The sequence below is a fragment of the Citrus sinensis genome, chromosome 8, assembly GCF_022201045.2.
Source record: "Citrus sinensis cultivar Valencia sweet orange chromosome 8, DVS_A1.0, whole genome shotgun sequence".
Lineage (NCBI taxonomy): Eukaryota > Viridiplantae > Streptophyta > Magnoliopsida > Sapindales > Rutaceae > Citrus > Citrus sinensis.
Window position 1 is genome coordinate 7,049,929 of NC_068563.1, and position 288,358 is coordinate 7,338,286.

Below are 288,358 nucleotides of genomic sequence, written 5' to 3' on the forward strand. Positions count from 1 at the left end.
AATTATTGAATCGGGTCCCGCTGACCTAATGTAAAGTTACATTCATAACAAATTAATACTTGTCTTTATTATAAATTGTTCTTTTATTCAAATATGCATTCATTTCTTCAATCAAGTCCTCATATTCGTTCAATTTATGATAAGATCCTTGTATGGGAGCATATCTGCATATGTAATAATTATTCTTCTATTTCAGACAGTTTTTGTGAAAAAAATACTTTTATCAATTATTTATGTTTACTAATTCTTATGTCTTTTTTTTATTACTTTTCATAGCTCTATACAAATGTTTGCTATAAATTTTGTGTTATTTCGTTATAATATAATTTATATTGTAAACCTCTGTTCATCTGTAAATAAAATGACAATTTTTTTGTTTACTCCTAAAAAATATGAAAATATTAATTTACTCTCATATTTATTTAGAAGACAATGGCAAATAAGATCGCATTGATAAATTTTTTTATTTACTTATTAATTAATTAGAGTAAATTAATATTTTCACAATGAAAGATACATTGAAGATTGTCATTCTTAGTAGAGGGTAAATTAAAATTTACCTAATTAATTTAAAATATCATTAAAATTTTACATTCTAATCTGGATTAGATTTGCTGGGGGGGGGGGGGGGGGTGTCCTTATTTGGATTAGACTCAACTGGAAGAGGCATATCCTTAGCTGGATCAATTTGTTCAAGATTGGATGCATCCATCGGTTTCAAATTAGTCTCTTGTAAGTATAATCGGATTTCTTGACTAAAATTTAGATTATCAATCACATCTAAAACTTATTGAATGGTACATTTTATTTCTATAAAATTGAGTTACTATTATCACCTCACATCTTATAAATTCTAGAAAATAATCAAGGCTTGACATACTTTTATTTATGCAAAAGCATAAGAAAATAATTCAAAGTACTAATTAGTGTACTATTCCTCAAAATTCTAGAATAGATTTGCTAGTTCTCTTTAGCCATAGATTGGTCCATGATTGGCACCGCAATAGCTCAGAATCACCTCAACGATTGTTCATGACACACTGTAAACTAATCTAACAAGAACTTTATGAGTGGCTTTCTAGCAATAGTCTTAGAGAAAGCATTTAGTAGTATGAAGTCTTCTTTTTTTAACACAAATGTTGGCATGATATTCTTAATATATTTGTAAAATCACAATAAAATGCATAGAGGATGATAATTTTATTTCATAATTGAATTTTTTACAAAGAAAGTTTGAACATGAGAGTGATGAGAGGTGAGAATATTGATGATGGTGTGTACTTTAGATGGAAAAATAGATTGAAAATATATATAGACATATTAAAAGAAAAAAAATTTGGTCTATTTCTTAAGAGAAACAAAAAATTATAAACGCGGGTGTTAAAATGTATTCAGAATTTATAAATTTTTAAAAATAAAAGGACACTGGGTTGCTATCAATTTCGACCGTGTAGGTTCATAGCCGGGGAAGTAATTGGGCACAAATATCTCGGATGAGAAATAACCATTTTATCCCGCAACCATATGTTTATGGCCTCTAAAAATTTTCACCTCTTTCACTTCTGGAACCCGTGCTACTTAATTATAGAGCGTTTTTAGAATTGCAACGACATGGTGCTCTTTGATAATTCAAAAATCCAATATAATTTATAGAGAATTACAGAATTGTTTGGTGCGTGATAATTTGCTGATGCAATGAGGCGCCGAAATTCTTATACATGTGATTTAAGTTATATATGTATAGTTAAGTACTTAGCAAGCACTAGTTGGGGGTATTTGTGTCCATGGAAATTTACAGCTGGTTGTTGGCATTACACTGCGGGTGTGTAATTATTACAGATGCAGATATTCTCCCATGCGAGGATCTTATCATAAATTTAAAGGATACGAGGACTTGATTGAAGAAATGAACGAATATTTGAATAAAAAAAAATTTTAGAATAAAGACAAGTATTAATTTACTATGAATGCAACTTACATAAGTTAGCGGGACACTATTGAATCACACGCAAAAAACAATCTGTCTTCTTCTTGATTTCGTAATTTAGCTGTCAAAATGTAATCTATAAAGATTACGATACCTCGATTCAAAAAATGATGTATCTGATGAAATAAATGAAAATTGAATCTGCCACGAACACTATTCAATTAACCGTTTATTTCCCCTTAAATTTTTAATTTCAATGAAACATAGATCTAATAGGAACTACATATATATAAAAATACTATAGATTGAAGAAGTTGAATTTTTCTTGTGTGTTAAGTATTTTTAGTTAATACGAAAGGATTCTAGCAAGTTAATACAAAAGTATCATAAATTCATAGTAGTACAAGAGATTTTTTTTTCTTTTGATATTAAGAGTTTTCGAGATAAAAAAAAAAAGGTGAAAGAAGAAGATGAGAGAAGAAAAAATATTAAGAATAGTTTTGACATTTTGATGCGCTTTATAGAATAAAATCTATATTTTATAGTATAAAATGGTACACCCAGAATTTAATGATAAAATTTTAAGAAAAAATTGCACTCGTCAGAAAAAAAATAAAGGCTCAGCTTAGCCCAAAATTTTTTTATTAATTGTCTAGTCGCTAATGTAATCTCTTTTTAATGAGATTCTTTGGTGTTTTAATTTAGTCCATTGTTAGCAATCTAATAGTTTTTATGTGAAATATGTTTCAAGCTTGAATAAAATCTGCGGGACAACTGGTAAGTAATAAAGCTCATCATTTTTTATTTTAATTTTGAAAATAAAAGGGAATCACTTACACTTAGCATGATATTATTTTTGATAAGTCATTTTTTTGGTAGATTATTTTTTCTGACACGCTCTTAGATTTAGTGAAAATAAATTGTATACTTTTAATGAAGAAAAGTAAAGATCAACCAAATATTTTGTTGTTTTCGACAACTTTTGCGTTGTCAACTGCGCCGGGTACCTTTTTTTTTTTTTAAACTTTTGAGTTGTTGTTTAATTTGTATTATAATTAAGGAAAAATATCCACCGTTCACTTGATTTTGTCTATTTTTTTAAAAATACACAAATTTTAATTTTTTTAGCTACACTCTATCTGAACTTATAATTTTTTTTACATTTCCACCTCCGCCTGTAAACCGTCAATAAAACTAACGGAATTTTATCCAAATTACTCTTTAACCCCAAAAATAAAAAATTACATATTTATCCTAAATAAACTTTAAAATATTAGCTTTGTGAGTATTGTAGCCCTAAATAAAGACTAAAAATCTTTAAATCCTTTCAAAAATTTTATTTTTTAAACAAATATTATAAAATCTCGCAATCTCGCAACACAAAAGGACCCCACATTTTCTCGGGAACCAAACAGGAACAGACGGAAGAAAGCGAACCTGCCAGAGAACGATAGGATTGGAAGTCCGCCTGGCGGGCTCTTTGGCCTCAAGCTCAATCGGCGGCGGAAGAATCGGACGCGTGGCGTCCGGAAACCTAGCCAAGCTCGGCTTCACACTCCTAGCATTACCGTCATCGGCTTCACTAACCGTTGACGTTTTGGCAGTCCCTTTAGAAACAACAGTTTCTTCTGCTTTCTTAGGTTGCTGATTAAAGAAGAAAGGGCGATTGAGTTGGAATTTCGGCAACAGCGAGAGTATGCTTTTGTTTTCTTGTTTTCTGGGACTGGAAGCAATTTTTGTGTTTTCCGCCATGACTACGGTCAATCACTTTCAGAGTAGAAGATTTTGGCTTTGCCTTTGCTTTTTCTTTCTTTTTTTTTATTTTTTTAAAAGCAAGTTTTGAAGCGGCGGAGAAAGCAGTGTGGACTGTGGCGTCTTCATAATTATTAATTATATAATTTTGTTTACAAAAACAAATAAAAATAATTTAAGTCTATTTTTGCCTACATTAAATTATATATATAACCCTTAATAATAAAATTTTTATTTGTATAAAATATTAGTTTATTACTGTTAGCAGGTGTGGAGGGCGTTTCTTTCATGCATGTGATATGTAAAAACAACAATAAAAATTCAGAAAAAAAGAGTTTATTATTTATTGGTCCTCAGTCATGCATAAAGAACTAAAATTAATTAATTGATAAAGAAGATTAATCACCAAGTAGCGGGCAGCAGGATTCTGCTCAGAATCTTCAACCTCGAGCTTCATCGGCGGCGGAGCAATCGGCTTAGGATCCGAAAATTTCACCATCTCTCGTTTCTTGCTTGCTTCTGCAGCTTCTCTTTCTTCACCTTCACTTTTATTTCTCTCTTGCTTATTATTAAATATTGGAGCAGAAAATAATAAGTTTGTAAAGTGTGCGAACAGGTTTTTGGGTTCTTTTGAGTCTTTATTTTCGCTCTCAATTTGTGTGTCTTGTGCAGCCATGAATGCGAATGTGGTGAGTAGAGACCAGAGAATAATTAAGCTTTGAGCTTCGAGTTTATCAAAGCTTTTGTTTGGGTTCTTGAAACTGAAATAACTTTTTTTTTTGCTTATTACAGATCTTAAACGACGTCGTTTTTTAAGCCCAAGTGAAATTATCATTTTAGCCTTATGACGTCAGCAACGTCTTGACGGTTTGCAGACGGAGGTGGAAATGTGAAAAAAATTATAAGTTCAGGTGGAGCGCAGCTAAAAAAATTAGGATTTGTGTATTTTTGAAAAAGTTGTCAAAATCAGGTGGACGGTGGATATTTTTCCTTTTTTTAATTATGTCCTATCTATGAACTAATTAAATAGAAAAATTAATATAAAAATAATTTTACTGCCGATCAAATTCAAAATTAAATAACATTTAAATAAATTAATTTTCTAAATAAAGTTAAAAATAAATTCAAAATTTCAAAATATAATACACTAAAAAGAAAAAAAATATCATTTGTTTAGATCAATATATAAAAAATAACTACTTAGAAAGCTATATTTTTTATTTAATTACTTTATTTTATATTATTATTGGATAAACTATAATAATGGTGTTAATGTAACTATATTTTAACTTATTTATTTATTAATAAGTATAATGCCATATTTACAAGTTTAATTTTTTATTAAATAAATAAATATATTTTTTTTACAGATTCGCAGAATTTTACGAATTTATAAAAGTAAATTCATATCCAATTCATCAACTGTAGATTTTTAATTTTAATCTAATGTAATCCATCAATCTATAAATTAGATTTTTATGCATCAAATTTCTACGAATTAGCGGATTGCGCGGATTAAATTAAAATTTGAACACCTCCAACATGAAGTTGCTGGCAGCTGCCTGCAAACTCTGAATTATTTCAAAACAACTTCCAGCCGCTGATTGTACAAAGCATCAAATCCAGTGGTCTATATTTTTTTAAAAATATTTTATTACATGCGATCTTTTAATAGATCCAGTGCATGGCAGTCGTAGCCTTTGTTGTGGGTTTCCGACCACTTTTGCCTTGTAAGTGCACCTGGCCGACATTTTTTGTTGTTTTATTTGTATGATAATTATCATGGACCTGCGTGCCTTTTTTTTTTTTTCATTTAAAATTTCTTAATAATTTAAGTAAGACAAAGAAATGGGTCTCACATATAATTGATTGTATAATTTTTCAAACAATATTATTTTAATACCTGAGCGTTTTTTGTTGTTGTTTTATTTGTATGATAATTACATGGACCTACGTGCCTTTCTTTTGCTTTTAAAATCTCATAATAATTAAAACAAGACAAAAAAATCGGTCTCACACATAATTTATTTAAAAAATTTTTCAAACTATACTATTTTAATACGTAGGTGACTTTTTTGTTGTTGTTTTATTTATACAATAATTACATGGATCTACGTAAGGATGAAAATTGCGCCTGCAAACTCACAAATTCGTCCAAATCTACCTGTCAAATCCGCCCGCTATGGATAATGTTACAGGTTGCAGGCGGATTTGGTATTACAAATTGAAACCCGCACTTGGATGAGGGTAGGTTTGGTATTAGCTCAATATCTGGCGGATACCCGTATGGATACCCACTAGACCCGCAATATTTTTTTTGAAAATATTTTTAATTTAATTTTAATTAAAAATATTTAAATCTAAAAAATATATAAAGAAAATAATACAATTATGTAAGGTGTCAAATAACTAAAGTGTTTTTGTATGGTCTATTTTCTTTTAACTTAATGCATGAATTATTTCATTATTATAATTTTTTTCATTGAATTAATATTTAAAAAGTATTATTCTTTGAAAAATATTAATTTTAATCATTAGGCATCATGTTGGATGGGTGTTAATGGTGGTGAATTAAATAAATATCTTTCTCTTGGAGCTTGTGTTGAATGATAATATGAAATATAATTATTATTTTTAGATACTAGTTTGTGATTTTTTTTAAAGGATTTGTGTATTTTATACTTAAATTTAAGAATTTATGTTAGATTGATGTTGGAATTTTAATTTTTCATTTACATTGGATAAATTTAAAATTGAGTATGTTATGTGGAATTTGAGGTTATTATTGTAAATTTATACATTGAACATTTATAATTTTAAATATATAAACCCGCAAAAAATCCGTCATATACTATTGTGAGTTTGGTAATTGCCAAAACCCGCTGTGGGTGGATTTGTTTTTAAAAAAATTAAAACCTGATGTGGATGAATTTGGTAATTTAAATTTTGTGCGGGTTTAAGTTTGGTAATGACAAACTTGCTGTGGATGGTGCCCATTGCCATCCTAAATCTACATGCCTTTCTTTTGTATTTAAAATTGGGGAATTGCCACTTTCCCCCATACAGTAATCAACATATACCATGTATCCCCCTGTTGTTTTCATAATGGCCAAAAACCCCCCTGACACCATAAGTTTACAATATTACCCTTATTTTTAGCTACTTTTTATTTACATTTATTATAAATTACATGAATAGAAACTAAATAAAAAAATTAAGTATTAAAAATAAGAAATATATGTTTTGATATGAGCAAAATAATAATAATATTTTTTTTCTTGTAATTATTTATTTTGTGAACATTTTCTTATAATAAACATTTTGTAATATTTTAAAATTAAATGTAAAAAGTATAGGCAAAATATTTTATTATTTATTTTATAATAAATTTTTATTTGTCATTCAAGTTTTCTTATAATAATTTTTTATCATTTTATAATAATTTTCTTATATATTTATTATAAGAAATTTTCACAAAATAAATAAGTACAAGAAAAAAATTTATTATTAATTTTTTTGCTCATATCAAAACATATATTTCTTGTTTTTCATATTTAATTTTTTATTTAGTTTCTATTCATGTGATTTATTTAATTTATAATAAATATAAATAAAAAAGTAGTTGAAAATAAGGGTAATATTGTAAACTTATGCTGTCATGGGGTTTTTGGCCATTATAAAAACAGTAAGGAAGAAAATGGTATATGTTGATTACTATAGGGGAGAAATTGGTAATCGCCCTTTAAAATTTCATAATAATTTAAACAAGACAAAAGAAATAGTCTCACATATAATTTATTTTATAATTTTTTCAAACAATACTATTTTATTACCTGGGTAACTTTTTTTTTGGTTGTTTTATTTGTATGATAATTGTGATGGATCTACGTGCCTTTTTTTTTTTTTGCATTTAAAGTTTCATAATAATTTAAATAAAACAAAAGAAATGGGTGCCACATATAATTTAGTTTATATTTTTTTCAGACAATATTATTTTAATACAAATGACCAAAACAAATTTAATATTGACTAAAATTAATCATAAATTTCTATATTATGACATAAAATATAAAAAAAACATTTGAAGAAAAAAACAAAGGCACCCTTAAATTTGAATTGGCGCTAAGTTACGTTTAAAGTAACTTGTGCCTCTCACAACAGTAACATTGGCCCCACCTAAAACTGTGACTTAGGCCCTCCCTTAAATTTGATGTAGGACACTACAAGACTCTTTGACAAAGATGTTGCGACCTAAAGCATGGAAGGGTCTAAAGTTTTCGGGTGAACATGGTCCAAACAATGACACGACGTGTGTTACAGCTCCACGTCACTCATTAATATGAGTAATGGCAATCTCTACATTAAGCATGCACTGCCTCAAATTGCACGCGAATACGAAAACACACTTCTGAGTTTTTTTTTTCGTTTTAAGTTAACAATTAATTTTTTATTTTTATTTAACACTTAATTTTCATCAAATCTTAAACTGTCATAATCAATTATTTTTTTCATTGCGACTCCTTAACTAAATTTTGATCTGTAATAAATAGAATTTGGCAATATTTGTTCCTTTAAAGATATAAAATAACCGTAACATTGTTTTTACATTTTGAATTTTTCTTGCATTGCTATTTAGAAAAATAATGTTAAATCAATCTCATAAAATATATCAACCCATCTGAAACCCGAATATTGCTTACATTTGTTTTGTATTGTTGGAATGACGCCAAAGCAATTGAAAAGATATTGAAAAAATAATAATTGTAAAGATTGGCTACGGGATTTCACTGAAGCTAAGTTGTGACTTGTGACTGTGCAAATGTTGCGTAACAAGATATGATTATTCTTGCAGCACAAATCCAGTAGCATGCAACAAAAACTACTCTCCAACACTGCCTGTGAAGAAAATAAAACAAGAGTAAAAAGAGCAACCATACCTGTGAATCTCTTTACTTCTCCCCCTTTTCTGGGTAAACTCTATCAAATGAAAACGCAGCACGATCACATTGGTCACTGCCACAGTGCCACTGCCATTACTTCGTCAACTGTGCCTCTTGCTGCAAGAAATCTTCAACTGGAAGATGGACTGTATAATTCAAGATAAAAAATACACCTAACCTGCAAATGTTGCCATCCACTAGCCTATTAAAGACTCTGCTTTATATTTTCCTAGTTTTTTAATCAAAATTTTGCAAGATTTATTTTGGAAAAGTTCGACAAAGTTTTATGTAATATACCGTAAAGCCAAATACAATCTTTTTAATTCTCAGCAGCAACATATATGGAAAAAAATTGGAAGCGATATAAATATAACTTTGTTTGGTACAAGGAACAATTATTTCATGCTTTCAGGTATTACAACTTCCAGAAGTGCTAGCCAGAAATTGTAAGGGAACTTTAACTAGCCACAGAATATGTCAAACATATTACCAGCAACCGTCTTTAGCACAATTGTTCTGAAGTGGCTTCTGCATCAGAAGAATCCAGCTTCCATCAAAGCACCACCATCTTCCTTCTGGATAAAATCTGCATCACTGGCAAGAGTTATATCATCAACATCTGCACCCTCGGTCCCATCATCCCAATCAAGTGCTTTCTTCTCCACCTCTGGATCATAAGTCCACTCCAACCTCTTCAAAACATCTCCGTCCTTCCATTTGCCAACAACCGATACGGCTTCCTTTCTTGCCTTCCCCATTAATATATCCCACCAAGAAAAACAAGCATAAGAAATTCTCTTCAATGCCCCATCATTTATGTCCCCCACAACTACCGTCTTAAGACACCTTAAATTTGCCTCCAACAAAACCTCCACAAAATCTGAATCATCCGACACAACAACCAAATACTCAATCCTTCTTTTGTGCGTTATCACCAAATGATTCCTTAACAAAACATCAGTAGCTTGTGGCTTATCTGACGCTGTCCTGACCCAAAGCCCCCCTCTTTTCAACTCACCTATCAAACCATTACCCACTTCTGGAGTCAAAACTGCCCTTGCAGCCCTTTTATATTTCTCCATCTTAATTGAATACTTGCCGACCCAATGCACTCTCTTCCCTCTGGCTGATTCTATTTGATTCAACATTCAACCTCTTTTTATGTTTACACTCATAAATTTGCATAAAATAATTAACAAGTTTGACATCATCATAAAAACTCCTTCCACAGACACCACATACATACGGCTCAGCAGGCCTAATTACACCCTTGTTTCCAATTGGTTAAACTATTTTTTCTCTTCTCTTTGCTCCCTTACAACTTGAGGCACATAACTAAATGCATGGCTATTAGCATATGCCATAATGAATTTAACAACCCCAAATGAAGATACTGATTTTTCAGTTTAATGGCCGCTTCAAATGGGGGAACTGAATTTGCGGGTTTGCTGTTTAAATCCCGAAAAATTCCACATTATGTTGGACAGTTTTTGGTTCTACAGTTGGTGATCGGTTTTGTGAATAAGGCTCCAAAAGAAAAAAATCTAAACAATGAGACAAATGGGTTCTGGATTTCTAATCTTGTAAACATTGTCCTGTCGCATAAGTTATGAAATTTCTGAAGCATCACTATCCCGCAGTTCCTGGGAGAAAAATAAGTCGAAGAACTACTCGTGGAACAAAATTAAAAAGTTTAAACTATGTTGAGAGACTTTCCCTTCGACTAAACGTTTTTAAAAAGAAAAAGTATCAGATAAGCATTTTCAAGGGAAAATGATCATCCATTTGTTGTACTTAGGCAGGAAAATAAATATATCAACCCAACTAAACCCTCACATCTACTGACTAATAATGCATGGACTAACTTTAAGTAAGGATGTAAAACTTACAAGAACAAGAAAACTACTGTTTATTAATTTCAAATTTTACACAAAATTACAAATAATTTTATAAGTTGCACCAAAAAAATATTTTGCGGATAGCATAAACTAATACTAGAATAACCATTCGTTAACGATGCGGGCAGCACCATGAAGCGGTGAGCCCCGTTTGGTGAAAACAAAAAAAAAAAAAAATTAAAACAAAGCACTATACATTCTAATCAAATTGTTAACATTAGCTAAATACACAGCAAGAAGCCAGAATAAATTCGTTATCTAAACCAAATAATAAAAAAAAAGAGGCAGTTTAGTCCCCATCATTTTCAGTTACAAACAAACTAAAGCACAAATTAAGAACAAAGGTTGAAGCAAAGCATGATTGTACCTTGAGGTACTTGAGCTTAGTGTTCCCATAAACGAGACCGAGCGAAAAAGCCGAAACCAGAGCAACCTATTATTATTACTCAAAAATTCAGATCAGAAAATAAATGATCTTTCAATAACAATTCATAAGAACTCCATCCCATCGTATATAAAACAAAACAAAGAAAATATTGAATTGAAAAAAAATTACATACATGGATTAAAAGAAGATAAAAATGGAATTACCAGAGGGAGCTGGTGCCGGAGTAGGAACCAGGACGCAACGCCATATGATGCTTTGTCATGCTTTTCCTTCTTGTGGGTCTGCGCCGAAGTCGAAGATAAAGAAATAAGAAAGAGCTAGCAGCCTAGCACATTGAAAAATCGACTCATATATTCGATTCCGACTCGTATGGCTATTTTTATTTGATGAATGAAATATTATTTTACTCCCTAATTTTTTTACAAAATTACAAGTTTTGACTTTTGTTCATATGTTCTTTTTTACGGGATCCTATTCTAGGAGGAATAACAAATAGGCCGGATATGTGGCTAAGCCCGAGCGTGGTGTTGATTGCCAATTTTATTTTATTTATTTTTTATTAATGAAGGGTTCACAAAGAGCTAGTGCAACACTAAACGAGAGTGTGATCGTAATTATAACACTTCACTTTTATTTTAAGTATAATTCTTATAACACTTCACTTATGTGATCGTAATTATATTGTACTGAAAATTATATAAAGGATAAATATGAATTTAATTAAACTAACAAGTCTTCACAAACTCGTGCAAACTTACTATTTCTAATCTTAATATGTGATATAATTAATTTTATTGATAAAGTCAAAATAATTTTTAACAATGAAGAAATAAATTATAATAACAATAAATTTATGACGAAAAATGTATACAAAATTTATTCTAAATTATATGAAATTTAATTAAAATTTTATTGAAATTTTATGTCTTTTTTAAAATTTTATTAAAAAGTGGGATTTCTTAAGAGTTTAAAAGGCGTGTTGGAGGCTTTACTCTTATATTTTTCTAGCTTTGAATTTCAGTGGCCTTTACTTGGTTTAAATTTTTGTTATAAACCTGCAAGTAAGTGCATTTAGGTGCATTTAGGATGCCTTTTGGTGAAGCTGGATTGTAACAATAATTTTATTTATTAAAATCATTAAAAATTTTAATTAATTAAAGTTTACGTATCCTCTTGTCTAACCAATCAAATACTTTCTCTCAAGACAATACCAGTGTGCTTAAAAAAATGGTGAGATTGGTTCTTGCCTATTAGTTAATGAGAAAATTATTGAAGAAATATGTATCTCATTTTCTTATTCTTTACAATAGGATTACATAATACATATATAGATTCTAAACTACATAACGTGCACAACTAACTGCAGACCAAGAAACTAGGAAACAAACTCTATCAAAAAACTGAAATTCTATCCCTATCTTTTTTTTTTCTATCCCTATCTTTTTTCCTTAAAAATAGGATAGAAAACATGTGACTTTTCCACACTCCCCCTCAAGCTGGTTCGAAGATATCAATCATTCCCAGCTTGCTAGTTAGTGACTCAAAGCTTGATTTAAGAAGTCCTTTAGTAAGAATATCGGCTAGCTGCTTTGTTGTTGGAACAAAGGTCATGCATATCAAACCACTTTCTATTTTCTCCTTGATAAAATGACGATCCACTTCAACATGTTTAGTTCTGTCATGATGAACAGGGTTATGAGCAATGTTTATTGCTGCCTTGTTGTCACAATACAACTTCATAGGAACATCAATAATAATCTTCAATTCTTCAAGTAGCTTATTTAACCACAAAAGTTCACAAATACCATGTGCTACTGCTTTAAATTCAGCTTCGGCACTGCTTCTTGCAACCACTGATTGCTTCTTACTCCTCTAAGTTACCAAGTTTCCTCCCACAAATGTGCAATACCCTGAAGTTGACCTTCTATCAATAACAGATCCAGCCCAATCTGCATCAGTATATACTTCAACTTGCAGATTGTTATTTTTCTTGAATAACAGACCTTTTCCTGGAGTTTTTTTCAGGTACTTGAGAACCTTGTAAACAGCTTCCAAGTGCTCTTTACATGGAGAGTGCATAAATTGACTAATAACACTTACTGCAAAGGCTATGTCTGGCCTAGTATGAGACAAGTATATCAACTTACCAACCAACCTTTGGTAACTTTCTCTATCCACTGATTTTCCTTCAATTGCATATCCCAATTTGTGATAAGGATCAATAGGAGTGTCTCCAGGTTTGCATCCCAACATGCCAGTTTCCTTGAGCAAGTCTAAAGTATATTTCCTTTGAGAGACAAAAATGCCTTTACTGGATCTTGCAATTTCCATGCCCAAAAAGTATCTTAAGGATCCAAGATCCTTCATCTCAAATTCTCTAGCAAGAACCTTCTTGAGATTTTCCATTTCTATTACATTGCTTCCAGTCAAGATGATATCGTCTACATATACAATGACGATCACAACACTACCATCAGTGAAGTGTTTAAAAAACATTGTATGATCTGCTTGACTCTGTAAATAGCCAAAGCTATAAACAGATTTCGTAAATCTGTCAAACCAAGCTCGAGGAGATTGTTTTAAGCCGTAAAGTGATCTCTTCAGCTTGCACACTTTTTCAATACCATATTCATTCTCAAAACCTGGTGGTAGATCCATATATACCTCCTCTTCAAGCTCTCCATTAAGGAACGCATTCTTAAGATCTAACTGTTGTAGTTGCCAACCTAGGCTTGCTGCAAGAGACAACAAAACCCGAATGGAATTCATCTTTGCCACGGGAGCAAATGTTTCTTGGTAGTCAATGCCGTATGTTTGTGTAAAACCTTTCGCGACGAGCCTAGCTTTATACCGCTCAAGTGACCCATCTGCTCTGTATTTAACTGTAAAAATCCACTTGCAACCCACTGGTTTTTTTCCTTCTGGTAACTTGACTAGTTCCCAAGTTTTGTTTTTTTCTAGAGCTCTCATCTCTGCATACACAGCATCTCTCCATTCTGGAATAGAAAGAGCATCTTGTACAGATTTTGGAATTGCTATAACAGACAGGTTAGCTGTAAAAGCTCTAAAAAATGGAGATAATCTATGATATGACACATACTTAGAAATTGGATGAAGAGTACAAGACCTAGTTCCTTTCCGTTGTGCAATTGGAACATCTAGATCATTTGTAGTTTCTAAAACAGATTCTGAAATAGGATTAGAATGAATGTTACCTACAAGTTCCAAGTTGCCTGTGTTTGGATCCGAGTCTTGGCAGTGAGGAGAGGAATGATGATTTAACCTTTTCGAATTCCGTCGTGTGTAGACTTGAAGCTCTGGTTCTGGAACTCTCTCTAATGATTTTTCATTATTCACAATTGATGGCATTGTAGAAGGAACAGGAGGTACACAAGACATAATAGGCATTGGAAGAGATAATTCCCAAAAATGATCTTCCTGAGTATGATCCTCCCCCTGAAGAGAAGTTTTGGGAAGGAAAGACCTATTTTCAAAAAATGTAACATCCATTGTGACGAAGAATTTTTTAGACAATGGATCATAACATTTGTAGCCTTTTCGAGTAGGAGAATAGCCAAGAAATACACATTTTAAAGCCCTAGGATCAAGTTTGCTTCTGTTCTGTTTATGAACGTGAACAAAAGCAATGCACCCAAAAATCTTTGGTGGTAAAGATGTGAAAACCTTAGCATAGGGATAGAATTTTGTGAAAACATTTAATGGAGACTGAAAATTAAAGATTCGGGTAGGCATACGATTTATCAAGTATGATGCTGTGAGAATGGCTTCACCCCAAAACTGTTTTGGCACTCTATTTGTGAACATAAGAGAGCGTGCAACTTCTAATAGGTGTCGATTTTTTCGTTCAGCAACACCATTTTGCTGAGGAGTATCTACACAAGAGGATTGGTGCACAATGCCATTTTCCATGAAATAATGACCAAGGGCAGTAGCAAAATATTCTCTCCCATTATCAGTTCTAAAGACTTGGATTTTTGCTTGAAATTGTGTTTGAATCATGGTATGAAAGGTTTTAAAAACTGTTGTAGTTTCTGATTTTTCTTTAAGCAAGTACACCCAACAAACACGAGTGTGGTCATCAATAAAAGTTATGAACCATTTAGCCCCCGAAATGTTTGTAACACGTGAGGGTCCCTAAATATCACTGTGTATAAGAGAAAAAGGTGCAGATTTTTTATACGGCTGTAAAGGAAAAGATGCACGATGATGTTTGGACAATACACAAATTTCACACTGAAACAAAGAAGGATTTTTATTCTTGAACAGTAAAGGAAACAAATGTTGTAAATAAGAAAAACTAGGATGACCTAATCGGAGATGCCACAACATTATTTCATCTTCAATAGAGAAAGTTACTTTATTATTTGCTGCCTGAGCTTCTCCACACAAACTAACATCCTCCTCGAAGTAGTACAAACCATCTACCTCTCTAGCACTGCCAATCTTCTTCCCCGAACACATGTCTTGAAATTCAAGATAGGAAGGAGAGAATTTAGCAATGCAATGAAGATCCTTGGTAATTTTGCTAATAAATAAAAGATTACAAGACAAATTAGGAACATGAAGAACATATGTTAACACCAAATTTGTGGAGATAGGAATAGATCCTTTTCCTGCTACGGAAGATAGTGAACCATCAGCAATTTTAATTTTTTGACTACCAGAACATGGAATATATGAAGAAAATAATTTAGAATGGCTGGTCATATGATCGGTTGCTCCTGAATCGATGATCCATGGATCTTGTTTCTCATAAACAACTCCTAAAGTAGTGAAATTATTACCTTTTTGGGCTAAAGAACTAAAGGATGAAGGATTTGGGAGAGATTGTGACTGATTTAGAAACCTGTACAGTTGCTCTAACTGCTCTTTAGTGAAGAGTTGAGATTCGGTTTCTCCAGTATTGGTTGTCGGCTGATTCTCCCCAACAACTTGGAAACCACGACTATGTTTACCAGAGAATTTATTGTTTTTCAGATTTGGAGGTTTTCCATGAAGCTTCCAACATGCATCTCTGGTATGTCTTGGCTTATGGCAATAATCACACCAAACTCTATCCTTCTCATCACTCTTCTTCAGGCTTTTTATTCCACCAACCAATGGAGCTTCTGGTGTAACAGAGATCAAGGCTGAGTTCTCTGCTGAAGAACCTCCCATCATCACATTCTTTCTACTTTCCTCTCTTCTTACATAAGAAAACACTTCCCTGGTAGAAGGAAGAGGTTCCTTGCCAAGTACTCGCCCACGAACTTCATCAAGGTCTGAACTCAAACCTGCTAAGAATTCAAATACACGCTCTTTTTCTAACATCTTCTTGTATTTAGCACTATCAGCAGCACATTCCCACTCGCCATCATAGTACTGATCTAACTCTTGCCATAAGCCCTTCAAAATATTGTAGTATTTAGTCACTCCTTGACTACCTTGTTTGGTTTCTCGAATTCTGGTTTTTAGATCATAAATCTGAGCAGAATTTCCCAAATCAGAATAGGTCTCAGTGACAACATCCCACAAATCTTTTGCTGTTGGCAGAAACAAGTAAGTTTGACCTATTTCTTGTTCCATTGAATTCACTAACCATGACATGATCATTGAGTTGTCAGCATCCCAAGTTTGAAACTTTGGGTCGTCTTCAGTTGGTTCTTTAATTGAACCAGTAAGGTAACCAATCTTCCATTTACCTCTGATAAACATCTTCACAGATTGGGACCACTGAAGAAAATTTTGACCATTCAATTTATGGGTTGTGATCTGAAGTGATGGACTATCATTAGAAACATAACTTGATGGTTGTAGATGCCGTTGCAACTGCTCTGAAGATAACTCAGAAGTTTCTTGGTCGCTATTCTTTGACATTAGTATTCAAATAGAATTGAAAACTAAACCCAAGAATCAAAGAGCGGCTCTAATACCATGAGAAAATTATTGAAGAAATATGTATCTCATTTTCTTATTCTTTACAATAGGATTACATAATACATATATAGATTCTAAACTACATAACGTGCACTAGTAGGAAAGTAAACAACTAACTGCAGACCAAGAAACTAGGAAACAAACTCTATCAAAACACTGAAATTCTATCCCTATCTTTTTTTTTTTTTTCTATCCCTATCTTTTTTCCTTAAAAATAGGATAGAAAACATGTGACTTTTCCACAGTTAATATACATGTATTAATTCATCATTGCCTTTTAGTTGAAGCCATTCAATAGTGTAGAAGAAGAAGAAGGAGGAGGAGGAGGAGGAGGAGGAGGGGAGGAGGAGGAGGAGGAGGAGGAGGAGGAGGAGGAGGAGGAGGAGGAGGAGGAGGAAGGAGGAGGAGGAGGAGGAGGAGGAGGAGGAGGAGGAGGAGGAGGAGGAGGAGGAGGAGAAAAATATATTAGTATGGAAAGAACACAAGTTTATTTATAATGCAGTCCCTCCCAAGTCCCTACATGGGCACAAGCACTGAAGCAAACACACTGACACAACATATATATTACCAAGAAGAAAAGAAATTAGTAGCCAGCTAGTAGCACATTCAACATACATATATACAGAACTTGAACATAATTGACAACATCTGGAGGGAGAGGGATATATATCGATGCTGCAGCCTGCAATTCATAGCATGTCATCGATCATTTAATTGCTTATCAAATGGTGTCCTTGAATGTTTTGATCAAGAAAACGGTGATGATGATCATTCTAATGGTGATGATCTTCAAGGGGCCTGGGAAATTTGTGAAACAACGCCCTAGCCGTAGTGTGTGTATTTATAACTTGATGATAGAGAGTACGGTGGTTGTCCAAATTCACACAGTCACCAAACTTTTCCCATGAAATTATATGTTCGTATATGGCAGCAACCCTGCACACAAATCATCACAACCAAAAGCTCACGTTTTGCATGCAAACGCCTGTCTATAGTCATTCACCAACCACAAATTACTCAAGTAAGTACTCGTGTCGTCAACACTTACCCTTTACTCCATCTACGCAAACAAGAATTCAACTCGCTTATTAGCGCTATATATATATAATATAATATAATATATTAAAGAGAAAGCAAACCAAAATAAATTCTACACTCATGTGGACGTTTTGTTCACAAAATCTGGACAAGAAAAAATAATATTGATACAATCTCCAAATATAAAGCGTTCCTCTTGGTAAAACAAACAATTCCTATAAATTTTGATTAATGGTGCCAAATGAAAGAGTTGTAATTTCATGTATATTTTGTTAACATGAATAAGGATACAAAATAGATTACGAAATGACAAAAACAAAGCTAATCACTATGAATGATAGGTTTAGAGTAAACATAAAGTTATAATCTTGGACATAAGTGGTGCTTAAAGTCATGAATTTGATATCACCCATGAGGGAAGTTCAAACAACGGTATATAATAAGCAACAAATGTTGGGAAAAAAAATTCATTGCAACACAACATAATAAATTGTAAAGAAATCCCAGTTTGCATAAAAGAAAGGAAAAAAATTAAGGAAAACATAAGCACAACAAAATTGGACTGATCATTAAAAATGAGAAATGAGTTATAATGAGAATTTTGGTTTTGTAATGAACTAAATTGGGAAGTATCAGAAGTTCGCATGAATACAATATAAATGATAAGAAGACGAAGGGAACATAATGATAATAAGCAAGCCAAATATTAAAATGCAGATTCTACGCTTCCACCCCCACACTTCAATTTAGTGTCTCGCTGATCATTTCAGATATATCAATTACAAAGGGAGACCATTTATTTATATTAAGCGTACGCCTCTAATGCTTTGCCAAGTGTCCATTGATAATATCACAAGGGCAATTAAATTGGTGTATGTGCATTACACCTCCAAAGTCATGTTAAGATAGTTAGTGAGCTGATAAAATTTGTTTCACGTGTGAGTTAGCTAAGTCTGTTAGAAATGCAGACGTGTAAAGCTGAGTCAACAAGTTACTTAAGGTTGTTACGAATGCTTAGATTCAGCTCATGTGTATTGTATGTAATGCTTAGATTCAGCTCAGATTGTGTATACAACTTTCTAATATTCTTTAGATCTCAACATAAATACTTGTGATCAACAAATACAATAATAAGAATCATTATTCTTCATTTTCTCTCTGTTTCTCTCATATTTTCTCTGCATCCAAACACAATATTTTCAGTTCTTGACTTGGTATCACTACTACAATAAACGATAAAGATGACTCTTAAAATAAGTATTAAATGACGTGATAAAAAAAGTCATCTTTGTAACAGTCATCTAAAGTGGGTAATAATAGATGACGTCTTTTACGAGTTATCTATATTGCTTTATAGATGACTCATATTATAAAATACCAGTCATCAAATTATATATTTGTACTCCATAATTCCTAAAGAGATGACTCTTTTTTATTTAGCAGCTGTCAACTTTATTTGAACAAATGACTAGCTTTTGTATTGGGAGTCATCTTTGAATAATGAATGTAATATTTCTGAATTAATTAATATCATTTGAAACTAGAAAATATTTTGAAATATCTGAATCTATGAATGTAATATTTCTGAATTAATTAATGTCATTTGAAACTAGAAAATATTTTGAAATATCTGAATCTACTGCCTAATTTTCATATTAAGCTAATATGGATTAGCAAAAACTGCATTATCAAGCCTATGGAGAAGTACATATATTTATTGTACAACAAATAGTATTTAAGATTCAAATTACTAGTATTTCCTGTATCACAATAAAAAGTCTATCATTTTAACACATCCCAAATTGGGTATCCATTACATTGTACATTAAAAAAAAATTCTTTACAACGAAAATTACATTCTTCACAAGCATCAAAACTCCATCTCCGAGGCAACTATCAACATTCTTAATCCAGCAACAATACTACAATACTAAATTAAAATAGTTAAAAATAATGCAACAATTATGTGTGCACATAACCAATATGAAAGATACAACTAAATAAAAATTACTTATAATTTATATACATATCTTGCCAAACTCATTGAACTATCTGTTGAATTTAGCCAAAACTATTCTTCTATATCTACTTTGCTCGTTAGGTTGCTATTGACTTTATTAACATTGTCTTGAGGTGCAAGCATCTTATCCAACCAACTACCTTATACAAAATAGCCAATATCAATGGACACAACACTATTAAAGTTTTCAAAACATTTTAAATAAATACCTTATCCAACCAAGTACAATATACATAAAAGTGCATTATGATTAACAATAGAATTATTAAAAAAAAAAAAAGAAAAAGGGATGATTAGAACTTACAGTAATACAAAGTTCTTGAAACATTGGTTAAGTTCATAAAGAGATGTGCACTATATATTTCAAAACATAATAGCATTTCTTTATAACAAAAATTTAAATGCTAAGCATAATTAATCAAATAATAAACTTGATATTGTTATAATGCAATTTCTTGCTTTTACCTTTTAGAGACTAGACTTACCAAATCCGATAATCATTAGTAACCTGAATTTAATTTTTTCTAGTATTGCGAAGTTAGTTATTCAACTAGTCTCATAATTTTTGTTTCTCTTTTCAACTTAAGTGATAACAATGGCATGATAAAACTATTCTTAGCAAGGATTTCATTATCTCGAGAGTCATAAATCATGTACTAAATCAAAGTAGATTTCATTTGTATGAAACTATGACTACTTGCACTAAAGAATCAACATACGGATTGTTATAATTTATAAACAATTAATCAATTTTTACTACAGTATAATAAATATCTAAATATCCAATTTTCTCCTTTCCCTTTAAATATATATCCAAATTTCAATCAATCTAAATAATAATAATTATAGCAACAACAATAACAATAATAATAAATGAAAAACCCCAACCTTGAAATACCTGGCATTTACTCAAATTTTCAAAATCTTCTATTTCTATTTCACTGTATTGATTCCAGATCTAACATTCAAACATGAATTATGAAAAAAAGGAAAAACAAAGATCTCATTCACATGAACTATCCCCAAATAAACGAATCATCATTATTTTTCAATGAATTAAACAAATTAAAGAAATAGAAAACACCTCATTGTAAGGATCCAAGCTTTTTAAAAACAGAAGTGTCAAATGCTTTATTCCTTTTCTGGAAGATGTGAACCCAAACTTCCAAATCTTCAATTTTTGACTTGTTCTTCGCGGTTCGTGATTGCGATTGACTTCACGATTTTCTCTCTCTTCACTCCCACTTTGCGTTTCTTCACTCTTCAAGAGCGGCGGCTGTAAATTTAGAATAGTAACTACAGAAGAGATGAAATTAGGGTTGATTATTTGGCGACAATTGCAAAAGGGTGGTATTTTTAGTGAGAAATTTTGAGAAGGAATTTTGAGAAGAGAAAGACGAAAGAGAGAGAGAGAGAGAGAGAGAGAGAGAGAGAGGTACAACTCGAAGAAATTAGGGATTTGAGGGAGCTTAGGGTATTTTTTTTTATTTATACATCTATATAAAAATGACGTTTTTTAAATTACGAGTCATATGTTTACCTTATAAAATATGACGTGTTTTTGAATAATGAATCATCTTTTAACTTCTTATCAAATTAAAATTATCATAGATGACTCTCTAACTATAAAAAAAAGTCATTTAAAAGAAAAAATAACAGTTGTTTAGACGTGAGTCGTCTATTGAATGTCATCTATCTCACTTATTGTAGTAGTGTATTAGAATTGAAGTTTAATTGTCACGGCTTCCTTAAGCACAAATTCAAACACAAATTAGTCTTCTTCATCATTTACCTTTACAAATCCAATCAAACTAGACAGATCTAACTATACGATCAGGAAATCTCATATTCTCTCTTCGTGCGTGCCAATGGACTTGAAGGCTTTCTTAATGGAACTAAAATATGTCCAGATCAGTTGTTTACTCAAGAGATTGAAAGTTAAGATGTTGAAAATGCTGTTGGTGAAAGCTCAGCTGATAGATCTCAGGAGAATCCAGCCTTTGTTGCTTGGAAAAGGTTGGATCAATTGTTGTTAAGTTGGCTCACGTCCTCTATCAGTATTGAGATACTTAGTCTTATGGTAAATTATGATTCTTTTCATGAACTTTGGACTAATCTTGAAGAACAATTTGAATTAGAAACTATGGCTAAGAAAGCACACTAAAAAATGATGTTAAGCAATCTCAGAAAAGGGATCAATGACAATGACAGAGTATTTTGCCAAATTTAAAGCTGTAACTAATAAACTGGCTCTAATTGGTAGCCCTATTTCTACTTTAGACTTTATTACTCATCTAATCTCTAGATTAGGCCAGCCATACTACCTGTTGTTGTGTATATTGAAGCTAATATGATGAAAATGTCTATCAATGAAGCATATTCTATACTTTAACTCATGAAGCAAGAATTAAAGCTAATCATCTGAGTGCAAATAAAGAAGCAAAGTTGAATTTTGCTGCTAACATAGCTTAGGTTGGACCTAGTAATAACAATAAGAAGTCTAGTAATCAAGCTAATTACTATCAGAGCAACCAAGGTAACTGGAATAGAATTGCTAATTGGTATGGTAACAATAGAAGAAGAGGTGGCTTTGGCAGAGGTTTTTCAGGACAAGGAAGGGGTAATTGGAATAACGGTGGCCACTGGAACAATGGACCTTGGAGTGGTGGTCGAGGAGGCTATAATGGTTCTGGTACCGGGAAGGGTGCTTTTGGCAGAAATGGTGGCTACAATAATGGTATTTTTAATAATATTAAATGTGTAATGGACTCTGCTAGTGCTGTCATTTGTCAAATATGTTTCAAACCAAGACATACAGCTATTGAATACAAAAACAAATACAACAAAGAGTTTGTTCCTTCTTATCTAGCATCAAACTACAATCCTTGACAGACTTCAACTCTAATGGCTGTTTTTTTTTTTGCAACATCAAAAGGTGGAATGGCTGATCAAAGATTGTACATGGATAGTGGTACCGCTTATCACCTTACCAACAATCTTCAGAGCCTAAATTTAGGAATGGAATACTCAAGTAATCAATTACTATATGTTGGTAATGGTGAAGGATTAAATTACTATATATTGGTAATGATGAAGGATTAAATATGTCTCACATTAGATATACATGTTTTCACACATCTTGCAATTCCTTACTGCATCTTGATAATATCTTGTGTATACCTGCCATAACTAAAAACCTTATTAGCATTTCAAAACTTTTAGCTGACAATAACATAATTACCGAATTTGTTGCCAATCTCTATTTCATTAAGGATAAGAAGAATGCAGTACATCTAGCTCAAGGGATTGCAAGAGGTGGATTGTATTTGTTACTGTCAAAGAATGATTTTCTCTCTAATTCCTATTATCGGATCTATGAACCTAGCTCTATGCTCTCTATTTTCAATAACTTAGCTCGTATTCATGACTCAACAACTGAGCATACCACTTGTAATAAGTTTATAGATAATCAGTGCCATGTAATAAGTCAATTAATTGTTTATGGAAATTTACTACATAAAAGACTTGGTCACCCAAATAAGCATGCTATAAGACGCATCTTACCTCATTTATCTTTGAATTCTTCTATAACCTTAACTAATTTCTGTGATGCATGTCAATATGGGAAAATGCATTAACTTTATTTCATTCTATAGGGATAAAAAGCTCATCTCCTTTAGAACTTATTCATACTAATCTCTAAGGACCAGCACATATGTCATCCTCTTTGCATGGCGATAGGTATTATATCAGTTTTGTGGATGATTATACCAAATATTGTTGGATATTCACTTTAACTCTCAAATATGAAGTATTGGATACTTTTTAAAATTTCAAAACCTTAGTTGAAAAATAGTTCCATCTTCCCTTAAAAACACTTCAATCAAATTCAGAAGGTGAATATAGAAAGTTAGAGACCTATCTTCAACAAGAAGGGATAATCTTTAGACATAGTTGTCCTCACTCTCACCATCAAAATGAAGTAGTAGAAAGAAAACATAAGTATATTGTTGAAACATGATCAACTCTCCTTGCACGTGCACAAATGCCAATTTCTTTTTGGTGGGAAGCCTTCCACACAACCTCATTTCTTATCAATAGACTCCCAATACATACTTTAAACAATCTTTCACTCTTTGAAAAACTTCATGGTAGAAAATCATATTTTATTTCTTAAAACATTTGGTTGTTCATGCTTTCCTTTACTCAAACCTTACAATAAACACAAGCTAGACTTTCATACACAAAAGTGTTTGATGATTGGTTACAGTCCAATTCACAAAGGTTACACATGTTTGTCACCTACTGAAAAGACATACATTGCCAAGCATGTACAATTTAATAAATCTGAGTTTCTATTTCTTTAACTCTTTCCTTCTCACAAGTCTAATACTTTTGCATCTTTAATTTCACGGTCTTCTAATCCTTTTATAATTGTCCCTAGTATGTCAGTCATTTAAGGCAGTAACTCTGCATATCCTTCTGTTAATACTCTTGTTTCATGTATAAAACTGCTTCAAATACCTCACCCTCACGTTCTATTCCTATTCAACATACTATAATACCTGATCAACACACCCCAAACAGTCAACACTCCCCAAATACTTACTTTACAGTATCTCAATCTTCTTCACCTAAATAATCGCTTCACCTTGCTCAAAACATTCATCCAATGGTTACAAGGTCTAAAGTTAGTGTGTTCAAGCTTAAAGACCTATTTAGCTGTTTCTCAAGATCTTGAACCAACCTCTATCAAAATGGCCTTACATGATCTAAAATGGAGGGAAGCAATGCAGGCTAAGTTTGATGCTCTACAAGAAAATTAAAATTGGGTTTTGGTTCTAAAAGAAGTTGCACAGAAAATTACTACACAGAAAATTATTGGCAATAAATGAGTGTTCAGAATCAAATATAACCCTGATGGTAGTATATCCAAGTACGAAGCTAGACTTATTGCAAAGGGTTTTCATTAGACTCCAAGTGTGGATTTTTTTTAAACCTTTAGTCTAGTTGTTAAGCCTTGTACGATCAGGGTAATTCTAAGTCTTGCAGTCATGAATCACTGGTCCATTACACAACTTAATGTTAACAATGCTTTTTATAATAGTATTCTCACTGAAGATGTGTTTATGTCACAATCTGAAGGATTTCTTTATCCTCAGTATCCTTTTCATGTATGTAAACTTAAAAAGGCTCTTTAGGGACTCAAACAAGCCCTAAGGGCTTGGTATGATAAACTGAAAGGTTCTATGCTGCAATGGGGATTCCACACTTCCAGATCAAACACTTCTTTGTTTATGCAACATGTGGCAGGGGAATTAGTTATGGTTCTTATATATGTTGATGATATATTAGTAACTGGTTCCAATGCTAAACTTATTGAAAGAATTGTTCAACAGTTAAGGTCAGAATATGCTTTAAAAGATCTGGGTGAGTTCAATCTTGAAGTCACACCCACACATGAAGGAATTCATCTCTCTTAAACAAAATATATTAGGGGTTTGCTTAAGAAATCTCAGATGTTTGAGAGTAAAGGCTTTCAAACTCCCATGAGCTCCATTGAAAAATTGGTAAAAAATAAAGTTGCTGCATTTAAGAATTCTTATCTACACAAAAGTATAGTTGGATCTTATAATATGTAACCTTAACCAGGCCTGAAAAATTGAATTCACAGTCAATAAGCTTAGTCAATTCCTTGTTGCTCCTTCTGTATTTCATTGGCAAGCTTGCTAACATATATTGAGATAGCTCCAATACACAACCAATTATGGATTATAATTCCACAACATAAGATCTATCACACTTACAGCTTTTTCAAATGTAGATTGAGGACCAGATTTGAATGATAGAAAGTCAGTGGGAGACTACTATGTTTACTTAGGTAATAACCTTTTATCATGGTCATCAAAGAAGCAGCAATTTGTTTCAAGAAGCATAGTAGAATCTAAATACATAGCTTTAGCTTTGACTGCCTTTGAAGTGCTCTGGATAATATAATTTCTTAAAGAGTTGCAAATAAAATTGTTGCAAACCCCAATTCTTAACTGCGATAACAAGAGTGCAGAAACACTAACTAGCAATCCAAGATATCACTCCAAAACTAAACATATTGAACTTGATCTACACTTTGCTAGAGAGTACATAGCATAGAAAGAGATCCAAGTTCATCATGTTCCAAGCTATGATCAATTGCAAATATACTCACTAAGCCATTAGCTCTAGATCAATTTAACTATCTTAGATCCAACCTCAATGTTCTTCCCAAACCTTGAGCTTGAGAGGGCCTGTTAAGATAGTTAATGAGCTGATAAAATTTGTTGCACGTGTGAGTTAGTTAAGTCTGTTAGAAATACAAATGTTTAAAGCTGAGTCAGCAAATTAGTTAAGGTTGTTAAGAATGCATAGATTCAGCTCATGTCTATTGTATGTAGTGCTTAGATTTAGTTAATGTAGATTGTGTGTACAACTTCTAGAATTATTTAGATCTCATTATAAATATTGTAATCAATAAATACAATAATAAGAATCATCATTCTTTATTTTCTCTCTATTTCTCTCATATTTTCTCTGCATCCAAACACAATATTTGCAGTTCTTGACTAGTCATAAGTGTGTGATATAGTGTGCTTTGAATGACCAAGTGTAAAACACAATACAAAAACCTCCATTGGTGGAGACTGGAGAGCTATATTCACAAACAAGCTTTGATTTATTTAAATTTTAAGAAATGACGAGGAGCTTACAATATAAATCAATGGTATTGGCCCATTTTTCACTTAGCCAATAAAAGAGATGAATGTGATTGTGTGCTTTTAGGAGATATCGAAGGGCTCACTTCGACTATAATGATATAGAAGTTTATGGACTTAAACTCATACTCAAACTTTGTCTTGAGATTAATAGTTGCCTTAAGTTTATATTATTAGTTCGATAACTATTTCAACCAATGTTGGATAATTTTCCTATTAAACCTCGTCAGGTGTATGCCAATTATTGTATGTTTTCTAATGCTATTGGTGTCAATGTGCAAGTGTACACAACAAGTAATATAATGATAAATATTCAAGATCGTCTCCACATGGATTGTTATTATAGGAATTGCTACAACAATTTTATCAGTGCAATTTTTATTCTAAATTAAAATTAAAACAAATTATGAAACTAATGAACTAATTAAGATAAAAATGCAATAAGAAAAAAATACAATAAAGTAAATTATCATGGCAAATATAAGGATGTAACCAAGGGGAATGAAGTAGTTGAGTGATTAAACTCACTTAGTGGTTTTGACTGACTATTTCCCTAATGTTTGGCTCGGTTGTTGCAGCATCTGTTACAGCATTGGGTAGAATGCTTATGTATCCTCAGTTGTTGCATGTTGGATGTCTTATATCTAAATGCAACATAATAGTGACCAATCATTATACTAATATCATATATAACATTACACGTTTTAGATTTTAATTACCCTACAAGGTGAATCTGTATATCTAGTTTATCACTAATTTTATATTAAACATGACTATTTTCGAATCAAGTTAAACCTAACTCAGGAAACTCAATCTAAAATCAAGTATTACTCTGATATGTTCCACTAAAACAGGCCTTTTTGATGCTCTCTCTTAACTAATATCATGAAATAGGTGGTCAGCTAAAATAATGAATTGAAATAAATATTATCAAAACAATATGCTATAGCAAATATGCAGCAACATAGTATATCAGTCAATTAACCATCAAGTTTGTTCATCACTCAACCATAAGTAAATTTAGTTTAATCCGCGATAAAACAAGAATCAAAATAGTTCTAGCCATCAAACAATTCATCATAACGAGATAAAAACAAGAGAACAAGAAGTAAGAGTTGAGATCCGCTTGATGTTCTGCTGGAATCCTTTGGTGCCGTCCTCCATTCTCTCTTTTGATTTTTGTTTTCTCTTGTTTTGTTTCTCTATTTTTTTCTCTAATGACAACCTCCTCTTTCTTTGTGTTTGTGCTTCTTCTATAGCTTAGAATTAAGGCAACCGGAAGTTTAGGGTTCACATCTTCCAGTTTAGGAAACTCAATATCACAATCTTCAAAGTATCTCGCGCGAATTCTTCTCTATCAATGCTCCAGGATTGCTATAACAACTGTGCTATACCAACATTGCTACAAAAACAACTTCAACATCAACAATGTTCCAGACTTATTTCAATTCTTTTCTAAGCAAATTTTTTCCTTATCTTTACAAGCCTATTACAGCTGCATTCCTTCCTTGAAATTTAAACTTCTAGTCACCTATCTAAGCACATAATTTATTCTAAATCAAACAAAACTTATTAAAAGTAAACTAAAATGGATCATACAAAATATTACTAAAATGCAATAAAAACATATCATTTACTCTCTAATTAATCATGATTTAAGTCTAAAAGTGTCATGATAACTCTCATTTGATAGAGTTATCACCAATCTTTTTGTCCAGTCCTTATCACGCGGTATGGTAATGAGGACTTACTTGTGCATGACTTTGGTTCAACATCATATAAAAGCTCGTGAGGGCTAACTCTTTCTTAACAGCAACCTTAAGAGTTAAGGGTTGTCTTAAGCTTATATTATTTTTATCCCAATAACTATTCTCAATTGTTAAGTGATGTTTTCTTTATTAAGAGAGTTCCGTGAATATGTACTGCCTTTAGCACAATTGTTATGAAGTGGATGATCTGCATAAGAAGATTCCAACTCCCAACACAAGCACTGTTATCTTTCTTCTGGATACAATCTTCAGCATTGGCATGAATTATATCATCAACATATGCATAAAATTACACTTAAGGACAATAAAATTAATCAGACATAGTTTTTTCTCCCAAATAAATTATTCACATTCATAATCATTTTTTTTCACTTTTTTACATGTTGCTTCTTATCTAACTAAAATAAATTGTACAAATTTAGATAATCTATTATTCTTTTCAAATTTCTTATTGATTATATATTTTTATACTTAAGATTGATTTAAAATTATATAGTAAAATACGTGTAATTTAAGCGAATGATTAACATTAAAAAATTTATCACCCAGAAAAGTTTTTAATTTGTTTGTTGGATAATAATAAGATTGCAAAGAAATGAAAAATAGCACAACACTACTTTGAGTTTTAACAATAAAAAAATTGAATAAAAGATTAGAAGTGTATTTTAAAAAAAGATATTGTTGGAAATAAAGTAAATATAATTAAAAAAAGGTGTTTCATGAATAAATGAGAGGGATGTCAATAGTCCAACTCTTTTGTTTAAAATTTTAAGATGTTGGTATTTGAAACTTAGCTTTTTCCTAATTATTATATTAAAATGTAATAACAATGATGATAAACCCTAGTTTCATGGAGGTCAAAGATTTTGGTCATGCCCCATGAATTAGTTGGGACATACTTTATGTAAATTTATTTAGGTTTAATAATTTGATCAAGACTATATAAGGCGCCGCCTGGAGTCATAGAATTTTATATGTCAAAAGTGCATTTCACTTCAATTAAGCCATAAACGTCATTTAATATACTCAATTTGTATTTTAAAAAAAAGTTTTATTAATTTTTTTTATTTTAAAAATATCATTTATTTATTTATTTATTTATTTTAAACTTTTTTAATGGTAAAGAGGTGAGTAAAGTCCAAATTCAATTTTTGTCCATTAAGTAATAGCCCCTGAGATTTTGAACTCAGGTGACTAGCTAAATGTATAACAATAGGCATTTCGAATTTCATTTTAAAATGATATGCAATTCATTAAGTGATTATTAATTTTTCACAAGATCTTAGTGAATTAATTGTATTATCTCACTAATCAATTGATGAGTGCCATAGTATTTGGGATAACTTTTGGATAAAAAAATTGCGATGGATGAAATATCCTTTTGAGAATTTAATGATTTATCTCATTTATGACTTATTGTTGCAGTTAAGTGATATTACAAGTAATTTTTGCAATAATATTATTGTTTTGATGAGTAAGTTTGGAGTAAATAATACATATGACAAGCGTGAGGTTTGTTATTGTGTTTATTCTATGGATGTATTTTAAAGCAAAAAAAGGCACCGATTCATTATGATTCCAGATAATTTCAACTCATAAGTAATTATTGGGATAAAAATAAAGTAAAATGGTTAAAACTATTTTTATGTAATTTATAAAAATCAATGAAGCAACTACAAAAATTTTTAACATGAAAAACAATTAAAATGTGTGTGGAAAAAAAAAAGAAGGCATTTAAATATCTTTTAAAAAAATATGATTGAGTAAAATCATTTTAAGGAATGCTCTTCCAAATGCAATTCCACCCTTTTTTTATTGCATTGGGATATCCCAAAATTGGCAAAACTCATTAAGAATTCGGCAATTCAATTTTTATTTATCTCTCTATGCATTTGACAAATCAAAAAGAAAAAAAGTTCATATATCTTCTGTTCAAAAGAAACCTTGTTAAATATTGTAAAACAAATAACTAATTTTTTTCATTTATGCCATTATATTGTCACTATTTACTCGCCCACTCTCTGAAAATAGAATCAATATTTATTGATGGGTTAGGTTCCAAAGTAAGCACCAATTCAGCAAAATGGTTTTATAGCAGAAAAAGCACTTGTGGGACATTCAGAACCCATTTTTCCATTTTGTCTTTTGAAAATGAGTCTTGAGTTTCCACAAGCCAAGAAGAATGGCTAACAAACGAATGGTACCAAAGAAAGAGAAACACACATACAGAGACAGAGATTATTGGGGAGATATAAATGTTTGTTTAATATGTATATATATATATCCCCATTAATTGTTGATAGTCCAATGGGTATGTGCAAAAGGAAAAAAATTGACTGTCCTTTAAGACAAAATTGATTGTCACAAGAAAATGTTTGCACTCTTGCACACAACAAAAATAAAGATTCCAAGAACAAATTTATGGTACTCGTTTTTGTCCAAACTTATGCGATAAAAATTAGTTTAAATGACGCTTGAAATACGTAGACCTTCACAGAATTGATTAGATATTTATAGTAGGATGGAGTGATAAATAGTTTCACAAAATTATTGGAATTAACTAATTAATACATGAGATCTATCTCATTAAGAATAAAAGATTAAGATGTTACTTCAAAAGCGTGACATTGCTGGCAACAAATTTAACACAAAAGTTTAATTAATTTTCCTAGTTGACATAGTAAAATCTCATGTTGAAAAAAAAAAAAAAGTTTCAGGTTTGATCCTTCTCATTCAAGAAAATCAAGCCAAAATCAGTACATCGTCCAGCATATATCAAAGATTTTTTCAAAGGCAAACTAATAATTCACGGGAGGAAAAAAAGAAAAAAAGAGAAGGAACATATGCTATTCAAGACATGTATAGTTTGGACATGAAGTCTAAGCCCAGAACAATAAGCACCTAGCTGAGTTTTCAATTTCCAAAACCCAACAAAATCTTTGTCAAAATATCTGATCTAGTCCCATATTAAGCACATTCATAGCCGTATCAACAGGTTCAAAATATTTTCCCCAAAAAGAGATAGAGATTCCATTGAGTTGTGATTGTCCAAACGTTCTGTAACAAGTTATGGGAGCCCCTATGTTACAATTAATGTAACATACACACTCAACAACAACCACACAAGTTATGGTTATTCTTGTAACACAAATCCAATATTGCGCAACAAAATTTTTTTTCTAGCTCGATGGATTAGTTTTAAATTAAAAAAAAAAGAGTAAAAAGACCAACCATGCCTGTGAATCCTTTTTTTTTTAATTTTTCTAAATCTATCAAATGAAAATGTAATTATATGGTTCAGGATACCAATATGCCTGATCTGCAATGGTTGACTTGCACTATCCTAGAGGGGCTATACTTTATGTTGAATTTCCTTGTTTTTTTTTTTAAAAAGAAAAAATTACTAGGTTTATTATTGAAAATCTTCGACACATTTTATGTAAGATACCATAAAGCCAAATACAACCTTTTTTATTCTCAGCAGCAACTTTTTTTTTCCATATAAATAATGTGGAAAATAGCACCACCTTTTCTAGAAGGTGGTGCCCACCACTTTTGAAGAAGAATGCGGTTGTTACTGCATTCTTTGAATCAAAGAAAATGTTAAAAGTCATGGCTGGCACCGACCATCTAGATGGCCAGTGCCATGCCATTCAACACGGCCCGCCATTGTTGGTGGTGCTGTGTTGACTTGTTAAAAGAAAAGAGCCAAAATTTTGGCTATATAAAGAGGGGTTCCTACCCTCATTTTAGTATCCAATTCCGTGGGAGCAGTTAGTCTATACATGGCGAATCCGGGTGGAGAGCATTGGATAGCTGTGAAAATGATTCTGAGATACATCAGAGGAACCTCAGATGTTGCATTATGTTATTGAGGATCAGAATTTACTGTCAGAGGCTATGTGGATTCAGATTTTGCAGGAGATCTTGATAAAAGAAAATCCACTATTGGTTATGTGTTTACACTTGCGGGAGCAGCTGTAAGCTGGGTTTCTAAACTGCAGACCGTTGTGGCTTTATCTATAGCAGAAGCATAATACATGGCAGCTATACAAGCTTGCAAGGAAGCTATTTGGATACAAAGATTATCGGGCACAAACAACAGAAAATTTCTGTATTTTGTGACAGTCAGAGTGCTTTGCACATTGCAAGGAATCCAGTCTTTCATTCCAGGACAAAGCACATAGGAGTTCAGTATCACTTCGTTCGAGAAGTAGTGGAAGACGGAAGTGTGGATTTACAGAAAATCCATACGAAGGAGAACCTAGCAGATGTTTTGACCAAGCCGATAAATGCTGACAAGTTTATCTGGAGTAGATCTTCTTGTGGCCTAGTAGAAACGTAGGCAACATGACTATGGCGAAGCAGAAAGGATGGTGTGGAGATTAATTGATTTTCAATCAAATCTCCAAGTGGGAGAATGTGGAAAATAGCACCACCTTTTCTAGATGGTGGTGCCCACCACTTTTGAAGAAGAATGCAGTTGTTGCTGCATTCTTTGAATCAAAGAACATGTTGAAGGATTTGGTGCCGCCCATAGAAAACTTTGACAAAGAAGAAAGAAAAATCTGCAAAAGGTGGTTGGTACACCAAATGAAAGAAAAAAATAATAATTAAATTATTATTTTAATAGCCAATTTTGGCTATAAAAATGGAGAGCTCCATTTTGATTTTGGCATCCAATTTTGTAGAAAGAGTCGAGAATTGTGAGAAGTAATTCTTGCAGAGCAGAGAGTTTTGTGTGCTTAGTGTTTTGAGAGTTTGGGTGTATTGGGGTTTTGGGTAGTGAGCTAAAATACTACAATACTTGGAACTCCTTTTCACTAGTAAAATATTTCCTTCTGTTTTCGTCCGTGGACGTAGGCTAAAAGTCGAACCACAAATTTTTGGTATTCTTTTTGTGCTTATTCTTTATTTCTTTCAATTTTACTTTAGCTGCGGTCCTGCTTCACCCACCAATTTACTAACAGTGGTATCAGAGCTATTGGTTGTATTTTTTGGAGTCAGGTACTGTTCACGTAAGGGGTACTATTCACGTCTACGGCACTGTTCACGTATACGATACTATTCACGTGAAACGGTGGGAGCGATCCAAGAATTTTACGGTGCAAAGCAAGGAATAGTGGTGTGAGTAAAACAACTGTGTGGTTTTGTACATGTCTAGGAAAGTTCTGTCACAAAGGCGATAAGAGCTTAAGGAGTCTAGGTTTTAAATGGGACCATTGTGACCCCTCCAGTCTTTCCTGGGAACTTTCCTAGTGTGCATTCTCACACATACTTACAACTATTTAAGGTGGTACACTAGCTTGTGTGCGGTATTTATGAACAAAATGGCGGCAAAGTATGAAATTGAGAAATTTAACGGAAATAATTTTTTGTTGTGGAAAATGAAGATGAAAGCTGTATTGAGGAAAAATAATTGCTTGGCAGCAATTGGAGAAAGGCCCATGGAGATAACTGATGACAAGTGGAACGAGATAGATGGCAACGCCATTTCTGATCTACACTTGGCACTTGCAGACGAAGTAATCCAGTGTGGCAGAGAAAAATACAGCGAAGGAAATTTGGGATACTCTCACAAAATTGTATGAGGCCAAGTCACTATACAAAAAAATCTTCTTGAAGAGGAAACTCTATACTCTTCGAATGGCGGAATCTACAATGGTGACCGACCACATCAACACCTTGAAGACTCTATTTTCACAACTCACAACGTTGGGTCATAATATAGAGGAAAATGAACGTGCAGAGCTTCTACTTCAAAGTCTACCAGATTCGTATGATCAACTCATCATCAACCTGACAAACAACAATCCAGTGGACAGTCTAGTTTTCGACGATGTTGCAGCCTCCGCATTAAATGAGGAGAGCAAGGGGAAAAATAAGGAAAACAGACAAGTAAGTTCGCAGCAAGCGAAGGCGCTATCAGTGACGAGAGGGAGATCAACGGAACGTGGCCCCAGTGGGAGTCAAAATCATGGTAGATCAAAATTCAGAAGTAAGAAGAATGTTAAATGCTACAACTGTGGCAAGAAAGGGCACGTCAAGAAAGAGTGTTAGAGTAACCAGAAGAGAAAAGAAGGCAAAGAACCTGAGTCATCAAATGCTCAGGGGTGTGTAGCAAGTACCTCGGATGATGGCGAAATTCTCTATAGCGAGAGAATGGTTCCACACAAATGAACCTATCTCAGGAGGATCTGTATATATGGGAGATGATCATGCCTTGGAGATCGCTGGTATTGGTACTATCAAAATAAAAATGTTTGATGGTATAATTAGCACAATTAGGGAGGTACGATATGTCAACGGCCTGAAGAAAAATCTATTGTCTTTGGGACAAATGGATAGTCATGGGTATAAAACTCATGTGAAGAATGGAATTATGAAGATTGTTAAAGGTGTGCTTGTATTGATGAAGACAGAAAAGATATGTGCTAATCTATTCATGGTTAAAGGAGAAACACTACAGGAGGCTGATGCGTGTATAGCATCAAATCGAGAAGAATCAACGATGATGTGGCATCTCAAACTTGGCCACATGTCAGAACAAGGTTTGAAGATTCTCTTTGAGCGAAAATTACTTACAGGGCTCAAATCGGTAAGTTTACCATTTTGCGAGTATTGGGTTACAAGTAAGCAGCATAGATTAAAATTCAGTAGATCTATTGCTAGAAGTAAATGCATTCTAGACTTGATCCATTCTGATGTTTGGGAATCACCGGATATATCCATGGGAAGTGCAAAGTACATAGTGACTTTCATTGATGATTATTCCAGAAGATGTTGGGTGTATCCAATTAAGAAAAAGTCAAATGTATTTCCAGTGTTTAAAGAATACAAAGCGCGGGTGGAACTTGAATCTGGTAAAAAGATCAAGTACTTGAGGACGGATAATGGTGGAGAGTATACAGACGGCGAGTTTCTTGCTTTATGTAAGCAAGAAGGTATTCAGAGGCAGTTCACTGTAGCATACACTCCTCAACAAAATGGAGTGGCGGAGCAGATGAACAGAACTCTTATAGAAAGAATAAGAGCTATGTTGAGCACTGCTAGTCTACCCAATTCATTCTGGGCAGAAGCAGCCAAAACTGCTTGTTATATAGTAAATCAGGTGCCATCTATAGCTATTGGGCTGAAGACAGCGATGGATATGTGGACTGGAAAGCCAGCTGATTATTCCTACCTACATGCATTTGGATGTCCTGTGTATATGATGTACAATGCCCAAGAAAGAACAAAGCTAGATCCAAAATCTAGAAGATGTATCTTCTTGGGATATTGTTAGAGTGCAATTTATGCACTAATTTTGCATTGTTTACTTCCCTTAATATTGATGTTTTGCACTTAATAATAGTGATTTACTTGTGTTTTACTTTTGTAGGTGAAATTCTATTGATTGGTTATAAAATTGAGCTATAAGATGATGTTTAAGGATGATTGTTCTCTTGGAGAAATTATGAGCATCAGAAGAACTTTGTTGATAAGGCGTGGGCGCGTGCTGTCAACTGCGGACCTGCAGTTTTTAGTTTAACGTGTTTTGTATTTTTGGTTATTTTTGTAATTGCGAATTTAATATTTCAGATATTAGTATTTTATTTTAATTAGAATTCTAAAAGAGAAGAGAGAGAGAGTATTTAAGGGAGGAATCTATTGTGAAAAAGGGGGGATTTTGATTGGAGAAAAAGAAAGAAACCCTAGATCTAATTTTTCTCTTCTCTCTATGAAGAACTAAACTTATTTTCTGGTTGAAGGATAATGAAGCTTTGATTCATCACTACTGTGAGATCTTTCTTATGCTTTAATTGTTTTATTACTTTTTGGGTATTTGTTTATTCTCTGAATTAGTTTCATGATTATGTTTGTTAATTAGGTAATTGGTCACTATTTAATTATCAACTTAATCTATTGTCAATTAAAGGATTCATCGTATGAAGAATTTAATGTTTGTGACAAATAACATAGCAGAGAGTTATGTTATGAGAATAAACAATCTAATTTAAATGAATCATCATATGTGTTGATTAGGATTTGGGCCTCTCTGGTTTTTCAGGCTGTCAATTGATTAAATCCTATGATTGTATTTAGGGTTGTCTATTGATTAGGGAAATATCCAACGGTCATACCTTGGTTATCGACTAGTTAAGGAGAGATTGGCTATTAGAGGGTCTCAATAGCTATAACCAGTCTATTCATAAGTAATAATAATCTATATTTGAATCAATGATCAGTAGTCGAATCAAGCTTAGTTAATTCCTTCAACCAGAGCTTTCTCCAATTTGAATTACAACTTTAATTTGCATTCTTGTTATTTAATTTGATTTTTATTATTGTCTACAATTCCCCAATTTTATGTTTTACGTTTCAAAAGGATTTAAATAATTACCGATCTCTGTGGATACGACCCTGCTCAATCACTATACACAATTTATTTAGAGTGGGAATTTATTTTTGTTAGCTTCGACACCCATCAGATATGCTGATGGAGTAAAGGGGTATCGTCTATGGGACCCCACTGCCCACAAGATCGTCATCAGCAGAGATGTTATCTTTATAGAAGATCAACTGCAAAAGAGAGATGAGGATGATAGTAGTGTATAAGAAAAGTCAGAGATAATACCGGTATATGTGGAAAATAATACAGAAGATTCAGATTCTTCTGAAGCAGCACTAGAGCATGAGGAACAAGAACCAGTCGAATCCGAGGCTCCAGAAGTTCGTCGATCAACTCGTGAGAGACGACCACCAACGTGGCACTCGGAGTATATCACAGAGATCAACATTGCGTATTGTCTTCTAACAGAGGATGGAGAGCCATCAACTTTCCATGAAGCTTTAGAAAGCTCAGATGTTGCTTTGTGGATGACAGCAATGCAGAAAGAAATTGAAGCTCTACACAAGAACAAAACATGGGAACTTGTACCACTACCACGTGGAAGAAAAGCCATTGGAAACAAATGGGTCTACAAGATCAAACGTGATGGCAATGACCAAGTGGAGCGGTATCGTGCGAGATTGGTGGTGAAAGGATATGCTCAGAAAAAAGGTATTGACTTCAACGAGATATTTTCGCCGATGGTTCAACTCACGACAGTCAGAGTAGTCTTGGCGATGTGTGCTACATTTGACTTACATCTCGAGCAGTTAGATGTGAAAACTGCATTTCTTCATGGAGAACTTGAAGAAGAAATATATATGCTCCAACCAAAAGGTTTTGCAGAAATAGGAAAGGAGAACTTGGTTTGCAGGTTGAACAAATCTTTATATGGTCTCAAACAGGCGCCGAAGTGTTGGTATAAGAGATTTGATTCCTTCATTATGAGCCTTGGATACAACAGACTCAGTTCAGACCATTGTGCATATTACAAGAGGTTTGAAGATAATGATTTCATTATGTTATTGTTGTATGTGGATGACATGTTGGTAGTAGGCCCCAACAAAGATCGAATCCAAGAATTAAAAGCACAGTTGGCTAGGGAGTTTGAATGAAGCACTTGGGACCAGCAAACAAGATTCTAGGGATGCAAATTCACCGAGACAGAAATAACAGGAAGATTTGGTTTTCGCAGAAGAATTACTCGAAGAAAATCTTGCGGCGCTTCAACATGCAAGATTGTAAGTCAATTTCTACCCCACTTCCCGTTAATTTCAAATTATCCTCAAGTATGTGTCCTAACAATGAAGCAGAGAGGAAAAAGATGTCTCGAGTGCCGTATGCATCAGCAGTAGGAAGTTTGATATTCGCTATGATATGTACAAGATCATAGCGAACATCAAACTTCCCATTGCTGATGCATACGGTACTCGAGACATCTCCTTCCTCTTTGCTTCATTGCTAGGACACATACTTGAGGATAATTTGAAATTAACGGGAAGTGGGGTAGAAATTGACTTACAATCTTGCATGTTGAAGCGCCGCAAGATTTTCTTCAAGTAATTATTCTGCGAAAGGATGGTGAAAGTTGGGTTTCTAAACTACAGACTGTTGTGGCTTTATCTACAACAAAAGCATAATACATGGCAGCTACACAAGCTTGCAAGGAACCTATTTGGATACAAAGATTATTGGAGGAGCTCGGGCACAAACAATAGAAAATTCCTGTATTTTGTGACAGTCAGAGTGCTTTGCACATTGCAAGAAATCCAGCCTTTCATTCCAGGACAAAGCACATAGGAGTTCAGTATCACTTCGTTCGATAAGTAGTGGAAGATGGAAGTGTGGATTTACAGAAAATCCATACGAAGGAGAACCTAGCAGATATTTTGACCAAGCCGATAAATGCTGACAAGTTTATCTGGAGTAGATCTTCTTGTGGCCTAACAGAAATGTAGGCAACATGACTATGGCGAAGCAGAAAGGATGGTGTGGAGATTAATTGATTCTCAATCAAATCTCCAAGTGGGAGAATGTGGAAAATAGCACCACCTTTTCTAGAAGGTGGTGCCCACCACTTTTGAAGAAGAATGCGGTTGTTGCTGAATTCTTTGAATCAAAGAAAATGTTGAAGGATTTGGTGCCGCCTAAAGAAAACTTTGACAAAGAAGAAAGAAAAATCTGCAAATGGTGGTTGGTACACCAAATGAAAGAAAAAAATAATAATTAAATTATTATTTTAATAGCCAATTTTGGCTATAAAAAGGGAGAGCTTCATTTCGATTTTGGCATCCAATTTTGTAGAGAGAGTCGAGAATTGTGAGAAGTAATTCTTGCAGAGCAGAGAGTTTTGTGTACTTAGTGTTTTGAGAGTTTGGGTGTATTGGGGTTTTGGGTAGTGAGCTAAAATACTACAATACTTGTAACTACTTTTCACTAGTATAATATTTTCCTTCTGTTTTCGTACGTGGACGTAGGCTAAAAGTCGAACCACGTAATTTCTGGTGTCCTCTATTGTGCTTGTTCTTTATTTTCTTTCAATTTTACTTTAGCTACGGTTCTGCTTAACCCACCAATTTACTAACAAATAACGCTTTAAACATTATTTGCAACAAGGAAGAATTATTTCATGCTTTCAGGTATTACAAACTTTCCAGAAAGCCACGGTAGCCAAGAGGAGCACAAATCGGGAGTTTTTTGGAGGTACTATAAAACTACTTATTTTTCTAATTATGAGATCGCCAACCAACTGTTACAATTATTATTATTATTTGGCAAACCTCTACATGACAATGGAGATTTATTAGATTTAAAATGGATAATTTCAAACATCTCATATTATATTGATCCTTTCAAAATCAAATTACACGCAAAGCTGTTAAAAAATTAATAATAATAAGTAAATCAACGGCAAAGAGGGAAAATTATACATTTAAATCATTAATTTATTATGAAAATTTTCGTTTTACACTGCGAGTTAAGGATGGCAATGGATCGGATCTGACCCAAGATCCATATGATCCAAATCCAATTGGATCGGATTTGGGTTGGATTAAAGTGGATTTGGATGGATTTGGATGTCAATGCGTGGATCTAAGGCGGATCTGGAGCAAATTCAGATTTATCTTAATATCTATATCCAAATCTATATTCACTCACCATTTAATGTAATTTTATTTTAAAAAATTCTTAACAATTATGTAATTATAAATGATGATAAAATTTATTCATTAGCATGTATTTAAGAATCTTAAAACTTAAAGGTACTTAATTGATAATAAGACAAAAAATTATCAAGTGTAAAATAAAACTAGGATAGCCTGCCCTAATTTTTTTAAGTTTTTCACTCTACAATTTAGTCTCTTTTTTCCTCTTTAGTTTACTCTCGCTTCTCCACTTCATTTGAATGATTGGATCAGTTCTTTAATTGTTAGGAAAATCCATAGACTTGGGTTTATTTTTCTACCATTTTCTCATAATCTTATTTATTTTGTATAATCACTAATCAATGGTGGCTATCAACTATAAAATAATTATGTTAATCATATATTTCGTTAAATATGATCATAATAAAAATAATAAAGCACTGAATATAATAAATCATTTTTAACTTATATGTTATTATTTAATGATATAGGAATGATGATGGTGTGCAGTGGATATCAAGATAGTAAAGGAGACATTAGAATATTATAATGATCTTATTCCTTCAATTACTTTTGATCGATATTTTATTGTCTTTCTTATTTATTTATTTTGGTGTAAAAGTAGAAGCTGCAATACTTATTAGATTTTTTGTACACATTATATAATTTAATTGTTACCAGTGCATTTTAGTCTTAAATTTTATTTCTAAAAAAATTGATCTCTTATTATTGAGATTTAGAATTCATGATGGATCTAGAGCAGATTTGGATTTTAATTTTTCTTTTTGGATTTGGAGCAGATATAGATCTTTATTTTTTGTTTCGGATCTAGATATGGAGCAAAAAATATAGATCCATGACGAATCTGAAGCAGATATGGATTTTAATTTTTATTACGGATTTAGATCTGGAACAATGTAGATCCAATCCATATCTGCTCCATTGCCATCCCTACTGCGAGATATAGCATTCTTCAATTAATCACATCATACTTGTTGGATGAGTTTCGAATAACCCAAAAACGACACGTACATTACTTCATTGCATTGGTAGCAGTTTGGTGCTTTGGGTTTGAAAATGGACCAAGCTCGTGCAATTACAATTCTTTTATGCCAATAGGAAAACTAGACCCTATTTTTAGTTAAATGTACACAAAATAGGAAAACTAGGTCCTATGGTTTATTTAAATGTACACAGACATCTCTCAATTTTTTAAAAAAATTGTTAAATAATTTTTTTCTTTTACTATCATAATCTTTACCTATGGCAACCAAAAAAAAAAATGATTTTATCATAATCGTCCCATGCAACACCTCTCTCATGATCACGCATGTAATGTACCTCATCAAACCAAGCCACTTCACGCGTAATCTCCGAACCTTATAGTTTATACTGCATACTACGCCAGATTTCAGTAGTCATCACCTGAAATTAAAACAAATCAAAGCGCTGCAACACCCAAAAGATGACACTACCAAGTTGACCTACCAAACAAGAAGCATTAGGGTCAATTGTGACATCCCCAGTCATCAAACCAACATCTGAAAACTCTTCTTTAAACTCCCTGTACTTCTGATTGCTAAGTGCCTTAATCGGGGAAGTATATATCACACGTTGCTTATTCCGCAACGACATAGCAATAGCATACAATGCTACCACAGTTTTCCCAGCAGATGTATGGGCCGATAATGAAAGGCAAATCCATTTTTTTAAAAAAAAAAAAAACTATTTTTATTTTCACACAAGATAACACTTGATGCAAAAAATTGGCAGAGCACTTTCTACGAAAGGACTTCCAAATTCAAATTAAATTTTTTACAAAAAATTAGAGCTTTATTGTGTGCGCGCGGGCGCGCGTCCGTGTATATTTTAATAATAATAATAATAAACGAACCATAACGGACTCGCCGTTGTCGAGGCACTTGATAGCTTCGGACTGGAATCATCTTCTGAAATTAGTACATTCCATGCTTCGGAATCATCTTGCATGATTGGTCGAGAGTGAAAGGGAATTCCTTAGCAGGTTTAGCGTCAGCTTCAGGCACTTGACCAAGACGCATTAAACAGAAAATGCGGCGTTTTCATGGACTAGTACATTCCATGCTTCGAAAGTTTTATGTTTTAGACTGATTGGTTTGATACATTATTTGTTTATTGCATTTTTCTTGCTTTAAATATTATGTTGGATTGATAAGTTTTGTACACATTTATATTGCTCGCAGTAAATAATTTATTACATTTAAAAAACTATCAACCGTCTATCAAAAGATTTCTACTATAAATATATGTACACAACAAACTTTTAATTTGGTCAATTTGTTCTCTTATTTATTTTTGTTCTATTTCTCTTTTCCTTTCATTTCATTTTATTGTTTTATGGTACAAAAAAAAATAACCTTAAAATTTAAGGGTAAAATACTCATTTTACTAAATTCCGTTTAATATCATAATGCTGTCAATGGACAATGGCAAAGTACACGAGTGATACAAATTAAAAACAAATAAATTGAAAGTTTTTATGTATTTTCCTTTTATTTTTTTATAGCCGATTGAGATTTCCCTTCGTATTCTTAAATTCAATACGTTTAGACCATTTAAAAAATTTTAAATTAAAAAAAACCCGTGGTGTAATAACAAACTCACATCAAACCCTGTCCACTGTCATCCCTAATAATATTTACCACTTCATACTCAAGAGTGATAATAACTGTGTATCACAATTGATTTTGCATACGGGTAAAAGTTCCAAGTCTGGATATTTAGTTAACGAAATTGATGAAAAGGGCACGAAAGAAAATAAGAAATTAAATAATACAGGTGGTATTAATCATTACATATTTAGTTAATGAAAATTGATGAAAATATTTCTGCAGACATGAGCCGTAATTATAATACCGTTAAGAATGAAGCGGCAGAGTTTCCCCAAACAAGCTAAAACACGGCACCTGAATTTAAAGAATTTTTATGTCACAGTATCGGGACAAAAAGTTTAATGCAATAACATACATTAAGTTAATTCCATAATCTATCACCAAAGAAAGACAAACACAAGCTTATAAGATTAGAACTTTGGAAAACATTGAAGAGTCGGACAAAATTGTGTAACCTTCAGAGTTTAGAGCCTAGTTCATCCAGGAAAGCAAAAGAAAATAATAATAATAATGGTGGTTTGATCTCAAAAGGTGGCATCAAAGTGGTAACTTTGAGGTATTGGAAGCAATAACGTCTTCAACTTTGTCCTGATTTCGAAGTCCCTTAACCCATCCGCCATCAATGGATTGAATGCTTCCATTCAACCCATCATCCACAAAATCACCAACCCGTTTCACCTTCATCTCCTACGCTTAACAGGGTACTTCCCAGAGAAGCTAGCATAACAAAAATTCTGAGAATCATTGCCTAACAACTTGTTCAAGATGTCAATCGGCAGAGAAGCAAGCAAATCACACCCAATAAACTCCCTGATTTCCTCGACGCTCATCCTGTTGGAAATCAACTCCTCAGTACTCGGAGTGTCCACTCCATAGTAACAAGAAGCTATGATTGGTGGGCTTGCAATTCTCATGTGAACCTCTTTAGCTCCAGCCTCCTCAAGCAACCTAACAATTTTGGATGAAGTTGTTCCTCTCACTATCGAATCATCGACAACCACAACTCTCTTTCCCTCCAACACTCCCCTTACAGGAGAGAGCTTAAGCTTGACACCAAAGTCCCTAATCTTCTGGGAAGGCTCAATGAAAGTTCTCCCAACATAGTGTGACCTTATCAACCCTTGTTGAAATGGCACCTCGGCTTTGGCAGCGTACCCAAGTGCAGCCACCACTCTAGAATCTGGTACTGCAATCACGACATCACACTCAACAGGAGCCTCGGTAGCAAGTACTTCCCCAAAATGATTCCTCGACTCATAAACAGACCTTCCAAAAACAACAGAATTAGGCAAAGCAAAATAAATATGCTCAAAGATGCACTGCTTAGGTTCAGGGTGAGGGATGAAACAAAGTGATTGAACCCCATCTTTATCCACCATCAAAACTTCTCGGGGATGTACCTCTCTCTCGTATGTGGCCTCAATCAAATAGTGCACAAGTCTCTGACGCAAAAACCACAGCACCATTACTCCTCCTACCCATCACCAACGGCCTAAACCCGTACGGGTCACGAACCGCAACAAGCTTATCCTCAGTAACAAACACCACTGAATAAGCACCCTCAAGCTTCTCACAAGCATCCACAATCCTCAAAAAGAACGGCCTAGCTTTCGATATCGCAATCAAATGGAGAACAACCTCAGTATCAGAACTAGTATTAAAAATGGAACCATTATCTTCAAGCTTAGCCCTCAAAGTATTATAGTTAAATAAATTCCCATTATGTGCAACACCTAGAGAACCAAACCTGTACCCAGCAACAAAAGGCTGCACATTCTTAAGCATGCAGTCGAATATCTAACATGACCAATGGCCATATCGCCAGGCAATTGATCAAGTTTAGACTGATTAAACACATCAGAGACTAAACCAGCACCGGTAATAGACTGAAGAACTTTATTATTCACAGCAACTATAACTACACCTTCTTGGCCGCGATGCTGCAGAGCGTGCAGCGCCAAATAGCACAAACGCGAGGCCTCTGGGTCACCGTATGAAACGACCCGCCCCGAATCCCCCGGGCGAGTCAATCTAGTCTCATCAAAACGGATTTGATAATAATCTAATTAGTAAGGATTCTGCCGAAAATTAGGCAAAGTCTCCTTTATATATATAACACTCCCAATCTACAAATATGAATATAACACTCCTAATATAATTCAATATACAACAAACTCCAGTGACCAACATCCTCAACCAAAATGCTGAGTTTTATATCTCTAGAGTCTCAAAAGATAATATTATAACTAATATTAATATTTTAGTTTATTCTTAATCCCAAAAGAATAATACAACAAAAATTATACAATCCCAACAGGACAAGATAATCAAAAGATGTCCTAACAAAAACATTTATATCTTCTAACATCATCACGTGGCCAAGACTCAAAATATATTTACAGTCGCTGGGTCGGTCTAGTGTACCTGCTACCTCCTGGTGAGGGGGAAAAAATATAATAAAAACGGGGTGAGTTTAAAACTCAGTGAGATCAGTGAGTGGATAGTAGTTTTTGAAAATTAATACTTACTTTAAAAGAAATATTCATATAATTTCCAAACACGATTTCATCAAATCATATGCAAGAAACCAATAGTAAATCATTTACATTTAAATCAGATTACTAACCATGAAAAGCATATATAATATTGTACCAAATAACCATAGAAATTATATTACAATATCATATATAATACACAAATTTGAAAATCATCACCAAACAAGTACCTAGAGAAATAATCTCATCATATCCGGACCTCAACGGACGGGCAATGACGTTCTATCTGGGTACCGTCATGCCCCAGAGTTACACGGATAGACAGGGAAATATCATCTCATATCTCATCATATCTTATCATATATGTGCGTGCATAATCTAGTCCCCAAAGGACAAAAGCGCCCAAGCACACGGCTCAAAGCCTCTGTGTGTACTCAGACGGGCCCCAAAGGCTTGTATCTCATCTGTATCATCTGTATCTCAATATCTGTCTGTATCTCATATCTGTGTATCTGTAATCATCATACCGCATGCATATGCCCTCAAAAGGCAAAAACGCCCAAACACACGGGCCAAAGCCTCTATGTGTGTTCAAACGGGCCCCAAAGGTCTCTCATCTCATCTCATCTGTATGGGTACTATCTAGTGATTTCAAAAACAATCATTATACTCATATTCACATACTTTTTTAACCATATTTTAAATCATACCACATTTGAATCCACTTTTCTTATCTTTAAAATATTATCATGCTTATTCAAAGTCGATACAAAAAATCATTAACCAAACATTTTAATAAAATACCAATACGTGGACAAAATCCATTTCGAGGTAATCATTAAATCAGATCATTTAAAATACTTATTTTGCAAACATGCTTTACTATCATAATTAACTATGAAAATAAGTTTTGTATATTCTACTCATAGTGACGGTGTTCACGCTTGGTTATCGTCTACGTCCGCAAACCGATTCTTGCTCGTGGATCCTCCTAAATCAAGGAAATAACATAAATATTTTCCGTAAAACGGAATTAGGACTAAATTTATGCAATAAACTCGAAACGAAAATCTATCCATAATTTACAACTCCCGTGTCGATAAAACTGCTAAAATGTCCTCGAGTCCATAAATCATTAAAATACTTCGAAATCGGAAATCACTGAATTACCCTCGGAATCGTAATTACACCAATCCTCACTTCTAGGAATTACTAAAATATCAATAGGCTCAGAAATTACAAAATTGCCCTCATAGTGTGAAATTACCGAAATGCCCTTGTCGATCAACAGTCACTGGAATTTGGTCAACGTTGGCCGGGAAGCACAAGTCTGAAAGTTCCAATCATGCTGAGTTCAATGGTACCGGCGGTGAGCTCCAACGCGCGGCAACGACGTTGGAATCTAGCTCGGCAACCGTGAATTCCAACAATTGACCGGCGGCGAAACAGTGACTCCCGGTGCCTATGGATGGTCGAAAATGGAAGAAGGAGTCATGAGGAACAAAATCCAACCAGTGGTGTCACCCAAAACCGGTGAAAATCCCGGTGGAACAAAATGAAACAGTCGCGGGTTTTCAAGCTTCGATCACCGGCGTTCCGGTTGGTTTTCGGCGGCGATGGCAGGGGAACGACGGCTGGCTTCTAAGCTTCAGATTGGTACCAAGCTCGGCCGAAACAGTGGCCGAAAATGAAAGTTATGGCCGGGTCAATTTCGCAGGTCGTGTCGGGTTTTCCGGGTCAGTTGATAGCTTCTGTTACTCTCATACGTGTGTGTATAAGTTCCATGTTTCTAACTTATTCTATTATTTTTAATAAAGTCTTTAACCGCCTCAATTTCATTTTTAATTCACATATGTTACAATCCTCCCCCCTTATAAAAATTTCGTCCTCGAAATTTACGTACCTGATAAGAAAAGATAGGGATACTGAGCTCGCATTAAGTCCTCGCGTTCCCAGGTAGCCTCTTCCTTTGTATGATTCTTCCACCATACTTTTACTAAAGGAATGGTCTTAGAATGCAGAACTTGGTGTTTCTCTTCCAATATCTCAACTGGTTCCTTTTCGTAAGTCAAATCTTCCTTCAACTGAATTGGTTGCTACGATAACACATGACTCGGGTCATATATGTACTTCTGGAGCATTGAGACATGAAATACATCATGGATTCTGGATAACTCGGGTGGTAGAGTTAATGGACCAATGCGCTCAATGATCTCATATGGCCCAATGTAATGTGGACTTAGCTTCCCACGTTTCCCAAATCGAAGCACCCTTTTCCAAGGAAATATCGGTATGAAAACTCTATCACCAACTTCGAATTCAAGTTCCCGCCTACGCTTGTCTGTACAGCTCTTTTGTCTATCTTGAGCCACCTTTAATCTATCCCGGATCAATTGTATCTTCTCGTTAGTATCTTGGACAAGTTCTGAACCGAATAACCTCCGCTCACCAACCTCATCCCAACATATTGGAGTCCTGCATTTTCTACCATACAAAGCCTCATATGGTGCCATCTCAATACTAGCTTGATAGCTGTTGTTGTAAACAAACTCCATCAGAGGTAAATGATTGTCCGATTTACCTTTCAACTCCATAACACAAGCTCGCAACATATCCTCTAGAGTTTGAATAGTACGCTCTGATTGTCCATCAGTCTGTGGATGAAAAGTTATACTGAAGTTCAACTTTGTGCCTAAGGGATTTTGCAAGCTAGTCCAGAACTTAGAAGTAAACTGGGAATCTCTATCTGAAACTATAGACACGAGTACTCCGTGAAGTCGAACTATCTCAGCCACATAAATACTCCCTAACTTGTCCATCGAATAGGTGGTTGAATGGTAAGAAATGAGCAGATTTTGTAAGTCGATCAACAACTGTTAGAGTGCAATTTATGCACTAGTTTTGCATTGTTTACTTCCCTTAATATCGATGTTTTGCACTTAATAATAATGTTTTACTTGTGTTTTACTTTTGTAGGTGCAATTCTATTGATTGGTGATAAAATTGAGCTAAAAGATGATGTTTAAGGAGGATTTTTCTCTTGGAGAAATTATGAGCGTCAGAAGAACTTTGTTGATAAGGCGTGGGCGCGTGCTGTCAACTGCGGACCTGCAGTTTTTAGTTTAACGTGTTTTGTATTTTTGGTTATTTTTGTAATTACGAATTTAATATTTCAGATATTAGTATTTTATTTTAAATAGAATTCTAAAAGAGAAGAGAGAGAGAGTATTTAAGGGAGGAATCTATTGTGAAAAAGGGGGGATTTTTGGATTGGAGAAAAAGAAAGAAACCCTAGATTTAATTTTTCTCTCCTCTCTATGAAGAACTAAACCTATTTTTCTGGTTGAAGGATAACGAAGCTTTGATTCATCACTACTGTGAGATCTTTCTTGTGCTTTAATTGTTTTATTGCTTTTTGGGTATTTGTTTATTCTCTGAATTAGTTTCATGATTATGTTTGTTAATTAGGTAATTGGCCACTATTTAATTATCAACTTAATCTATTGTCAATTAAAGGATTCATCGTATGAAGAATTTAATGCTTGTGACAAATAACATAGCAGAGAGTTGTGTTGTGAGAATAAACAATCTAATTTAAATAAATCATCATATGTGTTGATTAGGATTTGGGTCTCTCTGGTTTTTCAGGCTGTCAATTGATTAAATTCTATGATCGTATCTAGGGTTGTCTATTGATTAGGGAAATAACCAACGGTCGTACCTTGGTTATCGACTAGTTAAGGAGAGATTGGCTATTAGAGGGTCTCAGTAGCTATAACCGGTCTATTCATGAGTAATAATAATCTATATTTGAATCAATGATCAGTAGTCGAATCAAGCTGAGTTAATTCCTTCAACCAGAGCTTTCTCTAATTTGAATTACAACTTTAATTTGCATTCTTGTTATTTTAATTTGATTTTTATTATTGTCAACAATTCCCCCATTTTACGTTTTACGTTTCAAAAGGATTTAATTAATTACCGATCTCTGTGGACACGACCCTGCTCAATCACTATACACAATTTATTTAGAGTAGGAATTTATTTTTGTTGGCTTCGACACCCATCAACAACCACCCAAACACTATCATGTCCTTTCTGAGTACGTGGAAGTCCTGCTACAAAATCCATGGTGATGTGCTCCCACTTCCACTCAGGAATAGGAAGCGGGTGAGAACACCCTGCAGGCCTCTGGTGTTCAGCCTTAATCTGCTGACAGACTAAATATCGAGAAACAAATTCTGCTATCTCTCTCTTCATACCCTGCCTCCAGTAATGATCCATTAGGGTGCGATACATCTTCGTACTACCAGGATGCATCGCATATGCTGAACAATGAGCTTATTCCATAATCTCTTCTTTCGGATCTTTAATATCATGTACACAGAGTCTATTACCCATGACTAAGACTCCATTGCCTCTCACCGTAAAATCGGTTCGTAAACATTTTTGCACATCCTCTTTCAACTGCATTAACTGTGGGTCCTGAGCTTGCATCTGGTGAACTTTGTGAATCAAAGTCGGCCTAACTCGAAAATTAGCTATCAAAGCTCCACAATCGTCACCGTTCAACTCGACTCCCAAAGATCTCAACTCGATCAACAGAGGCATCTATTTCACTCGCAAGTGAGCTATAGAGTTGGAAGACTTCCTACTGAGTGCATCAACTAGAAAAAACATACCTCTTTGAGATACTGCAAATTGGCTTTAAGTTCAATACTGTTGATGGTCAAGTTGGGACAGTAATGAAGTTGTAACTCTTCCAATGCTGTCCAAATTGAACAATAATTTTCTTAACAGAAGCTGACGAGTTCTGGGAGACTTCGAAGTGTTAATTCTCTTAACAAAGGGAGGGCGAGCATCGTATTTCCATCTCTGACACTTATTTCCCCTTCATTGTGATCAAACTTTGCTTCGACAATACATTCCAGCCTGTCGCAATAAGTCACACTGAGACTTTTAAGCTGCTCCAAACTTCGAGCTTGTGACAACGTGAAGATATATGTCAAATTATGGCAGCCATACACACTCAATTCTGTAAGAGTTTGGAGGCTGATCACATGTTGGGCAGGCGCCTTCCACATCCACTTTGCTAATCTTGAGAGCACCTCATGATTCCCACTCTTTCAATGCGGCGACTGAGAGGCGTCCGCATTGCATTCTAAATCTTCACAATAGTTGACAAATAGATGAGTCAACTCATTTAAGCCCCCTTCATCTATGCTTGGAACAATATTATGGAGACCTATTATCCTTTTCAAATTAAGAAATTTCAGATTTTGACACAATGTCGAAAAAATACTGAGCGAGGCCGCTTCACAATAGTTAATCATTAAGCACCTGCTCCGTCCAAAAAATTCATCTTCTTTTTTCGTTCCAACTTCAAGTTTGTTACAGTTACTGACGAAGTACATTTGCAATTTTGGAAATGTAAAGTCTTTTGAAAGACGTACAATTTTTTGTTCAATATGTAAAGTCTTTCCATCATCATCTTGGATTTCATCATCGTCGGGTTGGGAGTTCAACTCAGCAGCCCTAGCGTAACTTTCTTCTGAACTCATCCCTTCAGCCTCCCAATCTTTTATCCAACCATAAAATTCTTCTAATTGAGGAAATTTTTTTATCGTAATAGGAGAAATAGAACCAGAATCAATGAATAGAAGAAGTTTCAATCTACTAAGTTGATCCTCAAATTCTTCAGGAACTTCAATGGGAGACCCATTGACACAAACAATTTGAAGTCTCTTCAACTTTCCAAGGAAAGACGCGTCACTCACTTTACATCGAATCAACTGCAGAACTTGGAGGTTGGTGAGGAATTAAAGCGATTTAAGTGAAAGAACTCCACCTATTATAGTAATAACTTTTAATGCTGGCATCTTTTCGAAAAAATATTCTGGAACTTGCAATCGGTCGCCATATTTAGCATTCTCCAATCGCAAAATATGAAGGTTAGGGCATACCAAACCACTTGGAAGCTCTTTTTTTTCATTTCCCATCAAAAAGATTCCTTTGTATTTTTCCACTGCCTGTTCCGCCAATCCAATGCCAACTTTACTAGTAAAATATTTTTTCTCCATTGAGCCTATCCATAAGGCTACATCACGAACAATGTCATGCGTTTTCACAAATCTGTCATTACCAGCATCTAATAGCAGTGAAGAAGCTTTGAGCTCTTTAATCGTTCCACTCAATAGGCTCCTGACTTTTTCAATTGACTCAGCTCGATACCATCTCAACCCCACTGCATATCCAACCAAATCATCCAAATCTATCTCATAATCCTCTGGAAACAAAGAACACAACAAGAAGCACGACCTGGAATCCTCATCATTCAAATAATCGCAACTAAATTTGAGACAACGGTAAACGTCTTGGTCCTCATTGCCGATACATTCTATTGTATTGAGTTTTGCATCTTGTAGTTTATCTAGAGCGAGATTCCACTCATCAAATCCTTTACCTTTTAGTGCACTTCCAACAGCTTTAATTGCTAAAGGCAGCCCCTTACATTCATCAGCAACTCGTTCCGAAACACCAATCAAGGTTGAATTAGAAACAACAATGCCAGCATGCTCTCTTAGTAAAGCCAATCCTTCTTCTTGCTTTAGAACACCTAGTTGAATCTGCGGGTCACAACGCATGCGATCACAAACTGGCTGCAGGCGAGTGGTTAGAAGGATTTTGTAACAATTGTCTCCATCACCAACAGGAATACCTATTGTCTTCAAGTCGAGTTCATTCCAGACATCGTCAAGTATTATGAGTATCTTGCTGCTTTTACTCTCAGAAAACATCAAGCGCAATCGGTCTGCTCTCTCTTTTTCATGTTTCTCATTTAGTGCCCAGCCTAACGACTTTGCCAGCTCACCTTGAACCTTTATTATATCTGGATCCTGAGACACAGTGGCTATCCCCACCTCATCAAAAATCTTTTCTTGTCGAAGTTGATTGCCCACAAAGTTTGCCAAAGTTGTCTTTCCGACACCACTGATACCATACAATCCCACTATCGTCGTGCTATCTCTTTTTAGTGCTTCAATAATCTGATTCCAAGTCGATTATGTAGTCCCGAAAGACATAAAATGTCTTGGCATATGCAATTCTCTATCTGATGGTAGAGGTTTAGGAAGGGCAACTGAGCTGAATTTGCCGCATTTCTTTTGTAGATCAGACAACTCGCTAGTCTTCTTTGATGCTTTTCTACCTAGCCAACATCGCCAACCCCAATTAGGACACCATCCATTAAGACAGCTCTTCTTTTCATCTATCTTTGCTTTCAAATTTCGAACATCGGCCATTTCTTTGTCTACATCCTTCAGCCACTTCTCTACATCTTTCTCGATTACAATGGCTCGGTGTATTTGTCGTTCTTGTTCTATTTTTTCATTGATGCCGCCTTTTGCCTCCTTCAAATTAGTTTCTTTATCCTTAAGTTCGTTAATAATGCTGTTGAAACAGAGCAGATAACGAGCTTGGTTTATGGTTGCTTCCACCAACAATTCTCCAAGCTTTGATGCAACACTTGAGCTAATTTCCATGCTATTTATCTGCAATTAATAAAGTTGATCTCAGTATGCTGTAAGCAAAACAACGAGGCTTGATCACAAGATCGAACGAGAAAGTTTAATTACCTTTTTCTATTATGTGAATGCACGTTTATTGACCCTAGCTTTGACCAATAAGAACAAAATGCAAACGCCGAGCTTTAAGTGGCCTTTAGCTGCGCAAAACAAAAGAGAAGAAACAAGGTAGCTTATTATTATTATTATTGTTTTTAAGGACGGATAAAGATTAGCTAGCTTGCGGACAAATTTACTAAAATCAAGATAAACCTAAGAGTTTTCCTAATTTGTTCAAACATAGAATAAGCGTTTCTCAACATTATATCCATAAATGCCCCAGCAAACGTAATATGTGGTGGATTATATTTAAATTAGTTTATTTTAGAAAATTTTAAATAAAAAATGTCAAACAACAAAGAAATCTAATAGAATCTGGATAAACACCGAAGAGTTCCTACATGGGAGAATATGGTAAAATTGATGAACTTGGTTCAAAAAATTGCAATTCTTATTGAGATTAGAACCAAAGATTTTAACTAAGGTCTCCTAAGCCATAAAGCATAACTCTTACTACTAAATTACAAGTATTTTGTTACATTTGAATGTGGTCTTATTTTTTTATTGTCTGTTTTAGAAGGGACTCAAGGTATATTTAAAAGAAATAATAATGGTTCGGATGGGGCTGAAGCCCACTCATGAAAAATTTAAAGGCTTCAACATAATTACCAATTGTTTCTTCATCCAATTTTCTAATAGAATATTGCCAGAATTCTGAAATAATATCTTAATATTTTTCTTCAAGTGTTTACGGCACCCTCGTATTGGATTGTCAATTTAATAACTTGTTAAATTATTTAATACTTCATCTCACGATCTAATGGATATAAATGCTGGAGAAGGATCAGTTCCCAGACTTTTTTTCTCTCACTAGTCTTTTGGTGAAATAAGTGACTAAGATTACATTTTATTTTTTTATATTGACAATTAAATTGGCTTGTTTCACATTATTAACAATTAAGCTAGCTTTCTTTTTTTCCCCCAACTGGATTTGGAAGGTTATGAGGGAGTAGGTGAGAAAACACGAGAAGAACGAGATCCTAATTCATAAATAGTACCTTACTTGGGATGCTAAAGAATTTAAAGATTGGGGTGAATTCCATTTTAGTCTCTAAAATTTTGACCTGCTAGTAACCATACTTTTAGTATTTTTAAAAAGAATGGGATTATTTACATTGTAAAATCTATTTTGAACACTCTTTTACTTAACACAGTCATTCAATAAATTTTAAAAAATAATTTTTACTAGGGTTGGCAATAAACTCTAGATCTGGCCCAGATCCGAAATTCGGATCCGAAAAAATCAGGGTTGGCATGTTAAAAAATGCAGATCCAGATCTTAAAAATCAAGATTCGTACGGATCTGGATCCACATGCAAGTGCATCCGAAAAATCGGATACCTGGATCCGCATTATTTTATAATTAAATTATTTATTTAATTAAATTTCAATTGAAAAATATATAAATTAAATTATTTATTTAAATGTATAAGCATTATTAACTCTAAAATCTTCATTAACTATGAAAAATATGTTAAAATAATAATAATAATAATTAGAGAATATTGTAATAAATCGGTTTACCTTAGATTTTTTTTATGTTTGATTTATATTATGAAATTATTGTTTGTGAATTTATGGTGTTGAATTGATGTTAAATTGTCGATTGTTAAGTTATAATTGAATTTTATTTAATATTATTATATAAATTATTAAATTTCAAATTAAAATTAAATTTATTATTATGCAGATCCGAATATTCGGAATATCCACCCACAATCCGTGCGGATATTACCCGCATCCAGATCCGCATATTTTTTTTACGGATCTGAATACAGATCGGGATGCCAAAAGCTTAATCTAGAGCCGAATTCGGATGCACCTACATCCGGATCCGGATCTGGATTTTGCCATCCCTATTTTGTTACTTTACACACTATTTCAAATGTCAAAACTGTCCTTCATTAGGACCATTCATTAACTAATTATTTTCTATAAAATATTCATCATTCTTGAGCCATGTGGCGTTAATTAATGATTCCTAAGCATTATCAAGGTTCAAGATTTATGTTGAAACTCTTTCAGTTGAGATTTGAGCCTAGGCACTAGCTATATACATACATACTCTTTCAAAAGCAGTTCTGGGAATATTTTGTGACTAATTTTATAAAAGTGTTTTAGTTACATTAACGCAGTGAAACAATAAAGAGTACGTGGCTTGATGATTTCCAAATCATGTTGGGGAAAAAACAAAGGATTTTCTTTTATAATGGATTAGATTAGACGATGAAAGGAAAATTATTTACGATTATTACTTGTTTGTGTGTTTAGAGTAATAATATTTTCTTAAATTATACTAATGTCCCTAGTAGTAAATTTGATTAAGGTTATTTTCGTAATATAAATTTTTATTAAAATTAAAGTGTCTAAAATAGAATTTAGAGTGAAAATAGCTCTTAGACGTCCATATCATTACCTTTATAACTATTGAAGATATGATTTTTCAAATGTAAAATAACATTTCTATATGATATAAATTGAAATTCAATCAAATTTATCATGCAACAAATGAAAAGTAAAGAAAATTAAATAGGTTTTAATAGAAATAAAAGAAGCTTCTATGTTGAATTTAAAAGTATTATATTAGTAGTAATCATATACGTATCGAACTTTTTAATAAAATTTATTTAGAAATTGGCCAATTGGGTTTTATGAAGAAAATAGAGGGGCACGAATGGCGCCACTTTTAATTATTGTTGCTGTACAACTGAAAATTGAAATGTTGTATTTAAAAAGTACTTGTTTGATGTGTAAAATGCACCAACTTGAAATGGCACGAGAGCATAATGGAATTTTGTTGGGAAATTTACAAAAATAACCATAAAACTTTTACTATTTTCACAATTAACCCTCCAAACTTTTTTCTATCAACATTAACCAAACACACAATTTTCTCCCCAAATTACCCTTGTGTTTGCTAACCAACCTGTCGCACATAGTTTGGTGCGATAGACACCTGTCGCACCAAGCTAAGTGTGCCTATCGCACCAAACTATGTACGACAGGCACCTGTCGCACCAAGCTATAAATACCCAAAAAGTAAGGCTTTTTGACCAAAGCCCCGTTGTCACGGCAAGGTCAATGGAACAAAAGCGGGGATGATGGTTGTCGAAGCCAGCAAAAATAAATACATACTCTAAATAAATTGTATATAGTGATTGAGCAGGATCGTGTCCACAGAGATCGGTAATTATTTAAATCCTTTTTGAAATATAAAATGCAAAATGGGGGATTTGTTGACAATAATAAAAATCAAATTAAAATAACAAGAATGCAAATTAAAATTGTAATTCAAATTGGAAAAAACTCTGGTTGAAGGAATTAACTCAGCTTGATTTGACTACTGATCATTGATTCAAATATAAATTATTACTACTTATGAATAGACCGGTTATAGCTACTGAGACCCTCTAATAGCCAATCTCTCCTTAACTAGTCGATAACCAAGGTACGACCGTTGGTTATTTCCCTAATCAATAGACAACCATAGATACGATCATAGGATTTAATCAATTGACAGCTTGAAAAACTAGAGAGACCCAAATCCTAATCAACAAACGCATACGATGGTTCATTTAAATTAGATTGTTTATTCTCATAACACAACTCACTGCTATGTTATTTGTCACAAACATTAAAATATTCATACGATGAATCCTTTAATTGACAATAGATTAAGTTGATAATTAAATAGTGGCCAATTATCTAATTAACAAACATAATCATGATAATAATTCAGAGAATAAACAAATACCCAAAAAGTAATAAAACAATTAAAGCATAAGAAATATCTCAAAGTGGTGATGAATCAAAGTTTCATTAACCTTCAACTAGAATAATAGGTTTAGCTCTTCATAGAGAGAAGAGAAAAGTTTGAAATACTAACTAGGCAACCCAAGAGGGGGGTGAATTGGGATTTTAAAAAGGGAAAATATCCACCGTCCACCTATTTTTTACACCTTTTTCAAAAATACACAATTCCTTCATTTTTTGGCTGGAATCCACCCAAAGTTATATTTTTTTTCACTTTTCCACTTCCGTTTGGAATCCGTTAAGAAAACTAACGGAAATTTTAAAAAATGACCATTTTACCCCCAAAACGAAAATTATAATTTCACCTTAAAAATTACAAAAAATAATTAGATTAAATCTAATTATTTTCCCCATCGGTCAATAAATAAATTAATTCCATAACCATCAAATGCATGTTTTTTTTTTAAATATATCTGTAATTAGAATGCTAAATTATAACAGTAGTATTAAAAATAGCCCAATTTCACAAATCATCAATTGAATTTAAGATAAGTAGAGTTTTATTATTAATTGAGTTATAATCTCTAGTAGTTAAGATTTTTTTGTACTTCATTAAAGTACCAATAATGATATTCATCATTAAATCTTATTATTTTTGGTATTTTTTAAGGTGAAATTGTAATTTTCGTTTTGGGGGTAAAATGATCATTTTATTAAGTTTCCGTTAGTTTTCTTAACGGATTCCAAACGGAAGTGGAAAAGTGAAAAAAAATGTAACTTTAGGTGGATTCCAGCTAAAAAATGAAGGAATTGTGTATTTTTTAAAAAGGTGTAAAAAATAGGTGGACGGTAGATATTTTCCCTTTTAAAAATTAAGCTAAGCAAACCACACAACAATCCAATCTAATGCCTTAATAAATTCGAAAACAATAAATTCAATGAAAGCACAATAATAAATGAGCAAGGGAAGAGAAAGCAAACTCAAGGATTTTTACGTGGTTCGGCAATCCCCGCCTATGTCCACGCCTCCAAGCACATCGGGCTTGAGGATTTCACTATCCGAGCCTTTCCAAGGCTTCAAACGTTTACAATTGACTTCAAGGTGTCAATGAACCTTTACAACAAGAGATTATCTCTCCAATCTCTTCACCCCAAGTGTTTCTCACACTTGTACACCGACAATTTGATGAGAAATGAAAATTACAACAATGAAACTCTCTTTAAGAGTGGATATACAAATTGATAGCTCAATAAAGATTTAATCTATGATGATTTTTGAATTTGAAGCTCAATATAAGTTGTGTGCATTTGTTTATGCTTGCTTAGATTACCAAAAATGAATTGGTTTTCAGTTTATATAGTTTGAGTTAAAAAACTAGCCGTTATGCACATTTTGGTCGTAACCGGCTTACCGTTTATGGAATCCGGTTAGCCGCTTTTATGTTACCGTTAAGGCAAAAATTTGAATTTCAGAATAGCTGGCATGCCGCTTTTCATATCCGGTTAGCCGCTTTTGAAATATGGATTGCCGCTTACGAAATTCGGATAGTCGTTTATGCTCCAAAAGTTTACTGCCCAAAATCCAGATTGTCGTTTACCATATCCGGTTAGCCGCTTGCTACAGTAACTGCTACAATGAAATATTTTCCAAATTTATAATTTGACCCCAAAACGTTATGAAATCTTTCAAATAGGTCCAATTTTAGAATTTCAAAATAATGCTTTGTCAATCCCAAAACTTTATGAAATTATGATATGGCCCAAAATGATATGAAAATTTTCAAATAAATCTTTTTCCAAAATTTCAAGCAATATTTGTTGATTTCAAAGTTTTCAAAATTCTTCCAATTAAACCATAAACTTGAAAAACAACCAATTTCATAAAATCATTTTTCCATTAAATATGAAACCTTTATAATGTGAAAATAATGATTTATTTAAAAAGAAAATAATTTGAGCATAAAAGAATAATCATTCTTAATCTTGTTTGTTATCATCAAAATCAACATTTGGAAACATATATGTTAACAAAGTTTAGATCTAGGGTTTCTTTCTTTTCAAAAATCTCCTTTTTTCACAATAGATTCCTCCCTTAAATACTCTCTCTCTCTCTTCTCCTTGAGAGTTCTATTTAAAATAAAATATTAATATCTGAAATATTAAATTCGTAATTACAAAAATACAAAACACGTTAAATTAAAAACTGCAGGTCCGTAGTTGACAGCACGCGCCCATGCCTTATCAACAAAGTTCTTCTGACACTCATAATTTCTCCAAAAGAACAATCATCCTTAAACATCATCTTGTAGCTCAATTTTATCACCAATCAATAGAATTGCACCTACAAAAGTAAAACACAAGTAAATCATTATTATTAAGTGCAAAACATCGATATTAAGGGAAGTAAACAATGCAAAACTAGTGCATAAATTGCACTCTAACAGGGGATCCTTGCACTGGAGCTACCATCGATGATTCCATTGTCTTTGATAACCCCGATTACAATCCCTTCATCAAATGTGACTGCTCTTCCCAAAATGGCACCGTGTGCCACATTACCCAGTTGTAAGTTTTTTTATTTTATTTTATGGGGACACACTTGCAAGAATTATTTGATCATATCTGTATATCTTTCTTTTCATGCTTGCTTGTTATTATTTTTTCTTTCTTTTTGAAACTTTTGTTTACAGGAAAGTTTATGCGCTAAATGTGGTTGGTGTGGTACCAGATGAACTATGGAATCTGACTTCCCTCTTTAATCTGTATGTTTTCATTTTTTTTCCCTTAAGTGCAGACATATTTTAAAATGCAAAATCGAGAGTAATATTGATTCGCATGGCTGGCCTTGAATAATTTGACAATTTTCCACCTTGTAACAGGAACCTAGGCCAGAATATTGGTGGGAGAATAGGAAATAGAAATTTAGGGTTTTTGACCTAACCTTTAATTTCAACTTTTGACCGGATCTAAGTAAGTGTTGGCTGCCGAGAATGACTCTGGGAAGCCGCCGACGACGAGTGAATAAGTTGGGAGTGAATTCGGCGAGGAGAAAGAGATGAAGGAGAGGAAGAGGAGGAAAGAGAGGGAGAGTTATGGGAGGGGTATTTTCGGTACTAGGGATGATTATTGGCTAATGTTGATAGGAAAAAAAATTGAGGGGTTAGTTGTGAAAATAACAATTTTTTTTAGGTTATTTGTGTAAATTTCCCAATTTTGTTGGGATTGAAAGACAAGGGGCCAGATGGTAGTCCGGTGGGAAATAAAATCATTTTTTCTTAAAAGACATATAAACTTTATTGAAAGTTATTAGTTAACATTAGCCACAGTTTTTTTTTTTTTTTTTGAGATAAGAGATAGGTAAAGGCTAAATCTATTTTTTAGCCCCTACCTCCCAGGCTAAGATCTAACTTGGGTGGCAAATTAAATAAACTTGTTTGAAACTACTCAGCCACATCTTTAGGGGTATTATTGTTAGTTGTCTTAACTACTAAATTAATAAAATTTGTAATCTTTTCAATAAAGATTTTCCTATAATATTGTATAAGCTTGTATAGTATTAATAATGGGACTGTTGTGGACCCATGAATTTAAGTGTTTTATGGTGCATTCGGTATTGTTTTCAAATTTCATTTTCTATCTTCTAAATTCAAGAAACATCAAATACATGTTTGGTAGATTGTTTCTAAATATACTTTTGAAAATTTAAAATTTATTTATACTTTTAACAAAGAAAATAAGAAAACAACATTTTCTTGTTTTCTTTGTTTCCCAATTCAATTTAAGCTTCAATATGAAAAATTTTCTTCCGCCATCTCTCAAAATAATAATGACATCAACAACAACAAAGACAACAACAACATTGTTGTTGTTGTTATTAGACCACCTAAAAATCAACTTCCATTACAATAATCTTTTCTTCTTTTATGCATTATAATATTTATGCTTTTATATATTAATTAAATCAAGTATGCAGAGTTTATCATTTTTCTTTAAACAAAAAAAGATCACCTAATTTATTCTTAAAGTTAAAAAATAAACTAATTAAACAATAAAAATCACCTAATTACACTACTTAATATTAAGTTTATGGAAATTATTCTAATAATAATTATTTAAGATATTCCTATCGAGAATGTTTTTCTTTTTTCTTACGTTCAAGATTATTTTCGAAAATGATATCGAACACATTTAAAAATGTTTTAAAATAAATTCGAAAATAGCATTTTCATTCTCATTTTTTTTAATGAAAACAACAATTGAAAAACAATACCCAAATATGATATAATGATAAAAATTTAATGAAATATATAGTAGTGGGTAATGTTCAGGTTATAAGTGAATGTAGATATATATATATATATATATATATATATATATATATATTACTTTCAACTAATAGATAAAAGAAAATTTCTATGGTGTTGGGATGAAAATCCCATTATCAATGATGAGATTATTATTGATCATTAGATTTAAATATTAGAATCTTCAACCTTAATTTAATTTTAATAGTAAGTAATTGTGTAACAAGTAATTTGCATGTTGTGATATTTCTTTATACATTAATTTATTTTTATCCAATCAATTGATAAACATTTTTAGGTCACCAAAAAATTGTAAAAAAAGTAAAAGTAATTCTGAAATTAAAAACGTTATATACTGCCTATAGCTATATAATTTTACTGTTTCTTCTTTCACAATTAATATTCATATAAAAATAGCTTCTAAATAAATGTAATATTATTCCAACAATACTTTATAGGGACAATGACACCTATACCCTACAGTTTAGGGAAATGTTCACAAATATCTCTAAGTTTTTAGGAAGGGACATCAACACCCATTTTAACCATAATGCCCTTTGAATTTAATAATTAGAAAATTGACTTTAAGATTTTTTAATTGACAAATTTAATATAAATAATATAATCTATCAAGTAGACTAATAATACTAAATTAATTATTTTTAACATTAAAATAATATTAAAATTTTAAATTATTATATTTATTTTAATAATATATTTGTATATATTATAAACATTTTCAATAAATCTTGGGTTGAATAGATTTTACAATTAAAAAAATATACCCCTATTAATAATATGAAAATTATTTTTACATAATATTTAAAATAATTTTAATTTTAACTCATTTATTTTAATATTATGTTTCTATTTGTTATTAAAAGTTAATTTATTATCTTAAATTTGTGTTAATTAAAAAACTTTAAAGTAAATTTTCTAATTCCTAAATTCAAAGGACATTACGATTAAAAAGGGGTTTCGGTGTTCCTTTTTGAATACCTGGAGATCTTTGCGACCATTTCCCCATACCTTAGAGGTGTAAGTGTCTTTTTCCTTACTTTATATAAAGATATTTCATAGATCTTATAATAATTTATATTGTATGAATTTAATTAAATGACCATTAATACTTAAACATTAATAATTATAGAAGGTATTGTAATAAATTATTTGATATATATTATTAATGATACTATATATGTGTGTATATAACTACATGATGGCTTGGATATATATTTTTAGTAGTAAGTATTTTAACTTAAATTTTTAAAACAAAATTTATACTATTGATTTCATGTAATTCAATGGTGGATGATTTAACATCATAAAATATTGTTTTGATGTTTAATATCAATCATTAAATTGTGAGAGATTAATTTCTCAAATTTTGTGTTAAAATTTTAAGTTAAAATATCCCAAACCAATTGTTTTATGAAAATACAAAAATATATAAAGAATTTTTCTCATTAATTTTCATATGAATATTATTATAGGTAATATTTTATATATTGTCACCATTAATTACCATCATTAAAATAGTGACTCTTAGTAATATAGAATTTTATAATAAGTTAATTGCAACCAAAGTATACCAACAAATAATATTTCACGATTCATGAACTAAAGCTAATTAAGAATATATTTTATGTTTAACTTTTATGAAATCAACAAAATGATATTAGAAAATAAAATGAAAATAGACTAGTGAAAGCTTTGAGTAATTTTCTGCAATGCAAGAATATTAATTGTAATATAAACCATAATTTCATCGTATAGCTACGCTAAATGGGAGTAACAAATAATATATACTTTACGATCAACTATTAAATGGTCCTTAATAGCATATAAAGTAGTGGGTATTTTAATATATACTATTAAACTTTTTTAAAACATAAGTAGTTAAGTATATGATTTTTAGGATATAAACAATCACGACCAAAAGTTTATTGATGTAAATTATATGGCATTCAGTTAAATGTACATACTTAATTCTAATTGGTAAACAATTCTCTTTCTTTCTTTGCTCTCTTACAACTTGAGGCACATAACCAAACGCGTGGCTATTAGCATTTGCCACCATGTATTTAACAACCCCAAATGAAGATATTAATTTTTTTAGTTCAATTGCTGCTTCAAAATGGGGTACTGAATTTGGATTTTGTTATCCAAATACCAAAAATTTCTCACATTGTGTTGGACAGTTTTTGGTTCTAAAGTTGATGACTGGTTTTGCGAATCAGGCTTCAAATGAGAACTTCTAAACAATAAGACAAATGGGTTTTGAGTTTATAATCTTGTAAACTTTGTTCTATTGTATAAGTTATGAAATCGCTGAAACATCACTACAGCTACAGATCTTTATGTGTCAATGAACTGCAGAAGCTAATGATCTACTTGTAGTAGACTTCTATTGCCCCTGCCGTTCTAGGAAGACAAACAAGTTCAGGAACTACTTTTGGACCAAACTCATAATATTGCCACTGCTTTGTGCCAATCTGAGACGGAAAGAAGATTGAAGTTCCTAAATAAGGCACATCATGATTTGATAGAAGTACCACTATGAGGAACAATTGATTTCAGGAAAGCACTAAAATATGACATAATCTCCCCCTAATGGTCTAAAGTAGTCAAGAAATGATATCAACCAAGCAAAAACACATAAACTAGTTGAGATACAAAATTATTGTAAAAGTCAATTTTGATCACAAATCCATTAAAATTGAAAGACATCAGAAACTTAGAGAACATTATAATTTAGGACTCATCTAAGTTGCAGATTCTGTAACTAACAGCTGAGTCCACATTGGTCTTGCATCAGCTGAGTTTGGGTTGCTTTTCCTCTCTCCTGCAACTCGTACGTGGAAGCGCCCCATTTGCTGTGTTATATACCGAGTCGATACCGTAACAAGCTACTATAATTTAAGTTTGATTACTGTAGACAATAGTCTGCCCTGCTCAAAAGCTATGCAGCAAGACATAACATCTTTGCAATGTTATACTTTCTAAAAGTAATAAGAAATGAAACCAAGGGGTAAATAGAACACCAAAAGAAATTTAGTCGGCCAACCACATTATGTTCCCACACAGTCCACTAATTAAGTTAATAATTAAAGGGAATCAAAATCTAAGAAATCTCATCTTCAAGCAAAATACAAACACACCGGGATTGAAAATCACAAAATCATAAAAAGAAGCTGACTTGAAAAGCTCAAATATACGTTCATCAGCCTCTCAACTTATATCTAAGAACAAATGCTTGCAGCTTGTGAAGACATAGATAATTGAAGCTGATGAGGCACATTTAACAGATGATAATCAAAACTCGTGTGATTAAAATTGTAATTCAATAATGGAGCACATAAAACAAGAAGTAACTAGTTGTATATATACCAAACAACTTTCTGAAGTTAAGGCGTAAAACAACAACGTAGAACAAATTAATTAAATATACCAGCACCAATACTCTTATTATTATCCAAATATAGAAGACAAATGTATCAAACAAGGAAAATGAAATATTGTTAATAACTCAAAAACCACTAGTGTCAAGAAATAAACTAATAAGTAAAACCCATAATCAGACACGACCACTTCAAAATCTCTGAAAATTGAGGTCTAAACATTGAAAACAATTAGACATATATAACAGTCAATCGAAACAAAGCCTTAAAATAATAATGAACTATAATAAGACAGAAACTAAATTATAAACAACCGCATACCCAGTAACAGTAATCAAGTAACAAGTCAAAACCATAATCAAATGTAGAATTTGAAATCCATACGAACTCTAACGTATTAGAATGAAAGAATAAGGACGATCGATAAACTAGACTAAAAAAAAAACATGCCAAGTTAAAAAATGAAGGTAAATAAATAAAAATGGTATAAAACTGCGAAAAAAATTAATGAAATGAAGAGAAAATCACAGGAATCCTATGAAAAGGAAGGTAAACAAAACCTTCGAGAGCCGAGAAGATGCCTTTTTTGTTCACTTTTGTGCCCTTACATACAATTTTTTTTGGTAATTTTGAAGAAAGTATTGGTTAAATATTGTCAGAACGAAATATTAATAGATGCTGGCAATTTCAAGAAGGACAATCTTCGATTCAAATGTATCCCTATGATAAAGAAAAAGCCTACTTGGCTAAATTTTGAGCACCACATTACAAGATCTAGGTGTATGTAACCATGCAAAATGAAACATCTATTAATTGTAAGTCCCTTGACCTCTGGAACCAGCCAACCAGTCTCTTTTCTGCTAGACAACCTTCTATCGATCAGACTAATAATATTTACTAAATCATGTTCTACAGTTAATGGAGTTGGACCCAAGGCAATTGTTAGAAGTCCGCCTAGACATAGAGTGCGCTTAGACGTGGGATGCTTAGAAATGAGCCGCCAACACAACCAGCCAACTGTAGTGTGCTTAGCAAAGCACCCAAGCACGGCCCAAGATCTAGAACTATCTACAAATTGTAAATAAGCTAAAATTTTATAAGTTTCTCCACATAGGTCCCTAGGATATTTATGGAAGTTGCTAGGAAGTTTCCTCCCCTAGAACTCTAATACCTATAAATAGGGGTAAGACCCCTCATTTGCCCACCAACCACACCACACACACAAACACTCTAGCACACACACAGGCACTCTAGCTTTTGTAAAAAGCTCTCTTGTATATTTTCTCTTTGTGAGTAATAAAATCATATTCAGCCATATTGCTCTACTTCTCTCTAGCATTTTCTGCAAGTGTTCTTGCTTCGCTAGTTTGAGGAGTGTTCTAGGGTTGCTTAACAACTTGTTCGCTAGAAGGACATCTTGGTCACAAAACATGGACATGCAAGAAAAAAATAATATTGATACGTTCTAAAAATAATATGCGTTCTTCTACAGTGAACCAAAAAATTTAGGCTAATGGTAGCAAGTGAAGAATTGTGATTTCACGTGCATTTTTTTGACATGAACGTAAAGGACTTTTTTTATAGTTTATATTGTTTAATATAACATTTGAATTGCAAAATAGGGGTACAAAATAGATACACGAAGTGATAAAACTAAGCTGATTATAATAAATATTGAATTATAAGATTTAGGTTTAATCAAAAAGACATAAGTGGCGCACAAAGTCATGAATTGATATCATCCATAATGCAAGTTCAAACAACTGCATAATAAGTTGCCCCAAGCTAAACTATTAATCTAGTAACTATTCCAGTCGATGTGGGGCTCCGATACTATATAGAAGCCTATGACCCAAAATTATACTTAAAGGTTATCTCAAGATTTGAGGGTTGCCTCAAGCTAATATTATTTTTAGCCTGGTAACCTTTTTTGTTTGTTGATATGTGATATTTTCCCTATAACTTTTATTAATCTTTATGCTTATGTTTTGTCATTTATCCCAAAATATAACATTAACAAAAGTTCCAAAATTTCCTTCAAGAGATATATTTGAGACAAGTAATTTGTGCAATAACTTTGTAAATTGATGAGCAAATTCAGAGAAAAGAATATATGTGCCAAACATAACGTTTATTATTGTGTTTATTTGTAGAGCTATTTAAAGCCCAAAAAAAAAAAAGCACCGGTCCGCTATGATTTCAAATAAGTTCAAGCCCTATGTCATCATTGGTACAAAAATGTATTAAAAAGGTTAAAAACTATTTTTAAAGGTTAAAAACTATTTTTATTTAACTTATAAACTTAGGAAATTATCAACTGTCCGCCCTTAAATTGTGCTATTATAAAAAATATTACAATATTTTCAGGTTGTGTCATTCATCTACCATAAATTTACAATCTGCATCATTTATCCACCAAATCATTAACTTCGTCAAAAAGTGATAGACGTCACAAGGGTAATTTAGACATTTAACACAAAAAAATAAAAGAGAAATTATCTAAGCTTACCATGTTATCAAAATTGCTACAAAATTTTAAATTTGTTCAATTTTCCAATCTAAGTTTATGACCTCCAAGATGTTAATTGCAGTTTGTAATTAATGACTTCATAAGGATAATTTAGACACTCAATATGCAAAATAAAAAATAAAATAATGGCTTAAAACATTAAAACAAAAACTACTTTTTATAATTGATATTCAATTAAATACACATAAACTCTATTTTTTCTTAATTAAAAATATTCTAATTTATTTTCTCAATTTATCTTCATAAATTTACATTAATAAACTAAATCCACAAATTACCCTAAACCCTAATTCATAAATGCCCAATCAATATAATAGTTTAATTCGATTTCATAATTAAAAAAAAGCTAAATTTATTATATTAGTTATGGTGCAATGTCAAAAATGTCCTTAAATCCAAGGGTAAAATAGCATTTTATTTAAATTCTATGAATTATTCTAACAATGTTAACATTTTGTTGGACGGTTAATATAAGTTACAAACTTAAAATAGAAAATCAAATAAATTCAAAATTTCAAACTATTTAGGGCAAATTTAGGATATATGGTTAATAATTTTCCTATGTCTTTTTACATTGGTTGATATAAGTTACAAACTTAAAATAGAAAATCAAATAAATTTAAATTTTTAAATCATTTAGGGCAAACTTAGGGTATATGGTTAATAATTTTTCTATTTTTTTTACGTTAAGTTGAGTTTCAAAGACATAATGGTCAATTTATTATAAATCTATTAATTTTTTAATGGAAGCAAATGATATAATGGACGAATGATATAAATTGTAGAATTAAGGTGCATGAACGATATAACTTTAAAGTATTGTAGTACTTTTAATAATAGAACAATTTAAAGGTTGATTGGCGATAATTTAAACTTTAATGAAGCAACTAAAAAAAAAATTTAACAAAGAAAAATAATTGAATGCTTTGTGAAACCAAAAATATTTGAAATGTTTTAAGAAAAATAAAGGAAATTAAATATCTTTTTAAAAAACATAATTGAGTAAAATCATTTTACAAAATACTCTTTCAAATGCACATTCCACAAGCCAAGAAGAACGGGTGGCTAACAAAAATCTCACTTTTTATGAGTTTATAAAATCTCACTTTCACAAAATCCAAAAATAACCAATACTATCACACAAAATATAAAAAAGTATTGCTGTCACGACATTACACACTTTCTTCGCCGTCTAGAAAGGTAGAACATTTTGAAGTTCCTCAATACAAAATGCGTACTATTACTAAATTGGCCCAATTAATGCCCCCCCAAAGGCCATCAATTTAGCCAACAAATTTGCCAAAGTTTTAACAATTGAAGAAATAGTGAGCTCAAAAGGAACAGATAAATTTTGAAGTTGAACAAACCTTAAGGTACATGCAACAAAGCCTTGAAACTTTAGTCTTCACAATTTAAGCACGCAATAATATTAAGTATCCACCTAAAAAACAAGTATAGAACAAAGCTTGTTAGCTTCTTGGGCATTAACTATGAATGATGAGTAAAATTAAAAAAGCAAACAAAGAAAATTATAGGAAGAAGAAAAGCAAACATTTAAAAAAAAAATTATGAGAAGGAAAATTTTGGTAGAACTCCGTGGCTCATCTGTGAAATTAATGTCAATATGTATTTTTATGTAAATAGGGTCTCTGGATTTTAGGATGAATCAATCAGCTACCACAAACGAAAACATGAACCAACTGTATATAGAGTCAATTAATTAAAGTTCTCAAGAGCTTACCTCTGCTCCAGAATTCTCGGAATCATCTATTTCCTTCTGAATTTGCGCGAAGCTTGGGACAACTAAGAAAGCGTCCATGTGGAGCTGGGATCTGATAACCCGCAGGCCAAAAGTTGGTGAGGTTTGGTAAATCTAACAGTGTCAAGTTCCAAAATCCATTCATAACAATTTCATTGTAATCCGTGACATCTGCTCCATCTTTATGCCAGAATACTTCTTCTAATTCATAATTACTTTCTACCCATAGTTGAGTTAGATTTTGAAGACTTGGAGCTACGCTAATATGAAATAGATGCTTTAGTTTGGGGCAATTGTAGAAAGTGATCCTTCTGAGTTTTGGGAAACATACAGGTTGGAGATGATCCTCATCCTCATCCTCATCAATGATTTGCTCTAATTCCAAGCATTTCCGAACAGATAACTCCTCCAATTGCAACAGATTTCGAGCAAGTGTCGATGAGAGGAGACGTTTCAACTTAGAGCACCGGATCACGAGTAAACGGGTAAGATTTTGCAGGCTAAAAATATGCGTGGGACCTTCATGATATAATACTTGCAGTTCTGGAAGATTTTTCAATTGCAACGACTTCAAACATGGGAATAGTTTGTTTTCTTGTCCCTCAGCGATAATAGCTTCCAATTGAAACACCACATGTACTCCAAGTTGGCTAATTTTCAAATCTTCCAAATTTTTTAAGTCGTGCTTCAACAGTGCTGGAATCGTGTCACTCAAATGGGAACAATTGTCCACATTTAGAATTTTTAAGTTCTGAGACAAATAAATAAATAACTTGATGTAATTAAAATCTATTAGTAGCTAAGATTATCACATGATAAGTGATGAACACCGCAAAAAACAAAAATAGAAACAAAATCCATACAAAAATATAATAATACATATGTAAACTAATAAAATAATTAAAAAGTAATATGGATTGATCATGTGAAGTGATATAAAGGTGACATTAGATTGTTTGAGAAAAATTAGTATTCTATTAATTTCTATGGATTGATCAACTAATTAATTGAATTTGAGTAATATTATATTCACTTCAGTAAGTGTTTGTATCAATTCTTTCTAAACCAAAATGAGATAAGACTTCCATTTGAACAATGATTTTAGGCCCTAAAATAAAGAAATTTCCCTAAGATATTTGAGCATTATTACTATGATCACCACATCCATGATCATCATCATCTCCATAGGACCAAATAATTAATGGCTGATCATAAAATTTATTGCTAAATTATCATTTTGAGTAAAATTGAAGGAAAAGAAAAAATATAAACACAAACAAACATACCTCTTCAAGATACTGCAAATTGGCTTCAAGTTCAGTACTGCTGATGGTCAAGTTGGGACAGTGCCTAAGGTGTGACTCTTCCAATGCTGTCCAAATTGAACAATAATTTTCTGAACAGAAGCTCTTGAGTTTTGGGAGATTGTGAAGTGTTAATTTTGTCAACAAAGGGAGGGCAAGCATCGAATTTCCATCTCCAACACTTATTTCCCCTTCATTGTGATCAAACTTTGCTTCGACAATACATTCCATTCTCCAGCATCCACTTACATAGAGACTTTTAAGCTGCTTCAAACTTCTAGCTTGTGACAACGTGAAGATATATGTCAAATTGTTGCACCCACACACAGTCAATTCTGTAAGAGCTTGGAGGCTGATCACATATTGGGCGGGCGCCTTCCATATCCACTTCAGTTCTGGTAATTGCCACATAGATAACTCTGCTAATCTTGAGAGCATCACAGGATTCCCACTCTTTCCATGCGGCGACTTAGAGGCATCCATTATGCATTCTAATTCTTTGCACTCGTTGACAGAAAGACAAGTCAACTCATTTAAGCCCCTTGGATCTATGCTTGGCACAATATTGTGACAACCTATAATCGTTCTTAAATTAAGAATTTCCAGTTCTTGATACAATGCCGAAAAAATACCGAGCGAGGTTGCTTCACAATTATTAATCTTTAAGCCCCTTCTCTGTCCAAAAATTTCATCTTCTTCTTGCATTAGAAATTCAAGTTTGTTACCGTTACTGACGTGGTGCCTTTGCAATTTCGGGAATGTAAAGTCTTTTGGAAGACGTGCAATTTTTTTGTCAGTATGTAAAGTCTTTCCATCGTCATTTTCTTCTGAACTCATCCCTTCAGCCTCCCAATCTTTTATCCGACCATAAAATTCTTCTAATTGAGGAAATTTTTTTATCGTAATGGGAGAAATACAACCAGAATTAATGAATATAAGAAGTTTCAATCTACTAAGTTGATCCCCAAGTTCTTCAGGAATTTCAATGGGAGACTCCTTGACACAAAGAATTTGAAGTCTCTTCAACTTTCCAAGGAAAGATGCGTCACTTACTTTACATTGAATCAACTGCAGAACTTGGAGGTTGGTCAGGAATTGAAGCGATTTAAGTGAAATGACTCCACCTATTACAGTAACAACTTTCAATGCTGGCATCCCTTCGAAAAAATGCTCTGGAACATGAAATTGATAGTCATAACCACTAGGAAGCTCTTCTTTTACATATCCCAGGAAAGAGATTCCTTCATATTGTTCCATTGCCCGTTCCGCCAATCCATCTGTAGTAACAACTTTCAATTTGTAGTTATATACAGTATTCTGCAGTTGCAAAATTTGAAGGTTAGGACATACCAAACTGGTAGGAAGCTCTTCTTTTTTATTTCCTACCAATGAGATTCCCTTGCATTGTTCCAGGCTTTCTTCCACTACCCGTTCTGCCAATCCAATGCCAACTTTACTAGTAAAATATTTCTTTCCCACTGAGCCTATCCATAAGGAAACATCACGAACAATGTCATGCATTTTCACAGATCTATCATTACCGGTGTCTAACAGCAGTGAAGAAGCTTTGAGCTCTTTAATCGTTCCACTCACTAGGATCCTGGCTTCTTCGATTGACTCAACTTGATACCAATCCAACGCCACTGCATATCCAACCAAATCATTCGAATCTATCTCATAATCTTCTGGAAACAGCGAACACAACAAAAAGCATGACCTGGAATCCTCACCATTCAAATTATCGTAACTAAATTTGAGACAATGGTAAACGTCTTGGTCATCCTTACCAATACCTTCTATTGTATTGAGTTTTGCATTTTTTAGTTTATGTAGAGCTACTTTCCATTGACCAAATCCTTTACCTCTTAGCGCACTTCCAACAGCCTTAATAGCTAAAGGCAACCCCTTACATTCATTAGCAATTTGTTCTGAAACACCAATCAAGGTTGAATCAGCATCAATGCCGGCATGCTTTCTTAGTAAAGCCAATCCTTCTTCTCGCTTTAGAACACCTAGTTGAATCTGCGTGTCACAACCCATGCGATCACAAACTGGCTGAAGGCGAGTGGTTAGAAGGATTTTGCAACAATTGTCTCTATCACCAACAGGAATACCTACTGTCTCCAAGTCAAGTTCATTCCAGACATCGTCAAGGATTATGAGGATCTTGCGGCTTTTACTCTCAGAGAACATCAAGCGCAATCGATCTGCTCTATCCTTCTCATCTTTCTCCGTTAATGCCCAACCTAACGACTTTACCAGCTCACTTTGAACATTTATTATATTTGGATCCCGAGATATAGTGGCTATCCCTACGTCATCGAAAATCTTTTGTTGCCGAAGTTGATTGCCCGCAAATTTTGCCAAGGTCGTCTTTCCAACACCACCGAGACCATGCAATCCCACCATCTTTGTGCTCTCTTTTTTCAGTGCTTCAATGATCTGATTACAAGCCAATTCTGTAGTCTCGAAAGACATAAAATGTCTTGGTGCAGGCAATTCTTTGTTCGATGATAGAGGTGTAGGATGGGCAACAGTGCTGAATTTGCCGCGGTCTAGTAGATCGGCCAACTTGCTAGTCTTCTTTAATGCTTTTCTGCCCAGCCAATATCGGCAACCCCAATTAGGACACCATCCATTAAGACAACTCTTGTTTTCATCTATCTTTGCTTTCAAATTTTGAACATTGGCCATTTCTTTGACTACATCCGCCAGCCACTTCTCTACATCTTTCTCCACTACTACGGCGCGGTGTTTTTGTCGATCTTGTTCTACTTTTTCATTGATGCCATCTTGTGCCTCCTTCAAATTAGTTTCTTTATCCCCAAGTTCTTTAATAATGCTGTTGAAGCAGAACAAATAGCGAGCTTGGTTTATGGTTGCGTCCGCCAATAATTCTCCAAGTTTTGATGCAACACCTGATAAAATTTCCATGCTATTTATCTGCAATTAATGAAATTGATCTCAGTATGCTATAAGCAATTAAAACAACATGGCTTGATCGCAAGATCGAACGTGAACGTTTAATTACTTTAATTTTTTTTCTTTTGGCTTATTAACGCCAGCATTGATCAATAAGAGCAAAATGCAAAACAAAGGAGAAGAAATAAGGTAAACGTTATATATGAAGGATTACATTGAAATTAGATTACTTTAGAAATTTTTAAATAAAAATTTAATAGAATCCGGATAAACCTAAGAGTTTGTTGTGCATTGCGAGTGAAGACAGGCAGTTGCGTGGGGAATATGATAAAAGTGATGAATAACTGAAAGGGTAAAAGCTTGTTTAGTCCTTATATTATGAGGTTAGTGTCCATTTTGTCCCTGTATTTTTAAAAACACCTTAAAACGTCCCTGCTACTAAATATTGACACTTATGCCATTATTTTTTTATTATTTTTAACTTGTTTTTACAATATTATATTTTTACAATAATATTTCTTTTTTGGATATTAATAAAAAATTAAATTATCAAATTAAACTCAAAAATAAAATAAAAACAAAAAAGGTATATATTAATTTTTGTGGAAGCTCACGTATGTCTAAAAATTTAATATCGTAAAAAATTACATTATCAATTTTTTTAGAAAAATTAATATTTTAACTCAAGAGTGTGTTCCACAAAAATTAATATATATTTTTTATTTTATTTTATTTTTTGGTGTTAAATTGGTAATATATTTTTTTCTTTTTAATAATGTCTAAAAAAATTATTATAATAGGGTTATTTTTTTTCTTTTTAATAATGTCTAAAAAATTATTATAATAGGGCAATATTATAAAAATAAGTTAAAAGGAACAAAAGATAATGGCAAAAGTGTCAATAATTTAATGGTAGGGATGGTTTGAGGTATTTTAAAAAATATAGGGACTAAACGGACACTAACTTCAAAATATAGGGACTAAACGAGCTTTTACCCTAACTGAAAAGCCACCCATAATAACAATTAAAAAGAGTATTAGAGATTCGAGGAGTTCAACATCCTATGCAAGCCCACTAACGATAAAATTTGAATGGTTTCAACAGGATTACCATTTTTTGACCTTTAATAAATATTCTAATAAAATAATACCATAATTCCAAACAATATCTGAATTTCTTTTTCCTTCAAATGTTCATTAAACTCACATATTGGATAATTAATTTAATTATTTTTTAAATTATTTATTACCCTATCTTATTATTCAATAGATATAAATGACACCTTATTTGGTATGGTAAAAATTGGAGTAAATTTTCTTTTATTCTCTAAAGTTTGGACCTATTACCAGTTATATATAGTATTTGTATTTTGTAAAATTTTACCTAAATCGTCCATATCATTACTTTTATAGCTATTGAACATGAATTTTCCAGTGTAAGATACTATTTTTGTCTATTATAAATTAAAATTCAAATAAATCTATCATGCAACAAACAAAACGTAAAGAAAATTAATTAGGTTTTAATTGGAAACAAATATAAAATATTGATTTTTTGATTAATTTTTGTGAATTCTTTTATTGTTCGAATTAGAATTAAATAATTTGTATAAGGATAATTTATATGAAGATAATCTGCAAAATAAGCTTATATGCCGAATTTAAAACATCTCCCGTCATCGCACCATCCGATTTTCTTTTGTTTAGTTTCTCACTCCACGTCCAACCACATCCAACGGCTGATGCTGCAGTCTGTACCTTACAGATTCTGTAACGTAGTTTTGTCCTTAAAAGAGTTATATTAGCAATCATATATTTATCAAATTTTTTTAATAAAAATTTTGTTTAAAAATTGGCCAAATGGGTTTCATGAAGAAAATAGAAGGGCATGAACAGCGCCGCTTTCAATATTTATTGTGGTTGTACAATTGAAAAGACGCATTGAAATGGACCAATTTGAAATGGCAGGAGAGCATAACGGACTCATGTTGGGACTTGGGTAGGAAAATTGATTTTATTTTTAAAGTATGGTCAACAATACTGACTTGGAGGTGATTGACGTTAAGTTAAATTAATACAAACAAATGGCAAAAATAATTTAATGAAAATTAATTAATAAAAAAATGTTTTAAAAATAAGAACTTAAGTTCTTGATCATTAATATCCGTATGTTTTTAATCCAACGGCTCAGAATTGGCATAAAACTAGCCATTGGAAGTAAAACACAAAATTCAAATTAAGGGCCTATGAAACAATAAGATCTCATACCTTCTTCGTTATAAATCCTCAATTACTGCTGAAAGCTCCAGTTAAGAGAGTCGCACAAGTTCGGAGAAAATTAAAAAGCTGCATATGGCAATATAAATAAACATCAGATCAAAACGACATAGGATATATCTGGCTAATTAACATCTTATATAAGTCCTTGTTCTCAGTCAAATCTTTCATACTTAGAAAAAAAAAGATTGAAATAATAACTGTATGTTTTTAATCCAACGTGCAAAATTGGCATAAAACAAACTAATATAGCATAAAAACGAACATCAAATTAAGAGCCTATGAAACAATAATATCTCATACCTTCTTCCTTATACATCCTCAATTACTGATGAAAGCTCCAATTAAGAGAGTCGCATAATTTCCCAGAAAATTAAAAGCTGCATCTAGCAATATAAATAAACATCGAGTCAAAACAACATAGGATATATCTAGGTAATGAACATCATATATAAGTCCTTGTTCTCTATCAAAATCTTTTCTTCTTGAAAAAAAATAATAATAACAATAATAATTGAAATAATAACTGCGGGTGATACAGGAAGCAAAAGTAACATACCGAAATGAGAGCAGCTCACATATCTGGTGACTTCCAAGAGAATGAAAAATGAATGACCTTAGGCAGCAAGATCCAAATCATGTATCACAAATTGCTAGTTTGCTACTGACTTCGTGGCTTCACTTTCCTTTTCTTTTTCTTTTTCTTTTTTAATTAAATTTTATATCACAGTGTGAATTGAAAGGTGAAAAGTGAAATGGTACACATGCGTATGATGAGGGGGTAATTTTTAGACACCTCCCCGAGGTTTAAGGTCTTCTGAATTAGATGGATTGTATTTTCGTATTATCAAATACCTCCCCTGCCCGTTTTTATTCCATTTAGTATTTTCTAAATGGCTGAAGGTAAATTGGTAAAAACTCATTTAAATAAAAAAAAAATCAAAGAAATTCAAGAAGAAGCTTTGTATCTGCCATTTGTATTTGGGGTATCTTTTTGGTTGTTGAGTGAATGAGCTTAAATCTTAAATATTTATTTTCTTATTATATATTTCTCATTGGAAAGAATTTGAATCTTATTCTTATTAAACTTATTCTCTTTAAATAAAAGTAGATTTCTCTCCATGTATTTAGCGTGTATTTTGAAATTAATGTTCAAAATATCTTTAGATCCTATTATAAATATTCATATCTAAAATCTCAACAGATTCCAACATATAAATATATATAAAGAGAGAGAGTAACGTTCTAATAAGAAATTTCTTAAATTATCAAATTAAAGGATAATTCAAAAGATAAAAAAAAATACATAATCTAATATATTATATAACAAAATATACTATATTAAAATATATATTTTGCTTAATTTTTTAATATATCCCATAATAACTTAAGAAACCCTTTATTTACCTGATATATATGTGTGTGTGTATAATTTTTTACAAAATAAACAATTTAGAGTAAAACAAAGGACATTCTGGGGGCCTTTTGCTAGACTACCAATCTACCATTTTGGATTGCAATAAAGTGAAAATACTGGACTACCAGTCTACTATTTTGGATTGCAATAAAGTTAAAATGGTTTACACCAAAAAAGAAAAAAAAAAGTGACAATCAATCTTGTCGGCCAATACATCGACTTTTATTATGCAAAAACAAATTATTGCAAGCACTATTAAAAAGCAATCGATGATTTCGCAATTTGGTTGTCAAAAAGCAAACTAGATCACGATTCCTCATTTCAAAATGGGACAAAATTATGGTATCATAATGGTACCGTACTACGGCTGGATTCAGCCTACACTTATTTTTTTAATTAAATAAGTGAAAATTAAACTTATAATTCAAAATAGAGGACTGTAGATGCGTATAAATTGAAGAAGGTAAATTTTGTGTGTACATAAATATTTTAGTTAACAACAAAAAATTCTAACAAGTTAATATAAGAGTATCATAGCAGTACAAGAGAATTTTTTTTTTTTAATGTTAAGAGTTATCGAGATACCCAATATATATATGTGTGTGTGTGAGAGTGGAGGAAGAAAAAAAATATTAAGAATAGTTTTGGCATTTTGATGGGTTTTATAGAGTAAAATCTATATTTTCAAATATGATAATTCTTTAATTTAATTTGGTGTTATGAAAAAAAAGGGCATTTTAAATATGTTTTAAGTTATAAATAACTCCATCCAAAATTTAAAAATGAAATCTTAGGGGGGAAAAAATTTCACCCGAACTAAGGCCCAAAGTAGCCGCGGCATTTTTCACCAATTCTCCAATTCCCAATGTGGTCTAATTATTTACAAGGAATATGAGTAGGGGTGGCCACGGTTCGGTCCGGTTCGATTTGGATCAAAATTAAGCAGAACTGATTTAAATCGGTTATTTTATAAAAAGAACTAAATAAGAACCGAACTCAATAAAAACCGAACATAAATGGATCTTTTCGGATCGGTTCGGTTTTTCGGTTTTGGGCTTATTGGGCCTATTTTGAATTTCTAAATTGTTAGCCCATTAGGCCTCATGAATGTAATAATTTTATTCAATAATTAATTTATCCTAATTTCATTACAAATATTAACAATAAATACAAAGTATTCAAAACACATTTTATCACTAATATCTTACTAACTACTAATAAGGTACTTACAAAATATGAAATATTAAGATTTCAAAATACATAATCAAACTCCAATACTCCATCTACATAAATATAATGTTGTAAAGACAAATAAAAATAACAACAATTAAAACTTACAACACAAAATAAAAAGAAAATTTGGAAACAAACACCAACAACAATTTTTAAATATATATATATACCTGTAATCGTGTGTGTGCATGCCTATTTTAGTTATCTCACGCAACCGATTAAAATTTAACACGTGTCTATTTAAAAAAAATTCCAAGAATAACTCGGTTTTTCGGTTTGGTTTTTTGGTTCAGCTGAGTGAACCGAATACCGAACCTGTATTTCGGTTTTTTTACAAACCATATATTTCAGTTATTTTTTAAAATTAAAATTAGTCCGAACGGAATGGAACGGTTCGGATCAATTTTTTCTAGTGCACGGTTTTTTTGCCCACCCCTAAATATGAGATTCTCTACCACTCCAATTTATCCCATTGTTAGCAATCCTATTAGCTGTTTTATATCCTATTTTTATTATGCTCCCCAAACAAATATGTTTCACCTAAAGGTGCCCAACGGGCTGCACCGTCCGTCTGAATGAGCGCACGAGAGGCTCCACATGACACGGCAATCTTTTTCTTTTTAATGAGGGCGTGTCTGATATGCTCTTTCAAGTCTACATACTTAACGTTCTTTTTTTAAGTGCATATATTTTTTTTAAAGCTCATGTGAAATTCAGTAGTAAGAGAATGCGATACTAGTTAATAAGTTAGAGCCTACAAAATAATAATAATAATAATAAAAAAATTTTCTTTAAGGGTTAACATTTTGTTGTTAACTTGAATTTACATACAGTTATAGATTATAGTCCATCATAATATTAATACTTACAAGTTTCAAATGAAAATTTAATAATTAACATTTCATTAACACAACTATATTATCTAATTTTGCAATAACAAATTGTAATACAACAATACATAATTCTAATTTCATAGACAATAGTAATAAAATCTCTACGTTAATGAAAATTTTATTTTGATATATGTCGGTTTGCTTGCTATTGATGGCCGATGGTCGTATGCTAGCCTGCTAATGAAGCGTGTTTATTATTGGTTTTTTCATGTGTCTTGCTTTACCACATCTCTTCCACAGCCTAACCTAGCCTCTATGTGTGTCCTGCCGTGCCATACTATACAAACACGTATCCGGTACCATGCCAAGTACCGGTCGGCCGGTCAGCCCTTAGCCATCTCTAGTTTCACGTTCACACTTTCACTTTCACCCCTAAATGAAATCTAAACGGCTACTGGCAAGTAAGAAAACCTGTTATTCTTTATTTTGAAAATAAAAGGAATTGCTTAGTTTGATATTGTTTTTGGTAAGTCATTTTTTGTTTTGAAACATTTTTCTGAGATGTTGTTGTATTTGGTGAAAAATAAATTATTTTATTTTATACTTTTAATGAAGAAAAGTAGAGAAAAACATTTTGTTGTTTTCGACAACATTTGCCTTATAAGTGCACCCGTGCCACTTTTTTCTTGTTTTATTTGTATGATAATTATCATGGACCCACGTAACTTTCTTTTGCATTTAAAATTTCATAATAAATTAAATTAGACAAAAGAAATGAGTCCCACAAATAATTTATTTTATAATTTTTTAAATAATACTATTTTAAAATAAATTATCAAAACAAATTTCATATTCACTAAAATTAATCATATTCATATTATAAAATAAATATAAAAACAATATTTGAAAAGTAATGCTAAATACACTCTTAAATTTTATGTACGTCATTAGAATTGATGAACAATATGACAAAGATGCTACGACTTAAGTAGGGATGACAATTAAAGCTGGATTTGGAAAAATTCATGTCTGCAAATTAAAAAATGTGGATTCGGATATGGAAATTTTGAATTCACATGGATCCAGATAAATTTTATTTTAAATTAAAAATTAAATGAAAAAATAAAAAATAAATTTTATTTGTGGTTTTATGATGTTGTTGTATATTATTCATGTTGAATTATTAATGGTTGGATTATGATTGAATTTTATTTGATATTATTAGGTAAATTATTGAATTTTATTTAAAATTAAAAATATATATATTAAAATTAAATAAAAATAAAAAATTATATTTTATTTGTAGATTTATGAGATTATTGTATGTTATTCATGTTGAATTATTAATTGTTGAATTATGATTGAATTTTATTTGATATTATTAGGTAAATTATTGAACTTTTAAATTATATATTAAATTATTTAATTTTAATTTTTACGGATCTGGATCCAGAATATCCTCCAGTATCCGTTGCGGATATTACCTGCTTCTGGATCCGCATCTTTTTATGCGAATTCAAATATATAAATATGAATGCGAATCCGAATCTGGATTTTACCAACCCTGAACCTAAGCATGAATGGGCCTAAAGTTTTTACAACAAACATGGATCATTCAATGACACGAGATGTTTTACAGCTCTCATTAGTATAATTAAATAATTAATTCATCTCTATATTCAACTTACTCCGTCTCAAATTGCATGCAAATACGAAAATACACTTCTGAATCGTTCACTTGAGGAAAATTCCAAATTCTCCACGTAGAATTTAGATTCAAAGCATAGCAAATTAGACATAATTCTAATTTATATGGGAAATATAATTAGCGAAGACACTCTTTATATAAAACATTATTGTCACAAGATGCCAAACCTAATAAGATTCAAGATCTTAACATACTTCATATGAAATTTGATCTTGACGCGTACCGACACGCATAACATCAAGACTCTACTGCATATAATGTAACTTCATGTGTTTTTCGCTCTCTTGTGGGTCTATCGTTTGTTTGCAAACTTTTCCATTTTAAATTGACAATTATAGGCGCTCTCTTGTGGTACATAAAATAAACGTTTATTTTTAGAATATTATTATTTGTCTCAATTTTTGATTTAATAGTTAATCTTAATCAATTCTTAAACTGCCATAATCAATTAATTTTTTACATTATGGCATCTTAAATAAATTTAGGATATGTAATAAATAAGAACTGGTAACGTTTGTTCTTTTAAAGCATAAAACAACCGTAACATTGGTTTTTACATTTTGAATTTTTCTTGCATCACTATTTAGAAAAATGATGTTAAATCAACTCACAAAATATATCAAGCCATCTAAAATCCAAATATTATTACATTTGTATTTGCATTGTTAAATTGTTGGAACGACGGCAAAGCAATTGAAAAGATATTAACAAAAAAGTAAAGATTGGCCAAGGATTATTCATGTTTAGGAAATGCCTTAACTTTTGATATAATCATTGTTATAATTATATTGTAGAAATAATCAATTACCTAATGTTTGTGGTGGTAAATATTATTAACTTGTTTTACTATACCCGTGTTTATGTTGGTCTCCTTTCTGTCCATTTCTGTACAACGAAATATTCGCATGTTTTGATAGAAATTGGTTTAAATGACATTTAAAATAGCATATCCCCAGACAATTAACAAAATATTTGGATGGTAGGATGAAGTAATAAATAGTTTTACAAATTACCATATTAGAGGTAAAAAAAATCGAGAGGTTACTTGACAATTATGACGTTACTAACTACAAATTTAACACAAAAAGTTTAATTAACTTTTCTTTTTGAGATGGCAAAATCTCTGGTGTTGAAAACAATGAGGTTTGAGGTTCAAGCTTGAATATCAAGTTACAATTAGTAGATGGTCTTAGGACATATCAAAGATTTCTTTAAAGACAAAATAATTATTATAAGCAATAGGAATTTATGGTATTCAGAACATGTAACCTTGGCACATGAAGCTTGAGTCCAGCAAAAGATGCAGCTAGCCAATCCTTCAACTTCCAAAACCCCACAAAATCTCTGTCAACATATCTGCTCTACTTCAATATTAAGCACATTCATAGCGGTATCAACAGCTTACAGCGCCAAAATATTTTCCCCAAAAAGAGTGAGAGATTTCACTGAAGCTAAGTTGTGACTTGTAACTGCTCAAATGTTCTATAACACGATATGATTATTCTAGTAACACAAATCCAATAGCATGCAACATAATCTACTCTCTAACATTGTGCATTAGTAAAATAAAACAGAGTAAAAAGAGAAACCATGCCTGTGAATCTCTTCTTTTCCCCCTGCCACCCCTTTTTTTGGTGAAGTCCATCAAATGAAAATGCAGCATGACCACGTTGGCCACTGCCACTGCCATTGCTTCTTCAACTGTGCCTTTTGTTGCAGGAAATATTCAAGTGAAAGATTGGATTATATAATTCAAGATTCCAATAAACCTGAGCTGCAAAGGTTGCCTTCCACTAGCCTATCAGAGACTATGCTTTCTATTTTCCTAGTTTTTTAATCATAATTTTGCAAGATTTATTTATGGAAAACTGGGACAAAATTTTATGTAAGATACCATAAAGCCAAACACAATCTTTTTAATTCTCAGCAGCAACATTTAAAGTTAAAAAAGGGAAGCCATATAAATATAACTATGTTTGGTACAAGCAACAATTATTTCAAGCTTTCAGAAATGCTAGCAAGAGATTGTAAGAGAACTTTACCTAGTCACAGAATATGTCAAACATACTACCACCAACTGCCTTCAGCACGATTGTTATGAAGTAGCTTTTGAATCGGAAGATTCCAGCTTCCACCAGGCACCATTATTTTCATTCTTGATACAATCTGCATCACTGGCATTAGTTATATCATCAACATTTGCATCCTCACTCTCATCATCCCAATCAAGGCTTCTTCTCCAGCACTGGATTATAAGTCCACTCCGACGTCTTCAAACATCTCGGTCCTTCCATTTGCCAACAACCGATATGGCTTCCTTCCTTTCCTTCCCCATTAATATATCACTCGAAGGAAAAAAAGCATCAGCAATTCTCTTCAACGTCTCATCGTTTATAACCCCCCAAAAAAAGGGTCTTCAGACACCTCAACTTTGCCTTGTGCAAAACCTCCACAAAATCTGAATTATCCAACACAACAGCCAGACACTCAATCCTTCTTTTGTCCATCATATCCACCGTATGATTCCTCAACAAAATATCTACAGCTTGTGGCTTATCTAACACTGTCTTGATCCAAAACCCCTCTGTTTTCAACTCATCTGCCAAACCATAACCCACTTTTGGAGTCAAAATTGTCCTTGCAGCCCTTTTATATTTTTCCATCTCCATCGAATACTTGCCACTCAAATGGAATTACCAGACAGGAATCCCAGTAACAAGTCCACTCAACTTCTTCTCATCTGATCCCTCTTTCACTCTGGCGGAAACATTAATAACCATTCACCAGCCACAAATTACCCAAGTAAGTACTCGTGTCGTCAACACTTACCCTTCACTTCATCTACGCAAACAAGAATTCAAATTGCTTACTAGCTAGTGCTCGAGCAAAAGCCAGAATAATTTAAATATGCGTGTGTGTGTGTTAAAAGAGAAACGGTAGCGAAGTTATTATACAATAAAGCAAACCAAAATAAATTCTACACTCGTGTGGGTGTTTCGCTCGCAAAATCTGGACAAGAAAAAATAAAATTGATACAATCTCCAAATAAAGAGCATTCCTCTTGGTAAAATAGACAAATCCTATAAATTTTGATTAATGGTGCCAAATGAAAGAGTTGTCATTTCATGTACATTTTGTTAACATGAATAAGGGTACAAAATAGATAACAAAGTGACAAAAACAAAGCTAATCACAATGAATGATAAGGTTTAGAGTAAACATAAAGTTATAATCTTGAACATAAGTGGCGCTCAAAGCCATGAATTTGATATCATCCATGAGGGGAGTTCAAACAACAGCATGTAAGAAGCAACAAGTGTTGAGAAAAAAAAAATTCATTCTAACACAACAGAATAAATTGTAAAGAAATCCTAGTTTGTATAAAAGAAAGAAAACAAAATTAAGGAAAACATAAGTGTTGATGCTGAAATCTGCTCGCCCTTTGACCGACCAGATTCTTTCACCAACGTTTACGTTATCAGCTGTTGCTCGAACCACTGGGGTTGGAATCACTCTCCTCTCCCTTACCAGACCTGCGTTCACCAAAAACGGATCAGAGACGCCGGTGGCTTTGCCGGCGTAAACCCTCCGATGCCTAAGTTAGCACAAGGTGTTTACGGGAAAACAGTTAAATTTAGATTCAAGAATGGTTTCTAATTTTCTCGAAGTTTGTAAGAAAATAGCCTGATTTCAATTTGGCAGCGTTTTCCCTCTCTCAGTTTTTCTGTCCTTTTCTTCATCGATTTCTTCTTCTTTTATAGCCGCTGTCCCACGTTCCCGTTTAGCCTTCATTCCCCTTTTTTCGGGTAGTGGCCGCCCCTCATGGGACTCTAACTGCTACATTGTGGGCAAACGTGAGATCTCGCATCTCTCGCAACGGTTCTGGAAAAAGCGCAACTACCGTGATTCTGTGGGATCGTGTTCCCACTTTTTCGGGGGATGAGTATCGGCTCGGAATATACCTCTGGTTGGTACTCGTCTCTGGTCGGACCATGTTCGTCTCCGTGTTCTGCTCGTACCATTTGGTTGAGGTGATTCATGCCGGCGTGGAAATAATAGCATGGCCGACCTGGTGCTTTTATTTACTTAACACCAGTCCCCCAGTTTCTGGTCTTGCGAGTGAAATGAGTTAAGAGTAGAAACTGATGGTCGAATCTTACCAGCCCGGGGGCTTCTCATCTGGTCTTCTGCTATGCCGGGACGGATCTGAGGTACCGTTTTTCTCCTGGGGAGATTCCGACCTGAGCATGGGCCTTAATGAGCATGTCCATTGCATATCTGGGCTTGCATCTAGCCTGGTCTCTTGTAACGGTTGGTGACGTGGCGCTTCCCGACTCTTCGTATTTGAAATTTGAAACGACGGGCTATCCATCCTCGATATATGGTGAGTGAGCTGGCATATCCCATCACTTAAACGCTTCAATTTCCCCCTTTTCGTTTCAAATCCCTAGATAAAAGTCATCATCATTTTATTATTCGTTTCTCCGCCGTTAACCAAATCTTTCTCTGAATTTTGCTCACACTTCCCCCGTCCGGAGTATCCATTTGCTGGGTGTTTTCTCTGTCACGGCAGCGCTATCAGTGTCAGTCTATTCCAGGTATAGCCTTTAACTTCTTCTTTGGCTATTGTTGATTGGGTTCTGTGTTGGCCCTTTTTGTGTTCGTATAGTTGGGTTTGTTTTGGTTTCCTTTTGGGACTCCGATATGTCAAATCGGAGAAGGAAATTGATTGTAGATGAGGGTGACGAAGAATAAGAGGATTCACGCCTTAACTTGGCAATACCCACTGATTTTTTACATCCCTCTAGTAGTGTAGGCCTCTCCCATGGTAGGGATACCCTTGAGTACCCTCGTCCCTTGACCATTTCATCTTCCCCTGACCTAGAGCTTGTTGGAAATAGAGGAGGACCTGCGTCGGGCTCTGGTGAGAACCATAGTTCTGGTGGGGTTGGGGTCCCTGCAGAAGTGGGTGATGGTGAGGGAAGCAGCTCCGAGCCGAGCTGACCACCTAAGAAAAGAAACCTTGGGCATAGGGTGGAGGCGGATTCTTACCCTATCGACCACATAGCCTGTGCCACCACCCAAACTGACCTATTCAAGCTTAGGAACCTCTACGACATTTCTGAGGAGGTCCTCCTTGTAGTTCCTGGGAAGGGTGACGTTCCTAGTCAGCCTCCGCAGGGGTATGTGACGATGCACCTAGAGAGCTTCAAACTAGGAGCTCGGCTACCCCTTCGGCGTTATTTTGCCAAGATATTGGGAGGTATACACCTGGCCCCAGGTCAGCTACACCCGAACGGGTGGAGGGTTCTCTCGGCTATGTTTGTGTTGTGGGAGAGGTGCGGGTCGGAGGAGCCTTCCCTTGTTTCATGCTTTTCAGCTCCATCATGTCATCTTCTGGTGCCATTGCCCCACTAAACTGCTCTGCAAATTCCTGGCACATCTGCTCGAAGGTTTTAATGCTGCCCCGAGGAAGTTTCCTGTACCACTCTCGTGCACGTCCCTCAAGGGATAGTGGGAACACCCTGCACCTTTGGGATTGAGATAATCCTTGTACCCCAGTTATGTCGTTGAAGCGCTCTATGTGCACCAGCGGATCAGTTCTTCCCGAGTATCTAAGGTTTGGGAGGCGGAAATCTCTCGGAATAATTGCCCTCATGATCTCTGCTGCGAGCGGTGATTCTCCGTCCAGCATTATCCTCCAACCAGGAGCTCTGCTCCTTCCTTGCATGTCGTCAATTATCTGCGCTAGTCTGCGCACTTCCTCCTCCAGCTGCACTGCACGACCAGGGTCACGTGCTGCAACTTGATCCCGCTCTTGCACTACATCATGCAAGTATTGCCTCAACTCTGTTTCCTCTGCATACGCCACCCCGTCGTCCTCGTCAGAAATCTGTCTGGCCGGGGACTGCTCTTCCTCTCTAAGAAATTCTCCCCGCAGAGGTATGTTACCTCTCTCGCCACCAAATCTCCCGGTGGTTTGACTTCTCCTCGCACTATCGGGACCTGATGCCACTCCACCACCTCTCACCCTTTCCTCCTGGGTTACCCTTCGTTCGCTCCACAGCTCATGCAGGATGGTTGTCAAGGTCTCCATCTGCTTTTCCATCCGTTCCATCCGGTCGAACATGGCTTTTTCCCGTGCTTCACTGGCTATCTCCCTCAGCGTCACGGAATCGTTAAGCCTCATATCACCCCCTTGTGCACTACTTCCTCCTGTCTCCATTGCTTTTCAGTTGCTTCCCTTCTCTTCTTGCTATCAACAGAAGCTTTTTGCTTAGCTCCCCACAGACGGCGCCAAAATGTTGATGCTGAAATCTGCTCGCCCTTTGACCGACCAGATTCTTTCACCAACGTTTACGTTATCAGCTGTTGCTCGAACCACTGGGGTTGGAATCACTCTCCTCTCCCTTACCAGACCTGCGTTCACCAAAAACGGATCAGAGACGCCGGTGGCTTTGCCGGCGTAAACCCTCCGATGCCTAAGTTAGCACAAGGTGTTTACGGGAAAACAGTTAAATTTAGATTCAAGAATGGTTTCTAATTTTCTCGAAGTTTGTAAGAAAATAGCCTGATTTCAATTTGGCAGCGTTTTCCCTCTCTCAGTTTTTCTGTCCTTTTCTTCATCGATTTCTTCTTCTTTTATAGCCGCTGTCCCACGTTCCTGTTTAGCCTTCATTCCCCTTTTTTCGGGTGGTGGCCGCCCCTCATGGGACTCTAACTGCTACATTGTGGGCAAACGTGGGATCTCGCATCTCTCGCAACGGTTCTGGAAAAAGCGCAACTACCGTGATTCTGTGGGATCGTGTTCCCACTTTTTCGGGGGATGAGTATCGGCTCGGAATATACCTCTGGTTGGTACTCGTCTCTGGTCGGACCATGTTCGTCTCCGTGTTCTGCTCGTACCATTTGGTTGAGGTGATTCATGCCAGCGTGGAAATAATAGCATGGCCGACCTGATGCTTTTATTTACTTAACAATAAGCACAACAAAATTTGACTGATTATTAAAAATGAGAAATGAGTTATAATGAGAATTTTGGCTTTGTGGTGAAATAAATTGGGAAGTATCAAAGTTCGCATGTAAACAATATAAATGATAAGAAGACGAAGGGAACAAAATGATAATAAGCAAGCCAAATATTAAAATGCAGATTCTACGCTTCCGCCCCCCCATACTTCAAGTTAGTGTCTCGCTAATCATTTTAGATGTATCAATTACAAAGGGAGGCCATCTATTTATAGTAAGCGTACGCCTCTAATGCTTTGCCAAGTGTCCATTGATAATATCACAAGGGCAATTAAATTGGTGTATGTGTATTACACCTCCTAAAGTCATGTTAAGATAGTTAGTGAGCTGATAAAGTTTGTTGCACGTGTGAGTTGGTTAAGTCTGCTAGAATTGAAAACGTGTAAAGCTGAGTCAGCAAGTTAGTTAAGGTTATTATGAATGCTTAGATTCAGCTCACGTGTATTGTATGTAATGCTTAGATTCAGCTCATGTAGATTGTGTATACAACTTTCTAATATTAATGATTACCGAAGCTATAGAAGTATCAAAATCGGAAAGCAAACAATTGCAAAACACATCAATGACTGGAGGTTAGGTTCTAAAACTTCCGCATTTAATTTTCAGAGCATGTTATGTATTATTCAGAAATATGCATTCACTTCAGGCACTTGACCAAGACGCATTAAACATAAAACGCGGCGTTTTCATGGACTAGTACATTCCATGCTTCGAAAGTTTATGTTTTAGACTGATTGGTTTGATACATTATTTGTTTATTGTGTTTTTCTTGCTTTAAATATTATGTTGGATTGATAAGCTTTGTACACATTTATATTGCTCGCAGTAAATAATTTATGACATTTAAAAAACTATCAACCGTCGGTCAAAAGATTTCTACTATAAATATATATACACAAAAAACTTTTAATTTGGTCAATTTGTTCTCTTATTTATTTTTGTTCTATTTCTCTTTTCCTTTCATTTCATTTTATTGTTTTATGCTACAAAATAAAAAAAATAACCTTAAAATTTAAGGGTAAAATACTCATTTTACTAAAATTCCGTTTAATATTATAAAGCTGTCAAATGTCAATGGCATAGCACACGAGTGATACAAATTAAAAACAATAAATTGAAAGTTTTTATGCATTTTTCTTTTTTTTTTTATAGTCGATTGAGATTTCCCTTCATATTTTTAAATTCAATAGGTTTAGACCGTTTAACAAATCTTAAATTAAAAAAACCCGCGGTGTAATAACAAACTCACATCAAACCCTGTACACTGTCATGTCATCCCTAATTATATTTACCACTTCATACTCACAGTGATAATAACTGTGTATCACAATTGTTTTTTTCTGGAATTGTAAGGGAATCTGATCCTGTGTTTGTGCATATGATTCAATTACTTATAGGTGATACTGTTGTGTCACCGCAAAATCTAATTGGGAAGCTTCAGCTGTCAATTTTTTTCCAAGGGTTAATTAGGTAGAACTTTCATGTCGTCGAATTTATTTGGAGATTCTAAAAGTAGTTTCCATATAAAGAGATGGACCAAAATCAACAATGTGACAAAGATACTTTAGATTTTTTTTCCTTGTGGGACACGAAAATTGATGCATGTTCCAATGCATTGCTCTATCAGAATTGGAATTAAACTTAGTTTGTATTCTCCTATTCCGAAAGCAAAACTTGTAAGTGATATTCTAAGAAGAAGAAATTAAGAACCATAACAAATTTGATGATTCTAATTTGCTAGAAATATTGCAATCCAAAACTAAGAAAGTTCAAACCAATTATTAGAAGAAAAAAGTAGGACGGAAGCTCCCAGAATATTGTTATGTGTTGTATGTTTTCAGTTTGTATTTCCCAATCAATAAGGAAAAGTAAGTACACATGTTACAAAAATTTAATAAAAAAGATTGGAAGTGACAAAACTGTCAATTTTCTAATTAACTTTCTCTCCTTTCGAATTTCCTAAGTTTGGTAGAGACTACTTAAGTGGTGTATCTATTATAAATGCCTGAAGTGAAAGTTAATGTTTTAATTGTTAAGAAAAGTTAGAAGAATAAATTTTTGTGTAAGAGAATTGGGTTTAAATTTAGAATTCCTTGGGAGGAAATGAGTCTAAATTCCAATAATATAATTCAACACTATTTATATATGTCATTGGTTGGGTGAAAAATTAATTTACATCCTTTGATGTGAAAAACTCTCTTGATCGTCTATTTTTATATGATGGTAATTTTTTATTTAAAGTGAAGTTATTGGCACCCTTTCATTATCCTTATAAAATTCTACTTCAAATAAAATTACACTTAAAGACAATAGAATTAAACAATATAGTTTTTTCTTTAAAACAAATTACTCATCTAATTTTCTACAGGTTGCTTTGTATCTAATTAAAATAAATTGTATAAATTTAAAATAATCTATTTTTTTTCAAATTTCTTATTGATTAAATATTTGTGTGCTTAAGATAGCTTTAAAATTATAAGATAATATATATAATTTAAGCCAATGATTAACATTAAAAAATTTATCTCTCATAAAAGTTTTTAATTTGTGCGTAGGGTAATAATAAAATTGCAAAAGAAATGAAAAATAGCGTAGCACCATTTTGAGTTTAAACAATGAAAAATTTAAATGAAAAATTAGAAGTGTATTTAAAAAAAGGATATTTTTGAAAATAAAATAAATAGAATTTAAAAAAAAAAGAGTTTCATGAGGGGTGCAATAGTTCAACTCTTTTGTTTATAAGTTTTAAGATGTTGGTATCCGTAGCTTAGCTTTTCCCTAATTATTGTATTAAAATGTTACAACAATGATGATCAACCCTAATTATTGTATTAGTTCGGTCATACTTTCTACAAATTTATTTACATTTAATAATTTGACCAAGACTAGGTAAGGTGCCGCCTGGAGTCATATAATTTTTTATGTCAAAAGCGCGTTTCACTTCAATTAAGCCATAAATCTCGTTTAATATGCTCATTTGTATTTTTTTTTAAAAGTTTTATTAATTTTTTTTGTTTTTAAAAATATCATTTATTTATTTTTTAAAAAATTTTTTAAAGGTAAAGAAGTGGGTAAAGTTCAAATTCAATTTTTATCCCTTGCCCCTAAGATTTGAACTTTGGTGACCAAATGTATAATAATAGGTATCTCAAGTTTCATTTCAAATGATATGCAATATATTAAGTGATTGTTAATCTTTACAAGATTTGAGTTAATTAATTGTATTATCTCACTAATTAATTGATGAGTATCATATTATTTGGAATAACTTTTGGATAAAAAAATTGTGACGGATGAAATATTCTTTTGAGAATTTATTGACTTAACTCATTTATGACTTATTGTTGCATTTAAGTGATATTGCAAATAATTTTTCCGATAATATTATTGTTTTGATGAGGAAGTTTGGAGTAAATAATACATATGGCAAGTGTGAGGTTTGCTATTGCATTTATTTTGTGGATCTATTTTAAAGCCAAAAAAAGACATTTCGATTCATTATGATTCCAGATAATTTCAAGCCATATGTCATTATTGGGATAAAAATGAAGTAAAATGGTTAAAACTATTTTTATATAATTTATAAAAATTAATGAAGCAACGACAACATTTTTTTATCATGAAAAACAATTGAAATGTGTGCGGAAAAAGAAGAAAAAAAGAAGGCATTTAAATATCTTTTTAAAAAATATGATTCAGTAAAATCATTTTACAGAATACTCTTCCAAATTAGGAATGACAAAATCCTCCACGGGTTTAGGGCCCCATGAAGCCCCACCCAAAATGGGAAAAATTTTGAATAATTTTTTGGGAATGGGGTGGGAGAAAAATAATCTCCAAATTCTTAATGGGGTGGGGTTTGGTTTTGTACTCCCCACCCCACCCCCACCTCAATCCCCATTATATATAAATATGTTTTTAATTCTTATTTAATAATTTTTATTTTATCAATTATAATGTCAATTAATAATTTTTTTTAATTTTTATGCAATATAAACAAGATATGAATGAAAGAAAATCCTATAAATTTTTCAACCCTGAAACATTATTATATTTTATTTTCTCTTTTAAGGTGCTACGCTCTTTAAATATTTTTCACTTTTAATATCATTTTAAGATATTGTTTCAAACTTTTAGATTTTTTTTAAAAGAATTTAAATACTTTATAATATGATGATGATTTTATTTTAAGTCTCTAATTTTGAACTTACTAAAATAATATATTTATACATATTATAAAATAGATAAATAGGGAATGGGGTGGGGATGGGGAAATCATTCCCCACATGAGGATTCTCCATTCCCACCCCCACTAAATTTATTAGGGAATGAGGTGGGGAATGGAGACAAAAATTTCTAACGGGGTGGGGAATGGGGTAGACCTCCCCACCCCCACCCCACCCCGTTGCCATCCATATTCCAAATGCAATTCCACATTTTTTTATTACATTGGAATATTCCAAAATTGGCACAGCTCATCAAGAATTCGGCAACTCAAATTTTATTTATCTCTCTTTGCATTTGACAAATTAAAAAGAAAAAAATTCATATATCTTCTGTTAAAAAGAAACCTTGGTAAAAATTGTAAAACAAATTACCAATTTTTTAAATTTATGCCATTATATCGTCGCTATTTTCTCGCCCACTTTCTTAAAATAGAATCAATATTTATTGATGGGTTGGGTTCCAAAGTAAGCACCAATTCAGCAAAATGGTTTTATAGCAGAAAAAGCACTTGTAAGACATTCAAATCACATTTTTCAATTTTGTCTTCTGAAATTGAGTCTTGAGTTTCCACAAGCCAAGTAGAATGGCTAAAAAATGTATGGTATCAAAGAAAGAGAAGCACACACAGAGATTATTGGGGAGATATATGAGTGTGTAATTTGTATATGTATCCCCATTAATTGTTGATAGTCCAATGGGTATATGCAAAAGGAAAAAATTGGCTGTCCTTTAAGACAAAATTGACTGTCACATGAAAATGTTAGCACACTTGCCACGCAACGAAATAAAGATTCCAAGAACAACTTTATCGTCCCCTTTCTGTCCAAACGTATGCGATAGAAATTAGTGTAAACGACACTTGAAATATATATGTAGATCCTCACACAATTGATTAAATATTTATAGTAGGATGGAGTGATAAATAGTTTCACAAAATTATTGGAATTAACTATTTAATACATGAGATCTATCTCATTAAGTATAAAAGATTGAGTGGTACTTCAAAAGCATGACGTTGCTGGCAACAAATTTAATACAAAAGTTTAACTAATTATCCTAGTTGAGATAATAAAATCTCGTGTTGAAAATAAAAGGTTTGAGGTTCGAACCTTCTCATTCAAGAAAATCAAGTCAAAATATTACATCTTCCAGCACATATCAAAGATTTTTTCAAAGGCAGACTGATAATTCAGGGTAAAACAAAAAAAACAAAAGGACTATTTGCTATTCAAGACAGGTATACCTTGGACATGAAGTCTGAATCCAAAACAAGAAGCACCTAGCTGATCTTTCACTTTCAATTTCCAAAACCCAACAAAATCTTTGTCAAAACATCTGATCTAGTCCCATATTGAGCACATTCATAGCCGTATCAACAGGTTCAAAATATTTTCCCCAAAATGAGACAGAGATTCCACTGAAGTTGAGCTGTGAATGTCCCAACGTTCTGTAATTATATGGTTTAGGATACCATGCCTATTAATCTTTTTTTTTTTCCTTTTAAAAAAAGGAAGCCATATAAATAATGCTTAAAGCATTATTTGCAACAAGGAACAATTATTTCATGCTTTCATGCATTAGAAACTTTCCAAAAATTCTAGCAAGAAAATGAAATGGAACTTTACCTAGTCACAAAATATGTATTGCTGTTAGCCCAATTGTTATGAAGTGGCTTCTGCATCAGAAGATTCCAGCTCCCACCAAGCATTGTTATCTCTCTTCTGAATACAATCTGCATCGCTCGGCATGAGTTATATCATTAATGTCTGCATCCACTTACATCATCCCAATCAAGTGCTTTTTCTCCACATCTGGATTATAAGTACCCTCTAATCTCTTCAAAACATCCCAGTCCTTCCATCACAACTAATACGACTTCCTTCCTTACTTCCCCATTAATAAATCGCTCCAAGAAAAAAAAAGCATTAGCAATTCTCTTCAACACCCCATCATTCATATCCCCTACAACAACCACCAAACACCCAAACCTTCTTTTGTCCACCATATCCACCATATAATTCCTCAACAAAACATCGGCATCTTGTGGCTTATCTAACACCATCCTAACCAAAAACCATGCTCTTTTCAACTCATCTGCAAAACCATAACCCACTTTTAGAGTCAAAATTGCGCTTGCAGCCATTTTATATTTTTTCCATCTTTATTGAATAGTTGCCAACCAAAAGCACTCTCACCTTCCCTCTAGCTGATTGTATTTGATTCGACCTTTTCTTTTATTCGCCCTCATGAATTTGCTTAGAATGATTAACAAGCTTGTCATTATTATAAAATCTCTTTCCACAATCACCAATACATACGGCTTAGCAGGCCTAATTACACCCTTGATTTCGGTTAAACAGTTCTCTTTCTTTCTTTGCTCTCTTACAACTTGAGGCACATAACTAAATGCGTGGCTATTAGCATTTTCCACCATTGATTTTTTTCAGTTTAATTGCTGCTTCAAAACGGGGTACTGAATTTAGATTTTGTTATCCAAATACCAAAAATTTCCCACATTGTATTGGACATTTTTTGGTTCTAAAGTTTATGACTGGTTTTGCGAATCAGGCTTCAAATGAGAACTTCTAAACAATAAGACAAATGGGTTTTTGAGTTTCTAATCTTGTAAACTTTGTTCTATTGTATAAGTTATGAAATCGCTGAAACATCACTACAGCTACAGGTCTTTATGTGTCAATGAACTGCAGAAGCTGATGATCTACCTATAGTAGACTTCTATTGCCCCTGCCGTTCTAGGAAGACAAACAAGTTCAGGAACTACTTCTGGACCAAACTCATAATATTGCCACTGCTTTGTGCCAATCTGAGAGGGAAAGCATATTGAAGTTCCTAAATAAGGCACATCATGATTTGATAGAAGTACCACTATGAGGAACAACTGATTTCAGGAAAGCACTAAAATATCACATAATCTGCCCCTAATGGTCTAAAGTAGTCAAGAAATGATATCAACCAAGCAAAAACACATAAATTAGTTGAGATACAAAGTTATTGTAAAAGTCAATTTTGATCACAAATCCATTAAAATTAAAAGACATCAGAAACTTAGAGAACATTATAATTTAGGACTCAGCTAAGTTGCAGATTCTGTAACTAACAGCTGAGTCCACATTGGTCTTGCATCAACTAAGTTTGGGTTGCTTTTCCTCTCTCCTGCAACGCGTGGAAGCGCCCCATTTGCTGTGTTATATACCGAGTCGGTACCGTAACAAGCTCCTATAATTTAAGTTTGATTACTGTAGACAATAGTCTGCCTTTGCTCAAAAGCTATGCTGCAAGATATAACATCTTTGCAATGTTATACTTTCTAAAAGTAATAAGAAATCATTTCAAAAAAAAAAGTAATAAGAAATGAAACCAAGGGTAAATCGAACACCAAAAGAAATTTAGTCGGCCAACCACATTATGTTCCCACACAGTCCACTAATTAAGTTAATAATTCAAGGGAATCAAAATCTAAGAAATCTCAACTTCAAGCAGAATACAAACAGACCACGATTGAAAATCACAAAATCATAAAAAGAAGCTGATTTGAAAAGGGGTGGGCCGCCTCATTTGCCCACCAACCACACCACACACACAAATACTCCGGCACACACACAAGCTCTCTAGCTTTTGTAAAAAACTCTCTTGTATATTCTCTCTTTGTGACTAATACAATCATATTCAGCCATATTGCTCTACTTCTCTCTAGCATTTTCCTCAAGTGTTCTTGCTTCGCTAGTTTGAGGAGTGGTCTAGGCTTGCTTAGCAACTTGTTTGCTATAAGGACATCTTGGTCACAAAACATGAACGTGCAAGGAAAAAAAAATATTGATACGTTCTAAAAATAATACGCATTCTTCTACAATGAACCAAAAAATTTAGGCTAATGGTAGCAAGTGAAGGAATTGTGATTTCATGTGCATTTTGTTGACATGAAGGTAAAGAGCTTTTTTTATAGTTTATATTGTTTAATATAACATTTGAATTGCAAAATAGGGGTACAAAATAGATACACGAAGGGATAAAACTAAGCTGATTATGATAAATATTGAATTATGAGATTTAGGTTTAATCATAAAGACATAAGTGGCCCACAAAGTCACGAATTGATATCATCCACGATGCAAGTTCAAACAACTGCATAATAAGTTGCCCCAAGCTAAACTATTAATCTAGTAACTATTCCAGTCAATGTGGGATAATTTTCCTATCACCATCTATCACGTGCAAGCTGAATTTGTTGCTTGGTCCTTACATGTGGTAAGGTAATATGAATCCACTTGTGCATAAATTTGGCTCCGATATTATATAGAAGCCTATGACCCAAAATTATACTTAAAGGTTATTTCAAGATTTGAGGGTTGCCTCAAGTTAATATTATTATTAGCCTGGTAACCTTTTTTTTTTTTTTTGTTGATATGTGATATTTTCCCTATAACTTTTATTAATCTTTATGCTTATGTTTTGTCATTTATCCCAAAATATAACATTAACAAAAGTTCCAAAATTTCCTTCAAGAGATATATTTGAGACAAGTAATTAGTGCAATAACTTTGTGAATTGATGAGCAAATTCAAAGAAAAGAATATATGTGCCAAACGTAATGTTTATTATTGTGTTTATTTGTAGAGCTATTTAAAGCCCAAAAAAAAAAAAAGCACAGGTCCGCTATTATTTCAAATAAGTTCAAGCCCTATGTCATTATTGGTACAAAAATGTATTAGAATGGTTAAAAATTATTTTTATTTAACTTATAAACTTAGGAAATTATCAACTATCCACCCTTAAATTGCATTGTTATAAACAATATTACAACATTTTTAGGTTGTATCATTCATCTACCATAAATTTACAATATGCATCATTTATCCACCAAATCATTAACTTCATTAAAAAGTGATAGACATCACAAGGGTAATTTAGACATTTAACACACAAAAAAAAAAGAGAAATTATCTAAGCTTACCATGTTATCAAAATTGCTACAAAATTTTAAATTTGTTCAATTTTCCAATCTAAGTTTATGACCTCCAAGATGTTAATTGCAGTTTGTAATTAATGAGTTCATAAGGATAATTTAGACACTCAATATACAAAATACAAAATAAAATAATGGCTTAAAACATTAAAACAAAAAACTACTTTTTATAATTGATATTCAATAATACACACAAACTCTATTTTTTCTTAATTAAAAATATTCTAATTTATTTTCTTAATTTATCATCATAAATTTACATTAACAAACTAAATCCACAAATTACCCTAAACCATAATTCATAAATGCCCAATCAATCTAATAGTTTAATTCGATTTCATAATTAAAAAAGCTAAAGTTATTATATTAGTTATGGTGCAAAGTCAAAAATGCCCTTAAATTCAAGGGTAAAATAACATTTTATTTAAATTCTATAAATTATTCTAACAATGTTAACATTTTGATCAAAAATGCCCATAAATGCCCAAAATGTGTGCTACTACTAAATTGGCCCAATTAATGCCCATCGAAAAGGCCATCAATTTTGTCAAAATTTAAACAATTAAAGAAACAATGATCGCAAACGGAACATGTGAATTTTGAAGTTGAATAAATCTTGAGATACATACAACAAAACCTTGAAACTTTATTCTTCACAATTTGAGCATGCACTAAATATTAAACAAGTATAGAACAAAGCTTATTTTTAGCTTCTTCTGCGAACTGAAGACGCTGAACGAAGCTTTTTTTTTTTTGGATTTTTGGAATTTTTTAAAATCATTTATGTTCGCTGCCATCTTTTTCTTCGCTGGCGTCTTCATTGGCATCTCCTCGTCTGTAGTTTGCTGTGCCTATATATCCAACCAATAAATTGGGCATTAAATATGAATGATGAATAAAATGATATAAAAAAACAAACAAACAGAGAAAATTATAATATAACACATATATATTGAAAGAGAAATTTTGATTTTAGGATAGATCAATTAGCTATCACAAACGAAAACATGAACCAACTATGTATAGAGTCAATTAACTAAAGTTCTCAAGAGTTGACCTGTGCTCCAGAATTCTTGGAATCATCTATCTCCTTCTGAATTTAGACGAAGCTTGGGACAATTATTAACATCTACAGACTTGGCACATGGAAATGGGATCTGATAACCCGCAGGCCAAAAGTTGGTGAGGTTTGGTAAATCTGTCACTTCCAAGTCCCGAAGTTCATTCATAACAATTTCATTGTAATCCGTGACGTCTGCTCCATCTTTATGCCAGAATACTTCTTCTAATTCATCATTATCTGTTATCCATAGGCACTCCAGTTTTTGAAGACTTGGAGCTACGCTGATATGAAATAGATGCTTTAGTTTGGGGCAACGACGGACACAGATAACTGTGAGTTTTGGGAAACATACAGGTTGGAGATGATCCTCATCCTCATCCTCATCAATGATTTGCTCTAATTCCGAGCAATTCAAAATATATAACTCCTTCAATTGCAACAGATTTCGAGCAAGTGTTGATGAGAAGAGACGTCTCAGCATAGTGCACCCGCTTACCATTAATTCGACAAGACTTTGCAGGCTAAAATTATGCGTGGGACCTACGTGATATAATACTTGCAGTTCTAGAAGACCTTCCAATACCAACGACTTCAAACATGGGAATAGTTTGTTTTCTTCTCCTTCAGCGATAATAGCTTCCAATTGAAATACCACCTGTACTCCAAGATCTCCAATACGCAAATTTTCCAAATTTTTTAATCCGTGCTTCAACAGTGCTGGAATCGTGTCACGCAAATGGGAACAATTGGCCACATCTAGAGTTTTTAAGTTCTGAGACAAATAAATAAATAACTTGATGCAATTAAAATCTATTAGCGGCTAGGATTATCACATGATAAGTGATGAACACCGCAAAAATATCATAATACATATGTAAACTAATAAAATAATTAAAAAGTAATGGATTTTTAAAAAAAATTGAAATTAGTTAAAAGAGATCATGTGAAGTGATATAAATGTGACATTAGATTGTTTTAGAAAAAATATTATTCTATTAATTTATATGGCTTGATCAACTATTTAATTGAATTTGAATAATATTATATACACTTCAGAAGTATTTGCATCAATTCTTTCTAAACCAAAATGAAATATGACTTTCATTTGAAGAATGGTTTTAGGCTCTAAAATAAAGGAATTTCCTTAAGATATTTGAGCATTATTATTATCATCACCACATCCACGATCATCATCATCTCCACAGGACCAAATAATTAATGGCTGATCATAAAATTTATTGCTAAACTATCATTTCGAGTAAAATTGAAGGAAAAGAAAAAACATAAACACAAACGAACATACCTCTCCAAGATACTGCAAATTGGCTTCAAGTTCAGTATTGTTGATGGTCAATTTGGGACTGCTCTGAAGTTCTAACTCTTCCAATGCCGGCCATGTTGAATAATAATTTTCTGAACAGAAGCTGATGAGTCCTGGGAGATTACGAAGTGTTAATTTTCTCAACGAAGGGAGCACAAGTATTGTATTTCCATCTCCTACACTTATTTCCCTTTCATTATGATCAAATTTTGCTTCGACGATACATTCCAGTCTCTCGCATCCACTTACAATGAGACTTTTAAGCTGCTCCAAACTTCTAGCTTGTGACAACGTGAAGATATATGTCAACTTGTTGCACCTATGCACATTCAATTTTGTAAGAGTTTGGAGACTGATCACATGTTGGGCGGGCGCCTTCCATATCCACTTCAGTTCTGGTAAGTCCCCCATAGATAACTTTGCTAATATTGAGAGACTCTTTCCATGCGGCGACTTAGAGGCATCCATTATGCATTCTAAATCTTCGCAATCGCCGACATCAAGACAAGTCAACTCATTTAAGCCCCTTTCATCGATGCTTGGCACAATATTATGACAACCTATTAACCCACTCAAACGAAGAAATTTCAGATTTTGATACAATGCTGAAAAAATACCGAGCGAGGTCGCTTCAGGAGGGTAATTCTTAATGATTAAGCTCCTTGTTTCATCACCATCTTCCATTTCATCATCAACTCCTTTACCTTTACGGATGATGTATCTTTGCAATTTCAGGAATGTAAAGTCTTTTGGAAGACATACAACAGATCTGTCGGTTTGGGAGTTCAACTCAGCAAGCCTAGCATTACTTTCTTCTGAACTCATCCCTTCAACCTCCCAATTTTTTATCCGACCATAAAATTCTTCCAAATGAGGAAATTTTTTTATCGTAATGGGAGAAATGGAGCCAGTAGCAATATACAGAAGTTTCAATATACGATGTTCATCCGACAATTCTTCAAGAATTTTAATGGGAGACTGCTCGAGAAAAAAAAGTTCAAGCCTCTTCAACTTTCCAAGGAAAGACGCGTCACTCACCTCACATCGAATCAACTGCAGAACCTGGAGGTCGGTGAGGATCTGAAGCGATTTAAGTGAAAGAACTCCACCTATTATAGTGACAACTTTCAATGCCGGCATCCTTTCAAAAAATTGTTCTGGAACTTGCAATCGGTGGTCGTATTCAGGATTCTCCAATCGCAAAATATGAAGGTTAGGGCATACCAAACCACTAGGAAGCTCTTCTTTTTTATTTCCCACCAAAGAGATTCCTCTGTATTGTTCCAGGCCTTCTTTCATTGCCCGTTCTGCTAATCCAATGCCAACTTTACTAAAAAATTTCTTCTCCTCTAGAACTATTGAGCCTATCCATATGGCTACATCACGAACTATGTCATGCATTTTCACAGATCTGTCATTACCAGTGTCTAACAGCAGTGACGCAGCTTTGAGCGCGTTAATTGTTCCATGCAGTCGGCTTCTGGCATTTTCTATTGACGGAGCACATTGATACCAAATAACCCCTACTGCGTATCCAACCAAATCCTCCAAATAAATCTCATAATCTTCTGGAAACAGAGAACACAACAAGAAGCATAACTTGGACTCCTCACTATTTAAATTGTCGTAACTGAATTTGAGACAACCGTAAACGTCTTGGTCATCCTTGTCAATACCTTCTATTGCATAGAGTTTTGCTTCCCTTAGGTTAGATAGTGCTAGATTCCAATCATCAAATCCTTTTTCTCTTAGTGCACTTCCAACAGCTTCAATAGCTAAAGGCAGCCCCTTACATTCGTCAGCAACTTGTTTTGAAACACCATCCAAGGAGGAGTCGTTTACATTAATACGGGCATTCATTTTTAGGAGAGTCAATCCTTCTTCTGGTGTTAGTGTACCAAGTTCAATCTGTGGGTAACAACCGAAAAAACCACAAATTGACTTTTTGCGACTGGTTAGAAGGATTTTGCAACAACTGTCTCTATCACTAATGGGAATACCTAATTTTTTCTCCAAGTCGAGTTGTTTCCAAACATCATCAAGGATTATGAGGATTTTGCTGCTTTTACTCTCAGAAAACATCAACCGCAATCGATCTGCTCTCTCTTTTTCATCTATCTCATTTAACTCCCAGCCTAACGACTTTACCAGCTCACCTTGAACCTTTATTATATCTGGATCCTGAGACACAGTGACTATCCCCACCTTATCGAAATCCTTTTGTTGCCGAAGTTGATTGCCCACAAATTTTGCCAGGGTTGTCTTTCCTACGCCACCGAGACCATGCAATCCCACCATCTTTATGCTCGCTTTTTTCAGGGCGTCAATGATCTGATTGCGAGCTGATTCTGTGGTCTCGAAGGTAGAAGAAAAATAACTTGGTAAACTTAATTCTCTCTCTAATGTTAGAGGTTTAGGACGGGCAACTGTGCTGAATTTGCTGCGGTCTTGTAGCAGATCGGACAACTTGCTAGTCTTCTTTGAAGCTTTTCTACCCAGCCAGTATCGCCAACCCCAATTAGGACACCATCCATTAAGACAACTCTTCTTTTCATCTATCTTTGCTTTCAAATTTTGAACGTCGGCCATTTCTTTGTCTACATCCTCCAGCCACTTCTCTACATCTTTCTCGATTACAATGGCGCGGTGTTTTTGTCGTTCTTCTTCTACTCTTTCATTGATGCCACCTCGTGCCTCCTTCAAATTGGTTTCTTTAACCTTAAGTTCTTTATCTATGCTGTTGAAACAGAGCAGATAGCGAGCTTGGTTTATGGTTGCATCCGCCAATAATTCTCCAAGCTTTGATGCAACACCTGATAAAATTTCCATGCTATTTATCTGCAATTAACAAGTTGATCTCAGTATGCTATAAGCAAAACATCAAGGCTTGATCACAAGATCGAACGAGAACGTTTAATTGCTTTAATTTTCTTTTTTTTGGGATTATTAACGCCATCTTTGATCAATAAGAGCAAAATGCAAAACAGAAGAGAATGAAATAAGGTTAACGTTATATATGATGGATTACATTGAAATTGGATTACTTTAGAAATTTTTAAATAAAAATATCAAACAACAAATTTTATAGAATCCGGATAAACCTAAGAGTTTGTTGTGCATGGGGAATATGATAAAAGTGATGAATAACTGAAAAAGCCACCCATAATAACAATTAAAAAGAGTATTAGAGATTAGAGGAGTTCAACATTCCATGCAAGCCCACTCACGATAAATTTTGAATGGTTTCAACAGGATTACCCTTTTTTTTAACTTTAATAAATATTCTAATAAAATAATACCATAATTTCAAATAATATCTTAATTTCTTTTTCCTTTAAATTGTCATTGAACTCACATATTGGATAATTAACTTAATCATTTGTTAAATTATTTATTACTCTATCTTATTATTGGATAGATATAAATGACACCTTATTTGGTATGATAAAAAATTGGGGTAAATTTTCTTTTATTCTCATAAGTTTGGACCTATTACTAGTTATAGTATTTGTATTTTTTAAAATTTTACCTAAACGGTCCATGTCATATCTTTTATAGCCATCGAACATGACTTTTCAAGTGTAAGATAATAATTTTGTCTGTTATAAATTAAAATTCAAATGAATCAATCATGCAATAAATGAAACGTAAATAATATTAATTAGGTTTTAATTGGAAATAAATATAAAAAATTGATTTTTTTATTAATTTTTGTGAATTCTTTTAATGTTCGAATTAGAATTGAATAATTTGTATAAGGATAATTTCTAGGAAGATAATCTGCAAAATAAGCTTATGTGTCGAATTTAAAAGAGTTATATTAGTAATCATATATTTATCAAAATTTTTTAATAAAATTTTTGTTTAAGAATTGGCCAAACGGGTTTCACGAAGAAAATAGAAGAGCATGAACAGCGCCACTCTCAATTTTTATTGTGGTTGTAAAATTGAAAAGACGCATTAAATGGACCAATTTGAAATGGCAAGAGAGCATAATGGACTCATGTTGGGACTTGGATAGGAAAATTAATTTTATTTTAAAAGTATGGTCAACATTACTGACTTGGAGGTGATTGACGTTAAGTTAAATTAATACAAGCAAATGGTAAAAATAATTTAATGAAAATTAATTAATAAAAATGAATTAAAAATAAGAACTTAAGATCATGATCATTTATATCCGTATGTTTTTAATCCAACGGCTCAGAATTGGCATAAAACAAGCTCGTATAGCCATTGGAAGTAAAACAAAAATCAATTTAAGAGCCTATGAAACAATAAGATCTCATACCTTCTTCGTTATATATCCTCAATTACTGCTGAAAGCTCCAGTTAAGAGAGTCGCACAAGTTCGGAGAAAATTATAAAAAGCTGCATATGGCAATATAAGTAAACATCAGATCCAAACGACATCGGATATATCTACCCAATTAACATCTCATATAAGTCCTTGTTCTCAGTCAAATATTTCATCCTTAGAAAAAAGAAAAAAAAAGATTGCAATAATAACTGTATGTTTTTAATCCAACGTGCAAAATTGGCATAAAACAAACATCAAGTTAAGACTTTAGAGCCTATGAAACAATAATATCTCATACCTTCTTCCGTTTATATCTTCAATTACTGCTGAAAGCTCTAGCTAGAGAGTCGCACAAGTTCAGAGAAAATTAAAAGCTGCATCCAGCAATATAAATAAACATGAGATCAAAACAACATAGGATATATCTAGCTAATTAACATCATATATAACTCCTTGATCTCAGTCAAATCTTTCATTCTTAGGAGATAAAAAAAAAAATTGAAATAATAACTGTTCAGTGACATAGGATTAGGAAGCAAAAGTAACATACCAAAATGAGAGCAGCCAGTTCACAGATGACAGATCCGGTGACTTCAAGAGCATAAAAAATTATTGAACTTTGGTAGAAAGGTCTGAGTCGTGTTTCACAAAATTATTGAACTTTGTATTTGGGGTATTTTTTTGGTTGTTAAGTGAATGAGTTTAAATCTAAAACATTTATTTATATATTTCTTGTTGGGAAGAATTTAAATCTTATTCTTATTAGACTTATTCTTTTTAAACAAAGGTAGATTTTTCTCTTTGTGTTTAACGTGCATTTTAAAATTAATGTTCAACATATCTTTAGATTCTATTATAAATATTCATATTTAAAATTTCAACAGATTTCATAATATATAAAGAGAGAGAATAACGTTTCTAAAAAGAAATTTATTAAGTTAAAGAATAATTCAAATGATAAAATAACACACTTTAATATATACATATCTTTAGATTCTTTAGTATAATAAAATATACTGTATTAAAATATATTTTTTGTTTACTTTTTTTAATATATCTCTTAATAATTTAAGTATATATATATATATATATATATATAATTTTTTTAAAAATAGACAATTTAGAGTTAAACAACGGACATTATGGGGGCCTTTACTAGACTACCAATCTACCATTTTGGATTGCAATAAAGTTAAAATGGGTTACTTTCAAAAGAAAGAAAAAGTGACAATCACTCTTGTCGGCCAATACATCAACTTTTTAGCTGGATTATTACCACCACAAAACTAAATTATTGCAAGCACTAGCAAAAAGCAATCGATGATTTCGCAATTTGGCTGTCAAAAAGCAAACTAGATCACGATTCCTCCATTAAAAATGGTGCTTTTTTTTTTTTATTAAATAAGTAAAAATTAAACCAACAATTCAAAATAGAGGATTGTAGATGCGTATAAACTGAAGAAGGTAAATTTTTCGTGTGTGTAAATATTTTAGTTAACATGAAAGAATTCTAACAAAGTTAATATAAGAGTATCATAGCAGTACAAGAGTAAATATATATATGTGTGTGAGTGAAGGAAGAAAAAAAAATTAAGAATAATTTTGGCATTTTGATGGGTTTTATAGAGTAAAATCTATATTTTTAAATATGATAATTCTTTAATTTAATTTGATGTTATGAAAAAAGGGCATTTTAAATATGTTTTAAGATAAAGTGAAAACAGTAGACTACCAATATACCATTTTGGATTGCAATAAAGTGAAAATGGGTTACTTTCAAAAAAGAAAAGGTGACTCTGAGTTCTCCATTTCATCTTGTCGGCCAATACATCAACTTTTTGCTGGATTATTATCACCGTCAAAAATAAATTATTGAATCACAAGCAAAAAGTAATCTGTCGTCATCTTGATTCCGTAATTTGGCTGTCAAAATAGAGGGTAAAACTACGTTGTCATTAAATATATAATTGTACAGTTGTATTAATAAAATTTAATGACTGAAAATAACAATGGTACTGTATTGCTATTGGAATATAACTGGACTCCACAATGCAATCCATAAAGATTACCATACCTCGTTTAAAAAAAATACTGTTTCTGATGAAATAAATGAAAATTAAACTTGCAATCTACCACGAACACACCATTCAATAACCCGTTTATTTCTCCTTAAATTTTTAATCTCAATGAAACATAAATCTAATGGGAACTACACATATATAAAAATACTATAGATTGAAGAAGTTGATTTTTTCTTGTGTGTTAAGTGTTTTTGGTTAATACGAAAGGATTCTAGCAAGTTAATACAAAAGTTTTATAAATTCACAGTAGTGCAAGAGATTTTTTTTTCTTTTGATATTAAGAGTTTTCGAGATAAAAAAAAATAGGTGAAAGAAGAAGATGAGAGAAGAAAAAATATTAAGAATAGTTTTGGCATTTTGATGCGTTTTATAGAGTAAAATCTATATTTTATAGTATAAAATGGTACACCCAAAATTTAATGATAAAATTTTAGGAAAAAATTGCACTCTTCAAGAAAAAAAAAAAGGCTCAGCTTAGCTCAAAATTTTTTTATTAATCGTCTAGTCGCTAATGTAATCTCTTTTTTATGAGATTATTTGGCGTTTTAATTTAGTCCATTGTCAGCAATCCTAAAATCATCTCCAAAATTTTACTCTTTAAATATCTATTTGCTTATTTATGTGGTAAATAGAAGTTAAAAAAATATAATATTCTCCAAAAGACACTTCAAATAAAAATAAATTAATATTATTTTAATCAAATAATTATTTTTTTAAAGAAAAAATCAATAGTAATTAAAGCACTTCTCTCTATTTCTTTAATGAAAAGTAATAAAATACAAATTGAAGAGAGAGAAAGTAACTTTCTAAATTTGAAAAGAGAGAATCAATTCTTATTTGAAGAATTTTAATTAGAATGTCTTTTGAAATTTTATATATTAATATAACTTTTCAAATAAATAATAAAATCTTATTTAAAAAATATTTTTAGTTAGCTTTTATGTGCATCTATTTTTATTTGAAATATGTTTCAAGCTTGAATAAAATCTGCGGGACAACTGGTAAGTAATAAAGCTCATCATTTTTTTATTTTGAAAATAAAGGAAATCACTTACACTTAGCATGATATTATTTTTGACAAGTCATTTTTTTGGTAGATTATTTTTTCTGACACGCTCTTAGATTTAGTGAAAATAAATTGTATACTTTTAATGAAGAAAAGTAAAGATCAACAAAATATTTTGTTGTTTTCGACAATTTTGAGTTGTCAAGTGCGCCTGGTACCCTTTTTTTTTTAACTTTTGAGTTGTTGTTTAATTTGTATTATAATTAATTATCATGGACCCACGTGCCATTGTTTCCATTTCAAGTTTCATAATTTAACAGTAGAAATGGGTTCCACAGATAATTTATTTTGTAATTTTTAAATAATTACCAAAATATAATAAATAAGGTAATAATAATTAATAAAAAAAGTAGATTTTAAGATGGAAAAATCTAATAAATAAGGTAATAATAATTAATAAAAAAAAGTAGATTTTAAGATGGAAAAATCTTTTTGTGTACTTAATAAAAAGATGATAAGAATGGGATGCTTTTGGTTTACATTCTCATTGCTATTCATACTGAAAAATTACATCAAAATTTAATTAATAAATCAGTGAACTACATATTTATTAAATTTAAGCTATTTTAATAAGTCATAAATATACTAAGGTGGCATTTATTTTTTAACTTAATGACTTAAAATGACTTAATTTAATTAATTAAGTTAGTTAGAGGTGTTTGTTTTTATAACTTAATAAGACTTTTTAGATAATTTTGACTTAATAAAATAAGCTAATTTTTTTGGCTTTTTACTTAATGGAGAAATTTGAATTAAGTCAATTACTTATTAATGTAAAAAATATCCATGTTTTATAATTTATTTTTCATGTCTATTCCAAAACTCACCCATAGATATTTACCCCACATAAAAATATCCCTATTTTTTCTTTCTTATATTATATACGATAAAATTTAAAATTTATGGTATTTTATATATTAAAATTCTAAAATAATTATGTATTCACTTGAATATAGTTTTACTTATAAATGTTAAAATATTGTGGTATTTAATATATTATTTATTTGACATTCAAATTTAATAAGGATACAAATGTAAAAGTACATATTTTTCAGTTTTTTCAATTGAAAAAAACAAACAACTTAATACTTATTTTCTGAGATTTAGACGAAAAAATAAACATATTATTCAGATTCAGACATTCAGATCTATTCAGAATTCAGACTAATTCAGACTAATTCAGATCTATTCAGATTTCAAACAAAAAAACAAACGCCACCTAAGTTAAAATAGTAGTAAACCCATTGTTACACAATACTTTCCATTGAGTGTTCACCATTTTAAGATAATCACACCGGAAGTGCTATTATAGCTGTCTCATGGAAAGCCTTCACCAATAAAATTCCGGTGAGCAAAGTTGGTCATAAGAAAAAGGAGGATAGAGCACATACATCCAGTTTTTATACCCTTTGATGCTCAGTCGACAAGTGCCAATGCTATAGACACAAACCATAAAGTTATGGTTTGCAAAATCCAAGAAGGAGGAACAAGAGAAAGGCATCTAATATTCCTTTATTAGATGCTATAAAACAAATACCTCAATATGCTAAAGTCTTTCTCTTGTTCCTCCTTCTTGGATTTTGCAAACCGGCTTGGAAAAGGAGGAGGTATCACAATAGGTATGGGTTTCGCCCTGGTGGGTTCCGCATCATGAGATTGAGGCATCAATTCATTCTTCTCAAGCTCATCTTCTACATGCTTTGTCACTTTCTTACTAGACTCTTGCAACTCCTTCCCACTTCTAAGGATGACAGCACTAACGTTTTGCTTTGGATTCACCTCAGATTGTGAAGGCAATCTCCCTAACACTTGAGACTCCAGACGACTCACTGTAGTCGCCAATTGACTCATTTGGTTCTCCAAGTTCTGAATGCTTGCTGTAGTTGCCTGCTGAAATTGTTGAGTGTTAGTCGCAAGTGATTTAACAATTTCTTCAAGAGATATACCTGACTTGGAGTTTGACTGTGGAGGTGCTGGTTGTCTTGGTGGATACTGTTGTGGGAATCCTGACGGTCTAACTCCATAGCTGAAGTTGGGATGATCCTTCCATCCCGGATTGTATGTTTGTGCATAAGGATCATACCTCCTCTGAGGCATGCCTGGAAATCCTCCAACTGCATTGGCTTGTTCAACGGGTTCTTCTTGAAGTGTAGGATACATATCGGTTGAATGGCCCATATTGTAACAAATGCCACAAGTCTTCACCTGTTGCACATTACCTACAACAAACTTTTCCACAAGAGAAGTAAGTTTATCTAAACGTTGTTCAACAGAAGAAATATTTACCTCATTCACCTTCCTTGAAGTGGGATCTTGCCTGCTGCCAAATTATTGTGCGTTGGCAGCCATATTTGATATCAACTCCCTTGCTTGAGTAGGAGTCTTGTTCACCAACACGCCTCCACTAGCAGCATCTATCATACTTCTATCCATCAATGATAGTCCTTCGTAAAAATATTGAATAAGAAGTTGATCAAAAATCTGATGCTGAGGACAGCTGGCACACAATTGTTTGAATCGCTCTCAATACTCATACAAAGTCTCCCCAGGAAGTTGTCTAATCCCACAAATATCTTTTCTGATGTTGGCAGCTCTTGAAGCAGGAAAGTACTTCTCGAGGAACTGCTTCTTCAAATCATTCCACGTTGTAATCGATCCAGGAGGCAAGTAATACAACCAGTCTTTAGCTAGCCCATCTACAGAGAACGGAAAAGCACGCAGCTTAATCTGCTCTTCAGTCACGCCTTGTGGCTCATACTTGAACACACAATATGAAACTCCTTAAGATGTTTATGAGGATCTTCACCTGCAAAACCATGAAACTTGGGTAATAAATGAATAAGACCAGACTTTAATTCAAAATTTACCTCCAAGTCTACATATTGAATGCAGAGTGGTTGTTGATTCAAGTCTGGTTCAGCTAACTCTCTAAGAGTTCTTTCTACAGGTGCAGCTCTATTCATCACTTGTTCTTCTGAATCGCTAGATGATTCAACTAAATCAGGCACCGTATCTGTTTCAGAAAGCAAAGGCGACGAGGATCGTTGCTTAGCTCGCTTTGTCTGCTGTCTCAGCTGGAGAGCTATCTTCTCAATTTCAGGATCAAACGAAAGTGTACCTGTACGAGAAGAACGAACCATACACCAAGTAAAACGTAAAAAGGATTAAATAAATGACACCAATCCCCGGCAACGGCGCCAAAATTTGATGGTTGTCGAAGCCAACAAAAATAAATTCCTACTCTAAATAAATTGTGTATAGTGATTGAGCAGGGTCGTGTCCACAGAGATCGGTAATTATTTAAATCCTTTTGAAACGTAAAACGTAAAATGGGGGAATTGTTGACAATAATAAAAATCAAATTGAAATAACAGGAATGCAAATTAAAGTTGTAATTCAAATTGGAGAAAGCTCTGGTTGAAGGAATTAACTCAGCTTGATTCGACTACTGATCATTGATTCAAATATAGATTATTATTATTACTTATGAATAGACCGGTTATAGCTACTGAGACCCTCTAATAGTCAATCTCTCCTTAACTAGTCGATAACCAAGGTACGACCGTTGGTTATTTCCCTAATCAATAGACAATCCTAGATACGATCATAGGATTTAATCAATTGACAGCCTGAGAAACCAAAGAGACCCAAATCCTAATCAACACATATGATGATTCATTTAAATTAGATTGTTTATTCTCACAACACAACTCTCTGCTATGTTATTTGTCACAAACATTAAATTCTTCATACGATGAATCCTTTAATTGACAATAGATTAAGTTGATAATTAAATAGTGGCCAATTACCTAATTAACAAACATAATCATGAAACTAATTCAGAGAATAAACAAATACCCAAAAAGCAATAAAACAATTAAAGCACAAGAAAGATCTCACAGTAGTGATGAATCAAAGCTTCATTATCCTTCAACCAGAAAAATAGGTTTAGTTCTTCATAGAGAGAAGAGAAAAGTTAGATTTAGGGTTTCTTTCTCTTTCTCCAATCCAAAATCCCCCTTTTTCACAATTGATTCCTCCCTTAAATACTCTCTCTCTCTTCTCCTCTAGAATTCTATTTGAAATAAAATACTAATATCTGAAATATTAAATTCGTAATTACAAAAATAACCAAAAATACAAAACACGTTAAACTAAAAACTGTAGGTTCGCAGTTGATAGCACGCGCCCACGCCTTATCAACAAAGTTCTTCTGACTCTCTAAATTTCTCCAAGAGAACAATCATCCTTAAACATCATCTTATAGCTCAATTTTATCACCAATCAATAGAATTGCACCTACAAAAGTAAAACACAAGTAAATCACTATTATTAAGTGCAAAACATCGATATTAAGGGAAGTAAACAATGCAAAACTAGTGCATAAATTGCACTCTAACAAATTCCCCCACACCAAGATGATGCTTGTCCTCAAGCATATAAGTCAAGATTAATTCCAAATCTCCACTCAATTCTCATCTCAACTCATCCAAAAACAATTTTAAGCAAGCAAACCTCAAGAAATTAAGTCGATCAACATTCGAGAGACAAGGATTTTAGAGCATAGAATTTCATAAGATAGAATAAGAACATTCAACCACCAAGAAGATCCATTCAAAATTCAAGTGCAACAAGATTTAATAGCCCTCTCAATAACTTCACTCTATGCACTCAAAGTGTTTAGGGTGTCATTTATTCACTCAAATCAAATCAAAGAATGTTATTACCATAAGCTTGCTCATATATCACATCTCAATCCACAAAACATGAATAAAATGCAAAAATCTAAGGGTCTTAAAATGGTTGTAATGGGGTTAAATAGGTTAAATGAAAAAGAAAGGTCCATGAAAGAGAAAAAAAAATTAAAATGAGAAGAATGAACTCATTGAATGAACTTATGATATCAAAATGCTTATTTCTACTCAAGTCACCAAGAATGTAAACTTCTTCTCTCTTTTTTTTCGATTTTTCTTTTTTTTTTCTTTTTCCTCTTTTTTTTCTTTTTCCTTTTTTTTGTTTTGTTTTTTTTTTTTAATCAAAACAAAGAAACGAACCTTGCACAATTTAATTCAAGCATAATGCTTGTTGATCTAATTGAGAAACTTTAATACAAGGTAGAAAAAGCAGCAAAATATATCCACACAATGAGTCCAAAAATCTCCTTAAATTGAGGCTCAAAATGAAGAAAAATGGTTAAGTAGATGGAGAGAATTAGATGGGTAATGGTTAAGGCTCAAACAAAGGTAGCAATTAAAGGTCTTCGGGTAGAGAAAAAGGAAAATGCGAGAATAGAAAAATGGTAAATGGTTTGCCCTTATCATTTTAATGCATAAAATCCCGTAATGTGGCTTCAACATGCATAACAAAGCAAGTTCTATAATAAACAAACTAGGATTGATATTCACATAACAAAAATAATTATAGCAAAGTGGTTGCTCATAGGCTCAAATCCTCACAAAGTTGGTAAATTTGCCATCAAATCATGTACACTCTTCAAATGAATCAACCATCAATAGTGGTGTAGAATGAGAAGAAGGTATGAGTGAGAAATAAAAGGAAAGGTAAAAAGGATAATAAGCGAGAAAGATGTATGTAGTAAAAAGAAAATTGAAAAATAAAATGTGAGTGATGAAAGAATATGATAGAAAAAAAATAGATGTAAATAATTTGAGATAGATGGGAAAAGAGTAGAGTGAGAGAAAGGAAAAGAAAATTAATAATATATGAAGCATACTAACTCAAAAATCATTTAAGAATGAGTAGAGTGAAAATAGATGAGTAGAGTGAAAATAATAATTACAGGCATCAATAATGCAAAAATCCCTCCCCCACACCAAGAACTTACATTGTCCCTAATGTAAGATAATCAAAGCTCACATAAAAATTAAAGCGTAAGGATAAAAGATTAAAGGCAAAAAGAAACTTCCCTGAATTGTGAGCTTTGATCCACATAACGTCTATGGGCTTGGCGGAAATGGTGGGGTAAATCCCACACTCTCGAAGTATGCGGCCAAATTCTGCTCCATCTTGTTCAGCTTGTGCTCCATTTTTTCTAACTGAATGCTCAAAGGTGGTGCAGATGTAGAAGGAATAGTTGGCGGGGCAGCAGTGTCGTCGTCAAACTCGTCATCAGAGGTAGCACCACTCCTAGCATAAAGCTTCTTTGGAGGTTGAGTGGGTCCTGGTTCAGTAAACTAAAATCTCCCCTCCTTGAATTCGACCACACCTGTTCTTTCAAACACAGACATATCCAAAAATTCCTCTCTTTCTCTTGTTGAGTCGCGAATGCGAGGCACCCTCCGAGATTGGATTCCGCAAGTGGCAAAACACTCATGCTTTTTCCATGTTTCGATCTTTGTCTTACGGCTTGGCGTGAATCCGAAATTGTGTTCCATGGAACCGTAGTGGGAGTGGCAATCTTCGATTTCTTTGCGACGGGTGTCTTTTTAGATGACTTGGAAGTAGATGCTTTCCTCTTCGGCATTGTTACAATGATTGCACTCACGGATTTAGATTTACCCGGCTGGAATACAGGTCGTAGGCTGGTTGCGTTGCGATTGCTGCTCGGCTGGAGCTTGCTTGATGGACGCGGGATGGCGCTGATTGTGTTGCGCGCGCGGGACTGATGCGCTGCGCGATGGTGATGGCTGGAGCTTGCTGCGCGCGGGCTGGTTGCTGCGGGTGAAAAAGATAATCAACAGTGAATTTTTTTTTTTTTTGAATTAGGGATTTGTGAACAGTGATTTGTGATTTTTGTGTTTTTTTTTCATTTTTTTTAAATAAAAAAATATATATATATATATAAAAGAAAGAAAAGATGGAAAAAATAAATAAATAAATACATTGCCTTTTTTTTTTTTTTTAGTGATGAATCACTTTGAAACACTAAAAATTTCAGAAGTACTTTTCTAATAAGCAAGTGGGCACGCCTTATCAAAAATTTTCTTCTGACCAAAATAAGCAAACACATTAAATTTATTTTTTTTTGAGACACTAAAAATTTCAGAAGTACTTTTCTAATAAGTACGTGGGCACGCCTTAAAACTATTTTACTTTAAAAATTTCAGAAGTACTTATTAGTTAAAACGTGGGCACGCCTTATCAAAAATTTTCTTCTGACCAAGATAAGCAAACACATTAAATTTTTTTTTTTTAAATCTGAATCAAAACTAAAAGAAGATAAAATAAAAACCAAAATAAACAAATCATTTGGGTTGCCTCCCAAAAAGCGCCTTTGTTTTATGTCTTTGGCTAGACACATTCATGCATCAATCTCCATAATTGGGACTCTCAAGAGCCACATCCTCCACAATATTCACCGAAAAACCTTCATAAAAAGGTTTTAAGCGATGACCGTTAACCTTAAAAACTTTGTCAGAGGTCGGACTTCGAATCTCAACTGCACCATGAGGAAAAACATTAGTAACAATAAAAGGTCCAACCCAGCAAGAACGTAATTTACCCGGAAAAAGTTTAAGTTTAGAATGAAAAAGAAGAACTTTTTGACCAACAGAGAACTCGTTTCTCAAAATCATTCTATCATGAAATGTCTTCGTCTTTTTCTTGTAAAAAACTTCCTGCACTATAGGGTTAATAACATCCACAGAAAATACTGAATGTTCCTCACTAGGATATTTCATGGCATCATTCATATTGAATTCTATAACCTCTCCATCAAACTCCATAGTGAGAGTCCCTTTATGTACATCCATTTTAGTCCTAGCAGTCTTAAGAAAAGGTCTTCCTAGCAAAATTGGGACAGAATTAGAGGAGTTATCATCTTCCATATCAAGTACATAAAAATCAGCAGGAAAAACCAACTCATTAACTTGTACTAAGACATCTTCTAATACCCCATCAGGATATGCATTAGACCTATCAGCTAGTTGAATTATTACGCCAGTTTCTTTTAATGGACCAACATTCAAGGATGAATAAATGGAACGAGGCATGACATTAATAGAAGCTCCTAGATCTAACAAAGCCTTTTCAATTTTAACACTACCAATTTTACAAGAGATAGTAAACATACCTGGATCCTTGCACTTATGAGGTAGTTTCTTTTGAAGAACTGCTGAAACATTCTCCCCCATGTGAACTTTTTCATCTCCTCTTAATTTTCTCTTAGAGGTGCACAGTTCCTTAAGGACTTTAGCATATCGAGGTATTTGTTTTATAGCATCTAATAAAGGAATATTTACCTCAACCTTGCGAAATGTCTCAAGGATGTCTTTCTCTTGTTCCTCCTTCTTGGATTTTGCAAACCGGCTTGGAAAAGGAGGAGGTATCACAATAGGTAAAGGTTTCGCTCTGGTGGGTTGCGCATCTTGAGATTTAGGCATCAATTCATTCTTCTCAAGCTCATCTTCTACATGCTTTGTCACTTTCTTACTAGGCTCTTGCAACTCCATCCCACTTCTAAGGATGACAGCACTAACGTTTTGCTTTGGATTCACCTCAGATTGTGAAGGCAATCTCCCTAATACTTGAGACTCCAGACGGCTCACTGTAGTCGCCAATTGACTCATTTGGTTCTCCAAGTTCTGAATGCTTGCTGTAGTTACCTGCTGAAATTGTTGAGTGTTAGTCGCAAGTGATTTAACAATTTCTTCAAGAGATATACCTGACTTGGAGTTTGACTGTGGAGGTGTTGGTTGTCTTGGTGGATACTGTTGTGGGAATCCTGACGGCCTAACTCCATAGTTGAAGTTGGGATGATCCTTCCATCCCGGATTGTATGTTTGTGTATAAGGATCATACCTCCTCTGAGGCATGCCTGGAAATCCTCCAACTGCATTGGCTTGTTCAACGGGTTCTTCTTGAAGTGTAGGAAACATATCGGTTGAATGGCCCATATTGTAACAAATGCCACAAGTCTTCACCTGTTGCACATTACCTACAACAAACTTTTCCACAAGAGAAGTAAGTTTATCTAAACGTTGTTCAACAGAAGAAATATTTACCTCATTCACCGTTCTTGAAGTGGCATCTTGTCTGCTGCCAAATTGTTGTGCATTGGCAGCCATATTTGAGATCAACTCCCTTGCTTGAGTAGGGGTCTTGTTCACCAACACGCCTCCACTAGCAGCATCTATCATACTCCTATCCATCAATGATAATCCTTCGTAAAAATATTGAATAAGAAGTTGATCAGAAATCTGATGCTGAGGACAGCTGGCACACAATTGTTTGAATCGCTCCCAATACTCATACAAAGTCTCCCCAGAAAGTTGTCTGATCCCACAAATGTCTTTTCTGATGTTGGCAGCTCTTGAAGCAGGAAAGTACTTCTCGAGGAACTGCTTCTTCAATCCATTCCACGTTGTAATCGATCCAGGACGCAAGTAGTACAACCAATCTTTAGCTAGCCCATCTACAGAGAACGAAAAAGCACGCAGCTTAATCTGCTCTTCAGTCACGCATTGTGGTCTCATACTTGAACACACAACATGAAACTCCTTAAGATGTTTATGAGGATCTTCACCTGCAAAACCATGAAACTTGGGTAATAAATGAATAAGACCAGACTTTAATTCAAAATTTACCTCCAAATCTACATATTGAATGCAGAGTGGTTGCTGATTCAAGTCTGGTTCAGCTAACTCTCTAAGAGTTCTTTCTACAGGTGCAGGTCTATCCATCACTTGTTCTTCTGAATCACTAGATGATTCAACTAAATCAGGCACCGTATCTGTTTCAGAAAGCAAAGGTGATGAGGATCGTTGCTTAGCTCGCTTCGTCTGCTGTCTCAGCTGGCGAGTTGTCTTCTCAATTTCAGGATCAAACGAAAGTGTAGCTGTACGAGAAGAACGAACCATACACCAAGTAAAACGTAAAAATGATTAAATAAATGACACCAATCCCCGGCAACGGCGCCAAAATTTGATGGGTGTCGAAGCCAACAAAAATAAATTCCTACTCTAAATAAATTGTGTATAGTGATTGAGCAGGGTCGTGTCCACAGAGATCGGTAATTATTTAAATCCTTTTGAAACGTAAAACGTAAAATGGGGGAATTGTTGACAATAATAAAAATCAAATTGAAATAACGAGAATGCAAATTAAAGTTGTAATTCAAATTGGAGAAAGCTCTGGTTGAAGGAATTAACTCAGCTTGATTCGACTACTGATCATTGATTCAAATATAGATTATTATTATTACTTATGAATAGACCGGTTATAGCTACTGAGACCCTCTAATAGCCAATCTCTCCTTAACTAGTCGATAACCAAGGTACGACCGTTGGTTATTTCCCTAATCAATAGACAACCCTAGATACGATCATAGGATTTAATCAATTGACAGCCTGAGAAACCAAAGAGACCCAAATCCTAATCAACACATATGATGATTCATTTAAATTAGATTGTTTATTCTCACAACACAACTCTCTGCTATGTTATTTGTCACAAACATTAAATTCTTCATACGATGAATCCTTTAATTGACAATAGATTAAGTTGATAATTAAATAGTGGCCAATTACCTAATTAACAAACATAATCATGAAACTAATTCAGAGAATAAACAAATACCCAAAAAGTAATAAAACAATTAAAGCACAAGAAAGATCTCACAGTAGTGATGAATCAAAGCTTCATTATCCTTCAACCAGAAAAATAGATTTAGTTCTTCATAGAGAGAAGAGAAAAGTTAGATTTAGGGTTTCTTTCTCTTTCTCCAATCCAAAATCCCCCTTTTTCACAATTGATTCCTCCCTTAAATACTCTCTCTCTCTTCTCCTCTAGAATTCTATTTGAAATAAAATACTAATATCTGAAATATTAAATTCGTAATTACAAAAATAACCAAAAATACAAAACACGTTAAACTAAAAACTGCAGGTTCGCAGTTGACAGCACGCGCCCACGCCTTATCAACAAAGTTCTTCTGACTCTCTAAATTTCTCCAAGAGAACAATCATCCTTAAACATCATCTTATAGCTCAATTTTATCACCAATCAATAAAATTGCACCTACAAAAGTAAAACACAAGTAAATCACTATTATTAAGTGCAAAACATCGATATTAAGGGAAGTAAACAATGCAAAACTAGTGCATAAATTGCACTCTAACACTTATGGTAATAGCATTCTTTGATTTGATTTGAGTGATTAAATGACACCCTAAACACTTTGAGTGCATGGAGTGAAGTCATTGAGAGGGCTATTAAATCTTGTTGCACTTGAATTTTGAATGGATCTTCTTGGTGGTTGAATGTTCTTATTCTATCTTATGAGATTCTATGCTTTAAAAATCCTCGTCTCTCAAATGTTGATCGACTTAATTTCTTGAGGTATGCTTGCTTAAAATTATTTTTGGATGAGTTGAGATGAGAATTGAGTGGAGATTTGGGATTAATCTTGAGTTATATGCTTGAGGACAAGCATCATCTTGGTGTGGGGGAATTTGTTAGAGTGCAATTTATGCACTAGTTTTGCATTGTTTACTTCCCTTAGTATCGATGTTTTGCACTTAATAATAATGTTTTACTTGTGTTTTACTTTTGTAGGTGCAATTCTATTGATTGATGATAAAATTGAGCTAAAAGATGATGTTTAAGGAGGATTGTTCTCTTGGAGAAATTATGAGCGTCAGAAGAACTTTGTTGATAAGGCGTGGGCGCGTGCTGTCAACTGCGAACCTGCAGTTTTTAGTTTAACGTGTTTTGTATTTTTGGCTATTTTTGTAATTACGAATTTAATATTTAAGATATTAGTATTTTATTTTAAATAGAACTCTAAAAGAGAAGAGAGAGAGAGTATTTAAGGAGGAATCTATTGTGAAAGAAAGGGGGATTTTGGATTGGAGGAAAAGAAACCCTAGATCTAATTTTTCTCTTCTCTCTATGAGGAACTAAACCCATTTTTCTGGTTGAAGGTTAATGAAGCTTTGATTCATCACTACTGTGAGATCTTTCTTTTGCTTTAATTGTTTTATTACTTTTTGGGTATTTGTTTATTCTCTGAATTATTTTCATGATTATGTTTGTTAATTAGGTAATTGGCCACTATTTAATTATCAACTTAATCTATTGTCAATTAAAGGATTCATCGTATGAAGAATTTAATGTTTGTGACAAATAACATAGCAGAGAGTTGTGTTGTGAGAATAAACAATCTAATTTAAATGAATCATCATATGTGTTGATTAGGATTTGGGTCTCTCTGGTTTTTCAGGCTGTCAATTGATTAAATCCTATGATCGTATCTAGGATTGTCTATTGATTAGGGAAATAACCAACGGTCGTACCTTGGTTATCGACTAGTTAAGGAGAGATTGGCTATTAAAGGGTCTCAGTAGCTATAACCGGTCTATTCATGAGTAATAATAATTTATATTTGAATCAATGATCAGTAGTCGAATCAAGCTGAGTTAATTCCTTCAACCAGAGCTTTCTCCAATTTGAATTACAACTTTAATTTGCATTCTTGTTATTTTTAATTTGATTTTTATTATTGTCAACAATTCCCCCATTTTACGTTTTACGTTTCAAAAGGATTTAAATAATTACCGATCTCTGTGGACACGACCCTGCTCAATCACTATACACAATTTATTTAGAGTAGGAATTTATTTTTGTTGGCTTCGACAACCATCAAATATATATATATATATAGTTTTTTTTAAATATATATATATATAGTTAAATAAAGGATTAACGCGATATGTTTCACCTAAAGGTGCCCAACGGGCTCCACTGTCCGTCTGAATGAGCCCCCGAGAGGCTCCCCATGACACGGCAATCTTTTTTTTTTTTAATGAGGGCGTGCCTGATATGCTTTTTCAAGTCTACATACGTAACGTTCTTTTTTTAAATCCATATATTTTTTTAAGCTCATGTCAAATTCAGTAGTAAGAGAATGCAATGCTAGTTAATAAGCTAAAGTGCACCCGTGCCACTTTTTTTCTAGTTGTTTTATTTGTATGATAATTATCATGGACCCACGTAACTTTCTTTTGCATTTAAAATTTCATAATAAATTAAATTAGACAAAAGAAATGAGTCCCACAAATAATTTATTTTATAATTTTTTACATAATACTATTTTAAAATAAATTATCAAAACAAATTTCATATTCACTAAAATTAATCATCTTCATATTGTAAAATAAATATAAAAACAACATTTGAAAAATAATGCCAACTACACCCTTAAATTTTATGTACGGCACTAGAACCGATGAACAATTTTTGACAAAGATGCTGCGACCTAAGTAGGGATGGCAATTAAATTCAGATCCGGCTCGGATCTGTAAGGATCCGAAAGATCCGGATCCTAAAAAATTTCTATCTGCATATTAAAAAATGTGGATTCGGATATAGAAATTTGGGATCCGCATGAATTTAGATGCAAGTGCATTCGGAAAATCGGATATCGAGATCTGGATAAATTTTATTTCAAATTAAAATATATATTAAAAATTAAATAAAAAATTAAGAAAGTAAATTTTATTTATGGATTTATGATGTCGTTGTATATTATTCATGTTGAATTATTAATTGTTGGATTATAATTGAATTTTATTTGATATTATTGGGCAAATTATTGAATTTTATTTTAAATTAAAAATTAAATTAAAAGTATTTATTAAAAATTAAATAAAAATAAAAAATTAAATTTTATTTGTAGATTTATGAGATTATTGTATGTTATTCATTTTGAATTTTTAATTGTTGAATTATGATTAAATTTTATTTGATATTATTAGGTAAATTATTAAACTTTTAAATTATATATTAAATTATTTAATTTTAATTTTTGCGGATCCGGATATAAGAAATATCCGTCCGCATCCGTTGCGGATATTACCCGCATCTGAATCCGCATCTTTTTCTACAAATCCAGGTATAGAAATATGAATGCGGATCCGAATTTAGATTTTGCCAACCCTAGACCTAAGTAGGGATGGCAATGGGTTGGATCTGATCCAAGATCCATGTGATCCAAATCCAATCGGATCGGATTTGGATCGGTTTAAAATGGATTTGGATCGGATTTGGATATCGATGTGCGGATCTAAGACAAGATCTGGAGCAGATCTGGATCTATCTTAATATCTAAATCCATATCCATATCCACTCATCTTTTAATTTTATTTTATTTTAAAAGTTTCTTAACAATTGTTGAATTATAATGATAATAAATTTTATTCATAGCATATTAGTAGTATTTACCATGCATTTAAACTCTTAAAACTTAAAGGTTAGTTTTGTAAATTTAAAGGTCAGCCAGCCTCAAAGCATGTACATGCAATATTCAAATTGCAAGCCAAGTAATATAACCTGACAATTTATTTTATTATATTGGCTAAATAATTTTTAAGGAATATAGTTATTCGTATATTTAGTCAAATATAGTCATAATAAAAATAATAAAGGATTGAATATAAATCATATTTAATTTATATGTCATTATCTAATGTTGTAGGAATGATGGTAGGTGTATCGTGGATATTAGAATGATGAATGAGACAATAGAATATTAGATTGATCTTACTCCTGTAATTACTTTTGAATAATATTTTGTTATCTTTCTTATTTGTTATTTTAGTGTAAAAGTATAAGCTACAATATTTATTATATTTTTGAGAAAAATTATATAATTTATTTGTTATCAATACATTTTAGCCTTCAATTTTCAATCTAAAAAATTATTACTTTTTTATTACTGAATTTTAGAATTCATGACGGATTTAGAGCAGATTTGGAGTTTAATTTTTTTTCGGATTTGGAGCAGATATAGATATTTATTTCTTTTTTGGATCTGGATATGGAGCGAAAAATATAGATTTATGACGGATCTGGAGCAGATACGAATCTTAATTTTTATTATGGATTTGGATCTGGAGCAGAATAGATCCAACCCATATCTGCCCCATTGCCATCCCTAGACCTAAGCGTGAATGTGCCTAAAATTTTTACAACGAACATGGATCATTCAATGACACGACATGTTTTGCAGCTCTCATTAGTATAATTGAATAATTAATTCATCTCTATATTCGGCTTACACCGTCTCAAATTGCATGCAAATACGAAAATACACTTCTGAATCGTTCACTTGAGGAAAATTAATTTTAACTCAATAAGTCCTAATTCTCCACGTAGAATTTTAATTCAAAGCATAGCAAATTAGACATAATTCTAATTTATATGGGAAATATAATTAGCGAAGACACTCTTTATATAAACATTATTGTCATAGGATGCCAAACCTAATAAAATTCAAGATCTTAACATACTTCATATGAAATTTGATCTTGGCACGTACCGACACGCATAACATGAAGACTCTACTTCATATAATGTAACTTCATGGATTTTTCGCTCTCTTGTGGGTCTATCGTTTGTTTGCAAACTTTTCCATTTTAAATTGACAATTATAGGCGCTCTCTTGTGGTACATAAAATAAACGTTTATTTTAAGAATATTATTATTTATCTCAATTTTTTATTTTATAGTTAATTTTAACCAATTCTTAAACTGTCATAATCAATTAATTTTTTACATTATGGCGTCTTAAATAAATTTTGGATCTGTAATAAATAAAAACTGGTAACGTTTGTTCTTTTAAAACATAAAACAACTGTAACATTGGTTTTTACATTTTGAATTTTTCTTGCTATTTAGAAAAATGATGTTAAATCAACTCACAAAATATATCAAGCCATCTAAAATCCAAATATTATTACATTTGTATTTGCATTGTTAAATTGTTGGAACGACGGCAAAGCAATTGAAAAGATATTAACAAAAAAATAAAGATTGGCCAAGGATTATTCATGTTTAGGAAATGCCTTAACTTTTGATATAATCATTGTTATAATTATATTGTAGAAATAATCAATTACCTAATGTTTGTCGTGGCAAATATTATTAACTTGTTTTACTACACCCGTGTTTATGTTGGTCTCCTTTTTGTCCAATTCTGTACAACAAAATATTTGCATGTTTTGATAGAAATTGGTTTAAATGACATTTAAAATAGTATATCCCCAGACAATTAACGAAATATTTGGATGGTAGGATGAAGTAATAAATAGTTTTACAAATTACCATATTAGAGGTAAAAAAAAATCGAGAGGTTACTTGACAATTATGACGTTACTAACTACAAATTTAACACAAAAAGTTTAATTAACTTTTCTTTTTGAGATGGCAAAATCTCTGGTGTTGAAAACAATGAGGTTTGAGGTTCAAGCTTGAATATCAAGTTACAATTAGCAGATGGTCTTAGGACATATCAAAGATTTCTTTAAAGACAAAATAATTATTATAAGCAATAGGAATTTATGGTATTCAGAACATGTATATCTTCGCACATGAAGCTTGAATCCAGAACAAGATGCAGCTAGCCAATCCTTCAACTTCCAAAACCCCACAAAATCTCTGTCAACATGTCTGTTCTACTTCAATATTAAGCACATTCATAGCGGTATCAACAGCTTACAGCTCCAAAATATTTTCCCCAAAAATAGTTTGAGATTTCACTGAAGCTAAGTTGTGACTTGTGACTGTCCAAATGTTCTGTCACATGATATGATTATTCTTGTAACACAAATCCAATAGCATGCAACATAATCTACTCTCTAACATTGTGCATTAGTAAAATAAAACAGAGTAAAAAGAGAAACCATGCCTGTGAATCTCTTCTTTTCCCCCTGCCACCCCTTTTTTTGGTGAAGTCCATCAAATGAAAATGCAGCATGACCACGTTGGCCACTGCCACTGCCATTGCTTCTTCAACTGTGCCTTTTGTTGCAGGAAATATTCAAGTGAAAGATGGTTTATATAATTCAAGATTCCAATAGACCTGAGCTGCAAAGGTTGCCTTCCACTAGCCTATCAGAGAATATGCTTTCTATTTTCCTAGTTTTTTAATCAAAATTTTGCATATTTATTTATGGAATACTTGAACAAAATTTTATGTAAGATACCATAAAGCCAAATGCAATCTTTTTAATTCTCAGCAGCAACATTTAAAGTAAAAAAATGGAAGCCATATAAATATAACTATGTTTGGTACAAGCAACAATTATTTCAAGCTTTCAGAAATGCTAGCAAGAGATTGTAAGAGAACTTTACCTAGTCACAGAATATGTCAAACATACTACCACCAACTGTCTTCAGCACGATTGTTATGAAGTAACTTTTGAATCGGAAGATTCCAGCTTCCACCAGGCACCATTATTTCATTCTTGATACAATCTGCATCACTGGCATTAGTTATATCATCAACATTTGCATCCTCACTCTCATCATCCCAATCAAGGCTTCTTCTCCAGCTCTGGATTATAAGTCCACTCCGACATCTTCAAACATCTCGGTCCTTCCATTTGCCAACAACCGATATGGCTTCCTTCCTTGCCTTCCCCATTAATATATCACTCGAAGGAAAAAAAGCATCAGCAATTCTCTTCAACGCCTCATCGTTTAAAACCCCCCAAAAAAAGGGTCTTCAGACACCTCAACTTTGCCTTGTGCAAAACCTCCCCAAAATCTGAATTATCCAACACAACAGCCAGATACTCAATCCTTCTTTTGTCCATCATATCCACCGTTAGGGATGGCAACTAGATTGCTCCATAATGGATATCCACAATATCCATCCAAAATTTTTTAGATTTTGAAATGGATATTTTAAAATTATATCCAGATGGATATGGATGGATATGGATCATTATTTTTACCCAATGGATATCCGTTTAACCTAACACAAGTTTAAAAAAATTTAATTTTATAAAATAAAAAATATAATAAACAAACAATTGTAAAAATATTATATTAACTAGTGAAAATTTTAAATTCCTCTTATATTAAAAACTAAAGTTTTCAAAATTATCCTTTAATATTTTAACTTATTTAATACTATTAATAATTATTATTTTATTTTATTAATTTAATATTATAAATGGACATCCACCGGAAAGTTGCCGGACCACCACCGGACCTCGCCGGACCACCATCGGACATCGTCGGAAAGTTGCCGGACCACCGTCGAAATGTCGTCGGACCACCGTTGGCTTCGCCGGAACTCTACCGGAATGCGCCGGAAAGTTGCCGGACCGCTGCCACCGACCACCGGACCGCCATTTTATTATATATATATATATATATATATATATATATATATATATATATATATATATGCGCTCTCACTTGTTGCCTCTCTTCTTATAGAGTCTTCTGACTCTGAGTCTTCCATATCGGAAGATAATGACTCTCTTCAGATCGACGAACTAATTGACTCAGACTCCTCTGCATCTAGCAGTAGTGATTCTGAATCAGAATTTTTTTTAAAGAAAATCAATGTTTTGACTAAAGACCAAGAGATTTTCCTTGAACTTGTTAAACATATTTCTGATCCGAATCTTCAAAAGGAATACCTCGATAAACTTTTGAAAACACTGGATTCAAGATTTTAAACACAAAATCTCTAAACTATATTACACTATTTCCTTCTGGTATCAGAGCCAAGGGGAGGATAGTGTAATATAGTTTAGAGATTTTGTGTTTAAAAACTTGTGTTTTATTTTGAAGTTTTGTTGTATGGTGAATTTCTTACTGGTAGTAAGTCCCGTTTTAGGATAAGGATTCCGCTTAGGGTTGTAAAACCATACCTGTAGCCATTCTGTCAAAACCAAAAATAGACCATAGGTTTTTACCCATGGACCCCCTACTCTGTAGAACATCATCCTTTTCTAGCTCTTCTTCAGGGAAGACTAGTGATTCAAAGCATGTTGTGAGTTCAGAAGAATTCATTATTGAGAACTTTGATAAATCAATTGATTGTTGGGAACTTCCAAAAGTTTCTAAAGAAAAGATTTACAAAACAAAAAAGCTTGATTTTTTAAAGAATGATTATGTGATAAAAATAGGGATGGCAATGGATTGGATCTGATCCAAGATCCACGTGATCCAAATCCAATCGGATCGGATTTGGATCGGTTTAAAATGGATTTGGATCGGATTTGGATATCGATGTGCGGATCTAAGATGGATCTGGAGCAGATCTGGATCTATCTTAATATCTAAATCTATATCCATATCCACTCATCTTTTAATTTTATTTTATTTTAAAAGTTTCTTAACAATTGTGGAATTATAATGATCATAAATTTTATTCATAGCATATTAGTAGTATTTACCATGCATTTAAACTCTTAAAATTTAAAGGTTAGTTTTGTAAATTTAAAGGTCAACCAGCCCCAAAGTATGTACATGCAATATTCAAATTGCAAGCCAAGTAATATAACCTGGCAATTTATTTTATTATATTGGCCAAATAATTTTTAAGGAATATAGTTATTCATATATTTAGTCAAATATGGTCATAATAAAAATAATAAAGGACTGAATATAAATCATATTTAATTTATATGTCATTATCTAATGTTGTAGGAATGAGGGTAGGTGTATCGTGGATATTAGAATAATAAAGGAGACAATAGAATATTAGATTGATCTTACTCCTGCAATTACTTCTGAATGATATTTTATTATCTTTCTTATTTGTTGTTTTGGTGTAAAAGTATAAGTTACAATATTTATTATATTTTTGAGAAAAATTATATAATTTATTTGTTATCAATACATTTTATCCTTCAATTTTCAATCTAAAAAATTATTACTTTTTTATTACTGAATTTTAGAATTCATGACGGACTAGAGCAGATTTGGATTTTAATTTTTTTTCGGATTTGGAGCAGATATAGATATTTATTTCTTTTTTGGATCTGGATATGGAACGAAACATATGGATTCATGACGGATCTGGAGCAGATACGGATCTTGATTTTTATTATGGATTTGGATCTGGAGCAGAGTAGATCCAACCCATATCTGCCCCATTGCCATCCCTAGATAAAAACTAAAGAAAGAGACATAACTCTTTCAGAGCCTTTTGAAACAATTCACTTGTTTTCAGAAAAATCTTTAAAGAAATTGAAAGAAAAGAATTTTAATTACATTCACATCGGTTTAATCCAAGTCAGAATAAAACCTTTGACCAAAGAAGGCTTGGATACTTCTATCCTTGTTGTCCTAAGAGATGGGCGATTCATCTCTTTTGATGATTCTTTGCTAAGTAGCATCAAATCTAGTCTCTGTAAAGGTCCAATTTCTTTTGATTGTTATCCAAACATAACAATATCTCTTAAAGACAAAAACATTTTAAAAAGCATGATTTTACAGATTAAAACGCATAATTATAATATGATTAAGGGATCTGTCCCAGTTGCTTTAATCTTTAAAATTTCATATAAAGCCATGATCTCTGCGTTCAGTACGCAACATAAATTCCAGTCAAAAAGAGATGAGACTCTTCTCTTACAGACTGATTTGTCCAAAGCCAACACTGTCATTCCAAAACCAATCCAATGGAAAGATGTCAATCTTCCAGAGGAATGGATCCTTGAAGGAGCTGCTCCACCAGCAATTCCAAAACAACTTGAACCCAATACAGAGTTACAAAATGTGACTCAGTATTCTGACGGTAAAGTCAAACTGTCTTTCAGGAGATCTAATTCAACTAGATTTTCTGATAAAGAGTCGTGTTCAAGTATTCCTTCATTGGAAAGGAAATTCACAAAAATCCCTTCTGTTATAAACCTTCCTTTTCAAAGTCAACCTAGGTTTTCCACTTCAGACATACCTAGTTCCTCTATACGTTCTGTTGACTACTCTACAAAAGTTCCACACCCAATTTATACTAGCAGTCAACATGAACAAAGACATGAGGAGAAGGAACCTTCTCCCCCAACTTCCCCTACTTTCTCTGTTGTCACAGAAAATGTTATAAATGTTATTGAAAAGAATTTTGAGCTTGATAGAAATCTTCTTCATAATGATTTTTATTCTAATGATAATAAAGAAAAAAGACTTTGGTTTTTCAAACATTTTTTAAATCAAAGAAAAGAAATCCAACAAATCTATTATGAATTTGTAAATCTTCATCAAATTCATATATTGTTTTTTGATTGGTTCGAAATATATTCTTCTGATAATAACATCTCTTATCCCTTTAAAGAGTCAAACCCTATTACTATTAGGAAAAAGATCCCTGAGTGGAAACTTTCTGATAGTGATAGAACCATAGAATCGGAGCATCCACCTCTTCGGAGTCTAACTGTTGATCACGGTGAACCTCCTGCCCAAATTAGAGCCTCACCTTACAAAATCCCGAAGCCAAATGATTCTGATGCAAATTTAAGTAGTATTATTCAGCAGAATAATTTCTGTAATACTAACTTAAATACAATTGGAAAGCAATTGACTCGTATAGAAAACCAATTCCAAAAGTCTACCATAGCTATTTCTTCCGTTTCTCCTGTTTCATCAAAATCGGATTCTGACAAAAAGCTTAAGGAACATATTTTCAAACCTTTTCAGGTTTCGAAAACTAGCCAAAAGTTTGTTCAGAAGTCAAAATCAGATTTTGCTAAAGTCATTAGAGAACAACTAGATAGGATAGAAGTTGCTTCTTCCTCATCTAGAAAAGTTCAAATAGCCCCTGATACTCCTCAATCTAGCAAGATTGGAGTATTAGAACAAGACCAAATGTCTATAGCCTCTTCTGATATAGAAGCCTTCAAAGAAGAATCTATCCCTAAAGCCAATAAAATCCATTGGGAGTTAGCCCTTCCCACTGTCAAGTCTCCACCTGATTTGACTATAGACAACAGGCCTAGTGCATTAAATCAGTCTCGATATAATGCATCCTCTGTCTATGAGTGGAATATAGATGGAATGTCTGAGTACAACATCCTAGGATTGTTGCAACAAATGACCATGGCAGCTAATGCCTATAAAACCCAATCAGGAACTTCTGACAAAGCCATTGCAGAAATCCTTATTGCAGGTTTTACAGGTCAACTTAAAGGTTGGTGGGATCATCTTCTCACCAAACAGCAACAATTAGAAATCCTAGACTCCATTCAAATAGACGAGAATGGTGCCCCCATTCTTGATGAATTTAATAGTCCAATTCAGGATGCTGTTGCTACCCTGATACTGACTATTTCCCTACACTTCATAGGAGACCCCTCTCACCTTAGAGATAAGAACGCTGAGTTACTACATAATTTGAGATGTAGAAAACTTAGTGAATTCCAGAGCTACAAAACCACCTTCTTTACCAGACTCTTTCTCAGAGATGATGCAAATCATATAACTTGGAAAGAGAAATTCTTAGCAGGTTTACCTACCCTTTTAGGAGAAAAGGTTAGGAATTCCATAAAAGCCCTTTATGACAATCACATCCCGTATGACGAACTTACTTATGGTGAGCTAGTCAGTTTTGTAAACAAGGAAGGATTAAAGATCTGTCAAGATTTGAAATTACAGAAACGGCTTAAATGGGAGCTTAGGAAATCTAAGCAAGAATTAGGCAGTTTCTGTAAACAATTCAATTATGACCCCTTTAAAACTTCCATCTCCAAAGATTGTAATGGTGAGTGTTCTTCCAGACCTCACAAAAAACATTACAAATCCAAAAGCCATAGGAAGCCGTTCTAGAATTTTAGAGAATCTTTTTATAAGAAACCTTTGAGGCCTTATAAGAAGCCCAACTTCTCTAAGAAAAAGGAATTTAAACCCAAACACAAAGCCCCTTTCAACTACAAAGAAGCCATATGTCATAAGTGTGGTATAAAAGGCCATACTGCAAAGTATTGCAGAATGAATCGAAAGCTTCATGAGCTTGGCCTTGATGAAGAAACCCTCTCCAAAGTTGCCTCTCTTCTTATAGAGTCTTCTGACTCTGAGTCTTCCATATCGGAAGATAATGACTCTCTTCAGATCGACGAACTAATTGACTCAAACTCCTCTGCATCTAGCAGTAGTGATTCTGAATCAGAATTTTTTTTTAAAGAAAATCAATGTTTTGACTAAAGACCAAGAGATTTTCCTTGAACTTGTTAAACATATTTATGATCCGAATCTTCAAAAGGAATACCTCGATAAACTTTTGAAAACACTGGATTCAAACAAAGCAGAAATTTCCAAAGTTCCTATTGTTAAAAAGAATTCTTATGATCTTACTGAAATATTGGATAAAAAGAAAACAAAGAAAGTAACCTCTAATATCCAAGACCTTCAGAAAGATATTAAAGAAATCAAACTTAAGATTAAAGAATTAAAAGAAAAACAAAAGAATGATTCTGAAACTCTTCAACTCCTTTTACAAAAACAATTAGAAGACAACTCTGATAAAGAAGTTGAATCAGACAGTGATAATGAACAAAAGGTAGAAAATATTGAATCTATACCAAATGATTTTCTATTTGTTTTAAAACAAATTACCATGAGAAAATACTTGATTAAAATCACCTTAATTCTTTCTAAAGATTTTATAATTGACACTATTGCATTGTTCGACACTGGTGCCGATTTAAATTGCATTAAAGAAGATATTGTTCCTAAAAAATTTCATGAAAAGACAAAAGAAAGACTTTCTGCCACCAACAATTCAAAACTAAATGTCAAATCTAAAGTTGAAGCCTCTATTCATAATGATGGTTTTGAATTTAAAACTTCTTTTCTTCTTACAAATGACATTCACCATACTGTCATTCTATGAACCCCTTTCATAAACCTCATTACCCGTATGCTGTCAATTATGATAGTATATCTTTTAAAGCAAAAGGCAAAAGACTTGTTTTCCCTTTTATTGAGAAACCAAAAACAAGAAACTTAAATATTGTTAAAGCTTTTTCTGTTTACCAGAACCAGATTAATGCTATACTTAATTCTAAACAAGATAATTTATTTTGTTTATAATTGACCAAGTCCATGCCTTCCTGCTGCCCGCTACGAACTCCCTAAGCATCCTCGACGGAAGTAAGGCATGCATGGTTCCCACGGAACGAGGCAAGTCCGAGGAGAAGACACTCTCCGCCATGCAATTCAAGAGGACTTTCAAGAAGGACCCAAGCTTCTTGGTCTCCATCCGGGAACTAAACGAGGAAGGAAATAACGGAACCTCGCCAAGCCAAGTCCCTCCACGAATTCAAGCCGTCCTCAATGAGTACAAGGACGTGATGCCTCCAGAACTTTCGAAGAAGCTCCCACCTCGACGAGAGGTAGATCATGCAATCGAGCTGGAACAAGGCGCAAAGCCACCAGCCTTGGCGCCCTACCGCATGGCGCCACCCGAACTAGAGGAGTTGCGGAGACAACTTAAAGACTTGCTGGACGCAGGATACATTCGCCCCTCAAAGGCCCCATTCGGTGCACCGGTCCTCTTCCAAAAGAAAAATGATGGATCGCTGTAGATGTACATCGATTATAGAGTGCTCAACAAGATCACCATCAAGAACAAGTATCCGATTCCTTTGATTGCGGACTTGTTCGACCAGCTTGGCAAAGCGCGGTACTTCACCAAACTTGACTTGCGCTTCGGGTACTACCAAGTGTGCATCGCCAAGAGAGACGAACCGAAGACAGCGTGCACAACAAGATACGGGTCTTTCGAATTCCTTGTGATGCCTTTTGGTCTTACTAATGCACCCGCCACATTTTGCACGCTCATGAACAAGGTGCTCCAACCATTCCTTGACCGCTTCGTGGTCGTGTACTTAGACGACATAGTGGTGTATAGCACCACGCTCGAGGATCATGTCTAACACTTGCGACAAGTCCTCTAAGTACTCCGAGACAACGAGCTCTTCCTCAAGTTGGAGAAGTGCTTGTTTGCCTAACAAGAAGTGGAGTTCCTTGGCCACAAGATTGCGGGCGGGAAGCTCATGATGGAGAATGCCAAGGTGAAGGCCATACTCGAATGGGAGCCTCCCTCGAAAGTACCCGAGCTTCGCTCATTCCTTGGGCTGGTGAATTACTACCGTCGCTTTATTAAGGGCTACTCAGCCAAGGCGGCGCCCTTGAAAAATATGCTAAAAAAAAACAGAACGTGGCATTGGTCCGAAGAGTGCCAACGTGCATTCGAGGAGTTGAAGAAGGCAATTTCGGAGGAACCTATCCTCGCTCTTCCGGACCACACAAAGCCCTTCAAAGTTCAAACGGATGCCTCAGATTTCGCCATAGGTGGAGTCCTTATGCAAGAAGGCCACCCCATAGCATTCGAGAGTCGAAAGCTAAACGATACGGAACGCCGCTACACGGTGCAAGAAAAGGAGATGACAACCATCATCCATTGTCTAAGAGTGTGGCGACATTACTTGCTTGGCTCACACTTCACGATTATGACGGACAACGTGGCGACAAGCTACTTCCAAACTCAGAAGAAGTTGAGTCCGAAGCAAGCACGGTGGCAAGATTTCCTAGCGAAATTCGACTATCGGCTCGAGTACAAACCGGGTAAAGCCAATGTCGTTGCAGACGCCCTAAGCCGCAAGGCTGAATTGGTGACACTTAGCATGAGCCAATCGAAGTCCGACCTTGTCTCACGCATCAAGGAAGGCCTCCAACAAGATCCGCTCACAAAGGATTTACTGGAGAAGGTGCTCGAGGGAAAGATAAGGCGATTTTGGCAAGAGGAAGGCATCCTCCTCACCAAGGGAGATCGGATGTTCGTGCCAAGGTGGGGAAACTTGCGGAAGGAAGTTATCAAGGAGTGCCACGACTCCAAGTGGGCTGGTCACCCCGGAATCGAGCGCACCATCGCACTAGTCCAAGCCTTGTATTTTTGGCCACACATGAGGGACGACATTGAGGCATATGTGTGAACTTGTATTGTGTGCCAACAAGACAAGGTGGATCATCAACTTCCAGCGGGATTGTTGGAGCCGCTACCACTAGCAACAAGGCCATAGGAAAGTGTCTCCATGGACTTCATTACTTCGCTGCCCAAGTCCGAAGGTTGCGGAAGCATCATGGTCGTTGTAGACCGATACAGCAAGTACGCCACACTCATTGCTGCACCAATTGATTGCAAAGCAGACGAGGCAGCCCGCCTATTCGTCAAGCACATTATGAAGTTTTGGGGGGTTCCGAAGAGTATTGTGAGCGACCGAGGCCCTCGGTTCACTGGGCGTTTTTGGACGGAGCTCTTCAAGATGTTGGGGACCGATCTCAAGTTCTCAACAAGCTTCCACCCACAAACGGATGGGCAGACCGAGCGCATCAATGGCCTCCTCGAGATGTACTTGAGACATTATGTGAGGGCTCATCAGCGGGATTAGGCGAAGCTACTCGACATCGCCCAATTTTCTTATAACTTGCAGCGAAGCGAGGCTACGGGCAAGAGTCCGTTCGAGATCATCATGGGATTCCAGCCAATGACTCTCAACGCCATCGCCTCGACTTACGGAGGGAAAAGCCCCGCGGCACACAAGCTCGCCCGCGAATGGCATGAGGAAGCGGACATCACGCGAGCCTACCTCGACAAAGCCGCAAGAAAAATGAAGAAATGGGCGGATACAAGGAGATGACATGTTGAGTACAGGGAAGGAGATCAAGTCATGATCAAGCTCCTACCCCAACAATTCAAGACGTTACAGAAAGTCCACAAGGGGTTAGTGAGGCGCTACGAAGGACCCTTCCGAGTTGTTCGACATGTGGGCAACGTCTCGTATCAACTCCAACTTCCGCCAAGACTTAAGATCCATCCGGTCTTCCATGTGAGCCTTCTCAAGCCATATCACGAAGACATGGGAGACCCAAGTCGCGGAGAATCGAGGCGCGCGCCAACCGCTGTTGTCACTGCATTCGACAAAGATGTGGACTACATCCTTGCGGAACGCGTGGTTTCGAGGAGAGGCGTGCCAGCACATAGTAAGTACTTGGTGAAGTGGAAAAACCTCCCCGAAAGCGAAGCCACTTGGGAACGTGAAGATGACTTATGGCAATTCGCTGAGCACATCCAGAATTTCAAGCACGAGAGCGCGACGAGGACGCCGCGAGCTTAGGTGGGGGAGAATGTTGCGGACCGCCCAAATTCGTAGCCCAATTTGCTCACCAAGAGCCCAACACAAGGCCAAGAGTGCTAGCTTGGCCCAATTCCGGAAAGTTCTAGGCAACTCTAGCACATTAAGCTTGTAAATACTCTAGAATTCTCGTTACAATTCCAGCACATGTAAATAGCTAGGAAGTGGTAGAATTCTCTAGAATTTCTAGAGCTTGGCAAGCCTCCCCTATAAATATGGGATGGCATTAGGCATTTGCATCCAACAAACACTACAACAAGCATTGTAAGCAACTCAAGCATTGTAATCTCTCTTTGTGCAATACAAGTTTCTTATTCGGCTCCATTGCTCTCTTCTCTAGTTCGAGAAGCTCTAGGCTTACTTAGCAACATTCGACAAAGTTGTCTAAGTGCCGCACGGGTTAGCTGCGCAAAATACTCATCCTGTGACAGTACGCCTCTAATGCTTTGCCAAGTGTCCATTGATAATATCACAAGGGTAATTAAATTGGTGTATGTGTATTACACCTCCTAAAGTCATGTTAAGATAGTTAGTGAGCTGATAAAGTTTGTTGCACGTGTGAGTTGGTTAAGTCAGCTAGAATTGTAAACGTGTAAAGCTGAGTCAGCAAGTTAGTTAAGGTTATTACGAATGCTTAGATTCAGTTCACGTGTATTGTATGTAATGCTTAGATTCAGGTCATGTAGATTGTGTATACAACTTTCTAATTTTCTTTAGATCTCAATATAAATACTTGTAATCAAAAAATACAATAATAAGAGTCATCATTCTTCATTTTCTCTCTATTTCTCTCATATTTTCTCTACATCCAAACACAATATTCTCAGTTCTTGACTTGGTATCAGAGTCGCAGTTTAATTGTCGTGGCTTCGTTAAGCACAAATTCAAACACAAATCAGTCTCCTTCATTCTTTACCCTCACAAATGCGATCAAACTGGACAGATCTTACTATACGATATGGAAATCTCAGATCCTCTCTTCAGTGCGTGCCAATGGACTTGAAGGCTTTCTTAATGGAACTAAAATTTGTCCAGATCAGTTACTTACTCAAGAGATTGAAAGTTATGGTGTTGAAAATGCTGTTGGTGAAAGCTCAGCTGATAGATCTCAGGAGAATCCAGCCTTTGTTGCTTGGAAAAGGTAGGATCAATTGTTATTAAGTTGGCTCATGTCCTCCATCAGTGTTGAGATACTTAGTCTTGTGGTAAATTCTGATTCTTCTCATAATCTTTGGACTAATCTTGAAGAAAATTTTTGGATTAGAAACTATGGCTAAGAAAGCACACTTAAAAATGATGTTAAGTAATCTCAGAAAGGGATCAATGACAATAACTGAGTATTTTGCCAAACTTAGAGCTGTAACTAATAAACTTGCTCTAACTGGTAGCCCTGTTTCTACTCTAGACTTTATTACTCATCTAATCTCTAGATTAGGCCAGCCATACTACCCTGTTGTTGTGTATATTGAAGCTAATATGATGAAAATATTTGTCAATTAAGCCTATTCTATGCTTTTAACTCATGAAGCAAGAATTAAATTTAATCATCCGAGTGCAAATAAAGAAGCAAAGTTGAATTATGCTGCCAACATAGCTTAGGCTGGACCTAGTAATAACAATAAGAAGTCTAGTAATCAAGCTAATTACTATCAGGGCAACCAAGGTAACTGGAATAGAAATGCTAATTGGTGTGGTAACAATGGAGGAAGAGGTGGCTTTGGCAGAGGTTTTTCAAGGCAAGGAAGGAGTAATTAGAATAATGGTGGCCATTGGAACAATGGAAGAGTAGTAGTCGAGCAGGTTATAATTGTTCTGATATAAACATTATGACATGGTTGCTGGTGAACCTGTAAACATAACCACAAAAGTAAGAAAACAAAAAACTGAATATTCGTGCTATAAAAAGGCACACCCAATCTCACCCTATAAAAGGCTAGAATCAGCTACAAATCCCTATCTCAAAACCCCATCCCAGTTTAGATGAATGAAGAAAAAAGATGAATCTTGAAACTCCTTAGAAACTGAAGCCCAAAGTGAAGCAAGAAGATGAACTCTATCCCAAGCAAGCAATATGGCATATTTCTCCATTAATGGTTCAAATAAAGTGAATGGCTTTCTCTGATGAATGGGAAATTGTCAAGATCAATAGTCAAACTCACGCAAAGTAAATGGACTTAATTCTCAGAGGCTACTCATTCTAAGTCTCAAAGAAAATTTTTCTAATTTCTAAAGATTATATGGGGAAAAATCATTATTTTCTAACATGGAAAATTTGATATGGTGTTTAATGTCTGATCAAAATAATAATATGAGTACTAACAAAAACATCTTTAATCGGCATGGTGCGAGTAAAACACCATCACTTCATCTTTGATGGAAAGATGATAATATAAGGAGATGGTGAAATGGTTTTGGTCCCTGGCAGCTTGTAATCAAAAGAAAACAAAAAACTATAGAAGTATTATTATTAATGATTACCTGGCAGCTTGTACTATTATTAATGATTACCGAAGCTATAGAAGTATCAAAATTGGAAAGCAAACAATTGCAAAACACATCAATGACTGAAGGTTAGGTTCTAAAACTTCCGCATTTAATTTTCAGAGTATGTTATGTATTATTCAGAAATATGCTTTCACTTCAGGCACTTGACCAAGACGCATTAAACATAAAACGCGGCGTTTTCATGGACTAGTACATTCCATGCTTCGAAAGTTTATGTTTTAGACTGATTGGTTTGATACATTATTTGTTTATTGCGTTTTTCTTGCTTTAAATATTATGTTGGATTGATAAGTTTTGTACACATTTATATTGCTCGCAGTAAATAATTTATGACATTTAAAAAACTATCAACCGTCTATCAAAAGATTTCTACTATAAACATATATACACAAAAAACTTTTAATTCGGTCAATTTGTTCTCTTATTTATTTTTGTTCTATTTCTCTTTTCCTTCCCTTTCATTTTATTGTTTTATGGTACAAAATAAAAAAAATAACCTTAAAATTTAAGGGTAAAATACTCATTTTACTAAAATTCCGTTTAATATTATAAAGCTGTCAAATGTCAATGGCATAGTACACGAGTGATACAAATTAAAAATAATAAATTGAAAGTTTTTATGCATTTTCCTTTTATTTTTTTTATAGGCAATTGAGATTTCCCTTCATTTTTTAAAATTCAATAGGTTTAGACCGTTTAACAAATCTTAAATTAAAAAAACCCGTGGTGTAATAACAAACTCACATCAAACCCTGTCCACTGTCATACTCACAGTGATAATAACTGTGTATCACAATTGATTTTGCATACGGGTAAAAGTTCCAAGTCCGGATATTTAGTTAATGAAATTTGATGAAAAGGGCATGAAAGAAAATAAGAAATTAAATAATACAGGAGGTATTAATCATTACATCTTTAGTTAATGAAAATTGATGAAAATATTTCTGCAGACGTGAGCCGTAATTATATTACCGTTAAGAATGAAGCAGAAGAGTTTCCCCAAACAAGCTAAAACACAGCACTTCAATTTAAAGAATTTTTATATCACAGTACCGGGACAAAAAGTTTAATGCAACAACATACATTAAGTTAATTCCATAATCTATCCCCAAAGAAAGAAAAACACAAGCTTATAAGATTAAAACTTTGGAAAACATTAAAGAGTCAAAATTGTGTAATCTTCAGAGTTTGGAGCCTAGTTCATCGAGGAAAGCAAAAGAAATACAACCTTTTTGATTCTCAGCAACAACTTTTTTTTCCTCTAAAAAAAAGGAAGCCATATAAATAATGCTTTAAACATTATTTGCAACAAGGAACAATTTTTTCATGCTTTCATGTATTAGAAACTTTCCAAAAATGCTAGCAAGAAAATGAAATGGAACTTTACCTAGTCACAGAATATGTATTGCTGTTAGCCCAATTGTTATGAAGTGGCTTCTGCATCAGAAGATTCCAGCTCCCACCAAGCATTGTTATCTCTCTTCTGAATACAATCTGCAGCGCTGGGCATGAGTTATATCATTAATGTCTGCATCCTCACTTACATCATCCCAATCAAGTGCTTTTTCTCCATATCTGGATTATAAGTCCACTCCAATCTCTTCAAAACACCCTAGTCCTTCCATCACAACTGATACGACTTCCTTCCTAATTACTTTCCCATTAATAAATCGCTCCAAGAAAAAAAAGCATTAGCAATTCTCTTCAACGCCCCATCACTCATATCCCCTACAACAACCATCTTCAGACAAAATCCGAATCATCCGACACAACCACCAAACACCCAAACCTTCTTTTGTCCACCATATCCACCATATAATTCCTCAACAAAACATCGGCATCTTGTGGCTTAGCTAACACCATTCTGACCCAAAATCATGCTCTTTTTAACTCATCTACAAAACCATAACCCACTTTTGGAGTCAAAATTGCGCTTGCAGCCATTTTATATTTTTCCATCTTCATTGAATAGTTGCCAACCAAAAGCACTCTCAACTTCCCTCTAGCTGATCCTATTTGATTCGACCTTTTCTTTTGTTCACCCTCATGAATTTGCTTAAAATGATTAACAAGCTTGTCATTGTTATAAAATCTCCTTCCACAATCACCAATACATACGGCTTAGCAGGCCTAATTACACCCTTGATTTCTAATTGGTTAAACAATTCTCTTTCTTTCTTTGCTCTCTTACAACTTGAGGCATATAACTAAACCCGTGGCTATTAGCATTTGCCACCATGTATTTAACAATCCCAAATGAAGATAGTGATTTTTTTCAGTTTAATTGCTGCTTCAAAACGGGGTACTAAATTTGGATTTTGTTATCCAAATACCAAAAATTTCTCACATTGTGTTGGACAGTTTTTGGTTCTAAAGTTGATGACTGGTTTTACGAATCAGGCTTCAAATGAGAACTTCTAAACAATAAGCCAAATGGGTTTTTGAGTTTCCAATTTTGTAAACTTTGTTCTATTGTATAAGTTATGAAATCGCTGAAACATCACTACAGCTACAGGTCTTTATGTGTCAAAGAACTGCAGAAGCTGATGATCTACCTGTAGTAGACTTCTATTGCCCCTGCCGTTCTAGGAAGACAAACAAGTTCAGGAACTAATTCTGGACCAAACTCATAATATTGCCACTGCTTTGTGCCAATCTGAGAAGGAAAGCATATTGAAGTTCCTAAATAAGGCACATCATGATTTGACAGAAGTACCACTATGAGGAACAATTGATTTCAGGAAAGCACTAAAATATGACATAATCTGCCCCTAATGGTCTAAAGTAGTCAAGAAATGATATCAACCAAGCAAAAACACATAAACTAGTTGAGATACAAAGTTATTGTAAAAGTCAATTTTGATCATAAATCCATTAAAATTAAAAGACATCAGAAACTTAGAGAACATTGTAATTTAGGACTCAGCTAAGTTGCAGACTCTGTAACTAACAGCTGAGTCCACATTGGTCTTGTATCAGCTGAGTTTGGGCTGCTTTTCCTCTCTCCTGCAACTTGTGGAAGCGCCCCATTTGCTGTGTTATACAGAGTCGGTACCGTAGCAAGCTCCTATAATTTAAGTTTGATCACTGTAGACAATAGTCTGCCTCTGCTCAAAAGCTATGCTGCAAGATATAACATCTTTGCAATGTTATACTTTCTAAAAGTAATAAGAAATGAAACCAAGGGGTAAACCGAACACCAAAAGAAATTTAGTCGGCCAACCACATTATGTTCCCACACAGTCCACTAATTAAGTTAATAATTAAAAGGAATCAAAATCTAAGAAATCTCATCTTCAAGCAGAATACAAACACACAGCGATTGAAAATCACAAAATCATAAAAAGAAGCTGACTTGAAAAGCTCAAATATACGTTCGTCAGCCTCTCAACTTATATCTAAGAACAAATGCATGCAGCCTGTGAAGACATAGATAATTGAAGCTGATGAGGCATATTTAACAGATGATAATCAAAACTCGTGTGATTAAAATTATAATTCAATAATCGAGCACATAAAACAAGAAGTAACTAGTTGTATATATACCAAACAACTTTCTGAAGTTAAGGCGTAAAACAACAACGTAGAACAAATTAATTAAATATACCAGCACCAATACTCTTATTATTATCCAAATATAAGAAGACCAATGTATCAAACAAGGAAAATGAAATATTGTTAATAAATAAAAAAACGACTAGTGTCAAGAACTAAAGTAATAAGTAAAACCCATAATCAGACACGACCACATCAAAATCTCTGAAAATTGAGGTCTAAACATTGAAAACAATTAGACATATATAACAGTCAATCGAAACAAACCCTCAAAATAATAATAAACTACAATAAGACAGAAACTAAATTGTAAACAACCGCATACCCAGTAACAGTAATCAAGTAACAAGTCAAAACCAGAATCAAACGTAGAATTTTGAAATCCATACGAACTCTAACGTATTAGAATGAAAGAATAAGGACGATCGATAAACTAGACTCAAACAAAAACATGCCCAGTCAAAAAACGAAGGTAAATAAATAAAAATGGTATAAAACTGAGAAAAAAAATTAATGAAATGAAGAGAAAATCACAGGAATCCTATGAAAAGGAAGGTAAACAAAACCTTCGGGAGTCGAGAAGATGCCTTTTTTTGTTCACTTTTGTGCCTATACATACTTTTTTTTTGGTAATTTTGAAGAAAGTATTGGTTAAATATTGTCAGAACGAAATATTAATAGATGCTGGCAATTTCAACAACGACAATCTTCGATTCAAATGTACCCCTATGATAAAGAAAAAGCCAGCTTGGCTAAATTTTGAGCACCACATTGCAAGATCTAGGTGTATGTAATTATGAAAAATGAAACATCTATTAATTGTAAGTCCCTTGACCTCTGGAACCAGCCAACCAGTCTCTTTCCTGCTAGACAACCTTCCATCGATCAGACTAATAATATTTACTAAAGAGTCCAACTATTGGCACCCCTCCAAAATTCTCTTGAAACTCCTTTTCTAATTATACTCCTCATAATGTCGAAAATACCCTTTTTCCATAAATAATCATCTTTTTCGTTTGTAATTTTATTTCTATTTATCTGTTATATAAATAATGAATACGTATGTCTATGATAACATTTGAAAAAAAAAATCAAGGAAACATATATGTGCCTATGAAATGAGAATAAATTATTATATAAATCGCTTGCGGGTATTAACAATCGAAATATTTTCCATAAGTCCAAATGCAATTACAAGTAGATGTTCTTCTCCAATCAATCTATGAATCCGGCTGTGGAAGTGGGGGTTGCATTGCCATAAAAAATTGTTCATCTATAATGAAAAAGAGAAGAGAGATAGAGTCAAAAAAAAATCATACATGTGCAAGCAAAATAAATTAAAATAATTTTTTTTAAAAAGAAAAAAATAAGGTTGAAGAGACATAAGTGGGGTTAATTTTATTTTTATTTGTCTTTAAATGTAATTTTAATAAAATAGGGGTTTTATAAGATCAATGAAGGAGTGCCAATAGTTCAACTCTTTACTAAATCATGTTCTACAGTTAATGGAGTTGGACCCAAGGCAATTGCTAGAAGTCCGCCTAGACATAGAGTGCGCTTACAAGTGGAAAGCTTAGAAATGGGCCGCCAACACAACCAGCCAACCGTAGTGTGCTTAGCAAATCACCAAAGCCCAGCCCGAGATTTAGAACTATCTACAAATTATAAATAAATTAAAAGTTTCTAAGTTTCTCCACATAGGTCCCTAGGATATTTATGGAAGTTGCTAGGAAGTTTCCTCCCCTAGAACTCTAATACCTATAAATAGGGGTGAGCCCCCTCATTTGCCAACCAACCACACCACACACACAAACACTCCAGCACACACACAAGCTCTCTAGCTTTTGTAAAAAGCTCTCTTGTATATTCTCTCTTTGAGAATAATAAAATCATATTCATCCATATTGCTCTACTTCTCTTTAGAATTTTCCGCAAGTGTTCTTGCTTCGCTAGTTTGAGGAGTGTTCTAGGCTTGCTTAGCAACTTGTTTGCTACAAAGACATCTTGGTCACAAAACATGGACATGCAAGGAAAAAAAAATATTGATACGTTCTAAAAATAATACGCATTCTTCTACTGTGAATAAAAAAATTTAGGTTAATGGTAGCAAGTGAAGGAATTGTGATTTCACGTGCATTTGTTGACATGAAGGTAAAGAACTTTTTTATAGTTTATATTGTTTAATATAACATTTGAATTGCAAAATAGGGGTACAAAATGGATACACGAAGTGATAAAACTAAGCTGATTATGATAAATATTGAATAATAAGATTTACGTTTAATCATAAAGACATAAGTGGCGCAAAAAATCACGAATTATCATCCATGATGCAAGTTCAAACAACTGCATAATAAGTTGCCCCAAGCTAAACTATTAATCTAGAAACTATTCCAATTGATGTGGGATAATTTTCCTATCACCATCTATTACGTGCAAGCCGAATTTGTTGCTTGGTCCTTACATGTGGTAAGGTAATATGAATCCACTTGTGCATAAATTTGGCTCCGATATTATATAGAAGCCTATGACCCAAAATTATACTTAAAGGTTATTTTAAGATTTGAGGGTTGCCTCAAGCTAATATTATTATTAGCCTGGTAACCTTTTTTTTTTGTTGTTGTTGATATGTGATATTTTCCCTATAACTTTTATTAATCTTTATGCTTATGTTTTGTCATTTATCCCAAAATATAACATTAACAAAAGTTCCAAAATTTCCTTCAAGAGATATATTTGAGACAAGTAATTTGTGCAATAACTTTGTGAATTAATGAGCAAATTCAGGGAAAAGAATATATGTGTCAAACGTAACATCTATTATTGTGTTTATTTGTAGAGCTATTTAAAGCCCAAAAAAAAAGCACTGGTCCGCTATGATTTCAAATAAGTTCAAGCCCTATGTCATTATTGGTACAAAAATGTATCAGAAAGGTTAAAAACTATTTTTATTTAACTTATAAACTTAGGAAATTATCAATTGTCCGCCCTTAAATAGCGCTATTATAAAAAAAATATTACAATATTTTCAGGTTGTATCATTCATCTACAATAAATTTACAATCTGCATCATTTATCCACCAAATCATTAACTTCGTTGAAAAGTGATAGACGTCACAAGGGTAATTTAGACATTTAACACACAAAAAAATAAAAGAGAAATTATCTAAGCTTACCATGTTATCAAAATTGCTACAAAATTTTAAATTTGTTCAATTTTCCAATCTAAGTTTATGACCTCCAAGATGTTAATTGCAATTTGTAATTAATGAGTTCATAAGGATAATTTAGACACTCAATATGCAAAATAAAAAATAAAATAATGGCTTAAAACATTAAAGCAAAAAACTACTTTTATAATTGATATTCAATTAAATACACATAAACTCTATTTTTTTCTTAATTAAAAATATTCTAATTTATTTTCTCAATTTATCATCATAAATTTACATTAATAAACTAAATCCAAAAATTACCCTAAACCCTAATTCATAAATGGCCAATCAATCTAATAGTTTAATTCGATTTCATAATTAAAAAAGCTAAATTTATTATATTAGTTATGGTGCAAAGTCAAAAATGCCCTTAAATTCAAGGGTAAAATAACATTTTATTTAAATTCTATAAATTGTTCTAACAATGTTAACATTTTGGTGGACGGTTAATATAAGTTACAAACTTAAAATAGAAAATCAAATAAATTCAAAATTTCAAACTATTTAGGGTAAATTTAGGATATATGGTTAATAATTTTCCCATGTCTTTTTACATTGGTTGATATAAGTTACAAACTTAAAATAGAAAATCAAATAAATTTATATTTTCAAACTATTTAGGACAAACTTAGGGTATATGATTAATAATTTTCCTTTATCTTTTTACGTTAAATTAAGTTTCAAAGGTAAAATGGTCAATTTATTATAATTCTGTTAATTTTTTAGTGGAAGCAAACGATATAATGGACGAATGATATAAATTGTAAAATTAAGGTGCATGAATGATACAACTTTAAAGTATTGTAGTAATTTTAATAATAGAACAATTTAAGGATGGATTGGCAATAATTTAAACTTTAATGAAGCAACTAAAAAAAATTTAACAGAAAAATAATTGAATGCTTTGTGAAACCAAAAATAATTGAAATACTTTAAGAAAAATAAAGGAAATTAAATATCTTTATAAAAACATAATTGAGTAAAATCATTTTACAAAATGCTCTTTCAAATGCACATTCCACAAGCCAGGGAGAACGGGTGGGTAACAAAAATCTCACTTTTTATGAGTTTATAAAATCTCACTTTTGCAGATTCCAAAAATAACCAATACTAATCACACAAAAAATAAAAATTATTGCTGTCACGACATTACACACTTTCTTCGCCGTCTAGAAAGGTAGAACATTTTGAAGTTCCTCAATACAAAATGCGTGCTACTACTAAATTGGCCCAATTAATGCCCATCGAAAAGGCCATCAATTTAGCCAGCACTTTTGTCAAAATTTCAAGAATTAAAGAAACAATGATCGCAAATGGAACATGTGAATTTTGAAGTTGAATAAATCTTGAGATACATACAACAAAGCCTTGAAACTTTAGTCTTCACAATTTGAGCACGCACTAAATATTAAACAAGTATAGAACAAAGCTTATTTTTAGTTTCTTGTGCGAACTGAACGCGCTGAAATGTGTTTTTTTTTTTTGGATTTTTGGAATTTTTTAAAATCATTTATGTTCGCTGCCATCTTTTTCTTCGCTGGCGTCTTCCTCGTCTGTAGTTTGCTGTGCCTATATATCCAACCAATAAATTAGGCATTAAATACGAATGAATGATGAATAAAATGATAAAAAAAAAACAAACAGAGAAAATTATAATATAACACATATATATTGAAAGAGAAATTTTGATTTTAGGATAGATCAATTAGCTATCACAAACGAAAACATGAACTAATTATGTATAGAGTCAATTAATTTAAAGTTCTCAAGAATTACCTCTGCTCCAGAATTCTCAGAATCATCTTCTCCTTATGAATTTCCACGAAGCTTGGGACAATTACGAACAACAACTCTATAGGATGCAGATGGAACTGGGATCTGATAACCCGCAGGCCAAAAGTTGGTGAGGTTTGGTAAATCTCTCAGTTCCAACTCCCGAAGTTCATTCATAACAATTTCATTGTAATCCGTGACGTCTGCTCCATCTTTATGCCAGAATACTTCTTCTAATTCATCATTAGCTTCTATGAATAGGTACTTCAATTTTTGAAGACTTGGAGCTACGCTGATATGAAATAGATGCTTTAGCTTGGGGCAAAAACCGACAGTGATGCTTTTGAGTTTTGGGAAACATACAGGTTGGAGATGATCCTCATCCTCATACTCATCAATGATTTGCTCTAATCCTCGACAATTATAAATTTTCAACTCCTTCAATTGCAACAGATTTCGAGCAAGTGTTGATGAGAAGAGACGTCTCAGCATAGTGCACCCATCCACTCTTAAATAGGTAAGACTTTGCAGGCTAAAATTATGCGTGGAACCTACGTGATATAATAATACTTGCAGTTCTCGAAGATCGCGCAAGCTCAATCTCTTCAAACATGGGAATAGTTTGTTTTCTTGTCCCTCAGCGATAATAGCTTCCACTTGAAATACCACCTGTACTCCAATTTCCATAATACCCAAATATTCCAAATTTTTTAAGCTGTGCTTCAACAGTGTTGGAATCGTGTCACTCAAATGGGAACAATTGTTCACATATAGAGTATTTAAGTTCTGAGACAAATAAATAAATAACTTGATGCAATTAAAATCTATTAGCAGCTAGGATTATCACATGATAAGTGATGAACACCGCAAAAATATCATAATACATATGTAAACTAATAAAATAATTAAAAAGTAATGGATTTTAAAAAAAATTGAAATTAATTAAAAGAGATCATGTGAAGTGATATAAATGTGACATTATATTGTTTGAGAAAAATTAGTATTCTATTAATTTCTATGGATTGATAAACTAATTAATTGAATTTGAGTAATATAATATACACTTCAGTAGTGTTTGCATCAATTCTTTCTAAACCAAAATGAGATATGACTTTCATTTGAAGAATAATTTTAGGCCCTAAAATAAAGGAATTTCCTTAAGATATTTGAGCATTATTATTATCATCACCACATCCACGATCATCATCATCTCCATAGGACCAAATAATTAATGGCTGATCATAAAATTTATTGCTAAACTATCATTTCGAGTAAAATTGAAGGAAAAAAAAAACATAAACACAAACAAACATACCTCTTTGAGATACTGCAAATTGGCTTTAAGTTCAGTACTATTGATGGTCAAGTTGGGACAGTAATGAAGCCGTAACTCTTCCAATGCTGTCCAAATTGAACAATAATTTTCTGAACAGAAGCTGACGAGTTCTGGGAGACTTCGAAGTGTTAATCTTCTCAACAAGGGGAGGGCGAGCATCGTATTTCCACCTTCGACACTTATTTCCCCTTCATTGTGATCAAACTTTGCTTCGACAATACATTCCAGTCTCTCGCAATCCATTACACAAAGACTTTTAAGCTGCTCCAAACTTCGGGCTTGTGACAACGTGAAGATATATGTCAACTTGTTGCACTTTTGCACATCCAATTCTGTGAGAGTTTCGAGGCTGATCACATGTTGGGCGGGCGTCTTCCATATCCACTTCAGTTCTGGTAATTCCTGCATAAATAACTCTGCTAATCTTGAGAGCACCACAGGATTCCCACTCTTTCCATGCGGCAACTTAGAGGCGTCCATTATGCATTCTATATCCTCACATTGTTTGACAAATAGACGAGTCAACTCATTTAAGCCCCTTTCATCTATGCTTGGCACAATATTATGACAACCTATTAACCCCTTCAAACGAAGAAATTTCAGATTTTGATACAATGCTGAAAAAATAACGAGCGAGGTCGCTTCATGAGGGTAATTCTCAATGATTAAGCTCCTTGTTTCATCACCATGTTCCATGTCATGAGCAGATAATTGACCATTACTGATGACGTACCTTTGCATTTTCGGGAATGTAAAGTCTTTTGGAAGACATATAACTTGGGAGTTCAACTCAGCAAGCCTGGCATTGCTTTCTTCTGAACTCATCCCTTCAACCTCCCAATTTTTTATCCGACCATAAAATTCTTCTAATTGAGGAAATTTTTTTATCGTAATAGGAGAAACAGAACTGGTATCAATATATAGAAGTTTCAATCTACTAAGTTCATCCCCCAATTCTTCTGGAATTTCAATGGGAGATTTCTTGAGAAAAAGAATTTGAAGCCTCTTCAACTTTCCAAGGAAAGACGCATCACTCACCTCACATCGAATCAACTGCAGAACCTGGAGGTTGGTGAGGATCTGAAGCGATTTAAGTGAAAGAACTCCACCTATTATAGTGACAACTTTCAATGCTGGCATCCCTTCAAAAAAATGTTCTGGAACTTGCAATTCGTGGTCGTATTCAGGATTCTCCAATCGCAAAATATGAAGGTTAAGGCATACCAAACCACTAGGAAGCTCTTCTTTTTTATTTTCCACCAAAGCGATTCCTCTGTATTGTTCCAGGCCTTCTTTCATTGCCCGTTCTGCCAATCCAATGCCAACTTTACTAAAAAATTTCTTCTCCTCTAGAACTATTGAGCCTATCCATATGGCTACATCACGAACTATGTCATGCATTTTCACAGATCTGTCATTACCAGTGTCTAACAGCAGTGACGCAGCTTTGAGCGCGTTAATCGTTCCATGCAGTCGGCTTCTGGCGTTTTCTATTGACGGAGCACATTGATACCAAATAACCACCACTGCGTATCCAACCAAATCCTCCAAATAAATCTCATAATCTTCTGGAAACAGAGAACACAACAAGAAGCATAACTTGGACTCCTCACTATTTAAATTGTCGTAACTGAATTTAAGACAACCGTAAACGTCTTGGTCATCCTTGTCAATACCTTCTATTGCATAGAGTTTTGCTTCCTTTAGGTTATTTAGTGCTAGTTTCCATTCATCAGATCCTTTTTCTCTTAGTGCACTTCCAACAGCTTCAATAGCTAAAGGCAGCCCCTTACATTCGTCGGCAACTTGTTTTGAAACACCATCCAAGGAGGAGTCATTTACATTAATACCGGCATTCATTTTTAGTAGAGTCAATCCTTCTTCTGGTGTTATTGTACCAAGTTCAATCTGTGGGTAACAACCGAAAAAACCACAAATTGACTTTTTGCGAGTGGTTAGAAGGATTTTGCAACAATTGTCTCTATCACCAATGGGAATACCTAATTTTTTCTCCAAGTCGAGTTGTTTCCAAACATCATCAAGGATTATGAGGATTTTGCTGCTTTTACTCTCAGAAAACATCAACCGCAATCGATCTGCTCTCTCTTTTTCATCTGTCTCATATAACGCCCAGCCTAACGACTTTACCAGCTTACCTTGAACCTTTATTATATCTGGATCCTGAGACACAGTGACTATCCCAACTTCATCGAAAATCTTTTGTTGCCGAAGTTGATTGCCCACAAAATTTGCCAAGGTCGTCTTCCCTACACCACCGAGACCGTGCAATCCCACCATTTTTGTGCTCTCTTTTTTTAGTGCTTCAGTGATCTGAATGCAAGCCAACTCTGTAGCCTTGAAAGGAGAAAAACATCTCGGTATAGGCAATTCTTTGTCTGATGGTAGAGATTTAGGACGGGCAACTGTGCTGAATTTGATGCGTTCTTGTAGCAGATCGGACAACTTGCTAGTCTTCTTTGATGCTTTTCTACCCAGCCAGTATCGCCAACCCCAATTAGGACACCATCCATTAAGACAACTCTTCTTTTCATCTATCTTTGCTTTCAAATTTCGAACGTCGGCCATTTCTTTGTCTACATCCTCAAGCCATGTCTCGACATCTTTCTCGACTACTATAGCACGGTGTATTTGTCGTTCTTGTTCTACTCTTTCATTGATGCCATCTTTTTCCTTCTTCAAATTGGTTTCTTTAACCTTAAGTTCTTTATCTATGCTGTTGAAACAGAGCAGATAGCGAGCTTGGTTTATGGTTGCATCCGCCAATAATTCTCCAAGCTTTGATGCAACACCTGATAAAATTTCCATGCTATTTATCTGCAATTAACAAGTTGATCTCAGTATGCTATAAGCAAAACATCAAGGCTTGATCACAAGATCGAACGAGAACGTTTAATTGCTTTAATTTTCTTTTTTTTCGGCTTATTAACGCCATCTTTGATCAATAAGAGCAAAATGCAAAACAGAAGAGAATAAAATAAGGTTGACGTTATATATGATGGATTACATTGAAATTGGATTACTTTAGAAATTTTTAAATAAAAATATCAAACAACAAATTTTATAGAATCCGGATAAACCTAAGAGTTTGTTGTGCATTGCGAGTGAAGACAGGCAGTTGCATGGGGAATATGATAAAAGTGATGAATAACTGAAAAGCCACCCATAATAACAATTAAAAAGAGTATTAGAGATTAGAGGAGTTCAACATCCCATGCAAGCCCACTCATGAAAAAATATGAATGGTTTCAAGATGATTACTCTTTTTTTTTTTTACCTTTAATAAAGATTCTAATAAAATAATACCATAATTTCAAATAATATCTTAATTTCTTTTTCCTTTAAATGTTCATTGAACTCACATATTGGATAATTAATTTAATCATTTGTTAAATTATTTATTACCCTATCTTATTATTCGATAGATATAAATGACACCTTATTTGGTATGATAAAAAATTGGGGTAAATTTTCTTTTATTCTCAGAAGTTTGGACCTATTACTAGTTATAGTATTTGTATTTTTTAAAATTTTACCTAAACGGTCCATGTCATAACTTTTATAGCCATCGAACATGACTTTTCAAGTGTAAGATAATATTTTTGTCTGTTATAAATTAAAATTCAAATGAATCAATCATGCAACAAATGAAACGTAAATAATATTAATTAGGTTTTAATTGGAAACAAATATAAAAAAATTGATTTTTTATTAATTTATGTGAATTCTTTTAATGTTCGAATTAGAATTGAATTTGTATAAGGATAATTTATAGGGAGATAATCTGCAAAATAAGCTTATTTGTCGAATTTAAAAGAGTTATATTAGTAATCATATATTTATCAAATTTTTTTAATAAAAATTTTGTTTAAAAATTGGCCAAATGGGTTTCATGAAGAAAATAGAAGAGCATGCGCCACTTTCAATTTTTATTGTGGTTGTACAATTGAAAAGACGCATTAAATGGACCAATTTGAAATGGCAAGAGAGCATAATGGACTCATGTTGGGACTTGGATAGGAAAATTAATTTTATTTTAAAGTATGGTCAACAGTACTGACTTGGAGGTGATTGACGTTAAGTTAAATTAATGGAAACAAATGGCAAAAAAAATTTAATGAAAATTAATTAATGAAAAAACGCATTAAAAAATTAGAACTTAAGTTCTTGATCATTTTGTCCGTATGTTTTTAATCCAATGGCTCAGAATTGGCATAAAACTAGCCATTGGAAGTAAAACAAAAATCAAATTAAGGGCCTATGAAACAATAAGATCTCATACCTTCTTCGTTATATATCCTCAATTACTGCTGAAATCCCCAGTTAAGAGAGTCGCACAAGTTCGGAGAAAATTAAAAAGCTGCACATGGCAATATAAATAAATATCAGATCAAAACGACATAGGATATATCTAGCTAATTAACATCTTATATAAGTCCTTGTTCTCAGTCAAATCTTTCATCATTAGAAAAAAGAAAAAAAAAAGATTGAAATAATAACGGTATGTTTTTAATCCAACGCGCAAAATTGGAAGTAAAACAAACATCAAATTAAGAGCCTGTGAAACAATAATATCTCATACCTTCTTCCTTATATATCCTCAATTACTGATGAAAGCCCCAGTTAGAGTCGCATAATTTCCGAGAAAATTAAAAGCTGCATCTAGCAATATAAATAAACATCGGGTCAAAACAACGTAGGATATATCCAGCTAATTAACATCATACATAACTCCTTGTTCTCAGTCAAATCTTTCATTCTTAGGAGAAAAAAAAAAAGATTGAAATAATAACTGTAACTGATATAGGAAGCAAAAGTAACATACCAAAACGAGGGCAGCTAGCTCACATATCTGGTGACTTCCAAGAGCATGAAAAATGATTGAGGTTTAATAGCAAGGTCCGAGTCATGTTTCATAAGTTGCTATTCACTTCGTGGCTTCGCTTTTCTTTGTTTTTTTTCTTTTTTTTGTTTGTTTGTTTGTTTATATATATATCTTACCCCCTTTACCAAACACCATTTTAGTATTTTCTTTAGCAGTCCCTGTAATTATCTATAAATAATGAAAACTATAAGTTTTAAAAATTTTATATAATAAGCCCCAATTAAAATATAATAATTTCAAAATTCTAAAAAGTTTATTTAGCATTTTCTTCAACAATCCCTATTGTTTGCTATAAATAATAAAAACTATAAGTTTTAATACTTTTATGTAATAAACCCAATTAAAATATAATAATTTTAAAATTCTAAAACTTTATTCTCTCTATCACCTTCTCAATCAATTTTAAATTTAAGTTTCATTCTTTATAATTTTAAATTTAAGTAATAGAATAAATATTATATAATTTATTTTTTTATATCAAACAAATAATTGATCAGCTTCATACGTGGGATAAAGTATAAGTAATTTTACATAATCTCAAATTTACGTATAGAAATTTATTATTTTAAAAATATTATTTATAAACTCTATTATGAATTTAAATGACTATCCAAGCATTTATTTAATATTTATTTATTTTTCATTTTAATATTGTCAAAATTTATATAAAACCTTATCTAATTTTCTGTTACACTAAATACAAAATAGTATTATTAAAATATAATTGGATTTTTTAGTAAATGGAAGTGGAGAGTATTTTACCAAGTTAAAATAATCCATCCATATTTTAAATATATAAATATGTTCATTTACCAAATTACTTTTGATAATAAAATATTTAACGGATCAATGTGTCAAAATTTTGACATTTAATTTTTTCTTATTCTTTTAGTAAAAATAAAGAACCACATCGTTAATAATCAAATGATTACATCTAAGCCTTTACAACTCTTAGGTTGGAATAGTCTTTACAACTCTTAGTTTGAATCTAACCGTTGGATCACAAAAAGACAAAAATTAAGTATAAAAAAACAGTTGCATTGTAGCTTAATCCATATTCTATATTAGTGTGAATTGAAAGGTGGAAAGTGAAATGGTGCACGTGCCTTCTCACCTATGATGAGGGGGTAATTTTTAGAAACCTTTCGTGAGGTTTAAGGTCACTCAGATAGACTATATTTCGCTACTGCCAAATACCTCCCTGCCCATTTGTACTCAGTTTAGCATCTTTTGGATGGTTGAGGGTACTTTGGTAAAACTCACTTAAAAATAAAAAAATTCAAAGAAATTCTAAAAGAAGCTTTGTATCTGGGTTATCTTTGGAGTTGTCGTGGGAATGAATTTGAATCTAAAGATTTTCATTCTCTTATTTTATTTATTTCCCCTAGGAATGAATTTAAGCCTTATTTTTATGAGACTCATTCTTTTTAAATAAAGGTAGATATCTCCCACAGATTTGAGGTATATTTTTAAAATTAATGTTCAATATATCTGTGGATTGTATTATAAATATTTATGTCTAAAATCTCAACAGATTTCACAATATATATATAGTAATGTAATTGATGAGGGATCTGTTAAGTTATCAAATTAAGTAGGATTAGCTAAACGATAAAAAAAAAAACACATTATGATTGGAAATATGGAATTGGAATTGTGATTATAATAGGAACTTTAATTGAAATTGTAATTGTAATCGCAACTAGAATTGTAATTGCGATCAGATATGTAATTATCAATGTAATAGAAGTTGTTCTTGTAATTGTTACGGCTATTGCAATTGTTCTTGTATAATTGCAACTGTGTTTTTAATTTTAATAACAATTAATAATACAATTATAATTGTGATCATAATTGCCATTGTAATTACAATTGTATCTTTAAAAAAATTGTAAATACAGTTGCTATTCTATTTATTATTACAATTACAATTTTATTATCGTTATTCTTATTGTAATTGTTGTTAAATATTATTAAAATAACGTACAATTGTTATTGTAATTATTATTGTAATTGGGATTAAAATTGTAATTGTAACAAAGTAATTGGAATTACAATTGAAATTAAAGTTGTAATAGTTGTTTAAATTAAATTTGGAATTAATAATAAAAAATGAAATTGAAATTATTGATGTAGTTATTGTAATTGCAATTGTAATTTTAATTGTAATAAGTGCAACTGAAATTATCAATCGTAAATATAATTAAAATTGTAATTAGAATTGTTCAACAAACAATTACCGAAACATTTGTACATGTTATTTTTTATTTTTGAAAAAGAAAGAGAAGCAACAGTAACCAATTTTTTAGAGTAGTATTAATGTTGCGTTTAATTGTTAATAATCTAAATGGGTTGGAATGTGAATGAGTTAGAATGTGAATCAGCTGGAATGGAAACGGGGAATGGAAATCAGAATAAGTTGTTTACTTTAGTTGTAGAAATCAGAATCGGAATGGGCTGGAATTCTATTGATGTGTTTATTTTATTTGGGAGTAAGAATCAGAATAAGTTAAATTATTTCAAGTTACCAAAATGTTGTTAGTTAATTATAATATAGCTATTATTATTATCATCGTTGTCGTCGTCATTATCATCATTATCATTATTATTATTTGTGATTTTTATTATTATAAAAATGATTGTTAATAATAATATTATTGAAAATAATATCATTAATAATTTATTAAAATATCTTTTGTTAATTATTGTCATTTGATGGTGATGGTGGTGGTGGTGGTGGTGATGACGACGACGATGATAAATAATAATAAATAAATAAACAAACTAATAATAGTAATAATTAATATATTAATAACAATAACGACGACAACAACAATAATAGTAAATTTTATAATATAAATAATAATAAAAATAATTAATAATTATAATAATTATTATTACAATAATAAATAAATAATAGTAATAATTAATAAATTAATAACAATAACAATGATAATAATAATAATTTTATAATAATAAAATAATAAAATAATAACAACAACAACAACAATAATAATAACAACAATAACTAAATTCCATAATAATAATAATAATAAATTTTCAGTTTTTTTAATTTATATTTTTTAATTTCCAAAAAGGATATTTTGGGTATATTTAAAATACAGTAGGGATAATTTTGTTATTCTAGGAAATGAGATTTCTATTCCCAACTCCTCTTAAGGAATCGCAACTCTAGCAATCAATCTAAAATTTATGAGGGGACATGAATATGATTATTTGTTCAAACAATATTATTTTAATTTTAAAAAAAAGAAATGGGCCTCACATTATTATTTGTTCAAACAATATTATTTTAATACAAATGACCAAAATAAAATTTATAGTCACTAAAAATTTAATCACATATATATATATATATATATATTATAACATAAATATGAAAACAACATGTGAAAAAAAATACAAAGGCACCATTAAAATTGATGTACAACACTAGAATAATCTTTGTTGTAGGTCCCTTTTTTTGCATTTAAAAATTTGTAATAATTTAAATAAAACATTAGAAGTGGGTCTCACATATAGTTTATTGTATAATTTTTTCAAACAATAGTATTTTAATACAAACGACCAAAACAAACTTCATATTCACTAAAAATTAATCATATATATATATATATATTATAACATAAATATGAAGACTACGTTTGTTGTACAGCACTAGAACAATATTTGTCGTAAGTCTTTCTTTTGCATTTAAAATTTCGTAATAATTTAAATAAGACAAAAGAAGTGGGTCTCACATTAATTTATTGTATATTTTTTTAAACAATATTATTTTAATACAAACGACCAAAATAAACTTCATATTCACTAAAAAATAATCATATATATTATAACAAAAATATGAAAACAACATTTGAAAAAAATACAAAGGCAATGTACAACACTAGAACGATCTTTGCCGTAGGTCCCTTCTTTTGCATTTAAAATTTCGTAATAACGTAAATAAGACAGAAGCAATGGGTTTCGCATACAATTTATTATATAATTTTTTCAAACAATATTATTTTAATACAAATGACGAAATACAAAGACACTTTTAAATTTGTTGTAGAGCACTCGACCAATCTTTGTCGTAGGTCCCTTCTTTTGCATTTAAAATTTCATAATAATTTATATAAGACAAAAGAAATGGACCTTACACATAATTTATTGTATAATTTTTTCAAACAATATTATTTTAAAATTTCATAATAATTTATATGAGACAAAAGAAATGGGTCTCACATATAATTTAAATGAGACAATATTATTTTAATATATATGTGTATATATATATATATATATATATATATATATGTATGTATACATATTATAACATAAATATGAAAATAACATTTGAAAAAAAAATACAAAGACACCTTTAAATTTGTTGTAAAGCACTCGATCAATCTTTGTCGTAGGTCCCTTCTTCTGCATTTAAAATTTCATAATAATTTATATAAGACAAAAGAAATGGACCTTACACATAATTTATTGTATAATTTTTTTCAAACAATATTATTTTAATACAGACGACCAAGACAAATTTCATATTCACTAAAAATTAATCATATTTACATTATAACATATGGCAATTCCTAAGTTACGTTTTGTGTAACTTACGGCCTGGCAAATCTTGAGTGTTAAATGTGCTTGTATCCAATCCAACGGACGACATCAAATTTATCATAAAGTAGTAACGAATGATAACCCGATTGAACTGGTTATTTCAATTGATGGGCTACCCGTCCTTGCCTTTCTCTTAAGAATCTAAGCAGCGAAGAACTTGACTTGGAAATTGGTGAGGAAGCACTGTTAATCAGAGATGAGTCTAGAGGCGGCGACCTCCCATGCGGCGTCGGTCCGTTGAAGCTGAACGAGCCACTAATTCGCTGCCACACCGGTGCATAATTAGTTCTTGTGATTCAAGACATGAACAACTTGCTCCACCTGGATTTGCAAGTCCATCTGCATAAAATGACAAATTCGGTGGTCGATTTTGAGGAGGATGGTCTTGGTCCTCTTGGAGGAGATGAAACTTCTCTTGCTTAACATTTGGGTCTTCCTAATTTTTGTTTCTTCAGACAAATGCAAACATTTGTGATTCATTTCACTGAGACCCACTAGAAAGTCCTCAAATCTCTAATACCCGTTTCTTTAGGAAGATCTTTCACTTAACCAATCACAAAAAAGATGTCTTTACTTAAAGTTCAGGAAAAGGCACAAAGGAACATTAAACATAACCGACCACAGAAAAAATCCAATTTTTAGTTAAATGGTTAAAATTCAATAAAGTTAAGAAATCATGTTTCACTCTTTCAGGGATTGCATCCCTTGTCAATTAATCTTTTCTTCGTGCATGGTTCAACCTGAATATGTCATTCAACACGTAAAAGCTTCCCTAAAGTTTTGGCATCAAATGGAACATCTGCTGAACCCACAAGTTGGAGATTATCGGAGACAAAAATAAGCACGCTGCCAGCGGGACTACAGAGCTGGCAATTGATGGTGGTGATGGAGTGTTGGCACTACAGGAAGGGATGGCTAGTGAACTCAGCAACGATATTTTGCGAGTCTACGCCTCCCTCTCTTTTCTAATTTCGCATTTACTGTTTCCGCTGTAGACTCACGTGACCGAGAGAGAGAGAGAGAGAGAGAGAGGAGTCTTCTTAATTTAATGTTTAGAATTTAATCATGAAACGACCTCGTTTTTATTTATTGCCACGGATTGTAGAAGGTAATCTTTTACGCTACGTTTGGAAAGATATAATTCAATTAAATTAGAGTAGATTATATAATACTATCTTTTGTTCGGTATAATATTGGACATGACTATGCTAATTTAATTTAATAAAGCTAAATAACTATTTAAATAATATAATATTTTTAAATTATATTGACAATTGTTTACTTTAATATTTAATATCCAATACTAGTTTAAGTAAATTAATGAATAAAATTTTGATATTCTATATAAAATAAAATTACATGTTGAAAAAATTATGAAATTAACTTCTATGTTTAATTTTTTTCTAAATATTAGGTTAAATGAAAAATAAAATAGTGAAAAAAAGGATACAAATTCTTCATTTAATTTTATTCCACCTAAACCCATATAAATATGAGGACTAATAATCCCAATTTTTTTGACAAACTTTTAGTCTATCCTATTAATTCATGACACCTAAACATACCTTAGAATTAACCTATTTTATTAATCTTAAAATATAATCCAATCGCGCAATTTATCCAACCTTCCAAACATAACCTTAATTGACTCTTTTACCATCGGTCTCCAACCGTTTCCACCAATTACAATTCCTTACTGTTACATACATGTGGCATATTTTTACTGGTTGACTAATTAAATCACGGGCTGTAACTTACAGTAAAACGTAACTTAGGGCGACCCCATAACATAAATATGAAAACGACATTTGAAAAGAAAAATACAAAGGCACCTTTTTATTTGATGTACATTACTAGAAGAATTTTTGACAAAGATGTTACAACCTAAAGAATGAAAAGGTCTAAAGTTTAAAGGTGAACATGGACCAATTGAAGACACGACATGTTTTACAGCTCAATGTCGTTAATTAATATTATATAATTGAGTAATTTTATCTCTATATTAAGCACGCACTGCCTCAAATTGCATGCAAATACAAAAACAAACTTCTGATTTTTTTTTTTAATTTTTAGGTTAACAATTGATTTTTTATTTTAAATTTTGTTTTGTTTTTATTTAACAATTAATTTTAATCAAATCTTAAACTGTCGTAATCAATTAAGATTTTTCATTATGACTCCTTAGCTAAATTTTGCTCCTTAACTAGATTTTGGATCTGTAATAAATAAAAATTGGTAATATTTGTTCCTTTAAGATATAAAATAACCGTAACATTGGTTTTTACATTTTGAATTTTTCTTGAATTACTATTTTAAAAAAATGATGTTAAATAAATCTCACAAAATATACAAAGCCATCTAACATCCAAATATTGATTACATTTATTTTGTATTGTTGGAATGACGCCAAAGCAATTGAAAAGATATCAAAAATAAATAATAATGATGAAGATTGGCTACGGGATTTCACTGAAGCTAAGTTGTGACTTGTGACCATCCAAATGTCCGTAACAACTTATGATTATTCTCGCAGCACAAATCCAATAGCATGCAACAAAATCCACTCACTTAACACTGCCTCTGAAGAAAATAAAACAGAGTAAAAAGAGCAACCATGCCTGTGAATGTCTTTACTTTTCTCCTTATAATTTGGGTAAACTCTATCAAATGAAAATGCACCATGACCACATGGGTCACTGCCACTACCATTTACTCCTTCAACTGTGCCTCCTGCTTCAAGAAATCTTCAACTGAAAGATGGACTATATAATTCAAGATAAAAAATACACCTGAGCTGCAAAGGATACTATCCACTAGCCTATCAACGACTATACTTTATATTTTTCTAGTTTTTGAATCAAAATTCTGCAAGATTTAGTTTGGAAAACTTCGACACAACAACCAAACACTCAGTCCTTTTGTGCATTATATCCACCGTATGATTCCTTAACAAAACATCCGTAGCCTGTAGCTTATCTGACACTGTCCTGACCCAAAGGCCCGCTCTTTTCAACTCATCTGTCAAACCATTACCCACTTTTGGAGTCAAAACTGCCCTCGCAGCCCTTTAATATTTCTCCATCTTCATTGAATACGTGCCAACCAAATGCACTCTCTTCCCTCTGGCTGATTCTGTTTGATTCAACCTCTTTTGTTGTTTACACTCATGAATTTGCATAAAATAATTAACAAGTTTGTCGTCATCATAAAATCCTTCCACAATCACCACATACATTCTGCTGAGCAGGACTCATTACACCCTTGTTTTCCAATTGGCTAAACAATTTTTTCTCTTCTCTTTGCTCTCTTACAACTTGAGGCATATAATTAAATGCGTGGCAATTAGCATATATCATGATGTATTTAACAACCCCAAATGAAGATACTGATTTTTTTTTTCAGTTTAATGGCTGCTTCAAATGGGGGAACTGAATTTGGGGGTTTGTTGCCTAAATCCCAAAAAATTCCACATTATGTTGGACAGTTTTTGGTTCTACAGATGATGATCGGTTTTCCGAATAAACGTTCAAAAGGAAACATCTAAACAATGAGACAAATGGGTTCTGGATTTCTAACCCTGTAAACGTTGTTCTCTCGCATAAGTTATGAAATTTCTGAAGCATCACTGTTCCCGTCGTTCCTGGGAGAAAAAAAGTCGAAGAACTGCTCGTGGAACAAAATTAAAAAATTTAAACTATGTTGAGAGACTTTCCCTTCAACTAACAGTTAAAAGAAAAAAAAAAGTATTCGATAAGCATTTTCAAAGGAAAATGATCATCCATTTGTTGTACTTAGGCAGGAAAAATAAATATATCAACCCCATTAAACCCTCACATCTGCTAACTAATAATGCATGACTTAAAATTCTTGGAGAATTGCTTTTTCTTAGCAAGTAGAGCAGAGTAAAATCAGAGAGCTTTCGTTTTCTGAAAATAAAACTTGAATTGATTTCATTGCTTACAGGCCAACGTATATATACATAAGAAAACAAAATGACAGCTAGCTAAAAGACAACAAATTTAGATAAAACAAAAACAATCACTAAATTATTGGCCAATAATATAGAGCTTCTAGAATCTTCATCCAATCATCCCATGTGCTGATATTCCTCTGTGTAACTGTTTTGCCACCTCATTGAATTCATTTCTTTCATCAGCTGACTGTAATTGTGAGTAGCTCAGGTGGCATGCCACTGTAGCATTGAGGTCATCAGTTGACTGGCTAAGATCATGGCTACCATGGCTGCTATTTTCAACACCCTCTCTCAAACACAAGGCTTTGTCAAACACCTTGAGTTTGCTTCTGAAGCAGCTAAATTTGTAATAAGGCAACGGCTTAGTTAGAACATCAGCTATTTGATCCCTGCCTGCAACAAAGCTGATTTCCATTTCACCTCTAGCTACCTTGTCCCTGATAAAATGTAGGTCTATTTCAAAGTGTTTAGTCTTTGAATGAAAAACAGGATTGGTAGCTGTTGCTGCTGCACTTGTGCTATCACTTAAGATTGTTGGTGTTCTTTGTATCTCTAGTTTCAGCTCACTTAGTAAGGAGCTAATCCATGTAATTTCTGCAGCACAGAGGGCCATTGCTCTGTATTCTGATTCAGCCGTAGATCTAACAACCAAACCTTGCTTTCTTGAGCTCCAAGCAATGAGATTTCCACCCAGAAATACACAATAGCCACTGATGGACCTCCTGTCATCCAAATCATTTGCCCAGTCTGCATCTGTGTAAGCCACCAGATCGAAATACTCTGACTTCTTGAATTTCAGACACATGTTCATGGTGTTTTTAAGATACCTCAATACTCTTTTGCATGCTATCCAGTGAGGTTGCCTAGGATCTGACATGTATTGGCTGAGCTTGTTCACTGAGTAAGCAAGTTCAGGCCTTGTGAGTGTTGCATACTACAGGTTGCCTATAACAATTCGATACAGTGTGGGATCATGAAACTTTTCTCCTTCATTTTTCTTCAGCTTTTCTGTGGTACTGAAAAGTGATTCAATTCCCTTACAGTCACTCATTTCTGTTTTGGCAAGCAAATCTTGAATATACTTGGTTTGAGACAGCAAAATGGCATTTTGTTTTCTGTTTACCTGAATCCCCAGAAAGAAGTTTAGCTCTCCCAAATCCTTTAAGGCAAAGGTCCTATTTAAGTTGCTAACCAGCTCTTCAATACTACCACTGTTATCACCAATAATAATAATGTCATCAACATAAATAAGCAATATAACTATCTCAGATTTAGTTTTTCTGTAGAACAATGAGGTATCACACTTAGAATTTTCAAATCCCCAAGAGTTCAAGGCACCCTTCAGTTTGTCAAACCATGCCCTGGGGGCTTGTCTCAAGCCATACAGTGCTTTCTTTAATCTGCATATGTGATTGGGCTTGCTTTTGTTCACAAAACCTTCAGGCTGTGGCATGTAAACCATCTCTGTTAGCTCACCATTCAAGAAAGCATTGTTTATATCTACCTGCCTCAACAACCAGTCATTGTTCACTGCCAAAGTGAGGATGATTCTGATTGTTGCAGCCTTGACAACTGGGCTGAAAGTCTATGTGAAATCAATGCTTGGAATTTGCAAGAACCCCTTCACCACTAATCTGGCCTTATATTTGTTTATGGTTCCATCTGGATTCTCTTTAACTCTGTACACCCATTTATTTCCAATCAGCTTGTAGCTTGAGTCATTTGGTACCAAGGTCCATGTTTCATTTTTCATTAAGGCATTGTACTCATCTTCCATTGCCCTTTTCCAGCTTGGTTCTTTTAAAGCTTCTGAGGTGTTTGAGGGTAATGCTATGTGTGGTTGAGTAGTGATTTGGTACAACTTTGGTTTAAAGATCCCTGCTTTCGATCTTGTTACCATAAGATGTGATGGTATAGCTTCTTTGTGTTGGGTGCTATGATAGAGGATGAAGGTTGGTCATTTGCTTGAGGTTGGTGATTTGAATGAGGTGAGGATAACTGATTATTTGATATCATATCATTGCTTAAATTCTGTTGTGTCTTACCTTGGTCAAGGTTCTGGGATTGTTCTGTGTTTTCAGGAGCTTCAAGAGAGTGACTTTGATCAGCTGCTGACTGAGTGTTTTGAGAAGTATCAAGGAAGAATGACACGACCTGAAATTTTTCTAAAAGATTAAGGAAGACATCCTGACTTGTGGACGCTTCCCTGCTGAACTTGGGGTCATTAGAAAAAGGGAATGAGCTTTCATTGAACCTGACACTTGCAGAGACATATATTCTACCTGAGTGATGCATGCAAACATATCCTTTGTGAGTTAAGCTTATTCCTAGCAGTGTGCATTTGGCAGTATGGAAATCAAACTTGTGCTTGTTATATGGTCTCAGAAATGGATAGCATTCACATCCAAACACTTTGATTTGTGAGTAATTTGGTTTGTGATGGTAAAACATTTCAAATGGGGTTTTGTTTCCAATAACAGGTGAGGCTAATCTGTTGATAATGTAGGTAGCATAACTGAAGGCTTCTTGCCAGAATTTTAATGGCATTTTAGCTTGTGCCAGCAATGTGAGTCCAGTTTCTACTACATGTCTGTGCTTTCTCTCAACCTTCCCATTTTGTTCATGTAAATAAGGACATGATTGTCTCAATATAATGCCCTCTTTGTCAAGGAATGGTTTGAATGGTTTAAACTCCCCTCCCATGTCTGTCTGTAGTGCTTTAATTTTCAGATTCAGTTGATTTTCAATTTGGCTTTTGAAGGTGATGAATGTGTTGAGAGCTTGAGATTTTGTTGCCAAAGGAAACAACCAGGTGTATCTTTTCATGTCATCCACAAAAGATATGTAATATTTGTGTCCATGATTTGAAGGAATTGGTGCTGGTCCCCATAGGTCAGCATGAATCAGCTCCAGGGCTTTGCTGGTTTTAATTTCTGTGCTCTTGAAATTTTGCTTAGACAATTTTCCATACTAACATGCACAACAAAATGAAGGAACAGAATTCTTGTTTAATTTGAACTGATTACAATACAACAAAGTGCTTTTTAAGGCAGACTCATTTGGATGCCCTAGTCTGAGATGCCAGAGATCAATATCTTTCAAAACATCATTGCTTGACTCATCAGTTTTAGAAGACTCAAAACAAACATTAGCTAGCTTGACGTTACTAGGATTAAATGACAATATAGACACTGGATTGCTGATGCAACTTATTGACTCAGACATAAAAGATTAAGACAAAACAGCAGTATAAGGAGTTTTGCTCCCACTCAGGTGAGTAGGCAAGCACAACAACTCATAAAGCCCTTCTCTAGCCATTCATTTCACCAGAATTTTCCCTTGCCTCTTGTCCTTGATAAAGCACACAGATTTTTGAAATTCAATGTCAATATCATTGTCATGTAATAATCTGAAAATGCTAATGAGATTTTTAGTGATGCTTGGCACAAATAATATGTCATTCAAGGCAATGTGTTTATGTGGATTTGAAGTGGAAATCATAGAATTACCAACATGAGAGATCAGGAGTTTTTCACCATTTCCAACAGTTAATTTTTCATTACCTTGATACTCAGAGTTGATGTTTATGTTACCAAGAGCATTTGTCACATGGTTTGTGGCACCACTGTCCAGGTACCAGGCTCTACTGCTTTGGCCATCAGTTGCAGCCACATATGCACCTCTTGGTTCTCTCCTTTGGCTTGGTTGTGGCACATAATTCTTTTTGAATCTGTGCCAGCAATCAGCAGCTATGTGTCACATTTTCCAGCAAATTTGACAAGGCCCCTTTGGATTTGAACCATCCTCATCACTTATAGCTTTACCTTTCCCTTTGTCCTGAGAGTTTTGATTTCCCTGACCAGATCCATTTCCAGGGGTTCTGAAAATTATTCCAGGCTGGTGTTGGTTTCCAGCCCTGTTGTGGTTATTCCAATTCCTTCTTCCATTTCTTGCTTGTGCATAGTTTGCCTCTATAGTCCCTGAGCTTAAGTTATGTTCAGTTCTGTTTTCTTGGCTGAGAAGCATGCCATAGACTTCAGAATGTGAGAGACTTTCTTGCATTGAGTTTATGCTAGCTATAACTGGGTCATATTCTGATCCTAAACCAGCAAATACACACATGATAAAGTCATCATCACTCATGTTACTCCCTGCAGCCCTAAGAGCATTCAATATGGACTTCATTCTAGAGTAATACTCATGAATAGTTAATGAGCCCTTTTTGGTGGTCTAGATTTGTGTTCTGAGGTGTAAGATTCTAGCTCTAGTTCTTGCACCAAACTGATTGGAAAGAGTTGTCCACACCTCAAGAGAAGTGGAACAATCCACCACAGTGCCTAAAACTTCCTCAATCAGTGAAGATAATAACCAACTCAGAAGAATGTGGTCTTGTTTCTTCCAGACTTGGTATTCTGGGTTGGGTGTGGTAACTATTGTTTGGTCTTGTCCAAGGTTTATGAAGACTCTAGGAGGGCAGATATGACTGCCATCTATGAAATCCTCAAGCTCGTTTGCTCTAATGCTGGAAGTCACTTGTGATCTCCAAAGCATGAAATTGTTTTGATTGAGCTTAATAGGGGTTGTGAATACATATGTGCTGCTAGTGATGTGTTGAATGGGTGAGGGTGTGTTGTGACTTGAACTTCGTTCAGTGTTTTGATTTTCATTTTGATTCAAGTTGTCCATCTGATCATTTTGATTCACATTTGCTTGTGTGCTGCTACTGCTTGCCATAACTTTAAAGATGGCTCTGATACCAACTTAAAATTCTTGGAGAATTGCTTTTTCTTAGCAAGCAGAGCAGAGTAAAACCAGAGAGCTTTCGTTTTCTGAAAATAAAACTTGAATTGATTTCATTACTTACAGGCCAACGTATATATACATAAGAAAATAAAATGACAGCTAGCTAAAAGATAACAAATTCAGATAAAACAAAAACAATCACTAAATCATTGCCCAATAATATAGAGCTTCTAGAATCTTCATCCAATCATCCCATGTGCTGATATTCCTCTGTGTAACTGTTTTGCCACCTCATTGAATTCCTCTCATTTCTTTCATCAGCTGACTGTAATTGTGAGTAGCTCAAGTGGCATGCCACTGTAGCATTGAGGTCATCAGTTGACTGGGTAAGATCATGGCTGCCATGGCTACTATTTTCAACAGCATGGACTAACTTTAAAGTAAAGATATAAAACTTACAAGAACAAGAAAACTACTGTTTATTAATTTCAAATTTTACACAAAATTACGAATAATTCTATAAGCTGCACCAAAACATGTTCTCTAAAAGAGATTCAGTATCCCGCATTTTTGGAAGCAAAAAAATATTTCTGGATAGTATAAGCTAATACTAGAACCATTCGTTAATGATGTGAGTTTGGGCAGCACCATGAAGCTGTTAGCCCCGTTTGGTGAAAACGAAAAATAATTAAAATAAAGCACTATGAATTCTAATCAAATTATTAACATTAGCTAAATACACAGCAAGAAACCAGAATAAATTTGTTATCTAAACCAAATACTAAAAAAAAAAAAGGAAAAAAAAAAGGCTGTTAAATCCCTATCATTTTCAGTTAGAAACAAATAAAGCACAAATTAAGAACAAAGGTTGAAGCAAAGCATGATTGTACCTTGAGGTACTTGAGCTTAGTGTTCCCATAAACGAGACCGAGCGAAAAGCCGAAACCAGAGCAACCTATTATTATTACTCAAAAACCCAGATCACAAAATAAATGATCTTTCAATAACAATTCATAAAAATTCCGTCCCATCATATATAGAACGAAACAAAACAATGAAAATATTGATTAGAAAGGAAATTACAAAAATGGACAAAAAGAAGATAAAATATGATGCTTTCCTTTCTTGTGGGTGGCAGATAAAGAAACAAGAAAGAGCCAGCAAATTGAAAAATCGACAAATATATTCATTCGATTCCGACTCGTATGGCTCTTTTTCTTTGATGAATGAAATATTATTTCACTCTCTAATTCGTAACAAAATTACAAGTTTCGACTTCTGTTTGTATGTTCTTTCATACGGGTTCCCATTCTAGCATTAATAACAAATGGGCCGGACGTGTGGCTAAGCCCGGGCGTCCTGTTGATAGCCAGGCCTGGGCTGTTACGAGCCCAGGAAGTGTAATCGTAATTTTATTGTACTGAAAATTATATAAACGATAAATATGAATTTAATTAAACTAACATGTCTTTACAACTCATGCAACCTTACTATTTTCTAATCCGAATATGAGATATAGTTAATTTTACTAATAAAATCAAAATAATTTTTAAACAACGAAGAAAGAAATTATAATAACAATAAATTAATTATGGAAAAGTAGGTTTACAAAATTTAATTAAAATTCTATTGTAATTTTATGTCCTTTTTTACAATTTTATTAAAAAGTGGGATTTCTTAAGACTTTAAAAGGAGTGTTGGAAGCTTTACTTCGTTCAAATTTTTGTTATAAACCTGCAAGAAAGGGCATTTAGGATACCTTTGGTAAGCTGGATTGTAACAATAATTTTATTTATTAAAATCATTAAAAAATCAATTAATTAAAGTTCGCGTATCCTCTTGTCTAACCAATCAAATACTTTCTCTCAAGACTACACAAGTGTACTTAAAAAAGAGGTGAGATTCGTTCTTGCCTATTAGTTAATATATACATATTAATTCATCATTGGCGCCCTTTGACACGAAGCCATTCATTAGTGTAGAAGAAGAAGGAGAAGAAAAATATTAATGTAGAAAACACACAAGTTTATTCATAATGCAGTCCCTCCCAACTCCCAACATGGGCACAAGCACTGAAGCAAACACACTGACACAACATATATATTACAGAGAAGAAAAGAAATTAGTAGCCAGCTAGCAGCACATTCAACATACATATATACAGAACTTGAACGTAATTGACAACATCTGGAGGGAGAGGGATATATATCGATGCTGCAGCATACAATTCATAGCATATCATCGATCATTTAATTGCTTATCAAATGGTGTCCTTGAATGTTTTGATCAAGAAAATGGTGATGATCTTCAGGGGGCCTGGGAAATTTCTGAAACAGCGCCCTGGCCGTAGTTTGTGCATTTAGAACTTGATGTTACAGAGTACGGTGGTTCTCCAAATTCATACATTCACCAAACTTTTCCCATGAAATTATACGTTCACATATTGCATATGGCAGCTACCCTGCACATAAATCATCACCAGCCAAATCTTGCGTTTTGCATGCAACCACCTGTCTATAACCATTCGCCAACGTAGATTACCCAAGTACTCGTGTCGTCAACACTTACCCTTCACTCCATCTATGCAAACAAGAATTCAAATCACTTATTAGCTAGTGCCTAGTGCTTCAGCGAAAGCCAAAATAAATTAAAAAAAAAAATTACAGAGAATCAGTAGCTTAAGTTATTATTCAACAAAGGTATAATAGTCATTTATGAAAGTTAAGGGGTTTGTGTTACTATTTATGAAACTAAGTAGATCCATATAACTATTTAAGCAAACCATGGGGTGTGTGTGGTTTTTTTTTCAAATTAATATTAATTTAAAATTAAAAAAATTTACCAGCAATTTGTAAGTTACATGCTACCTTTTAATTAATTATTTAATTATCCATTATATTAAATGAACAATTGAGATTAAGACACTTAAATCTAATGATCCACGTTAATCCTACTATCAATGCTGTAAAAATTCATACAGCATCATAAATAAATCCAAAGCATAATTGAGTAAAATCATTTCACAAAATGCTCTTTCAAATGCACATTCCACAAGCCAATGAGAACGGGTGGCTAACAAAAAATACGGGTACCAGAAAATGAGAAACACATATTTATAATGAACCCATTTATAAGTTTATAAAATCTCACTTCACAAAATCCAAAAATATCCAATACTATCACATAAAAAGTAAAAATTATTGCTGTCACAACATTACACACTTTCTTGCCGTCTAGAAAGCTAGAACATTTTCATGTTCCTCAATACAAAATGCGTGCTACAACTAAATTGGCCCAATTAGTGCCCATCGAAAAGGCCATTAATTTAGCCACCAAATTTGCCAAAGGTCTAACAATTGAAGAAACAACGAACGCAAAAGGAACATGTAAAATTTTGAAGTTGAACAAACCTTGGGATACATACAACAAAGCCTTGAAACTTTAGTCTTCACAATTTAAGCCCGCAATAATATCATCCACCTGGAAAACAAGTACAGAACAAAGCTTGTTAGCATCTTGGGCATTAACCATGAATGTTGAGTAAAATAAAAAATGCAAACAGAGAATATTATAACAAGAAGAAAAGAAAACATTAAAAAAAAGTATTAGAAAGAAAATTTTGGTAGAATTCTGTGGCTCATCTGTGAAATTAATGTCAATATGTATTTTTATGTAAAGAGGGTCTCTTGATTTGAGGATGAATCAATCAGCTATCACAAATGAAAACATGAACCAATTATATATGGAGTCAATTAATTAAAGTTCTCAAGAGCTTACCTCTGCTCCAGAATTCTCGGAATCATCTGTCTCCTTCTGAATTTGCACGAAGCTTGGGACAATTACGAACATCTTCATAGGATGCAGATGGAAATGGGATTTGATAACCCGCAGGCCAAAAGTTGGTGAGGTTTGGTAAACCTCTCAGTTTCAAGTCCCGAAGTTCATTCATAACAATTTCGTTATAATTCATGACATCTGCTCCATCTTTATGCCAGAATAGTTCTTCTAATTCATCATTAGCTGTTATGCATAGGTACTTCAGTTTTTCAAGACTTGGAGCTACGCTGATATGAAATAGATGCTTTAGTTTGGGGCAATGACTGATAGAGATATAGTTGAGTTTTGGGAAACATACAGGTAGGAGATGATCCTCATCCTCATCCTTATCAATGATTTGCTCTAATTCCAAGCAATTCCAAATAACCAATGCCTCCAATTGTAATAGATTTCGAGCAAGTGTTGATGAGAGGAGACGTTTCAGCATAGTGCACCCCCCTACAGTTAATTCTGTAAGATTTTGCGGGCTAAAATTATGCGTGGGTCCTTCATGATATAATACTTGCAGTTCTCGAAGATCGTGCAAGTACAATGTCTTCAAACATGGGAATAATTTGTTTTCTTGTCCCTCAGTGATAATAGCTTCCAATTGAAATACCACTTGTACTCCAAGTTGGGTAATACCCAAATATTCCAAATTTTTTAAGCTGTGCTTCAACAGTGCTAGAATCATGTCACTCAAATGGGAACAATTTTCCACATTTAGAATTTTTAAGTTCTGAGACAAATAAATAAATAACTTGATGTTATTAAAATCTATTAGCAGCTAGGATTATCACATGATAAGTGATGAGCACCGCAAAAACAAAAACAGAAAACAAAATCAATACAAAAATGTAATAATACATATGTAAACTAATAAAATAATTAAAAAGTAATGGAATTTTTTTAAATGAAATTAGTTAGAAGAGATCATGTGAAGTGATATAAAGGTGACATTAGATTGTTTAAGAAAAATTAGTATTCTATTAATTTCTATGGCTTGATCAGCTAATTAATTGAATTTGAGTTATATTATATACACTTCAAAAGTGTTTGCATCAATTCTTTCTATACCAAAATGAGATATGACTTTCATTTGAAGAATGATTGTAGGCCCTAAAATAAAAGAATTTCCCTAAGATATTTGAGCATTATTATTATCATCACCACATCCACTATCATCATCATCTCCATACGACCAAATAATTAATGGCTGATTTTATTGTTAAACTATCATTTTGAGTAAAATTAAAGGAAAAGAAATAACGTAAACACAAACAAACATACCTCTTCAAGATACTGCAAATTGGCTTCAAGTTCAGTACTATTGACGGTCAAGTTGGGACAGTGCCTAAGGTGTGACTCTTCCAATGATGTCCAAATTGAACAATAATTTTCTGAACAGAAGCTCATGAGTTGTGGGAGATCATCAAGTGTTAATTTTCTCAATAAAGGGAGGGCGAGCATCGTATTTCCATCTCGGACACTTATTTCCCCTTCATTGTGATCAAACTTTGCTTTGACAATACATTCCAGTCTCTCGCATTCCCTTACATAGAGACTTTTAAGCTGCTCCAAACTTCGAGCTTGTGACAACGTGAAGATATATGTCAACTTGTTGCACCTATGCACATTCAATTCTGTAAGAGTTTGGAGGCTGATCACATGTTGGGCGGGCGCCTTCCATATCCACTTCAGTTCTGGCAATTCCCACATAGATAACTCTGCTAATCTTGAGAGCATCACAGGATTCCCACTCTTTCTATGCGGCAACTCAGAGGCATCCATTATGCATTCTAATTCTTTGCAGTTGTTGACAAAAAGACAACTCAACTCATTTAAGCCCCTTTCATCTATGCTTGGCAAAATATATTGACAACCTACAATCCCACTTAAATAAAGAATTTCCAGTTCTTGATACAATGCTGAAAAAATACCGAGCGAGGTCGCTTCACAATTACTAATCATTAAGCACCTTCTCTGTCCAAAAATTTCACCTTTTTCCATTCCAACTTTAAGTTTGTTCCAGTTACTGACGAAGTACATTTGCAATTTCGGGAATGTAAAGTCTTCTGGAAGACGTGAAATTTTTTTGTCAGTGCGTAAAGTCTTTCCATCGTCATCTTGGATTTCATCACCGTCGGGTTGGGAGTTCAACTCAGCCGCCCTAGCGTAACTTTCTTCTGCACTCATCCTCTCAACCTCCCAATCTTTTATCCAACCATAAAATTCTTCTAATTGAGGAAATTTTTTTATCGTAATAGGAGAAGTAGAACCAGAATCAATGAATATAAGAAGTTTCAATCTACTAAGTTGATCTTCAAATTCTTCAGGAATTTCAATGGGCGACCCCTTGACACAAAGAATTTGAAGTCTCTTCAACTTTCCAAGGAAAGACGCGTCACTCACGTTACATCGAATCAACTGCAGAACTTCGAGGTTGGTGAGGAATTGAAGCGATTTAAGTGAAATGACTCCTCCTATTATAGTAACAACTTTCAATGCTAGCATCCCTTCGAAAAAATGTTCTGGAACATGCAATTGATAGTCATATTCAGTAGTCTCCAGTCGCAAAATATGAAGGTTAGGGCATACCAAACCACTTGGAAGCTCTTCTTTTTCATTTCCCATCAAAGAGATTCCTCTGTATTGTTCCACTGCCTGTTCCGCCAATCCAATGCCAACCTTACTAGTTAAATATTTTTTCTCCATTGAGCCTATCCATAAGGCTACGTCACGTACAATGTCATGCATTTTTACAAATCTGTCATTACCAGCGTCTAACAGCAGTGAAGACGCTTTGAGCTCATTAATCGTTCCACTCACTAGGCTCCTAGCATCTTCGATTGACTCAGCTTGATACCAATCCAACGCCACTGCATATCCAACCAAATCCTCTAAATCTATCTCATAATCTTCTGGAAACAGCGAACACAACAAGAAGCATGACCTGGAATCCTCACCATTCAAATAATCGTAACTAAATTTGAGGCAATGGTAAACGTCTTGGTCCTCCTTGCCAATACCTTCTATTGTATTAAGTTTTGCATTTTTTAGTTTATGTAGAGCCACTTTCCATTCACCAAATCCTTTACCTCTTAGTGCACTTCCAACAGCTTTAATAGCTAAAGGCAGCCCCTTACATTCACCAGCAACTCGTTTTGAAACATCAATCAAGGTTGAATCAGCAACATCAATGACAGCATGCTTTCTTAGTAAAGCCAATCCTTCTTCTTGCTTTAGAACACCTAGTTGAATCCGCGTGTCACAACCCATGCTATCACAAACTGGCTGGAGGCGAGTGGTTAGAATGATTTTACAACAATTGTCTCTATCACCAATGGGAATACCTACTGTCTCCAAGTCGAGCTCTTTCCAGACATCATCGAGGATTATGAGTATCTTGCGGCTTTTACTCTCAGAGAACATCAAGCGCAATCGGTCTGCTCTATCATTTTCATCTTTCTCCGTTAATGTCCAACCTAACGACTTTACCAGCTCACTTTGAACATTTATTATATTTGGATCCCGAGATATAGTGGCTATCCCTACGTCATCGAAAATCTTTTGTTGCCGAAGTTGATTGCCCGCAAATTTTGCCAAGGTCGTCTTTCCTACACCACCAAGACCATGCAATCCCACCATTTTTGTGCTTTCTCTTTTCAGTGATTCAATGATCTGCTTGCAAGCCAGTTCTGTAGTCTCGAAAGACGTAAAATGTCTTGGTGCGGGCAATTCTTTGTTTGATGGTAGAGGTTTAGGACGGGCAACTGTGCTGAATTTGCCGCATTTCTTTTGTAGATCGGACAACTTGCGAGTCTCCTTTGATGCTTTTCTACCCAGCCAATATAGGCAACACCAATTAGGACACCATCCATTAAGACAACTTTTGTTTTCATCTATCTTTGCTTTCAAATTTTGAACATTGGCCATTTCTTTGACTACATCCGCCAGCCACTTCTCTACATCTTTCTCGACTACTATGGCGCGATGTTTTTGTCGTTCTTCTTCGATTGCTTTATTGATGCCATCTTGTGCCTCCTTCAAATTAGTTTCTTTAACCTCAAGGTCTTTAACTATGCTGTTGAAACAGAGCAGATAGCGAGCTTGGTTTATGGTTGTGTCCGCCAATAATTCTCCAAGCTTTGATGCAACACCTGATAAAATTTCCATGCTATTTATCTGCATTTAATAAAATTGATCTCAGCATGCTATAAGCAAAACAACGAGGCTTGATCAAGATCGAACGAAAACGTTTAATTACTTAATTTTTTTTTTTGGGCTTATTAACGTCAGCTTTGATCAATATGTGCAGAATGCAAAGCAGAAGAGAAGAAATAAGGTAAACGTGATATATGATGGATTATATTGAAATTAGATTATTTTAGAAATTTTTAAATAAAAATATCAAAAAACAAATTTAATAGAATCTGGATAAACTTAAGAGTTTGCGGTGCATTGCGAGTGAAGATAGGCAGTTGCGTGGGGAATATGATAAAAGTGATGAATAACTGAAAAGCCACCCATAATAACAATTAAAAAGAGTATTAGAGATCAGAGGAGTTCAACATCCTATGCAAGCCCACCCATAATAACAATTACCTTTTTTTTGTTTTACTTTTAATAAATATTCTAATAAAATAAAACCATAATTCCAAATAATATCTTAATTTCCTTTTCCTTCAAATGTTCATTAAACTCACATATTGAATAATTAATTTAATTATTTGTTAAACTATTTATTACCCTATCTTATTATTCAATAGATATAAATGACACCTTACTTGGTATGGTGAAGATTGCGCTAATTTTTTTTTATTCTCTAACGTTTGGACCTATTACCAGTTATAGTATTTGTATTTGGGTCCGCCTAAGTTACAGTTAGTGCAAGTTACAGTTGCCCTATAAATTTTGTTCAGCTCCCTATACTTTATATTATTTACAATTTAGTTATAAGTATTATAAACTTTTTTAGATTATAAAATTTTGTTTAGCCTCATGCACTCTGTTTTATTTCATTGAAACTTTTAGAGTACCAATTCGCCCCCTATAATTTTTTTTTGAGAAGCGCCCTCTATAATTTTAAATTCCCAAAACAAGCTCCATTTAATTAAAAAATATAGTAATTATTAAATGAATTATAATTATAATTATAATTATAATTACAATAATTATTTTATTATAATTATAATTATAATTACAATAATTATTTTATTATAATTATAAATATAAATATAATTTTTAAATAGATTATTATTATTAACCAGAATAAAAAGTATTATAATTAATTAATCTATTAACAACAATTAATAATAATTTTTTAATGATAATAATTAACGATAATTATTATTAATAATTAAATTTTGAATAATAATAACAATAACAATAATTAAAATACAAAATAATAATTATGACAAAAATGGATTAAGGATTTTATAGTAATTTGTTACAATTTAACTCACTTTGATTTTTGTTCTAAGACAAAGTAAACACATAAATAGTAATACAACTCATTCTAATTACGATTCCTACAGTTTAAGTAAGTAAAATTATTATGATTCCAATTCCTCATTTCGATTCTATCTATTCCGATTCTAACTCATTATGTTTGTAACTAATTTCGATTCCTATTTAGTGAACGCACTATAAAATTATAAACTACTCTATAATCAATTAGACCACTCTATAATATTTATAATTTATTCATAAGTATTATGAATTTTATATTGCATTGACTAAAAAGGAATTGAAATTAGCTGGAAACATAATGAGTTAGAATCAAAATGAGAAATTGGGATCATAATAATTTATTTACTTGAACTGCAGAAATCGTAATTAGAATTAGCTGTATTACAATTTATGTGTTTACTTTGTCTTAGCATAAAAATTAGAGTGAGTTAAATTGTAACAAATTACTATAAAAATCTTAATTATTTATGTCATAATTATTATCTTTTATTTTAATTATTTTTATTGTTATTATTATTATTATTCAAAAATTAATTATTAATAATAATTATTGTTAATTATTATCATTAACAATTTAACAAAAAAATTATATTTATAATTATTATAATTATAAATATAAATATAATTATAATTTATTTAATAATAATTATATTTTTTAATTAAATGAAGGTTATTTTGGGAATTTAAAATTATAAGGGATGAATTGAAACTCTAGGACTTTTAATGAAATAAAACAAAATATAAGGAATTGAATGAAATTTTACAATTCAGAAAGTTTTATAATACTTATCAATAAATTATAAATAATATAGAATATAGGGAGCTGAATGAAATTCACAGGGTAGCTGTAAGTTAAATTATTAACTATAACTTAAGCGGACCCTTTGTATTTTTAAAATTTAACCTAAAACGTCTATTGTCATTACTTTTATACCTATTGAACATGACTTTTCAATTGTAAGATGGTAATTTTATCTGTTGTAAATTAAAATTCAAATGAATCTATCACGCAACAAATGAAACATAAAGAATATTAATTAGGTTTTAATTGGAAACAAATATAAAATATTGATTTTTTTATTAATGTTCGTATTTTTTTAATGTTCAATTAGAATTGAATAATTTGTAAAAGGATAATTTATATGAAGCTAATTTGTAAAATAAGCTTATATGTCGAATTTAAAAGAGTTATATTAGTAATCATATATTTATCAAATTTTTTAATTAAAATTTTGTTTAAAAATTAGCCAAATGGGTTTCTTGAAGAAAATAGAAGGGCATGAACAGCGCCACTTTCAATTTTTTTTTTTTTTTTGTGGTTGTACAATTGAAAAAACGTTTTAAATGGACCAATTTGAAATGGCACGAGAGCATAATGGACTCATGTTGGGACTTGGGTAGGAAAATTAGTTTTATTTTTAAAGTATAGTTAACAGTACTGACTTGAGGTGATTGTCGTTAGGTTAAAGATTGATTTTATTTTTAAAGAATGGTCAACAATACTAACTTGGAGGTGATTGACGTTAAGTTAAATTAATACAAACAAATGGCAAAAAAATTTAATGAAAATAAAAAAATTGCACTAAAAATTTAGAACTTAAATTCTCGAACGATTTTGTTGGTATGTTTTTTCGGTGTATTAAATTATCTAGTATTAAAAAATTATATTGGGACTCGATTAATTCAAATTCGAGCCAAGTAAGACCACTAGAGTAGTAAAACTTTCTCAACAAATATGTTTTGTCGGTCTATTTTTAATCCAATGATTAAAATTGAAATAAAACAAGCTAGTATAGCCATTGAACTAAGACAAACATCAAATTAAGAGCCTATGAAAAAATAATATCTCATACCTTCTTCGTTATATATCCTCAATTACTGCTGAAAGCTCCAGTTACAGAGTTCGCACAAGTTTGGAGAAAATTAAAAGCTGCATCTAGCAATATAAATAAACATCAGATCATCGAAACAACGCAGGATCTAGCTAATTAACATCTTGTACAAGTCCATGTCCTCTTATCAAAATCTTACATTCTTAAGAGTAAAAAATTGAAATAATAACTGTAAGTGATGTAGGCAGCAAAAGTAACATACCGAAACCAGAGCAGCCTACATATCTGGTGAGTTCCAAGAGCATGAAAAATGAATGAGCTTTATTGATGCCATCTTGTGCCTCCTTCAAATTAGTTTCCTTATCCTCAAGTTCTTTAATAATGCTGTTGAAGCAAAACAAATAGCGAGCTTGGTTTAAGGTTGCGTCCGCCGATAATTCTGCAAACTTTGATCCAGTACATGATAAAATTTCCATGCTATTTATCTGCAATTGATAAGTTGATCTCTGTATGCTATAAGCAAAACAACAAGGCTTGATCACAAGATCGAACGACAACGTTTAATTACTTTAATTTTTTAAAGTATGGTCAACAGAAGTGACTTGGAGGTGATTGACGTCAACCAATTATCTATAACTTAAGAATTAATACAAATAAATGGAAAAAATAATTTAATGAAAATGAATGTAATAAAAAATTGCACTAAAAAGTGTTTTTAATCCAATGATTAGAATTAACATACAACAAACTAGTATAGCCATTGAAAGTCGAACAAACATTAAACCAAGAGCCTATGAAACAATAAGATCTCATACCTTCTTCGTTATATATCCTCAATTACTGCTGAAAGCTCCGTTTAGAGAGTTCTTACAAGTTCGGAGAAAATTGAAAAGCTGCATATGGCAATATAAATAAACATCGGATCATCGAAACAACGTAGGATCTTGCCAATTAACATCTTATACAAGTCTTTGTCCTCTTATCACAATCTTACATTCTCAGAATAAAAAAATTGCAATAATAACTGTAAGTGATGTAGGAAGCAAAAGTAACATACCGAAACGAGAGCAGCCTGCATATCTGGTGAGTTCCAAGAGCATGAAAAATGAATGAGCTTCGGTAGCAAGTTCCGAGTCATGTATCACAAATTGCTGTTGACTTCGTGGCTTCACTTTCCAGTTCTTTTTTTATTTTTAAATTTTAGGTCACAGTGTGAATTGAAAGGTGAAATGTGGAATGGCACATATGCGTATGATGAGGGGGTCTTCTGACTTAGATGGATTGTATTTTCGTTTGTATTCCGTTTAGTATTTTCTAAATGGCTGAAGGTAAATTGGTAAAAACTCATTAAAAAAAAAAAAATCAAAGAAATTCAAGAAGAAGCTTTGTATCTGCCACTTGTATTTGGGATATCCTCTTTTGTTGTTGAGTGAATGAGCTTAATTTTAGAATATTTATTTTATATTATATATTTCTCATTAGAAAGAATTTAAATCTTATTCTTGTTAAACTTATTCTCTTTAAATAAAGGTAGATTTTTCTCCATGTATTTAGCGTGTATTTTAAAATTAATGTTCAACATATCTTTAGATTCTATTATAAATATTCATATCTAAAATCTCAACAGATTCCATAATATATAAATATATATAAAGAGAGTTAAAGAATAATTTAAAAGATAAAAAAATACACACTCTAATATATAAAATAATAAAACATACTGTATTAAAATATATATTTTACTTACTTTTATTAATATATCTCTTAATAATTTAAGAAATCCTTTATTTAACTGATATATAACAATTTAGAGTAAAACAAAGGACATTCTGATTCACGGGGGCCTTTACTAGACTACCAGTCTATCATTTTGGATTGCAATAAAGTGAAAATACTAGGGTACCAGTCTTCTATTGTGAATTGCAACAAAGTTAAAATGGGTTACTTTCAAAAATGGAAAAAATGACAATCTTGTCGGCCAATACATCAACTTTTTGCTAGATTATTATCACCGTTAAAAATAAATTATTACAAGCACAAGAAAAAAGCAATCAGCAATCATATCTGGGGGCAGCTACGTTGTGTACCTCAGTTGTTTGTCTTTTAGCACAGTCACCGTTGGATTTCATCACACAGCTGCAGAAGAGACACAAAGACGATGGGGAGTAACCTGAGAAAAAGGCGATGGGCCGGTAACGGTAAGCTGCGGGAAATCAACTTTTTGACAAAACATTGCATTTAAATTGGAAGTTATTTAACAAGTCACGCATGTAAACAAACAGGGAATGAGTGCAAGCAAGTAATGATTGAAAACAAGTCGCTGGAAGCGTGCAAGTACGGGTTGGGGTAAGATTGATTTGAAATTTTCGAAATATCGACGAAAATATTTGGAAGTGGATTTAAGTGATTAGGTAATGCATTGCGTACTTGGTGGGTGGGGGGCGGCGGGAAAGAGGAAATATCAATTTTAATCCCGAAACTAGCCTCGCATGAATTTACAGTTAAGTTACCCTATAATTCTTTTTTGTGGAAAATAGGAGTATGAGTTAAGTAAATGAAAACTATATAAAAAAATGTGACTAACACTTAAATAATAATAATAATAATAATAATAAAATTATGATTAACCAAGAATGACCGTCTAAATTGAGGTGAATGATAAGTTAAAAGAGAAAAAAAAAAAGAAAATTATCTTGGACTTGTTGAACCAAACACCTCACCCTAGCTATTTTCATTAGCAGTCTGTTATGGGATGAGTGTTTTGTGCAGCAAACTTGTACGACATTTAGACGACTTCTAGAACGCAAGTCGCTAAGTAAGCTTAGAACACTTCTCAAACTAACGAAGTAAGGATGCTCACGAAAATGTTAGAGAGAAGTAAGAACAATATGGCTGAATGTAATTTTATTACTCACTAAAGAGAAATTACAAGAGAGCTTTGTACAAGAGTTAGAGAGCTTGTGTGTGTGCTGGTGAGTTTGCGTGTGTGGTGTGGTTGTGCAAAATGGCAAGTGCAATGGGGTATTTTTAGGCTTGAATGCCAAGCACTTGAAGTTTCCTAACAACTTGTATAAATATCTCCTAAGACATAAATGCACAATTCTATAAAACTCTAGTCATGATTGCATGCAAGGTAGATCCTCGAGGCATAACAAACACTTCTGTAATCCAATGTATTATATTGTGAAATATTGTAAAGATGTGTTACTATGGCTTTTTAGTAGATATAATTCATTCTCAGGTGAATAGAAAAAGTTAGACATATATAGTTTTGTTTTCATATGTTATTGTGCTATGAATGTATCCAAGAAATTTAAGTTTTGATAATGCTGCAAGCTTTCCCCTTGCCATTGGAATTGACTATGAAGGTGTTGAACATTCTGCCTTTTAAGCTAGTAAATCTATTCTCATTTTAGATGTACCTAATGTTGTTGGCACCCGGGTGATTGAGCTTAATGGTTTTCAAAATCTTCATGCACTCTAATTGACTAGCATTTTTTTTTCATGCATGGTTAGTGTTGGATATTGTGGGGCATTATCTTGTAACTCAAGGTAAAATGGTTGTGTAAGTTGATGGCATAAGGTATTGCATTGAAGAAAAGAAATTATATCAATTAATGAATTTGTGTGTTAGCTAAATTTTTGGTTTCAATACCCAAGTGAATTAATCAAACTTATATTGAATAGCAAAGCTGTGTTGTTAGCCTCTTCTATGTTGAGAAATAAATAAGTTCTAACATTAATCCAATGATTATGGACTGTATTAAAAAAATCAAGTAGGTATATGTCCTCCCTTACGGCACCTTACTCTCTAGTCTCTCTCAGAAATTGACTTGCGGCTTGACTCTCTCTCTCTGCCCCCCAAATCCTACCAGACATGAGCCAATCTGCATATTTGTTTTTTCAGAAGTTTTATAAGCAGAAATCTCAATAGCAAAACCTGGAAATTGTTCAGTGGAGTTCCTTAGAGATGTAATATTCCCTACTTGGGAAAAACCTAATAAAATAAATATTAAAGACTTTTAGGAACAAAGGATTACATATTTGTTCTTCCGGTCCTTCTTCTGTAACGCCATACTCATCTCCTGGAGTTATTTTGTTACTGTGATTTTGGCCAAGATGAACATTTTTTTTATAGAAAAATATTAATGGTCATACTTTCATCAGTACTTTACTATAGCCCAGGCATTACTTTGCTCCAAGAAGATTAACGGTATGTAAACATTCCATCAATAATCTAAAGCTATTACTAACTCCAATTGTGGTTGATAAGATAATTGCACAGAGCAATAGGTCAAGAATCATACTGTAACAAAGAAAAGATAAAGGAAAATCTTTGTTTTCAAGAGTGAAGATGGTGGCTTTTATTTGCCTCAAGAAACCAAATGATTTACCAGTAAATATTGTGAAATTTTGTGTGTTTCAGTCAACATAATAATAGGAACCAAAAGCTTAGAGATCAAAATCCATCATGAAAATCAGGCAGAATGCTCTACAAAAGCAAGGACACCAAACTGAGATTTCTTCTTCAGCTCATGTGGGATTGGCCCAAATATTCATTTTCCTGGTGGCCAAGCTGCCGTTTTGGCTGATGATTTTCTTTTTCCTAAATAAAAACCATAGCACTGCAGCATTGTCATCAAATTTGACAACACTTCAATCACAATGACCATGATGCATGGTAGCACGAACAACAACAGCCCAACAACTTTCACGAGGGGATAGGATGAAATTTTCCCATAAAGAGAATAACACATAGATTTACGTGATTCGATTTTATTAGGCCTATATCTCTGGGGGATAAAAACATTGGCTATTGTTGTAGTTAATCATTAAGGATATTACAATGGAAATACACTGATTTTTAGAGGTTACAGAGCTTACAATCTCTCCCTCTACCTAAAAACTATCTCACCTGGTTCTCTCAAAGTATTTCCCAAAACACCATCCCTTAATAATTTGGACACCTAAATAACAAGTGGAGCAGTTTACTAATCATCATGGGTAGTTATCTAACTATCATCAACAATTCCAATTACATTACAAAGCCTAAAACCTTCGCAGCAGTTGTTTAGCCATCACGTGCCACGTAGATTAGAACTCTAATGTCATATCCGCTTTCAATGACATAGGTGTATCCCAACTACTTCACCTATACACTTGAATTACCTGCCACATTTGAATCCTTATGGAAACTAGAATTTATAACCATAATTTTTATTTTTTAAGTGTGTGAGAGTATTGAATATTTTTGAATTCAATGGGACTATTTACAGTGTAAAATTTACTTAAAACACTCTGATTTTAATAAAAAAAAATATCCCAATATAAACATGTTGTGAATTACTATTAAAGATAATTTACTATAAATTAATATTACATAGTTATTTTGAACACTTATATAGGCACTCATTATTTAATATATAATTCTTGTTCCTTGAATTTTAAAATTTTTATTTCTAATATCTTAATTAATATTTAAATGAGTAATGAGGAAATCAATATTTAAAAAAAAATTGACTAAATATATATGATAAATGGATGGCTGTAAATGCTTGTTTCTCACTCTGGTACCCGTACATTTGTTAGCCACCATTCTTCTTGGCTTGTGGAAACTCATTTTTCAAAAGGCAAAATTGAAAAAAGTGTTCCGAATTTGACTTAGAAGTGCTTTTATGCAACGAGCGTACAAGTGTTTTTAATAATCATTTTGTTGTATGAATCGGTGCTTGCTTTGGAACCCAATCCATCTAGAAATATTACTGATTTTTTTTTTTTTTTAATTCAATCTACTGGCAACCCAATTCTTTCTCATCTCTGTGAGCCGATTCGAACTCTAGACTTTTTATTTTCACATAAAAAATTCCACTATCTATACTAGATGGCACCCACAGTCTAAATAGTGAAAATATAATGGCATAAATGAAAATTATGGTTAGTTTTAGAATATTTAATAAGGTTTCTATTTATAAACAGATAATTGTTCAAAACATAGGACATATGTAATTTTTTTATATTTGTTAAAGTAATAACGAGATAAATAAGAATTGAGTTGCCGAATTCTTAATTAGTTGTTCCAGTTTTGGAATATCCATTAATGTTAATGTAGAATGTGCATTTGAAAGAGCAATCTGTAAAACAATTTTACTCATTTTTTTAAAGATATTTAAGTTCCTTCATTTTTCTCAAACCATTTCAATTATTTTTCATTTCACAAAGCAATTAAATACTTTTCGTGTTAAAAATTTTATAGTTGCTTCATGAAGGTTTATAAGTTAAATAAAAATTGTTTTAACCATTTTACTTTTTTTTACTACCAATAATGACATATGGCTTTCAATTATTTTTTTTAAAGATATTTAAGTTCCTTCATTTTTCTCAAACCATTTCAATTATTTTTCATTTCACAAAGCATTTCAATACTTTTCATGTTAAAAAAATTTGTATTTGCTTCATGAAGGTTTATAAGTTAAATAAAAATAGTTTTAACCATTTTACTATTTTTAATACCAATAATGACATATAACTTGAAATTATTAGAAATCACAAAGAACTAATGCATTTTTTTGGCTTTAAATAGCTTCACAAATGAGCCAATTATAATAAACTTAACATTTGGCACATATATTATTTTCTCCGAATTTGCTCATCAATTCACAATTTTATGGCACCAAGTATTTGTAATATGACATGAACGCAACAACAAGGGCCGTTTGGTAATGCTATAGTTTTTAAAATAATTAAAGTTAGTTGTGGTATATAAATAATCAGGTATGAAGAGAATTAGTTAAATATTTGATAAATTTTCTTTTAAAAAAGTTTGTGAATTTTAAAAGCAATTGCATATATGTAGTGAATTATACTATTAAATCTAAAATGGACATAATGATAAATAAAATTTATCTCCATTTATAAATGTATATATAAAATATTTTTTATTGTGTATTAATAATTGATAGCTAAAATAAATATTTTCATCTTATAAATTTTATTTTTTTATTTTGTTATCTTCATATTATTGGTAATAATATTAATCTTTTTAAATTTCTTGATTTTATTTCCTAATTGAATAAAGATAATTTTGACTATTTATAATATATGTGAAGATATATGTAGAATTATAATAAGTGTAAAATTGTTTCTCAAATCACATTTTAAAAAACTACTCTTTCCTTTCTTTTAAAATTTGTTGTAGGATGGAGTGATTCTTGCAAAATGATTTTTAAAAAAAATTTACCAAACTCCATAAATTAGATTTTAACTTTTCAAAACACACACTTCAATATACAATGTATTTTGTTATATATTGTATTGAGTATTTGTTTTTGGCTTATCCTTTAACTTAATAACTTAAGGAATCCCTTATCATCTATAATTATATTACATATATATTAAAAAAAAAATTGTTGTTTAGATTCATATATGATATATGTACAATTTTTCTGTTCAATAGATTAATTGATTGATTTTCACTAGAGTGGTCCAATTTAATTGGCTTTAAGGGCAAAAATGTTTGAGGTCATGTCTTAAATTATCTTGGTATGTCCGCCTTCAGATACAGTTTTACTGATGATGGAAAACTTTAGTCTGTAACATTATTTTTGTACACCAAAAAAATTAGAACTTGCAAAAATAATAGATTTAAGAGGGCACAAAGATCTCTATACAAGAAAATTAAAAAAAAAAATGTTAGGAATTTCAATATTTGAGGCTCAACTGGAGTCTGAATAGATATGATATTCATCAATTGATTAGTAGAATAATGATTTTATAAATTATAAAATTCACCATCTAATACATGAGTGATACATGGAGTTGGAATTCAACTATTGGGATCTCTAATATTATTCCAAAAAAAATAAGAAGAGACTAAAGAGTCAAATGTATATACTAATGAAAATTCTCTATATTTAACGAGGATTCTTTTAGAAAAATAATTATGCCTCCCAGTCAGACCTTTTATCATTGCATATACATATAAGTCAAGAAAGTAAACTTTTTTCATTCACATGCAAATATCTGACATTAAGATTAATTTACAAAAAAATAATAAATTAAATTTCTTCAATGTCTAAATTAAAAAAGTAAAATTCAGACTTAAAAACAAAAAAAGAAAAAGAAGAAGAAAATAACAACCATACTTATAAATCTCTTTCTTATTCCTCGAGTTAATAATGCTAATCTTTTGACATAAAATCTCATTTCCAAGGAAATTGCAAATCCGCTTAAGATACTCCCAATATATGCCATGGAATGTCAAAACCATCTGATAAATTAATCATTCCATTGATTAGGCTCTCCTTATAACTATAAGCTGTACTAAAACTCCTAGCTTGGAGACCGATATCTTTAGTCTCTTGTGTTGCAGCATCATATAAGAGTAACTGGCCTTTTTTGGAGGCTGTTTTTTTGGAGTGCAAAACAATACCATCGTTCTTCCAAAATCCAATTGGTCCCCAGACTTGGTGAAGCAGTCCAATAGCAACATTTAGTGTTTGCTTCCAACAATTTCTACATCAATTTTCATCATCACCCATAGTTGAAAACAGTTTTCTATGTTATCCGGAAGCAGTAAAGTGAGAGCATCATTAAATAAACCAATAAGTAAAGGTGATGAACGAGAATTAGAATCAAAATCAACTGTACGCGGCCGCGGAGGCTGTATCTCTTGAAACTTGGCGCCGCTTATGTCAAATGAGACAATCATGTTGTCAGATCTAAGTCCAGTTAGTCCAACCCAGTAACAAAATCCGTTTAAGTACACGAAATCACATAATCCGACATAACGAGTGAGTTCTCCATCTATTTGTACTTAAAGCATACACTCCAACAAACTCATACAGACTTTTAACTGAATAATCATCGTCCTCATTTAATCCCTTCTCTTCAAATTGAGCTATCAACACCAACTCGAAGTCATTTTTTATATGATTGAATCCAAATCCAACCTCGGGAAACGAAATATCACGAGGTCTACATCTCGGGAGGGTTTTTATTTCTTTTGTTGCTGGGTTCCATAAAAAGAAACGTGCAGTTCTTCTTGATAAGCAAAACAAGCCAACACCGTAACCTTCAATTTTCAGATGATCCATTGGAACGGCGTCGTTTAAATTTTCATATGATAAATTATTTTCAAGCATTTCGTCAAGGAACATATACCAAGTTTGGTCGTCATTCCGTTTAACAACGAGATGAGAATGATTAACATTATAGTTTTTGACATGCTTAGAAATGAAATTAAGGCTTTTCAGCAGATCTTACCAAATTTTGCAAACACGTCTAAATCGGATCGAAGATTTTACCGGCAATCTTGATAGAATTTCAATCAATACATCTTCAGGAAGACTTGCCATTGCTTGCGAGCATCATTGCCTCTTGTTAGTCAATCTCAAATTGCAGATCAAATTATTCCTTTAGCCAAAGTGAAGATATACTGTTCATGCGTTCTCGGGGGGAAAAAACATATGATTTTGAGTACTCTTTCGAGATGATGAAATTAATTAGCAAATGCAAGAAATTATTCATAGGGGATCAAACAAATAATTTAAAGTCAATCCAAAAGAAAAGGCAGAGAAAATAGAAAATACTTCAAATACAAGAGATACGAATTTAGTATTAAAAATAGTTTTGATAATAGTGGAACAATTAAAAATAAATAAATTGATTAATATTGTTGGTTATGAGGTTTTTTTGAGCATCTGTGAGAAAGGTAATTACGTCAGTACAATGTTGCCCTTAATTTTTGGGAGTGCGGCGAATAAATCAAATTATATATTAGGCTTCTTCATATAATTTTAGAATAATTAAATTGAATTTGTATGGTTATTTTCTATTTAATATTTTCTATTAAATTAAATTTGTATAATTAAATTAAATCAAATTATATTTTAGGCTTCTAATGAGATTGTATTTTAGCCAAATAAGGACAATGCAACAGGCTACAATAAGCCCAAATGAAGCATATTGTAATTGTCGCCGAGTTTTTTTTTTTTTTTACATTAATTATTATTGGCGCTTGTGCGGGGTACTTTGAGGCGAAGTTAAAGTTGATTCTCTATCTTTATTTATTGCAACAGGCATAAAAGAACTAAAACTTACGTGATAGAAAATTACTTTAGTTGCAGAATAATATTTTAAGTGGCTAAAATTTCTTTTAGTCACATAATATTTGGATGGTATAGCTCATTTATTTTGTAGAAAATATATCATTTAGAAACATTAAATTTCATATAAAATAAAAAAAATGTTGTTGAAGTTATAACAATTTTATGGGGTATTGTAGTACTTTTACCATAAAAATGTAAGAAAGTGAAACAAATTGGATTTAAAGTCATCTTATTCACTCTCACACTCCCTACAATAAGAAATTGTAATCTCACATTGTATTTAGTACTTCATCTTCTTCACTCTCACACTCACTACAATTGTATTTAAAGTCAGCTATGACCATCTCATTCACTGATCAATAATTTCTTATCAAACTACTAAAAAAACCGCATATTGAGTGATTATTTTAAAGCGTAATTTTGAGTGGACTTGAATAAGTAGGTCACAAGTGATTTGGATAATTCTCCGAAATTATATCAAAATAATGTATTTTTAATATACAAAATTATGCTTGTGATTTGTGAATGAGAAACCGACGTCAAAATACACTCACTGACTGCATTGACTAAGAGTAGGAGCTACAAAAATTGTAATGGGTTGAATTCAGAATTAATTACCTAATCAATTTTACAATTTATTATTAGTAACTGCTAATTAATGGTCAATTAAATTAATATGAGACTAAATCCAAAATATTTAATATATGATTAATTGGGCTATGGTTACGCTTTGAATTTAATTCAAGAATTAAATCAAAGGTTTAATAGGTAGCAGTTACACTTTTAATTAGTTATTAAGAGCAGTGGTTACAAATGCATTTAATAAAAAATTAAATGCAGTGGTTACAAAATTTATGTAGTCAAATTTTGGACAAAAATGCCTCTCACAGGATTCTATCAATTGGTATTCTTCTTTATTTTAGAGAATATAGAAGGAGAGCAAGAAACTTGAAAAAGGTCTAGAAAGAAGCTGTAGCTGGAAGAGTTGAATGAGTTTATCTTCAATTCCTCCTTTGTTGTACATCTATTTTGATAGAGTTAAAGACATAATGAAATTTTGCTTTGGAATAACATGGTGGTGCACCAGAGTTATTCATCATCGTTGTATCCTAGCAAACAAACACTATTCAAATCCTAAAGTGCCCAATAATAAGAGGTGAATCTGTTTTGAGAAAACTATGGTATCACACAAGCCTCCATTTGTTTTTTTTTTAATATAACAATTTGTTGTTACTTCAATTTTGTTATTATAAATTTGTAAAAAATACATCAGTGGCTTATTAGTAAGTTTAAGCACTCTAAAAGGGTTCTATCATAAAGGCCATATTTTACCTAAAAGTCTGAATTTTAAATAGGTCCAATTGTGACTCGTTCTACCGTCCAGTCTTTCTTAGGAATTTAATTAGCGTATTTTTGCATGCAGGCTGTCTTATATCACTGTTATTATCTCATTGCAGTAATTATTGTTTTAGTTGTAAAGTATGTTATTTCTTAAAGTCCAATTTCTGATCTGTAATTTTAGAATTTGTTCCTATATCATGTATTTTCCCTTGCACAAGCACCTTCTTCTCCTTCTTGATAATAACCAAGTTTCTAATGAAGCATCTGCTTCTCCATCTTTACAATCGAAATTCCCAATTTTAACTTTGTTGTTGCAGAAATCTCCCATGTTAGATAACCCTTCAACAGCAGCTAATGATGATTCACTTGGCAACGGGAACCCTTCATTTGATCAGTTGCCCCAATACAAGCAATGAATGGCTCAAAATGAATCAGAGCTTGGCAAAATATTCATCCAAGGCTTTTAGTGGTTACTGGCTGTGCACATCCAAGACAGAGCCTAAATACACAGGATGACAATTGCAGAATCAGTACGATCATCATCAAAAGGGTAATTGTTTGGCAGCGATCGCAATGGCCCAGTCTCCAAGAGAGCTGTTCAGGGGAGCGAGGCAGAGGCATTGGGAAAATGGGTTGTAGAAATAAAGCTTCCAAGGAACAGAACAAGGTTTTGGTTGAGGTAAACACGGCAGAGGAAGCTGCTATGGCTTATGACACAGCTGCAGACACGCATCAAGGCACAAAAGACAGCCATAACCATCACATCCACTGATCAACAATTTGAAATCACACAAATAAAAATAATATTACTAAAAGAAAGTTAAGTAAACAAAATTCAGTTAATTGGAAGTGAGAGTGAAGAAGATGAAGTTCGTTTCCTCTTGATGACAGAGAAATGGAAAGACACAATTTGGATTAGCAATACTATTAAATTGTTGAATTTTGTACTTGGAATTAGTGCTTTCAATATCCAGATAATTATGAAAACAAATGTGAATGCAAATGAACTATACTTGATTCCTTCAACGACTTGCTCCAATCTCTTCAATGAGAAGTAGTTGTAGCAGCAATAGGTATTCCGGCACTGAAATTAGATTTGGATCTTATGAATCTAACGGAGAATTTGATTAAAGGTTGTGAATTATAGCCTAGATTTTTTATAATAGGTTTAGGTTTCCTCTTTTTCTTTAGAGAAATGACCAAATGTCCCCTTCTGTTTGGCTTTTAGCTTCTATTTATAGCATGAATCTTATGATTTTGGCGGGAAAGTATATCTAAATCTTTTGCTTAATCTTGATCATTAATTTTATAACCGCGTTTCACTTTTGGCGCGTAATCTACTTAGTGATCACGTGCTGCTTATTAACTCAGATTTATGTAATTATGTTAAAGGATTAGCGTGATTATATGTTCACAAGTTACTTTGTTTTCAGTTCCATGTTTCGTTAGATTCAGAGCTTTGGTCTATTATTAGCGTTTTGCTGGACGCCAGATTTCGATTTGGAATCCAAATTTTGAGATGTTATGATACATGTTGCTTACAAGTGGCAAGAATTATGCACTTAAAATACTAAAACCTTTTTACTTTTTGGCAGACATAGCAGCAGTTTTTCAATTTTTCACTTTTACATTGGGAGAACATTTTTACACTGAGAGAACATTTTATAAGTAATCTCAAATTGAAACTGTTGGATCCGATCAAGGGTCCAAAGTAGGCGTCGGGATGAAAATGAAAGCAAATTTCTCGATATCCGCATAAGAACCCGACCCTTTAATTAAGGACTTGCAAGTTACCGCATTTAGACTGCATTTGCTATGGATTGAATTAGATTGAATTTAATTAATTAATGTTCATTTGTCGCTCACCCTCAGTTGGCTGTCGCATCCACTGCACTAGGCTTTAGGATAAAATACAACATACTCCAAATTAAAAATAATAGTTCAATTGAAAAAAAAAAAAAAAGAGTGTGTGTATATATAAAAAATTAATAAAGAGAGTAGACAAGTTTAATTTATTTTCATTCAATTATTTGTTGTTTTTAGTATTTTTGCTTGTGGTGATTTAATTATTATTTTAAAAAATATATATATTCAAAAGTGGGTAGAACCTTACCTTTTGTTTAAGGGTGTGCCTATTTGTGCTCTAAAAGTTACTTTGAGTACTCTATTACTTAGCACACTCATATACTAGATTTAAAATTTAAGTTTTATTCTGTGTATACACTCTTACAAATTCTAAAAAATCTTTATTTAAATCATTTAAATTATGCGTGACACTATTTACATACTAAAAATTACTTTGAACACTTATTTTTATAAAATTATTTATTATCAAAATATCCTAAAAGTTAAATTACTATTAAAGGTCATATATTATAAACAAATATAACATTATTACTTTGAGCACTCATTTCACTCACCCATCCCACATGTAATTTTTCTTGCCATCAAACCCTAAATACGTAGACGACTAATTTTGCCTAGCCATGTCTAAATTCGACATATTCTTGTAATCACTAGTTGATGCATTAGCCAATCATACTCTTGGCGCACATGTTTGATTTTCTAGCTTCGCTAAAAAAAAGTTCATGCCATATATTTGAATTGTTTTCTTTCATTATTTGGGTTCTAATGCAATTCAGCCATATATATAGTGGAAAATTGAATTGGTATCCAGTGAAAGAAACCCAAAAACAAAAAAAGAGAGAGAGAAAAGTAACAAACCAAAATTTAACTAGTAATAAAACTTATTCAAAAAACAACAATGAACAAAGAAAATAAGATGATTCACTTTCTTTTATAGTACTTTGATACCCAAATAAAGTGTTATACAAGAAATGGGTGTTCAAAGTTATTTTGATGTGCGTAGAGAAACTAACTATAATTAATTTAAAAGAATTCATTGAGAATTTTTTTGGTATTTTAAAGAGTGTACGAAATAAATTCATTTTTTAAAATTTAGTAGATGAGTAGACAAAGTAATAGAGTGTTTAAATCAACTTTTTAGAATACAAATAGTTCCACCCTTAAATTAATTATCTTTATTTACTTAGAATACTAATAAAATCATTCAATACGCCCAAAGAAATTTTTTAAGATATTTAGCATATATACACACACATAGGCTTGTAACATTGGTCAATCAAGTTCAAAACAAATTCTTTAATACAATTTTGTTCAAAAATAGTTTTTTTTTTTAAAACTAAAGGTATGCTAAATATTGGAAACAACTTGTAATTAATATTCATTTTTACTCGCAAAAAAAAAAAAATTGGCAATCAATTGGCAACGTAACTACTCCAAAAAGAAGAAGAAAGACGAAGAAGTTAAATGGGTTTAGGATATATTTTTTTTTTAAATCAAAAGGCCGGAAATAAGGTCATGTTTACAGTACTTTTATTCATTTTAGCTTTTTCTTGTTCAATTGAGTAATCTTTTAGATGCTGAAAATAAAAATTTTATGTTTTAAAGTGGGAAAATTATATTCTAAATCATGGGTTGTGTTATATGGGTGTCCAAAGTAATTATGTTATATTGGCTATATCCTTAATAGTAATTTAAATAATGATAATTTTGAAATTAACAATTTTGCTAAGAGTGAGGCTATTTGAACCCATTAGTTTACTCTTGAAACCTACCATTCAAGAAGCTTTTTAATTACTACTTCATCCTTAAATAAAATTACGTATAACTTTAACTGGATTTTGGTGGATTTTATTAAGACAAATAAATTTATTTTGAAGGGAACAAAGATGCCTTGCTAAGATTGAGGTGTGCTCCCCTAAGAGGAGAGAGCGTGGTTGTTAACATGTATGTTTCTATAATGATAATAAACACATTTTAAATTGAGTAAGTTTGAAGAAGCCTTTAAACGGAACAAAATACTTAAGCCATTAAATGAATTGAGCAAAGAATAATTTTCTAGTACTTGTTAACTCAGAAAACGGCTAACTAATTACATTAGGGCAAGTTTACAACCCTCTGAATGAAATCGGCTAACCATTAGTGTGTAATTGCTAACTGATATCATGAAAAAATTAGAGTTTAGTTTTAGGATGAAAATGGCTAATCGTTTGGGAGAAAACGGCTAATCATTTAGGATAAAACGGCTAACCGACATCGAACTGAATTGAAAGTGTAGCTTCTAGACACTGACGGTAAACTGACTTGTAGAAAACGGTATGCCAACAACTCTCTTGTAGGTTACTGGAAACTAACGGTGATCCGACATATAGAAAATGGTGATCCAACAATTTAAAATTATAGCATAATGGTCACTTGCTCAAGTCAAAATAGAAATCTGATAAAGGCTAATGGCGATCCAATTATATGCAGAAAGTTAATAACGGCTAGTTTTCAGTTCAAACAATAAATGACTCAATCAAATTCAAATTTTAGGAGATTAAAAAAAAAGTTATCTTTGAGCTTACTACTGAGTATACAATTTTTATTGAGCTTTAAACTTGTCATTATTTCATTTAATCACACTTCAAGCTTTCATTTGTGAACATATACATTGTGTGAAGGAAATTCTTTTGTAATATTTATTTTTGAGTGACAGTAAATGTGGAAAACACTTGGGTTAAGAGATATGGGATAATATCTTATTGTAAAGGTTGATTGACACATATGAAGTCAACTGTAAAAGTACTTGAAGCCTTGGAGGCTTAGATAATAGAATCCTCAAGACCGATGATCTTGGAAGTGTGAACGTAGACGAGGTTGGCCGAGCCACGTAAAAATCATTGTGTTTGAATCTCTCTTCCCTTATCTCTTTACATTTTGATTGGTTTATTTATTATTTTTTTGAATTTGTTTAAGATTTGCATTAATTTTTATTTAAACATTACATAATTTTTAGAAACCCAATTCACCCCCCTCTTGGGTTGCATAGCTAGTTTAGGCGAGTTTGGATTTTGAAAGAGGGTGACTACTAGATGAAAGTGCAGATGAAACCCACAAGCTCTAAAGCTTTTCGAATCCTACAAAACAGAACAAACTGAAGTTAAAGATGGAGCTGACGGTGGTTGGCGACCACACTCCAACACTTAAGTTAGGTTTTGGGCAATTGGGTGTTACCCTCAAGGTTCCTTGAATCTTGAAGCTTTGGCAACGGCGTTTGCCTTTTTGGTTCAAGAAGACAAGTGTATTTTTTAATGAAAAAGACATTATCGAATTTGAAGAATCCTTAAACTTTATATTGTAGTGTTTGTGATGGTCATTTTCCTCCATTTGAGCATTTGGCGAATGTGTATTGACAGACCTTTTGATTAGTATTAAAAATTGTTTAATTATCAAGCGATAATATGTTATTTTATGCTTATGTTATAATTTATATTTGTGTTTATGTAATATATTATGAATTATTAATTATGTTTAATTGTGTATTTTTATGTGTTTATTAGGAAAAATATTAATTTCACGTACTTCGAGGCTCCAAACAGATAAACGGAGGTTAAATTTGGATTCCGGAGGTCCGAAAACCTTAAGATCAGTCAAGATTGGCTTAAAATTGGGCTTGTGTAAAAAAAGTTGACTTTTCCTGTTGACCGAGCACTGATTGGATGATGAAATGAGCTTACAATAGATATGAGTGCATGGGATAGCTGGCAATCTTGACTAAATCTCAACCGTTCATGATTCAATGGCCATGATTGTGCCACGTGGCAATGGTTGGTGAAGCAAGTTGGAGGATCCGAATCTTTGTATTCGGGTCGACCCGATCCACCCATTAACCCGCCAAATCTCAACCGTTCTTTGGGCAAATCGGACGAGTCAAATGATGCCATGTGTGATGTTGACTTTTGAAGTTTGACCAGCCATTGGATCTTGATCTAAGGGTTGTGAGGAGCACATGCATGAAGCCTATGATGGACCGCAAAGCACTGGATTATGAATTTATTTTTCTATAAATAGAGCCTCATTTTTATGTTTTAATCATCTCTCTACAACTCTCTTCTTCTCAAATTCTCTTCATCTCCTTGTAATCTTGATTTCCAGGTGTGTTTTTAATATTTTGTATAATTATTTTCATTAATAAAATTAGTTTTATTTCCAATTTTAGTTGTTTTTATTTCTTTTAATTATAAGTAATTCAATTTTACTACTTCTTTTTATTTTAATTATGTTTAACTAAATAATGTTAGTTAGGGGAAGGTGAAACTCTTAGGAAATAAATATGATTTAATCAAATTCTATTTTTAATTTTATAAATGAAATTATTTTCTATTTAATTTTATACATGTTTTATATTTTGAAATTTTGATTTATTGTAGACAAACAAATGAATTTGGCACAATGATTTCTTAAGAACTTAATATAAGGCATGGTGAAATGGTATTTTTACTTATTGTAGACAAATTAAATTTTGGCACAATAAATACTTAATCCATCATAAAATTAAAGGGAAAATAATAATAATTTGTATAATTAATCTTTTGGGTAATAAATCTAAAAAATTGGCAAAAAGAATTTATTAAGTTTTATTTATTTCTAAGAGTGGATCCATAACCCTGACTAGTTCAATTCCATAGTTTCATTTAAATTAAGTTATTTATATTCAAGTTTTAATTTCAATTTTTAGATAAAATAAAATAAACTAATTAAATCTTTTCTCTGTAGATCGACCTCGGACTCACCTAGTTATAATACAACAAGACATTCTTATACTTGGGAGTTAAAAATTACTTTTAAGTTGTGTCAAGTTTTTGGCGCCGTTGCCGGGGAAAAGTTTTTATTTTGCTTTATTTTTTGGTTTTTGATTTTTCTCTTTATGTAAATTTTCGTTTGCCCCCTTTTCATTTTCTTAAATTCTCTTTTGTCCCATATCTTTCATAATTCTCATTTCACCCCAACAATTCCCGTTTCTAGCCCAATCTTCTGGTAATTATATTCCAACCCCAACATCTTTCAGTCGTTTCACTTTCATCCCAAATTGCTCAATTCTAAACTTCTAAAAATTACAGTTTGGCCATAAAATTAAAAATAATTTGCAATAGAAATGGAAGCCTCCGTTTATCTGTTTGGGCCCTCGAAGTACGTGAAATTAATATTTTTCCTAATAAACACATAAAAATACACATAATTAAACATAATTAATAATTCATAATATATTACATAAACACAAATATAAATTATAACATAAGCATAAAATAACATATTATCGCTTGATAATTAAACAATTTTTAATACTAATCACCTTCCTCAAGTGAGGTTATTTTAGTACTTTCATTTGTCTCTCCTTTGAGATTTGTGGACCTGGGAGGTAACAAATTTCCACAAGCTTATCTTTTGATTTCTCTAAGTTATCCTATTAGCTGGTCAAATGGGCTAACTCCATTCTAGTTAGGTTTCTCATTGCAACGCGTCATCAATCACATTAATCTAGGTTACCATCCCAAATTTTCGCCCAAATAGAAACTATATGTAATTTGATTTATACCCATTTTATGATAAACCATACTACTATTTCTCTATTGCATATAAAAATGGAAGCCAAATAAATATAAATTTGTTTGGTATGAGGAACAATTATTTCATCCTTTCAAGTATTACAACTTCCCAAAAATGCTAGCGAGAAAATGTAAGGGAATTTACCTAGTCACATAATTGTTAGGAAGTGGCTTCTGCATCAAAAGATCCACCACTATCTTCCTTCCTTCCTTTCCCCATTAGTATATATCCCTCCAAGAAAAACAAGCATCAACAATTCTCTTCAATCTAATGATAAATATTGAAAGTTAAAAAAATATGTAATGATGTAAATTCGTCTAGTATTAAATTGTAGTAGACTAATTGTTAGCCTATATGTTTATAAATATTGATTTTGATGATAACAAACCACATGTATTTATTGAGTCAAGATTTATGAATTGTGCTTTTATAATAAGAAAATGATGTTATGGGATTAAAGCATTTTGGACTAAAATGAAAGTAATTTTAAAATCTTTGATAGTATTTTAAATTTCGGATTTGGACCTATTTGAAACTATTTAAATATTTTTGGACCATTCTATAATTTCACATAGTTTGGGCAAAGTCATAATTTCATAAAGTTGTGGGATTGACAAAGCATTATTCTAAAGTTCTGAAATTGGACCTTTTTGCAAACTTTCATAACGTTTTGGGCCACACTACAGTTTTATAAAGTTTTGGGGTCAAACTATAAATTTGGAAAACTATTCACTGTAGCAGTTACTGTAGCAAGCGGAAATCCGGATTATGACAAACGGAAGTCCGGATTTTAGGCAGAATCTATCCGAATTAAAAGCGGAATTCCGGATCCTGACAAACGGAAATCCGGTTGTTGGGCAGTAAGCTACTGAGCGTAAGCGGAAATCCGGATGTGACAAAGCGGAAATCCGGATGTTCAGAAATTCAAATTTGTGGCTGTAACGGTAACATTAAGCGGAATTCCGGTTGTCCATAACCGGTAATCCGGTTACGACCAAAATGTGCATAACGGCTAGTTTTCGAGCTCAAACTATAAAAACTCAAATCCAACTCATTTTCAATCTCTCCAACAAGCAAAAACAAAAAGCACACGTGATATCTTGAGCTTACAACTTGCAAAACACAAATCATTGAATCATTCATTGTTCTTCATCTTTGAATATCTACTTATTGAGTGAGTTTCATTGTATCTTTCATTTCTTCAATTTATTTGTAAGAGTTTGAGTGTGTGAGACACTTGAGTGAAGAGATTGGGAGATAATCTCTTTGTTGTAAAGGTTTATTGACACCTCAAAGTCAATTGTAATTGTTGAAGCCTTGGAAAGGCTTGGATAGTGAAATCCTCGAGCTTGGATCGCTTGGAGGCGTGGACGTAGGCGGAGATTGCCGAACCACGTAAAAATTCGTGTGTTTGTTTCTCTTCTCCCTTACTCTTTAATTATCGTGCTATTATTGAACTTATTGTTTTCTATTATTGTTAAGACATTAGATTGCTTGTTGTGTGGATTTGTTAGGATAATTTTTAAAATTCCAATTCACCCCCCCTCTTGGGTTGCACACTTGTATTTCACTAATGACTCAAATTCTGTGTCAAAATTTAAATTGAAATATCTCTACTCATTTAACACACATGAGTCCTTCTCTAATGAGGACATTTCACTTTGTTAAAGTGGGGATACACACTAAAATATATTGATAAGTGCATATTTTTCATATATTTTACTATTAATTTTTCTCTCTCTTTCTTGTTTTGGTCTTAAATATTCTAGTTATTTTAGTTAATTTTTAATTTAGTAAATTATATTTTATTGTGCTAATTTTTATCTTTTTTTTATTTTGTTATTTTAGATATATTCTGGGATTAAAGAGAAATTAAATCGGAGCATTTAAGAAGAAATTTGCTTGAAGGAATTAGAAAAGGAAATAACTAAAGATTTTTGGAAGCCAATTAATTAATTGATAAACATTCGGAAGCGTATGGAATTTCATGGAGATTAATAAAGACTTTGGGAACAAGCATGCATAAAATGGAAACTTGTTTAATGTGCATGGCTTTATAAGTTGTGCGCATGGATTCACTTGACCAATTTAAAAAGATTGCATGTATGTCTTGCCAAAGCTAAAGTTCACGTGCATGGGATTAAATTATGGAGAGCAAATTGAAGAAAAAGGAAATTGTCAAAGTGGGTGGTACGTTCAAGGCAATTAAAGGAATCAAATCAATTGCTTTAAATTGGAAAGAAAATCCAATAAGGATTCGGCCAATCTTGGGCATTATAAAAGCCAACTTTTGGCTTTTGATTAAAAAAAAAAATCAGCAGCCAAGAGGGATTGAAGAGGGAGCAGCCGCAAAAAGGAAAAACAAGGGAGAAACCGAAAGGAATTAAATTGAAGCAGAGTTAGCGGATTGAATTAATCTCCATGATTGGTTTAATCAAATTTTTTATTTTTAATTCAATTATATTAGGTTAAATTTTTTATTTAGTTGAGGGTGAATTCAAAACCCCAAACATGCTATGCAATTAATTTTCAATTTCTATCATTCAATTTATTTAATTGAGATTATTTACGTTCTTCCATAATTAATGTTTATGATTTAATTCTTGTTTTATTTGAGTGGCCAATTAGACAGGACTTGAATAAATTCTATTACTAGATTAAAATTCTTGATCCGTAATTGTCTTGATATTTTAATCATTAGTAGCATGTTGGAATCAGTGATTTCAATTGGAGAACATAACCTAGGTTAAATAATCTGAGCTTGTGTGTTTATTGCCTAGATCAACCTAACATCTTTCTCTACTTAATGCTTCCATGATCTTAAATTTAAAGAGTTTGTTTAAATTATTAATGGTTAGAGATTAGGTGAAGAGCTTGTTTTGCCTAACTACACCTAACATAGCTTATTGTTGTCTATGGTTGATAGTTTCAATATAAATTGATGATAGAATTGATATATTATGTGCATGTTTGGTGGTGGTGAATCATCCTTTAACTAAAGTTTTCATCATTATTATTTCTTTATCATTTAATCAGAGTTTTTATTAAATTATTATTTTCATAGTTTTAATTTCTTTATTTCTTGCTATTTAGTTAAAAATTCAAAAACTCCCTTTTTCTATTTTTAGTTGGCATTTTCTTTAGTTAGATTAATTTATATTATTATTCCTATTATTATTTTATTTTAAATCTTGCTTTAGAGTTGATAATAAATATAACTAACATAGTGTTCGTGGGATCGATCCTTACTTGCTCTGTACTAATTATTTATATTAGTAGCAAGGTTTTAAATCTGATGCACCCTAACAACACTACGATATATAAGAAAAAAAAATTAATACATTGGAGACTGTATTTTTTATTTGTTAGTATATTGAATTTTTTTTTTATTTGTTAGTGATTTTTCACTTATTAAAATAAGGATGTTCTCATTAGAGAATTATTTATATATATATATAGATAGAGAGAGAGAGAGGTTTTATTGTAAAATGATTCAAGGATGAAATCTTAGTAGATTAATTATAGCATTTGACTTGATAAATGCTACAATTGAGAATGGTCTAGAATGTAGATTAATTACCATATAATATTGGATTTTTTTTTTGGGGGTTACAATCTAATATTGAAACTTAATCATCATTAATTATCATCTAATATTTGATGTAAATTAATTATATACACACATGTTACAATCATGCGTAAAAATATTAGTACAAAGCGTTGAAAGCTATGCGACATGATATGTTTTTGAAATTTTTACCTACAAAATAAATCATTTTTATGACTTCTCGTTCGTGTAGCTTTAATCATTTGACATTTTACTACATACTTACATTTTTTAGACTTTGGTCTTAAATGTTTATCCTTGTGACTTTTGGCCCTCCAAAATTTTAAATTATGGATTGAGCTCGTAAAGTACTTAATAATGCACTCAAAGGCGGAATTAGTATTTTGTTTTGATGGAGGCCATAATTGAAATTTTATGAACTTGACTAAGTTATAAAAAAAGTTATGTAAAAAAATAGGGGGACATCATAAAATTCACATAAGATAAATAAATTTTAATTCAAAATTTTTTATTTTTTTATTTTTTATTTATTTTTACACTTGGGATGGCCGGGGCCATCCTAGAAAAAAGTGTAGTTCCAACCTTGAGTACAATAATTCTTTTATTCGTTTTATTAAAAAAGCAGGGTTGAGCAAATTCTAATAAATAGATTTTTTTTAACCTTTACTTAGCAACGGTGACAAGTAAAAAGAAATTGAGGAAAAATCAGTCGCCCAATTCTTGGGACAAGATAGTTCAATATTACTAGTTGATTATATCATTTAATATGCTTATATAATCATGAAGCAAGTTCACAAATTACCAATTGCAAATTTAGTATATCTTGAAGTTAACAGGTGTATCCTTTCCAAAAAAACAAAAGAAGCTAAAAAAAATATTAGAGGTGTTCAAGATTTGACCCAACCCAAACCAACCTACTTTTTATTGGATTGATTTTTGATTGGATTGGATCGAATTGGAAAAATAGAGAATCTAATGTGATCAGATTGGTTTATTAATTTATGTGTTCAAAGTCAATAAAAACCAATCCAATAAATTAATTTTTATTTTAGTTTTTTATTTTTTCAAAAACCTATAAGTTACTAAGTCACTTTTATATTTAACTTTCTAAAAAATAAAACCTAATTTTCTTAAAATAAAAGAAAACCTAATTGTGTATAATTATAAATATACAATAATAATATCGAGCATAAACTGCAAGCTACAACTAGTATTTACTTTGAATATTCAAATTTCAAATTTGCCATCTTCTTTTGCTTTTATGGAGAATTGATACATCCATCTGATAATAAAATCATGAATCATAAAAATGTTAAAGGAGTTGATTTTTTTTTTAAGAAATTGTTTGTAATTAGAACTTTTGAAAGCAATTGACCATTTTTATCTGTAGTTACTTTTGTTTAAATTGGATTGATCGGATTAGTTCGAATTATATTTATCCTTTTATTGGTGTGGATTATATTAGATTTCAATTAGTGATTGAATCAAACCTAGTTCAAAATATAAAATCTAATATATAATAGATCAAATTTAAATTTGACAAAATCTATTGAATTTGAACCGTTGAAGACCCCTAACAAATATATGTATATATATAGTCATCTTAGGGATTCATGCAAAAATGAAATATAGCTAGGTACTATAACCACTATCATAATATCTAATTTTTGGATGGAAAAATTAAAGAAAATTTCATGGCAAAAAAATGATCTGCTATATACATATAAAGGTTCCAAAACAAAGACCACTAGATTTAGGGGTGGTAAAATGAATAAATGAATAGAATCATAAATGAATTATGTTAAAATTCGATGGATTCAAATTTGATTTATTTATTAAACAAATCGTAATCTCATGATTCAGATTCTTTTATTAAATGACTATACATTTAATTTGTTTACTATACAAAATTGTAAACAAATCAAGTTAAATTTGAATTCGTTTATAATCCATTTAATTCATTTACGCAGGATTAATAATAAAGGAATCGATTATGGATTTGTTTATAATTCATTTACAAAAATAAAAATTAATAAACACAAAGAAAAAGAAAATAGAAAAAACCATAAAGCTAACATTTTACAAAATACAATAAATCTTAAATGAATGGATGAATCAGTGACCTCAAACCGAAATCGATTTGTTTATTTAACAAATAGAATAAAAGTTACCCATTTATTAAATAAATTAATTTTTTTAAATCTAAACCAATTCAATTTAAATCAAATCGAATTGAATCGACTAAGCCAATCCACGCCTGAATTGCAAAAGCAGTGGCGACTGAAGGGCCTGCCAATCAACCCCACGCCCGGGTCTACACGTCCGGCCCATTTGTTTATCCAAAAAGAATAGGACCTGTATGATAATTATTTATAAAAACGGGGCAAACATCTATAATTCTATCAAACATTCAGGAGTATAATGTTATTGTCTAATTAGAGAAAAGTCACCATTTGAGTCCAATATCTAGCCTAGGGCTAGTCGATTTTTCAATTTGCATACTCTTTTTTCAGTTTCCTCTTCAGCTCAGAGCCTCAGACCCATAAGAAGGAAACGCTTAACCAAAGCATCAGATGGCGCCTCCTCCTGGTCCCTACTCCGGTACCAGCACCCTTGCCTTGGTAATTTCATTTTTATTTTCTTTTAATCCATGCGTGTAATTTGTTCTTATAAATATTTTTTTTTGTCAATTGCTATTGAAACATTCTTGATTTTGTGATCTGGGTTTTTGAATAATAATTATAGGTCGCTCGGGTTTCGGCTTTTTCGTTCGGGCTTGTTTATGGGAACATTAAGCTCAAGTACCTCAAGGTACAATCTTCCTTTGCTTCAATGCTTGGTCTTAATTTGTGCTTTAGTTTGTTTGTTACTGAAAATGTTAGGGTTTTAATGTCCCATATGTGATTGATTTTAACTGCATTGGTTTTTTAAGTATTTGATTAAGATAACAAATTGATTGTGGTTTCTAGCTGTGTATTAGCTAATGTTTACAATTTGATTAGAATTTATAGTGCTTTTTTTTAATAATTTGTTGTTTTGACCAAATGGAGCTCACTGCGTCTTGGTGCTGCCCTAACTCATATTATTATGGAATGGTCATTCTAGTATTAGTTTATACTATCCAGAAATATTTCTTAGTTTTGAAAAATCCGGGATACTGAATCTCTTTCAGAGAAATATTTGGGTACAGTTTACAAAATCTTTTGTAAGCTTGTATAAAATCTGAAATTAATAAACAGTAGTTTTCTTGTTCTGGTGAGTTTTATGAAATTTTTACGCCATCGCAAAACAAGTGCACTAAACTTTTAGATCCGTAATGTTACTTGGTGTACTATTATTTAGTAGATGTGATGGTTTTGATGGGATTGAAGATTTAGACTAATCTTGTAATTGGGAAAGTTCCATGGTGAGGGAAAATGTGAAGCAAGAGGTAGAATCATGAAGGGAGTAAAATATCTAGTTCTTATGGTTATTGAGCTTTATCGATATTAGTTTTTGTATTCTTCTTGCTGTGTTTCTGCTGATCGGTATATTTATTTTTACTGCCTATGTACAATGGATGAGTACTTACCCAATGTTTTCTGTTACTCAGTCCAAGGCAAAATCTCTCAAAAAAGCTGAAGCAAAGGGTCATCATTGAAGATGACTGGATCTGTTTTGAGTTGAGTGCGCATTTGAGAGTTGGATATAGGAATAATTGTTAATGAACCTAGCAATCTTTCGTTTTTGGCGTATGGGTGACATTTGCAGGCCTTGCTCTATGCTCTGTACCTGTGAAATTTTTTTGGTTAATCCTTTGAGAAATTTCACTTGATTGGCTATGGCCGGAACCGTGGATTTGAACTTCCATTTCAGTTAGTTTTTTTGCTGAATGATTTTACATCCTTTCCTGGATCAGATTAATAAAGTCTTAATTCTATTGAAGCCTCCAATTACTATCACATTCGTTGCACAAGAATATGCTTCATTCCCTGATGGATGTAGTACTGTATTTAAATCTGTCGTTCATGTAAATCTCTGCCTTCCATTCCCTGTTGCGAAAATCAGGCTTTTCAGTTTGTTTAAAAATAGCAGCCGTGTCACTGTGTCGGACAGTGATCGACTATATGAGTCACTAATCCCCATCTTAGAAAGCAAATAAATCATCTATGGCATAAAATATTTACGTTAAAACTTCACTTACAAATTTCAAATGTTCTGAATGCAATGCGTCTAACCGAGCTGTATACCGCGTCAACAAACTAAAACTCATTGCACAAATGACAATCTGGACAAAATTTTGGATGACACGAGAAGGTCACTGGTTCGAACAAACATGCCCCGCAAGTTTTGCTTCTGTCCACATTGGGCAAAACGACCAATATTTCCAACCAGCACTTCCAACCTGCACGCATTATCAAGTTTCATTTGAACCGCAAACAGGAAACAAAATTCTTTCTAAATGCATTCATGCAACACCAAAGTTTCTAGGACACATACTGTATACCAGTCACGGCGATAGAATGCTCTCCTAAGCAATTAACTGATCCATAACAGCTAACTCTACACAGCATAGAAACCAAACAATTATTGCACGAAAAATTTTGATATATCGACAATATACTCGTATATTGATCAGAGTTTTTGTTGAGTCTTTTTAATGGAAATGGATGCGATTTATTAAGGAGTGGAACAGGTGAGCAAGCTATCCACAAAAAATAAAGTTTGACGTTTTCTGCAGAGTGGAATCAGATAGGTAAATCAGTACCCATATACCAACAATATTATTGGAGGCACTAATAAAGAAATTGGTCATTCACTGAATTTAAAGAGTGGCCGCGAGTTCACTGATCACATGAAACAATTCCAGAATGATAAGGATGCAACTAACCTGAGACGAGGACAGATGTGCAGTAAGTGAACAACAGACAACCTGAGCAACAAGGCAGGTGGCTACTTCACATATATAATGTCTTCATCAGGGTCATCGCCCTCCCAATCTCTCTCATCTTCAGGTAAATCAGGTGATTCAAATTGTTCTTTGGTTTTGCTCTTTGCGGCCTCTTTTTCAGCCTTTATCCTATCCAGTATTGCAATTACCTGAAATAGTTAAAAGCAACAATTCAATCAGCTAAGGGCACAAATAACCAATTTTCAGTGTTTATTCTTTCAAAAAATAACTGATGCAAGATCGTCATGCATACAGAAACTGAAATATGTTCATTGTTCAGAATTCCAAAAGCAGTGCATCCATAATGCAAAAGCAATTTGTGTCAATTCCTTCTATCGCGACAAAAAGAAAAGGTTCCTAAGTTGTTAAGGTTGGTTAAGCAGTTTTTGAAGTCAATCACTTGTCCACAAATTCCAGAATTAATGCGTAAACTACATAAACCAAATGCAAGGACAAGAATCAAAATCAACTCAACATCCTGGCATAACCAAACTAGGATTTTGTTAAAAAATCTGTATTCACAAGTTTATCTGAAGAAAGCCCCAAATCCTAATAGAATTGAATGTATTATAAGAGCTCAATAAGCTGGTCAGTGATGAGAGGGTCAAAAAAATATATACAAGGGCCTGACAAGATCTGAAAAGAGTCTTGGGACTAGAAATCTTGCATGCAGCAAACATGACTAGATCATCAAGCATACTGCCTGAACTGATAGTCCAAAGAGATCAGGATCAATGCTATATTTACAACATTCTTAAGAAAGAAGCGGTGTTCAAAGAAAATATAGACTTGGAACCATAACAATCATCATCTACTAGCATGGTAATAGAAGTGCCAATCTCTGTACTGATACATTGAATCTGTCACCGAAAATGACAACAGTCATTTTATCATTTACGTATAAACATGGACTTTTGGTCAACTTTTGTTCAATGATTAGAATTATTTTAATGCAAACCAATCGCATAAAAACAACCATAAATGTGATGGAGAGATGTGAATCATACCAATGATCCAACTTTACAAGCATGCTAATTAGAACCATAAATGTGGAACGGCAAAACATAAAAAGTGCTCACCCTGCTTCCTCTTTCAAAAGATTCATCTTCAATAAAGCGTATCTCAGGAGTCAGACGCAACTTCATACGCCTGCCCAACTGACTGCGAACATACTTAGCTTTTGACTTCAAACCAGCAATAGCAACTTCTTTCCCTCTATCATCGCCAAATACAGATACATATACTTTAACTACCTACAGAAATTGACAAACATTTCAGTGACTTTGTAAAAGAATAACTACAAGTTAATCAACGGCCAGCTACTCCCACAATAACTTTATAATACAAAAACAAAAGAATCTAAATTAACATAATACGACTGATTAACACTATGGCATTCGAACTGAAAGTAACAAGGACAGTGAAAGGCCTAATAAGATCCCTTGGTTGAATGGTATAGCATTAAGGAAATGATATGAAAAGAATATACGGCTAAACTCTTAAAACCCCATTCAGCTTTTCTAACATCAGCAGCAAAATTACGATGGAAATGCAAGTAACATAAAAAAACCTTTGACTTATCATAGACTATTGTAGCCAGATAAATAATACACTTTTAAAAGTAATCATCCACCTAAATTTCCAAAGGTAGAACACATTAGTAAAACAATTAATTATAAGAAACTTCTTTTCCTTTCTTTTCCACGGACTATCCAAACACAACAATGAACATACTCTCACAATCAAACCATAAAAGCTGTCGTTAAACAACACCACAGCACAAGTAACTTGCACACTAATGACTAAACACATTGCATAATGCCATTTCAAACAATCCACATGCAACTAAACTAAAGGTTATGTTAATAGCTGTTGTTCTTCTGCTTAACTTCGAAATCAAAACTGCTAACGTGTTCAATAAACACTCACTTTTTCTTGAGCAGCTAATATTTAGCAATTATCCGCTTAGCTATAGTTGATAGCTAATGATTTCATCTCTATAGCAGCTACAGCACCTTAATCCCATGACCACAAAATCAAATTTTGAAAGAAATCCATTTCAAATACCCCATATTAACTAAATTTTCACATACTAAATTAAAAAAATTCATTTACAGTACTTGCAAATCAGCAGAGACTTCAACGTCGCTAATAGTGGTAAGAGAAGAGAGATAACGGTCGGCTCCCAAGGCAGCTTCAGGCAAAACAGCAAACTGCAAGACTTTGTCAGTTAACAACATGTCCGAGAGTTCTCTCTGTATCTGCTTGGCCACCATCTTCACTCTCCGAGGATTCGCCATACATTTTACTGTCTTCCTTGTGGGACTCCTGCGCAGGTGAATCGCTGCCGTTGATTTCGGGGCCCACGTGGCGGAATTGAAGGATGTGATAGGGAGAAGATAAGGGTAGTGGTGATGAAGAGGAAGAGAAAGGAATGATTGGTGGGTGTGAAGATGATTGAAGGAGAATACGTGTGACATTGCTGTATTGAATCGTTTTTCTTTTCTCTTCTAGTAGCAGCAACTGAGCTTTTATTTTCCTTTCTTCTAATTCTGCTTTGTGCAGAATATCCAATGAATATATCTGATGGTACTTCTTGTGAAATTAAGAAAATTAGGAGGGTGTAAAGGTATTTTTGTGCTTTCATCCAAAGGTTTAGGTTGTTCATTTGTTAGCTAATAAAATGAACAAAATATGTTGATAATATTGTATTTTGTGTTTCAAATTAAAAAGAAAATACTTTTGAATATCAGATGGCTTTATATAAAAAAAAATCATAGCATAGATAGAGAATATTATTGACAAGTTAATTTTTTATTGTGTTCAAAATTATTAAGGGCAATTATCCACTGACCATTTATTTTTTCGCACTTTTTCAAAATACACAATTCTTAATTTTTTTTTGCTGAACTCCACTTGAAATTATATTATTTTACACTTATCTACTTCCGTATTTAAACTATTAAGAGAACTAATGAAATATTGTATAAATGATTTTTTTACCACAAAAAATAAAAGGACAATTATCCACCAACCATCTTTTTTTCACATTTTTTAAAAAATATACAATTCTTTTTTCTTTTTCTTTTTCTTCTTTTTGCTGAACTCCACTTGAAGTTATATTGTTTTGCACATGTCCACTTATGTCTTCAAACAATGTCGTTGTGAAATGACAAGTTTACCCTTATGATGTCAATAAAGTTCTAACAGTGTTAGAACGAGAGTGAACCAATGAAAAAAAAGTTAACTTCACGTATAGCGCTGCTAAAAAAAAAATATTTGTGTATTTTTGAAAAACGTAGAAAAAACAGGTAGTCGGTGGATAATTACCTTTTTCTTAATTAAGTAATTGCTCATGACCTGGATCAAACAGATGCGAAAGAAATTTAGATATATTGTAAATAGATGTAGGCAATTAAAATCCTAAAATTAATAGCTTAATTAATTTTCAAAAAAATTGTTCACGGTTACTGTTCAATGTTAATGTTCGTCCGCATAAAAAAAATTAATTTTCCAAAAACACAGCCAATTGCAGAAAATAAATGACATGAAGATTTTTACGTTGTTCGAATTAATCAATCCTACATCTATGAGGCCACGCCCAAATAAAAAGCAACTCACTAAGTTGAGATATTGCAACCTATGGATTTACCAAACTTAAGACTCTCACTTATAGTTTATCACCATACAGTTTACTCAACCTTAAACTGAATCTGCTTCTCTTGAATAATTGTTACCCCTCTTGATTCACGATCCTCAAGGCACTTCGCAAAGTAATCAGTAGTAATTATTCAATTCTTCAATGTCTATGATCCAAGATCCACATAAACTCTCCACATAGATGAAAAGAAGATAAGAAAATAAATCAACACAACATTATGCGCCAAATCCGAATTCTCTGGGGAGGAGGCCGAATTTTGCTTTTCTGCTTTATGCTCAATGTTGCGTCTCTTCAATTGTAAAATATCTCTTTTTATATAGGCACTAATTTTTCACAAAAATAGCAAGTCTTAAAAGACTTGTATTCTTTTCAAATAAGAGTTTCTTTCCTCTTATAATTCCTATGAACATTAATAGGAATAAATATGATCTTCTTGCCTTACTTTTCTCCCAAGAAATATCTAGAGCATTTAATAAACTTATTCTTGAACCAACTTCTTGCTCTAAATAGATCTCATGTGCCAATTATAGAATCTCATCATTAATTGACTTACTAAATTAGACATGTAATTAAATTAAGAAACAAATATTTCAAATAAATTGGAATCTCACTATATTAGGGAATTAATAAATTAAACTCTATTACAAGATATGCAATAAATAATATTTCAATTTAACTAGACTCACCATAAGATGTCAACTCTATAAATAATGGATTTAATAATCTCCCCCTTTGGCATTCTTGTGCCAAAAGCAATCCAACACAAATCTTCAATGAAACTTGGCGCCAAAACATGAATTTGAAACAAGTATAAACAACAAGGAACTAACCAAAATAATTGACAATTAGCATGTTAGTTCATTTAAATAACGAAGGCAAGAATTAAAATAAAATGCTAATTTTATTGATCAATAAATAGAAAGACAACATTAAGCAGAAAATTAAGAACAAGAAAAAGATAAACTCCCCCTGAGAACTAGAAATCCAAAAATCTAAAAACTCTTGAAAAAAATAAAATTTCCCCCCCAAATAGAAAATACTACTCCCCCTAACTCATTGCATTTAGCACTTGAAGACATGAAACAAATTACGCCTCCTCTTTGGCCAAAAGATTGTAAAAGGGAAGAAGTTTGACATGCAATTCGGCCAAACGAGTAGAAAGGTCAACAATATCCTGTCCTTGTTTCAAAATTGTAGCCTTGAGATGGACAAGATTAAGAGCAAAAGAATTAGATGGAGAAGAAGAGCGAACAGAGGCTGCAACAAAAGTATTGTTGTGCCAAATACCAGTAAAGAACTGATAATGGCTCCCCAAGACTCACTCAAGAATGGTTCTTGAATCTAAAACTAATGCAATCTGTACTCAGTTTAATGGATGTTGTAACAGCCTAGTCAACCAAAACTAATCAATGAAAGGATTAAAAGAATCAGAAAGAACAATACACAGAAAGCTTATAATGGTTCGGCTATGGAAGCCTACGTTCACTGTGAAAGAATGAATCCAAGTTTTATTGAATCGATTGTCTCCAAAGAACAAGCTTTTACAGAGAATATAACAACCAACAACCACTGACGTTATTCCTGAGTATCCAGCTATATATACAAGCTCTTGCTCGATCAAACAGCAGCAAGTTTCCCCTGTGTTCAGTGACGAAGAGCAGCAGCTTCCCGCGCTAATTAACGGCTTAACAGACTTCTGATAAGCCTTCATTACACGTGTCTTCATCTCTGTTGTTCTAAGTAACAAAACGACAGTTCAAGCAGCCGTTTTGGTTAAGTGAATCACGTGCAAACCACATGCCTTCTTTTCATACACAGCTGAGTTCAAGCGAAACTCAAACTTAGCTCCTGGTATATCTTTGGTAAGCATGTCAGCAATATTGCTATCAGTGTGTATTTTAGCCAGCTTAATCACACCCTTTGATATTTCCAATCTGACAAAGTGAAGCTTGATATCAATATGCTTGGTCTTTTCGTGGTGAATCTGGTTCTTACTCAAACATATAGCACTTTGGCTGTCACAATGAACTGTGATTTGTTTTTGTTCAAATCCTAGTTCTGTCACCATCCCTATGAGCCAGATAGCTTCTTTGATTGCCTCTGCAGCTGCTGTGTATTCTGCCTCAGTTGTTGACAGAGCATCAACACTCTGCAGTGAAGCCTTCCAGTTTATGGTGCAACCATTAAGCACGAACAGAAAGCTTGTTAAGGACCTTCTTTTATCCAGATCTCCTGTATAATCTGAATCTACATAACCCTCCACACTAACCTCTGCATATTTCTCAGCTCCATAGATCAAACCATAACCAGTTGTACCAGCAAGGTATCTTAAGATCCACACAACAGCCCTCCAATGATCCTTCCCTGGGTTTGCCATATACATGCTTACCACACTCACTGCATGAGAGAGATCAGGCCTAGTCAGGACCATTGCGTACATTAAACATCCAACAGCACTTGAGTATGGAAATTTATTCATTTCAGTCTTCTCAGCATCAGAGTTTGGACACTGTTGGTAGGACAGTCTGAAATGAAAGGGCAGTGGTGTCTGTACTGGTTTACATTTATCCATATTGAACTTCTCAAGTACTTTCCTGAAGTATTTGTGCTGTGTTAGGCTTAGGATACCATTCTTCCTGTCTCTCTTTAGCTGAACTCCAAGGATCTTCTTTGCAGGACCTAGATCCTTCATCTCAAATATATTGCTCAGCTGCTGCTTCAGTTCATTAATGAACTCCATCTCTTTACAAGCTATTAACATGTCGTCTACATAGAGCAGCAGGTAGATCTTGTCACCACCTTCTATGGTTTTAACGTAAACACAACAGTCAAAACTGCTCCTTTGAAAACCATGATCTGACATAAACCTGTCAAACCTTAGATACCACAGTATTGGAGACTGTTTTAATCCATATAGTGACTTCCTTAGATGACATACATTATCAGCCTTTTCTGGATCCTCATACCCTTCAGGTTGTGACATCACTATCATCTCATCTATTTCACCATGCAGGAAGGCAATCTTCACATCCATCTGTTCAAGATGCATGTCTTGTACAACCACTAGAGATAACAGAATCCTCCGGGAAGCATGTCTCACCACAGGGGAGAAAACTTCTGTAAAGCCAACCCCCTATTTCTGAGTGAAGCCTTTTGCAACCAACTTGGCCTTGTATCTTTGTGGCTCAACATTTGGAATTCCCTCCTTAATCCTGTAAATCCATTTGCCTCCTACTACCCTCTTATTTGCTGGTCTTTCAATGAGATTCCAGGTGTGATTCTTTTTTAAAGACATCATTTCCTCATCCATAGCATTGATCCACTCTTCTGCTTTATCACTGTTAATAGCTTCTGAGTATGTTCTAGGTTCATTTGTTGCTATTTCATGTGCTGCTGTTAATGCAAATGCAATTAGATTTGCATATGCATATCTTCTAGGAGGTCTTATCATTCTCTTTTCCCTGTCCCTCACTAACTGATAATCTTCACATCTCCATTGATCAGTTGCTGTTTCATTCTCAGTGTCATGTATTTCCATGTTTGTTATGTCTCCAGCCTCTGATCTTGATTTCTGTTTCTGGTTTGAGTTTGACAGCTCCACCTCAAGATAAGATCTCTCATCTTTATCTTTCAGTTCTGCATTTGTAGTTTTTAAGGATACTGAGTGTTAGAGCATCCCAGCTTCATTAAATACCACATCTCTGCTTATGATTGCTTTTGGTGGCTTCATGTCTGTGCACCATAGTTTGTACCTTTTTACCCCTTTAGGGTAACCAAGAAATACACACTTCAATACCCTGGGTTCTAATTTGCCTTGTTTGATGTGAGCATATGCTGGACAGCCAAAGATCTTCAAATTGGAGTAATCTGCTGGTTTACCATACAAAAGTTCATATGGTGTCTTGAAGTTAATTCCAGTTGAAGGGCTTCTGTTCACAATGTGACAAGCTGTTGACAGAGCCTCAGCCCACAAGGACATAGGTAGCTTAGAGTGAATGAGCATACACCTCACTTTGTCAACTAAGGTTCTGTTCATCCTCTCAGCTAATCCATTTTGCTGAGGTGTATATCTTACTGTTCCGTGCCTCATGATTCCATGCTTGCTGCAAAATTCTTCAAACCTCTTGTTGCAGAATTCTAATCCATTATCAGTTCTGAGCTTCTTAACCTTCCTATTGGTCTGAGTTTCAATCAGTGTTTTCCAGTTCTTGAATTGTTCAAACACTTCATCTTTGTTCTTCAGCACATACACCCAAACCATTCTGGAATGGTCATCAATTAGAGATAGAAAGTACTGTGCCCCTCCTAAGGATGCTGTCTGTGCAGGTCCCCACAGATCAGCATGTATGTATTCTAGAGTTCCTCTTGAAACATGTGCACCAGTGCTGAATTTGACTCTTGAGGATTTGCCTAGGACACACTCCTCACAAAATTCCAAGGGCTCTATTTTATCTTCACCCAAGACTCCCTGTTTTGATAGTTCTCTCAAACCTCTCTCACTCATATGACCTAATCTAAAGTGCCACAATAAAGTTTTGTTTAGATTCTGGTTTGAAACTCCAACATCTCCTGTGACTACAAACCCCTGGAGCACATACAGGCCATTGTCTAAGTTTCCTTTCATCAACACCATGGACCCTTTCAACACCTTCAAAGTACCTGACTCAAGCTTGATAACACACCCTATTTTGTCAAGCATGCCAAGAGAAATTAAGTCCCTTTTTAAATCAGGGATATGTCTGACATTTGTTAATTCTCTTATTGTGCCATCAAGCATTTTCAGTTTAATGGTGCCCCTGCCAATTACCCTACAACTGGCATCATTTCCCATTACAACTATCCCACCATCATAGGTTTCATAGTTCTTAAAGAAATTTCTATTAGGGCACATATGAAATGAACAACCAGAATCTAAAACCCAGTTACCTCTAGATGCACCATCAGAGACTATGAGAACTCCAGCAGAGTCATAACCATCAGATTCTTGTCTTTCTGATGCAACAGCAGCATCTCCAATCTTCTCTTTTATTTCTTTGCTTTTATATTTCCTCTCTGGACAGTCCATTTTGAAGTGGCCTTCCTTGTGGCAATGAAAGCACTTCATATTCTTGGGTCTGGACTTGGATCTTTTCTTTTTCCCTTGACCACCTTCTCTCTTTTCTGGTCTCCCTCTAACTGTTAATCATTCCCTATGACTTGCTTCTTTCTTGGTTGCAGCCTTGGAGCTCAATGTCTCTTTTACATCCACCATCGAAAGGGACTGTCTTCCATAATGAGAGTGTCAACCAGATGCTCATAAGAGCTTGGTAGAGAGCACAACAAAATCATGGCTTTATCTTTATCATCGATCTTTACATTAATGTCTTCAAGATCCAAAATGATCTTGTTAAAGGGATCAATGTGATCAGAGATTGATGAACCCTCTTCCATCTGCAATGTGTAAAGCTTCTTTTTAGTGGCTAACCTCTTAGCCATGGACTTTTTGGTATACAAGTCTTCAAGCTTCTTCCACAATCCAGCAGCAGTTGTCTCTCCTCCCACTTCTCTGAGTACGCCATCTCCGAGACTTAAGAAAATTGCATTATGAGCCCTATCAAGCACATCTGGAAGATCATCCTCTGATATCTTCCTGAGTTTCTTGGGTGATGTGATTTCGGCAAGGGCTTCATCCAGGCCTTGATGTACCAGTAGTGCTTTCATCTTGAGTCTCCATAGGTGAAAGTCATTTTCACCAATAAACTTTTCTACTTCAAGTTTAGAACCAGTCATCGTTAGATCAAGAATTTCAGAGAGAGGCTCTGATACCAATTTGTTGTGCCAAATACCAGTAAAGAACTGATAATGGCTTCCCAAGACTCACTCAAGAATGGTTCTTGAATCTAAAACTAATGCAATATGTACTTAGTTTAATAGATGTTGTAACAGCCCAGTCAACCAAAACTAATCAATGAAAGGATTAAAAGAATCAGAAAGAACAATACACAGAAAGCTTATAGTGGTTCAGCTATGGAAGCCTACGTCTACTGTGAAAGAATGAATCCAAGTTTTATTGAATCGATTGTCTCCAGAGAACAAGCTTTTACAGAGAATATAACAACCAACAACCACTGACGTTATTCCTGAGTATCCAGTTATATATACAAGCTCTTGCTTGATCAAACACCAGCAAGTTTCCCCTGTGTTCAGTGACGAAGAGCAGCAGCTTCCCGCGCTAATTAACGGCTTAACAGACTTCTGATAAGCCTTCATTACACATGTCTTCATCTCTGTTGTTCTAAGTAACAAAACGACAATTCAAGCAGCCGTTTTGGTTAAGTGAATCACGTGCAAACCACATGCCTTCTTTTCATACACAGATGACACGGTATCCTTGTCATATAGCTATCTCAGGACTGTCAACTGACATGTCATGGTGTTGACAAATCTTCAACCGACTTGTCGTACTTGACTATAAACTGATTTGCAGTTCATTTGTTGATTTGTGTTTGGAATCCTGCACATGATAGTTAACAAATAATAATCACAATAATGACATAGCCAACTAGGTGTGGTAACAAATCATTGTGAGACTATCGATGCGTGTGTGTAAAGGTGGCCAATGGGCCGGACGGCATGAGCCACGGTACGGGCACGACACGTGTCCGTACAGCACGGGCACGACACGAGCACGTCTTGGCACGTGCCGTGCCGAGCTTAGATTTTAGGCACGCGGGCCTTAAAAGCACGGCACGATTAGAGATGGGTCAAGGCACGATTAGAGATGGGCCAAAGCACGGCATGCGAAACAGCACACAATAAACACGTTTCATTTTTTAATGAAAGTAAACTTAAAATTTTATGATTTTATAAATAACTTGAAATTGAATTTTTAATATCTTTTATTGGCTCAAGTTTTTTATATTTATTTAATTCTTAGTTTCAAAAAAATTATAATTGATTTATGTTTATAATTTATTAAATAAATAATTGATATCATGATTTTAATAAATAAAATTATAAATATAATGATTTTATAAATATGTATTAATATTATTATAAACTATGATATATGACTCTACGTAATTTCAAGTTAACAATTAAGTTAACCCTTAAAAAAAATTATTATTATTGTTATTGTTAAGTGCTAAAAAGGAATTCTAATACCATAGAGTCAAACTTAGCAACTAATATTACATTCTCTTATTATTATTAATTTATTATTATTGAATATGAACTTGAGTTTTGAATTTTTTATTCTATTAAATTAAAATAAAGGCATATGGATCCAAAAAAAAATACATAAGCTTGAAAAAAATAAGACAACAACTTGGCATACGCTCTTAAAAAAATAAAAAAAGAAAAACGCTTAGTGGGCTATTTTTCCTAGGCCCAGCCCATGGCACGACACGAGTGGGCACGAGCACGAGCACGTGTGGGCACAGCACGTGTGCCAAGTTGGCACGGCACGGCCCGACACGAAATGAATAGTGAGCACGGCACAGCACGAGCACGAGCACGCGTGCGCTTGCTTTGATGGGCCTGGGCCGACACGGCACGGCACGACCCGTTGGCCATCTCTACGTGTGTGTGTGTGTTAACAAATGATTTTATTTTGGGATGATTAATTGTAAAGTGTTTGATTGTAATCAATAAGTAAATGGCATATTGATTGTTTCTTGACATACATCATGAAAAAAATTTCTTGTTCTTGATGGGTTGATTTTGGTTATTTGGCCCGCCCGCCGATTAGGCAAGAGGCGTATAATCTCTTAATATTATTAATATCAAAATGTCTTCTCATTTTAATATTTTCTTATGCATTTCTTAAAATTATTATTATTTTATTTCACCTCTTAAAATCCAGCAGCATATTATATATGTATGATAGTATTTTTGTCCGAGATTTTAAAATATAGAAAAGTTCGAGAAAGTTTCAAAAATTGTAGGATTTAATAGCATTATGAAATTAATCTTTATAATCCCACAATTTTAAAGTTTTTCCAAACTTTTTCGCACTTTAAAATCTTGGAATATATAAATAGTCATTGAAGAAAACTATCATTGTCTCGTTTGTGCAGTGTGGAATTGCATTTACACAAATTGAAGTATTGGTTTCAATTTCAACATATGTGTAATGTGACTCGTTGGAGTGATATAAAGGCTTCTAAAATTCCAGAAAAATGAAAGTAGTGATTTTTTTAAAACACAACAACATAAGGAACCATCAATTTTGTGGTCCTATAGGCATCCCATAACGTGAAAAATTAAAGATTAGAGAAATTTCATTAATAATTTTCATAAAATAACTCTAGTTTCCTCAGATAAGTAAAGATTAGAGAAATTTAAGCTTGTGTGTGCGACAAAATTTAAGATTCGTTGCTAAAACATAATTTTGGTGGAAAATGACCCACAAAATTTTTAAATTTTGACATTTTTCAAAAAAAAAAATTTTTTATCCCTAAAAGTGCATATTTAGTGAAAAAAATCTAATTTTGATCATTTAAAGTACACATGCAGTGATGAAATTGAATTTTGTCGCTAAACGTCTTAAATGTGTACTTTTTTGCCAAATTTAAAACCTTTGGCGACAAAATTGAATTTTGTCACTGCATGTGTACATTTAGCGACCAAAACTAGATTTTGTCGTTAAATGTGCACTTTTAGTGATAAAAAGTTTTATTGCTAAAAATGTCAAAATTTTAACAATTTTATGGGTCATTTTTCAGCAAAATTATGTTTTATCGACGAATTTTAAATTTTTTCACTAAAAACTCTTGTAGCCTATTTGTATATCATTTACTTTGAAAATGGATAGATGACAAGAAGAGGGATAAGATAATGGTACTAATAGTAATGAAATTGGTGAAGTCAAAAAGATCATTTCGATCCATTTTCTTGAATGGAGACATTGTGGACGCGCTTTTGATGGTTTTGAGGCTCGTGTAGATTGAGTACACCCCTCTTGTTCTTTCTATACAGTGGAATCATGAACAGTATCAGCCATAAATCAATTGCCACAGTTGACAACATCATTAATAATATCAACAAGGTTCATTGATAATCATTATCTCTATACATTTCTATCTTTATAAATTCATTATATTTTCTTTCATTAATTAGTGCAAGGCTAATTGTATTGTTATATACATATATGTTTGGACATGATGCAGTGTTTATCCTCAACTTGTTTGCTAGATCATTGATATACAAATAGACTACAAGAGTTTTTAGCGACAAAATTTAAGATTCATCACTAAAACATAATTTTGGTGGAAAATTACCTGTAAAAATTTTTTTAATTTAACAGTTTTTAACCACGAAATTTTTTGTCACAAAAAGTGCACATTTAGTGACAAAATCTAATTTTGGTACACATGCAGTGATGAAATTCAATTTTTTCGTTAAAGGTCTTAAATTTTCGCCGAAAATCATCTACCAACAATTTTTTAAATTCTCTCATTTTTAGTGACGAACAAATTTCGTTGCTAAAACTATTTTTAGAGATGAAATTTTTTTTTTCTCGCTAAAATATGGTTATCTAACATATCAAAAAAATTTAGTGACAAATAGAATTCGTCGCTAAAATTATTTTTAGTGACTATGCTCTATTGGCATATTAAAGAGTTTTAACGACGAAATCTATTCGTCGCTAACAATATTGTTAGTTGAAATACTAATTAGATAACCCAAGAGGGGTGAATTGGGTTTCTAATAATTTAAGCAATTAAAACTTAATGCAATTTAACAAAGTAACCATATTCGAAAGAAATAAATTAATGTGCAATGAAAAATAAAGAGATAGGGTAAGAGAGAGCAAACATACAATTTTTACGTATTCAGTCAGCCGTGCCTACGTCTATGCCTCCAAACTCATTGGGCTTAAGGATTTTACTAAGTGAGCCTCCAAGGTTTCAATGACTCTTACAATTGACTTCTAATGTGTCAAAACACCTTTACAACAAAAGGTTATCCCTAATCTCTTACGTCTAGTGTATCTTAACATTTACAACCATTCAATTTGATTTACAAAAAAAAATACAAATTAATTTCTCTCGTACAATGTGTTTGATTATAAATGAAAGCTTAATGTGTGAATAAATGAAATGAATAGACAAATTTTATGCTCATATTACAGAGGATTGCTCAATGATAACAATAATTGTCTCTCTCCATTTGAATTTGATTGAAACCATTTTATAGTTGAAGAAGAAAACTAGCTGTTATTGACTTTTTAGTGATAACTGACTTGCTGTTTTATTTTAACCGGTTTTCCGCTTGATGTTACTGTTGTAATCAAACATTTGAACTTTTGCACATTCGGTTTGCTGCTTTTCATTTTTCAGTGAGCTTTTTTTATTTCAGAGAGCTTCTACCTGATAATCGGTTTGCTGCTTTGGTGAATCTAGTAAGTCGTTTGCTACAGTGAAATAATTATTTTTTAAAATTATAGTTTTATCCTAAAATTTTATAAAATTATACTATGGCCTAAATATTTATAGAACTTTGCAAATAGGTCCATTTCCAAAACTTTAAAAGAATATTTGTTGATTTCAAAGTTCTCAAAACTTTTCAATTTAAACCATAAACTTAAAAACAACTAATTTCATAAAATTATTTTCTTGTTTCAAAAACATAATGTGTAATTCCTTGTTTATCGAAAACATGTGGTTTGTTATCATCAAAATTATCATTTTATAGCCATATAGGCTAACAATCTCTCCCTTTTTTATGATGACAAAACATATTATAAATTTTTTATTTATTTATGAAAAATTTCTTAAAAAACTTCCTTTTACTAAATGCAAGATTAAAAACTGATTTGAAAAAGATTTTAAAAAGCTCCTTAATAACTCTATGAAATTAGAGTTATCATTGTACTTTTAGACTTAAATTAAGATTACTTAGAGAGTAAATGACATGTTTTTATTGCATGTTAGTTGTATTTTGCGTAAATACCCATTTTAGTTTATTTTTAACAAATTGTGTTTTTTTATAATAATTTGGGTGCTTCGATTGTGTGCATAATTATAGGCAACAGGAAACTCAAATTTCAAGGGAGGAATGCTGTTACAATAGGCTTGCAAAAATAAGAAAACAACATGGCTATAGAAGAATTGAAACAAGTTTGGAACAGTGCAAATGTTGTAGTCGTTGTTGTAGCAATGCTGGAGCATTGACAGAAAAGATTCCGCGCGAGATACTTAGAAAATTAAAATCTGAAATTTCCAAATCTGGAAGATGCGCCCCCTAGACTTGCGGTTGCCCTAATTTTCAACTATAAAAGAAGCACAAATGTAAAGAAAAAGGGAGAGCCGTCATTAGAAAAAGAATTGAGACACAAAACAAGAAAGAACAAAGATTAAGAGAGAGAATCGAGGGTTGCACCAAAAAGGATTCACGAAGAACATCAAGGACGAGCAGATTTCAATTTTATTTCTTGTTCTTCTGTTTTTATCTTGTTATGATGATTGATTTGATGGCTGAAACCATTTTGGTTTTTGTTTTATCACATATTATGAACTAAACTTATTTGTGGTTGAATGTTAAACAATCTTAATGGTTCATTGACTAAATATATGTGTTGTTGCATGTTTGCTATAACATGTTTTGATAATATTTATTTTTAATTCGCTATTTCAGCTTACCATCTGTTTAGTGATACTAGCTAAAAGAGAGCTTAAAAATTGACAATCTTAGTGGAACATATCAAAGCAATATTTGGTTTTAGATTGGGTTTCTTGAGTTGAATTTTACCTGATTCCAAAAGGGTTCATACTTAATTTAAAATGAGTGATGAACTAGATATAGAGATTCACCTTGTAGGGTAAATAGAACCTAAACGTGTAATGTTATATGTTATGTGTTGAGTGTTAGAAAGTGTATATTTATAAAGGAGAAAATCGTCATTTTACACTCCAAGTTTCACTAACAGCCATACTTTAATGTATTTAAGTCTCTTGTGATTTAATTATGTGTGTTTTATTTTAATTAAATATGTTATGTATTTTAGAGGCATCATGGTCATTTCACAATTAACGAGAGATCAGACAGCAAAACGGGCATCACTTTTGAACTCAGGACAGTGAAAACCTTAGGAAGAGCATAAAAGGAAAATGGCATTGTTCACATGTATGGTACGATTCACATATACGATAATGTCGATGTTACTGTTCACATATACGGAACGATGACGTGGCATTGACCGATGATGTAACATTGACTAATGAGGTGTCACGATTCTATTGGACTAAAATTCTCATGTACTGTTGATCGGTGGCGTGGTAACATGTTAGTGGACCAAAAATCGTGTGTACGGTACATGCATATACACATAATTATTTACAACCAAATTGCGTCACTATTCAAGCCGCCTCATTATTCATACCGCATCACTATTCAAACCGCGTGGTCAAACTGCGTACTGTTGACCGATGACGTGGCACAATCCTAAGCGTCCAAATTGTTTTTAATCCGATGATCATTATTTACTCAATGTATCTATAAAAAATGGGCTTTCCCCCCTAATTTGACATCCCTGAATTTATTTTTTAGTTTTATTTTCTGTAATTCATTCTTCATCTTGTATTTTCTACATATTTTAATAAATTTCTATTTTACCCCTATTTCAATTATGAGTAGCTAATTTTCTTTCAAGTTTGGGTTGAAGGTGAAGTCTCAACATGTGCCATGGACTTTATTGGTAAACTTACTTTCTCTTCCCCTCTAATTATTGTGGATATTTTGACTTTTCGTCGACTAATAGTAATAATCTTGTCTAGATACCGCACTGGTTTAACTAGCTTCCTAGTACAATGTTATCATTATTTGGCACGATAAGCCCTTAGCACCATATTGATTAAAGTGTGGTTCATGAGGAGTGGAATCCCCCTCATGATTTAATTAGCATTAATAAGATACCCCAAATGCTTCATTTCAATAGATTTCGCTTTAATTGATCCCCGCCATTTAAATTTAAATTTTAAGATTATTTAAATCACTTCCACCACAAATCCAACCACCCACTTAGAAAATTAATTCTACACATATTTAAAATTCACCTCCTCGTGGGATCGACACTCGTCACCATTAATCTATTCTACAATATATTCGTGCACTTGCGAATTATTCAATAAAATTTGCACAACATTATGCTAGCATAACAATTGGTCATTGTTAAATTACATTAAAGTGTAAGATATCCAACAAGCGACAGTTGATAATATATAAGGATTCTGCCCAGTGCTATAGCAGATGTTGTAGCAACCGATCCAAACATTAGAAAAATAATAAAAACCATTAAGTGAGTTTAATCACTCAACTACTCAATTCTCATTGGTTATATCCTTGTGTTTGTCATAACAATTTACTTTATTACATTTCTTTTATTACATTTTATTTTAATTAGTCTGTTAGTTTCATTAATTTATTTTAATTCTAATTTAGAACAAAAATTACACTGATAAAATTGTTGTAGCATCTCCTATAACAATAATCCTTATGAAGATGATCTTGAATATTTATTATTATATTACTTATACACTTATACATTGACACCAATATCATTTAGAAATCATACAACATTCCCCCTGCATGAATACATATTTTTCATAACACACAGTTACATATCATATCTCCCCCTTCATCATAAAAAAAGTAAAATACTCCCCTTATCAAGCATCAGAGAATCACATTAGTTCCACATTATCCAAAACATAAGTGAAAAACATAACAGACAACCATATCAAATCCATATAATCCAAAACAAAATGAAAATCATAACAACATCCAGATAATCTAAAATATAAAATAAAAGAACATAAAGCAGGAAATGTTGGTGTGTCCAATACAAGCATAAGAGAGAGAAACTACTGAGGTTGTGATGATGGTGGTGATGGAGGTGGAAACGGATATGGAATGCCAAAGTGCTTAAAGATGAAGCGTTGTCTGTGAAGGAGCTGCCGATACTGTTGTGAGAGACGCTGGTGCTCTTCAACAATGTATTGCTGAAAGCTAGTCTGCTGCACATAAAGTGCCCTTACCTCATCAATAAGCTGCGGAAGAGTAATCTCTTCATAGGTATGAGGCTCTGGAGGTGGTACAACAGATGCAGAAGCATCAAGATTTGATGCAGATACAAGAGGGTCTTGACGTCTACATTGACCTCGAAAAGAAAGCGAAAAATTAGGAAACTGATCAGCAGAAACCACATCATTGGGAGGACAATCATCACTCAGAGCAATCATAGCGTACTTATTGCCAGTGAATTTTACTTATGCTCCATTACGCCACTCAAATCTTAAGGCACATACTGCTTCATCCCCAAATACTCTTAGAGGATTCACATGATGGTTCATGGATGGGTACCCTAAAGTGTTTAAGGATCTGGGTGATGAAATGACCATATGGAAAGGAAACAATTGCAATAAGTTTATGTTGCTAATACTTATACTACAAAGCCAATCATGTAAAATATAGAAGGTAGGAAATATCGTACGGGTCATGAATTTTTGGCAAGATCGCTTGGCCAAATGCTTGTCCAGAAAGTGTTTTGATTCAAAATCAGACTGATTGGAAGTGACCCCTTCCTGGCGTGGCCATTTGAGTGGTAGAACAAGGTCTTTCTCTTTTCCTCTACTCAACCTTAAACTAGACATGATAATATTGGAGTAATTTGAAGAGAAATGAGCTAATTAAATGGAAGATGATGAAGCTTAAAAGGAATATGAGCGTTCAATTTGAGTAAAAATTAACTTAAGAAAGAGAAATTTAGAGATAGCAAACTCGGGTAAAAACCTAGGTTAGATTTGGAATCTTGTGATTTTGATGATGAAAATGAGTTTGGAAGATGATTTTGAGCACAAGGAATGATGGGGAATGATTTATGTGGGTCAATTTGGTGTAAGAACGGATGAAAAAGGTGGATTTTAGGGTGAGAATGAGAGAGGGATAAAATGATTTTTAGAGAGAGAGAGAGAGAGAGAACTGGTTTACCGAATGAAGAGGAAGAAGATGAACAAACTTTAAACCACGAATCCGGCTGACCGCTTTTCATTAACCGGCTAACCGATTTTGTCAACCACCATTTGAGAATCATGTTTAATAATTAGAGAGGCTAAACCTACATTCTCGACCACATGTAACCCCTAGCTTGCAGCTTCTGCTTCTGCATATGCTACATCCCCATAAAACTTTGCAATCTTAATAGCAATAGCTATAGCCTTCCCATCTGAATCTCAAATCACCAGTCCCAGGCCTAACAGTTGCTTCCCATTGCTTATGGTAGCATCAACATTCACTTTAAACCAGTTTTGTAGTAGGGGCTGCCATATTCTAGATTTACTCTTCTCCTTAGCAGCTCTATGAATCAGCTCTGGGGTTTTTATTCTCTGATAGGCTTCCATTAATGCTTCTGCCTTTACCACTGACATTTGAGGTTCTGGCTTCTTTGCTTCATTAAATATTATACCTTAAAATAGTAACTCACTACTATTTTTCAGTAATATGTTATTAATAGTTTAAATTATTGGAAAAAGGATATGAACACCTCAAAGGTTTGGAAAAATGGTCACAAAAACCCCTAACCTTTCATAAAGAGATATCAAGACTTTTTTTTTATCATAATATCCTTTGACTCTATTAACTTTAAAAAATCACTACAATATTTTATAATAAAATATAATTTTAAAATAAATGTAATAATATATACATTTTAAAATATTTTCAATATTTTAATATATGACAATCTATTAGACATATTTTATTATAGCGAAGTAAATTTTATGATAAATAGAAACATTATATTAAAATAAATTTTTAAAAATTTAAATTATTTTAAAAATTGTGTAATTTCAACATTATTAGTACATGAGATTTTTTTAATTGTAAAATATATCTAACCCAAATATTTATTTTAAATCTCTAGAATAAATAAAATATATTATTAAAATAAATATAATAATTTACATATTTAAATTTATTTTAATATTTTAATATTGTTAGTCTATTGGATAGATTACATTATTTATATTATATTTGTACTTATTAAAAATTTTGAAATCAAATTTTTTGTTATTATAATTAAAGGATATTATGGTAAAAAAAGGGTCGTGATGTCTCTTTTTTAAAACTTAGGAGTTTTATAACTATTTCCCCAAATCTTGAGAGTGTTGATGTCTTTTTTCCTAAACTATTTTAAGAGTGGTGATGTTTATCCCTCCTAATACCTATCACTAGCCCCAATTTTTTATTTAACCTCTTCATAAACTTTAAAATATGTTTTCTCTTCCAGTATAACTCAAATAATCCTAAAATACCATTATGAGTTTAATCCTTTATTATTCCAACCACTGTTTAAACTTAAAAATTCATCGTTCGTCTGATAGTTTTTCAATTAGAAAGTTACATTTTTAGATTTAAAAGCCATTTTTTTTCTATTTATACTCATGGTGTATTTACTAACTAGGAATAGGAATGAGGAAACGAGATTTATTAACTTATTTACTGGGAGAAATGAACATAAAATTTGAGTGGGTCTCATAAATTTGCAAATGTGAAATGAGAATCTCATTCCACGGCGCGAGGAGGGGGGCAGTGGCAATAAGAATGAGGAATGGGGGGATGATTAGTAAATTGATATTTATACATTTGGTGAAAATTAAAAATTCCTTTTTACCTCCATTTAATAATAAAAATAATAATAATAATAATAATAATAATAATAATAATAATAATAATAATAATAATAATTATTATTATTATTATTATTATTATTATTATTATTATTATTATTATAAGTCTTGATTGAATTAAAACCATTCACATTAGAAATCTAAACTCATAAACCCGATCAATTTCTTATTTAAACCCATAACATAGAGGATGAATTGTCATGTGTGTTGAAGCCCATCCATTGTGAAGTTAAACATTGCTGTTCCAAGAGCGGACTTCAAAAACTAGAATCTAAACTTTATTTTGTATTTAATAATTATCGATCACAATATTATATATAAAACTCAACATAAAATTATATTATTTATCAGAACTTATTGGCTTAACATTAATTAAGCATTATATTATTTATCAAAACCAATAGGCTTGACATTAATTAATTTGCATGCATGAATTATGTGACTGTCGATCGAAAATCATATGTTCGGTTAACCAATTTGCCATATTTATGAACAATGGTTCCGAGCTTTTGTTTATTTCTTTTATGAAGATTTGCGATTGAGACATTGATATATGTTTCTTCTGCATAATTAAGCTTAAATAGCAGCTGGCAGATAATTGATCTCACGTAATATGGACGAAGGATATATCTATAAATTATGTTAGCACAGTTTATTACAAACTAGCTTGTCTCCGTTTTCTTTTTCTTTTTTTTTTTTTTTGGAGGGGGGTGTTTATTAAACTTTATTTTCTGTTATAGTTGGAGGTGGTAATTTGGAAGGGAGTGACGATCGTGTCATGTTCATGCTCAATTTGTTCTCTCAATATATATATATATATAATCTTTGTTAACTAATTAAAATTTGATCTTATATAATCTTTTCCAAAATTATTTCTTAAAGGAATAACTAATATTAACAATTTCAGTTTTTTTAAAGGATTTAAATCTAGTACTGAACTGAACTGTATTCAACTCTTCATAATCTATTGACATACATGCATATATAACAATATATAATTAAGATTTAATTAGTTTTATATTATTATGTAATGATTACCAATTATTTTTTTTAAGAGTTTAACAAAAATATCACCTCATCACTAAATCGAAATCTCTTTTAAGCTCGTATCTTTGTTACAATAGTTTTGTCAAACTCTTTACAAAATAAAGCCTGCTCCATATGAATTGATACCCTGGCACTTCAACAAGTTATTGGATTCCAAATTTCGAGTATCAACAGTAATTGAATTCAAAGATTTAACCTATGAATAACAAAAATTGAACTAATAAAAACCTAAAATCAAAATGGCAACAGGATTAAGGTCAGGGATACTTGCTTCATGCATGTAAGGTGAATAATTGATTATGCTCCATTATCTTATTGACCTTTTTCCCCCCTTCTAAATCAGATGTTTGAAACCTTACCACAAGGGATGATCATTGATTATGATTGATTAAATATCCAAAACGGAAAACGAAAACCCACATAAATGGACTGGCATACACACACACTGAAACAATATATGATAAATTTATAATTTAGCCCGGATCTGGATCTGCCTCTCGATGTCTGTAAAGAGAAGACTAAAGATGACAACATCGGTAGCTTTTTCCTGGATAATAGAATACTTTCGGAGAACACCTTCTTTCTTGAATCCAGACCTCAGCAGCACTTTCTGAGAGGCCAAGTTATCAACTTCTGAAAAGGCCTCGAGTCTCTCTAAATGCGGCCACTCATCAAATGTGGTATTAGACACCATTTTCACAGCCCTTGTTGATCCCTTTGCCCCAGTAGCTTCGGTGCACAGCACAACCCAGTGTAGCTCTACACCCACTAGAATAACCAATTGGCTTGTTATTAAGGCATATTGCTTTGAACCCCGGGTGCCCCCATAATTTTGTTTTTGAAGAAGCTGATGATGACATTTACATATCTCGATTCCAAATTGAAAGACTGAATCACACTATCATCAGAATTAGCCAACAACCAAAAATCCTCAGCATCTGAAACATTGAAAGGCCTGAGAGTGATAGTGATATTATCATTCCCCATGCCTATGTGCCGATATTTTTTATCTCACTACACCAACACACACACGCCACTATTTTAGCATTGATAGCTAGGGAAATTCATGGAGCTGGGCCAGAATTTTGTTTAATTTTATAAAATTACTCCAATTTAAAATTTTCTTTCTTTTGCATTTAAAGAAAATATTTTGGACAATAATATCCCAAAAGGGAAAACAGTTTTTTAAGGCCAATTGGAGATCCAATCGGTGACATAAAATCATTTCTTTGACTTGAGTCCTAATGTTACGTTATAAAATTATTTATTTACTATTTATTAAATGAATATCATGTCAATAAATACTCAAGTTAGGACTAACGTATTGAAATACTTGATATTATTGTTTCTAAAGATGCTGAAAAATAAAAAATAAATAAATTTGATTTAAAAAAAAAAAAGGGACAAGTTCGCAGATAACATAATTTATGATAATGTGGGCCTGTGGCGAACATAATTTACATAGAAGACACAATCAATTTGCATGAGATCGATTATATGCCAAATAGAGAAGACACAGATCTCACCGTATTTAGCCATATAGTGTAAATGTGTAAACAGATCTGTATGGCTTTCATACAAATCAAAAATTAATCTTACAACTTGAAGCCACTCTTTCTTCTCCGCACGGATCTCTTTACTTCTCTTGGTATATATTCTTTCTAATTCGAAGAATATCATACTTCATTTAATTAGAGCATCTGCTTTTTTTTTTCTTTCTTCTTTTTTTACACGGTTAGTTTTTGTATTTCTTGCTTTACGTAATTGCTGTTTTAAGGGCAGGGATATTTTTACCCCAAAATTTGTGTAAATCCACCCTCTTTTAAAAAATTACTTATCAAATATTCATATTTCTTTTTAAAATTAAAAATACAAAAAAGTCTAAATAGTTAATCAATTAAATCCTTCTCGCTGCCAATAAATTTCATGAGATATCATGTCCTAAACACTTTAAGTTAGTTTTTTGCTAGTTTAATATATAGTGGCTTAAGTATCATCAAAATGAAAATTTAATTGGTTGATTATTTAATTTTATTCTCAATTAGAAATTATTGAAAATAATGTGAATTTTTTCACTATTATTTGGGCTTACACGATTTAAGGGGTGGAAATATCAACCCCCTTGTTTTTATAAATGATCACACAAAACTTTTTAATGAATACACGTTCAGTTATAACACCCAAAAATTAATTTTAAATAATATTTTATAATAAATACAAAATCCAACAACAAAATAGTTTAACATATGAAATATTATATATTATTTTCAATAACAAAATGTTTAATCTAATATTATTGATCTATCACATACATTTTACTATTAATAAAAGAAAAAAATTGCATGACATATATATTTTATGTTATTAATTATAATTATTTTAGTAATTTATTTATATTTATATATTATTTTATTTATTATTTTAAGATTGTATTTGTATCAATATCAAAATCAAACAGTACAATAGTAAAATAATATTTTGTAACCATTTTTAAAAATTAAAGAGATTTATATAATTATTTAAGCAAATTTTAAAATTGTGTGTTGTCTTTTCCCTTTATGATAATGTAGGCTTGTTACTAACATAATTTATAGAAGGATACACTATCACTCTAAAACACATGACAAAAAATTCTTAAAAACTCAGTAATGATCAGATCAGGAGACATCCTCTTCCTTTATAGAAATCCTTCATCAACCAATACTGCGCCAGATCAATTATATGCTAACTGTAGAAGACACATATCTCAACGTATTAATTGTGTTAAATAAACTTGCAATTTTCGAGTATGTATATATAGAGTACAAGAGATGTATGGCTTTCATACAAATCAAGAATTGATCACTAAGAATTATTGGGAACATGAAGCCACTCTTTGTTATCTTCACCCTTTCTTTACTTCTCTTGGAACGTGTGTGTGTAGTTATAATCTTTCTAGTTTTAACATCATAATTCATTCAGAGTTTCTGCAGCTTCTAACTTTCTTTGTTTTTTTTTTTTTTAAGGATTAGTTTTTACGTTTCTTGCTTTGTCTAATTGCAGCTTTAATTTTTTTTTTCTTATGTTGCTCTTTTTTTTTTTCAGTTTATTAGCCCAACTAATGCAAGGAAAGAGCTAAAGGAAAGCGACATCGATAATCAACCATCCAAAGTGAAATTCTTTGCCAAACAATTTGATCGAAGGCCTAATTACTTAACGTACGACACGGATAATCAACTGTCTGAAGTGAGATGCTTCAACGAGCATCGACCCAAGTCCCAATCACTTTATCTGTGACGTCAACAATAAACTGTCCGAAGTGCAATCTTTTGACAAGCATTTTGAACCAACGTCCAATTACTTCACTAACCACATCGATAATCAACTGTCCAAAGTGGAAACTGTAGTAAAGCATTTTGACCCAAGGCCCAATTATTTAACCTGCGACAGGGAGAAGCAACCGTCCAAAGTGAAATTCTTTGGAGTGACACTATTGGCGCCCATCATTATCCTTACAAAACCCCACGTCAATTGAAATTACAGTTAAAAACAAATGAGAATTAAATACACATAATTTTTTTTTAATCCAACAAATTACTTATATTCACAATCACATCTATTTTTTTCCTACCGGTTACTTCTTATATAACTAAAATAAATTATACAAATTTAGTATAATTTATATTTTTTTCATATTTCTTATTGATTAAATATTTTTATACTTAAGATTGCTTTCAAATTATAATTTAAAATGTGCATAATTTAAGCCAATGATTAACATTAAAAAATTCATCACTAAGAAAACTTTTTAATCTGTGTGTAGGGTAATAATAAGAATGCAAAAGAAATTAAAAAATAGCATATTACTACTTTGAATTTTAACAATAAAAAATTAAATGAAAAATTAGAAGTATATTAAAAAAAAAAAAGAGGACATTTTCAAAATAAAATAAATAGAACTAAAGAAGGGGTTCATGAGGATATTAGAGGGGTGCCAATACTCCAACTCAATTCTTTGACAAGCATCCTGACCCAAGGCCCAATTACTTTACCTACGACATCAAAAATCAAGCATCCGAAGCAAAATCGCTGGGCAATGACGAGTTGAAATCTGAAAATAAAAAGGTCGGTGATGCTTAAACGAAACTATGTTTGCAGTTGGTGTTCTCTGATCTTTGGTAATAAGCATTTGTAATTGTCGTTTTTTCTTCATTTAAATAAGTTACAAGGGGCTTTAGAGCTCTAACTATGCTTTATGTGTGTGTGTGGGTCATTACTTCAGTTGTTGCATCTCCTATCTATGTAAGAAGTGTATCTACAAGTGATGGATTTAAAGGATACGGGCAGCGTAAAATATAATTGAATGAAATAAAGCACTACGTGTATGATTTTCTTTCTAACTTTTTTAAACCCCTAATTTATGTCTTATTTTTGTAGTTCTAAAGAGTTTAGTGTATGCAGAAGAGGAGAAGGGGGCCAAGAGCTGCAAATGAAATTTAAATTGAAGAAATTAACCAATTTTTTTTTTTAAAAAAAAAGAGATTTCATTGCAAGAGAAATAGGTGCTGCAAAACAATTGTTAGCAATATTTTATTTATTATTTTAAAATATATATTTTACTAAATCAAAACTCTATAATCAAATAAAACCTACCAATTAGAAAAAAAAAAAAAACTGTTAAGCGCTACCGCCACCCTCAGCAGCTGCCGACCATCTCTTTTTCGTGGCTGAGCTACAAAGAGACCGGCATTAACGTATGGGCAGATACCCAGCTTGTGTATAACTTTTAATAAAAATAATTTATTTTTTTTTATTTTTAACAAAATTTTTTAGCTGCCCATAATAATATTTTGACCTGTCCTTACTCGTTTTGATTAAACTAAAAAATAGTGGGCTCAAAATCAACTTTTCATCACCGAAATCACCTCAAATGAACTATATATATGATCAATCAGAAAACTGAAAATATATATATATATATTGTGTCTGATCAATAGAGAGCCTAGAGCTCCAAAAGTGCAGCATGTCACTACATGTCGAATAATGAATGCTATATTTTCGATATTATATTACTCATTCCAGATATTCGGTACTATTAAAGCCGCAGTTTGTATTTGTTCCAACGTCTGCTGCTAGCAAGCTAGCTTCATGAGTAATATAATTGTGATGCATAATTGTTACTACTTGTTCCTGGTGTGCGAGAACTGAGAAGATTATCATGAAAAGAATCTTCTGATTGGGTTACTATTAGGCTAAATAATAATAATAATAACAAATCATTGCATCAGATCAATTGCATATCAAACATGCCGATCTCTCTTTTAGGACTTCACATTTATGAAATCGAACTTTGCTATTTGTGCTTAATAATTCAAAAAAAAAAAGCAGATATCAACGTACCAATCGCAAATCTGTATAAAACTATATTTGTTTTCCTAACTCCAAATACAAAAGATATATTAGAAAATATAAATATAGAAAATAGGTTATTAGTAGAGATGGCAAAAGTCCGGGTCGGGTCCGGGTTTGGGGCTGCCCGGGACCGACCCGGATATCAAATGTAGCTACCCGGACCCGCACCGTGCCTGGAATTTTTCTATGCGGGCCGGGCACATGCCCGGCACTATCCGGGCACGGGTTTTTTCCGGGTTTTCCCTACCCGGATTTGAGTGGTGAATGGTGATGAATTTGAGACTTTGAGTGGTCATAATATATGGGACAAAATCAGAAACGCACATATTACATATAGATTCGAAATTCACTGCAAACCCAACTTGCAAAAACCATCATTTCTCACAACACACAAAAATTAAAAGGCAAATCACACGCCAAAAAAGAATAAATAAAAGGTGTCAAAATAATTGTTTACTTCTAAATTCTAACAAACCATAACAGTCCAAAATCTAACGAAATTATCAAAATTAAAAAAGGAAAAAATTCTATAATAAATTATTACAACATCTTAACTATTTCAATTTCAATCTACTTTATAAATTTAAGTAAATAACAAATAAAAATCATTTCAATCTATTATCCACTACCTAAATTTATTCAATTTCTAAGCTAAATTCATTCAATCCCTATCAAAAATTTAAATTGAACATCACAATAATCACCAAATAAATCTAAATAAATGTAGCATACTAACACCCAACATATTACATAATACATATCATAATAACTCCAATATCAATAACCAACATAACATATAAAAATCCCAAAATATCAAACACACATAATTCATAAAAGAGTTTAAAATAACAAATTATGTCAAGCAGCTCGACGATTGTGCCCCATCATCATCATCATCATCTGAAATTAACTCCTCCCCAGCAAAAATCTCATTTTCCAGAACTCCACCTAATAACAAAAATAACATATTAAGATTTAAAAACATTTTGAGCAAACAAATAATACGATAACATAATTCAAATAACTTTATACCTCGAGAAGAAGCCCAAATCCAATTTTGAGCACACATTAAGGATTCCAAAGTGTTAGGATGAAGTCTACTACGATGCGGACTCAAAAATCTGCCTCTGGTACTAAAAGCGGACTCAGAGGCAACAGTGGATACAGGAATGGCTAAGATATCCTTGGCCAACTCGCCCAAAATAGGATATTGGCCTGTGTGCATCTTCCAAAAAGCTAAAATATCAAAGTTCGGAATAGTATCCAATAATTCATCATCTAAATACCTATCCAACTCTGACTTAGTCACCTTAACACACTTATTTCGACTCCGAAATGTTTCAAACTCATCTACATCCCAATATTTATTCGGATTCGAAGAAGATTCCAAAGGTACATCATCCAATCCAACATCCTGCCTATCACTCAAAACCATAGCTTTCATTTCATATTCTTTCACTAAATCATGACAAAGCTTATGTGCACACTCAATATGCTCATCCGCTGTATCACCATAGATCTTTGGGAAATAAAAATCAATCAACAACATCTTATATCTCGGATCAAGAACTACAGCCACAACTAACATCGGATGAATTTCATTCCAATATTTTTCAAATTTATCAACCATTTTATCAGCCATAATTCTAATAGCAAGATTATCGGAAGTGCGCCACCCATTAATTGACATTTTCATTTTACATATTAACGGAAAGAACAAATTAGCAGTAGGGTATTTTGTACCTGAAAACATCTCCGTTAACATGTAAAATGGTTTCAAATGTTCCACCATTGTGGCTGCCAAATCCCACTCACTATCACTAGGCAAGCTCTTATATTGAGACTCGCGTTGTTGTAGCCGAGAAAAAACACTTTTATACATTAGTGCTACATCAAGCATGGCATAAGTAGAATTCCAACGAGTTGGACAATCTAACTTCAAACTTTTTTTACAATTAATTTTCAGTTGCCTAGCAGCTAGCTCAAAAGATTCAAATCGTTTTGGTGTTTGTGTCCAGTAACTGACACTCTCCCTAATCTTTCCAACCCCGTTTTCTATAACTTTCAACCCATCCCGCACAACCAAATTCAGTATATGAGCAGTACATCTCATATGAAAAAATTTACCATTGGAAATTAAGGTACCGAGATCAAACCTTAATAACAATTTCTCCACCATCGCATCATTAGTGCTACAATTATCCAAGGTCATTGAAGACAACTTTCTATCCACATTCCAATCCAACAAACATTGCACCAACTCATTAGAAAGGGCCTCAGCAGTATGAGGGCTCGGAACATAAATAAACCTAACAAATATTCAAGTGATAATATTAAATACACAAACTTAAAATATTATAACAATTTAAACTTTAAAAGAAATCAAATATAAGTAATAAAAAATTGAAAGAAAAATTAAGCAAATAAAAAGTTATAGACAAATTAGAAATAACCTTAAAATTCGGCTATGCAATTTCCAAGAGTTGTCAATAAAATGTGCTGTGACAACCATGTATCCTTTTTTCTGGTTACTTGCTGTCCATAAATCCGTAGTAATAGCCACTCTACCTTGATTCTTCTCCAACATATGCAAAGTCTTAATCTTCTCAATATGATAAAGTTTCGAAATCTCACTCTTCAATGTATTTCTACTCATTGGCTTAACCACGGGGTTGGCATGTGCCATCATTTCTCTAAAGCTTTTATATTCCACAAATTTAAGTGGAAGCTCATGCATCACCACCATCCTTGCGATCAAACTCCGCAAAACTTTTGGATCGAAACTATCAAAGCCAATGTCACAACTCCCATCCTATCTTTTGAGCACTTTGAGACTTCCTTGAAGTGCTTCTTGTATTTTCGATTGATTCCTCGAAAAACAAGATTTCACGTGTCTATTCAAGCTCGTGGTCCCTGATGTGTATTTGGCTTCTAAAATTGCATTACAGTGCATGCACTTTGCCTTTTTTTCTCCATTAATAGTTACTTTTGTAAAGTGATCCCAAGCTGTAGAGACTTTCTTTCCCTTTTTATCTTTAAGAGTTGACAGTGAAATCTCCTCAACCTCATTATCATTACTATCTTCAACATTCCGAGATAAATTTGGAGCATTTGACGAATTAATTTCTATATTGTCTGACTGTGACTGTGACATCGCACTGCTGTTTATTATAAAAAAATAATGAATAATTATAAATAACCATGTAAATTACATAGTTATAATATTATATAACAAAATTAACTTACAAGCAACCTAAATTAACTTATAAGCAACCTAAGCAACCTAATAAAGCAAAGAAGAAAGACCAGACAGATAAATAAATAAACAACTGAGAAATTTCTGGAGCAATTGCATGAACAGGACCACAATACAAAGAAAATAAACAGGTTTAATTAATTAATAGACTGAAGCAAGTATTTTGTCACTGTCTGATTATAATTAGAAAAAATTGTATAGTTTTAAATTTGTGTTTTAAAACATATATACACGCATGCACAGATATCAAACTTATCTCATTCTTAGCTAAACTAGTGAAGGTATATAATATAAGGTAAGGATTAAAAAAGAAAAAAGAAAAAAAAATAAACACCATTTGAATATTCCCCTGTTCACAAGTCTTTTGTCTACGATTACATTGTACTTTAGTCCCAGTAGCTGAAATTTCCCACTTTACATAAATTCTTAATGTGAGCCAATTCTTTTTTAGTTTTTAGATGGCCCCTGGTGCATAATCACAAATATGCAGAAGAGATACTTGCCAGTACTACTCACTTTGCAAGCTTATGAAATGAACATATATAATTTATGTTATCACAATATTAAAGTAATTATCACTACAACTCATGATCACCACATACAAGTTACTTATCATTTCTTAAAAGTGCTGCTCACACAGGAATTAATGCCAGAAATTGTTCAATTGATCATCTGTAAATTGTGAACAGTGAGCTATATCAAAACGATTGCAGTTTGCAGATAAATGAGATCAAACGTATTCCAAACGAAACACACATATGAAATAGAAAAACTACTACAACAGCATAATGAGGGTGTTTAACATTAGCTCTTTCTTATTATGTTCTGTGCAACCATTAACAACGTAAACACTTCCAGCATCCAAGAAACTAATTAAGCATATATTGAAAACAATTTCATCATTTTTTATTGAAAAAACAGCCAAAAAAAAAATTACTTTGTGGGTCGTGGCTGTGGGTTACAAGCTTGCAGCTGATATGGTGACAAAACAATGGAGTGAGAGTGTGAGACCAGCTTTGGTGGCGAACTCCGTCGCGCGGTGGCTACCGCTAAGAAGCTGACCAAACAGTGAAGAGCTCTTTGACGGACTGACGAGTGACGATTGTGCTTTGCGGTTCGTGGAGGGAGAGGTGCGGTCAACTGTCAATACTGCATCGCCATCGGTGAAGGATAGGTGGTGGCTGCTGGTAATGGTGGCGAGACGAAGGGAGGAGGTACCGATTCTGATTTCTGAGATTTGTCTCAAATTCGCGATTTAGGGTTGGTTCACTGGTTGGCCGGTTGGGTTTGGGGGAAATTGGGTAAAGGAAAAATGCAATTTTGGTTTTTATATTTTCCTCTTTTTTTTTTACTTAATAAAAAGCGGGCACGGGTCCGGGTGCCGGGTACTTAGTGTTGTGACCGGACCCGTGCCCGGAAACAGCCGGGCATTGAAAATCAATGCCCGGATCCGCTTTTTTCATGCATGTGGGCTGGGTTTTACTCGGACCATATGTGCCGGGTCCGGTCCGGATCCGATCTGGGCGGGCTTTTCTGCCATCTCTAGTTATTAGGACTTCTATTAAGTAAAGCTGGTAAAATTTGACATGGTCTATTAATTTGATATGAACAGTACACGAATAAATGAACATGAGTTTTTAATTTAATACAAATACTAAATGGGTAATACAACCTAACTAATCAATAACCACTTTGGGAGTTGGGATTTAGAGTTTTTGACCCAGTTAATTATACTACATTGACTTATATTTTAATCAATAAATATGTGCTACATTTTCTTTATTTTAAAAAATCATTTATTCTTATTTAAAACAAAATTATTGGTTCAAGTTTAGAAGATAGCACTACAAAAATTTGAGAATATGTAATAAAAACAAGTTAAAATATGATTTTTTAATTAAAAAAATTAAAATTTGTTAAATGAATGATAAGATTATGACACGATAATAAATGAATTGGGTTAAGGTTTGATATTTTTAACATGATTGATAAATGAGTCAGATTTAGTGTCAATATTGGCTGCATCTAGAAGCTTTGAATGCATCTAGAAGCTTTGAATAAACAAGCTTTTTTACACACGGCTTTGAAGATTGAAAATGGGCCGAAATACTTGAAGAGGAAAATGGAAAAAAAAAAAAAAGAAATGTTTGAAGAAGAAAATGATGAACACGGTTTGGACTTTCTTGGCCATCATTTTGCTATAAATAGAAGTGCAAATGAAGAGCTTATGTATTCCATTAAGAGAGAGCAATTTAGCATTTTGAGAGAGTTTAGAGAGCTTGAAATTATAAGCTCTTGTTATAGTGATTTAGAGAGTTTGGGTGTATTGGGGTTTTGGGAAGTGAGCTAAAATACTACAATACTTGTAACTCCTTTTCACTAGTAAAATATTTCCTTCTGTCTTCACCCGTGGACGTAGACTAAAAGCCGAACCACGTAATTTCTGGTGTCCTCTATTGTGCTTGTTCTTTATTTTCTTCCAATTTTACTTTAGCTGCATGTTTGCTTCACCCACTAATTTCCTAACAGTGGTATCAGAGCTATTGGTTGTATTTTTGGAGTTAGGAACTGTTCACGTAAGGGATATTATTCACGTATACGGCACTATTCACGTATACGGTACTGTTCACGTATACAGTTTTGTTCACGTATACAGTTTTGTTCACGTATACGGTACTATTCACGTGAAACAGTGGAAGTGATCCAAGAATTTTGAGGTGCAAAGCAAGGAATAGTGGTGTGAGTAAAGCAACTATGTGATTTTGTACATGTCTAGGAAAGTTCTGTCACAAAGGCGATAAGAGGTTAAGGAGTCTGGGTTTTAAGTGGGGCCATTGTGACCCCTCCAGTCTTTCCTGGGAACTTTCCTGGTGTGCATTCTCACAAATACTCACAACTATTCAAGGTGGTACACTAACTTGTGTGCAGTATTTATCAACAAAATGGTGGCAAAGTATGAAATTGAGAAGTTTAACGGAAATAATTTTTCGTTGTGGAAAATGAAGATGAAAGCTGTATTGAGGAAAAATAATTGTTTGGCAGCAATTGGAGAAAGGCCCATGAAGATAACTGATGACAAGTGGAACGAGGTAGACAGCAACGCCATTTCTGATCTACACTTGGCACTTGCGGATGGAGTATTATCTAGTGTGGCAGAGAAAAATACGGCGAAGGAAATATTGGATACTCTCACAAAATTGTATGAGGCCAAGTCACTACACAACAAAATCTTCTTGAAGAGAAAACTCTATACTCTTTGAATGGCGGAATCTACAATGGTGACCGACCACATCAACACATTTCTGATCTACACTTGGCACTTGCGGATGGAGTATTATCTAGTGTGGCAGAGAAAAATACGGCGAAGGAAATATTGGATACTCTCACAAAATTATATGAGGCCAAGTCACTACACAACAAAATCTTCTTGAAAAGAAAACTCTAAACTCTTCGAATGGTGGAATCTACAATGGTGACCGACCACATCAACACATTGAAGACTCTATTTTCACAACTCACAACGTTGGGTCATAATATAGAGGAAAATGAACGTGCAGAGCTTCTACTTTAAAGTCTACCAGATTCGTATGATCAACTCATCATCAGCCTGACAAACAACAATCCAGTGGAGAGTCTAGTTTTCGACGATGTTGCAGCCTCCGTATTAAATGAGGAGAGCAGGCGGAAAAATAAAGCAAACAGACAAGCAAGTTCGCAGCAAGCAGAAGCGCTATCGGTGACGAGAGGGAGATCAACGGAACGTGGCCCCAGTGGGAGTCAAAATCAGGGTAGATCAAAATCTAGAAGTAAGAAGAATGTTAAATGCTACAAATGTGGCAAGAAAGGGCACGTCAAGAAAGAATATTGGAGTAACCAGAAGAAAAAAGAGGGCAAAGAACCTGAGTCATCAAATACTCAGGGTTGTGTAACAAGTACCTCAGATGATAGCGAAATTCTTTACAGCGAGGCAACAACTGTTTCAGAAGGCAGAAAACGACTTTCTGATGTCTGGCTTATAGACTCAGGAGCTACTTGGCACATGACCTCTAGGAGAGAATGGTTCTACACATATGAACCTATCTCAAGAGGATCTGTATATATGGGAGATGATCATGCCTTGGAGATCGCTGATATTGGTACTATCAAAATAAAAATGTTTGATGGTACAATTCGCACAATTAGAGAGGTACGACATGTCAATGGCCTGAAGAAAAATCTATTGTCTTTGGGACACATGGATAGTCATGGGTACAAAACTCATGTGGAGAATGGAATTATGAAGATCGTTAAAGGCGCGCTTGTATTGATGAAGGCAGAAAAGATCGGTGCTAATCTATTCATGCTTAAAGGAGAAACACTACAGGAGGCTGATTCGTGTGTCGCGTCAAATGGAGAAGAATCAACGATGATGTGGCATCTCAAACTTGGCCACATGTCAGAACAAGGCTTGAAGATTCTCTCTGAACGAAAATTGCTTCCGGGGCTCAAATCGGTAAGTTTACCATTTTCCGAGCATTGTGTTACAAGTAAGCAGCATAGATTAAAATTCAGTAGATCTATTGCTAGAAGTAAATGCATTCTAGACTTGATTCATTCTGATGTTTGGGAATCACCGGATATATCCATGGGAGGTGCAAAGTACATGGTGACTTTCATTGATGATTATTCCAGAAGATGTTGGGTGTATCCAATTAGGAAAAAGTCAGATGTATTTCTAGTGTTTAAATAATACAAAGCGCGGGTGGAACTTGAATCTGGTAAAAAGATCAAGTGCTTGAGGACAGATAATGGTGGAGAGTATACAGACGGCGAGTTTCTTGTTTTCTGTAAGCAAGAAGGTATTCAGAGGCAGTTCACGGTGGCATACACTCCTCAACAAAACGGAGTGGCAGAGCAGATGAACAGAACTCTTACAGAAAGAATAAGAGTTATGTTGAGGACTGCTGGTCTACCCAATTCATTCTGGGCAGAAGCAGTCAAAACTGCCTGTTATATAGTAAATCGATCGCCATCTACAGCTATTGGGCTGAAGACAGCGATGGAGATGTGGACTGGAAAGTCAGCTGATTATTCCTACCTACATGCATTTGGATGTCCTGTGTACGTGATGTACAATGCCCAAGAAAGAACAACTTGATGCAAAATCTAGAAGATTTATCTTCTTGGGATATGCTGATGGAGTAAAAGGGTATCAGCAGAGATGTTATTTTTGTAGAAGATCAACATCAAATGAAAAATGGAAATGATGGCACTGTAAAAGAAAAGTCAGAGACTGTGCCGGTATATGTCGAAAATAATCTAGAAGATCCAGATTCTTCTGAAGCAGCACTAGAGCACGATGAACAAGAACCAGTCGAGTCTGAGGCTCCAGAAGTTCGTCGGTCAACTCGTGAGAGGCGACCGCCAACGTGGCACTCAGAGTATGTCATAGAAATCAATGTTGCGTACTGTCTTCTAACGGAGGATGGAGAGCCATCAACTTTCAATGAAGCTTTAGAAAGCTCAGATATTGCTTTGTGGATGACAGCAATGTAGGAAGAAATTGAAGCTCTACACAAGAACAAGACATGGGAACTTGTACCACTACCACGTGGAAGAAAAGCCATTGGAAACAAATGGGTCTACAAGATCAAGCGTGATGGCAATGACCAAGTGGAGCGGTATCGTGCAAGATTGGTAGTGAAAGGATATGCTCAGAAAGAAGGTATTGACTTCAACGAGATATTTTCGCCGGTGGTTTGACTCACAACAGTCAAAATAGTCTTGGCAATGTGTGCTACATTTGACCTACATCTAGAGCAGTTAGATGTGAAAACTGCATTTCTTCATGGAGAACTTGAAGAAGAAATATATATGCTCCAACCAGAAGGTTTTGCAGAAACAGGAAAGGAGAACTTGGTTTGCAGGTTGAACAAATCTCTATACGGTCTCAAATAGGCGCCGAGGTGTTGGTATAAGAGATTTGATCCATTCATCATGAGCCTTGGATACAACAGACTCAGTTCAGACCATTGTGCATATTAAAAGAGGTTTGAAGATAATGATTTCATTATTTTGCTGTTGTATGTGGATGACATGGTAGCAGGTCCCAACAAAGATCAAATCCAAGAATTGAAGGCACAGTTAGCTAGGGAATTTGAAATGAAGGACTTGGGACTAGCAAACAAGATTCTAGGGATGCAAATTCACTGAGACAGAAATAACAGGAAAGATTTGGCTTTCGCAGAAGAATTACTTGAAGAAAATCTTGCGACGCTTCAACATGCAAGATTGTAAGTCAATTTCTACCCCGCTTCCTGTTAATTTCAAATTATCCTCAAGTATGTGTCCTACCAATTAAGCGGAGAGGAAGGAGATGTCTCGAGTACCGTATGCATCAGCAGTGAGAAGTTTAATGTTCGCTATGATATGTACAAGACCGGACATTGCACAAACAGTGGGAGCAGTCAGTCGATACATGGCGAATCCTGGTGGAGAGCATTGGATAGCTGTGAAGAGGATTCTGAGATACATCAGAGGAACCTCAGATGTTGCATTATGTTATGGAGGATCAGAGTTTACTGTCAGGGGTTATGTGGATTCAGATTTTGCAGGAGATCTTGATAAAAGAAAATCCACCACTGGTTATGTGTTTACACTTGCAGGAGCAGCTATAAGCTGGGTTTCGAAACTGCAGACCGTTGTGGCTTTATCTACAACAGAAGCAGAGTACATGGTAGCTACACAAGCTTGCAAGGAAGCTATTTTGATACAAAGGTTATTAGAGGAGCTCGGGCACAAACAAGAGAAAATTTCTGTGTTTTGTGACAGTCAGAGTGCTTTGCACATTGCAAGGAATCCAGCCTTTCATTCCAGGACAAAGCACATAGGAGTTCAGTATTACTTCGTTCGAGAAGTAGTGGAAGACAGAAATGTGGATTTACAGAAAATCCATACGAAGGAGAACCTAGCAGATGTTTTGACCAAGCCGATAAATACTGATAAGTTTGTCTGGAGTAGATCCTCTTGTGGCCTAGCAGAAACGTAGGCAACATGATTATGGCAAAGCAGAAAGGATGGTGTGGAGATTGATTGATTTTCAATTTAATCTCCAAGTGGGAGAATGTCAATATTGACTGCATCTAGAAGCTTTGAATAAACAAGCTTTTTTACACACGGCTTTGAAGATTGAAAATGGGCCGAAATACTTGAAGAGGAAAATGGAAAAAAAAAAGAAATGTTTGAAGAAGAAAATGATTAACACGGTTTGGACTTTCTTGGCCATAATTTTACTATAAATAGAAGTGCAAATGAAGAGCTTATGTATTCCATTAAGAGAGAGCAATTTAGCATTTTGAGAGAGTTTAGAGAGCTTGAAATTATAAGCTCTTGTTATAGTGATTTAGAGAGTTTGGGTGTATTGGGGTTTTGGGAAGTGAGCTAAAATACTACAATACTTGTAACTCCTTTTCACTAGTAAAATATTTCCTTCTGTCTTCGCCCGTGGACGTAGACTAAAAACCGAACCACGTAATTTCTGGTGTCCTCTATTGTGTTTGTTCTTTATTTTCTTCTAATTTTACTTTAGCTGCGTGTCTGCTTCACCCACCAATTTCCTAACATTTAGATTAGCTTAGATTTGACATGAATCAAAGATAACACAGCACAAACATGAACTATCAACCTGAATTGCTGATGCGGTCCCAATCAAAACAATGTATCAATGACGAAATAAGTTCTGCTTATGGTGAGAACAACCAGAATATTTAAAGAATTTTTTTTTTTTTTTGCTTCCCTTTATTCATTAGTTGCTGGCTTATTTATAATAGCAAGTTACAATACGAAGTAGTAGTTGAATCAAACTAAACAACCTCAGCAAAGAATTATCACAAGCTACAATATGAAATAGCAGTTGAATCAAACTAAACAACCTCTGGCAAGTTCTTGCACGTGCATGGAAGCATGCATGTATCATGCATGACCAGCATGGAGACAAACTCGTTATCATGGAACTTGGCATTAGGCTTTGGCTTCCTTAGGGATCTTCTCTTATCAATACCCCCACCGCGAAAAAGATCATTGTCCTCAAGGGTCAAGGAAGGAAATTGTTCTCTGCTCCTCTATTGAACTTTCATCATACGTAGCTTCTTCCATCTTGCTTTCACTGTCAAAAATCAAAAGTTGCGCCTTGCTACACTTATGCCCGGCTGTAAATCTCTCATTGCAGTTGAAGCATAGCCCTTGTGCGCGGCGTCGTTGCATCTCCTCCCATGAAAGTCGTTTGATGGGTGTTGCTGGTGGCGTTTGGGTGATGGTCAGCTGTGCACGGTTGCTGGTTGGTGATTGGAACAATTTTCGCTGCCTAGACAGCTGCTCATCCTTCATTCGTACTAGGCTTATTGCTTCCTTCAATGTACGAGGTCTGAACATTCGGATCTCCTCCGAAATTTCAGATTTCAGTCCCCCCATAAAGGTACCCACCAGCGCCTTCTGTGTCCACCTTTGAACACGGTTACCTAACTTTTCAAATTCTTTCTGATACTCACGTAATGTTCCTATTTGTTTGACCCGTGACAGTGCTTCATCGAAATCTTCACAGTCCGTTGGTCCGAAGCGTGCCCAAAGTTCCTCTACGAACGTCTCCCATGTCACAATTCTGCCCTCTTCTTGGTAAGTTCGGCGTAGCCACCGCCACCATTGATTGGCCTCTCCTCCTAGATGAAAAGACGCCAAAGCTACCTTCTGTTCATTGGTCGTTTCCTGATACTCAAAGAATTGTGTTGTTCGGTTGAACCACTCTGTTGGATCGTCGTCGAAGTAACGAGGGAATTCCAGTTTTGCTATCCTTGGTGGTATTGGTGGCTGTCCCCCTTCACTTTCTTCTTGAATTGGCCTTGCTGTAGAACTAGCGTTCCCTTGACTTGTTGCTCCCCTACTAGCACTAAAGGACTCGGCTAACTTACTGATGGTGTCTTCCATTCATTGAAGCTTATCATTGATTCCGAATTCCATCTGTGATATTCTGTCCTGCAAGCTTTCCAAGTCAGCTTCAATTCTCTCAATACGTTCTTTGTTGGTGGTCATCGTTAACCTTGCTCTGATACCACTTGATGCGGTCCCAATCAAAACAATGTATCAATGACGAAATAAGTTCTGCTTATGGTGAGAACAACCAGAATGTTTAAAGAATTTTCTTTTTTTTTTTTGCTTCCCTTTATTCATTAGTTGCTGGCTTATTTATAAGGAGCCGGCTAAGTTATGTTAAACGTAACTTACGCCAGGTACAACAACAGTGACAAGTCCCATCACTAGCACTGTTGCTGTATCTGGCGTAAGTTACGTTTAACGTAACTTAGCCAAAGCCTATTTATAATAGCAAGTTACAATACGAAGTAGTAGTTGAATCAAACTAAACAACCTCAGCAAAGAGTTATCACAAGCTACAATATGAAATAGCAGTTGAATCAAACTAAACAACCTCAGCAAAGAGTTATCACAAGCTACAATATGAAATAGCAGTTGAATCAAACTAAACAACCTCTGGCAAGTTCTTGCACGTGCATGGAAGCATGCATGTATCATGCATGACCAGCATGGAGACAAACTCGTTATCATGGAACTTGGCATTAGGCTTTGGCTTCCTTAGGGATCTTCTCTTATCAATTGCCATCTTTACTATAAGCATCCATGATGAAGCATGATTTGTCTGGGTCCTCATTATTTTTTGATAGTATATATGTAGTGTAAGAGATGCATGGCTTTCGTATAAATCAAGAGTTGATCTTTACTTCTCTTGGATGTATTCTTTCGAATTTGAATATCATAATTCATCTAATTAGAGCTTCTACATTTTCTAATATTTTGAGAACATGAAGCCACATATATAAGTGATATTTTTTGAAAAATAAACAAAAATGGTGTCAAGTTGCACGAGGTAACGTAGTCTTGTTGTCTGAAGAATTAAAGTGAGACATTTCCTCAAACATATCTGGCAGTTTATTTGTAACTAGGTTAATTATCAATAAATAACATGATATAGTCATCAGAGAAAGCTATAATATTGGCTTACAGAAAAATTGTCATATCAGTTGTGACTCAACTGTTAGATCTCTAATATTATTGAATAGATAATGGACTGAAACTGCTACCAGAAATATATCATTGAACAACTGAAGCAGACAATGGAACCACACATAAATCACATAATAATAGATGGGCAACAAACAGCAGCATTAACTATTTAATAATTAATTTTTCAGGAATAATGTATAAATAAATTTTATAACTTAGCCCGGATCTCGATCTGCCTCCCAGTGTCAGTGGAGAAGAGGCTAAAGATGACACTGTGGGTAGCCCTTACCTTGAATAGTACAATACTTTCGAAGAGTATCTAGCTTCTTTAATTTATTGAATCCAGCATTATGCAGAGATTTATGTGAGGCCACGCTATCAACTTCTGACAAAGTCTCAAGTCTCTCCAAATGTGGCAACTTATCAAATATGATATTAGCCACTACTTACACAGCACTTGTTGCAAGCCCTTTGCCCCAGAAGCTTGGAAGCACAGCACAATTGTTTTGCAGCTCTGCACCTATTAGAGTCGCCGTGATACAAAAATTGTACAAATTGGCTTGTTATTGAGGGATATTGCTTTGAACCTCGGATGCGGGCCATGCGGCATAAGTGCGTTCTCGAAAAAGTTCAGTAGTTCACGATGACATTGACATATTCTAAATCCAAATTGAAATTCCGAATCAGGCTATCATGAATTAGCCAAAAACAAGCAACTCTTGCCTCTGAAACATCGAAAGGCCTCAGCTTGAGAATGATATTACCCCATTGCTAATGTTAAATGCGGACCGCCACCTAGTTTTTAGTTTTTACTCAATGGTAAAAGTTCTTAGCACCATTGATATGACACAAACCCACACTATAAAAACTGTTATTGGGTCAACTTTTATCAGGTTGTGTCGTTTATGAGTCAATTCATTAAAGAGTGGAGCTATTGGCACCCCTACATTATTCTTACAAGACCCCCCTTTAAATAAAATTATAATTAAAGACAATTGAAAATTAAACACATATAAATTTTTTTGAAAAAATTACTTAATTCATAATCAATCATTTTCAAAAAAAAAATTCTATATGTTACTTCCTATTTAACTAAAATAAATTAAACAAATTTAGAATAATTTATTGTTCTCTTTTAATTTCTTATGGATTAAATATTTTTTATACTTAAAATTTCTTTGAAATTATAAATTGAAATATGTGTTATTTCAGTCAATGATTAACACTAAAAAATTTATCACCCATATAACTTTTTAATTTGTGTGTAGATTAATAATAAAATTGAAAATAATTAAAAAATAGGACAATAATACTTTGAGTTTTAATAATAAAATAAATCAAATAAAAATTAAGAACTTAAAAAAGTGTATCTAAAAAATGAGCATTTTCGAAAATAAAATAAATATAACTAAAAAGAGGGTTTTATGAGGAGATGAGAGGGGTGCCAATAGTCTAACTCTTCATTAAAACCTATTCTATAAAGGGCTTGGTTTGGGTTTAAAATTAAAAGCCCATTTCACCTATTACCCATCAACATTTAAAATTAATAATTTAATTTTTTTATAACCTAAATTATAAATTTTTAAAGCAAAAATAAATTGGCTTTAAATTCATTACTTTTGTAATGTTCTAACCAATCCTAAAATTTCTAAGCATTCATTTTAAAGTTTGTAGCCATCATTGTGCATTTGCACAATCTTATGTAGATAATTCTCTTCCTATATTTTTTTTTCCTAAGATTTTAATCAATAATCTCAGTGCTTAGAACTAACAATTAGTTTCTTATACATTATTTGATGATGTTAAACATGAAGAATACTAATATTTTCTTTTGTTTGGTATATATGCTTAAAGAGCTTTGATTTACAAATTACTATTTTTGTTTTAAGCTAAAGACATAATATCAAAAATAGTGGGTTAAATGAGTTAGTTTGGATAACACGATAACAATAATGAATGGGTCCGTATTTTCAATTTTTCGACTCAATAAGTTAATAGGTGGATTCATATATGTTTAATTTAACACAACATAGTAAGAACACTACATGAATCACGATCTATTGCCAGGACTACTCACTACACTACCACACCCCTCTTTTAACATTCATAGCAATGCAATGAAATTTTGTCAATAAAATTTAGGACTTTGGCATCTATTGCCGGTAATATGAAATCAACCTTTTCTGTTATCTAGTATAATACAATATTAATATTTGAATTTAATTACTGAGTATATTGCTACCCACAATTTAATTTAAAATTTTGTTTAAGTTCCATGATAAGGTCATTCTCAGTCCATCAGCACAGAACAAAATTTTATTATCTTTAACGTCTCTGAGTGGAGAATGGAGATGTGGAAAATTGATGCATTTATTAAACTTTGATTGGACTCTTCACCAAATTTAAATTTTTGGGGTCTTTTTTATGATTCTTGGAGTGGACAATTGATAATATTTTTTAAAATACAATATTATTGATAACATAATATATAGTTTATAGAAATCTTTCATTAATCAATAATGCATCAAATTCCTTTTGCCATCTAATTAAAATAATAAAATCTCTTGAGTTGAAAAAAAAAAAGGGATTTGAATTCCACTTATATGAGTGGAGAGGGGATTGATTACCGTTAAACTGAGTAATAATTATAGTTTTACAAACAGTAATAATAATAAAACATTGCATCATATCAATTACGTGATCTTAATGTGTAGCCAACATGCAGATCTCAGTTTTAGTTATATGATCGCGTATAGGAAAGATGCAGATCTCACTTTTATGAAATCGAACTTTGCTATTTGTGTTTAATAATACAAAAAATAAAAAAAGAGATATCACTGTATCAAATATCAATCGCTGCATAAAATATATGCTTTTTTTATAACACCATATACAAACAATATGTTATGAAACATAAATATGGAAAGTTGGTCGATATTTGACCTTATATTAAGTGGGTGGGAGCCGGTGAACTTTGACACCACCTCTTAATTCGATATGAATGCATCATGAATAAATTTGGGTTGTCAAATTTTATAAGAATGTTAAATCAATTAATAATTATGGCAGATTTGAGTTTAGAATTTCCGATACAATTGATTATTCAATTAATTAATTATACTATATTGATTTATATTTCAGTCAATAGATATGTGTTACATTTGTCATATTTTAAAAAATATTTATTATGTTTAAAATAAAATTGATTAGAAATTAAAAATGCAGTAGTACAAAATTTTGAGAATTTATAATAAAAACACATTGAAATATTTTTAATAAAAAATTTAAAATTTACAATGTGTAATAGGATAATGACATAATAAATGGATTCGTAGGTTTGATATTCTTGACACAATTTGACAAATGGATTCGTAGGTTAATTTTGAATTAGTTAAAATTTGACGCGACTTAACATAGCAGACAACGCATCACGAACCTGACCCGCCAACCCGAACTGCCATCTATATTTACGAGCATCGTTATGAAGCATGGTTTGTCAAAGTCCTCTTTATTTTTCGATTATATATATACAGTTTAAGAGATGTATGGCTTTCATACAAACCCAGAATTGATCTTTAAGAATTATTGAGAACATGAAGCCAGTATCTGTTCTCTGCACCCATGGTGTGTATATTCTTTCTAATTTCAATGTCATAATAAACATATTTGGAGCATCTGCAGTTTCCAGTGCCTTTTTTATTGTTTTCTAAATGGTGTTTTCGGATTTCATTTATAAAATAAGAATGATTAATTTTTTATGAAAATAAAAATTTGTTTGGTAATTTGTCTTGAAACTAACATTTAAAATGAAAAGAGTAAAATGTGTTTAGCAATTTACTTGAAAAAAATGCAAATAGTGAAAATGTGTTTAGTATAATTTTGATGAAAATTATTTTGCAATGGTTACATTATATGTATAACATTTTAGAATTATCTTTTTGTTCTTGTACATATCGTTGTTAAAACTAAATAAATAAGTAAAATAAACAATGATAAATATCAATATAAAATTATTAGCAGTTGTTTAAATATTTTAATTTTTTTCTTTGTGCAATGATTATGAAATAAAAAATTATATCGATTGAATATGTATAACTATTTTCAAATAAAAAAATAATCATTGTTTTATAAACATTATTAAACAAAATTTAATGCAAAAACATGACAAAATCTAATGTGTATAATTTGTTTATCATGTAAATTTTCAGTTTGTATTTAATATCTTCTTTAGGCCTATAAACTTTTTAGTGGTACAAGGCGACAAAAGTGACAAAAGTGTGGTCTCTATATATTTGATTTATGCAGCATAAGAAATAAAATTTAGAACTGTGATTTTTCGTCTTTTAAGTGCTAGACCCATTGCCCTCATAATTATAAGAGTAACAGTTCAAACCCTCAAAATATCAAAAATATCAAATATTAGAGAGGATAAATAATTCATATCGTAAATATATATAGTATTCGAAGGCATGCGACAACAATAATCAAACCATCTGAAATTAAATCTGTTGCAAAACATTTTGACCCAAGACCAAATTACTGTCAGTACGGCATTTATAATCAACTATTGAAATCCTTTGACGAGCATTTTGACCCAAGACCCTATTATTTTAAATGCGCCTTGATAATCAACATCTATAAGTAAAATCCTTGGACAAGCATTTTGACCCAAGGCCCAACTATCTTCAATATGGCATCAATAATCAACCATCCGAAGTAAAATCGTTTGCCAAGTATTCTGTCCCAAGGCCCAATTATTTTCAATGCAACACAAATAATCAACCATCTGAAGTTAAATCTTTCGACAAGTATTTTGACCCAAAGCCCATGGTATTTTTAAATGGCCATAATAAACCATTTGAAGTGTATACCTTTTGAGTTTTGACTTAAAGCCAAGCCTATTTTTTCGTGGCGATAATAAATCATCCGAAGTTAAATCCTTGGCCAAGAAGTTTGACACAAGGCCAGATATATTTTTATACAGTGGTAACAAGTCTTCCGAAGTGAAATATTTTGCCAAGAATTTTGACCCAAGGCTAAATGTATTTCTACACGGCGACAATAAGCCATCCGTTGTAAACTCCTAAATAACCCGAAGTAAATCCTCCGGCAGTGACGGGTTGAAAGCTGATAATAAAGTTGAAAGTGATAATTAAATTCATGTTTTCATCGACAAAGAGTAGAGGTTCTCTCATTCTCTCTTTGATAATAAGCATTTGTATTGTGTTTTTTCCTTTTTGAATAAGTTGTAAATTTAAGGGCTTAGTGGTCTTGGTAGCTATGTTGTGTGTGTGGCTTATTAGTGGTCTAGATAGCTATGTTGTGTATGTGGCTCATTACTTTCATTTTATCTCTTATATATGTAAGAAGTGGGTCTATAAGTTCATGCATTTGAAGAAATATTATCAGTGTAAATGAATAATTGAATGAAATAAAGGGCTAGGAGTAAGATTTTCTTTCAACTTTTTTAAACCGTGAATTCATGTCTAACTATTGGATTTCTAAAGAGAATGTTAGGGGAAAGCAAGTCTAGTGTTAGTTGGATTGTGGATCAATAGATTTATGCCTCAAACTCAGGTAATCTATGCATGCATGGCCCCTCGGCCTTTAGGAGAGTGGTGAGGTATGGGCTTTGCAGTTGAAGTCTCTTTGAGGGCTCTTACATGTTCCTCATAAAAATAAAATTAGGTGGAAGTAGATATTTTTCCCATTAGTTTGTGGATAATGATATATATTTCTTTAGTATTTATGAGAGTAGTGTTGAATGCTAAAGAATGCATATCTATTAGAGATGGCAAAAATACCCGCCCGAACCGGATCCGGACCGGACCCAGCATGTTTACCCGGACCGGATAGAAGGAAAAAGCGGGTCCGGTCATTGAAAATCAATACCCGGCTGTTTCCGGGCACGGGTTCGGTCACAAGCACCAAGAACCCGGAACCCGGACTATGCCCGGTTTTTGTTAAGGTAAAAAAAAAAAAAGAGCAGAAAATATAAAATGCGAAAAAACCATTTTGCCCAATTGCCCTAACCCTAAATCGTGAGTAATTGAGACTTGAGAAACACAAAACACACACACTGAAACAATTTGCTGCTGCGGCGGCTTCAACCATATTGCTAGAATGATGCCAATTATGCTCTGCATGATGAACATCTGCACCACGGCTTCGAGCACCAGTGCTCTCCTTTTGGCTTTATCCACCGCGTAAACCGAGACCAACGTATTGAACACGTTGACGAGCCCAGTGATAACGGCAGAGAGCAGAGACACCTCGCTTCCGAATCCGACGGTCTGGAACAGGATGGGTGTGTAGAAGTTAAATCCTTTTTGGTTGTTCAGATCAAACTAGCAACAGATTCACACCTCAAGATTCCCTTCTATTACAAGGGCTTACTTGATTGGTTCTCTGTTCTTGAAGGCTGCTGATCTTGATGTGGTTTGTTTGTGATGGTTCACTTTATGCTTATTATGAAGTCGGGAATCCCAGCAGGCTTTTGTATTCCTGAGATTGCTCCATTTTCAAAAGAATGTGAAATATGTCTCGGTTGTCACTTGATCAACATTTTCTTCCACTATCTTTAAAATTTTTATTATCTTTATTCTCATTGTTATCAGTGTTGTCCACAACATTTTATCGAAATTACATTTGAATGGCATGCCAAAGGATTGAATAAGACTCATCCATCAGCAAAACGCTGCAACACCTGCAGCAGTATTGCTATAACCAGTGGGTGGTGGCTCGATGTTTCATGAGCTTGCTGAAGCAGTTGAACGGCTTTGTGACTTATTAAGATGTCATAACAATTTATTTTTTTCTTTTTAATTCAAAATGCAGGTAGAGAAAACCCGGATGAAAAGCCCGTGCCCGGATAGTGCCGGGCATATGCCCGGCCCGCATAAAAAAAATTCGGGCACGGTCCGGATCCGGGCAGCTATGTGTGGCATGCGGGCAGGTCCCGGGCACCCCCAAACCCGGACCCGACCCGGACTTTTGCCATCTCTAATATCTATAAAGGAAAAATTTGTCATTTTGTGCTCCAGTTTCACTCATATTTTTACTTTTATGTGTTTAAGTGCTTTAAACTTTGATTGCATGTGTTTTGTTATAATTTGAGTATTTCATGTACTTGAGGGCTACTTTGGTCATTTTACAATTAACAAAATCGGACATCAAAATTTTTATATGTTATTTGCATGCACGGTCGAAGGTCACGATCACATGATCTAGTGTAAACCTTAAATTGGAAAAGACACTTCGCACACATAGACATATTGCATCAAAGGTTAAAATTTGGGATAAAGTTGAAATAGATTTGGAACAACAATCACAAGCACCACAAGAAAGGTCATTTAAGGATTATTTTCAATCTTTTAGCTAATTTGAGAACATCATATATAAGATATCTAAATGTAGCTGCTAAGAGTTTTGAGTTAAAACTTAGTGTACTAAATTATCTTATATCATTCTATGGCAGAGAAAACGAAGACTCATACAATCATTTGAATGATTTTTATATTGTTTGCAAAAGTTTTAAATATGAAAATTCTTCAAATGAAGATGTTGAGCTTAGATTGTTTCTATTTTCTCTAAAAGTTAGAGTTTGTTCTTGGTTTAATATATCGTCCGCCAATAGTATCATATCATGGGAACAAATGGTAACTAAATTTTTAAATAAATACTTTGAGAGAGAACGAGCAATTTTTTGAAGTATGAGAGCAAATCAACGGGCTACTCTTAAAGTGTCAACATCATGGGTATAGGAAATGGCACTAATGTCAATACTTCTTAGAGAGACTATTGACACATGTGCAAGAATGGCTAATAACAGCATGTGAAGGTGAGCTAATATCTAAAAGAGTATAAAAAATTTGGGATTTCTTCCAGTAACAAGCAGATAATTCTTAATAGCAAAGCTGGTCATTTAGGAATGTGAGAAAAATAACATGAGTAAATGAAGTCCACGTTGGCGAGTCAACAAAGATACTTGCCTATAATGAATTTGACCATAATTCATACCCAGATCTAGCCAATGCTATTAATGTGATGAGAGAGTAGTCAAACTACAACCCTCACTCCAATACTTACAATCTATTATAGAAAAACTATCCTAATTTTTCATGATCTCACAGATTCTAACAAAATGGAATAACAAGCCCAGCTCCATCAGCACCAGTATAACCAGTTTCTCAAGCTTTTCAAATGTGCTAGCTACCATTTAGATAGTACAATCAGAATCAAAACTACTCACAAATCAAAACACGGGGAGAGGCACTCTAAAATTTCAAAAATTTGACTCACTATGTGCTGGAACAACAAAATCGCACAATTGATAAGCTACGGAATAAGATAAGAGCTGGCATAAATTCATAAGCCCAATCAATTTCGAACCTCAAAAAGATACTGGGTCAACTTACTTTTTTAGTTCAAACCTTAGCGACGAATGTTGAGAAAGACAAATTCATAAGCCAACCAGTGCCCAATTCTAAAAGAGTACATTAAGTTAGTATCAGTTGGCCCCAGCAGTGTAAAGAGGTAAAAGCCATCATGACTTTGCAAAGAGGCAAAGAAGTCAATAACAAAATAGAGGTGTTGATGAAAAAGACAACTTAAATTAAACTTTTAAACTTTGAGGACTCATCACCAAAGGAAAAAGAAGGAAGTAGGCCATGAAAATACATTCTCAAATCTCTTATTCCTCAAAGGTTAGCTAAAACTAAGAAGGAAATTCTACAAGTGAGATTATGAAAATCTTTAACAAGTACTTGTTAACTTCCTTTTGCTTAACACTATTAAACAAGTGCCTTTTTATGCTAAGTTTCTTATAGAGCTTTGCACTAGAAATAGAAGTATTCATGTTCAAAAGAAGGTCTTTTTAACAGAAAATATTAGTTCCATTCTTTAACAGAAAATTTCTCTAAAATACAAAGACTTAAGCTTTCCCACTATCTCATGTAGTACTAGAAACCATATAATTGAGAATGTTTTGTTGGACTTAAGAGTTAGGATAAATCTTTTACCTTGCTTAGTATTCATGAAACTTAAATTAAGAAAATTATATCCAACTCTAGTTTTGTTGTAACTTACAAATCGATCGATGAAAATACCTTGTTGTATTATTGAGAACATGCTTATCCAGGTACACAAGTTTTATTTTCGTATTGACTTTATTGTGATTGACACTCAAACAATGCAGGACTCGAAGAAGCACATCCTATTACTCTAGGTCAACCTTTCGTAGTAACTGCCGATGCACACATTCAATACAAGACTGAAAATATTTAGTTGTCTTTTGGCAACATGATCATAAAGGTGAATCTTTAACATTGCCATGCAACCTCGAAATACAGATAAAGAAATTGTTGATGTATATTTAGTTGAAAAATTAACTGTCGATGCACACATTCAATGTAAGACTGAAAATATTTAGTTGTCCTTTGGCAACATGACCATAAAGGTGAATTTTTAACATTGTCATGCAACCTCGTAATACAGATAAAGGAATTGTTGATGTAAATTTAGTTGAAAAATTAATTGATTATACTTTTCCTTCTACCCTTAGCAAGTTGTTCCCAAAAAGTCAAGAGTCACAATAGCTACCAATGTTGACAATGAATTAATACCCATTGGAGTGACAGTAGGGTGGAGCATATCATTGGTTATAGGAAATTGAATTCTGTCACGTGAAAAAACTATTTTTCTTTAATATTTATTGATCAAATGCTTGATAGATTAATAGGTGATGAATTTTATCGTTTTCTAAATGGTTAATCAAGATACAACCTAATTCCGACAGCACCAAAAAACTAAAAGAAAACTATTTTCACTTGCCCTTTTGATACTTTTGCATATAGGAGAATACTATTTGAATTATTCAATGCACTTGTCACATTTCGCAATGCATGTTAAGCTTTTTTCTAATATGGTCTAACGCTCTTTAAAGTCTTTATGGATGAATTTTTTAGTTTTGATGATTTATTGATCAGCATTTGTATCATCTGATACTAGTTCTTCAGAGATGTATAGAGAAGAATTTGACGTTGAACTAAGAAAAGTGTCATTTTATAGTAAAACAATATATTACTTTAGGTCAGATCATTTCGAACAAAGGTATTAAAGTTGACGAAGTCAATGTGGATCTCATTTTCAATATTCTTCCACTTAAAACAATCAGAGAAGTAAGATATTTCCTTGGGCATGCTTATTTTTATAGGCGTTTCATTAAAGATTTTAGTAAGATTTCTAGACCCTTATGCAAGTTACTTGCTGAGGGTGTACCTTTCATTTATGATGATTCATGTCTTGAGGCATTTAAAAAATTAAAGGTGCTGTTGACCTCATCACCCATTATTGATGCCCCAAACTGAAAATTATCTTTTGAGCTCATGTGTGATGCATCTGATTATGTAATAAGAACAGTATTAGGATAAAGAGTTGATCGAATTCTCCATGTCATTTACTACACTAATATGACATTAAATGGCGCACAGTTGAATTGCTCAACCACTGAAAAAGAAATGTTAGCAGTAATGTTTACATTAGAAAAAATTTGAGCTTATCTCATAGGATGTAAAATAATTGTATTCACATATCACATTGCTCTCAAATATCTTCTTACAAAGAAAGATGCAAAGGTCAGGCTAATTCGCTGGGTTTTATTTTTACAGGAATTTGACCTTGAATTCAAAGATAAGAAAGGCACAAAAAATGTGATAGCAAATCATCTCTCTCACTTCAATTTTGACATAATTCTATAACCATATTAAATGAATCATTTCTAGATGAATAACTAATGAGTATGGTCAACTACCTTTTTACAGGTCAACTTCCAAATCATTGAACTAAGTAGAACAAAGTCAAATTTTTTTATGAAAATAAAGAATTTCTTTTAGGATGATCCTTATTATTTTAAGTAATGTGTGGATCAAGAACTAAAAAAAAAAGTATTGTGTGGATCAAATTGTCAGATGATTAATCCCAAAGAGCAAATTTCAAAACATCCTTTCATTACATCATAAACAAAGTTGTGGAGGCTATTTTAGTTCCCAGAAAATAGTTGTTAAAGTCTTATAATGTGGTTTCTATTAGCTAACTTTATCTTCGGATACCTACGCTTTTTGTTCTTCATGTGATAGATGTCAACATATGGGAAGCATTGCACGAAGAAATATGATACCATTAAACCCTATTTTGATAGTCAAGATTTTTGATGTGTGGGAAATTGACTTCATGAGGTCATTTCCTCTTTTTTTTGCCATCAATGCATATTGGTTGCTACTAACTATGTATCAAAGTGGGTAGAAACAATTTTGTGCACAACTAATAATCATAACATAGGGACAATTTTTAAGAAGCAATATTGTTTCGCACTTTGGATTCCTTAGGGCAATAATCAGTGATGATGATATCCACTTTTACAATAAATCATTTAAAGTTCCTTTGGCAAAGTACTTTATCACACACAGAATGGCTATCCCATATCATCCATAAACTAGTGACCAAGTCAAGATCTCCAATAGAGAAATAAAGCATGTATTAGAAAAGACGGGAACTAGGCAAAAAAGGCAGGTTCTTATGACTCGATGATGCACTATGAGCACATCGAATGGCTTTTAAGACTTTATTAGGATGTCATACCTACAAGCTAGTGTTTAGGAAAGCTTATCACCTGCCTGTGAAACTCGAGCATCGTGCATATTAAGCCATCAAGAAATTCAACTTTGAAATACAACAAGCTAGTTTGAAAAGGAAATTACAATTAGTAGAACTTGAGGAAATTTACAATTATGTGTATAAAAATGTCAAGATTTACAAGCAGGGAATGAAAGCATTTCATGACAAGAAAAATATCAGAAAATATTTTACATTAGATCAAAAAGTGCTTTTATTCAATTCTTACAGGCTTTAAATTTATAAAATGCAAAGGCAACTGCCAACAACTGCTTTTTCGTGGGTTATAATTAAGTTGTGCATTAGTTAGAGTCTTACTTGCATAATAAATGGAATGAAAAATCTTGCCCTTCCTCTGCCTTAGCACTGCTCCAACCAAATGATCACTAACATCACATATCAACTCAAAAGATATATTCCAATCAGGTACTATAATAACTAGTGCTGTAACAAGAGCTTTCTTTACCTTAACAAAGGCCTTCAAACAATCCTCATTAAAATTAAAGGGCCTCTCATACTCCAGCAACATGCATAAAGGTTTTAATATTTTGGAGAAATCCTTAATAAACCTTCTATAAAATGCAGCATGCCTTAATAAACTCCTTATGCCTTTAACTGAAGTGGGCGGTGGAGGTTTATCAATCACCTCTATTTTTGCCTTATCCACCTTTATCCATTTTCTAAAAATATTTGGTTTAAGACTACCCCTTTTTGTACCATGAAATGACACTTTTCTCAATTCAATACTAAGTTCGTCTCTTTATATCTTTAAGCATATTTTCTAAATTATGTAAACAATCATCATATGATTTTCTAAAAAAAAAATCATCCATAAATACCTCAAGTGTTTACTCAGCCATATTTGAAGAAATGGATATTATTCACCTTTGGAAAGTTGTTGGATAATGCACAGGCCAAATAACACCATTCTAAGGCAAAGGTTTGTAAAGACAAGTGAATGTTATCTTCTCCTGTTCTTCTTGTGCTATAGCAATCTGGTTATAGCCTGAGTATCTATCCAAGAAACAATAATACTCATTTCCAGTAAGTCTGTCTGGCAACTAATCTAAAAAGGGCAATAGAAAGTTATCCTTCTTTGTGGCCTTATTAACTTTCTATAATGCATATAGACTCTCTATCCAGTTACTGTTCTCGTACAAATAAGCCCTTTCTTTTCATTGTAGGAATAAGCTCATTCTTTTCATTTGTTACAACTGTCACTTCACATTTCTTTAAAACACATTGTACTAGGCTCACCTATGAGCTGTCTAATATTGGGAAAATGATTCCAACATCAAGTCATTTGATGGTCTCTTTCTTCACAACTTTCTTCATGAAAGGTTTTAATCTTCTCTATTGTTCTATAGAATTGTTGTAGCAATATTCTAACAAAATCTTGTGCATACATATAGAGGGGCTCATTTTTTTTATATTTGACATAGTTCATCTAATGACCTTCTTGTATTTCCATAATACAGCCACTAAGCTATTTTCTTGTTTTGCATTCCAAGACAATGAAATGATTACAAGAAGTATGTCATGGTCACCAAGAAAAATATATTTCAAGTGTGAAAGTAAAGGTTCTAACCCTAAAAGAAGATGTGACTCAATAAAAGGAATAAAAGGTTTTACTTCTCTGTTTAAAGGTCAAGAAATTCAATTTGCTTGTCAGCTTTGAAGGGTTGTTTTCTCGTGGCCATGTTATGTCAATTGTTTCAAGGTCTCAATGTTCATCTCCAAGTTCTTCAAATGTTGCAACCTTGATTTCTTTTTTTCTACAACAACTAGTTAATCTCTCTGCTACAACGAAATCTATATCACTAACAAAATTACAATCTTCAACATCATCAAGACAATTTATAGCATTGAGCATATTGAATGTAATATATTGATTGTTAACTTTCATAGTTAGTTCTCCTTTTTATACATCAATTAGAGTTTTTCCAGTGGCTAAGAATGGTCTGCCTAAAATGATAGGCATTTTTTTATCTGCTTCAAAATTTAGTACTATGAAATCAATTGGAAAAATAAACTTGTCCACTTTCACTAATATATCTTCAATCTTACCTTCTGTTTAATTTGAATTATTAATTTATTATGTCATTTTTAGTGGTGCATCTTGACTCAGTATTGACAAAGGATGCATTTAAGTTATCTAGTGGACAGTCTTGCCACATTGTCGATAATAGGATTATTATAACCTGGCACAACGTATACTTAACACTATATTTAGTAGAAAACTATTTCCCTCTGATACAATGAGTGTTTGATACCATATTTACCAGAATAAAGACTATAAACAGACGAAGTAACCTCCTCATAAATTAATTAGAATTAAAAAAGAATATTAAGCCCATGGTGAAGTGTTGAGTGTAAATCTTGAGACTTAAGTGTTTAATTTGAATTGTTAATTTATTCTGCCATTTTTATCTTAGTACTGCTAAAAAATCACATCCAACCAATTCACAAATGCACTTGGAAAATTAACCTTGCACATAATTAAATCTACCTCCTCGTGAGATCAATATTCGTCACCATAAATCTATATTACAATAGTTTCATGCACTTGTGCAATAAAATTTGCACAACAAGCAGTTATCTGAGTTATCATATTATAGTCTAAATAGATATATGATGTAAATATCATAAGATCTCTGATATATCGGTAACTCAAAAAAAAAAACACTATGTATGCATGCATTGCCAGCAGTTGTTAGAGGGGAAAAAAAATAAAGATAAAATGTGAGTGGCTCAATATTTGCTAACAGAAATATTGAGGGGGGGAGGGGAATAAAGGCTAAAGCATTATTGACTCCCTTTATTGATGCTTTACTTGAATTAATTAAAATAGTTATTTATTTTCATTAAATTGAATATTGTAATCGGTATAAGTTTATTAAAATTGATATGAATATAAATATAAATATATGTGTGTTTAAAAGAAATTTAGATTAAGTGCATATTTGGTATAATTTATCTAATAGTCATAAGTGTTTATCTAATTTTATAAGTTTTTTTCTAAAAGTTTTAGTATTATTTAGTTGTATTTTGAATCTTTTAGAGATTAATAAATAAGTTATTTAACATCTATTAGCAAAAACTTAAATTTTAGACTTTTGTAAGTGAGGTTTGTAGTCTTTTTAAAGAGTTAAATTGTCTAAAGTATTCTTACTTTATTTTATTATTTTATTTTATTCATTTCATAACTTAACTTTCAATACCTAGTCTAATAAAGTGATTTGATGATTTTTTTATGAAAGCTAACCAAACAACTCTAAGCTTCACTTATAAAAGCTCTATAAGTAAAATCTCTACTCAGATAAACTCTATAAAAAGTTATATGAAACAAAGTCTTAATATTGAAAATTTATCAACCAATTAATGAGTGACACGTCTTTCTCCTTGATTAGTTGTTGATTTAACTTTAACTAATTAAAATTTCATTAATTATATATAATTAAATATTTTAATTAATAAAATAGATATAAATATGTGAAGAGTTAACCTATAATTTTCATATGGGTGTTGCATGGCCAATCTTGTAAATAACTTTTTGTTATTTTTGTTCATTTAAGTGGACGAAATTGTCTTTTTCACATATTTAAAAAGTTTTAAGGGCAAAAGAGTCTTTTGGAATATATTTTAGAAAAAAATTTATTACTAATAAAATGGTACTTTCTTTTTATTTCCATTTATTTGACTTTTATTGGAAAAAAAATACTAAAAGAATGAAAATTAAAGGAATGGTGCATTTTTTTCACAATCCATTTGTTTGTGTTATGACTTAACTTATTCTATCGAGCTATATGTATCAAAATTTGTCTAACAATTTAACTCCTCATTTCTAAGGGTGCGTTTGCAATTGAAGTTGGACAGTTGTAACTTAAAAGTTACAGTACTAAAGTGTTTAGTAAGCACTAGCTGTTGTAGCTTAGAAGCTATGCTGATACGATTTTTCACTTGTATAATGAAAAATTTATTATATCTTTAATACTTTTATCAAAATTATTATTTAAAATTTATATTTATTACATATTATTAATTTTTATTCCATAGTTACAGTTTTTTTTTCCACAACAGTTATATCTTAAAAGTTACCTCAATCTCAAACGCACCTTAAATTGCACTAGGACTCCTAACAAAGACGTCAGTCTTCTAATTTTGAATTTTCATTTTATAATTATTTTGAATTTCTATTTGATCTTAATTACATCCAACTGTCTTATTTAATAAAAGGTCCTTTTTTTACACAATAATCGATTGTTGTAGGTATAATTACATCCTCGATATCATTCATGATAATTTTACAATGGATAAATTTCGGATTATCCTTCTTATTAATTGCCTATCTTTAAATTCTCATTTTTTACTTTTAAAAGCACTAAATTATCGCTATTTTTGTTCCAAAGAAAAGAGAAAAATGGAGGTGGGTTGATGAATATTTTTTTTTTCTTTAGTCTTCTAAATAAAAATGAGGATAGATTAAGATTTTTTTAAAGTAAAAGGAACTATTTGAAACTAGTCAATTTGCAATGAGATAATATGAACTTAACAATTTTATAATACTTTATGACATTTTTTATTTTGGGAGCTAGATTGGGCTTCTCATTGGTCGGCTTCTGAATAAGGCAATCTCGTGCATCATTTACAGCCCACTTCTTGAAGCCGAAAGGAAAAATTTTGATCCGAGACTAGGGATGTCAAATAAATCCGGATCCGGCCCAGACCCCCAAATATCCGGAAGATCTGGATCTGGAAAAATTAGAATCCGCATATTAAAAAATACGGATCTGCATGTGGAAGATGGGGATCCGCACGGATCCGGATGCAAGTGCATCCGGAAAACCGGATATCCGGATCCAGATAAATTTTATTTTAAATTTCAAATTAAATTAAAAATATATATTAAAAATTTAATGAAAAATTAAAAATAAATTTTATTTGTGGATTTATTATGTGGTGGTATATTATTCATGTTGATTTATTAATTGTTGGATTATGATTGAATTTTATTTGATATTATTAGGTAAATTATTGAATTTTATTTTAAATTAAAAATATACATTAAAAATTAAATAAAAAATGAAAAATTAAATTTTATTTGTAGATTTATGAGATTATTTGTATGTTATTCATGTTGAATTATTCATTGTTAAATTATGATTGGAATTTATTTGATATTATTAAGTAAATTATTGAATTTTTAAATTATATATTAAATTATTAAATTTTAATTTTTGCGGATCCAGATATCCGGAATATCTGCCTGCATCCATTACGGATATTACCCGCATCCGAATCCGCATAATTTTTTGCGGATCTAGAGGTGGATCCGAATGTAAAATTATTAATCCGAATCCGGATCCAGATTTTGCCAACCCTATCAGAGACCAGATCAATAACAAAAGTAGGATCATTTTTGTTTTTATTTTTATTTTTTTGGATAAATAAAAATGAATCTACAATTCAAGTGTTAGTTGATTGTTGAAATATGTATAGTTCGATCAATAGATCAAAAACCCTTTCGTTCTGATTAATGATCAATAACATCAACGTAGGCCTTATTTAGTATTATGGATATTAGGTAGTTGTAATTTTTAAGTTACTAGCAAACACTTGTTGCTGCTCTTGTTTAAAGTTCAATTGACTTATCACATGCTTATGATGAAAAATATATAATATTTTCATTATTTTTGTCAAAATTATTATTTAAAAGTTATAGTTACCATATATTACCAACTTTTATTTCACTACTATAGTTTTTTCTTTTTCACAACAATTATTGTTTAGAAGCCACAATAACTCAAGACCAAATATGACCTTATTTCATTCTATATGAATCCCTGACCAAAATGGTTTTAGATAGAGAAGAAAAGATTGAACGACTCTATTCACAGAGAAATTAGAGATCGAAAGAAGTACAAGTAGGAAGTAGCCAAAGCATGCATACACTAACTAATTGAATTTATTAGCCTGCAATATATTTTATATGGGTGGTAAAGACCGTACAGAATACTGATGCGCGCTTGCCTAATTGCCTTTTGATCTGCACTTCACTTTGTGCCCATATACAAAATTATAAACTTTGTTAGCCTGTAATAGCTAGCTATAGAAGATAAGTTCCATGAATGAGCTCTGTTTTACACATAATCTATGATATCTATCTGTCAAATATATATAGCTTTGTATATTGTTTGATTAATTTATGGCAGCAGTTAAGTGCTTCAACTAAAGCAATAGAAGGGGTAATGTTGGGTTGGTTAGGGTGGCATCAATCTGTGCTTCTATGTAAAATACATTGCTGCCTAGACAACTGCCAACAATCACTTTTTATTTACACAGAAGCACTTGCTGCAAAGCTTTTCCAGTACTGCAAGTATGCTTGGATCCAAAAATGACCCATCTAATGAGTTCTAATAAACAGGCTCCGGCATATATTCCCTAAATCGTATATTATTTACTATTTTAATCAAGATTATATTTGTACTAGAAGATTATGGGAGACAAAGAGATCCTTGGATTAGAAGAAAACGAAATAATAATTAACAAACAAATGCGTTTTGGAAAAAGTGAATTGTATATATCATGTCGTCAAGTGTTTCAAATTTTCAGTTTCAACTATTTTAATCACTTTTATAATTGATTAATCTTGAATATTTAAAAATGATCAATATTGTATAATATATATGAGCAGCAGTCAGCACATGCACTTCCAATTTTGCATGCATGCCATTAGCAAAAAAAATGAAGGCAACTTCGGAAATTAAAGCCAAGATCATTTTAAGCGGTTTTAGGATTTCGTGACCATATGGGCAAATGGGGTTTTGCCCTTCAATGACACAGAGAATCTAATCAGATCATATATTATAGTGAACAAATTAAAGAAGCAACAATCACATCAGTTGATTTCTACGCCAAAAGACAGTCAATGTATGATGCTGATTACTCCAATCAAAGAAAAAACAAATCAAAAGGATTGAAATATATATTGATTTTGATAATATATAGAAGCTCAGAAATATTAATTTAATTACAGCACAAAATATATTACTATTATTCTTAGTTGCGTGGGACTATATGTCTTTGACGTCTTGTGACATGTAAATTCGTAAAGAAATCCATAAACTTAACTTCTTATTAAAACATTAGGTAAAAAACTGAGGGTAGCCCAATCTTGTACAGTTAACTCAATTGACACGTAATTGTGTACCCTTATTGACTTCTGCTATGGGTTTAGTCCTTCATTTACTCCTGTAAAATGGAGGGGGAAAAAAAGGGGGCACATCGTTTTCGATAAAAAATAAGTTGCAATGACTATAAAAAAATTTTGTTCTAAAAAGTTTTGATCTACTACCCTTCACTTAGGTCTTTTATGTTTGTATAAACAATAATTCAAGTTATTGATGATGCTTTAATTTTATTATGTGGACTTGTTTCCACATCTCCCAATCTTCTGTTCCTGAAGTTGGTGAAGTGAGTTCAAATTTTGTTCTGTCGGATTATGAGTAACATAACACTGATATTCAAGTTTGATAATAGTGAAAAAATTATTCTTAATTTATAAAATAAATCTTTAAAAAGATTTGGATTGCGATATGGTGAGTTTAACTTGCATTAAACAAATGCCGTCATGATGATGAATTATTATTTAAGTTTATGTTTACTGGTCAGACAGCAGGTTTATGCAGTTGGTACATTTCCTTTTCCTTTACCTGAGCCTTGACTAGACATTTCAGTTTACCTGTCCCATTGGCTTGTTGTTGATCGTTCTGTTCTTCCTATTGGGTGCATAAATTATGTCTTAGCTTTTGCTGGAAATTTGCTGGAAATTAAAGCACTTTCAACTGAAAATATCAGCAATAAGCTAGTAGTTGAAGAGAAGTTTAGGCTTCGAGAAGAATGACCGCAAAAAGGAGCTAGCAACCAAAAGCAAAAGAAACTTTAAGAAAAACAAAGTGAAAACTCTTTTCAGAATGAGAATTATCTTTTAGTTTCTAACCCTAAAATCTCAACAAATCAATCTTTGTATATACAAAATTAATCAAATGGCTTTTGAAGAATCAAGAAACAACCACACTCTGAAAGAGATAATCTCACATCATGGTAAATACGTTAATTAATTTTTAAGCTAACTCTTGAGCATAAGTTGTAATCCACTGCTTCTACATCGTATCAAGTTAAATCAGGGACAAACGGACCCATGCTATCTCTTGGCGTGACAGGAACTACTCAAAATTAATTAGCTGGACGCGTATTAAGGAGATAATTCCAGATTGCAACTCTTAACGCTTGTATTAGATTTTAAGTATGAATTAGCTAGGCGGATGGCGATGTGCATCTATTTGGACTTAAAAACATAGAATATAATGAATAATTTGACCTTAACCATTGTACGCGGAATATTGGAACAAATGACAAGAAAATCTTTCAAAACCACAGAAGACACCATGTTCAATGCTCGATGCATGCATTTGCATGTGTACTTGTTGAGATGATTGGTGTTAGTTGGATTATGGGACAACAGATTTTAAGCCTCAATTAAATCTTGAATAATCATGCATGCATGGGCCACCACCAGCTGCAAAGTGAAGAAAAATGGAACGGCCAAATATGAGAGGCTCAATATTTTATAAGAGAAATAAGAAACAAAAAGGGAAGCCAGAGCAATATTATTGACTCCCTTGATTGATGCCTTTCTTCTCAAAATGCACTTTATGCCCGTATAACAATAACTTAGATTTCAAGAGCATCCTCAATGCACTAAAAACACTTTCAAGCAACAGTTCCCCATTCCCATAGGAGAATGGCTCCATTAAGTTTATTGCAGAAAATGTAAAAACTTTATAAGCATTGACTATGTATATTTGGTAATGGTTCTTGCTTTTGATCTGCACCACATTTTGTGCCCATAAAACAATAAATTATGGCAATATTTTCAAAAGCTTATGGCACTTATGGTCCTTTAGCATTTTCTTCATTCTTTTTGAAAGAGGTACTTTTAGCTTATGTAAACTGGAGATTATTTTTTATGGTGGCTGTTAAGTAGGGATGGCAATGGGCACCGCCTGCAGCGGGTTTGCCATTACTAAGCTTAAACCTGCACAAAATTTAAATTACTAAACCCACCTGTAACCCACAGCGGGTTTTAAATTTTTTAAGAAAACTTGGTTTTGACAATTACCAAATCCATAATGGTATCCGACGGATTTTTTACGGGTTTATACATTTAAAATCACAAAATGTTTAATACATAAATTTACAATAATAACCTCAAATTCCACATAATATACTCAATTTTAAATTTAACCAATGTAAATGAAAATTAAAATTTCAACATCAATCCAACACAAATTCTCAAATTTAAGTATCAAATACACAAATCCTTTAAAAAAAATCACAAGCTAATATATAAAAATAACAATTATATTTCATATTATCATTCAACACAAGCTCCAAGAGAAGACATTCATTTCATTCACCATCATTAGCACCCATCCAACATGATGCCCACATTAATGATTAAGATTAATATTTTCCAAAGAATAATACTTTTCAAATATTGATTCGAAGAAAAAATTATAATAATGAGATAATTCATACATTAAGTTAAAAAAAATGGACCATACAAAAACATTTAGGTTATTTGGCACTTTGCATAATTGCATTATTTTCTTTATATATTTTTTAGATTTAAATTTTTTAAATTAAAATTAAATTAAAAATATTTAAAAAAATTATTGCGGATTTAGTTGGTATCCATGCAGGTATCTATCGGATATTGAACTAATATCAAACACACCCGCATTTAAGTGCAGGTTTTAATTTGTAATACCAAACCCGCCCACAACCCGTAAAATTATCCACAACGGATGAATTTTGGTGAATGGATTTGGGCGAGCTTCCAGGCGCAATTGCCATCATCCCTACTGTTAAGTGCTTCAACGAAAGCAGAAGCTGCAAGCATAATATTGTTGGGTTGGTTGGAGTACTGGCAGTCTTTTGACGTACAGTACATTTTTGCCATGGCTTCTGCCAACAATCACTTTTCTTTCTACAGAGAAGCACTTCCTCAGTCCAAAAAGTATGGTTAGATCCAAATTAACCCATCTAATCTGTCCACAAATCAGGCCCCAGCAAATATTCCCTAAATCTTTTCATTATTTAGTATTTTAATCAAGATTACTGTATGTTAAAAGATACAGGGAGACAGGAGATAATGGGATTAGAAGCAAAAGATAGAAAAAGATATATGAAATACTATCTCTTATATTTGTCCTTTTCATCTTTAACCTTTTAATTTGTTTTGTTGAAAAATGGTTATTCAAAACTGATGTTGGTTGCTCATTCAATGGTCACCAGCAGTAAGCAATGATGGTTTTCTTCAATCACCAATCACCAATCACCAATTAATAAACTTAAATAAAATAAATATATATAAGTAGAGATACTCTAACTTAAAGCAATGCAGCCATTAAATTTAAAGTTGAAATAATTAACAATCATTTGAACTTTAGATTTAATGGCTTTAAATTTAGAGTATCTCTACATAGCAATTCTTAAATTTTAGTGTTAATAAATTACTCAAATACTGTATCGACTTTGAATAGGTATATTTACACATGTTGCAAATTTTTCATTATTAGTAACCAAAAATTAAATATCGTAATTAGTAACTAAATTAATGTTGTAACAAATTAAGGAGATGCTTTCTTTTTTTTAAAAGTAAGCGAATAAAAACTAGACATTTACATTTCAAATTACACAAACAAATTGGTTTAGTTAACAATAAATTCAATAAATGATGGTAACAATGAAGTTATGCAACCCCTTGTTTAAATGGTACTTCTCACTTCCTTTAAACGTCTCAAATTTTTATATTTTGTAAGTTGCATGAGCAAATTAAGGACTCCTATCTTTAGCCAATGTTCAAGCCATACTGGTTATATAATTAAACAATACAAGAAATCATGATTGGTCTCAAAAGATTTCTAGTGTGATATAATTAATAACAAAAAAGAAAACAGAAAAAAGGAGTTGCATCATAGAATATGATTAGCACATGCACTTCAATTTCATGCTTTAATTAACAAACAAAATGAAATTATATCATATAGGGAGAATGCTTTAATATGGGATAATTTTACTGGTTTTAGTATTTAGTGGTCATATGGGGTTTTTGCGTTTCAAAGACAAATGGAATCTAATCACCAAATCGCATCGCTAGAGAGCATAACAATGAACGAAACAAATTACCATTTTTGAATGTGGAATTAATTGAACTGGCGTTTGAGATTTAAAAATTATATCTCAATATATATGGTTACTCAATTGAAAGAATTTGAAAGGAATATACTGAATATGTCAAGGGAGAAAACTTATTAATTATGCAAACCAAAATTTGAATCATGTAGTGCACGGATGAGGAAATATTGAAGTTCTGAGTTGGATCACAACTTTTTTCAACTATATTATTATTATTATTATTATTATTAAGTATTTATATGGGAATGAGTAATTTCACTCACTAAATTATTCAAATATTAGATGACCACAAATACAAATTTTATTTATGGCAATAGAATAGAATGTAATGAAATAATTCAAAGAATAAAGCGACAATTCTATACCATATATATACTATCTTTTATTATATTTCCTTGACGACCTTAATGAATGTTTATATTTTAGGTTTAAAGGCAATTCCAAACATAACCTTACAAATAACATTACGTTTAATAGTAAAACATAGACACATGGCAAACAATTTTTTAGTTTTCTACATATACTACAAGTATGTTCCATATGCTTAAGATTAGAATCCAAACCTAATAAGTCTTGGTAAGGCTGCCCACTATATATATATATATAATATGTAATACACTAATATTCTTATTTGATAAAAACATAATTTGCTTTAATTGCAAAATAAATTTTACGTTACCCATGCATGTAAAATATAATATACGATGTTGTAGCTTGCGGAACTTCATCAATTCTTTTTTCTTTTTTCTTTTTTTTTTAATCATAACATGACATATAACAATCGTAAGAGTGAGGGGGACTATTTTCACCCTAAATTCCATTTTGTAGACTCATTCAATAATTTTAATATTTTTATTTTTACTTTGGACACTCCTTGCAAATACCTAAATAGTCCACCATCAAATTGCTTGCATCAATTTATTTATCACACCTAACATACTTTCTTTTTCTTCTTTTTTGACAAAAACGCACAGAAAAGAATATGTTGACGACAAATAATTACAAAATTTTGGGATTTAATAAAAATCTCTAAATTATTAAAATTTTGAGATTTTTATTTTTAATAAATAAATTCAGTTATTTTAATAAAATTTTGTAAATTATAATTTTAATAAAAATGATTATTAAAATTTTGCAAAATATAAACTTAATAAAAATCAGTTGAGCACCTCTATTTGAGATTTATTTTTATTAAATTTAGGGATATTTTTATAATTATAATTTTTTTATTTTTCAAAGTTTTTATAAAATGAAATGATTTTTTAATTTATTTAAGGATAAAATTATCATTTCGTTTAAATTATTTAACGGTGTTAGTGTAAAAGTGGCTAATTGATACATATTTAAAATGAAATATGATGCAAAGAACATATTAAAAATTTGTGGTGGTTGAATGAATATAAAACAAAAGAGAGGTGGTGCAATGATAATTTCTCTTTATTTTTTAACGTATTAAGACAAACTAAATTGTTATTAAAGATGATAATTTTTGGGTTTCACAAAAGGTGTAATCTAATGACTGCTCTAAGTGGGTGTCAAGAAATGTAATTTACATAATAAACAATTTAATAATACAAAACTTTATTAAATTAAGAGTACTCATAACATAATTGAACATGTAATTATAGTTATGATAACGGTTACTCATGAGTATTATATCTCAAAGTTTAAGCACTCTTGAGATAACGAATTTTTTTTATTTTTTAATTATTTATGATGTCGAAACTATACAATAAATACACATGTTTGATTTTAAAAAACATAAATAAGGGAGAGAAGAAAAAAAAATAAAGCGTAAAATATAAATTTTATATTCAATTAAATAATAAAAATAACATTAATTCTCTTTTTCACTCATTTTTTCTTCTATTATTTCTGGTTAGAGCATTCTGTAAACGAAGTTGAACTCATACACAATTATCAAGAAACTAAAAATAAAAATAATAATTTAATCCCACGTTACTGTCTTACCTTTTCTCACATGGCCTTGACAACAGACTCCCAACTCAAACAACAGACATAATCTCGTAAATATCTCAAAAACCAAGGCCATTGTCGTCTTTTCATCGTGTTACGCATTTATAAGATACCCCCTTCCCCACTCCCCATGTAACTCCACTCTCCCACCCCACTTGAAAACAAGACTAAGACCAAAACCACTCCACTTTCCCACACTTTCCTTCACTTTCCTGAGAAAATGTCGAAGTGCAACAAAATCCGTCACATTGTGAGGATCCGTCAGATGCTGAGGCAGTGGCGTAGGAAGGCCCGGATAGCGGCCTCGGCCTCCCGTGCGACGCCGTCCGATGTTCCAGCGGGACACGTGGCTGTCTGCGTGGGGAGCAGCTCTAGGAGGTTCATCGTGCGCGCGACGTACCTGAACCACCCCATGTTCAAGAAGCTCCTCGTGCAAGCCGAAGAGGAGTACGGTTTCAGCCACGTGGGCCCGTTAACTATCCCCTGTGACGAGTCCACGTTCGAGGAGATCCTCCGGGTCGTCTCCCGCCCCGAAACCGGTACCCCGGATCCGTTATGGAGCGTCAAGGAGGTCCAGAGGTGCTGCCACGTGGGCATGAGGGATAACAATCTCCAGTTTTTGAACGAATCGAGGCCGTTGCTTCGTGGAGCGCTTGGCTGAGTTGACTCGGCTGAGATACCGAGCTGTGGATGAAACTAACAAAGAGAGAGAGATATATAATTTTTATATTTCTAGGATAATAATTAATTATTAATTAATTAATTATTGAGTTGGTTAGTGGGTTTTTTTATTATTTAAAAATATCAACTGGGTTTTGTGACTTTTGTTAAGGGAGGTGGCTGATACAGCGCCGTTTAGCTGAGTCATCCCGAGTCGATCAGACTCTGGAAGGTAGCAGGGAGGGATGATGAGAGGTTTTTTTTTTAATTTTTTAATTATTCTCTCTTGTAAATTCGGTGACTTAAATTGATTTACTAATTGTATGAATTTGAGGGATAATTTGATGAACATTATTATTATCATCATCATCATCATCAATTTGTGTTATTTATTTTCTTGTTATTATTTATCAATGGTGAGATTTTTCACGAGTGTTGAAGCAATTTGTTTTTAATTTAGTTTTTGTTTATATTTTGGCAAAATTGTCTATTAACCCTCATACTCAATAATAATAACAATAATATAATCCAAATATTATCTAAAATCTAAATCCCTACTTTGAAGTAAGAATACATTTTTACAGAATCATAAAATTAAAATTTCGTTGATTATGAATCAATTTGAAATCAAGGATTTTTCGGAATCTGAAAAAATGTGGTTCATTTGTGGATAAAATCAAGTTTGTTGTATAAATTCGATACCAATAAATTAATTCAATAAAAAAGCTAAAAGTCCTAGGATACTTTCACTTAAATTTTTTTTATTTAAAATCTTGACAAAAATCTTAAAATTTCAACAAATTCAATGGTCGGTGAATAACAAACTAAAGTAACTTTAGTAAATTAACTGTTAAATTAGTTTAGGTAGTCAAATTGAATTTGGAATTTTTACTAATAATCGTGACACAAATTTTTTTTTTTTTCCTAGTCATAAGGTGAAGGGTTCAACTCCCTATCTTCATTGTAATTGTATTTTATTTAACAATTGATATGATTGATGAATGTTTTATATGCATTAGATTTTAGTTCAGTCGTATCACAATTCAAATGATTGACTTTTTTAAGGCTGGATCAAAATATCTAAATTTTGGATAAAATTTACTCCTATAAGATTAAGTAGTTAATAGAATTCTAATATTATAGAGTCATTGAAGAATTAAAATCTTCTCATAATCTAAGGAATTTTTAAAGATCTTTTACCATGTGTTATATAATAACAATATATGAATATGATTTATTTTCTTTAATTAATGACTAGATAATACATAAATTTCTACTCATAAGAAGTTTAAATTAGAAGAGGATCTTATTCTTGAGCAAACTTTTAAATATAGTTTATAATTATTTAAATTTTAAAAATAAATGCATGATTACTATATCTTAATCGCACTTTAAAAGGATAGGCAATAAAATCTCTTTATTAATAGTTTTATAGTTGTGCAATTACAGAACAGTAGTACAACTTTTGCATAAACAAGATTTAAAGTTGTCATGTCAGTTAGTAAATAAATTTTCAAGACATCAAAGATAAGGTTGTACTAATCCGTGGAAAAAGTGAAGAAAAAGTAAGGGCAAAAACGCAACCAAGCGGTGGCTTTTGTCACCGTGACATAAATAATAATTGTTAATCCTATTTATTATATTAATCATTCAAGTATTAAATGAGCAGGAAATACTTCAACATGGTGCACCTAGGTACACAAGATTACAATGGAAAAATATTAGTGGAAAAATAAATATATGAGTTGAAATTTTACTAATATTTAGGTAGTGTTTACTTTCTGGAGTGGGAGTGTGGAGTGTGGATTCCTCTCACTCCAGTGTTTACTTACCTTAAAAAAGGGGGGAGTGGGAGTGGGAATCCGTGGATTCCACCCAATTTTGGAGTGGGGAGTGGGATTCCCACTCCCATGGGGAGAGGTGGGAGTGGGAATCTACTCCCCCCTCTTCCCATTTTATCCTTATAAAAATAAAATAAATAAATAATATTTAATAAAATAAATAAATAATATTTAATAAAATAAATAATAACATATTTAATAAAATAAATAATAACATATTTAATAAAATAAATAATATCATATTTATTAAAAATAATAATTATATCATATTTATTTTATTAAATTTAATAAAATAAAAATAAATAAATATTATATTTAAATTAATAATATTAAACATTAATTTTAATAAATATTAATTATTTATTTAATAATAATAAATATTTTATTCTAAAAAAAGATTAATTTTGTACTATATTATCAATAATAATATTTCATTTGTGTTGCTATTATTAATAATTTTTATTCACATAATTTAAATTAAAATTAATAAAAAATTATGATTTACATAATTAAGAATATTAGTAATTATTATTAATTTATAAATATAATAAAATATTTATTTTATTTTTCAAATATATTTTTTATTAATTTTTTAATTACAAATTATAATTCTGTACATAAGGATAAAATTGTAATTTAAAACAATTTACTCCCAATCCAAGACAAAGTAAACAAATAATTAGGATTCTGATTGACAATCCATACTTTTATTTAGTCTAAGTAAACACCCTACTCTCACTCCCACTCCACACTCCTAATCCAAGGATTCCCACTCCTCAGGATTCTCACTCCAATCCAAAAAGTAAACGCAGCATTAGTGAATTTTACGTTTGTACCCCTCAATTTTATATATTACTATACAGCCAAGGATATCATTTATGATTTCTCCATTGTGGCCCCCACAATGCCTCGGCCTCGTCATTTTACTGAAATAATCTTAAAGCCTGCTTTATTTTACGTTCTATAATGGCCTCTATCAAACCAAAATCTAAGTTTTGTCATTCTACATCAACATACCGAGATAGCGTGGAATACTAATAACAACATGTCATTTTGACAGATTTGGTCGGTCTTATAATAGGATAATCTATTTTTATGTTACGAGACCCACTAGTTTTAAAGTAAAAAGTTTAATAAGTCTCACTACTTGGCAAATGATGGGTTTGGTGTATCACCTTAGCATGCTAAGATAATCCGCTCAACGTAAGGTAAGTTTTTCTCTTAAATTAGGATCACAACAAAGTTAATAATATCAATGGTAAAATATTGCTTTTGATGTTTTAGATATTGTCTTAGGTTAAATAACCATATGATATAAAGCACTTTTAAACAAAACAATGATATATAGTATCGAAAACATAAAAGTTCAAAGGAACCATCCCTCGGAATATTTCTACATCATTGGAGTAAATGTTAGATAGCATTAATTATTTGGGGTTATGTTAAGTTTTCAATATTAAAGGGGTAGTACTAGAGTATGTCAAAATATTTGGGGTTTGTTTAAAATATTCCTATTAAAAAATTATTTGAATTTCGAAGGTTTTCTTTTGAATACTTTGAAAGATTGAATTTAGCTTAAAATAATCGTATTTAGCAATTCTCAAAAAAAAAAAAAGGCCTGTTTAAGGCGATAATCCATGTCCCACTAGAAACGATAAAATGAGCTGTAAGCATGATTATTGGCTTTTGATCATGTCAATTAAAAAGCCAACCATTCAGATAATTAAATGACACGCTAAGCTGTTCATGAGAAAATTCAACATCAATGTCGCAATGGATTTGTCTTCCATTTTGTTGTCGTTGTCACATTAATTCAAATTGGTATCTCCATCAACGAAAGTTGTGAACGATTATGATTGAAGACTCGTTTTGGATGCAGAGAATGCTTCTATTAGGACTGATTAAGCTTAATAGGTTCACTTGAGTGTAAGATTTAATTGGACCAAATTAAATAGAGACCGAAATAAATTCAGATGCAAACATATCGTGCATGTACATTTTTTTGTTAAATCAACACTAAGGCCTATTTGAAATTGAGATTAAATAGTTGTAGATTAAAAATTAAAATATTAAAATATTTAGTAAACAATAGCTGTTGTGACTTTAAAAATAAGTTGATTTGATTTTTCACTTGTGTAATTAAAATTTATATTTTTTATTATTTTTAAAATTATTATTTAAAAGTCATATTTATTATGAATTATTAACTTTTATTTCATAATTATAATATTTTTTTTCCACAACCACCGTAGCTTAACTCAATCAGGGCCAATATCAAGTTAAAAAAAAAATTAAAGTATTGAATAAAAATTTTACCTGTTTTCATGCATGTTCTATGTTTAAACTTCCTATTTACGTTATGTGTGTCATGGCCTGGCACATAATTTCTCTGTTATGATCCTCATTGTTGGCCGCCTCAATTTTGCCGATTTTTACGTTATACCCAATAAAAGTTTGTGGTTTATGAATTATGGCCCTCACTGGGCCAAAATCTTGGTTCCCACTAGAGATGGCAAAACCCCGGGCCGGGTCCGGGTATTACCATGACCAGACCCTACCCGGATGTAACCGGTCCGGGTCCAGGTCCGGGCCGGGTTTTAATCCGGATACCCGAATTTTATATTTTTTAATATTTTATGTGTATATATTTTTTATTTTTTGGTAATTTTATAAGTTTTAAATTTATTTCAATAAAATTTGACATGAAAATATAAACTTTAAGTGTTTAAAATTATATATATATATATAATAAATGAGTCAAATAAATATAAAATATTTAAAATAATATATATTTTATAATTTTTTTAATAAAATCCGGGTTCCGGATTTATCAAGTGATGCCCAAGACCGACCCGGCTTCATACCCGGGCCGGGTAATACCCGGCCCGCAACGCCCGGGTACGGTCCGGGTCCGGACCGGACGGGTATTTTTGCCATCTCTAGTTCCCACATTGCACTTAACTTAAAAGCTTAAAAGCTTTGGATAGTTGACCATCACATACTACATTATTTTGTATTTCGAATTCAAATCTATTAAGTAGTTATATTTAAACATCAAAGCAGTTAACTTTGCAATTTTGTCATTTTGGCCCCAATGTTTTGACACTCAAAAATTCAAATCCGGCTCCTGCCATGATTAGAAATGTTTTCGTTATCAAATAATTACAGGGTGCATTTGAGATTGAGCTTGAACAGTTGTACCTTAAAAGTTAGAGCACTAAAGTGTTTAGTAAACATTAACTGATGTATATTATAAGTTATTTTAATATAATTTTTTACTTATATAATAAAAAATATATTATATCTTTAATAATTTTAATTTATTAAAATTATTATGTAAAATTTATATTTACTATATATTATTAATTTTTATTTGATAGTTACAATTTTTTTTTCCACAGCAACTGTAGTTTAAAAACTATAGCACCTTAATCCCAAACAAGACCACAATCCGCCACATTCAATGTCATAATTTTTTTTTTTTTTTTTGTCTCTTGGAATTAATAGTTCTTGATAAAACTATTCGATGCCATATATAATTGATAAGGTTGCTTTGAGCAATTGAAGGTTCATAGAAGGAAGCAAGCAATCCCACTAGTCTTTGTGGACGTCAAGTCATGAGACAATGAAGTTAATTGCCATTAATAATTCATTGTATCTCTTGTTTAATTTTGATGGATGTGATCAGAAGAAATTGCGCTGCGGTCGCTAGTTCTGAGAATAACAACAAAGTGTCCAAAGTCCATACGTAATTTGTCGATGCATGATTGCAGTACTTGTATTTATCTTCAATGCATGTAATTCCTCGTTGAAATAAATTTAAAAAAAAAAGAGTATTATTATGATTATTACTATTATTAAAGCCAACTCCGTGGCAATGAAAATACTGTAGAAAATGATATGCCTCTAGAATCTCACATCTTTATTTCATGAATGAACTGAAATTGTTAAAACAAAATAAGATTATGTCAGACAATTTTTAATGTTTGAAAAAAAAACTCATTAATCTCGAGTTTTGACTTTAAAAGGTATGAAATTTGAGTTTTCTTACTATAGTTAAGTTATCGCCAAAATTTAGTCAAGTTGGTGTGTGGGCTGTCAATTAGATCCTCACGCTAACATCTGAATTTACTTGCAGGGGGGAAACAACTTTTGCCTTTTTCTTATAGTCTGACGACTATGAATTGAACCCTAGCGAGTACCTATAACCACAAAAACCATCAAGTACGTGGAAGTTTTTCTAACGTTAATTTTTTGATGCTCAAGTCAATTTCACAAGTTTATTAAAAAAGATATAGTGTTCAGTTTTTATAAACTAAATGAAGAGAAAAAAAAAAAAACACGTAAGAAGAACATTTCTCTCCTTTAAATAATAAAAATAGGGACGGATCAAGAAGAAGAATTCGAATTAAATCAAATAAGATAATTTAGATATCGAGAGTGGATAAGATCCGCGAAAAAGAAAAGCCCACACCTCTTGAGCTCTTGAGAGTTTAAAATAATTATTGATAATTGTGCTGTAAAAATAATCAGTTGTGAAAATAATCAATTAAACATTTAGTAATTTAAAAAAATGTTCGTAAATTTTAAGCACAAGCAAATGTGTTTGGTAAATTTTTACTACTAAATTGTTATAAGAAAAATATGACTAAATTGAACATAATGTTGAATAAAATTTATTTACACATATTACACATATATAAAAAAAATATTTTTAATTGTGTACATATAATAATTGAATAACAAAATGAATATCTTTATATTATTAATTTTAATTTTTATTACTTATGCTAATGTAATTGTTAATAATAATAACTCTTTAGGTTAGTGATTTTATTTCTAAATTAATAAGGATGATTTTGAATTTTTATAATATATATGAGAATATATATGAAATTGTATTGAGTATAAAAAGAATTTTTAAAATCAAATTTTAAAAAACTACTCGTTTTGTGATTTTCAAAATCTATTATAAGATGAGGTGATTTTGTTAAAAGTGATTTCTAACAAAAATTATTAAACACCAAAATTAATTTTTAATTTTTTAAAATTATTTTTCAGTCTCCCAAAGCAATTCTAAATAGACCGATATAAAGCAATTCCAAATAGGCGGCTATAAGGATTGAAATCCTCTTTCCACTGAGTCAAGGTGCAACATTTAATCTTTGATTTTTTGAAGAGGATTGGGAAAGTGATTTTCAATAGGTTTATCCTCAATTTAACTGTCTCCTCACCCAAATCCTACTCACCAACGTTCCTTTGACTAAGTTAATGACAAGACGAGCATAATAAGGCTTTATATATAGGCTCTTCTCCAACTACAACTAAACGACACCAAAAGGGGGGGAAAAAGGTTAAACCAAATAGCCTTTTTGAAGACCATATTATATATGTGATGTGAAACGATTTTTAGAATTGGAAATAAATTGACAAAACACATAAACTGGGAATGGAAATGCGAAAATCCATCTTCTATCATGAAAATTTATATTAGTTCAATTTATTTTATTCTACTTGAACCAAGAGAGTGTTTAATCTCTTGAGTTGTTTCATTTTTAATTAATTATCCAATATATTTTAAATCTAACTATAAATATCAGAGGGTTTTTATTGGCACCTCTATTTGGCACTGGTGAATCCTTGAATAGTTTCTTTAGTTTTTAAGTTAAAGATTTAAAGTTCACATTGGCATTCGAGTTCAGTTTGTGTCGATTTCTCAATAAAAATAAATTCAGCTGTTAAAATCATTTTTTTACATCAACATAATATACAGAGAGTTAACAATAATTTGCATTTAAAATATATACCAAAATCCTCCTTAGTGTAAAATTACAACGGCATGAAATCACAATAGAAATGTGATTAAGAAAGGTCAATAGCTATTCTATTCAAGTGAAGAGAGAGAAACTTGTCATTTAAGCTTAACTTCATTAATGGTCCTAAAGCAAATTGATTCCCATGAGTGCTTTCTAGCATTGGCCTTGAAAAAACATGATTTTGGTTTTAACACAAACACAATAAATCAAAGACCGGTGCTAGTAGCGCCCCTCTAGAATCTTTGTAAAACCACCCCGATTCTATATATTGACATTTTCACGCCTACGAATTGGAGTACAGAATGGTAAGCACCTCCTTTTTTTCTATTTAGATTTTCTTTCGATTAAAGAAAGGAGAAAGCACTGCGTAGATGTCCTTTCAAGAGGCTTCTTCACTAGCAAATAATAAACACTAATTGAACAGAATTTCAATCTAGAGTCTAACTGTCTAAGCTTTTTTTTTTAAAAAAAAAAAAGAAAAAAAAATTGAAGAACAATCGACCAAGATACAAAGGCACCAAGAAATAGACAAGGTAGAGATGATAAAATTCAGGTCCGGGTCTGGATTAAGATTCTTATATCCGGATCCGTAAAAAATATGTGGATATGGATGCAGGTAATATCCGCATAGATTGGGGTAGATATTTAGAATATTTGAATCCGTAAAAATTAAAATTTAATAATTTAAAATATAATTTAAAATTCAACAATTTACCTAATAAAATCCAATCATAATTCAGCAATCAACAATTTAAACCGAGAGTAATATACAACACCACAAAGTCACAAATAAAAATACACAATATAAATCAAACATTAAGAATAACATAAATCCAAGTCTAGCATAACTACAAATCCACAAATAAAATTATAAAAACACCACAAATCCACATTAATGGATCCCAATATATTTCTTAATTTAATTTAATTTTTATATTTTTAATTAATCCTGTTATGTTTTTTATTTACTTATATATTTTTTCATTTAATTTTAATTTAACAAATAATTTCAGTAAAACAAATCATGCGGATCTAGATATCCAATGGGGTATACTTAATAAATAGGTTTTATAAGGACTTCAAATTGGTGTTAGAAACCCCACACTGAATTGCACTCATGTCACCCAAGAAACACAGCGCAGGCCCAGACCCATTGGCTCTTGTCTTAGAATCGCTTTGTACAACAATTTTCTTGCCCTCTCATCCATTGAGTAATAATATAATTATAAATTCTTGTATAAATTTTTTTTTTCACAAACTGATGTGGCATGAATTAATTGCTTAGATTAGATATCTCTTAGTCTACTTGTTTTGTTTTTATTATTTTTTATTTTTATTCAATCAACAAGTTAATACCAAATTAATTTGTATAAAATAAGTTTATATAAGAATTTGTGACTATATCATTACTCTCCATCCGTTACATATTCAAAAATATACACTATTATTACTATTATTTTTTTTTCTTTAAAAAAAAGGTTTATTTCTTTAGACAATTCAATTTGAGGATGGGACTTAACCATGATCATTTTATTTACTACATGCTAAGAATTTGATCATCAGCGAAGTAAGCTCTTTTGGGGGACCCTTTTTCTTGTCAGCTGTCACAACAGTTGGCCGTTAAGGTCCTGAACTGTTAAAGCTTGCTTAGCATGTTGGAAGATGAAATATAAAATTTGTATTCCAACTGATTTTGTCATATATGATGTGATATATTAAGTAATTATTTATTTTATTGTGAATACGGTCACACGTGACGAGGCATGTGAATACTATTTTAGTTAGGAATCAAAGTTTTTATCCGAACTTCATTAGTGTAGCATTACTTAATTAAGGACATGTTCATGAAAATAAATTTTAAAAAATTAATAATCATTAATATAAATTGTAAATAGATCTCTAATATTATCAGAACATGCTCAATAACCATTTATTATTAATATAAATTAATACTTTATTATTTTATAGGATAATATTGAAGTACACGTTATCAAGTTTATATTTTTAATTTCTACAAAATAATTATTTTTACGAACGAGTAGTTTATAACTGTATCATTAAGTATTTACACTAAAATTCTAAGTACTGATGTCCAATTTATTGACATAAATAAAGAAAATTTAGAGGGAAAAAAAGGGGAAAATAAAAAGAAAAAGTTTCGCTATTGTTGTCCAAGTAATGTGCGCTGCATGGACGCATTACACGTAAGCAGCAAATGGTGATAATGGCATCCACGTCAGCGAGTAGCGGCAGTCCACGTGGCACACATCAGATGTTCCACTTAGGCACTTATTTAACGGATACGCGGGCCCAAATGTGGGTTGGGAATCACGTGCTTCTCATCCCCATGCAATAGTAATGCCAAAGAGATTCCCAAGCACATATCTGAATCCGTTATCTAACGGACCACTCACAAAATTACATTCGTCATTTCTGTTTGGCTAGATCACAGTTTCTTATTTATGAGAAAACTGAGGTGAGATTATCAAGAATCTGCAAATTTTTTAAAAAATAAAATTATTTTATTGACAGGCCCCAGTACAGACTCGTACCTTCCTAACAAGACAAGTTTATCCCCATCCTTGGCTCGCTCGACGCGCTAAAGCCTCATAAAATGTTGGGGATATTTTCGGTAAAAAGTGAAAAGAGTATTCTTCATTTTTTTTCTTAAAAAAAAAAGGTTGGCAACCAAGGCAACTTGTGTTGGTGCCCGGATTACAACGATGTCGTTTCCTAGGTAAATCAGGATAGAACCAACTTTACCATAATATTCTATAAGATAGAATTAAAAAATTGTGCAACATAAAAAATTATAGAATATATCACAAGTATTTACACCCAATTAATATATGTATGTCATATATACATTTATTTTGAAAAATTATCATATAATTTTAGTTACCTTTAATCGAATCACACATAGTATACCTATATTAATTGGATATAATATTCCTAATGTACATGCACTCTAGAATTTCTCATTCGATGACAGCTAAAACAATTAAGCACATATTCCTATTGATATAAATACTAATGAACTAACGTAATCTTACATTATATTATAGGGTTCGCCTAAGTTACATTTAGCGTAACTTACGGCTGACCCCCACAATATCAATTAGCCCCATATACTCTATAGTATTTACAATTTATTCATAAGAATTATAAAACTTTTTATCCTGTAAAATTTCGTTGAACCTCTTATACTCTGTTTTATTTTATTGAAACCCTTAAAGTACCAATTCACCCCCTATAATTTTAAATTTCCAAAATACCCTCCATTTAATTAAAAAATAAAATAATTATTAAATAGATTATAATTATAATAATATAACTAATATGATTATTATAATTATAATTTTAAATGGATTATTATTATTATTATTAACAACAAGAATAAAAAGTATTATAATTAATTAATCTATTAACAATAATTAATAATAATTTTTAGTTAAAATGTCAATAATAATAATTAACAATAATTACTATTAATAATTAATTTTTGAATAATAATAACAATAACAATAATTAAAATAAAAAATAATTATAATAAAATTAATTAAGGATTTTATAGTAATTTATTACTATTTAACTCATTCCGATATTTATTATAAGAAAAAATAAACACATAAATGGTAATACCGTTTATTTTAATTACAATTCATGCAGTTCAAGTAAATAAATTATTCTAATTCCAATTCTTCATTTTAATTCTAGTTATTCCAATTCTAACTCATTATGTTTCCAGCTAATTTCGATTCCTTTTTAATGAATGCACTATAAAATTGTAAATCATTTTATATTCAATTAGACCACTCTATATTATTTACAGTTTTTTTTATAAGTATTATGAATTTTATAGTTCATTCACTAAACATGAATAAAAATTGAATGAAAACATAATAAGCTAAAATCAAAATATCTAGAATCCAAATGAGGAATTGGAATCAGAATAATTTATTTACTTGAATGGCAGGAATCATAATTAGAATTAGCTGTATTACCATTTATGCGTTTACTTTGTCTGAGAATAAAAATCAGAATAAATTAAATTGTAACAAATTAGTATAAAATCCTTCATTAATTTTTATCATAATTATTAATTTTTATTTTAATTATTGTTATTGTTATTATTATTCAAAAATTTAATTATTAATAGTAATTATTGTTATTATTATTATTATTAACATTTTAACTAAAACATTAATAGATTAATTAATTATAACACTTTTTATTCTTGTTAATAATAATAATAATAATCCATTTAAAAATTATAATTATAATTTATTTAATAATTATTATATTTTTTAATTAAATGTAGGGTATTTTGGAAATTTAAAATTATAGGGGGTAAATTGGTACTCCAAGAGTTTCACTAAAATAAAACAGAGTACAAGGGGCTCAATGAAATTTTACAAGACAAAAAATTTTATAATACTTATACATAAATTATAAATAATATAGAGTATAGGGAGCTGAATCACTAAACAAAATAAATTACTCTAAATGTAACTTAGGCAGACCCTATATTATATAGCACCCATTTATTTAATTATGAGCACTACTAAGAAGATAAGACGTCGACAAGACTAGTAACAAGATAGCATATGTTTGATTTTTTCTCCCTTTTAGAGAAAAAAAAAGGCTAACTCATTAAAATTTTTCTTAATTATTAATTGTACCTTTTAATGCTCAACACCAAATCTTTTGGTTCTTTATTATCTCCGTTGTACATACAGCCAATCACTAAAATCATGACATGTTACGATCACCGCCATTTATTTATCAACCCGACATATGATCGCCATTTATTAATTGTACATGGTAGTACGTAGACACTACAGAAAATGACATCTCTTTTGTTATATGTATGTATGTGTACGTAGTTATTTTGTCAGTAGATTTCAGTTTTGTATGCAATTGCTAGGGTTTTAATAATGAATGAATGCTTTTAATTTGTGGATGGCAAAGCTGAAAATGAGATCAAGGAAAGCAAGCCGACAATGCCTACTCACAGTATCCATTCAAAATAAATAGTCGAGCCCAACATGTCTTGTCTTCCCCACAATCTCCTTCACCGGCAGCTCTCTTTGTCCTGGACCCGATTCAAAGAAAAGACACAATCACTGTTTCATAATAACTTCAACTAAACAACATTTGCAACAACGAAAACGAAATATCCACAAAGCCTTTGGATGATAGTAATTTTTTTTATTACATATTATTAACAAAAATTAAAAAAATACAAACATCTGCATTTTTTAATATTATGATTTGACATCTTTGCATACTTAATTTATTAATAGACATGAATTTATGAATTTCCACTTATTATTTACAATAAAAAAAATGTACTCATTGTCTGTTCACCTTACTCATTAATCCATGATATTAATGATTAGAATCATTAGCTGTGGAATATAAGTGGGTAAATGGTTAGCAAACAATACCTTATTAGAGAAATTTTATTTTATTTTATTTTTAATTTTTAAAGATGTAAATGTGTACAAAATTTAGAATAATTAATATATCAAAACCTATTGTCCATGCTCATCCATGCATAGAATTGTTTATGGCAATTCCTATCTTACATGCATGTAAGATACATTCTTCTCACATGAAAAGTATGTGAGCCCCATACATGCACTGTTTATATGAAGGAAATATATTTTACATGCATGTAAGATAGAGGGATCCATTATTTATTCAAATGTCAAAATTGGCTATGAGTAGGATCTTATAAGAGTTTGTACAACTTATAAGATAATAAATAATCAAGATTCTGGCTGCTGTACTATTGTAGTTATCTATGAAATAGGACTGCTTTCAAGGATTCTGCTCTAATAATTCTTTTTGAATTACCCAATAACTTTTGGTTTACAATTCACCCAAGGTTAATGGAGTTTATATACCAACTGAAATTTTGCAGACCTTGCTTTCTGATGGCCATATTATGCAACAAAATGGGTTTTGGGGGGGGGGGCGGGGGGGGGGGAACACTGCACCCAGTTATAATTTCAAAAACCTTAGTATGATTTTTTTTTCTTTTTCCATGTGAGTTAGAGATTCACCAGATTTTCTTGTTACCCAATTCCTTGTATTGGAAATCTTTTGTGGGGTTTGGAATGTAAGTGCTTATATTTATTTTTTTAAAAACGAAACTAAAAAAATTGTATAGAAAATTAGTAAATCTAGTGACTAGCATAACTGTATAATCAACTAGGCCACCCCATTCTCTGTCCCGTTTCCTATTTTAAACCTCATTCTTAACTTTTCACATGGAGGAGAACGCAAGCAACTTGGAAAATGTATTGAGTGACCCTGAGTAATAATATATTCTGTACAAATTCATGTGGCAATGCACATAAATTTTTACGAGCAGAATTTTTACGCTAATTATCATCATGATAATTTATTTGTGTATTGCAATTGAAAATTTTCCAAATATGGATTGGACAATTAATCAACGTGTCATTTCTGTCTCCCCCTTTCACTGTGGATACTTGTGTGCTTTTAAACAATGAATACAACAATGAGGGCAAAAAGAACTTGATTTGATGCATCGGCCGCAGCTGCTTAAGGTTTATTGTTTTATCAATATCTGCGACATTTGATTGCTCAAGTTCAACTACTAGAGTACTAGTACCATTTTCTATAGGGGAGCTCCTATGTTATAATTAATGTAACATACACACTCAACAACAACCACACAAATGATGGACCCACATAATTTGTGTGGTTGTTGTTGAATGTGTATATTACATTAATTGTAACATAGCATTTACCTTTCTATAGGGCTGGGCAAATTCGGTTTGGATCGGTTTGAGACATATTCTCAAACCGATATTAACCTAAATTTTTTTTAAACCAAACCATTTGAGCTTATTAAATAAAAGCTCACTTCTTTTATATTATTTTACTTAAATTATTTGTTATTTTTTTGTGTCCGTAATCCAAATTGATATCTCTTTTATATTATTCATATCTACTTTGATATCTACATAATAATTCAAAGATACATCCATACAAGTTTACAGCATAATACATCCTAATAAAGAAGTTCTTAACATGTTCATTCAAAACAAACTCACAAAATTAAAATAAACTTGAACAACATTTGACAATTAAAATATTGTGCATCTTGTCCGACAAAACTTATGGCCCAATTACTTTTGATTTGTCAAAATCTGTATTAAATGATAAATATAATTAGTTAGATTGCTTAACTTAGAATATAATGTAATTATATAATATTTCTGGATTGGATCGGTTTGAATCGGTTTGGAATCCTTCCAAACCGAAATCCAAACCGAGTGATGTCGGTTTGCAATCCAACAAACCGAAACCAATTTTTTTACTAATGAAACTGATCCAAACCGATCCAAATGGTCGATTTAGATCGGTTTGGATTGGTTCGGTTAAAATATGCCCACCCCTAATTTTCCTTTTCCTCGTCGTTAGATTTTTTAAATCAAAATTTTATATAGACTAGTAAATATGAGTTCTGCTATTTATCCTGGGTCAAATCTCAGGTCAAACCCTGAAACTTTAGAAAACGATGCCGTTTTGAGAATTAATTTTTTTAATTGAAAAAATGTTAATTGCACGCACCGAGGACTTAACTTCTGCTTTCTCTTTTCATTTTCGTTTTCTCTTTCTTCCCAACTATAGACTCCTTTAACTGTTTCTTCAACTAGCAAAAGAAGACTGCACCATGAGCAATTTATGAAAAAGAAAGTAAGAAGGTAAAGTTCAGACTTTCAATTACACATTTATGAAAAGGGAAAAAACATTTGCAGCTTCACAATCTTCAAATTTTTTCATCCTCTTTTTCACGACATTACACTTCGTTGTTCAACACAAGTGTCCAAAGAAAACAATTCAAGAAGAAAAATCACTTGCAGCAACTACCAAAAATATAAATAAACAAGTAAAAGTCTCTTAATTTACTACTCATACTAGCAAAATCGAAGCAGAAGCTTAAGCAAAGCTTTCGGCTTAGTAACTTACAAAAAAAAAAAGAAGAGAATTCGAAATATCTCAGCTCGCAAGCAAATTAAAAATCAGCTTTCACAACCAGATATGCTCTACGAATGTTAAAGAGCTTGATCTCGCTATCGCATGATGGCTGTGGGAGTCGTTCTCTTTGTGAAGTCGTGGCTGTGAGTTGTGGATTGTGAATGGAAATTTCAGGCGCGGATTGTGGATTGCGATTTGCGAATGACTGTGGTTGGAGCTCGATCGACGAAGGAAGTGGCTGGAGCTCGATTGACGAAGGAAATGAAAGGGGAAATATTTGGCTTTGGCTGTGGCAGGAGCTCCATGGATGAAGGAAATAGGAAATATTTGGTAAGGAAAACGGCATCGTTTTTTGCTTTAGTAAAACGCAGCGTTTCATTTTTGGGGTTTGACCTGGGGTATGTAGTATTTTCCAGTAAATATATGCACGGAGACAAAGATATAGAGAGAGATTCTCAGATAATGCAGGTGATTTTCATTTTTTTTTAATGAAATACACTGTTAAAGTATACAATTTCATAGAGTCAATATTCAATTCACTTAAAAAGTCATATGGTTTAGTGGTAAGAGATGCCGGGGCGAGCCGCAGGTTTTGATGCTGGGCATGGGTATCGTTCATGATCTGGAGATGGAACTATTGCTCTAGGTACCCTTGTCAATGTTGAGTCGACAACCATCGAGAGGGGTACCACCAAGCAGCAAGATCGAGATTAGCACATTGTATGGGGTTCCAAACCTGTGCTTTTTCAAATATCCCATAAATCAAGATCAAGGTAGGGGTTTCAAAGCTTGACTAACAAGTGAGAAACTTGACTTTTTTTTTTTTTTTTTTAAGGGGGCGCGCTAGCTGCATTTTATAGTGTCTCTCTATTAAATTATATGCCTTAATAATATGTTTGTATAAAATAAAAATGAGAACATCTATACGAGAGAAAGACTCCATCTTTATATTTTACATTTTAATAATAAAAATCTTAAGAAATATAATAAAAAAATTTAAACGATAATAATGTTATAATCATATTACAATGTAAATTACTTTCAGTCATTTAGTTGAGGATTTTTAAGTATTTTTATTTAGCTGATAACTTGAGCTCTATGTCAAAAAAGAAAAAAGAAAACATTAATTTGGTATAACCAGTGGAATATGGACTGAACAAGAAACTGAATGAAGTATGTATTTGATGTTTGGAGAAGGTTGTTAATGGAGGCTAAAATCAAAACAAACAAAGGCACCTTCCAGGAACTTTCACAAAGGGTGGGACAATGGGGAACAAAAATCAGAAGAAACATGGCAACCCACCTGGAAATTTTGTAAGTTCTACTACATAATTTGTAGATTTTAAATCTTTCCAACTCATTTTTCTGATATTGATGTGAAAGAAAGACGTGTCCTCTCTTTTCAATTCTTCAATAACAACTTAACTGGTGCTTGTCAAATCTTGTGTCCCTAGTTTCATCAGAACTCTGTCACTATGTGTCCTTATGAACAGTAAGAATTTAAAGGAACCTAAAATGTAAAATTAACCCCAGCATGCAAGATATCCGAATAATTTGGATAGCGAATTTTAATAGGTATTTTTAAGTGCATTGTGAGTGTTGATTTTTTTTTTTTTTTGTTTTCAAATGTTTGGAAGCGATTCAGGTTATTTAAGTTCAGATTTTCGAATTACGACATTATAAACTGATTTAAAAGATTTAAATAGACTTCATATTATAAATACCCCAGTAGTTTGCAATTTATTTTTATTTTAAAAAAAAAAGAGAGAAAAACCTGAGCATGCAAGAAAATGGATCTGAATAGTCTAGATGCCTGGCTTTATTATATATCAAGTAAAGGATCCCTCTAAGTTACATGCATGTACCTTACAACCCTCTCACATGAATAGTGAGTGGACCCACATCATTCACTATTCATGTGAGAGGGGTGTAAGGTACATGCATGTAACTTAGCATTAGCCTCAAGTAAAATATACTTTCGGGTGAAGTAGATATAAAATCTTTGACGCTTCTTTTGGAGTTTTCTTCCTTTTATTAGGAAGTATGCCTTTTCAAGTCTCCACAGCAGGTTTTGGCAACTTCATGTTTTTCTATTATTTGTTAACAATATTATTAAAATAGAATTAATGGGGTGATTGAATTTTTTTGTTAAATAATGTCATATATCAACTTCTATTATTTGTATAATAAGAAAAATATAGAATTATTCTTATTCTAGTGTGTCAATAGTTTATTATTTTATTTTATTATTACTTTATCCGTGAAGACAAATATGACCCATCGGACAGAGAAATGGGGATGTTGGAAAGATACAAATAGGGCAATAATTAATGGGAAAGATTTTTTTTTTTTCTGAGGAGGAAATTGTCAAATGGATTTTTGTGCAGCAGAAGATATTCTTTTGAGAGCAAAGGGGGTTGAAGAAGCAGTTATAAATGAGCAGGAGTTGTAATTGTCAGAAGAGCTTTGTGGCTCAAAGTTAAAGAGGGGCACAAGAACAGTTGGATTTAAAGAAAAAGGACAGAGAGAGGACCAACTTAATTTAGCTAGCTAACAAGAGCCAGAGGCAGCCTTTGCTTTTTTCAGTCTCTCACTGGTCCTAATTTGAAAAAAAAAAAAACAAAAACAAAAACACAAAGTAGTTGCTTCCCAAGTTACATAAATAAAAAATTGGTTCAATATTGTTTTTAGTGGTGGGGCTTAGAATTGCTGATTGATCCCTTGCCACCAATTGATCCTTTTCTATAAAAAATATTCCATTGGCTTTGGTTATGTTTGTTTACATACAAACGATAATTAGAGATTAAGGATGATAGAAATCCCTGGTTGACTGGTCTAAAAGGATTTTTTTTTTTATTAAGATAGGGTTTGAAGATAATTTTATATTTAATATCCTATTTGAGAAGGGGATGAAATTTATTTTATACTCATATTATTTTGGAAAGGGACAATGATTAAGTAGAATTAATAATTTAAATTATCTACATTTATTGTTATTAATAATTTAAATTCATTAGCTAAAATAAACACTTTTCACTATCGGCAATAGGCGTTGTTTGATATTTTGATACCATTTGAATTATTATCATTAAAACTACCGCAACAGTATGGGTATTACCGATAAATTTTTAGTTTTAAAAATTTATTTACTGTAGATTTATGACAAACAAAGCTTTTTTTTATCAATAATAGTTGAACTGTTGCATAGCCTTGATAATATCGATTCTAATAGTACCATATTTTACTGCAAATGACTAGAACTGGCAAAATGGTTCATCGGATCGAGTTCGTGTCGTGTCAAATTTAAATCGACCCAAACTCGATCCATTTAATAATCATGTCAAAATATTGAAACCCAAACCCAATACGAAAAAATTGTCGGGTTACCCAATAACCCATTTAATATCTATATATTAAACAAAATTTACATCAAACATTTACACACTGTCGTACATACATAAATACATACATAATTTATCGATATTATAAAATGTACATATCTACCAAAATATTACACATTTACACTATAAAGTTTTAATTATATATATAAATAATATTATATATCGATATTTATAAAATATATATGTCTAATAATATTTTACACATTTACATTATTGAAACTCTAAATGTATATAAAATTTTATAAATAAAATACTTTGTTTATATTCATTTTTTTGAAAAATAAAAATAAAAGAGTGAATCATCTATAATATTTGAGTTTTGATAATAAGAACTTACAAATTATTTTAAAATAAAAAATATAATCGGGCATTCATCGGGTAAATGGATTAAGAACTTTAACCCTCATCCGACACAGAAAAAAATCGTGTCGACCCGGACCCAACGTATTTAATAATCGTGTTAAATTCGACGACTCATACCTATTTATTCGTGTCGTACTCGTGTCGGATAATCAGATCGTGTCAAATTTTACTAGTTCTACAAAGGACATTAACTAACGCTGGTGGTTCATCATCATCGCGACAATATTTTTGGGTTCTTAATTTTATTTAATAATATATTTTATTATTTTAATTAAAGAACCAAAAAACTTATGAGGCAGCTGCACCCCAATGCAGCCTCAGCCCTCATGGAGGTGTCAAACATGAAGTCTCATATTATGTGGGATTCCAAAGCCACCAAAAAGTATATAAGCTTTTACTGTTTGATTTTGGAAAACAAATAAAGAGCTAAAAAGCAACGGGAGGCCGAAATTTGCATTGACTTTGACGATATTATACACACCTAGATCATGCTGCCGTGTAATCAATATATTCATAACTTGGTCATTATTTCCACGAACAACCTCATTTTAAATTAATTAATGTTGTTTTGGGATGGACCCTATTAGTTTAACAAATAATGTACGCTTCAATTCTAAACAAATTCACTTTCGATCATATCTTTGATGCTTTGATTAATGCATACATTTTCTTTTTGAGATATATATATATTTTAAGGCATGGTGTATAAATATATGCTAATTATCTCATATCATCTTAATGTGAGAGAAATTTGCATCTCAAATTTTTATACTGCCTAAAAATTGGTCAAATAATATGTTGATTCATCTATGTATAGTTTTCGGTGCCAAGTACTAGATGATCTTCAATCAATAGGCCATGGACCACAGAAGAAAAAGGATAAGATAAGGCATGCAATTTTCGAGTGGTAATGAGGAGTGTTCAATCCTAGATCATGCACATATGACAATTGTGAACCACAT

General features: G+C 32.5%; 7 protein-coding genes, 2 long non-coding RNA genes, 2 other non-coding genes and 4 pseudogenes across 28 annotated transcripts; 4 read left to right on the forward strand and 11 right to left on the reverse strand.

The window, feature by feature from the left end:
• Positions 1–8,326: 8,326 nt before the first annotated feature.
• On the reverse strand, positions 8,327–11,276 carry LOC102626050 (uncharacterized). 2 transcript variants are annotated; one of them, XM_015532969.3, is made up of 3 exons: positions 11,109–11,276; positions 9,110–10,950; positions 8,327–8,797 (listed from the first exon to the last, which is right to left on the reverse strand). In XM_015532969.3, exon 2 carries the CDS (start codon positions 9,765–9,767, stop codon positions 9,153–9,155), a length of 615 nt encoding a protein of 204 aa, XP_015388455.2. In that variant the 5' UTR covers positions 9,768–10,950; positions 11,109–11,276; the 3' UTR covers positions 8,327–8,797; positions 9,110–9,152. The 2 variants fall into 2 exon arrangements, with proteins under 2 accessions (XP_015388455.2, XP_015388456.2); XM_015532970.3 differs by lacking the exon at positions 8,327–8,797 and having other exon boundaries at positions 8,962–9,751; positions 10,885–10,950.
• A 31,605-nt stretch (positions 11,277–42,881) lies between these two features.
• Positions 42,882–49,401, reverse strand: LOC127899256 (amidophosphoribosyltransferase 2, chloroplastic-like; annotated as a pseudogene).
• Positions 49,402–49,422: 21 nt separating this feature from the next.
• Positions 49,423–52,622, reverse strand: LOC127899257 (disease resistance protein At4g27190-like). Its single transcript, XM_052432597.1, has 6 exons — positions 52,221–52,622; positions 51,045–52,127; positions 50,422–50,873; positions 49,904–50,013; positions 49,764–49,849; positions 49,423–49,692 (listed from the first exon to the last, which is right to left on the reverse strand). Exons 1-6 carry the CDS (start codon positions 52,620–52,622, stop codon positions 49,423–49,425), a joined length of 2,403 nt encoding a protein of 800 aa, XP_052288557.1.
• A 10,838-nt stretch (positions 52,623–63,460) lies between these two features.
• On the reverse strand, positions 63,461–75,725 carry LOC102626731 (disease resistance protein UNI-like). Of its 5 annotated transcripts, none has more exons than XR_008051094.1 (7): positions 75,573–75,725; positions 75,317–75,399; positions 75,005–75,082; positions 69,797–72,757; positions 68,493–69,261; positions 68,119–68,192; positions 63,461–63,782 (listed from the first exon to the last, which is right to left on the reverse strand). XR_008051094.1 is itself a non-coding variant. In XM_052432279.1 (7 exons), exons 4-6 carry the CDS (start codon positions 72,746–72,748, stop codon positions 68,515–68,517), a joined length of 3,612 nt encoding a protein of 1,203 aa, XP_052288239.1. In that variant the 5' UTR covers positions 72,749–72,757; positions 75,005–75,082; positions 75,317–75,399; positions 75,573–75,725; the 3' UTR covers positions 63,461–68,192; positions 68,493–68,514. The 5 variants fall into 5 exon arrangements, 4 of the variants coding, with proteins under 4 accessions (XP_052288239.1, XP_052288240.1, XP_052288237.1 ...); XM_052432279.1 differs by having other exon boundaries at positions 63,461–68,192; positions 69,797–71,457; positions 71,545–72,757; XM_052432280.1 differs by having other exon boundaries at positions 63,461–68,192; positions 69,797–72,732.
• A 5,553-nt stretch (positions 75,726–81,278) lies between these two features.
• LOC127899258 (uncharacterized) lies at positions 81,279–86,301 on the reverse strand (annotated as a pseudogene).
• A 6,935-nt stretch (positions 86,302–93,236) lies between these two features.
• On the reverse strand, positions 93,237–93,894 carry LOC127899259 (uncharacterized; annotated as a pseudogene).
• A 211-nt stretch (positions 93,895–94,105) lies between these two features.
• On the reverse strand, positions 94,106–176,116 carry LOC107178136 (disease resistance protein UNI-like). 11 transcript variants are annotated; one of them, XR_008051096.1, is made up of 8 exons: positions 175,976–176,116; positions 175,734–175,811; positions 175,181–175,431; positions 174,940–175,016; positions 168,905–171,799; positions 167,576–168,353; positions 167,223–167,278; positions 165,653–166,378 (listed from the first exon to the last, which is right to left on the reverse strand). XR_008051096.1 is itself a non-coding variant. In XM_052432283.1 (7 exons), exons 5-6 carry the CDS (start codon positions 171,788–171,790, stop codon positions 167,598–167,600), a joined length of 3,642 nt encoding a protein of 1,213 aa, XP_052288243.1. In that variant the 5' UTR covers positions 171,791–171,799; positions 174,940–175,016; positions 175,181–175,431; positions 175,734–175,811; positions 175,976–176,116; the 3' UTR covers positions 94,106–94,753; positions 167,576–167,597. The 11 variants fall into 11 exon arrangements, 9 of the variants coding, with proteins under 9 accessions (XP_052288243.1, XP_052288250.1, XP_052288247.1 ...); XR_008051095.1 differs by having other exon boundaries at positions 167,209–167,278; XM_052432283.1 differs by lacking the exons at positions 165,653–166,378; positions 167,223–167,278 and adding an exon at positions 94,106–94,753.
• Positions 108,755–108,861, forward strand: LOC127899521 (small nucleolar RNA R71). The gene has a single exon (XR_008051398.1). It is a non-coding gene; the product is annotated as a small nucleolar RNA R71 (small nucleolar RNA).
• LOC127899522 (small nucleolar RNA R71) lies at positions 115,432–115,538 on the forward strand. Its single transcript, XR_008051399.1, has one exon. It is a non-coding gene; the product is annotated as a small nucleolar RNA R71 (small nucleolar RNA).
• On the reverse strand, positions 157,820–158,544 carry LOC127899157 (uncharacterized; annotated as a pseudogene).
• LOC127899159 (uncharacterized) lies at positions 163,963–165,082 on the reverse strand. The gene is made up of 2 exons (XR_008051099.1): positions 164,689–165,082; positions 163,963–164,155 (listed from the first exon to the last, which is right to left on the reverse strand). It is a non-coding gene; the product is annotated as an uncharacterized LOC127899159 (long non-coding RNA).
• Positions 176,117–199,839: 23,723 nt separating the features above from the next.
• Positions 199,840–201,309, forward strand: LOC102627696 (hypothetical protein). The gene is made up of 3 exons (XM_006487222.3): positions 199,840–200,006; positions 200,131–200,196; positions 200,978–201,309. Exons 1-3 carry the CDS (start codon positions 199,959–199,961, stop codon positions 201,023–201,025), a joined length of 162 nt encoding a protein of 53 aa, XP_006487285.1. The 5' UTR covers positions 199,840–199,958; the 3' UTR covers positions 201,026–201,309.
• Positions 201,041–204,877, reverse strand: LOC102627982 (probable ribosome-binding factor A, chloroplastic). Of its 3 annotated transcripts, none has more exons than XM_052432539.1 (5): positions 204,436–204,876; positions 203,395–203,568; positions 202,256–202,464; positions 201,569–201,769; positions 201,041–201,416 (listed from the first exon to the last, which is right to left on the reverse strand). In XM_052432539.1, the coding sequence occupies exons 1-3, from the start codon at positions 204,793–204,795 to the stop codon at positions 202,318–202,320; spliced, it is 681 nt and encodes a 226-aa protein (XP_052288499.1). In that variant the 5' UTR covers positions 204,796–204,876; the 3' UTR covers positions 201,041–201,416; positions 201,569–201,769; positions 202,256–202,317. The 3 variants fall into 3 exon arrangements, with proteins under 3 accessions (XP_052288499.1, XP_006487287.2, XP_006487286.2); XM_006487224.4 differs by lacking the exon at positions 201,041–201,416 and adding an exon at positions 201,865–201,927 and having other exon boundaries at positions 201,512–201,769; positions 204,436–204,877; XM_006487223.4 differs by lacking the exon at positions 201,041–201,416 and having other exon boundaries at positions 201,512–201,769.
• Positions 204,878–240,110: 35,233 nt separating this feature from the next.
• LOC127899183 (uncharacterized) lies at positions 240,111–241,974 on the reverse strand. The gene is made up of 2 exons (XR_008051136.1): positions 241,795–241,974; positions 240,111–240,187 (listed from the first exon to the last, which is right to left on the reverse strand). It is a non-coding gene; the product is annotated as an uncharacterized LOC127899183 (long non-coding RNA).
• A 25,443-nt stretch (positions 241,975–267,417) lies between these two features.
• On the forward strand, positions 267,418–268,331 carry LOC102628469 (auxin-induced protein 6B). Its single transcript, XM_006487225.4, has one exon. It carries the CDS (start codon positions 267,517–267,519, stop codon positions 267,955–267,957), a length of 441 nt encoding a protein of 146 aa, XP_006487288.2. The 5' UTR covers positions 267,418–267,516; the 3' UTR covers positions 267,958–268,331.
• The last annotated feature ends 20,027 nt before the right edge of the window (positions 268,332–288,358 follow it).

Bases quoted from the DNA above. Each gene is read 5' to 3' on its own strand.
- LOC102626050 (XM_015532969.3), bottom strand. From the start codon at position 9,767: ATGTTGAATCAAATAGAATCAGCCAGAGGGAAGAGAGTGCATTGGGTC.
- LOC127899257 (XM_052432597.1), bottom strand. From the start codon at position 52,622: ATGGAAATTAGCTCAAGTGTTGCATCAAAGCTTGGAGAATTGTTGGTG. The intron at 50,874-51,044 runs GTATGCCCTAAC...CAAGTTCTGCAG, and splicing joins AAGAGCTTCCAAGTGGTTTG to TTGATTCGATGTAAAGTGAG. The intron at 50,014-50,421 runs GTGCTTAATGAT...TTATTGCGACAG, and splicing joins GAATTTTTTGGACGGAGCAG to GCTGGAATGTATTGTCGAAG.
- LOC102626731 (XM_052432277.1), bottom strand. From the start codon at position 72,748: ATGGAAATTTTATCAGGTGTTGCATCAAAACTTGGAGAATTATTGGCG. The intron at 69,262-69,796 runs GTATGTTTGTTT...TATTTGTCTCAG, and splicing joins ATTTGCAGTATCTTGAAGAG to AACTTAAAAATTCTAAATGT.
- LOC107178136 (XM_052432283.1), bottom strand. From the start codon at position 171,790: ATGGAAATTTTATCAGGTGTTGCATCAAAGCTTGGAGAATTATTGGCG. The intron at 168,354-168,904 runs GTATGTTTGTTT...TATTTGTCTCAG, and splicing joins ATTTGCAGTATCTTGAAGAG to AACTTAAAAATTCTAAATGT.
- LOC102627696 (XM_006487222.3), top strand. From the start codon at position 199,959: ATGGCGCCTCCTCCTGGTCCCTACTCCGGTACCAGCACCCTTGCCTTG. The intron at 200,007-200,130 runs GTAATTTCATTT...TAATAATTATAG, and splicing joins GTACCAGCACCCTTGCCTTG to GTCGCTCGGGTTTCGGCTTT. The intron at 200,197-200,977 runs GTACAATCTTCC...TCTGTTACTCAG, and splicing joins TTAAGCTCAAGTACCTCAAG to TCCAAGGCAAAATCTCTCAA.
- LOC102627982 (XM_052432539.1), bottom strand. From the start codon at position 204,795: ATGTCACACGTATTCTCCTTCAATCATCTTCACACCCACCAATCATTC. The intron at 203,569-204,435 runs GTACTGTAAATG...CAATTTCTGTAG, and splicing joins AAGTCTCTGCTGATTTGCAA to GTAGTTAAAGTATATGTATC. The intron at 202,465-203,394 runs GTGAGCACTTTT...TAACTATTTCAG, and splicing joins CTTTTGAAAGAGGAAGCAGG to GTAATTGCAATACTGGATAG.
- LOC102628469 (XM_006487225.4), top strand. From the start codon at position 267,517: ATGTCGAAGTGCAACAAAATCCGTCACATTGTGAGGATCCGTCAGATG.